This window comes from Anomaloglossus baeobatrachus, assembly GCF_048569485.1.
Source record: "Anomaloglossus baeobatrachus isolate aAnoBae1 chromosome 5 unlocalized genomic scaffold, aAnoBae1.hap1 SUPER_5_unloc_2, whole genome shotgun sequence".
Classification (NCBI taxonomy): domain Eukaryota; kingdom Metazoa; phylum Chordata; class Amphibia; order Anura; family Aromobatidae; genus Anomaloglossus; species Anomaloglossus baeobatrachus.
The window spans coordinates 808,088-1,056,586 of NW_027441795.1; the positions used below are offsets into that span (position 1 = coordinate 808,088).

The 248,499-nt window shown below is 46.9% G+C and overlaps 1 protein-coding gene across 1 annotated transcript; it reads left to right on the forward strand.

The window, feature by feature from the left end:
• Positions 1 to 47,653: 47,653 nt before the first annotated feature.
• LOC142258960 (uncharacterized) lies at positions 47,654 to 203,562 on the forward strand. Its single transcript, XM_075331509.1, is given in 12 exon segments — positions 47,654 to 47,836; positions 47,966 to 48,145; positions 48,228 to 48,351; positions 48,435 to 48,532; positions 56,921 to 57,070; positions 57,200 to 57,379; positions 57,461 to 57,584; positions 57,668 to 57,765; positions 57,963 to 58,053; positions 77,840 to 79,624; positions 93,447 to 93,452; positions 201,979 to 203,562. Coding segments are annotated over 12 exon segments (4,029 nt in total). The 3' UTR covers positions 202,989 to 203,562.
• The last annotated feature ends 44,937 nt before the right edge of the window (positions 203,563 to 248,499 follow it).

Below are 248,499 nucleotides of genomic sequence, written 5' to 3' on the forward strand. Positions count from 1 at the left end.
TGTAAAGGATCTAGAAGAGAGTGAGAGGACAGGTAGCGGGTGAGGCGAGAGTAGACCAGGCGCTCCAAGAGTTTGAAGATGAAGGGGAGATTGGAGACTGGTCTGTAGTTGCTTGTGCAGGACGGATCAAGGGAAGGTTTTTTTTAATAATGGAGTAATAATAGAGTGTTTGAGGGAGGCAGGGAAGATACCCGAAGAGAGAGAGAGATTGAAGATTTTAGTTAGGTGAATGGTGACAACCAGAGAGAGGGACTGGAGCAGGTGTGAGGGAAAGGGATCAGTAGGGCAAGTGGTAGGATGAGAAGAAGAGAGGAGCCTGGAGACTTCCTCCTCTGTGACTGGGTCAAATGTGGAAAGTGAGCTTGATGGGATATATGGAGGGATGGGATTCACAACGCTTGGTGACTGGGAGCTGATCTCCTGGCGGATGTTTTCTATTTTATCTGTGAAATATGAGGCCAGGTCATCAGCATGAAGGTCTGTGATGGGGGTATGTACTTTGGGACTGAAGAGGGAGTGAAAGGTGTCAAAGAGCTTTTTTGGATTGTTGGATAGTGAGGAAATAAGGGTGGTGAAGTAGGTCTGTTTGGCGAGGTGAAGGGAAGAGTTGTAGGTCCTTAAGATGAACTTGTAATGGATGAAATTTTCTGGTGTGAGGGATTTCCTCCATATGCGTTTGGCACTCCTAGAGCATCACTGGAGAAATCGAGTTTGGGAAGTGAGCCAAGGCTGTTTTACTCTGTGTTTGGAGGTTCTGAGGGTGAGGGGTGCTACTTGGTCTAGGGTGCTTCTGAGTGTGTCATTGTAATGGTTTACAGTCAGATCAGGACAGGAAAGTGAGGAGATAGGGGACAGTGATGAGTGTAAAGAGTCTGTAAGGGTCTGAAAGTCAATGGCCTGTAGGTTTCTGAATGTGTGATAGGTGGGAGTGTACTGGGGTGGACGAGGGTTTGTGAGCTTGAAGGAGAGGATGTTGTGGTCAGAGAGGGGAAGAGGTGAGTTGTCAAAGTCAGAGATTGAGCAGAGGCGGATAAAGACCAGGTCAAGAGTGTTAACATTTTCATGGGCCTGAGAGGATGAGAGCTGTGAGAGGCCAAGGGAGGTGGTGAGAGATAGAAGCTGGGATGCAGATGGGGAGGAGGGGCTGGTCATGGGTATGTTAAAGTCTCCTAGGATGAGGGTTGGTAATTCTGAGGACATGAAGTGCGGCAGCCAGGCTGAAAAGTGGTCAAGGAACTGGGTGGGTGAGCCTGGGGGACGGTATATGACAGCTACTATTATAATATATGGAGGATTATGGGGGCTGCATTATTATACATGGAGGCCTATGAGGTCTGCATTATAATACATGGTGAGCTGTGGGGTGCATTATAATACATGCAGGACTATGGGGGCTGCATTATAATATATGAAGGCCTATGAGGGCTACCTTATCCATGGACTATGGGGGTGCATTATAAAACATGGAGGACTATGGGGGTGCATTATAATATATGGAGGACTATGGGGTGCAGTATAATATATGGAGGACTATGGAGTGAATTATAATACATGGAGGACTATGGGAGTTGTAGTATAATAATTGGAGGGCTATAAGAGCTACCTTATACATAGAGGACTATGGGAAATGCATTATAATACAAGGACTATGGGGCGCATTCTAGTAAAATGAAGGGTTACGTGGGACCCAATATGCTATATGGAAGGCTATGTGGGGGCCATTATAGTATTTGGAGAACTATATATACCAGGGGGGACAAAGACATAAGCTTGGGATGGGAAAGTTTTGTGCTGATGGAAAGAGGCTCTTACCCGCAGCACCCAGCTTTACGATGCTATGATATGGGAAAGCTGGGTGCTGAGGGAAAGATGTATAGCAGAGCCTAGGGAAGCTGGGTGCTGAGGACAAGATGGATATCAGAACATAGGAAAGCTGGATGATGATAGAAAGAGGGATATCAGATCATGGGAAACCTGAGTGATGAGGGAAAGAGCCAAGTGTTAACTTCATTATCCCGTACCCTGAGTGTCAGCGTCATTATCCCATGCCCCGAGTGTCGGTGTCATTATCCTGTACCCAGTGTATCTGTGTTGGGGGGGGCAGGTCCTAATTTTGCACTGGGGCCCATCAAATTCTAGTTACAACACTGCCCAGCACAGAGATGACTAGATCACAGTTGTTGCACTAAGGTTCATGATTTCTGAGCTCACAGCACTGTCTGTAAGGAACGTCCCCTGTACAGTAACTCCATTCTATCTCACTAGATGTGACTAGAGCGGAGTTGCTGCACTGAGGTTCATGATTTCTGAGCTCACAGCACTGTCTATAAGGACGGCCTCAGCCAGTCCATGCATTGTGTTCAGAGATTGTACTGACGTTCATAGATGTTTGAATAAGCCCTTATACAGATAACATGAAAGCTCCCTAAACACAGGGCTAAAATCGCCCGGATCAGACAACAATCTGATGTGTATGGGGGCTATCCGACTTACCTCGAGAATGGATGTAAAGGGAGGGAAGGAGCCGGCGTGTTTGAATTCCACTTGTTGATGCTTTTGATCTCTTGAAAGATAATCCACCCCCAGAGGCAACATCAGCTCTCAGAGAGAGAACACAAGAACATTTGGCCGAGCACTCCTGTATGTGATAGTCAAGAGAGCTGTCGGACAAATAATTGTAGGGATTGTTTAGTGCAAACAAGTTATCACCTATCCATGGGCCAGGTGATCACCTGCTGATCAGTGTCCGATCACTGGGACCCACACCGATTGGGAAAACGGGGAATTTTTATCCATATGTTTCAGGTATGTGTGACATCCATTTTTAACACGGATGCCACACGTACTCATGTTATTCTATAGTGTTCCTCACACATGCATGTTTTTACATGGACCGTGTTGCCCCACATTTCCCTGCATGCAGACATTTTTTTTTTTTTCTCAGGCAGCATGGGTGTCACACACTGATGTGATCCGTGTGACAAGAACCGGAGAAAACACGTGTCTCTGAAATAAAATGAATTTTTATACTTACTTGTCTCCAGCCCTGCTGTCACTTGCTTCCGATCCCCGCTCATTATACTCAATGAATATGCACTCAACGGAGGACCTGGAAGCAGCAGCACCATAGACATCAGTGCCAGGGACAGCATCGCTGGGGACAGGTGAGTATCCAAGTGTCACGAACCACCGGGGGGGTCACTCAGAAATCCCCCGCGCTGGCTACCAGTACGTCACAATCGGGGGGTAACAAGTGGGGTCACCCCTCCTTTATACCTCCCGACCGACAGACAGAGCACGTGACGCGCTCTCTAGCGCCCCTCTTATAGTCAGGCCAATTATGGAATTGCCCGACAATAAGCAAGGAGGCCGCTATACTACTTATGCCGATTATTGAAGGGTCCCCGGTGAGAGTAGGGTATATATTCCCCCGACCTCCGCGGGCGGAATATATAAAACCTCCCCGAATCTCACTGGCCTCCCCACAATAATCCTTGGCACAAACTCGCTGCCACCAACCGATTTACGGTAACTATTAGCCGAACACACAGACGTGGGATCCAAGATCGAGATAACAGAACAGCCCAAGATTAATTATATAATTTAATCAGCCTAAAGCACACTAGAAACTACAATATATACAATAGGGAATCTACAGAATATACATATGTCAGAGTACAGTTACAAGCAAAGCATGGGTTACAAACAGGCATACACAGTTCCAGCAGTTACCTTGTGCGTCTGGCCACAGGGGGGCGCTGTAGGCCAGGTTTCTAGGATCCTTCCCACAGATGTTTCCTACACGTGACCCCCAGCGAAAGAACACTGGAAAATGGCCGAAGTAGGGTTATCAACCTGGGCAAATCCAGGTCCCCTCCTACCTTAGTGACCTCAGAGGGAGCACTGCTCCACCCCTGGCTGGAGTTATGGACAAAATCCACAACATGGAATATGGCCATAACTTGGCCTGGGAGCGTCGTAGGCGGACGCCAACGCTCTCATTGTGACAGCTATGAATTTAGCTACAGAATGAGAGGACTCGTGACTTGTCTACTAGTTCCACATTGGCTGATATCACGCCTGGGGTATTTCCCAAGCTCCCGCTCCCATAAAAAAGGGTGTGCCAGCATCGTCCGCATGCGGAGACACCATTTTTATGGTTGCCATATTTATCGGAAATATGGCTTGCGAGATATGAACCATTTTTTACTGGAGTCGTTCTGTCTGGATACTTCCAAGCTTGCTAATTAGATAGCAGCTCCTACCACAGGGTCACGGCAGGGAGTCCTCCTGTGTCCATTGTTCCCACATCATCTCATCTCCATATCACAGGAGATGGCCATGGAGGTGTAACACCTTCACAGATGCTGGACATTGAGAACAAGAAGGGAGGGGGGCACTGCCAGGGAGTGATGAGCGATTATGACTGGAAGTCATAATTCATCTTCATATCCCGGGATTTGCCTCACACCAAGGAACTCTGATATCCTGACGACACCTACGCTACCGCGGGTGTAGCGACAGTGACTTCACGGGTTCTTCAAAGTTCATTGGGAACTCCGATGAACCCATGACGTTACTGCCGCAACACCCACAGTAGCGCGGGTGTCATCAGGATGTCATCTGAGTTCATTGTTAACTGATTAACGTGTGACATCACTGCCGCGCCCGCACACATACTGCTGACCTGAATAACCTGAGCTCACCTTATGAGATGAAGGTCATCAAACAGAAGCATCCACAGGTGTGTGTGTGTGTGTGTGTGTGTGTGTGTACACACTCACAACCAATGAGGAATGTTCGGTTCTCCATTGAGTGTGACAGCAGTATAGGATTGACGTGACCACCTGTTAAATAATGGGTTTACGGCGACAACTGCATAGCCAGTATATAATGATTGGAGCGAAGATAGGTCAAAAACATATTATGGATTTATTCAGATAAGAATTGGAGGGTTACAGTCATTAGAGAAAAATAACTGTCTTGGCTTGAGTTAATAGATGGATAGACAGATAGGAAAAATAACAGTTCATATGCCTTACATAGCTGTGATGTAGTAAGCCGTCTCTCTGTCTGTAGATCGTCTGGTCGGGTTGGTGAGTCCGTCTTTCTCCTCCCTCCTTCTGCCTCTCCCTCCTTCTGCCTCTACCTTTGAAGTGTGGGCTTCTTTTATAACCCAAACCCCTCCTACTGATTGCCCTTATCTCTTTACATGGTAACACAAAAAGTAACTATCCTAATTTAGTTAAGCATTACATCATGTCACGTGGTACGTTTTACCCGCGAAATAAGTGTACTTGCGCACTAGAGACTTGTAACAAAACCTACTTCAACTTATTTATAAACCTTTGAAGCTCGCTGAACTTTGACCTTAGAGTAACAGTAAGACGTTTCTCATAGCTATTTCAGCTCTTAGCCCAACATTCTAAACAGAATATAGCAATATGCTGACAACTTTGACAAACAATGTCAGATGGCTTTGATGAACAACTAGCAGATGACTTTGGTTCTACAATGTCAAAAACCTTGGTTAGCATTTTCCAACTCACAGGCATCCTTAAAGGGATGGGGAAATATACATATATTTATGAATATATGTAATCCAGTCTATGAATCAATCTCCATAAACTCACTATTTTACAGTCCCCCCTTATATGGAAGTTTGATGAACCCCGGGAAACCCTAACTCAATCGTGTCATCATTCGTATCACATACATTCTTGTTGGAAATTCTAGACCAATATTTGACTTGATAAACCAATCTGCAACTTTCTGTCAAAAAGTCATCTTGCGATTTAACATTCCCCTAAGAATGTTATCTTCCTTTTTCATTTCTATTTTTATGTTCCTATATATCTTCTGAATTCTACACATCACAAAAACTTGATATATAATACACATCAAAACTAATAAAAATATGATTATGATGGGATTAAATAAAACATTACCAACCGCTGACTGAAAAGATGACTGAGACCAGGAATGTACAGATTTACTAAAACTCTTCCACCAAGTTCTACCTGACATTCCATTCCATTCGTGTTCAATATCACTTAATTCACCTTGTTCATGTCTGAATATAATTTCTGCTTCCTTTAACTGTTTCGTTAATAAATCTAACAAACCCTTGTCTTTCTTTATTTCACTTGTCCACATATCCCAAGGAAAATCATTTATCTGTGATAAATTGAATTGTATGGGAAATGCCGTTAGATTTCTCTTTCCTATAGAAGTGATATTAAAACTTCCTTCCTTCTTTGAAAGAGATCTCACATCTCCTTCTATACAATACAAACCCATAGGTAGGTTTTCCTTATGTACACAAGCAGAATAGAAAACAGAGACCTTCTCTGTCTCAGACATGACCTGAAAACATATCTTAGTTGGACTTACTGGAGTCACCAGATCATGTAGTGTCTGTACAGTCTCTATTCTCGCATGACAAGAAGAATGATTATGAAAACATGAATGATAAATCACCTTATCCTGTCCAGGTAAACACATCACCTTAGAAACAAAATGCAAACATGAAGAAATGTCTACTTGTTCAGTGTTCACTCCATCAAATGCAAAATCTGTGTACTGCAGTTGATAGAACACTTGTTGTGTGTTGCTCACAGGTATACCCAAAACTGTAACAGGAACAATAGTTCCTTCTCTTCCAATCACCGGGATTAGTGATGTGCCAACACAAATGTTTCGTTCACATCCTAACCACTTATTTACCCACAAATCCGTATGATTCAATGCAAAATCATACTCTACAGGTAAATTTCGCAGTATTCCCAGTGGAGTAATTCCACTCTGTAAAGCTTGTGCAATCAACTTTAAATTAGAAGAGTACTCTACCTGTATCTCCAGGCACGCTTTAGCCACTTGTGTTTCGTGTGTGCTTTCCACGAGAGCTAATGTAGCATCCTGTAGATGTGACACGGAAGAGCCTAGTACAGCAGCTGTACTCATTACCATCTTTTCAAGAAGTTGATTCAGACTCTTCTGAACCTTTACACCTTTTCCTCCAATAAAACCAATATTATCCAAATCTGACTTAAGTGTCTGTATATTCATGGCATTAGTCAGACTTCCCACTGTCCCAATTCCTCCCAGAATTCCTTCTAACACTCCTCTCTTACTCCTAGTCTGAGTAGTTCTTTTCCCAAACCATTGTTCTATCCCCATCTCCATGTTTATGAGATGTGATTGACACTGAGGAAACCTGGTAGAGATCTTCCAATGAGACATATTGAAAGTCCACACCATTGTCATAAATTCTCCATCCCTTAATAAGGACTTGGACTGAAATTGATTAATTTGGAAAGGAGTAGATGGCATGAACCTCGTGTCTGTGCATGCACTATCTGCTGCTGACCAAATATTCACACTAACGTCTTTACAATGTCTGTAATGTGTCTTTGTTTCAACGCAACACTGGTAAATTCCAGAGTCCCTGGAAGATGGATTCTCTATGGAAAAAATGAACGTATCATCCATCCACCTGATATTACCAATCTGACCTCTGTGAATGACATTAATTGGACTGTTTAAAAAACTTCCCAAAAATGATGAATTTTTGGTCCATGTCAACAAAGACTCAGAAGGCAATTTCAACCTTGTGTTACATTTTAACATTATGGGTAATGTATTTACTTTATTATGTACTGTCTGTGGTGAAACCCTTATTTCCGGAACTATAGTGTTAGTAATGGTAAACACTACAGATACCTGAACTTGCACAGGTTCCCGTGTTATCTGGAAATTCCATGTTTTGACCCAATCTTTATCTCCTTCTGTAATGGAGAGTAAAGAAGGATCCAGAATTTTCCCAAAAACCTGAGTTTTTAACAAAATTTCTGTTTTGGATCTTCCAAACTTTCCCCTTGCAATCATGTCATTTGTAATATCACCGGACCATACAGCAGGTTCATCACCTCTGATCTCTATGTTCCAGTATAGTACATCTGTAGGAGAACATTCCCATGTACCAGTTTTATTATTGTGTACATATTCTCCTTGTAATTGTGTGAATCTAGTTTTAGGTCCTGCAATCGCATGTAATATTATGTCTGTGTCGTGTATGAAATGTAATTCAATGCAACATTTTGTTCCATATCCCATGCAGATATTTCCTGTTATCTCCACAGAATTGTCCGTGATGTTCTCTGTCAGTAAGTTCCGTGTATCTGATCCTCTTGGTCTTCGAGAATGTTGAATCTCTCTAGTCTGTTCATTCACATCATTGGCGATTGTTCCTTGATGTAACATGTAAACAATGACGAAAATAAAGCAAAGCAGCAGGAACGTAGATCCCATCACGTAGAAGCTTGTCTTGAGCTTGGGAAGATGTTCTTTCTCCAGAAGGCTTGATGTCATCTTTCCTTCACAGTCTTTAGGTTCTTTATTCCAGTTCGTATAGGAATCCATTTCTTCCTGGAAAGAAATGCAGTATCATTATTTTGTCACAAATATTTTGCACTGGTCAACGTGAACCCACACTTTTTGTGTTTTCCGGGTCTTTTTTACCACATTTGACACTCGGTGCACAAGAATCATGACTTGTCCCATAGTCTCAAGGACTTCAAAAGGACCTTCCCAATTACACTCCCATGGACCACTCTTGCGAAAGGTTTTGATCATCACTAGAGCACCTTTCTTGAATTTGGACTCATAGGGTGGCTCCATTTTCTGCATTCTCGATGCCGCATATGGCAGAATCGCTTTCAGGTTCTCCTGTAGCGATCTCAACCATTGGGACCTTGAGATAGCATCTTTTTGTGGAGTGGATAAAAATGGCTCATGTGGAAACCACAATGGCATTTTTCTTCCCGTCATCAACTCAAACGGAGTGAATTGAGTTGTAGAAGAGATTGAACCTCTTATACTCATCAGTATGAAAGGAACCTTGTCAACCCAAGTGTTACCTTTGTCCAAAAGCATCTTTGCAATTCTGGACTTGATTGTCCTATTCATTCTTTCCACAATTCCCGCAGATTGTGGATGATAGGGGACATGAAATTGCTGTCGCGCCCCTAGAATAGCACAAGCAGTTTGCATGATTTTACCTGTGAAGTGGCTACCTCGATCGGAGGTAATCATCCTTGGGATCCCCCAAGTACAAAAGACATGTTGTACCAATTCCCTCGCTGTGGACAAAGCATCATCTTTCCTAACAGGTAATATTTCTACCCATTTTGAGAACACATCTACCACAATCAATGCATACCTGAGACCATGTTTACCTGAGGGTAAAGGACCAATATAGTCTATCTGCAGTGTAGACCATGGACCATCTGCAGGTGCGATCCGTAGAAGTGGTGGCTTCTGTCCTTTAGGTCTTGGATTTATTTGGGCACAAATGAGACATGATAGTACAACACTTTGAACTGTTTCGTCCATTTTTTCCCAATAAAATTTCTCCTTGAGAATGACTAACAATTTCTGTTGTCCCAAGTGACCTAAACTCTCATGGTTGTATCGAGTGAATTCTACCTGTAGATGTTTTGGTACAACTGGACGCAATTCTCCATTTGAACTGTGACACAAAACCCCATTTTCACAGATGAAAGGAGGTTTTGGATCATCCAGAAAAATAACAAGAGAAGGATCTTTTCTCTGTTCTTCTGCAAATGAAGGTATGTACGTGTCTGCTCTCTGAACCGCTGAATTCTCAGAGGGTTCAGAGTCAAACACTTCCTCTCCTGTCAGGGCAGCTTCTTTGGCTAGAGCATCTGCGGTTGCATTTCCTACAGATAACTCATCATCAGATCTTTGATGTGCAGCGACTTTCACTATAGCAAATCTATTTGGGGCCCTAGATGCCATCTCAAAAATTGATTCTAGAGTTTCGCGGTGCAACAAGGCTTTGTTGGACGAGTCCACGTAGCCTCTCCTTTCCCAAACAGGCAGGTAATCGGTTAGGGATCTGACAACATAGGAGCTATCACTGTAGATTACCATTGGAGTTTGATCATCAGCTTCATTCAGCTGTAGGACCATTCTTACCGCTTCTATCTCTGCCCTTTGAGCTGAGAAATGACTTGGTAACTTGTGTTTTACCACTTGTCCTCGCTTGGAATAGAAAATTCCATATCCTGTGTGATAGTGTCCTTCCAGAAAAAATCTAGAACCGTCTACAAACACAGGTTCATCTGCGTCTTCCGACTGTCGTCTGAAGAGAGATGGACTTGGTTCATGGAACGTTTCTATGCAATCATGGGTTTGTCCTTCATACTGCATCAATTGAGGAAGAACATACTTGGCCTTATAATCTACCTCAATTTGATTTGGAGACAATGAGAGCAACCAATGGGCAAATCTCTGATGTGACACACCTGGGATATTTTTCTCAAAGAGAAGTTTCAGTGTGGAATGTGGCGTTTGGAGAATAACCTTTTGGAACCCGATGATGTGTTGAGTGATTTTTATTGCAAAATACACTCCCACCAGGTGTCTTGCGCACACCTCAAACCCCCTCTCAACAGGTGAGAGAAGCTTAGAGAAGTACCCCAAGATTCTCCATTCCCCCCCTTGCAGCTGCAGCAAAACCACAGAGACACTTGTCTCTGAAGTGTGTGCTTGAAGCGCAAAAGGTGCGTTCCTTTCCACCATACTTAACGCAGGTGCGTGTTGTAGATCATGTTTCAATTGTGTGAAGGCTTTTTCCTGTTCAACACTCCAGGGACCAAAATAATCATCATTGTCACCTTTTAAAAGATCATACAAAGGTCTGGCTTTGTCAGCAAAATTTTCAATGAAATCCCTTGAGTAATTTACAAGCCCTAAAAAATGTCTTAGTGCCTTGTGTGATGTTGGAATTGGAAGAGATGCAATTGCCTCTATTCTGTCCTGTAGGGGTCGCCGTGTACCTGGATTTAGCAGAACTCCTAAAAACCTGACCTCAGTCTGCATCAGCTTGACCTTTTTGGTATTCAGTTTTAAACCTGCGTCATGCAGCAGCTCAAACAATTCTGCAAGCAAGATCACGTGCATCTCCTTGTCCTCCGTACTCAACAAGATATCGTCCACATATTGCAATAAACATTCCGGACGAGAAAATTTCGACAAAACGTTCGCTAGCGCCTGATGAAAAATGCTTGGCGACATACTTGCCCCCTGAGGAAGACGACAGCATACAAATTGCTGATCGAGGTGGTTGAATGCAAGCTTATATTGGCAACTTTGCTCAATCGGTATACTGAAAAAACCATTACTGATATCCAATACTGAGAAATACCTTGCCTTAGCATCCAATCTTGACATCATGTCATGGGTATCAGCTACAATCGGTGCTACATTGGGAGTATACTTATTGAACATCCTCAAGTCCAACAACATCCTATAGCTACCATCGCTTTTCAGAACACACCACAATGGATTGTTACAGACAGAATTTGCCTTACGTATTACACCCTGAGCCAACAATTCCTGTATAATCTTCGACATCGGAGCAACTGACTCCGGAGGCAACTTATACTGACGCTGTGGAGGCGGGTCTCGGCCTTCAATTTTGACAACTACATCCTTCATTGTTCCAACCTCATTCCTGTACTGAGCCCATAAAGAAGGAAACCGCTGTACTAACTCAGTCAATACTTCGTCACCACCAGTTTCAGGCCACAAATGATCTGCTGACACTACATCGGTCAAACAAATGGTCCCGACATGACTATATTCATCTGGATCAATAACTACCGCCTTACAACCGTTAGAATCTTTCCAAACTGTTTTGTTACCCAAATCAATAATCCAGCCATGCTTTTCCATAAAATCAGTGCCAATTATATTCTCAGTATCCTGACAACACCAAATATCCATTTTCGTTTTCAAAAAACCAGGTATTTCCAAAGAAACATCCTGCGCTAAAGTCACCTTTGTTCCATTTTTACCACTGAAACCAACAATTGTACATACAGGGGAATCTGGCTTTAAATGTAAATCAACATTTGTGACACTCAATTGCGCACCTGTATCAAGGAGAAATGTTACTTCCTGACCTTCAAGATTTACCTTTAAAAATGGTCGACCACAGCTATCCATTGAAACTCGAGTGACAAATTCCAGTGGATGGAGCCTGGGGACCGGCTTTGCCAGTCAGGATGATGGAGAAGGGAGAAGAGCAGCAGGTGTCTTGCCCCTTCCATCCAATCCCTGTATGGTCATTTCCCTTATCTGTCTGGTCAGAGGTGCATATGGTGATTGGTTATTTCTGTTGTCAGTATGAGTGGGCGTGTATGGTGATTGGTTATTTCTGTTGTCAGTATGAGTGGGCGTATATGGTGATTGGTTATTTCTGTTGTCAGTATGAGTGGGCGTGTGTAATGGTGGAGGTGCTGAAGATGGGGGAGGTGCACTGGATGTGTTTGGCATCAGTCCATTTTCCTTACCCAGCCTTTCCTCAGCTCCCGCCCTCAGGAATTTCTTGCATTCCCACTTCAGGTGTCCGGGTTGGCCGCAAAAAAAGCAATGAATTGTGCTTTTCCTGTTACCCCCCCCTGAATTCTTGTTTTTAGAATTCAACACCGGTCTTTTGTTGTTTTTGATCTGTTTTTCCTGGGATACTAATGTGTCAGTGTTCCCTTCTATCATGGCTATTTTTGATTTTACCTGGTTTTGCTTCATTCGTCTACGTATTCTATCAATAAATGATGTGGCCTCTTGTAGACTTTCCATCCTAGAAGCTATTTCGAATGAAGCAGGGTCCAAATATTTAAACTTTTTAACAAAGGCCTTGATCATGGAAGGCGGTTCTTGATCAGATCCGATTTCCATTATCAAACGATATCCTTGCTCGAATTTCACTAAGAATATGTATGGATCCTCCTGTATGTGTGTCATAAGGTTTTCTAACAATTCGACTGTTGGGGTAGACTCTCCTGTGGTAAAGAGAATCAACTGTCTCAGCCTATCTTCCTTTGTGTCATGGATCAGGTCATTGTGTTCGCCTGTCCTAGGTGTTGCTTGTAACCTTTTTGCCATGTGGGAGGGAAGCCATACCCTGAAAATCTTGTTTCTCTGTTCATTTGTTAGATTATATTTATCGGAATGTGACTCAAAAATGTCCGCATTATTGAAGGCGTCCATTTTATCATCATATTTCGGTATGTCTTTAATGATTTTCATTAGTTGGTCATGGATTTTAATGTTAAGACGGGCGGCCTTATCATGTAACTTCTTTTTCCGAAGTTCCCCCTCATTCAGACTCTCGTCCTCGGCCGTATCCAGCCTGTCCGGGATGTCTGAACCTGAACCAGGTGATGCGGAAGCATCTGTCTTGTTCTGTCTCGTATTAACAGATACATATTTAATATCTTTCCGTAGTTTTGATATTAAATCTGCTCTTGTTTCCAACTGATCCTCCAGATGTTCGATATGTTCTGCTAATATCGAACAATTTGGACAATCTGTTGCTTCTGAATCTGTGACGTGTGTGTCTGTTGTATTGGGCGTGCCTGTTGTTATGGGTGTGTCAGTCACCATGCAGATAGTGTGTGCATATGGCTGTGCCCCACCCACCATGGAGTTGTAAGTGTAAACCATACCCAATACATTCTGTATCTTTTTCTGTAACCGATTCACAGTAAAAAACTTTTTATCTAACTTAGTATTCTCAAGTTCACATTGCCGGTACAAATTTGACCATAACTGTGCGTCACTATGTGTATGATCAAAAGAATACTCTACATGACAGTTACTAGAATAATGATGAATAAAATCCATTTCTCACCAATATGTGATGCTTGTCCTTGAATGGCTTCAACCGTCTTTTGGATGGATGGTCCTGGAATGGCTTTGACACATACGACCTCCGTGCAGCTTGTCACGTTAACCCTCTCTTAGGTTCTGATGTGGACACAGTGTATCGTCGTTCGCCTGCAGCTTGGACAGAAATTACTCACAGACCCACAGACCCCCCTTCTCGGACAAAGGCAGGGAATGACGTGAGAAAAAAAAAGAGTCCTTCTGCAAGAATAGGCAGCGTGAAAAAAATCACCTCTCACAGAAAACAGCTGTGTTTCACAATCATTCAGGCTGGTGCTCGCCAAATGTTAAATAATGGGTTTACGGCGACAACTGCATAGCCAGTATATAATGATTGGAGCGAAGATAGGTCAAAAACATATTATGGATTTATTCAGATAAGAATTGGAGGGTTACAGTCATTAGAGAAAAATAACTGTCTTGGCTTGAGTTAATAGATGGATAGACAGATAGGAAAAATAACAGTTCATATGCCTTACATAGCTGTGATGTAGTAAGCCGTCTCTCTGTCTGTAGATCGTCTGGTCGGGTTGGTGAGTCCGTCTTTCTCCTCCCTCCTTCTGCCTCTCCCTCCTTCTGCCTCTACCTTTGAAGTGTGGGCTTCTTTTATAACCCAAACCCCTCCTACTGATTGCCCTTATCTCTTTACATGGTAACACAAAAAGTAACTATCCTAATTTAGTTAAGCATTACATCATGTCACGTGGTACGTTTTACCCGCGAAATAAGTGTACTTGCGCACTAGAGACTTGTAACAAAACCTACTTCAACTTATTTATAAACCTTTGAAGCTCGCTGAACTTTGACCTTAGAGTAACAGTAAGACGTTTCTCATAGCTATTTCAGCTCTTAGCCCAACATTCTAAACAGAATATAGCAATATGCTGACAACTTTGACAAACAATGTCAGATGGCTTTGATGAACAACTAGCAGATGACTTTGGTTCTACAATGTCAAAAACCTTGGTTAGCATTTTCCAACTCACAGGCATCCTTAAAGGGATGGGGAAATATACATATATTTATGAATATATGTAATCCAGTCTATGAATCAATCTCCATAAACTCACTATTTTACACCACCCCCAATTGGCTTTCGGCAGACCAGGATTAGGGCTTTGATAGAGAAATAAATTGGAAAAGAGGGTGTCTTTTGTCTTTATTTATTGAATGATTTTCTCTTTTATGTCTTTCCAGGTTTGCTTTTGGGGAATGTCGTGGGACCTCACCATAGATTACGGTAGAACTGTTTTTTATTTATAAAAATCAAATAAATTGGTGAATGAGGTCTGAGTCGAAGGTTTTTTGTTCAAATAAAGTTTGTTATTCTCCTTTCATCTAATTGGATTAGTAGTAGGGGTGTATGCTGGAGATGGCATTAACCCCACAAATATTACCCAGTTTGCCATTGCACCAAAGCAATGGGAAGAGCCAGGTCCAGCACCACAATTGCTGCATCTAATTGATGTGCCACTTCTCGGGCGTCTGTGGGCTGCTATTGTTAGGCTGGAAAGGGCCAAATAACCATGGCCCTTTCCACCCTAAGAATATCATCCCCCAGTTGTCTGCTGTACCATGGCTGTTTTTTTAGTAAAAATGGAGGGGACCACACGTAATTTTTTTTAATCTAAAAATGTAAAAAATAAGCGTGGGATCCCCTCTATTTTTCAGAACCAGCCAAGGTACTGCAAAGAGCTGAGGATTTCAGCCTACAGCTGCTGCTGTTCCTGTGCTGGACATGAAAGTTGGGGGGACCCCACTTTTTTTTTTTTAAATTAAAAAATAAAAATGGTGTAAAAATACTGGTCAAGCTAACTATCTCTAGAACACTATTCTATAAGCTCTATTTATCTTCCTATATCTTTAATTTTTCAGGCTTTCCACATTAAACAAAAAAAAACAAAAAAAAACAAAAAAAACATTCATTTCAGTATCTTACTTTTTTTACCGGTACCACACAGACAACCATACTGGTACGTGTGGCTTGCACCTGTTTAAACACGGACATCTGAAAGGGGCCTTATAGATACCCATCTACTGTATGTACTATTATTTTGAGTTGCTGCAAATTATGATGTTCTCCTCAGCGGCTAAAAATACTTCTCAAAATTTCTAAGAAGTATTGTTACCCCTCTGTAAAATATGTAGTGTCACCTCTGCCAGAGCCCGTCCTATGGAACAGCGGTGGCAACAGCTTCAGACGCTCAGCAAAAAGCAACTTACGTCCCTTTAAATTAAAAAAAACAAACAAAAACGTTTCGCCCCATATGACCGGAATCAGGCGGTGTGAGCCTCATGGAGTTATGTTGCCACCAAAGGAGGGAAACACGGTGAAACAGGACTGGGGCCTAATAAATGGGGGGCGTGAGAGAGGATCAGGGGTCTGCTAAAGACAGAAAATAAATTGTCAGCGAGATCTGATCAGTTTACTGTGGGTCTACATGTGAGGACTGAGATGTTTTGGAAACTACCTACAACACTGACCGCAGCCCGACCGGCAGTGACTGCTCACTAATGTCACACCGAGCTTTATCATTATAGAAATGAACATTCAGCCCAAACTTCTAGAACAGTTTTATTAAAATAAGTATATCAATTTAAAAAAAAAAAAAAGGAGAAATATATTTATACAGTTTTATTTTTATTATTATTATTATTATTATTATTTATTATTATAGCGCCATTTATTCCATGGCGCTTTACAAGTGAAAGAGGGTATACGTACAACAATCATTAACAGTACAAGACAGACTGGTATAGGAGGAGAGAGGACCCTGCCCGCATTTATTCCATGCTGTACATGGGAATGGGTTACACCCAAAATACAGATATAAATTACAGTGAATGAACCAATCCTCACAGACGGGTACAGAGGGGCGCAGACCCTGCTCTCGGGGGCTTACAGTCTACAGGGTAATTAGAGAGGGGGAGACAGAAGGTCGGGGATACAAATATACACTAACAATCAACTTTACAAATCAATACGTAGAATACAGCCATGTTGGACATTGGCAACAATGAAAGAAAAAAAATCTTTTGTATGCGTTTTAGGTGTAAAAATTGTATTTCTCCATTTACCATAAAAATCCTCTTGCTGAATACATTGGAGGACACAGGAGGATGATGTGCATTAGACCACACTGTTCTCTCAGTCTCTAAGGTGGGACGACGGGGGGCAATTACACCCAGATGCCAGTAGTCACAAACTGTGTTAGAAAAACAAAGGGAGAAGATTAATAGCACACAGGCGAGCCCCCTCCCACAAAGTGGAACACGGCCCCCTGCCCAGCACGAGCCCCCCAACGTGCAGCCTCTCTCCCCCTGCAAGCTCCCCCCCAACGTGCAGCCTCTCTCCCCCTGCAAGCCCCCCCCCAACGTGCAGCCTCTCTCCCCCCTGCAAGCTCCCCCCCAACGTGCAGCCTCTCTCCCCCTGCAAGCTCCCCCCCAACGTGCAGCCACTCTCCCTGCAAGCCCCCCCAACGTGCAGCCGCTCTCCCTGCGAGCCCCCCCAACGTGCAGCCGCTCTCCCTGCGAGCCCCCCCAACGTGCAGCCGCTCTCCCTGCAAGCCCCCCAACGTGCAACATTGCCCCTGCGATCCCCCCAACGTGCAGCATCACCCCCTGCCTAGTGCGAGCCCCACTAAAACAAGCACCCTCCCCCTGCGAGCCCCCACCCATCGTGCAGCCTCTCTCCCTGCGAGCCCGGCCCACACACACACACGGCCCACACACACACACACACACATACATACATACATACACGCGGCCCACACACACACACACACACACACACACACACACACACACACACGCGCGGCCCACACACACGCGCGGCCCACACACACGCGCGGCCCACACACACGGCCCACACACACACACACACGACCCACACACACACGCGGCCCACACCCACACACACGCGGCCCACACACACACACACACACACCCACACACACACACACACACACACACACACGGCCCACACACACACACACGGCCCACACACACACACACGGCCCACACACACACACACGGCCCACACACACACACACACACACACACACACACACACGGCCCACACACACACACACACATGGCCCACACACACACACGGCCCACACACACACACACACGGCCCACACACACACACACGGCCCACACACACACACACACACGGCCCACACACACACACACACGGCCCACACACACACACACGGCCCACACACACACACACGGCCCACACACACACACACGGCCCACACACACACACGGCCCACACACACACACACACGGCCCACACACACACACACGGCCCACACACACACACACGGCCCACACACACGGCCCACACACACGGCCCACACACACGGCCCACACACACACACACACACACACACACGGCCCACACACACACACACGGCCCACACACACACACACACACGGCCCACACACACACGGCCCACACACACACGGCCCACACACACACGGCCCACACACACACGGCCCACACACACACCCACACATGGCCCACACACACACGGCCCACACACACACGGCCCACACACACACGGCCCACACACACACCCACGGCCCACACACACACGGCCCACACACACACACACACGGCCCACACACACACGGCCCACACACACACACACACGGCCCACACACACACACACACACGGCCCACACACACACACACACGGCCCACACACACACACACGGCCCACACACACACACGGCCCACACACACACACACACGGCCCACACACACAAACACACGGCCCACACACACACACGGCCCACACACACACGGCCCACACACACACACGGCCCACACACACACGGCCCACACACACACACACACGGCCCACACACACACACACACGGCCCACACACACACGGCCCACACACACACGGCCCACACACACACACACACGGCCCACACACACACACGGCCCACACACACACACACGGCCCACACACACACACACACACGGCCCACACACACACACACGGCCCACACACACACACACGGCCCACACACACACACACGGCCCACACACACACACACACACACATGGCCCACACACACGGCCCACACACACACACACGGCCCACACACACACACACACGGCCCACACACACACACACGGCCCCCACACACACACACACGGCCCACACACACACACACACGGCCCACACACACACACACGGCCCACACACACACACACGGCCCACACACACACACACGGCCCACACACACACACACGGCCCACACACACACACGGCCCACACACACACACGGCCCACACACACACACGGCCCACACACACACACGGCCCACACACACACACGGCCCACACACACACACGGCCCCCACACACACACGGCCCACACACACGGCCCACACACACACACGGCCCACACACACACACGGCCCACACACACACACGGCCCACACACACACACGGCCCACACACACACACGGCCCACACACACACACGGCCCACACACACACACACGGCCCACACACACACACACGGCCCACACACACACACACGGCCCACACACACACACACGGCCCACACACACACACACGGCCCACACACACACACACGGCCCACACACACACACGGCCCACACACACACACGGCCCACACACACACACACGGCCCACACACACACACACGGCCCACACACACACACACACGGCCCACACACACACACACACGGCCCACACACACACACACACACACGGCCCACACACACACACACACGGCCCACACACACACACACACACGGCCCACACACACACACACATGGCCCACACACACACACACGGCCCACACACACACACACGGCCCACACACACACACACACACGGCCCACACACACACACGGCCCACACACACACACATGGCCCACACACACACACGGCCCACACACACACACACACACACGGCCCACACACACACACACACACGGCCCACACACACACACACACACACACGGCCCACACACACACACACACGGCCCACACACACACACGGCCCACACACACACACACACACGGCCCACACACACACACACACACGGCCCACACACACACACACACGCGGCCCACACACACACACACACACACACGGCCCCCACACACACACACACACACACACGGCCCACACACACACACGGCCCACACACACACACGGCCCACACACACACACGGCCCACACACACACACGGCCCACACACACACACACGGCCCACACACACACACACGGCCCACACACACACGGCCCACACACACACACACGGCCCACACACACACACACACGGCCCACACACACACACGGCCCACACACACACACACGGCCCACACACACACACACGGCCCACACACACACACACACACGGCCCACACACACACACACACACGGCCCACACACACACACACGGCCCACACACACACACACGGCCCACACACACACACACGGCCCACACACACACACACGGCCCACACACACACACACGGCCCACACACACACACACGGCCCACACACACACACACGGCCCACACACACACACACGGCCCACACACACACACACGGCCCACACACACACACACGGCCCACACACACACACGGCCCACACACACACGGCCCACACAAACGGCCCACACAAACACGGCCCACACAAACGGCCCACACACACACGGCCCCCCTTCGCCCCCTGCCCAGTGCGAGCCCCCACCAAACATGCAGCGTCACCCCCTGCCCACTGCGAGCCCCCAAACATGCGTCACCCCCTGCCCAGTGCAGGCCCCCACCAAACGTGCAGCATCACCCCCTGCCCAGTGCCAGCCCCGCCCTCACAACGTGCAGCATCGCACCATGCCCAGTGAGAGCCTCTCAAAACGTGCATCGGCCCCTGCAGGCCCCCCCAAATGTACAGCCGCGCCCCGCTGCCCAGCGAGCCACCGCAGCGCCCCTCGGGGGCTCTCGCTGGGGGGGCGGAGCGGGGGCTTGCGGGGCAGCGCGTTTGGGAGGCTCGCACTGGTCGACGCTGCACGTTGTGGAGGGCGGGCCTCGCAGGGAGAGAGGCGCTGCACGTTGGGGGGGCTCGCAGGGAGAGAGGCGCTGCACGTTGGGGGGGGCTCGCAGGGAGAGAGGCGCTGCACGTTGGGGGGGGCTCGCAGGGAGAGAGGCGCTGCACGTTGGGGGGGGCTCGCAGGGAGAGAGGCGCTGCACGTTGGGGGGGGCTCGCAGGGAGAGAGGCGCTGCACGTTGGGGGGGCTCGCAGGGAGAGAGGCGCTGCACGTTGGGGGGGCTCGCAGGGAGAGAGGCGCTGCACGTTGGGGGGGCTCGCAGGGAGAGAGGCGCTGCACGTTGGGGGGGGCTCGCAGGGAGAGAGGCTGCACGTTGGGGGGGGCTCGCAGGGAGAGAGGCTGCACGTTGGGGGGGGCTCGCAGGGAGAGGCTGCACGTTGGGGGGGGCTCGCAGGGAGAGAGGCTGCACGTTGGGGGGGGCTCGCAGAGAGAGAGGCTGCACGTTGGGGGGGGCTCGCAGGGAGAGAGGCTGCACGTTGGGGGGGCTCGCAGGGAGAGAGGCTGCACGTTGGGGGGGGGCTCGTAGGGAGAGAGGCTGCACGTTGAGGGGGGGCTCGCAGGGAGAGAGGCTGCACGTTGGGGGGGGCTCGCAGGGAGAAAGGCTGCACGTTGGGGGGGGGCTCGCAGGGAGAGAGGCTGCACGTTGGGGGGCTCGCAGGGAGAGAGGCTGCACGTTGGGGGGGGCTCGCAGGGAGAGAGGCTGCACGTTGGGGGGGGCTCGCAGGGAGAGAGGCTGCACGTTGGGGGGGGCTCGCAGGGAGAGAGGCTGCACGTTGGGGGGGGCTCGCAGGGAGAGAGGCTGCACGTTGGGGGGGGCTCGCAGGGAGAGAGGCTGCACGTTGGGGGGGGCTCGCAGGGAGAGAGGCTGCACGTTGGGGGGGGGGCTCGCAGGGAGAGAGGCTGCACGTTGGGGGGGGGGCTCGCAGGGAGAGAGGCTGCACGTTGGGGGGGGCTCGCAGGGAGAGAGGCTGCACGTTGGGGGGGGCTCACAGGGAGAGAGGCTGCACGTTGGGGGGGGCTCACAGGGAGAGAGGCTGCACGTTGGGGGGGGCTCACAGGGAGAGAGGCTGCACGTTGGGGGGGGGGGGCTCGCAGGGAGAGAGGCTGCACGTTGGGGGAGGGCTCGCAGGGAGAGAGGCTGCACGTTGGGGGGGGGGCTCGCAGGGAGAGAGGCTGCACGTTGGGGGGGGCTCGCAGGGAGAGAGGCTGCACGTTGGAGGGGGGGCTCGCAGGGAGAGAGGCTGCACGTTGGGGAGGGGCTCGCAGGGAGAGAGGCTGCACGTTGGGGGGGGCTGTTCAGATCTCGCTGACAGTTTATTTTCTGTCTTTAGCAGCCCCTGATCTTCTTATGCGGGCGCTCTCACTGGGCAGCGGGGGGGCGCTGCAGGGGGCTCTCACTGGGCAGCGGGGGGCTCTCGCAGCGCCCCCCGCTGCCCCGCGAGAGCCCCCACAACACGCACCGCTGCCCTGCGAGAGCCCCCACAACACGCACCGCTGCCCCGCGAGAGCCCCCACAACACGCACCGCTGCCCCGCGAGAGCCCCCACAACACGCACCACTGCCCCGCGAGAGCCCCCACAACACGCACCGCTGCCCCGCGAGAGCCCCCACAACACGCACCGCTGCCCCGCGAGAGCCCCCACAACACGCCCCGCTGCCCCGCGAGAGCCCCCACAACACGCACCGCTGCCCCGCGAGAGCCTCCACAACACGCACCGCTGCCCCGCGAGAGCCCCCACAACACGCACCGCTGCCCAGCGAGAGCCCCCACAACACGCCCCGCTGCCCCGCGAGAGCCCCCACAACACGCACCGCTGCCCCGCGAGAGCCCCCACAACACGCACCGCTGCCCCGCGAGAGCCCCCACAACTCGCACCGCTGCCCCGCGAGAGCCGCGTCGCCCTCCGCGAGGCCCCCCCCCCCACAGACGTGCAGCGTCGCCCCCGGGCCAGTGCGAGCCCCCCCAAACGTGCAGCGTCGCCCCCCGGCCAGTGCGAGCCCCCCCAAACGTGCAGCGTCGCCCCCCGGCCAGTGCGAGCCCCCCCAAACGTGCAGCGTCGCCCCCCGGCCAGTGCGAGCCCCCCCAAACGTGCAGCGTCGCCCCCCGGCAGTGCGAGCCCCCCCAAACGTGCAGCGTCGCCCCCCGGCCAGTGCGAGCCCCCCAAACGTTCAGCGTCGCCCCCCGGCCAGTGCGAGCCCCCCCAAACGTGCAGCGTCGCCCCCCGGCCAGTGCGATCCCCTCCAAACGTGCAGCGTCGCCCCCCGGCCAGTGCGATCCCCTCCAAACGTGCAGCGTCGCCCCGCGGCCAGTACGAGCCTCCCCAAACGTGCAGTCACTCACTGCCCAGTGCCAGCCCCCCCCAAACGTGCAGCACCCTCTGCCCAGCGTGAACCCCCCAAACGTGCAGCTTCACCCCCATTCCAGTGCGAGTCCACCCCAAACAAAGTCGCTCCCTGGCAAGTGCGAGCCGCCCAAAACGTTCCACATTGCCTCCTGCAAGCCCCCCAAACATGCAGCGTCGCCTCCTGCCTAGAGTAACCCCCACATTCCTTATGAAACCTCCACAGCATCACCCCCTGCTCCGTGTAACCCCACCATAAGACACTTACCTTATTGAAGCCTGAGATATACACGAGCTGCAGCCCCCAACACAGACAGGAGACACTGCTCTGTGTCCCCAACATACAGGCTGAGACCCCAGAGCTATAACTAAGGCTGGTTTCACACTACGTTTATTTAACATCCGTCCATAACGTTTTTTTAGCGGAAAAACGGATCCAGTGCAAATGCGTTTTCACTTCAATGCATTTGCAATGGACTCGCGTTAACATGCGTTCACCTGCGTTTGCGTGCGTTATAGTGAGGATCCAGCGACTTGCAGTTTTTTAACATCTTTCAAAACGCTACTTGTAGCGTTTTTGAGCTGCGTCCAAATACTGCATGTCACCGGATCCTGACTAAACAGCACGCAAACGCAGGTGAACGCTGGCGTGCTGATAGGCAGGATCCTGCTTGCTCTACTGAGCATGCCCAGAACCAGCCTCCATGATCTGTCTCTCTCTCCTCCTCCCTCCCTCTCTCTATCTCTGTCTTTCCCCCTTCCTCTCCTCCCTCTCTCTCCCACCTGAGAGCTGCGGACACTCGTAACCAAGGTAAATATCGGGTAACCACTTCTCTTAGTTACCCGATGTTTACGTTGGTTACGTGTGCAGACAGCCCTGCTCCTAGCAGCTGCAGACACTCGTAACCAAGATAAATATCGGGTATCCAAGCCCGATGTTTACCTTGGTTACCAGCGTCTGCAGCTGTCAGAAGCCGGCTCCCAGTCTAGTTCCCCTCACTCCCGATCACATGACTCCAATGCCCGCCCCTAAACATCCAGTGACAGGATCCTGCAAAATAACAGATGCGTTTGCATGTGTTTTTTGCTGTAAAAGCAGGATCCGCTTTTGCAGCAAAAAAAACGTTCCCGACGCATGTTAAATAAACGTAGTGTGAAACCAGCCTTATGAGGAAACGCTGAATCTTCACCTCAGTGTCAGGATCCGTCCGCTCTGCACAGAGGAGCCTGAGCACTGCTGCTTCCCGCCCACAGATCAGCACGGCACTGAGGAGGCCCCGCCCCTTCCGGTGACATCATGATTTCATGAAATCACTCCTCCCCCTCAAAAAATCAACTCCGATCTAGCCTCTACCCTGCCGTTTCCCGCCAACAGCTCTGCACAGGGGCCCGGGCACTGCCGCTTCCCGCCCACAGCTCTGCACAGGGGCCCGGGCACTGCTGCTTCCCGCCCACAGCTCAGCGGCACAGGGGCCCGAGCACTGCTGCTTCCCGCCCACAGCTCAGCGGCACAGGGGCCCGAGCACTGCTGCTTCCCGCCCACAGCTCAGCGGCACAGGGGCCCGAGCACTGCTGCTTCCCGCCCACAGCTCAGCGGCACAGGGGCCCGGGCACTGCTGCTTCCCGCCCACAGCTCAGCGGCACAGGGGCCCGAGCACTGCTGCTTCCCGCCCACAGCTCAGCGGCACAGGGGCCCGAGCACTGCTGCTTCCCGCCCACAGCTCAGCGGCACAGGGGCCCGAGCACTGCTGCTTCCCGCCCACAGCTCAGCGGCACAGGGGCCCGGGCACTGCTGCTTCCTGTCCACAGCTCAGCGGCACAGGGGCCCGGGCACTGCTGCTTCCTGCCCACAGCTCAGCGGCACAGGGGCCCGGGCACTGCTGCTTCCCGCCCACAGCTCAGCGGCACAGGGGCCCGGGCACTGCTGCTTCCTGCCCACAGCTCAGCGGCACAGGGGCCCGAGCACTGCTGCTTCCCGCCCACAGCTCTGCACAGAGGAGACCGAGCACTGCTGCTTCCCGCCCACAGCTCAGCGGCACAGGGGCCCGAGCACTGCTGCTTCCCGCCCACAGCTCAGCGGCACAGGGGCCCGAGCACTGCTGCTTCTCGCCCACAGCTCAGCGGCACAGGGGCCCGAGCACTGCTGCTTCCCGCCCACAGCTCAGTGGCACAGGGGCCCGAGCACTGCTGCTTCCTGCCCACAGCTCAGCGGCACAGGGGCCCGAGCACTGCTGCTTCCCGCCCACAGCTCAGCGGCACAGGGGCCCGAGCACTGCTGCTTCACGCCCACAGCTCAGCGGCACAGGGGCCCGGGCACTGCTGCTTCCCGCCCACAGCTCAGCGGCACAGGGGCCCGAGCACTGCTGCTTCACGCCCACAGCTCAGCGGCACAGGGGCCCGAGCACTGCTGCTTCCTGCCCACAGCTCAGCGGCACAGGGGCCCGAGCACTGCTGCTTCCCGCCCACAGCTCAGCGGCACAGGGGCCCGAGCACTGCTGCTTCACGCCCACAGCTCAGCGGCACAGGGGCCCGAGCACTGCTGCTTCTCGCCCACAGCTCAGCGGCACAGGGGCCCGAGCACTGCTGCTTCACGCCCACAGCTCAGCGGCACAGGGGCCCGAGCACTGCTGCTTCACGCCCACAGCTCAGCGGCACAGGGGCCCGAGCACTGCTGCTTCTCGCCCACAGCTCAGCGGCACAGGGGCCCGAGCACTGCTGCTTCTCGCCCACAGCTCAGCGGCACAGGGGCCCGAGCACTGCTGCTTCACGCCCACAGCTCAGCGGCACAGGGGCCCGAGCACTGCTGCTTCACGCCCACAGCTCAGCGGCACAGGGGCCCGAGCACTGCTGCTTCCCGCCCACAGCTCAGCGGCACAGGGGCCCGAGCACTGCTGCTTCTCGCCCACAGCTCAGCGGCACAGGGGCCCGAGCACTGCTGCTTCACGCCCACAGCTCAGCGGCACAGGGGCCCGAGCACTGCTGCTTCACGCCCACAGCTCTGCACAGAGAAGCCTGAGCACTGCTGCTTCGGTAGATGCTAGACAATACAGGCTGCTTGCAGGTTATAACGTCACTTCCGGGGCGTATTCATCTACTGTTAGGGGGCGTGTCCTTTATTCCGTGCGGCCTGTATTATCTAGGCTCAATCAAGCTGTGGGCGGGAAGCGGCAGTGCTCGGGCTCCTCTGTGCAGAGCGGACGGATCCTGACCCTGAGGTGGGGAATATTCAGCGTTTCCTCATTAGTTATAGCTCTGGGGTCTCAGCCTGGATGTTGGGGGCACAGAGCAGTGTCTCCTGTCAGTGCTGGGGGCTGCAGCTCGTGTATATATAACGGGGAATGCACTGAGGCTGCAGCACGGGGCTGTGGAGGCTTCAATAAGGTAAGTGGCTTATGGGGGAGGGGGTTACACAAGGCATGGGGTGATGCTGTGGAGGCTTTCATAAGGAATGGGTCGTGGCTAAATCCCAGTGGGCAGAAGGACCTGGTCCTTTTTTTTCCCCCACTAAGAATTGTATTAAAACACTTATTAGGACCTGGTCCCTCTGCCCACTGGGAAATAGCTGACTCTATAGAGCAGGGGTGGGCAATTAATTTTCCCATGGGGCTGCATGAGAAATTGGGATTGGTTTAGAGGGCTGGACTAATATAATTACCTCAGTTCTACCCAATATACTACATCACTACACCCCCTCCATATACTACACCTGTACTAAACTACACCCCCCTATACTACACCTGTATTATACTACACTCCCTCCATATACCTGTAATATACTACACCCCCATATACACCTGTATTATACTGCACCACTATATAATACACCTCCGATATACTACATCATTACACCCCTATATACTACACCTGTAATATACTACATCACTACACCCCATATACTACACCTGTAATATACTACATCACTACACCCCATATACTACACCTGTAATATAGTACACCTCCATATAGCACACCTGTAATATACTACATCACTTTACCCCCATATACTACACCACTATATACACCTCCATATAGCACACCTGTAATATACTACACCCCCATATGTCACACACCCTGCTCCCCATACAGCCTGCACCCCCATATCACACACACTACACCCCATACAGCCTGCACCCCCATATCACACACACTACACCCCCATATGTCACACACCCTGCTCCCCATACAGCCTGCACCCCCATATAACACACACTACACCCCCATGTCACACACCCTGCCCACATATCTCACCCTGCCTGTACCCCAACTTACCCCTCTCAAACACTCTGCACCCCTTCACATCCTTCTGTCAGTCTGCAGCCCTCATATGCCACTCACCCTGCAACTCCATCTTCCCACATATGCCACTCACCCTGCAACTCCATCTTCCCACATATGCCACTCACCCTGCAACTCCATCTTCCCACATATGCCACTCACCCTGCAACTCCATCTTCCCACATATGCCACTCACCCTGCAACTCCATCTTCCCACATATGCCACTCACCCGGCAACTCCATCTTCCCACATATGCCACTCACCCTGCAACTCCATCTTCCCACATATGCCACTCACCCTGCAACTCCATCTTCCCACATATGCCACTCACCCTGCAACTCCATCTTCCCACATATGCCACTCACCCTGCAACTCCATCTTCCCACATATGCCACTCACCCTGCAACTCCATCTTCCCACATATGCCACTCACCCTGCAACTCCATCTTCCCACATATGCCACTCACCCTGCAACTCCATCTTCCCACATATGCCACTCACCCTGCAACTCCATCTTCCCACATATGCCACTCACCCTGCAACTCCATCTTCCCACATATGCCACTCACCCTGCAACTCCATCTTCCCACATATGCCACTCACCCTGCAACTCCATCTTCCCTCATATGCCACTCACCCTGCAACTCCATCTTCCCACATATGCCACTCACCCTGCAACTCCATCTTCCCACATATGCCACTCACCCTGCAACTCCATCTTCCCACATATGCCACTCACCCTGCAACTCCATCTTCCCACATATGCCACTCACCCTGCAACTCCATCTTCCCTCATATGCCACTCACCCTGCAACTCCATCTTCCCTCATATGCCACTCACCCTGCAACTCCATCGTCCCTCATATGCCACTCACCCTGCAACTCCATCTTCCCACATATGCCACTCACCCTGCAACTCCATCTTCCCACATATGCCACTCACCCTGCAACTCCATCTTCCCACATATGCCACTCACCCTGCAACTCCATCTTCCCACATATGCCACTCACCCTGCAACTCCATCTTCCCTCATATGCCACTCACCCTGCAACTCCATCTTCCCTCATATGCCACTCACCCTGCAACTCCATCTTCCCTCATATGCCACTCACCCTGCAACTCCATCTTCCCTCATATGCCACTCACCCTGCAACTCCATCTTCCCTCATATGCCACTCACCTTGCAGCCCCCTCCCTTTCATGTCCCCTCTTTTCTTATTACCAGCCATCATGTGTCCACATCTCCTTCAGAATTCACTATCTTTGCTTTCTGCCCGGCATCCTGTGTCTCCTCCCACACAGTCACATGGGCGTGACATCATCGCAGGTCCTGCAGCATGAATTATTCCGTCTGCTGTGCTGCTCCTTCTCCTGCCGGGCGGGACCTTTGAAATGACACACGCAGCGCAGTACTGACAACGTCAGAGCGCGCGCGTGTGTCACTGACAATTAGTGCCGGCAGGGAACAGAGGAAAGACTCCTGCGTTCCACTGACTGTGCGGACCTGCACAGGATCTCTCCCTGCTCGGCACGCTGCAGCCCGGCTCCACTGCATCGGCTGAAGACGGGCGGGCCGGTCACAGAGAGTAGGCGGGCCGGATGTGGCCCGCGGGCCGCCCCTTGCCCAGGTCTGCTATAGAGAGACAGATAAATCCCAGTGGGCTAAAGGACCAGGTCCCTCCTTCCACTGGGATTTAGCTTTCTCTATCCAGAGCCGGACATTTCACAGTGGGAGAGGGACCAGGTCCTTCTGCCCACCGGGATTTAGCCTGCTCTCTATGAGAAATCTAAATCCTAGTGGGCTAAAGGACACGATGCTGAAGTTGGTTTCTTATTCGTCCAGTTTCTTATTCGGGGCTGAAGTTGGTTTCTTATTCGTCAGTTTCTTATTCGGCAATTTAGTTTTTTCAGTTTTTTATGCATTTATCAACAAAAATGACACATCACAATAATAAAATACAATGCACTGATGAGCCCTAATATACATACACTCAAAACCAGCTGCGAAAATTATAAAACTGGCAAAAAAATGGGCATCAAAGTGGGCACCAAAGTATGTTAGTGAAAGGGTTAAATGGCTTTGGGCCACTGATCTAACACCACAATTACCTATCTAGTGATGCCTCTAATCAAACTCAAGTGTCTCCAGCCTGGCCCAAAGGGGTTCTGGGCATCAGAACTGGCATCAAAGTGGGCACACAGGCAATTTTCACAGATTTGAATAAGTAACCAGTGTTTTTGAGGGGTTAAATGGCTTTGGGCCACTGATCTCACACCACATTTACATACCTAGTGATGCCCCACATCAAATTCAGATCACTCCAGCCTGGCCCAAACAGGTTCTGGGCATCAGAACTGGCATCAAAGTGGGAAAAACCCCAGTTTTCACAGATTTGAATAAGTAACCAGAGTTTTTGAGGGGTTAAATGGCTTTGGGCCACTGATCTCACACCACATTTACATACCTAGTGATGACACACATCAAATTCAGATCACTCCAGCCTGGCTTAAACAGGTTCTGGGCATCAGAACTGGCATCAAATTGGTAAAACTCCCAGTTTTCACAGATTTGAATAAGTAACTGGTGTTTTTGAAGGGTTAAATGGCTTTGGGCCACTGACCTTACACCACATTTACATACCTAGTGATGTCGCACATCAAATTCAGATCACTCCAGCCTGGCCCAAACAGGTTCTGGGCATCAGAACTGGCATCAAAGTGGGCAAATGGCCAGTTTTCACAGATTTGAATAACTAACCAGTGTTTTTGAGGGGTTAAATGGCTTTGGGCCACTGATCTCACACCATATTTACATACCTAGCGATGCTACACATAAAATACAGATCACTTTAGCCTGGCCCAAACAGGTTCTGGGCATCAGAACTGGCATCAAATTGGGCAAAACCCCAGTTTTCACAGATTTGAATAAGTAACCGGTGTTTTTGAGGGGTTAAATGGCTTTGGGCCACTGATCTCACACCACATTTACATACCTAGTGATGCCACACATCAAATTCAGATCACTTTAGCCTGGCCCAAACAGGTTCTGGGCATCAGAACTGGCATCAAAGTGGGCAAAACCCCAGTTTTCACAGATTTGAAGAAGTAACCAGTGTTTTTGAGGGGTTAAATGGCTTTGGGCCACTGATCTCACACCACATTTACATACCTAGTGATGACACACATCAAATTCAGATCACTCCAGCCTGGCTTAAACAGGTTCTGGGCATCAGAACTGGCATCAAATTGGTAAAACTCCCAGTTTTCACAGATTTGAATAAGTAACTGGTGTTTTTGAGGGGTTAAATGGCTTTGGGCCACTGATCTCACACCACATTTACATACCTAGTGATGCCCCACATCAAATTCAGATCACTCCAGCCTGGCCCAAACAGGTTCTGGGCATCAGAACTGGCATCAAAGTGGGCAAAACACCAGTTTTCACAGATTTGAATAAGTAACTGGTGTTTTTGAGGGGTTAAATGGCTTTGGGCCACTGATCTCACACCACATTTACATACCTAGTGATGCCCCACATCAAATTCAGATCACTCTAGCCTGGCCCAAACAGGTTCTGGGCATCAGAACTGGCATCAAAGTGGGCAAACCCCCAGTTTTCACAGATTTGAATAAGTAACTGGTGTTTTTGAGGAGTTAAATGGCTTTGGGCCACTGATCTCACACCACAACACTGGTTACTTATTCAAATCTGTGAAAACTGGGGTTTTGCCCACTTTGATGCCAGTTCTGATTCCCAGAACCTGTTTGGGCCAGGCTGGAGTGATCTGAATTTGATGTGGGGCATCACTAGGTATGTAAATGTGGTGTGAGATCAGTGGCCCAAAGCCATTTAGCCCCTCAAAAACACTGGCTACTTATTTAAATCTGTGAAAACTGGGGTTTTGCCCACTTTGATGCCAGTTCTGATGCCCAGAACCTGTTTGGGCCAGACTGGAGTGATCTGAGTTTGATGTGGGACATCCCTAGGTATGTAAATGTGGTGTGAGATCAGTGGCCCAAAGCCATTTAACCCCTCAAAAACACTGGTTACTTATTCAAATCTGTGAAAATTGGCTGTGTGCCCACTTTGATGCCAGTTCTGATGCCCAGAACCCCTTTGGGCCAGGCTGGAGACACTTGAGTTTGATTAGAGGCATCACTAGATAGGTAATTGTGGTGTTAGATCAGTGGCCCAAAGCCATTTAACCCTTTCACTAACATACTTTGGTGCCCACTTTGATGCCCATTTTTTTGCCAGTTTTATAATTTTCGCAGCTGGTTTTGAGTGTATGTATATTATGGCTCATCAGTGCATTGTATTTTATTATTGTGATGTGTCATTTTTGTTGATAAATGCATAAAAAACTGAAAAAACTAAATTGCCGAATAAGAAACTGACGAATAAGAAACCAACTTCAGCATCGTCTAAAGGACCAGGTCCTAATGAGTGTTTTAATACAATTCTTAATGGAGGAAAAAAAGACCAGGTCCTTCTGCCCACTGGGATTTAGCCTGCTCTACATAAGAAAGCTAAAAACTAGTGGGCTAAAGGACCAGGTTCTAATGAGTTTTTGATACGATTTTTAGTGGGAAAAAAGACCAGGTTCTTCTGCCCACTGGGATTAAGGGTACTTTCACACTTGCGTTGGGTTGAATCCGCTGGGTCCGTTGCTGCGTCGTTTTGACGCATCCGTTATTTTTGTGTTAACGGATGCAACGGGTCCGTTATTTCACAGGAATCGGTTAGGTGATTCCTGTGAAATAACGGACCGTTGCGTCCGTCTAACGGAATCCGTCGGCTCTGTTTTATTTCTTTTTTTATTTTTTTTCATTCTGGGCATGCTCAGTATAAATTAGCGGAATCCAGGAGCGGATTCCGTTTTTAAGCACTTAGCAACGGAATCCGCTACCATAGGGAACCATTATAAATTTTAACGGAACCAACGGAATCCGTTGGTTGGCGTCATTTTGACACAAGCAAATAACGTTACATTCAGCGTTGCTTCCACTCGGCGAAAGCAACGGAGCATCGGCCATCGGAAGCAACGCAGGTACTTTTGGCACAATCCGTCATCAATGCAAGTCTATGGGAAACAACGGAATCCGTTAACGGATTCCGCTGTTTCCCAAGACAGCGGATTGCGCCAAAAAAAACCCAACGCAAGTGTGAAAGTACCCTTAGCCTGCTCTGTATGAGAAAGCTAATTCCTAGTGGGATAAAGGACCAGGTCCTAATGAGTGTTTTAATACAATTCTTAATGGGGAAAAAAGGACCAGGTCCTTCTGTGCACTGGGATTTAGCCTGCTCTACATAAGAAAGCTAAATCCTAGTGGGCTAAAGGACCAGGTCCTAATGAGTGTTTTAATACGATTTTTAGTGGGAAAAAAGGACCAGGTCCTAATGAGTGTTTTAATACAAAACTTAAGGGGGCTTTACACGCTACGATATCGTTAATGTTTTATCGTCGGGGTCACGTCGTTAGTGACGCACATCCGGCGGCATTAACGTTATCGCAGCGTGTGACACTTAGGAGCGATTTTGAATCGTCGCAAAAACGTTCAAAATCGCTCATCGGTGACATGCCCCCTGTTCTCGAAAATTGCTACTGCTGTAGCTAGCGATGTAGCTCCTCGTTGCTGCGGCAGCACACATCGTTATGTGTGACGCCGCAGGAACGAGGAACCTCTCCTTACATGCCGCTGGCCGCAATGCGGAAGGAAGGAGTTGGGCAGGATATTCGTCCCGCTCATCTCTGTCCCTCCGCTTCTATTGGGCGGCCGCTCAGTGACGTCGCTGTGACGCCGCACAGACTGCCCCCTTAGAAAGGAGGCGGTTCACCGGTCACAGCGACGTCGCTAGGCAGGTAAGTAGTGTGACGGGTCTGGGCGATATGCGCCACGGGCAGCGATTTACCCGTGTCGCACAACCGATGGGGGCGGGAACGCATGCTAGCGATATCGGTACTGATATCACAGCGTGTAAAGCGGCCTTTGGTGATCTAATGGACCAGGTCCTTCTGCCCACTGGGATTTAGCCTGCTCTTTATGAAAAAGCTAAACTCTAGTGTGCTAAAGGACCAGGTCCCTAGGAGCGTTTTTAAAATGGACACACTTGGCTAAAAACCATGTCATCATGCCAATTGGGATTTATTCTACTGTATCTGTAGATTATTTGCAGTAGAATCATAGAATGTTATAGTTGGACGGGACCTCCAGGGTCATCAGGTCCAACTCCCTGCTCACAGCAGGATTCACTATATCATCCCACACAGGTGTCTGTCCAGTCTCCTTTTTACGTCTTCCATTGAAGGGGAACTCATTACCTCTTGTGGTTCCAGTCATTGATCGCCCTCACTGTCAAAAGGTTTTTATTCCAAAATCTAATCTGTGACGCTTCCCAATCAGTTTCATTTCATTGCTTCTATTCTTTCCTTGTCTGCAAATGAGAATAGGGCTGACCCCTCTAGTTCGACAGCCCTTGAGATATTTGCAGACGGCTATTAAGTTTTCTCTCTGTTTTTTTCTTTTTTTCAAGCTAAACATTCCCAAATCCTGTAACCGTTCCTCATCGGACAGTTTATAGACCGGTCACCATTCTGTCTGCTCTTCTCTGAACTTGCTCCAATTTGTTGATGTCTTTTTTTTAAGACGTGGTGCCCAGAATTGCAGGTGAGGTCTGACCAAACAGGAGTAGAGGTTGATAATTACTTCAAGTGATCTGTGCTTCTGTTAATACATTGCACAATTGTGCTTGTCTTTTTTGCTGCTGCATCACACTGTTGACTCATGTTCAGTCTGTCATCTATCAGTATGCGATTAGTATATTAGTGGTACTAGATTTGAAAGTGTTCACGCTAATTTTTTTCACATAGATTAAGTGATATGGAAGACTACAAAGTTAGCTCTTAGGTTGCATGTACAGCAGCTGACGCAGTGTCAGCCCGCCTGTGGAAATGTGAGTGTGCTCTGCAGGAGAATGCAGAAGTCCGTGCCTACTATCAGGGTTCAGTGTGCTACCTACTTTTGTTTTTTTCTCCCTATGGAGAACATTCTGGCCACAGGAACAGAAATTGACATGCTGCAGCTTGGAAAGCCGCGCCACATGTATGTTTACGGAGCAGAGAAAAGAAGCACCGTGGGCAAGAGATTTCTATAAATCCATCCACTGTGCTTGTACTGTAGAACGCAGCATTCTGTATGCAGACAAACAAGCTACTTCCAAAACGTTGCAAACACTGACTGTGCAAATACACTGTGTGCAGAATTATTAGGCAAATGAGTATTTTGATCACATGATACTTTTTATACAAGTTGTCCTACTCATAGCTGTATAGGCTTGAGAGCCAACTACCAATTAAGTAAATCAGGTGATGTGCAGCTCTGTAATGAGGAGGGGTGTGGTGTAATGACATCAACACACTATATAAGGTGTGCTTAATTATTAGGCAACTTCCTTTCCTTTGGCAAAATGGGTCAGAAGAGAGACTTGACGGGCTCTGAAAATTCCAAAATTGTGAGATGTCTTGCAGAGGGATGCAGCAGTCTTGAAATTGCCAAACTCTTGAAGCGTGATCAACGAACAATCAAGCGTTTCATGTCAAATAGCCAACAGGGTCGCAAGAAGCGTGCTGGGCAAAAAAGGTGCAAAATAACTGCCCATGAATTGAGGAAAATCAAGTGTGAAGATGCCATTTGCCACCAGTTTGGCCATATTTCAGAGCTGCAATGTTACTGGAGTATCAAAAAGCACAAGGTGTGCCATACTCAGGGACATGGCCAAGGTAAGGAAGGCTGGAAAAACCACCACCTTTGAACAAGAAACATAAGATAAAATGTCAAGACTGGGCCAAGAAATATCTTAAGACTGATTTTTCAAAGGTTTTATGGACTGATGAAATGAGTAACTCTTGATGGGCCAGATGGATGGGCCAGAGGCTGGATCAGTAAAGGGCAGAGAGCTCCACTCCGACTCACACGCCAGCGGGTACTGGTATGGACTGGTATCATCAAAGATAAACTTGTGGGACCTTTTCGGGTTGAGGATGGAGTGAAGCTCAACTCACAGACCTACTGCCAGTTTCCAGAAGACAACTTTCTTCAGCGCTCTATTGGGAGACCCAGACGATTGGGTATAGCTACTGCCCTCCGGAGGCCACACAAAGCACTACACTAAAAAGTGCAAGGCCCCTCCCCTTCTGGCTATACCCCCCCGTGGTGTCACGGGTTCTCCAGTTTTCAAGCTTTGTGCGAAGGAGGTCAGACATCCATGCATAGCTCCACAGATTTTAGTCAGCAGTAGCTGCTGACTATTTCGGATGGAAGAAAAGAGGGCCCATATAGGGCCCCCAGCATGCTCCCTTCTCACCCGTTGATGGTGTTGTAAGGTTGAGGTACCTATTGCTGGTACGGAGGCTGGAGCCCACATGCTGCTTTCCTTCCACATCCCCCTGAGGGGCTCTGTGGAAGTGGGATCCTGCCGGCCTCAAAGCTCTGACGCCGGGCTCCATCCACAGACCCATTTGAACCTGCTGGATACGGAGCTGGAGTACCGTTCAGGGACATGGCCCTGCACCATTACAGGTACTCTGTGTCCCCGTACACACAGGCACAGCACACTCCAGACTTGCTGGGTGTGCTAGTGCGCCGGGGACAGTAATGGGTTACAGTCACTGCAGCTTTGCTGAGTGACTTTGTGTTTTGGGAACTACCGCGCCGGACGCTCCGGGAGCGGCGGCGCGGCTGGGACTTGTAGTTCGCCGGGGACTGGGCGCCGACCGCGCTTTTACGGCGGCGGCGCTTATAAATCCAGTCCCCGGCTTCTGCGGCCTAGTGCCGCTTCGTTCCCGCCCCCTCCCTGTCACTCAGGGAAGGGGACAGGCGCTGAGCAATCAGCAGCACCGAGGGCTGGAGCCTTTTTACATGCTCCAGCCCTCTCACTGCACACTGTCGGACGCCGGATTCCCGCTCTGCCTTGGGGGCACGCCCACGGCCCGCCCCTCCTCACATGAGCTGGGGAAGAAGCCGGCAGCCATTACTGCAGTCCGAGCTCGGACTTTCGGCAACCAGGCAGGACGGTGGCGATCATACACCCGCTTATAGGCGGGCGGTAAGCGGCACACATAGTGCTGACCACATATAACTGCAGTGTGTACATGTGTTGTTTTTAACTGCATAGGTCGCTATATGCCCGCTTGGGGAGCGACACATCAGCAGCAGGAAAGCAGGTGTGCTAAGGCACAGGCTTTCTAGGCTGCTTGTATTGCACGACTGAGGTGTTCATTTGTGTTTATGCTTATGTGCTATACACTGCACTGTACAGTCGCTAGTCTTAGCTATATTCTCCTGGAATGGCTAGACTACAGCAGCAGAAAACCAAGGGTGCTGGGGCACAGGTTTTTTTCTATGCTGCTTGTATTGCATGGGCTGCAGTGTGCATTTGTACTTGTGCTTGTATGCTATACATTGCACTGTATGGTCACTCTTCTGGGCCATATTCCCCTAGATGACTAGTCTACAGCAGCAGAAGAGCTGGGGTGCCAGGGCACAGGCTTCTATGCTGCTTGTATTGCATGTGCTGCAGTGTTCATTTGTACTTGTGCTTGTATGCTATACATTGCACTGTAGGGTCACTCTTGGCTATATTCCCCTAGATGACTAGTATACAGCAGCAGAAGAGCAGGGGTGCCAGGGCACAGGCTTCTATGCTGCTTGTATTGCTTGTGCTGCAGTGGTCATTTGTACTTTATGCCTGTATGCTATACATTGCACTGTACGGTCACCAATCTTGGCTATATACTTCTAGATAGCTAGTCGGCAGCGGCAAAAAAGCAACACAGATTTTCAGTGCTGTTTTTACTACATGGGAGGCTGTTCATGACACCGTCCCATTGTGTGCATGCTCCCCTGTAGCACGTCGTCTGCCGGGGTCTCTAGCACTTCGTCTGCCGGGGTCTCTACTAGTTGTGGCCAAAGGAACCACCTGTCAACCCTGTCCATGGACAGGGACGGAGTAGTCATAATATAGAGACTTGCAGTCCAGACAGGCCATGGGCAATCTACTTGACCAAAAGGCAGCTCTTCAGGGCTTTGATACTGACATCGCTATCGATCCGGATACACCGGGTGGTAACGCCATACGGAATGATCCTATACCGTCCATCAATGGAAGGTTGGATCTTTCTCCCTCAGCTCCCCCAGTGGAGATAGGAGACGAACAGGAGAAGTCCCTTTTCAATATCTCACACAGATATTGAGTATTTTTCTGGCCACGCTGACTTCAGAGAAGCAGTCCAGGAACACCACGCTTACCAGATAAGCGTCTTCTCCAAACGTTTTTAGGATACACGTTATCCCTTTTCCCCTGACGTGGTCAGCGCTGGACCCAGGGTCCAAAGGTGGATTCTCCAATCTCCAGGCTTGCATCTAGAGCCATAGTTGCACTGGGGATGGGGCTTCACTTAAAGAGGCCAGTCACAGACAGATGGACTCTGGTTGAAATCTGTCTAGGAAGCTATCGGCGTGTCGGTTGCTCCGGCATCCACAGCCGTATAGGCAACCTAACCTTTTCAGCTGTTCTTGCGCAGCTGGCCTTGAGCACAGGGACATCTGTACCGCAGAGGCGTCCGTAACCCGCAATGTCTGCACTGCGACTTACCCTGTTAATACTGTCCTAAAAGTACAGTCGAGGTTTCGGTCCTTCCCAAGCTCCGGTAGGTCCCAATTGTCCTCGTGCAAAAGGGCTACAAAACCTCAGACGGGCTCAGATTCCGGCCGGGCTCAATCACGCCCAAGGAAGGCAGTCGGAGGAACCGCTACCAAGGCGGTCTCCTCAGGACTCTCAGCTCTCTCTCTCTCTCCGCATCCGCGGTTGATGGCAGACTCCCCCGCCTTTGGCGACATTTAGCTGCCACAGGTCACAGACCGGTGGGTGACGGACATTGTGCTCACGTGCACAGGACAGTGTTCTGTTCTCGTCCTCCGACTCCATTTCCCTGCTGCAGGCGGTGGATGCTCTAAGAGCAGAAGGAGTGGTGATCCCTGTCCCCCCTCAGGAACGAGGGCGAGGGTTTGTACTCCAATCTCTTTGTGGCTCCAAAAAAGGACGGTTCCTTCCGTCCCGTTCTGGTCCTGACACTGCTCAACGAGCATGCGAACGCCAGGCGGTTCCGGATGGGATCCCTCCGATCCGTCATTACCTCAATGTCTCGAGGAGACTTCCTTGCCTCAACAGACATCAAAGATGCCTATCTCCACGTGCCAATTGCTACGGAGCACCTACGTTTTCTACGTTTTGTGATAGGAGACGAACATCTTCAGTTCGTAGCTCTGCCATTCAGTCTGGCGACAGCCCCACGGGTGTTCACCAAGGTCATGGCAGCAGTGGTAGCAGTCTTGCACTTTCAGGGACACCCGGTGATCCCGTACTTGGACGATCTACTCGTCAAAGCACCCTCCCTCGAGGCATGCCAACGCAGCCTGAATGTTACGCTGGAGACTCTCCAGACTTTCGGGTGGATCATCAATTTGGCAAGGTCAAATCTGTCTCCGACTCAATCACTAACGTATCTCGGCATGGAGTTTCATACTCTATCAGCAATAGTGAAGCTTCCGCTGAACAAGCAGCGTTCACTGCAGACAGAGGTGCAGTCTCTCCTTCAAGGCCAGTCGCACCCCTTAAGGCGCCTCATGCACTTCCTAAGGAAGATGGTGGCAGCCATCGAGGCAGTTCTCTTTGCGCAGTTTCATCTGCGCCAACGGCAATGGGACATTCTCCGCCAATGGGACGGGCAGTCAACCTCCCTGGACAGGGAAGTCTCCCTTTCCCAGACGGCCGAGGACTCTCTGCTATAGTGGCTTATTCCCACCTCATTGTCATAGCCCCCATCCTGGGCAGTGGTCACGACAGATACGAGTCTGTCAGGGTGGGGAGCAGTTTGTCTCCGCCACATGGCTCAGGGGACGTGGACTCAGCAGGAGTCCACCCTTCAGCGATGTTCTGGAAATCGGGGCAGGGTATCTTACCCTATTAGCCTTCCAGAAGTGGCTAGAAAGAGAGCAGATCCGAATCCAGTCGGACATCTCCACAGCGGTGGCATACATCAACCACCAAGAAGGGACGCGCAGTCAGCAAGCCTTCCAGGAAGTCCGGCGAATCCTCATGTGGGTGGAGGACACAGCATCCACCATATCCGCAGTTCACATCCCGGGCGTAGAAAACTGGGAAGCAGACTTCCTCAGTCGCCAGGGTATGGACGCGGGGGAATGGTCCCTTCACTCGGACGTGTTTCAGGAAATCTGTTGCCGCTGGGGGGTGCCGGACGTCGACCTAATGGCGTCTCGGCACACCAACAAGGTCCCGGCATTTATGGCACGATCGCGCGATCACAGAGCTCTGGCGGCAGACGCCTTAGTGCAAGATTGGTCGCAGTTCCGGCTCACATATGTGTTTCCACCTCTGGCACTCTTGCCCAGAGTACTGCGCAAAAATCAGATCCGATTGCAGCCGCGTCATACTCGTCGCACCAGACTGGCCGAGGAGATCGTGGTACCCGGATCTGTGGCATCTCACGGTCGGCCGACCGTGGTCACTACCAGACCGACCAGACTTACTGTCCCAAGGGCCGTTTTCTCCATCGGAATTCTGCGGCCCTGAACCTGACTGGGTGGCCTTTGTGTCCTGGATCCTAGCGTCTTCAGGATTATCCCAAGGGGTCGTTGCCACCATGAGACAGGCTAGGAAGCCCACGTCTGCTAAGATCTACCACAGAACGTGGAAGATTTTCTTAATCTGGTGCTCTACTCAGGGAGTGTATCCCTGGCCATTTGCATTGCCTACTTTTCTTTCCTTCCTACAATAGGAGTTAGAAAAGGGCTTGTCGCTCGACTCCCTCAAAGGGCAAGTCTCAGCACTATCCGTGTTTTTTCAGAAGCGTCTAGCACGTCTTTCTAAGGTGTGCACGTTCCCGCAGGGGGTTTGTCATATCGTACCCCCGTACAAGCGGCCGTTAGATCCATGGGATCTGAACAGGGTTCTAGTTGCTCTCCAGAAGCCGTCTTTCGAGCCTCTGAAGGAAGTTTCTTTTTCTCGCCTGTCACAGAAGGTGGCGTTTCTCGTTGCGATCACATCGCTTCGGCGAGTGTCTGAGCTGGCAGCTCTGTCATCCAAGGCTCCCTTCCTGGTGTTTCACCAGGACAAGGTAGTGCTGCGACCCATTCCGGAGTTTCGCCCTAAGGTCGTATCCTCGTTTCATCTTAATCAGGATATCTCCTTACCGTCCTTTTGCACTCATCCGGTTCACCGGTATGAGAATGATTTACGTTTGCTAGATCTGGTGAGAGCACTCAGAATCTACATTTCCCGCACGGCGCCCATACGCCGTTCAGATGCACTTTTTTTTTTTTGTCCTTGTCGCTGGTACGCGCAAGAGGTTGCAGGCTTCTAAAGCCACCCTGGCTCGATGGATCACAGAACCAATTCTGGAAGCCAACCGTTCTGCAGGGCTTCCGGTTCTTTCAGGGCTGAAAGCCCATTCAACCAGAGCCGTGGGTGCGTCCTGGGCACTACGACACCAGGCTTCGGCTCAACAGGTGTGCCAGGCAGCTACCTGGTTGAGTCTGCACATTTTCACCAAACATTCTCAGGTGCATACCTATGCTTCGGCGGATGCCAGCTTAGGTAGAAGAGTCCTGCAGGCGGCAGTGATTTCCCCGTAGGGGAGGGCTGTCTTGCAGCTCTAACATGAGGTATTTATTTACCCACCCAGGGACAGCTTTTGGACGTCCCAATCGTCTGGGTCTCCCAATAGAGCGCTGAAGAAGAAGGGAATTTTGTTACTTACCGTAAATTCCTTTTCTTCTAGCTCTTATTGGGAGACCCAGCACCCGCCCTGTTGTCCTTCGGGATTTTTTTGTTGTTTGCGGGTACACATGTTGTTCATGTTGAACGGTTTTTCAGTTCTCCGATGTTACTCGGAGTTAATTTGTTTAAACCAGTTATTGGCTTTCCTCCTTCTTGCTTTGGCACTAAAACTGGAGAACCCGTGACACCACGGGGGGGTATAGCCAGAAGGGGAGGGGCCTTGCACTTTTTAGTGTAGTGCTTTGTGTGGCCTCCGGAGGGCAGTAGCTATACCCAATCGTCTGGGTCTCCCAATAAGAGCTAGAAGAAAAGGAATTTACGGTAAGTAACAAAATTCCCTTCTCTTCAAGCAGTGATACAGGTAGAAGTCGGTGTCATTCAAGAAAAACATGATTTTCATGCAGGACAATGCTCCATCACATGCATCCAACTACTCCACAGCGTGGCTGGCCAGTAAAGGTCTAAAAGATGAAAAAATAATGACATGGCCCCCTTGCTCACCTGATCTGAACCCCATAGAGAACCTGTGGTCTCTCATAAAATGTGAGATCTACAGGGAGGGAAAACAGTCCACCTCTGGGAACAGTGTCTGGAGGCTGTGGTGGCTGCTGCACGCAATGTTGATCGTAAACAGATCAAGCAATGATAGAATCTATGGATGGTCGGCTGCTGAGTGTCATCAGAAAGAAAGGGGGCTATATTGGTCACTAATTTTTGGGGTTTTGTTTTTGCATGTAAGAAATGTTTATTTCTAAATTTTGTGCAGTTATATTGGTTTACCTGGTGAATATAAACAAGTGAGATGGGAATATATTTGTTTAAGTTGCCTAATAATTCTGCACAGTAATAGTTACCTGCACAAACAGATATCCTCCTAAGATAGCCAAATCTAAAAAAACCCACTCCAACTGCCAAAAATATTAATCTTTGATATGTGTCTTTTGGGTTGATTGAGAACATACCGTATTTTTCGCTTTATAAGACGCACTTTTGTTCCCCCAAATTTTGGGGGAAAGTAGGGGGTGCGTCTTATAAGCCGAATATACGGGGGGGGGTATATACACTGCAGGGTCCAGGGGAGGTGGGGGCGCTGTGCCGGGGGCAGGTGAACACTGCGGCGGCAGCGTTTGATCTCCTGCTCCCGCTCATATAATATGCACAGCCGCTGTCCATCTCCGGTGGTGCTGAAATCGCACCGCAGTGATGGGCTGGGGAGCGGTGCATATTATTTGTCCCTGCGCCCCCCTGTGATGGCACATGCCCCCCCTGTGTTAGATTTGGCCCCCAGGCTGCTGCTCATTCTAAAATAAAAAAGCTTTACTTACCCCCTCCAGCGTTTCTCCCCATGTCCCTGCTTCCACTGTGATCAGGCAGGCAGAGATCTCAGTCTGCTGTGCCGATCACATGACCGGCCGAGAACCTGGAAGTGGAAGAGAGCAGAAGCACGGAGGGAGCTCAGCGCTGGAGGAGGTAAAGAAAGAGTGTTTTATTTTACTATGGGCAGCAGCCTGGGGGCAATATCTAACAGGGGGACTTGTGCGATCTATATAGGGGCCATGGGCAGCACTATGGGGGAGATATCTAACACAGGGGGACTTGTGCGATCTATATAGGGGCCATGGGCAGCATCATGGGGGCGATATCTAACACAGGGGAACGTGTGCAATCCATAGGGGGCCATGGGCAGCACAGGGGACCATAGGCTATCCATAGGGGGCCATAGGCAACACAGGGGAACGTGTGCAATCCATAGGGGGCCATAGGCAGCACAGGGGAATGTATGCAATCCATAGGGGGCCATAGGCAGCACAGGGGAACGTGTGCAATCCATAGGGGACCATAGGCAGCACAGGGGAACGTGTGCAATCCATAGGGGACCATAGGCAGCACAGGGGAATGTATGCAATCCATAGGGGGCCATAAGCAGCACAGGGGAATGTATGCAAGCCATAGGCAGCACAGGGGAATGTATGCAATCCATAGGGGGCCATAGGCAGCACAGGGGAACGTGTGCCATCACAAGGGGGCTATATTCAATATAAGGGGGCCATATCCAGATTAAGCGGGCTAATTTTAGGATGGGGGGCGATGAGGGACATATACCCTATATAATTTGTTAGAGGGACACTGGCATTATAAGATGGACCCCATTTAACATTAAAAAAAAAATCTCTTTTCCTTCACCAAATTTGGGGGTGCGTCTTATAATCAGGTGCGTCTTATAAAGCGAAAAATACGGTAGTTGTTGATCAATAATAAAAAAAAATCCTCTAAAATACAACTTGCCTAATAATTCTGCACACGGTGTAAACTTATACTCCCAAACCAGATTGAGCACCGTCTTCACTGCGGCGGTGTTCTAGGCTGTTTGGCTGTGACATCACGTCAACATTGCTGCAGCCAATCACAGATCTCCGTGGCTCATCAGATGTAGCTGGAACGAGTTGCTGAGGTCAGTGATTGGCTGGAAGAGACCAATGTCTTGATGAAGACACTTCTGAACGTTACTAAAAGTTTCTTGTTGTTGTGTTAAGGGGGCTTTACACGCTACGAAATCGCTAATGCGAAGTCGTTGGTGTCACGGAATTTGTGACGCACATCCGGCCGCATTAGCGATGCCGTTGCGTGTGACACTTATGAGCGATTTTTGCATCGTCGCAAAAGCGTGCAAAATCGCTCATCGGTGACATGGGGGTCCATTCTCAATTATCGTTACTGCAGCAGTAACGAAGTTGTTCCTCGTTCCTGCGGCAGCACACATCGCTCCGTGTGACACCGCAGGAACGAGGAAGCTTTCCTTACCTGCCTCCCGGCCGCAATGCGAAGGAAGGAGGTGGGCGGGATGTTACGTCCCGCCCCTCCGCTTCTATTGGGCGGCGATTCAGTGACGCTGCTGTGACGCTAAATGAACCGCCCCCTTAGAAAGGAGGCGGTTCGCCGGTCACAGCGACGTCGCCGGTCAGGTAAGTACGTGTGACGGGTCTGGGCGATGTTGTGCGGCACGGGCAGCGATTTGCCCGTGTCGCACAACAGATGGGGGCCGGTACCCACGCTAGTGATATCGGGACCGATATTGCAGCGTGTAAAGCGGCTTTTACACATGGAGTCGAAGGAAAGAAAAAAAAATTAATGAGTAGTTAATCAGGACAAGACCTTTTAGTTGCAGGGCGCCGTTTGCAGATGTTTTTTTTTCTTTCAACTCACTATTACAAACTTTGCTATGTGAGGTTTTTTCCCTTTTAAAGTGGTTATTTTATCTATTCACAATGATGTACAAGCTGCCATAATCATCATCTAGGTGAATTGTGTCTGACCGCAGCTTGTAATGTATTCCATGTAATAGGGCAGTCGTTCAATGCCTCATAACTTCTGACAGGGCCATCAGTCACTAGTGAGTAACGTTATGCCAGGTAATAAAATTATGAGCTAAGGCTGTGGTCCGGTCAGAGGCCGTTCTCACACCTCCTGTCCGTCTGCCACACATTACACACCGGCCACTGTGACAGGATTTGCAAGTTGACCAGCAGCAATTCCATCTTTAGGCCCTGTACGCACGCTGCCTATTTCACCACGTTTTTGGGTTGTTTGTTGCCCAAAACTGCATGCATTGCCTTCCCTAGCAAAGTCTATGAGAATTCAGACAGGCTGTGCACATGTTGCTTCTTTGTTCCTTGCAGTTTTTGTGGAAGAAAAAAGCAGCAGCATGTCACTTCTTTCTGCATTTTGGAGGACTGGCAGATCAATCCCCTGCTGACTCCGGGACAGTGAGGGATTGATCCTTGGTATCTGGCCAGAGGCTGGTCCCCATATAAAGTCTATGGGAACCAGAATCCGGCACAAAGGGGTAGGAGCAAGCACTTCATACTCACCAATCACCGGCGCGGGTGTCACACTGCTCCTGCGGCCTCTCGTTCTTCTTCCTGGGCCGCTCATTAGGCTCATACATATTCATGGCTTCCCCCGCTCACCGGTGGCTGTGATTGGTTGCAGTCAGATGCGCCCCGACGCTGAATGACAGCTGTCTGACTGCAACCAATCAGACGCCGGTGGGTGGATCTATATTGTACAGTAAAATAAATAACTAACAGCGTGCAGTCCCCTCAATTTTGATTCTCAGACTGGGGATGCATATGGTTATTAGGCTGCCTCCCCAGTCTAAAAATATCAGCCTGCAGCCTCCCGGATCACCGCATCTATTAGATGTAACAATCCCAGCACTTTACCTGGATCATCCCGATTGCCCTGGTGTGGTGGTAATCAGGGTAATAAGGAGTTAATAGCAGCCCATAGCTACCACTAAGTCCTAGATTAGTGATGGCAGTGTCTGAGGCCCTATAGGAGAGAGGAAATCCATCAACAGCTTAATTAAAAAAACTTTATTAAAGACAGTGAAAAAGCATGATGTGAAAAAAAAGGACACACTGCCCGTCACCGCGTTTCACACAGATTACTGTTCTTAATCATGACAATATCAAAGTGAATGCGGCCACTGATAAAACCCACGCAACCTCTGAGGGGGAAACACACCGTCACTGAATCATCAAATCACCAAGACACGAGCAAATACAACTTACACAAATAGAAGATTACAAGAAGCATCAATACAAACATTATTATAAGTACACCCCATATAATACGCAGCACAGAGAATATATACAGAGATATCCTCTTATGTCACTTGTGGGATTCTCTACAATAGATGAAAACGTTCATATTCAGTGGATGAGGAAGAATTTTTTGTTGGAGCCGATATTGCCCCGAACTCTATAAAGAAAAATGATCAACAATTAGTAATAATAATAATGCTAAAAATTCCCATAAACTGTGTATACTGAATGCGCTGATAATCACCTGGTAATAAACACATCAGTATCAGTCACAGATCATTGTGGAATTCAGCCCTTTGGGATCTTTGGTTCCACCTTTAAAGGGAACCTGTCAGCAGAAATTTTTCAATAAACCTAAAAGATTCCCCTTCTGCAGCTTCTGGGCTGCATTCTAGTAAGGTTCCTGTTGTTATTGTGCCCCCTTTTAGACCAAAATAAATACTTTATAAAGTGTTAGCTTTTTGTATGTAAATCTTGTTATTTGTACACGGGGGCGGGCTGTCTGGTGTCCGTTATTCTCCCTCCTGCCGCTTTACGCCGTCCCCCATCACTTAATTTCATACCTCAGGACGCCGCCCAATGCTCCTGAGGTCTCGCGCATGCGCCGTGCCAGCATAGCGTGTCATCAGCAAGCACCCGCCCATAATCTCGTGCCCGCGCTTTCCCCTCTGCCTCCACCGTTCTGCGCAGGACACGAGATTATGGGTGGGTACTTGCTGATGACATATATGAAATTGAGCGATGGGGGACGGCATAAAGCGGCAGGAGGGAGAATAACGGACACCAGACAGCCCGCCCCCGTGTACAAATAACAAGATTTGCATACAAAAAGGTAACACTATAAAGTATTTATTTTGGTCTAAAAGGGGGCACAATAACAACAGGAACCTAGAATGCAGCCCAGGAGCTGCAGAAGGGGAAGCTTTTAGGTTTATTGAAAAATTTCTGCTGACAGGTTCCCTTTAATATCCAATGGGCTTCCATTATATACAGTGACTGCTCCAATCCCCTCCTCATGGCTCTATTCCCCCCCCCCCTCTCCATGCCTCTAATGGGAAAAGAGGAACGGGACCCCGGGTGCTGCGCTGCGACTCCCCCACTGACAGAGCGTCGCACCTACTGCTGCACACTATTTCACCCAGAGACGGTGACCTACAATCCTTTTTTATTTCCCCCTGAGGCTCATATGTGATAATCTCCATCAGATATTACCTCCTGTTATATCACACACCTCGGGATAGAAAAACAGCGCAGATGGGAAACAATCCTGCTGCTTGAAGGACAAACTGTCCACTGACTGCCGGGAACTACAGGCTCCTCCCACACAAGAGGCTGGTCACATGGGCGTGACTTCAGCAGAGGTCCTTCTGGCCACTGGGATCTAGACTCTATCATATATCCGGTGTGCGGCTCTGCAGGTGGAGGTGTGTGGAGATTCCCCATTACTGGGTCAGGCGGCATTAACCCCTTCAGCTCTGAGACTTTCTTGGAGTTTTTGTCTCGCTGATTTCTATGAATCGCGAGGTTTTTCTTCCTTTTTTCTCTGAAACCCGTCGGCACTCGATCCCATTCTGCCCTCTGCCCCTTTCTGCCCTCGGTCCTCGTCCCCTTTCTGCCCTCACACAGTATAATGTGCCCCCAGAATGTTCTCATTATATGTTTCCCCTTATTCTCTCCAGTAATTGTATTATTACAGCGGATTCTTTATGATGTTACATCGTCATCTTCTCCCCATTCAGGTCCCTACAATATCGGATCCTCTCAGTGGAGATCTTCTATAGAAGAGAATTCTCCTGATTGCCCCGTGAAGGATGGATATGGACAGGGACAAGATGGCGGAGAGGATATTACACCTCACCCTAGAGATCCTCTTCCGGCTTACTGGAGAGGTGAGAGATTCTGATGACGTCACATTACATCATTCCTATCTATGGGAATAACAGATGGACAGAACTGGAGAGGTGAGGACTCTGGAAATGTCTGGAGTGAGATTTATTACTGTGTCTCTCCATAACCAGGATTACACAGTAGTGAAGAAGACCTCTAGTGAGCGCTGTCAGGCCCCTGTGTCTGAGGGATGGGGAAGACCCCTGAGCCCAATCACGGGGCCTCCACCTCACCCCCCGATACATGAGGACATGAATGACCAGAAGATCCTAGAACTCACCTACAAGATGATTGAGCTGCTGACTGGAGAGGTGACACTGCTGGGAATGCTGGGACATTATACAGTAACGCTATGAAGGGATCGGGGGGTGACGGTATCATTGTATTTGTCAGGTTCCTATAAGGTGTCAGGACGTCACCGTCTATTTCTCCATGGAGGAGTGGGAGTATTTAGAAGGACACACAGACCTGTACAAGGACGTCATGATGGAGGTTCCCCAGCCCCTCACATCACCAGGTAATAGACAGGACTAAATACACACGGCCTATAATTATCTGTATGTAAGGAATGAATTCAGTCCCTGTATGTGTCTCCTCCAGGTCTATCCAGTAAGAGGACAACACCAGAGAGATGTCCCCGTCCTCTTCTCCCACAGGACTGTAAACAAGAAGATCCCGATGTTCCTCAGGATCATCAGGTAGATGGAGAGAAGGTGCCATGAAATCTCCTATGATGTGTAGGCGGCTGTGAAGGACTTGTGCTCAGTCTTGTTTTATCCTCCAGTATTATGTGTTATACTTGTGTAATGAGAGCGGTGGAGATGGCAGGATTAGGAGAGATAACAGCTTTGGTTCCTTTTAGTTCTCGTTCACACTTCAGTGTTGTCCATAAAATAACACAACGTCTCACCCTCAGACCATTGTTATTGGATGTGGCAGTGCAGATGGGGATTTTCTTTCTCACTGAATCTGCGTGTGAGAATAATCCCAGCATCCTCTAGGGCCTTCTGTAAATCGGAGGAGACTCGTCCATTCAGGTCTGTGTCTGCACAAACCATCAGATTCCCATCAGCTCCACCATACAGCAGACATTGTGTTACGGGTACATTGCAGTTCTGTAATGGAGGAAGCTGTAAATGGTCCTGTAAATTATTAATAGCGGCTGTAAATACCGGATTGTATATGGATGACAAATAAGAAAAGACTTGTCCTAGTTTTCTGGATGAAGCTGTGATGATTCTTTATCCGGCCGTGTGATCCCGGCATTAGAGGCCGTTACATCCCGGGAGGAGAGGATTTATCTACAAAGTGTAAAATCTTTCCCTTCCCTGAATATTTCTGCCTCCGGTCACAGCCCGTCTCCCGGTATAACGGGCTCCGCATCACAAAACTCACATCCAACTCATCAATTCTGTTGGGTTTTTCTAAGTCACTTTTTGTCTTCTCTTTATTATTTTTTTGTTCCAAATTCTTCAAAATGGTGCAAGAAAAACTATTCACACCCGGTGAACTTTTCCACATTTTTTTCACATTACAGCCACAAAAAAAATTGATTTTATTGGTTTTTTATGTGATAACACAAAGTAGCCAACATTTGTGAAGTATTAAGGAAATTATCAATGAATTTCTAAATATTTTAAGAAATTTAACTCTGAAAATTGTGATGTGCATTAGTATTCAGCCCCCTGAGTGAGTACTTTACAGGCGCTTCTTTCACTACAATTGCTGCTGACAGTCTTTTGGGGGATGCGTCTACCAACTTTGCACATCTAGAGGTGACATTTTTGCCCCTTCTCCTTTATAAAACAGCTCTATCTCAGGTAAATTGAATGAAGGCGTCTGTGAAGAAATTTTCAATTCTTATGTTTTGCTTTTTATTAATGTTCAGTCTTCTATATAGGCCAAATCTGTGGAGTTTATGACTTATAATTGTCCTGTGGACAGATTCTCCCCCTGAGCTCTGGATTGCTCCTGCTTTTCCACTGACCATAGGCCTCTTGGCTGCTTCTCTGTAATTAGTGATCTCTTTGCTTGAGATGTCAGTGTAGGTGGACGGCCATGTCTTTGTAGTTGTGCTATATGTGACAACTCAGCATCTGGAGATTTGTGTGAAGGGTGAACTGTTCTTAATTAGGCTAGACGTAATGTTCCTTTGATTGGCAAATTAAAAGAAGTTAGCCATTGTTTCATGTCAGGCTGACCCGGAGCCCTATTGTCAGTTAAATGTGGATTGCCTCAGCATCTCTGACTACATCAATCAGAGGAAAATTATGCATTCGGATTGAACTGAACCAATGAGAGAACGGCCATTTTCCACCAATATTGTAATACACAATACTCTAAAATGAGAACTGAGGGGTATAAAAAGGGCTTTGCTCCTGACACCACATTCATTCTGCAGGACTTCAGGCTAGGATCCACGGTTTCAACTTGAGGATCACAGATGTGCATCACTGCTCAATGCTAAGGCCACAAATTTGCTTGGAGACCCAGGTTAGGAGAATTCAGTAGCCTGGCTACATATCTTGCTGTGCTCAGTCATCTTTCTAAGCTTGCCGCTATCTCCTTTCAGTGGGTGCTCATCAAAAGCGGGGTGCTGCTGGCTGGGATAGTTGGCCCAGGAAGCCCCGAAGTCGCAAAGATTCTAATCCCATGCGAGACAATGGATGAGTGAGACTCTGTCGCTTGTATCATCTTGTGTTGTTGATGGGAATGTATGATACGTGTTTGCCTGTTGGTGAACCAATAATGTCTTACCAAGGTGTGGTTCCCTCACCCTGTGTTGTCGGAATAGTGTCCTGACCACAAGGAAGGAGTGCGGGTTTTCAGTGGGATGAGCCCTGGTCCGAGTGGTCTCTCCTAGACATCTAGGCCGGCAGATGACCGTACCCACTGACCCTCGTGTCTCCACACTATACTGCTGCCATTTTTGGATGATGGATTGAAAAGTGGTTAGTGAGATGTTCAGAGCGTTCACCATTTTTTTCATAACTGAACCCTGCTTTACTCTTGTCCACAACTTTATCCCTGACCTGTCTGGTGGGTTCCTTAGTTTTCAAGATGCTGTTTGATCCCTAATGTTCTCAAACAAAACTCTGAAGCCTTCACAGAACCGCTGTAGTTATACTGAGAATAAATGATACAGGTGACTCAATTTACTAATTATGTGACTTATGGAGGCAATTGGTCACTCAGGGGCATCATACTACAAGGGGCTTAATACAAATGCATCTCACAATATAAAGATTTATATTTTTAAATATGTATAAAACCATCTATCACTTCATTTACACTTTACAAATACTTATTACTTAATGCTGGTATATCACATAAAATACATTTACATTTGTGGCAAGGCTGTGGTGTCGGTAAGCCAAACCTCCGACTCCGACTCTTCAATTTCCCTTGCACCGACTCCACGACTCCGACTCCGACATATATTGCTTATAGTTAAGTGAAAAATTTATTGTAGTACAATGTAAACATCAGACATCAAATTATTTTTATGATACAATAATCAAGATATTTAGATAGAACATAAAATTTATTGGAATACAACTTTAGAACACAAACAACTGTAATAAATTGTAAATATGTTATACAATAAGTAATACACAATGATTACATATATATCTTGTGTGTGTGTGTGCATGTATAATATATATATATATATATATATATAATATATACCGTATTTTTCGCTTTATAAGACTCACTTTTCCTCCCAAAAATTTGAGAGGAAAATGGGGGTGTGTGTCTTATAAAGCGAATATAGCGTTACCTGGAGGTCCTGTCTGTGCGGTGATTGGGTGGCCGGGTGCCTGTGGATGTGTGCAAGCGGCCGGGTAGCTGTGCTTGCGTGCGGTGGCAGCCGGGTACCCGTGGCTGCGTGCGAGCGGCGGCCGGGTGCTGTGTGCGGCCGGCAGATGGCTGCCGCCCGCACGCAGGCACAGGTACCCGGCCGCTTGCACGCAGGGTGGGCGGGGCAGCCTGCTGGCTGCCACTCTGTGCGTGCGGGGCGGGCGGCTGTGCAGCAAGTTACCCAGTTTGTCCGCGGTCCCAGTTTCAAATGATGGCAGCGGGCGTGTACGCAGATGGAGCCCTTGGATGAGAGCTCCATCTGCGCAGGCGCCATTATTTGAACCGGGACCGCGGACACTGGGACACTCACTGCACCGGCCTGCTGCATGACTCGCCCGTCGACGCTGCTGCCGCCACCACCACGGGCCCCGCGGCTCCTGCCACCACGGGTCCCCCGGCTCCTGCCACCCCGGACGCCTCCTGCCACCATAGACCCCGCTGCCACTGACCCGCCGTGCCTGCCAGCACAACCTCTGCCTCCTGTGACCCCGCTTCACCACCACTGCTGCCCCCCTCTGGTAAGAGAACACCGGATTATAAGACTGACCCCATTTTTCTTTTTTTTACCTTTTTTTATATCTAAGTTTAGGGTGCGTCTTATAATACGGTGCGTCTTATAAATCGAAAAATACGGTATTTAGATATTGTATTACATATTTACAATTTATTACAGTTTTTTGTATTCTAAAGTTGTGTTCCAATAAATATATTTTCTATCTAAATATCTTGATTTATTGTATCATAAAAATGATTAAATGTATGATGTTCACATTGTACTACAATAATTTTTTCACTTAAATATAAGCATTATACTAAAAGTTATTATTAGTATGTTTTTGTTGAAAACTGTTATTTGCCACTTACGTAGTGTATTACATAGTGTTATATATACAGTATATATTGTGTGTTATATATAACACTATGTAATACACTATAAAAGTGGCAAATAACAGTTTTCAACAAAAACATAGTAAATAACATTTGTGCAGTCTATGAATTTGTTCTAAGAAATAGAATTGCGTCCATCAGATCCTCCTTCGCAGATGACCTCAAATCTGACCTAATAATTTTAAGGCTAGAGAACAACCTCTCTACACTTGGGTTGGAGGCAAAGCCGTAACCACATGGGCAACATCTCTAACAATTTCCGGGTATAAAGGCATTGCCTCATGCACAGTCAGTTTTGATGACTGGTTGAATTTTTCTATTTCTTTAAGAGCAAGTGAAAAATTTTACTGAAATCTGGTCAATCTGTTGCTATAAGAGACGGAGTGAAATCTTTTTCCTTGCAGCAATGCCTGCTCCATGTCATCCAAATGCTTGTCAAAGTTAAACTGCTCATCTGGTGAGGATGAAGATATGGCAGCAGTAGCACTGTCAGGACCCAAGTCCTCTTGCGCCTGGCAGTCCTGTAGCCACTCATCCTAACTGCTACCTCAGAGCTTCTTTTCTTTTAGTAAGGTGTTATCAAGAAGTATATGATGACTTGGGTCCACATAAACAGCTGCCAGAAGAATTTTATTTTCTAATAGCTGTGTCTCTCTCCGTTTCATTGAAGCAGAAATGCCATCTGCGACTAAACCTCCTCTTTAGGACAGGCAAAATAGCAAGTTCTTAGGTCACGGGCGGAGGAGGGGACGCTGCGCTCACCCAATACTCGGGTCCGGCTGCTGCTGCTGCTCGGTGGTGGCTCGAGCAGTGGGCTGGATCCCGGGGACTCGAGCGGCGTTCCTCGCCCGTGAGTGAAAGGGGGGGTTGTTTGGTTTAGGGATATTGTCCGTGACGCCACCCACGGTTGTGGTGAGGTTGGTGACACCACCGCTGCTCTGGACGGGGATCCCGGGAGCAGTTTGGATGTTGGTTCTCCCCTCCGTGGGTAGGGGGTTGGTTGTCCCGGGGCCCGGTGAGGGGGATAGGGATGGCAGGCGGGTTACGGGGCCTGGTGAGGTGCAGGGTCGCGGGGGCAACGCTGTGCCGTATGGCACGGTGGTACTCACTCAGCCAGTAATTCACACAGAGTCTCTGGTCAAACAAACGGCTGTATGGACGGGTCCCACAGACGGCTGCGGTTGTTCTCCTCCCGGTAGGTTGATGGTGACTGCCTTTCCCTGCACCTGTGTTTTGTGTACGGTTCCAATGGCTTCCCACCGGTAACCCGCTCCCCAGCTTGGATGGGTGCTGAAGGAGACCCTTTTGCCAGCAGGCTCTGGCCCTGGGAACTGTAGCCTTGGCGGTGACTGTGTTTCCCTTCACGGTTTGAGCTGTTGCCTTCAATCGGGTCTTGACTGCTGGGAAACCCCGGAGGTTTCCTTCGCTAACGGATTTGACCAATTTACGGCGACTCCTAGCCTGGTCGGGATCCGTAGGCCCTGCCGAATGGTGCTGGCTTCTCTTTTGCTCTCCGATCCGGTACCGCCGGGCCACCGTCCGTCCACGGTCCTTACGGTTCACTCTGATTAGCCTCTCCTGCAGACGGTCACCACCGTCTGCCAACCTTGCTGTTTGTGCCCGGGCCACACACCCGGACACGGTCAGTCTCCTCCTTTACCACTTCACTCTTCCTCTCCTCAAACTGATCTCGACTCTTTTTCCCGCCTCCAGGACTGTCAACTCCTCGGTGGGCGGGACCAACCGCCTGCCCCCCCCCCCTGGTGTGGAAGTCAGCCCCTGGAGGAAGGCAACAAGGGTTTTGTGTTTGGCTTTGGTGTGCCTAGCCGGGGTGTGTTGGTGTAGTACTTGTGACGTCCTGGCTTGTCCAGGGCGCCACACTTCCACTCCCTTATGAAAATGCTAGCAGTTAAATCCTCAGCTTGTAATTTTTTAGTCACGGTAAATGGGTGATTATTAAGCAACTCCTTCAATTCCTGTGTCCATTGACCTTCATTTAAGGTTACTTGAGGGTTCACCATATCTATAAGAAATCATTTTAGTTCAAGCAATCGCTCAGTCATTAAATAAGTGCCTCACCGAGTGGCTTGATCAACATTTGCCCCTTTCCCAGCACGTTTCTTCAAGATGGAATCAATTTTAGGGGTTCTGGCGGCAATAACCAACTTCCTTACTTTTCCAATCAGATCTCCAGCATGTCCGCCCAGTTTCACACATCCGGCATTTCGCCGGTTTGGCGGATTTGGTGCACGCCAGTACAGTGCGATACAGCACAGTGACAGCGCCACAACTTCCGGGTCACATGCTCCGGTCACATGAAAGCATGTGACCGTCGTTTGTCGCACTGCCACTGTACTGTATACACTGTACTGGAGTGCGCCGCATCCGCCAAACCGGCGAAAAGACGGATGTGTGAAACCGGGGTCTTTCTTGCAGACTCTTATTGCCAGCTGCAGCGTGTGCACAACACAAGTGATGAATATGAAAGTGTTTTGAAGCAGCTTCATCAAGATCGTCTAAACCTAAAGTATCATTTTGCTGTTCTTCTGTTGTAATATCTGTTTGTTCCTCAGTTACATGAACAGCACTGTGGCTCCATCTCACACATACTGAATCCTAAATTTTCTTTTAGCTGTTGTTCATTACTCTCATTCATCAGTTTAATTATACTTATGTTTGAAGCATTGTTCGTTACAATAGCAAGAACCTGTTCTTTTTTGTGTTCCTAATCTTGCAGAACTTTTTCCACTAAGGCCTAGAGAAACTGGCCGGTGTGATGAGCTTTAGTATCTTTTACGGCCAGAGTCTTGCTAACAACTTCTTTCTTGTCACAAACATATCGAACATTGATGGCAAAATAATTCAGTGACATGCAGTGACTCTGGGCATCCCAGCAAAGGCAATGGGTGAAAAGATAAGCCATTCAGACACAGCGTTTTGTGAGGATCCTCACAAAGAATGAGCTGTCAGTTTGTGGCGGTTTTCTAATCTGCTTTTGCTATTGAAAGCATTATTTATGAGCTCAAAAACCTTTCAGGTGATGCGTTTTTATAAAAAGCTGATCTGCTTTTGCAGCTGAAAAACGTATCCTCAAAAAACGCAGCAAAAACGCTGTGTGTGACTGTAGCCTTAGATCAGGAATAGAACAGCCATTTATAGGACATTTCATAACTTTCCCAAATTCCTATGAAAAAAATTACATCACACTCTGCATTGCACTACTGTCCCCAATTTATTACGTATTGTCGGAGTCTGTGCATTTTATACCGACTCCGACTCCACAGCCCTGGTTTGTGGGAGTAACGTAAAAATAAGTGGAAAGGTTCCGGGGGGGTGAATACCTTTTTCAAGGGGCAAAAATCCTTCATGACTCTAAAAATATCAGACCAGTTCCCTGGATCAATGTTCCATCACAAAATCTAGTCCTGATAACCTGCCATAATATACTTTTTAAGGAAGGCATCCAAGCCCACCTTGAATTTTTGTAGTCTATCAACAATTATCACATCATGTGTCAGACAGTTCCATATTCTCACTGCTCTTACAGTAGAGAATCACTATCTGTGATTTATGATTGAACCTCCTTGTCATCATTGCAGGCCTCAGTTGTAAAAAGCTCATTAGAAATATCTCAGTGATGCCCTTGATATACTTGTACATTGTAATAAAATCACCCCATAGCCTTTGTTTCCAAAATAAACAACCAAAAACTTGCTAACCTGTCCTCCTATTGCAGACCTTCCATTCCTTTAATGGTCGCTCTTCTCTGCACCCGCTCTAGTTTAGTTATGTCCTCCTCATTCACTGGAGCCGGATATTGTGCAGAATATTGTAAGTGTGGCCGCACTAGTGACTTGTATAGAGGCAAAACTGTTCTTGTCCGGAGCATCTGTGCCTCGTTCACTGCATCCTATTATATTATCTGCCTCGGCAGCAGCTTCCTGGCACTGGTCGGTTTTCTCGTCCACCCGCACACCCACGTCTTTTTTAGTGTCAATTTTCTACAGTAATTTTGAGACTGTTTAAAAACATTGCAGTCTGAGTTAGACGAAAAAATCTGAGAAGCTAAAACCCTGCAAACATACAAAAAACCCAACAGGCGAATACTTATAAAATAGTCACGTGCCATACATGTGGAGTAAAAGCCGCTTCTCAATATTATTGGATCAAGAATCTTCATTTCGGTTCCCGCAGCCCAAAACCATGAATTATCTTCTTCTTCATGTCATACATGTTAGTGTTATTTCTGCGCCAGTGATCGGATATAAAGTCTCCAATAATAATATTACTATACAGGATTCGTTATGAAGTTACATCGTCATCTTCTCCCCATTCAGGTCCCTACAATATCAGATCCTCTCAGTGGAGATCTTCTATATAAGAGAATTCTCCTGATTGACCCATCAAGGATGGATATGGCCAGGGACAAGATGGCGGAGAGGATATTACACCTCACCCTAGAGATCCTCTTCCGGCTTACTGGAGAGGTGAGAGATTCTGATGACGTCACATTACATCATTCTTATCTATGGGAATAACAGATGGACAGAACTGGAGAGGTGAGGACTCTGGAAATGTCTGGAGTGATATTTATTACTGTGTCTCTCCATAACCAGGATTACACAGTAGTGAAGAAGACCTCTAGTGAGTGCTGTCAGGCCCCTGTGTCTGAGGGATGGGGAAGACCCCTGAGCCCAATCACGGGGCCTCCACCTCACCCCCCAATACATGAGGACATCAATGACCAGAAGATCCTAGAACTCACCTACAAGATGATTGCGCTGCTGACTGGAGAGGTGACACTGCTGGGAATGCTGGGACATTATACAGTAACGCTATGAAGGGATCGGGGGTGACGGTATCATTGTATGTGTCAGGTTCCTATAAGGTGTCAGGACGTCACCGTCTATTTCTCCATGGAGGAGTTGGAGTATTTAGAAGGACACAAAGATCTGTACAAGGACTTCATGATGGAGGTTCCCCAGCCCCTCACATCACCAGGTAATAGACAGGACTAAATACACACGGCCTATAATTATCTGTATGTAAGGAATGAATTCAGTCCCTGTATGTGTCTCCTCCAGTTCTATCCAGTAAGAGGACAACACCAGAGAGATGTCCCCGTCATCTTCTCCCACAGGACTGTAAACAAGAAGATCCCGATGTTCCTCAGGACCATCAGGTAGATGGAGAGAAGGAGCCATGAAATCTCCCTATGATGTGTAGACGGCTGTGAAGGTCTTGTGCTCAGTCTTGTGTTATCCTCCAGTATTATATGCTTTATACTTGTGTAATGAGAGCGGTGGAGATGGCAGGATTAGAGCTGATCATAGATGTGACGTCTCCATCTGTCTGTGACTTTTACAATATTTGTTTCAGGGTGAAGATCTGACCCATATTAATACTACAGAGACATATGTGAGGGGTGATGAGCGGAGTAAAGAGGAGATTCCTACAGATGACAGTGCAGGTGAGTAGTGACCACTAAATGCAGAGAAGTCACAGATTCTTCTCAGTCACCGGCTGTGGCGGCTTTATCAGGGTTGTAGTCCGGCCATATCAAATGGTCACCATTCTGCTGCTAGACCACCACATGCTCCTCCACCCAAAAGTACCTTCATTATTTTGGGCATTGGACGCCCTTCTGTTGGAGTGAGATCTGTATCAGCCAGATCTTACAGGTAGGATCCATCCTATCCTCTGAAATTAGAAGATGTTGACTCTTAAACCCGCTTTACACGCTACAATATATCTTACGATGTGTCGGCGGGGTCACGTCGCAAGTGACGCACATCCGGCATCGTAAGTTACATTGTAGCGTGTAACAGCTACGTGCGATTGAACGGTAAAACGTTCATCGCATGCACGTCGTTCAATTCCTAAAAATTGAACATCAGGTTGTTTATCGTACCCGGGGCAGCACACATCTCTGTGTGTGACACCCCAGGAACGATGAACAGCAGCTTACCTGCATCCCGCGGCTCCCGGCCGGCTATGCGGAAGGAAGGAGGTGGGCGGGATGTTTACGTCCCGCTCATCTCCGCCCCTCTGCTTCTATTGGCTGGCTGCCGCGTGATGTCGCTGTGACGCCGAACGTCCCTCCCACTCCAGGAAGTGGATGTTCGCCGCCCACATCGAGGTCGTATGGACGGGTAAGTACGGGTGACGGGAAATCGTTTGTGCGACTTGTTCAACAAATTGAACGTGCCGCACATAATGATGGGGGCGGTTACGATCGCATACGATATTGTATGCTTAATCATAATGCGTAAAGCAGGCTTTAGCTGCCCAGATTTCTAGTCTGCAAAGAAAAATCTAATCAGTATGGTGGACACCTAAGAGAAAGCGGAGGGTAATGATGCTGGTGACCTCCTAGATTCTTAGTTTGGTGCCGTCTTCACCAGGTGAATAAAGATTGATTGCTCTCAGTGGGAGAAACAAAATATTAATCTTGTAGTTGATGAAGAGACCTCAGTAGTCTGGAAAGCTTGCTCTGTAACATCATTTATTATATTTTTGTTCTCCATTAATAAGTATCATAACTACAAGATTCTTATTGTTTCTCCACTGAGAGCAATGACTCCATCTTCCTAGAATCTCGGCCTCTTATTGATGGATCTTCCTTCTCTCCCTTCTGATGAATGTGCTGATAGGGGCGTTTTTATCTAAAGTTGGGCACAGGGTAACTGTAACATATGAGGGGGGTTAGAATTACCCCACAGTGGTTACATGGAGGCCGGGCAGCCCACCCACATGATTTCCAAGATTTAATTAGAAAAAAAAGGAAAGTAATTAACACATAAAGATCTGATATTTTTACCTTGAAGAGCCTGAAAGATATTTTCTCTGAATTCTACAAATGTGCATTATATAAGAACTTGTGCTGGAGCCGTCCATTGTGGAGTCCGAGAGGCAGAAAGTAAATGTCTAATATTTCTTCAAGAAACTCATCTGACAGAAGATATTGGACCCCATAATAGTTTGGATTGCCGAGAGCCCCCGAGCCACATACTGTAATTACTCCAGATGTGTCACCTCTAGTCACTAAATCTCTGACGGTGAAGGCTGTCGGGGTGGAGGGCGGTCATTTTAGTAGATGTGTTATTGTCTATACTCAGTTTTCTCTATAGTAGTTAGTACCAAAGCCGCTCTTATATCATGGCTTTCCACTGCAGCCAGTTTTCTGCTCCTATCCAGGCCCCATTTCTCCAATCTGACATCTGTCACTTTAAATGATGACACCTTTGTAATGTTGAATCTGATTCCAGTGTCTGAGATTTTTTTCTGTGGCATATTCTCCTTTCTTAGCTGTAATGTAAGGTTGATGCGTTTTCCATTTATTTAAAAAAATACAAAAACTGAAATTCGACAAAACATTTAAAGAATTAAAAGTGGTCAAATAACACAACATACAGTCAGTAAATAGCATTTACTGTATTCTTCTTTAGTGTAAAAGACTACTTGGACTCCACAGACAGTCTCAGTAAATTAGCAAGAAGTGGATGTTGTAGAGTGAAAATTGTAAATCTGCCATTTTAGTGCAGAATACACAGTACCCATCTCTTGCTCCACGAGACACGCAATCTGTAAATTTTTATGTGGTTTCTTGCAATGCCAAACATGTAGATACTAACAGTGTTTGAGCCACTACAAGGCTGAGAAACATCGAGGAGATTTGTCTTTGGGATTTTGCTGTATTGGATGATGAAGCCATATCTTTTTATAATGAAGAGTCTTTCAGCCCTCCACCATTGTGGAACCCTCCATTACTCCACTGACAAAGTAGCAGTTTGGTATAATTTTGGCCAACAAAACACTATCTAATGGCTTATTATTCCAGTATAGAGGAGGCAAAATGAACAAGGTGGGTTGAACATCATGGTCTACTGGTAGATTCTGCAGGTCCGGCAGGCACAGCTGGTATAGATAGATGCAGCAGGTACAGCTGGCACAGCGGATAATAGGTTCCATACATGTTTGTGTACCGCCCCGGTGTTGGTCGGGCTGCTCGGTTCCAGGATCAGGGGGGGGGGGGGGGAGGTTTGGACCCGGTTTGGCGGACACTTGAATCTTTTTTTAAAAGTGGGATATTTACAGGGGAAGAGTTTGTGACGCCACCTGTGGGTTGCGGTAATGGGAGTACTGCCGCTGCTGTGGGGAGCACCGGGGCAGATGGAGATAAGGAGCCAGTTGTTAGTCCCTCCACAGGTAGGGATGGCCCCGGGCTCAGGGTTGTTGGTACGATGGGGAGGACAGGGTGCAGGGTCAGAGTACTCACTGTGATTGTCGTGGTGTTGGATGAGGATTATAAAGCAGACGCACACACTGTAGTAAACCAAGGTGTCTGTGTACCACTGCCGCTGCGGGAAGCCCGTCCAGGTAATACTCCCACCGGTGTCCCTTGATAGTCTGGACCCTGCCTCCGTGCACAATTTTAGTTGTCTGTTGTGGCCCTTTGGCTTGAAGCTGTCAGGGCCCTCGTCCCTATGTGTAGTGTAGCTGTGCTCTTGATGGCTGGCACGTAGGATTTCAGTAAATTGCTTTGTCTGGGAAGCCTTATCCCTCTGGTTGTGCTGATGCCTTCAATCGCTGAGCTCTTAGAGAAGTTCATAAAGACACTCTCCCTCCAGGTAAATTATCAGGTCGTTGAATCTGTTCCTGACTTATGGTCTTGTACCCCGTTGTGCTCGGTACCGTTCCGTTTATTGTACTCTCTGATGCCGACAGTCCTTCACAACTATGTCCGTCGCACCCTTTTTCCAATGTCACTGCTACCGGTCCCCGACTCTTGTGGTCCCGGACCACTGCCTGCAACCCAACCTTGGTCTCGCTCCCTGGGAGCTACTAGTCCCCAGCTCCTCAGTCTTTGAGGGCTCTCACTGAACTCCCTCTCTTCTTGCTCCCCTGGAGAACACACTCTGTCCCCTCCCACCAGTCTGCCTGACCCCTACATGAGTGGCCCTTTTCCAGCTAGACCAATCCACTGGTGTGTCTGACAGGTCGTGATGTGAGATGTGATTGGAATTTGTGGTGCTAGTGGATGTGACACTGGTTTTCAGGTACCTGGAACCATGGGAGGTAGGCCCTGCACAAGAAAAGAGAAGGTGCACTTCCCTGCAGCACCCTGATATAGTCATGGGCACTACATTTGCACAGACAGCATACAGCTCAGAAAGTTTAATGGGACCTGACAACTACCGTGTTTTTCCAAAAATAAGACACTGTCTTATATTTTTTTTTGCCCCCCAAAAAAGCACTAGGGCTTATTTTTGGAGGAGGTCTTATTCTTGGAGAAACACGGTTGGGGGTAAGTTTACCCCCCAAAAAAGCAGACCCCCCACTTCCCAGGAGACTCATACTCACCAGACCAGGACGTCTGCGTGGTTCCAAGGTCCTCCTGTGATCTCCGGTGGGTGCTGCAAGCCGTCCTACCCTGCTGCTAGCTGACACACACAGCAGATCGCTGACACACACAGCAGATCGCTGACACACACAGCAGATCGCTGACACACACAGCAGATCGCTGACACACACAGCAGATCGCTGACACACACAGCAGATCGCTGACACACACAGCAGATCGCTGGCACACACAGCAGATCGCTGGCACACACAGCAGATCGCTGGCACACACAGCAGATCGCTGGCACACACAGCAGATCGCTGGCACACACAGCAGATCGCTGGCACACACAGCAATCGCTGGCACACACAGCAGATCGCTGGCACACACAGCAGATCGCAGGCACACACAGCAGATCGCAGGCACACACAGCAGATAGCAGGCACACACAGCAGATAGCAGGCACACACAGCAGATAGCAGGCACACACAGCAGATAGCAGGCACACACAGCAGATAGCAGGTACACACAGCAGATCGCAGGCACACACAGCAGATCGCAGGCACACACAGCAGATCGCAGGCACACACAGCAGATCGCAGGCACACACAGCAGATAGCAGGCACACACAGCAGATAGCAGGCACACACAGCAGATAGCAGGCACACACAGCAGATAGCAGGCACACACAGCAGATAGCAGGCACACACAGCAGATAGCAGGCACACACAGCAGATCGCAGGCACACACAGCAGATTACACACACAGCAGATTACACACACAGCAGATCACAGGCACACACAGCCGATCGCAGGCACACACAGGCACACACAGCCGATCACAGGCACACACAGCCGATCGCAGGCACACACAGCCGATCGCAGGCACACACAGCCGATCGCAGGCACACACAGCCGATCGCAGGCACACACAGCCGATCGCAGGCACACACAGCCGATCGCAGGCACACACAGCCGATTGCAGACACAGCAGATCACACACACACACACACTCACATCACATCCAGCACTTATGGCAGCAGGGAATGAGACAAGTCACGTGTCCCGCCGCAGGTCCTGTTCAGTGCGCTCCACTGCACTGCCTCCCAGGATTCCCCCGGCGAGAGGAGATCGGTGTCGCTGGATGAGGCGAGTGTGTATGCGATCCGATGTGTGTGTGTGCGATCCGATGTTTGTGTGTGTGTGTGTGTGTGTGAGTGTGAGTGATTTGATGTTTGTGTGTGATCCGATGTTTGTGTGTGCGATCTGCTTATGTGTGCGATCCGATGTGTGTGTGTGTGTGTGTGTGTGTGTGTGTGTGTGTGAGATCTGATGTGTGCGGGGGTGTAATCACTACAGGTCCTGCCGCTCAGTGTCGGGTGAGTGTAATTGCCGGGTGCCGCTGTGTATAATGAAGTGTCCTGTAGTATCTGTAACTTTTTTAGCTGCACGGACACTTCATTATTGATCCGCGACTAGGGCTTATTTTCGGGGGAGGGCTTATATTTAAGTCTTTCTCCGAAAATGCTGAAAATCCCTGCTAGGGCTTATTTTTGGGGCATGTCTTATTTTTGGAAAAACACGGTAGCAACATGTCTCAAATGTTATACCATATCCCTCAGGCACCTACCATAGAGGGAGGATAAATCCAAAAACAGAAATAGAGATCCATATTTTATGAATGCATATCTACCAAACCAAACATATTAACTCTACATTAGACCTGCATCTTAGTACAAGTATATCAAAGAAGCAAGATAAATCCAAAAATTGATTACATCTTTATTAACATGATACAAAAAACATCATAAATTTATCACATAATCAGAGATGGGTATCAAAACACACACAGTTAAAAATTAACCCCTTAAAAACACGGAAAATATCCTGGAGCAGTGTGGTTATTAGCTATTGCATAAGGGTGGTCAGAAGAGAGAATAATGCAATTAGATATACCAAACATGATACTACAAACTGACAATCTGGCAGTTTTAAAGGCGAACTTAATCACCCATAATGGGGTTTCAATTTTAAAGTGACGGTGCCTTAGAGCTACATGATATACAGGAGCATCACTGCAACCTTACACATATATACATAATATAGCATGGCACAATGTTATTATAGAATTCCCCATATATGAAAAATGCCCACATTCAATTCAATGTACCCCCATATATCATCATATAACCCTGTAGAGCAGGGGAGAGAAGGGGAACATCAGGGCATCAGGCTGCCGGAAGACAATTTGAAAAGTTGGAGACCACTACCTGAAGAACCACACTGCCCAGCACCTCTACGCGCGTTTCACACTCGCTTCGTCAGGAGGTGCTGTGACAGGGGAATGGTCAACATTATATAGCGTTAGACTTACCTGAGGCCTATTAGTGGTGCGCACCACTTGGCGGCGGCCATGCCGCCCACTCCAGCTGGCGTCCCGGAAGGTACGATGCGCATGCACGCTAATCGCTTCACTCATTGGGCGCCGACCAGAGGGGAGGGAGAGACACCAGCACACAGAGCGCGCACAGGCATCAGCGCGTCTAGCGCCATCTTAGGTGAGGGCAGCAGTACTGGAAACCCACCATAAACGGGAAAGTTTATGAAAAATATATACAGTACCAATGATCTGAGACAACACCATTATTGTGCACATAAGAAAATGCACAGATTGGGTACAAATCAATCATTATTTCAATTCAGTTAAATCCATACAGGAAAACAAAGAGGATATGGCAATATAGCACACAAGGGTTCCAAGGGACACCCATTCACCCATATAGGTTATAAAAAAAACATTAATTATCCCAAGATAAGATTGTGCGCCACATAGCCATAAACAGATAATGCATATGAACCAAATCCAAGTATATTATCATACAAAAATACATATTACAATACAACAGTTTAATTAATGGATCATTCAGGTACAATTCCCTCATAGATGTAGAGCATATATTCACATATGGTAGTTTTACTTAAATGGCTGCTCCCACCAAACGATGTACAAAATAGGACAACATAAAAATAAAACACAGCAGATCGCTGACACACACAGCAGATCGCTGACACACACGGCAGATCGCTGACACACACGGCAGATCGCTGACACACACGGCAGATCGCTGACACACACGGCAGATCGCTGACATACACAGCAGATCGCTGACACACACAGCAGATCGCTGACACACACAGCAGATCGCTGACACACACAGCAGATCGCTGGCACACACAGCAGATCGCTGGCACACACAGCAGATCGCTGGCACACACAGCAGATAGCAGGCACACACAGCAGATAGCAGGCACACACAGCAGATAGCAGGCACACACAGCAGATAGCAGGCACACACAGCAGATAGCAGGCACACACAGCAGATAGCAGGCACACACAGCAGATAGCAGGCACACACAGCAGATAGCAGGCACACACAGCAGATAGCAGGCACACACAGCAGATAGCAGGCACACACAGCAGATAGCAGGCACACACAGCAGATAGCAGGCACACACAGCAGATCGCTGGCACACACAGCAGATCGCTGGCACACACAGCAGATCGCTGGCACACACAGCAGATCGCTGGCACACACAGCAGATCGCTGGCACACACAGCAGATCGCTGGCACACACAGCAGATCGCTGGCACACACAGCAGATCGCTGGCACACACAGCAGATCGCTGGCACACACAGCAGATAGCAGGCACACACAGCAGATAGCAGGCACACACAGCAGATAGCAGGCACACACAGCAGATAGCAGGCACACACAGCAGATAGCAGGCACACACAGCAGATTACACACACAGCAGATCGCAGATACACACAGTCGATCACAGGCACACACAGCCGATCACAGGCACACACAGCCGATCACAGGCACACACAGGCACACACAGCCGATCACAGGCACACACAGCCGATCGCAGGCACACACAGCCGATCGCAGGCACACACAGCCGATCGCAGGCACACACAGCCGATCGCAGGCACACACAGCCGATCGCAGGCACACACATCCGATCACAGGCACACACAGCCGATTGCAGACACAGCAGATCACACACACACACACACACACTCACATCACATCCAGCACTTACGGCAGCAGGGAATGAGACAAGTCACGTGTCCCGCCGCAGGTCCTGTTCAGTGCGCTCCACTGCACTGCCTCCCAGGATTCCCCCGGCGAGAGGAGATCGGTGTCGCTGGATGAGGCGAGTGTGTATGCGATCCGATGTGTGTGTGTGCGATCCGATGTTTGTGTGTGTGTGTGTGTGAGTGTGAGTGATTTGATGTTTGTGTGTGATCCGATGTTTGTGTGTGCGATCTGCTTATGTGTGCGATCCGATGTGTGTGTGTGTGTGTGTGTGTGAGATCTGATGTGTGCGGGGGTGTAATCACTGCAGGTCCTGCCGCTCAGTGTCGGGTGAGTGTAATTGCCGGGTGCCGCTGTGTATAATGAAGTGTCCTGTAGTATCTGTAACTTTTTTAGCTGCACGGACACTTCATTATTGATCCGCGACTAGGGCTTATTTTCGGGGGAGGGCTTATATTTAAGTCTTTCTCCGAAAATGCTGAAAATCCCTGCTAGGGCTTATTTTTGGGGCATGTCTTATTTTTGGAAAAACACGGTAGCAACATGTCTCAAATGTTATACCATATCCCTCAGGCACCTACCATAGAGGGAGGATAAATCCAAAAACGGAAATAGAGATCCATATTTTATGAATGCATATCTACCAAACCAAACATATTAACTCTACATTAGACCTGCATCTTAGTACAAGTATATCAAAGAAGCAAGATAAATCCAAAAATTGATTACATCTTTATTAACATGATACAAAAAACATCATAAATTTATCACATAATCAGAGATGGGTATCAAAACACACACAGTTAAAAATTAACCCCTTAAAAACACGGAAAATATCCTGGAGCACTGTGGTTATTAGCTATTGCATAAGGGTGGTCAGAAGAGAGAATAATGCAATTAGATATACCAAACATGATACTACAAACTGACAATCTGGCAGTTTTAAAGGCGAACTTAATCACCCATAATGGGGTTTCAATTTTAAAGTGACGATGCCTTAGAGCTACATGATATACAGGAGCATCACTGCAACCTTACACATATATACATAATATAGCATGGCACAATGTTATTATAGAATTCCCCATATATGCAAAATGCCCACATTCAATTCAATGTACCCCCATATATCATCATATAACCCTGTAGAGCAGGGGAGAGAAGGGGAACATCAGGGCATCAGGCTGCCGGAAGACAATTTGAAAAGTTGGAGACCACTACCTGAAGAACCACACTGCCCAGCACCTCTACGCGCGTTTCACACTCGCTTCGTCAGGAGGTGCTGTGACAGGGGAATGGTCAACATTATATAGCGTTAGACTTACCTGAGGCCTATTAGTGGTGCGCACCACTTGGCGGCGGCCATGCCGCCCACTCCAGCTGGCGTCCCGGAAGGTACGATGCGCATGCACGCTAATCGCTTCACTCATTGGGCGCCGACCGGAGGGGAGGGAGAGACACCAGCACACAGAGCGCGCACAGGCATCAGCGCGTCCAGCGCCATCTTAGGTGAGGGCAGCAGTACTGGAAACCCACCATAAACGGGAAAGTTTATGAAAAATATATACAGTACCAATGATCTGAGACAACACCATTATTGTGCACATAAGAAAATGCACAGATTGGGTACAAATCAATCATTATTTCAATTCAGTTAAATCCATACAGGAAAACAAAGAGGATATGGCAATATAGCACACAAGGGTTCCAAGGGACACCCATTCACCCATATAGGTTATAAAAAAAACATTAATTATCCCAAGATAAGATTGTGCGCCACATAGCCATAAACAGATAATGCATATGAACCAAATCCAAGTATATTATCATACAAAAATACATATTACAATACAACAGTTTAATTAATGGATCATTCAGGTACAATTCCCTCATAGATGTAGAGCACATATTCACATATGGTAGTTTTTCTTAAACGGCTGCCCCCACCAAACGATGTACAAAATAGGACAACATAAAATAAAAATAAAAAATTAAAATAATGACCATAAAAATCAAACAGAGTGAAGAATTGGTGGGGGCCACTCAGGCCAAGGGCTCAAATAGCAGATAACGTGCAGAACATGAATTAGTCAAGAGAACGTACAACAAACGCACGAGGACATAGATCAAAATTCAATTAGTATTTTAAAGGGAAGATGATCGCAGGAAAGGCTTAAAAGACACCAGATCATTCAAACCCTGTGATTTCACAGGTTCCATCATGGTGATCCACTTTACCTCCTTCTGGTCCAAAACCCTCCTGTGATCACCTCCCCTTGTACCAAAATAAACTCTATCCCTCTAAACTTGAGGAGGCGCCAGTTACAGCTATGTTTTTCCCTAAAATGTTTAGGTATATTGTTAAGGGCCTCAAAGTCTTCTGGTTTCTCAACCTTTGCCGTTTTTTTGATATCCCTAATGTGATAAGGACCCCAACCCTAAATTCCCAGGAGATCCTACATATACATATACATATAATCCTACATATATAAGTCCACAAGGACACTTTGCCCAGTAGACTACAAAAGTTGTCCTACAATTGATGTTATGCACAATTTTTTAGGACTTAGTATTGGAGGAATCAAGCAAATTGATAAAGCAGCGAGTCTCGGAGACGTAATTATTATGGGGGACTTTAACTATCCTGATATAAATTAGGTTACAGAAACTTGCAGTTCCAGCAAAGGAAATAGATTTTTTGATAACAATGAAAGATAATTACCTTTCACAAATGGTACAGGACCCCACAAGAGGGGGAGCACTACTAGACCTTGTACTAACCAATAGGCCAGACCGCATATCAAATATACAAGTTGGGGGTTACTTGGGGAATAGTGATCACAAAATAATAAGTTTTCATGTATTCGTTAGTAAGATGTATAGTAGAGGGGCTACAAGGACACTAAACTTCAGGAAAGCAAATTTTAAATGGTTGAGAGATGATCTTAGTGCAATAAACTGGGATGATGTACTAAGTAATAAAAGTACACAAAACAAATGGGAGACATTTATGAGCATCCTGAATAGGGCTTGTGCAGAAAATATACCCTATGGGAACAAACATGCTAGAAATAGGAGGAAACCCCTATGGCTAAATAGAGCTGTAAGGGAAGTATTAAAAGAAAAACAGAAAGCCTTAAAAGAATTAAAGAGGGTAGGTAGTGATGAGCTATTATATAATTATAGAAAATTAAATAAAATATGTAATCTCTCATTGTGAGAGAAAGTAAAAATAATCCTAAAATATTTTTTAACTACCTAAACAGTAAAAAACTGAAAAGCGATAGTGTTGGCCCCTTTAAAAATAGTCTTGGTGGAGGGGGATGAGGGTAAAGCCAACCTGCTGAATGACTTTTTTTCTACGGTTTTTATACAAGAAAATGCCATGGCAGATGACATGACCAGTGATACCATAAATTCACCCTTGAATATTACCTGCTTAACCCAGCAGGAAGTACGCCGCCGCCTCGAAATCGCTAAGGTTGACAAATCTCCGGGCCCGGATGGCATACACCCCAGAGTACTACAGGAATTGAGTTCTGTGATAGACCATTATTTTTAATCTTCACAGATTCCTTAATAACAGGGTCGGTACCGCAGGACTGGCGCATAGCAAATGTGGTGCCAATATTCAAAAAGGGGACAAAAACTGAGCCGGGAAATTATAGGCCAGTAAGTTTTTAACCTCTACGGTTGGTAAAATCCTTGAGGGTTTCTTGAGAGATGCTATACTGGAGTATCTCAAGAAAAATAACCTTATGACAGAGTATCAACATGGGTTTTTCAGGGATTGATCCTGTCAAACTAATTTGATCAGTTTCTATGAAGACGTAAGTTCAAGCCTGGACCAGGGAAATGCAGTGGATGTTGTGTATATAGACTTTTCAAAAGCTTTTGATACGGTGCCACACTAAAGGGTTGGTACATAAAATGAGAATAATGGGGATAGGGGAAAATATGTGTAACTGGGTTAAAAACTGGCTCAGTGATAGGAAACAAAGGGTGGTTATTAACCCCTTCACGACCGGCCGATTTTTCGCTTTCCGTATTTTTTTTTCGCCATTCTTTTTCTGAGAGACGTAACTTTTTTTATTTTTCAGTCAATATGGTCATGTGAGGGCTCATTTTTTGCGGAACGAGCTGTACTTTTAAATGAAACCATCAGTTTTACCATATAGTGTACTGGAAAACGGAAAGAAATTCCAAATGCAGAAAAATTGCAAAAAAAGTGCGATAGCACTATGGTTTCTGAGATTTTTTATTCACTGTGTTCACTATATGGTAAAACTGATGTGTGGGTGTGATGCCTCAGGTCAGTGCGAGTTTGTAGACACCAAACATGTATAGGTTTACTTTTATATAAGGGGTTAAAAAAAATCGGAAGTTTGTCCGAAAAAAGTGGCGCACGTTTTACGCCATATTCCGTGACCCGTAGCGTTCTCATTTTTCGGGATCTATGACTCAGTGACTGCTTATTTTTTGCGTCTCGAGCTGACGTTTTTAACGGTACCATTTTTGCGCAGATGCTACGTTTTGATCGCCTCTTATTGCATTTTGCGCAAAAGTAGTGGCGACAAAAAAACGTTTTGGCGTTTGGAATTTTTTTGCCGCTACGCCGTATACTGATCAGATTAATTGATTTTATATTTTGATAGATCGGGCGTTTCTGAACGCGGCGATACCAAATGTGTGTATTTTTTATTTTTTTAACCCTTTAATTTTCAATGGGGCGAATGGGGGCTGATTTGAACTTTTAGGTTTTTTTGTTTTGTTTTTTTAATTTTTTAAAACTTTTTTTTAACTTTTATTTTTATTTTACTAGTCCCCCTAGGGGGCTATTGCGATCAGCAATCCGATCGCTCTGCACTATCTGCTGATCACAGCTACCTAGCTGTAAACAGCAGATACGCTCACTGTCTTTTTCACTGTGCAGCGGGCACAGCGAAAGTGAAAGCAAGTCATGTGTAGTACAGGAGTCATCACATGACCCTGTGCTACCATGACAACTATCGGAAGTCACGTGATCGCGTCACGTGACTTCCGGTATCGGGCGGTAAGTATAAAAGTTTTACCGCGATCGCGCTTATAATGGCGCTGTGACATATTGACAGCGCCATATAAGGGGTTAAACGGCACAAGCAGATAACGATTCTGCTCGTGCCTAGCAGGCACACATCTCAGCTGTGAAAATCAGCTGAGATGTGTGCCGATCGCAGCATGCTGCTGCAAGCAGACCGCGGACAGTAACGTTATGACCGCTAGGACGTAATTTTACTGCCCGCGGTCGTTAAGGGGTTAATGGTACGTACTCGGACTGGGTCTCAGTTCATAGTGGGGTACCACAGGGGTCAGTATTGGGCCCGCTTCTTTTCAACATATTTATAAATGACCTTGTTGGGGGCATGCGGAGTAGAATTTCAATATTTGCAGATGATACTAAACTCTGCAGGGTAATCAATACAGAGGAGGATAATTTTATATTACAGGGAGATTTATGTAAATTGGAAGATTGGGCTGAGAAGTGGCAATTGAAGTTTAATGTAGATAAATGTAAGGTCATGCACTTGGGTAGAGGAAATAACATTTATGATTATGTACTTAATTGTAGAACACTGGGTAAAACAGGCACAGAAAAAGACTTGGGTGTATGGGTGGATGGTAAACTTCACTTTAGTGGACAGTGTCAGGCAGCTGCTGCCAGGGCTAATAAAATAATGGGATGTATTAAAAGAGGTATAAGTGTTCATGAAAAAAATATAGTTCTACCTCTGTACAAGTCACTAGTGCGACCGCACTTAGAATACTGTGTACAATTCTGGTCACCGATATATAAGAAGGACATAGCTGAACTGGAGAGGGTGCAGAGAAGAGCGACCAAGATTATTAGAGGAATGGGTGGGCTGCAATACGAAGACAGGTTATTAAACTTGGGGTTATTTAGTTTGGAAAAACGAAGGCTTAGGGGGGATCTAATCACAATGTATAAACATATGAGGGGACAGTACAGAGACCTTTCCAAAGATCTTTTTACACCTAGGCCTGCGACTGGAACACGGGGGCATCCGCTACGTCTTGAGGAAAGAAGGTTTAATCATAATCACAGACGAGGATTCTTTACTGTACGAGCAGTGAGACTATGGAACTCTCTGCCGCATGATGTTGTAATGAGTGATTCACTACTAACATTTAGGCAGAGCCTGGACGCCTTTCTTGAAAAATTTAATATTACCAGTTATGTATATTAGATTTTATGACGGTGTTGATCCAGGGAACTAGTCTGATTGCCGTATGTGGAGTCAGGAAGGAATTTTTTTTCCCCATTGGAGCTTGTTTGCCACATTGATTTTTGTTTTGCCTTCCTCTGGATCAACATGTTAGGCTACGGGTTGAACTAGATGCACTTAGGCGGGCTTTGCACATTACGACATCGCAAGCCGATGCAATGTCGAGTGTGATAGTCCCCGCCCCCGTCGCAGCTGCGATATCCTCGTGATAGCTGCCGTAGCGAATATTATCGCTACGGCAGCTTCACATGGACTCACCTGTCCTGGGATGTCGCTCTGGCCGGCGACCCGCCTCCTTATTAAGGGGGTGGATCGTACGGCGTCACTGCGACGGCAGGCGGCCAGGAGGGGCGGAGATGAGCGGGATGAAAACATCCCACCCACCTTCTCCCTTCCGCATATCCTACGGGAGCCGCGGTGACACCGGTAGGAGATATTCCTCGCTCCTGCGGCTTCACACACAGTGATGTGTGCTGCCGCAGGAGCGAGGAACAACATCGGACCATCGCGTCAGCGTAATTATGGATTACGCCGACGCTACACCGATGATACGATTACGACGCTTTTGCGCTCGTTAATCGTATCATCTAGGCTTTACACACTACGATGTCGCCTGCGATGCCGGAAGTGCGTCACTTTCAATTTGACCCCAACGACATCGCACCTGCGATGTTGTAGTGTGCAAAGTACCCCTTAGAGTTTCCCTTCAACCTTAAAAACTATGAAACTATGAAACCTTTCCATTTGGGAACAAGCCCCACAGTCTCCAAAAGAATATGAACCCCATCTGGGTCCTTTTGACACACCCAGAAACGTAGAGGGGGGTGGGACATGGTGACTTCTCACTATCATGTCCCTAAGGGTCCTTGACCTTTGTGGTGTTATTGATGGTTTATCCGAATTGACTTTTGCTAGATCACCATCAGATAGGAGTATCGGCCAATAGCGTGCAACAACTTCATTCATTTTCCTCCACTGAGAATGATAGGCCGTAATAAATCTGACTTGATTATCCTATTTTTTGATGTTAGATTTAAGCAAGTTATCCGTCGGGGTATTTCTTGCCCTCTCATAGCCAGATTGAATCAACCTATCACTATAGTGGCGGGACTTAAACCGTCTCTTAAGATCCTTCGCCTGCCCCTCAAATAACTCAATGTCTGACCATACCCTGCGGGCTCTTAAAAACTGACCTGTTGGTATAGAATTTATAACTTGTGGTGGATGAGATGATTTTGCACTAAGAAGGGAGTTTACAGCTGTTCCTTTTCTAACGATATCCGTCACAACGGAACCATCCGCTCCCTTCTTTATTCTGATGTCCAGAAACTCTGTTGAGTCAGTGCTGTAATAAGTTAGTTTTATATTAGAATCATTTACATTCAATGAGCACATAAACCCAGTGGCGTAACTAGAGTTGGATGGGCCCCGGTGCAAAGTTCAGACCTGCTCCCCCCCTCCACATACACCGACACTTGGGGTAGGGGATAATGACACTGACACTTGGGGTACAGGATAATGACGCTGACACTTGGCTCTCGCCCACAGCACCCTGAAATCCCTCTATCAGCACCCAGCTTTCCCATATCAGAGCATGAGAAAGCTGAGTGCTGAGAGATGTATAGCAGAGCATGGGAAAGCTGGGTGCTGAGGGAAAGAGCCTTTTTCACTCAGCACAAAACGTTCCTATCCCCTGATTGTATCTTTGTCCCCCTTGTATAAAGTTCTCTAAATACAATAATGGCCCCCGCAAAGCCCTCCATATAATATAAAGGGTCCCACATAACCCTTCATATTAGAATGCAGCTCCATAGTCCTCCATCTATTATAATGCATTTCCCATAGTTCTCCATGTATTATAATTCATCCCATAGTACTCCATATATTATACTGCACCACATAGTCCTCCGTGTTTTATAATGCACCCCCATAGTCCATGTATAAGGTAGGCTCCATAGTCCTCCATATATTATAATGTATCCCCCATAGACCTATATGTATTATAACGCAACCCCATAAAACTTCACATTGTATTATGCAGCCCCATACTCCTCCATGTATAATGCACCCCTTTATTCCACGTAAAAGGTGTCCTTCATTTTGTATTATGCAGCCCTATAGACCTCCATGTATAATGCAGCCCTATAGACCTCCAGTATAATGCAGCCTCATAGACCTCTATGTATAATACACCCCTATAGTCCATGTATAAGGTGTCCTTCATGTTTATTATGCAGCCCCCCCAGGCCTCCACATATGATAATGCAGCCAACCTCTCCAGGCCTCCATGTATAATATACCAGCTAGCCTCCCCAGGCCTCCATGTATAATATAGCAGCCAGCCTCTCCAGGCCTCCATGTATAATATACCAGCTAGCCTTCCCAGGCCTCCATGTATAATATAGCAGCCAGCCTCTCAAGGCCTCCATGTATAATAATGCAGCCAGCCTCTCTCGATGTATACTAATGCAGCCAGCCTCTCCAGGCCTCCATGTATACTTATGCAGCCAGCCTCTCCAGGCCTCCATGTATACTAATGCAGCCAGCCTCTCCAGTCCTCCATGTATAATGTAGCAGCCAGCCTCTCCAGGCCTCCATGTATACTAATGCAGCCAGCCTCTCCAGGCCTCCATGTATACTAATGCAGCCAACTTCTCCAGGCCTCCATGTATACTAATGCAGCCAGCCTCTCCAGGCCTCCATGTATACTAATGCAGCCAGCCTCTCCAGGCCACCATGTATACTAATGCAGCCAGCCTCTCCAGGCCTCCATGTATACTAATGCAGCCTGCCTCTCCAGGCCTCCATGTATACTAATGCAGCCTGCCTCTCCAGGCCTCCATGTATACTAATGCAGCCAGCCTCTCCAGGCCTCCATGTATACTAATGCAGCCTGCCTCTCCAGGCCTCCATGTATACTAATGCAGCCAGCCTCTCTAGGCCTCCATGTGTAATGTAGCAGCCAGCCTCTCCAGGCCTCTATGTATACTAATGCAGCCAGCCTCTCCAGGCCTCCATGTATAATAATGCAGCCAGCCTCTCCAGGCCTCCATGTATACTAATGCAGCCAGCCTCTCCAGGCCTCCATGTATACTAATGCAGACAGCCTCTCCAGGCCTCCATGTATACTAATGCAGACGGCCTCTCCAGGCCTCCATGTATACTAATGCAGACGGCCTCTCCAGGCCTCCATGTATACTAATGCAGACGGCCTCTCCAGGCCTCCATGTATACTAATGCAGACGGCCTCTCCAGGCCTCCATGTATACTAATGCAGACGGCCTCTCCAGGCCTCCATGTATACTAATGCAGACGGCCTCTCCAGGCCTCCATGTATACTAATGCAGACGGCCTCTCCAGGCCTCCATGTAAACTAATGCAGACAGCCTCTCCAGGCCTCCATGTATACTAATGCAGACAGCCTCTCCAGGCCTCCATGTATAATGAGCCTCCTCAGGCCTCTGGCCACCGTGTATTCACTAATTTATATATATATATAAGTACTCACCCTTTCTCTTCCTGCTCTGTCTTCACATCTCCTCATGCCACTGCTTCTCGTCCTCACTGCTCCCCTCATTCCCCAGCCGCTGCTCGTCCTCACTGCTCCCCTCATTCCCCAGCCGCTGTTGTGTCCTGACCGCCCTCCTCTTCCACCGCTGCTCGTCCTCCCCCCTTCTCGTTCTCCCGGTGCTCCGGTCGGCATCCTCCCGTCCTGCGCTCTGTGCGCTCTGCACACTGAGTACAGCAGTCGCACAGGAGTGACGTCACCGTGCAGGCACAGGGGGGGAGGGGAATGATAATGCATAGAGTGCCGCCGGCAGCTCTATGCTTCAACATTACTGTGCGCGGTGACGGGGGAGGGGGCCCCGCTGCCGCCGCTGACACCAGGCAGGGGGGGCCGATGTCGGCGGTAGCCGGTCATGTAGCCGCCACGTGGTTTGTGACAGATCAGCGCAGCTCCTCCCTCACTGACAGGAGCTGGCTGCTGAACTTCCGGGCGGCCGCTGGGCCCCTAAGCTCCCGGGCCTGGTTGCAATGACGACCGCGGTAGTTATGCCCCTGCATAAACCCCTTTAGCTCCTCCTGCCCACCCTGCCAAACGCATCATCTATATACTTTACCCACAACAAGACTGAACCATTATCACTGTCAGGATATTGAATGGAGCGCTCCCAATAGCCCAAGAAGAGGCACGCATGCGAGGGCGCACAAGACGCCCCTATGGCAGTGCCCCTCTCCTGGAGATAGTAGCGCCCCTTAAACAGGAAGAAGTTGTGGGTGAGGATAAATTTCAGCAGGGTGAGCAGGAGAGAAACAAGATCACTATCCAGAGAGGTAGTGCCCAAATAGAATTCAACAGCCCTTAACCCATCAGAGTGTGCAATAGACGTATATAATGATTTTACATCAGCAGTCATCATTATAAGATCATCATCCAGATGTAAAGCGATTAGCGCGCATGCGCATCGTACCTTCCGGGACGCCAGCTGAAGTGGGCGGCATGGCCGCCGCCATGCAGTGCACGCCACTAATGGGCCTCAGGTGAGTCTAGCGCTATATAATGGTGACCATTCCCCTGTCACAGCACCTCCTGACGAAGCGAGTGTGAAACACGCGTAGAGGTGCTGAGCAGTGTGGTTCTTCAGGTAGTGGTCTCTAACTTTTCAAATTGTCTTCTGGCAGCCTGATGTTCCCCTTCTCTTGGCTGCTCTGCAGGATTGATGATGATGATATATGGAGGTATATTGAATTGAATGTGGGCATTTTGCATATATGGGGAATTCTATAATAACATTGTGCCATACTATTTTATGTATATATGTGTAAGGTTGCAGTGATGCTCCTGTATATCATGTACCTCTAAGGCATCGTCACTTTAAAATTGAAACCCCATTATGGGTGAATAAGTTCGCCTTTAAAACTGCCAGATTGTCAGTTTGTGGTATCATGTTTGGTATATTTAATTGATTGCATTATTCTCTCTTCTGACCACCCTTATGAAATAGCTAATAACCACACTGCTCCAGGATTTTTTCTGTTTTTAAGGGGTTATTTTTTAACTGTGTGTGTTTTGATACCCATCTCTGATTATGTGATAAATTTATGATGTTTTTTGTATCATATTAATAAAGATGTAATTAGTTTTTGGATTTATTTTGCTTCTTTGATATACTTGTACTAAGATGCAGGTCTAATGTAGGTTTAACATAGAGGGAGGATGCCTTAACTATCTGGTGCCTCTCAGCCCTAGGCTAAGATGCTGTTCCAGGTTATGGTACGCTAGCCCTTTAAGAATACATTTGTGCAAACTCACAGGAGACCTGCTTGGTGTGCGCAGGCCCTGGGAGATGGCAGCGGGGACATGGAAACCATTATAAGCAGCCGGGATAGTAAGTGTGCCGGTGTCTCTACCTAGGAAAGGGGGCAGGACAGTAAGGGAATGCTGGTTACGGTGTTACAAGCTATTTTATAAATTATATCCTTAAATTTGTATATATTATTAAAAATTATTTTTATTCTTGGCAGATGACTACACCAGGAGATTAGAGGCACAACTGACATCTTCAGTTTTTAAATCAGATGACCCTAATATGCCACAAGATATAACTGAAGCAAATCCCACTATTCAAGATATACCATCATCCCTTCACAGCAAAGATCTATCATCTGATTCTTTTAAACAAGTCTTACCTTTTGATTCATCACATACTATTAACAGAAACAAAAGAGGCATTAAAAATCAAAATGCTCATATTTCAAAGAAGCCATTTTCAACTTCAGAATATCGAAAAATCCATAAAAAAATGCACACAGGGGAGAAACAATTTTCTTCAGACTCTGTTAGTTACCAGAGAAATCACATAGGGGAGAAGGCATATTCATGTTCAGAATGTGGGAAATGTTTTAACAAAAAATCAGAGCTTGTTATACACCAGAGAATTCACACGGGGGAGAAGCCATATTCATGTTCAGAATGTAGTAAATGTTTTGCACATAAATCACATTTAGTTACACATATGAAAATTCACACTGGAGACAAGCCATATTCATGTTTAGAATGTGGGAAACATTTTACACAAAAAGCAAATCTTGTTATACACCAGAGAACTCACACAGGGGAGAAGCCATTCTCATGTTCAGAATGTGGGAAATGTTTTGCATTTAAAACATATCTTGTTATACACCAGAGAATTCACACAGGGGAGAAGCCATTCTCATGTTCAGAATGTGGGAAATGTTGTGCATTTAAAACAAATCTTGTTATACACCAGAGAATTCACACAGGGGCAAAGCCATTCTCATGTTCAGAATGTGGGAAATATTTTAACTATAAATCCGATCTTGTTAAACACCAGAGAACTCACACTGGGGAGAAGCCATATTCATGTTCAGAATGTGAGAAATGTTTTGCATTTAAAACATGTCTTGTTAAACACCAGAGAATTCACATGGGGGAGAAGCCATTCTCATGTTCAGAATGTGGGAAACGTTTTATTCAAAAATCAGATCTTGTTGTGCATCAAAGATGTCACATTGGGGAGAAGCCATTTTCATGTTCAGAATGTGGGAAATGTTTTAACAAAAAACCTGATCTTGCTAGACACCAGAGAACTCACACGGGGGAGAAGCCATATTCATGTTCAGAATGTGGGAAATGTTTTAACAATAAATCAGTTCTTGTTACACACCAGAGAACTCACACTGGGGAGAAGCCATATTCATGTTCAGAATGTGGGAAATGTTTTGCACACAAATCACTTTTTGTTATACATCAAAGAACTCACACAGGAGAGAAGCCATTCTCATGTTCAGAATGTGGGAAATGTTTTGCACAGAAATCAAATTTTGTTACACATCAAAGAACTCACACGGGGGAGAAGCCTTATTCATGTTCAGAATGTGGGAAATGTTTTAACAAAAAACCTGATCTTGTTACACACCAGAGAACTCACACGGGGGAGAAGCCATATTCATGTTCAGAATGTGGGAAATGTTTTAGAACAAAAACTAATGTTGTTATGCACCAGAGAACTCACACAGGGGAGAAGCCTTTTTCATGTTTAGAATGTGGGAAAAGTTTTGTACAGAAATCATATCTTGTTATACACCAGAGAACTCACACAGGGGAGAAGCCATTCTCATGTTTAGAATGTGGGAAATGTTTTGCATCTAAAACATGTGTTGTTAAACACGAGATAATTCACACGGGGGAGAAGCCATATTCATGTTCAGAATGTGGGAAATGTTTTAACAAAAAATCTAATCTTTCTAAACACCAAAGAATTCACACAAGGGAGAAACCCTTGACATGTTTAGAATGAGGTAAATATTTTACACACAAATGTGATCTTTTTAAACATCACAAAACTCACAAGGGCAGAAGCCATTATCATACCTAGAAGATGACAAATGTGTTACTTAAATTTTAATTTGATGACCACTAAGAAAATTCACATGAGAAGAAACTATATATTTGACAAACTGAACAAGAAAACACAAGAGATAGTGTAAAAAAAAAAGCAAGTGAACTAGAAAGGGAAAGCTTGCTAGAAGTTACATTAGTATTATAATATATACAGTTACTAATAGATGTCTGTTTTCTAAAAATCAAAGTAATATTCCATGTACATTGAACATTTCACATTGTTATATATTCACTATATGGACAAGAGTATTGTAACCCTCCCCCAAAAATACCCAACATTCCTCCTCCCTCTTCTTGTTTCAAAGATTATACCATATTGCTCAGGGAGGATGCCTTAACTATCTAGTGCCTCTCAGCCCTTGGCTGAGATGTTAATCCAGGTTAGGGCATGCTGGCCCTTTAAGAATCCTTTTTGCTTGTACTGTATATTGCAGCGTTTTGGACGCAGCTGAAATATGCTGCACCCAAAACGCTGCCAACAGTGATCATTGTCACACAGCCTAATAAGAGGGAAGTGAGGAAAGGTGAGGAGAATGGTTTTTTTGGTGTATTACTAAAGGATGGGCACAATAGTACAGGGTACAAGGATGAGCACAATACTACAAGGATGAGCACAAGGATGGACACAATACTACAAGGATGGGTACAATGCTACAGGACACAAGGATGTACACAATACTACAGGACACAAGGATGTACACAATACTACAAGGATGGGCACAATACTACAAGGATGGGAACAATACAGGGCGTAAGGATGGGCACAATACTACAGGGCACAAAGATGGACACAATACTACAAGGATGGGCACAAGGATGAACACAATACTACTGGGCACAAGGATGGACACAATTCTACTGGGCACAAGTATTGGCACAATACTATAAGGATAGGGGACATTACTACAGGGCACAAGGATGGGCACAATACTATAGGGCACAAGATTGGATACAATACTACAGGGCACAAGGATGGATGGAATACTACAGGGCACAAGAATGGACAATACTATAGGGCACAAGGATGATCACAATACTAAAGGGCACAAGGATGGACAATACTATTGGGTACAAAACTTCAGGGCATAAGGATGGGCACAATACTATAGGGCACAAGGATGAGCACATTACTACAGGGCACAAGGATGGACACAATACTACAGGGCACAAAAATAATCAATACTACAGGGCACAAGGATGGGCACAATACTACAAGGATGGGGGACATTACTAAAAGATGTTAGCTAAGATTACTGTATGATGTTGTTAATTGTAAAACAATATTACAAGAAGGGGATAAAATGTAAAAAAAAAAAAAACAAAATAGAGCACAAATTTTTTTTGGCATTAAAATGTTTTTTTATATATAAACTTAACTAAACAAAAAAGTGCTGGTTTGTCATGTCATAAGAAACAAGCAAAATGTTAAAAAAAGTGATCCAAAGGTGTATAGACAAAAACATGGAATAATTAAAAATGTCACTTTGACCTGCAAAGTATTCGTCCCCTCTCATTTTTTTTTTCTATGAGTTTGAGACCCCTGCTCTAAGGGGGCTTTGATTATAAATACTTACTAAATTGTCCCAATAACCTGTCACTCAAAACATTTTTTCCAATAAAGTCTGAGTATCTAAACTAATGTTCTTCATTTCTTCTTCCTTCATTTCTTTTTGCTGGAGCAGAGGTCGCCCAACCTGTTCCTCATTATGGCAGTAAATGTCTTGGATACAATACTCTTATTACTGCAATTTCTCACTAACAAAGCTTTAACTGTTTGTTAATTGTTCCAAAAGTATATCCATTATTCCTCTGTAAGGCCTGACTTAACAATTTAACCCTATACTCTTGGCCTTTTTAACACAATATGAACTCCTCGTTCTTTTCCTTCCTTTCCTCGGCTATTTACTTCTCCACACGAGGTCCTTGATTACATTTTCTATTATTTTAAATACTTTTTTAAATTCCAAATTTAGCTTTGAGCACACAACAAAAATGGGGAAAAGAAGTATTCTTTTCCTTTCGTCACGACAGCACCCACGAGAGAGGGATCCGCCCCCTTCAGGACAGGAAACCTACAGATAAAAAGGGGCGGTCCCCCTCCCTCATCAGTTGGTTTCCTGTCCTGCAGGGATCGGAACCTACAGTTCCTGGGTCCAGTTGAGTCCGTGCGGTCTCCAAGGGAACGGCGGAGCTCAGGATCCGGAAGCACGGTCGGTGGAGCTCCCCTTGTGGACTCCGTCCTCCGGTGCACCTCGTCTCTTTCTCCTGGTCCGGCTTTGCCTCCAGGGATATGACGCCTGCAGCAGAGCGTGCTTCTACCGGTACGTGTGCGCGGCGGGGGGGGCCCTGCCGCGTCAGCGCACGCTCCCTGCTGCAGTGACCCGGAAGTATGCAGGAGCGCTTCCGGGGGAGCGGCCGGGAAGGTTCCTGGTGAAGCCCGTGGTCCCCTCCATCCTGGCCGGACGCTGCGGTGCTGGTGAGTTGCTATGGCGGTCGGGCCGGAGCCTCTCCCTGACGCGTGCCTGCGTCTTCACCGCTGCACGGCGTGTGCACGCGGGAAGGGGTGTCCTGGGCCTGCCGCGTCCGCGTTCTGTCTCCGCGACGGTGGCCCGGCTGTGCTCCTGCTTCTGCGGATCGGGGGGGCTCGGCTGTGGATCTCTGCCAGCCCTTCCCCCTGCCCTTCTGTCCGGGGTTAGTCCCCTTCTGGGACGGTCCCTCTGCCGTCAGCGTCCCTCATGCTGTGCTGTGGCAGGCATCCTGGTGGTGTCTGCACTGGGGTGTGCGCTGGGGTGCCCTCTTGGTCTGTGCTCGGTGGCCTCTGTGCCCTCCTGCCTCTGAGCTCCTGGGCCCCTGTGGACTCCTGGCCCCTGTGGCCTGGCCTCGGTGGAACCTGGCCCCTGTGGCCTTCTGGCCCCTGTGGACTCCTGGCCTCTGTGGCCTCTGGGCCTCTGTGGACTCCTGGCCCCTGTGGACTCCTGGCCTCTGTGTCCTCCTGGCCTCTGTGTCCTCCTGGCTTCTGTGTCCTCCTGGCCTCTGTGGCCTCCGGGCCGCTTGCCTTCTGTGGCCTCCGGGCCTCTTAGCTTCTGTGGCCTCCGGGCCTCTTGGCTTCTGTGGCCTTCGGGCCTCTTGGCTTCTGTGGCCTCCGGACCCCCTGGCTTCTGTGGTCTCTGGGCCTTTTTGGCTTCTGTGGCCTCTGGGCTTCTGTGGCTTCTGTGGCTTCGGGGCCTCTTGGCTTCTGTGCCCTCTGGGCCTCTTGGCTTCTGTGGCCTCTGGGCTTCTGTGGCCTCTGGCCTCCTGGCTTCCTGGCTTCTGTGGCCTCCTGGGCCTCCTGGCTTCTGTGGCCTATGGGCCTCCTGGCTTCTGTGGCCTCTGGGCCTCCGGGCTTCTGTGGCCTCTGTGCCGGTTGGCCTCTGTGCCTGTTGGCCTCTGTGCCTGTTGGCCTCTGTGCCGCTTGACCTCTGTGCCGCTTGGCCTCTGTGCCGCTTGGCCTCTGTGCCGCTTGGCCTCTGCCGCTTGGCCTCTGTGCCGCTTGGCCTCGGTACATCCGGGCTTCTGTGCTTCGGGGCCTCGGTCCTCTGTGCCTCGGGGCCTCGGTCCTCTGTGCCTCCTGGCCTCGTGCTTCTTGGCCTCGTGCTTCTTGGTCTCGTGCTTCCTGGCCTCGTGCTTCTTGGCCTCGTGCTTCTTGGCCTCGTGCTCCGGGCCTCGTGATTCCTGGCCTTGTGCTTCTTGGCCTCGTGCTTCTTGGCCTCGTGCTTCTTGGCCTCGTGCTCCGGGCCTCGTGATTCCTGGCCTTGTGCTTCCTGGCCTCGTGCCTCTGTCCCTCTGTGCCTCCGGGCCTGGGGCCTCTGTGCCTCCTGGCCTCGGGCCTCTGTGCCTCCTGGCCTCGGGCCTCTGTGCCTCCTGGCCTTGGGCTTCTCTCCCTCCTGGCCTTGGTGCCTCCTGGCCTCGGTGCCTCCTGCCTCGGTGCCTCCTGGCCTCGGGCCTCTGTGCCTTGTGCTTCATGGCCGCGTGCCTCTGTTGCCTCCTGGTCTCTTGTCTCCGGCCTCTGTGCTTCCGGGTCTTGTGCTTCCTGGCCTCTGTGCTTCCGGGCCTCCTGGCCTCTGTGCTTCCTTGCCTCCGGCCTTCCTGGTCTCTGGGCCTCCTGGCCTTTGTGGCCTCTGTGGCTTCTTGACCTCTGTGGCTTCCTGGCCTCTGGACCTCCCGGCCTTGGGCCTCCGGGCTCTGTGCCTCTGTGCCTCCTGGCCTCCTGCTTCTGTGCCTCCTGGCCTCGGGCCTCTGTGCCTCCTGCCCTCTGTGTTTCCTGGCCTCCTGCCCTCTGTGTTTCCTGGCCTCCTGCCCTCTGTGCCTTCTGCCCTCTGTGCCTCTTGGCCTCTGTACCGCTTGGCCTCTGTGTCTCTTGGCCTCTGTGCCTCTAGGCCTCTGCGTCTCCTGCAGCTGGGCCTCTGGGCCTCTTGGCCTCCTGGCCTCTGGCCGTCTGGGCCTCTGGGCTTCTGTGCCTCTGGGCTTCTGTGCCTCTGGGCTTCTGTGCGTCTGGCCCTCTGTGCGTCTGGCCCTCTGTGCGTCTGGCCCTCTGTGCCTCTGGGCCTCTGTGCCTCTGGGCCTCTTGGCCTCTGGGCCTCTTGGCCTCTGTGCCTCTTGGCCTTTGGACCGCGGGGGCCTGTGTTCTGGTCTTCCGCCTCTGCCGCCTTGCGCCTCCTTGGCCTTGTGTCGGGCCTGGCGCCTTGGGCTTCTTGCTTCGCTTCTGGTGTTCCTTGCTGCTCCCATCTGGCCCTGCCGTCCCTGGTTCTCTCTCCTGGGTGCCGTGCTTGTTCGGGCGCCCCTAGGTTCTTCCGTCCCGGCCAGCCCTCCTGTCACGGAGTCCCTTCCTTCCCCCCGCGTCACAGGACTCCCCTTGCCGGTGTGTTTTTTGTCGGGGCATTGCTGCCTTCCCGTCCTTGCTGCGTTGTAGGCCGCCAGTCCGCACCCAACCTTGTGGTCGGCTGTGGATGCTCATCCTGCCCTCCCTTCCTCCCTCCTCATCTGCTGTCTTCCGTTGTCCTCTGTTCTGCCGTTCTCCTGTCAGGAAGGGTTATGGGTCTCTCGGTCGGTCCCCTCCGGGTGACTGTTTCTGCCCTGGGCGCCCTGTTTACATCCCGTCTTGCGGGTTCTGAGGGGTTGTGCGCTTCCTTCCGGCTGGGGGCCGCTGCCAGCCGGTCCGTCTACCGGCTCTCCTCCCTGGGGTCTTGCTCTGGTGTTGGGCGCCCTACCCTTTGCGCCCTTCTAGCCCCTCTCTGTCATGTGCTCTTTCTCCCTTCCTTCTTTTCGCGTCCTTGATTGGGGGGGCGCTGTCCCCACCCCCCCTTCTGGGTCGCTCGGCGGCCCCTTGGCGGCTGGATGGGTCTTTTGTTTTTTGTCTTTCAGGGTTCCGGCTGTGCTCCTCTGGTGTCGTGCTGTCCCTTGCCCCGATGGCTGTGGACTACTGTTTCCCTCGCGTCTGTGGTCCTGCCTGTTCTCCTGTCCTCCTCGGTGACGGATCGTTCTCCTGCGAGGTGGCCTCCTACTTGGTGACTGTGGCGGATGTCTCCTCGACGGTTTTGTAAGGCTGTGACCTGGTCTTCTTCCACTTTTCCGGGCTCTGCCGGCTGGCCTTTGGTTCTTCCACTAACCTTCCGTTTGGCAGCTTGGCTCTTCCCGTGGTTATCCCGCCCTTAGTGTGTCTTCTCTCTAAGTCTCTCGTGGGTGCTGTCGTGACGAAAGGAAAAGACTATATTACGTACCGGTAATGGGATTTTCCTGAGTCCACGACAGCACCCTTTACACCCCTGCCCTTTCTTTGTTTGTTTTTTCTCACGCTTCGGTGTCCTGGGATTGGTCTGTGTTATTTCCTAATTCTTTGGCGGTTCCTCTCCCGGTCTCTGCAACCAACTGATGAGGGAGGGGGACCGCCCCTTTTTATCTGTAGGTTTCCTGTCCTGAAGGGGGCGGATCCCTCTCTCGTGGGTGCTGTCGTGGACTCAGGAAAATCCCATTACCGGTACGTAATATAGTCTTTTTTTCCTATTTAGATCATTCTATTTTTTTTTTAAGAGAAATGATAATAAAATGCCCCTCCCCCTCCCCTTCCACCTTTTCCCAATCCGGAATGCTGGTGTAGGTTTATCTATACAGAGACGTCATGTACAGAAATATTAGGGCTACAGCGACATCACATATGTTATACAGAAGAGTAGTGCTGTCTCCATAGTTCTTTATACATTGACTTATAGATCAGACAAGCTCCTCATATTTAGGCAGTTTCTATTTTACTCAATCCATCTAAATGTTATCAATTTATGTGTAAGAACCAATAATCGTCCTACCGCAGATTTCCCACTTGTTTCCAGTGTCAGTTCTTCTATATTCCCTTATGTAAAAACTTGGTGTCTAACCTGCTGATTAGGATTTTACAATCGTAATAACTTTACTCCAAAAAAGTATTTATACTCCGCAGCCTGTGTATAAGATCTGGCAGCTTCCGCTCAGCACTTCCCACCTTTGTCCTCTGTACGTATGGCCGACCTTGTGGAGGAACAGAGGGTCATATATCTCTTATAGATGATTTATAGATCTGACAGTCTACAATGTCCACTGGGGATACAGATCTAAGCTTTTCAGGGATCCTTGTGTGTCAGTAACGACCAAATGTTCCTTTCCATTTACACATAATAGCAGGAGCATAATTTTCCGCATATTTCGATAGCGGCACTTGATAAAATCCAGAAATTTCGCCAGACGTTCTCCATGAATTAGATATTGGGCTCACATCAAGTCTGACCGCAGTCCAAGTTCTTTAAGCAAGAGTTTGATGGGCCCCGATGCAAAGTTTGTACCTCGCACCCCCAACCATACACCAACACTTGGGGTATGGGATAATAACGCTGACATTCGGGGTACAGGATAGTGTGGCTGATACTGGGCTCTTTTCCTTCAGCACCCAGGTTTCCCATGATCTGAAATTCCTTTTTATCAGCACCCAGCTTTCCTATGTTCTGATATCTTGTCCTCAGCATCCACCTTCCCATGCTCTGCTATACATTTTGCCTCAGATACCCAGCTTTCCCCATATCAGAGCATGGGAAACCTGGGTGCTGAGGGAAAGAGCCTCAAAACCTCATCCCATGCTTGTATCTTTGTCCTCCCTCGTATATAGCACTCCAAGTACTATAATAGCCCCCCACATACCATTCCATATAGTATAATGGGTCCCACATAATCCTTAATATATTTGAATGCACCCCATAGTCCTCCATATGTTATACTGCACCCCATAGTCCCCCAGATATTATAATGCAGCCCCATAGTCCCCCATGTATTATATGCATCCCATAGTCCTTCATGTATCATACTGCACCCATAGTCCTCCATATGTTATACTGCACCACACAGTCCTCATGTATTATAATTCACCCTGCTGTTTTCCATATGTTATGATGCAGCCCTATAGTGCTCGATATATTATAATCCTGTAGACTGTGAGCCCTCGCGGACAGGGTCCTCTCTCCTCCTATACCAGTCTGTCTTGTACTGTTAATGATTGTTGTACGTATACCCTCTTTTACTTGTAAAGCGCCATGGAATAAATGGCGCTATAATAATAAATAATAATAATAATAATCCTGTAGACTGTGAGCCCTTGCAGCAGGGTCCTCTCTCCTCCTATACCAGTCCTGTCTTGTACTGTTAATGATTGTTGTACGTATACCCTCTTTCACTTGTAAAGCGCCATGGAATAAATGGCGCTATAATAATAAATAATAATAATAATAATGCAGCCCCCATAGAGCTTCATATTGTATTCTGCAGCCCACATACAATTTAATGCACACACCTAGTCCCTCCATATATTATAATGCAGCTCCATAGTCCTGAATGTTTTATAATGCACCCCATAGTCCTTCATTTTGTAGTATGCAGCCCCCGTACCATTTAATGCACTCCATAGGCCTCCATGTATTATAATGCACATTCATAGGCCTCCATATATTATAATGCAGCCCCATAGTCCTTCATATTATATTATGCAGCCCTCATACTATTTAATGCACCCCATATACCTCCATGTGTTATAATGCATCCCCAAAGTATATATAAGGTGTCTTTCATATTGTATTATACAGTCCTCATACCATTTAATGCACCCCCATAGGCCTCCATATATTATAATGCACCCCCCAAAGTATGCATAATTTGTTCTTTGATACTGTATTATGCAGCCCCCATACCGTTTAATGCACCCCCATAGCCCTTTGGCCACCGTATACTCACTGATTAAAAAAAATAAATAAATAAATAATAATAAACAAATCCTCCAGGGGCGGACACTGAGAGCAAAGAGCCCCTGTGTAAGAATTGACCATGCCCCCCCTCCCGAACCCCTCCCAAACCCCTCCCTCTGCCTCTTGGGGTTTTCAATTTACCATTTTAAGTTTTTGTTGTGCTCATCATCTTGCACTTGGAAAAAATAATAAAATGAGAGTTACTCATTCTCACCTGGTCCAGTGATGTCTCTCTGCTGCTCCGTCTATGTTTACAGGCTGCAGTAATAATGTCACACATGACCACTTTAGATAATCACAGGGCTCCGCAACTGACACCATCTACCCTCGGCGTGACGGCTGAGCTCAGTGATTGGCTCCAGCAGTCACATGTTTTAGTCATGACATCACAGCTGCAAACATAGACCAGAGCAGCGGCAAAGAGGAATTGCTGGTTCAGAGGAGGATAAATACACAGTCATGCACGCACACATATACAGACACACACATATACACATTATTTATGCACAGAAGTACATATACTATACATACTATATATACACATACTATTTATGCACAGAGATATCTACTGTATGCACACATGCACCTTCACTTATATATACATTCACATACATATATAGACAGACACATGCACAATTATATACAGTACAAGCAACATAGGTATGTATGCAGGGCCGTATTTACCATTAGGCACCCGTGGTCCCGTGCCTAGGGCGGCAGGATGGAGGGGGCGGCACCTTCTAGCAGTAAAAAAAAAAAAAAAAATTTTTTTTTTTTTTTTTTTTTTTACACATTCATTAAATCCGCTGTATTTTCGGAGGGGGGAGGGGGGAGAAGCGCACCTTTATTTATTTGTATCCGCGTCAATTAAGACACGAATGCAGACAAACTGCGGCGGCCGGGCACCGAGAGCTGATTGACCCCGGAACTGCCGGCACCTGCACTTCCGGGGTCACAGGCGCGCCAATCAGCTCCTTCCTCTGTCCTGCGTCCAATGCTGTGTGGATTTCACATGCAGAGCTCACAGCAGGACGCCGCAGAGGACGCCGCGATGGAAGCCGGTGTCAGAAGAGGATACTCACGTGAGCCAGGAAGATGACAGCGGGCCCTGGAGCAGGTAAGTGCTCGCAGAGCTGAAGATTCATAAGGAGCGTGGGGTGTCTCAAATGCAGACTGGAGATCTGCGTATGGGGTGGGAGGAGAGAGGCTGATACTGGGGGAGACTTGGGGGAAGAGAAGCGGATACTGGGGGAGGCTGGGAGGAGAGAGTCTGATGCTGGGGGAGGCTGGGAGGGGGGAGGGGCTGATGTTGCGGAAGGCTGGGATGGGGGGAGGCTGATGCTGGGGGAGGCTGGGAGGAGGGAGGCTGATGCTGAGGGAGGCTGATGCTGGGGGAGGCTGGGATGGGGGGAGGCTGATGCTGGGGGAGGCTGGGAGGAGGGAGGCTGATGCTGAGGGAGGCTGATGCTGAGGGAGGCTGGGAGGAGAGAGGCTGATGCTGGGGTAGGCTGGTTCTGGGGGAGGCTGATGCTGGGGGAGGCTGGGAGGAGGGAGGCTGATGCTGGGGGAGGCTGGGAGGAGGGAGGCTGATGCTGAGGGAGTCTGGGAGGGGGGACGCTGGGAGGAGAGAGGCTGATGCTGGGGGAGGCTAGGAGGAAAGAGGCTGATGCTGAGGGAGGCTGATGCTGGGAGAGGCTGATGCTTCGGGAGGCTGATGCTGGGGGAGACTGGGAGGAGAGAGGCTGATGCTGGGGGAGGCTAGGAGGGGGGAGGCTGATGCTGGGGGAGGCTGATGCCGGGGGAGGCTGGGAGGAGGGAGGCTGATTCTGAGGGAGGCTGATGCTGGGGGAGGCTGGGAGGAGAGAGGCTGATGCTGGGGGAGGCTGATGCTGGGGGAGACTGGGAGGAGAGAGGCTGATGCTGGGGGAGGCTGGGAGGAAAGAGGCTGATGCTGAGGGAGGCTGATGCTGGGAGAGGCTGATGCTTTGGGAGGCTGATGCTGGGGGAGACTGGGAGGAGAGGCTGATGCTGGGGGAGGCTAGGAGGGGGGAGGCTGATGCTGAGGGAGGCTGATGCCGGGGGAGGCTGGGAGGAGGGAGGCTGATGTTGAGGGAGGCTGATGCTGGGGGAGGCTGGGAGGACAGATGCTGATGCTGGGGGAGGCTGATACTGGGGGAGACTGGGAGGAGAGAGGCTGATGCTGGCGGAGGCTAGGAGGGGGGAGGCTGATGCTGGGTGAGGCTGATGCCAGGGGAGGCTGGGAGGAGGGAGGCTGATGCTGAGGGAGGCTGCTGCTGGGGGAGGCTGGGAGGAGAGAGGCTAATGCTGGGGGAGGCTGATGCTGGGGGAGGCTGGGAGGGGGGAGGCTGGGAGGAGGGAGGCTGATGCTGAGGGAGGCTGGGAGGGGGGAGGCTGGGAGGAGAGAGGCTGATGCTGGGGGAGGCTGGGAGGAGGGAGGCTGATGCTGAGGGAGGCTGATGCTGGGGGAGGCTGGGAGGAGAGAGGCTGATGCTGGGGGAGGCTGGGAGGAAAGAGGCTGATGTTGAGGGAGGCTGATGCTGGGAGAGGCTGATGCTGCGGGAGGCTCGGAGGAGAGAGGCTGATGCTGAGGGAGGCTGATGCTGGGGGAGGCTGGGAGGAGAGGGGCTGATGCTGGGGGAGGCTAGGAGGGGGGAGGCTTTTGCTGGGGGAGGGAGGCTGATGCTGGGGAGGCTGATGCTGGGGGAGGCTGGGAGGAGAGAGGCTGATGCTGGGGGAGGCTGATGCTGGGGGACGCTGGGAGGGGGAGGCTGATGCTGGGGGAGGCTGGGAGGAGAGAGGCTGATGCTGGGGGAGGCTGATGCTGGGGGAGGCTGATGCTGGGGGAGGCTGGGAGGGTGGAGGCTGATGCTGGGGGGGCTGGTGCTGGGGGAGGCTGGGAGGAGTGAGGCTGATGCTGGGGGAGGCTGGGAGGAGGGAGGCTGATGCTGGGGGCAGAGAGGCTGATGCTGGGGGCAGAGAGGCTGATGCTGGGGGAAGCTGGGGGAGAGAGGCTGATGCTGGGGGAAGCTGGGGGAGAGAGGCTGATGCTGGGGGAGGCTGGGGGGAGAGAGGCTGATGCTAGGGGAGGCTGGGGGGAGAGAGGCTGAAGCTGGGGGACGCTGGGGGGAGAGAGGCTGAAGCTGGGGGACGCTGGGGGGAGAGAGGTTGATGCTGGGGGGGCTTGGGGGAGAGAGGCTGATGCTGGGGGAGAGGCTGCTGGTGAAGGCGGGGGAGAGCGGCTGCTGCTGGGGGAATGGGAGAGAGGGGCCAATCCTAGAGACAGAGGACAAGGGTTGAGGGATAGTGCAATGACAAAATCGATGGCGGGGGAGTGTAAGGACTCAGAATGAGAGGGGGGCAGTATTGGGAGCTCATTATGGAGAAGGGGCAGCATGTGTGGGCTCAGTATGGAGTGGAGCAATGTAGGGGAGTCAATATCAAGAGTGGGGTAGTGTGTGTGTGTGTGTGTGTGTGTGTGTGTGGGAGGGGTGTCTCAGCATAAGCGTTAGTGTGATGGTCTTAGTAGGATGAATGGGGCAGCATGGAGGTGTCATTATGAAAAAGAGGAAGGCAGGATTAGGAGCTCATGGAGAGGGGCAGCATGCATGGGACATTGTGAGGAGGGAACAGCATGCATGGGAAACTGAGGAGGGAGCAGCATGCATGGGACATTGTGAGGAGGGGGCAGTATGCATGGCATGCATGGGACATTGTGAGGAGGGGGCAGTATGCATGGGACATTGTGAGGAGGGGGCAGCTTGCATGGGACATTGTGAGGATGGGGAAGCATGCATGGGACATTGTGAGGAGGGGGAAGCATGCATGGGACATTGTGAGGAGCGGGCAGCACGCATGGGACATTGTGAGGAGGGGGCAGCACGCATGGGACATTGTGAGGAGGGGGCAGCACGCATGGGACATTGTGTGGAGGGGGCAGCATGCATGGGACATTGGGAGGGGGGACAGCATGCATGGGACATTGTGAGGAGGGAGCAGCATGCATGGGACATTGTGAGGAGGGAGCAGCATGCATGGGACACTGTGAGGAGGGGGCAGCATGCATGGGACACTGAGGAGGGGGCAGAATGCAAGGGACAATGTGAGGAGGGGGCAGCATGCATGGGACATTGTGAGGAGGGGGCAGCATGCATGGGACACTGTGAGGAGGGGGCAGCATGCATGGGACATTGGGAGGAGGGGGCAGCATGCATGGGACATTGTGAGGAGGGGGCAGCATGCATGGGACATTGTGAGGAGGGGGCAGCATGCATGGGACATTGTGAGGAGGGGGCAGCATGCATGGGACATTGTGAGGAGGGTGCAGCATGCATGGGACATTGTGAGGAGGGTGCAGCATGCATAGGACATTGTGAGGAGGGTGCAGCATGCATGGGACACTGTGAGGAGGGTGCAGCATGCATGGGACATTGTGAGGAGGGGGCAGCATGCATGGGACACTGTGAGGAGGGGGAAGCATGCATGGGACACTGTGAGGAGGGGGCAGCATGCATGGCACACTGTGAGGAGGGGGCAGCATGCATGGGACACTGTCAGGAGGGGGCAGCATGCATGGGACATTGTTAGGAGGGGGCAGCATGCATGGGACACTGTGAGGAGGGGGCAGCATGATGTGAGGTCAATGTGCAGATCATATTTCATAATTGAGGAAGGTGTGGTGGGTATAATTTATAAGGGAGGGCAGTGTGTAGTTTATTAGGGGCAGTGTGACAGTCACAGTATATAAGTGGGGACGGTGTGGTGGGAATATTTTACACTCATGCTATGTTTTGATGTGCCTGTGGTGATCCCCATTGGAGAGGGGGGGGGGTAGTGCCCTTCATTTCTCATTGATACTTTTTCAAGTGTTTTACAGAGTAGCTCTGCCTTAAACAGATGTGTGCGAAAACTCAGTGTTACGTTGTCACTAAGGGGCGCGACCACTTAAAGTGCCTAGGGCAGCACGAAGGCAAAATACAGCCCTGTATGTATGTAAAAGCAAATAGCCAGACCCAATCAGTATATACTCACATCTCTGTTTCTTCACAAGTTGCTGATGACCTGTCTGACGTATCAATAAAGGTGAACCATGGTCTAATAGAGCGCTAAGGAGGCCACAAAATCGTTTAGTAAGTTTTGTTTTATCAAAGCCACAACGCGTTTCGATATACACAATATCTTCGTCAGGTGGATATAAAAAACGAAGCGTGGAGAGTATCATTTAAAGGGGCAGGTGTAACATCATTGGCCAGTGATAAGGATAACTGTGGAAAAAAAAGGCGCAAAATAGGGTCTTACCCGGTATGACACGTGGGGGCAAGTGTGGGTTAGTACACTCACCTGAAGGGGTTGTGCAAGTCACAACCCCTATGAAGGCACGTAGTAACTGTGGAAGGCAGCAGTCCCGCAGTATAGATGTAGTATTATACTATTAAGTCTTTCTTTGTACTTTGTCCTGATGATGAGGACGGATATGTCCTCGAAACGCGTAGACCTGTGAAAAAATAAATAAAGAAAGAATTTACTGACAAGCATCTGGATTCTTTGTGGTCTGGCGCGGATTTTGAAACCTGCTTTCTGCTCTACCTTTTTGGAATACATCATTGGCCAGTGACATTCCAAACCGTTAACCCTTGGTGTGTCACACTGAAGACTCTAACATTTGTGTTATGGAAACAGTTTAAAAGTTTTATATAAGGAGAACAAGATTAAAAGAAAAACCGTCAATATTGGTATTAATATAATCATAAAATTATACTCATATTAAAATTATATATATATACACCTTCTTATCTTAAAATTTTTAATTTTTTTTTTTTTTTAGTATACAGAAACATAAGAACAAAAGATTAAGAAAAATTCAAAGTGGAAGAGATATATAAAAGGATAAAATTAAAACCGGTATATATGGAGTAAGGGTATATTCAGAGAAAAATCAATATATGTGAAATAGTATATGCAGAGGAAAAAATGAAATTCATTTATTTTGATAATACCTAATGGTGAATTCGAGTGATCACCACACATTAAAACCGAATAGACTGGTCAGCACAATAGGTGCTGTGATTCCCTTGGAAAAAATGAGGAAAAAATCTTTCAATGTTTAACCACATTTTCAATTGTCAAATTAAGGCCCTCAGGGTTTTTTCCTCTGAATATACTCCTATTTCACATATACTGATTATTCTCTGAATACACCCTTACTCCATATATACCGGTTTTAATTTTATCCTTTTATATATCTCTTCCACTGTGAATTTTTATTAATTTTTTGTTCTTATGTTTCTGTATGCTAAAAAAAAAATAAAAATTAAAAATTTTAAGATAAGAAGGTATGTGTATGTATATATATATATATATATATATATATATATATATATATATATATATATATATATATATATATATATAATTTTAATGAGTATAATTTTATGATTATATTAATACCAATATTGATGTTTTTTCTTTTAATCTTGTTCTCATTATATATAACTTTTAAACTATTTCCATAACACAAATGTTAGAGTTTTCAGTGTAACACACCAAGGGTTAACGGTTTGGAATGTCGCTGGCCAATGATATTACACCTGCCCCTATAAATGATACTCTCCACACTTCGTTTTTTATATCCACATGACGAAGATATTGTGTATATCGAAACGCGTTGTGGCTTTGATAAAACAAATAAAACTTACTAAATGATTTTGTGGCCTCCTTAGCGCTCTATAAGGGTATGTGCGCACGTTGCTTTTTACCTGCTTTTTACCTGCTTTTTTGCTGCTTTTTCTTCTGCGCTGTTTAATGCCAAAATGGATGTGTTCTTCTATTCAAGCAAAGTCTATGGGAATTTGGGTTTCTTGTTCACACTATGTTGTTCAAAATGCTGCCTTTTTGAGGCAGAACTTTGGTCAAAAACTCAGCTTTCCAAAGAAGCAACATGTCAATTGTTTTTGCCATTTGGGTTTTGCACTGCAAAGCTGAGTTTTTGACCAAAGTTCTGCCACAAAAAGGCAGCATTTTGAACAACATAGTGTGAACAAGAAACCCAAATTCCCATAGACTTTGCTTGAATAGAAGAACACATCCATTTTGGCAATAAACAGCGCAGAAGAAAAAGCAGGTAAAAAGCAGGTAAAAAGCAACGTGCGCACATACCCTTAGACCATGGTTCACCTTTATTGATACCTATTTCCCCCTTCGGGGGTCCATGGCAAGAGCTGCTTGAACGGAGGCTTAATCAAAACCAGGACCTTTTGGACGCCTATTCCCTCCACTAACCCGCGGCTGGATCAGGCTTACAGGAATCTGTCTCCCTGGAAGGATCTCAAGGATTTCACGGATAATCCTCCTGACAGCGGAATAATACACTCCTGTCTAACACCGTGGTTGTGCGAGGGCTGCACAACCACTCCAGGTGAGCAGTTTTAATTACCGGTCTCACAGTTACTCCTGTCCTGAGACTCTTCACATGCGCTCCCTGTTTTTACTTTTTATTCAGACCCCTGTCTGACAGGGACGTAGCGGCCGTGTGGTCTGCTACAGAACAGCTCAACCACAGAGAGGAACCGGCTGGTTCTCTGCAGGCTGGCCCCTAACCCTGCGGGCCCGGTCACAATGGCGACCTCTGCGATTGCGGTAATTACTCCCCTGTCTTTAATTGTATTTTGTGTATTAAAATCTAGTTACTGGATCAGACCTGAATATATCGATAACAACATCTATGAGGAGGTTAAATTCTTCTAATTGCTGAAACGAGCAGAAATCATTATTGGACAATAGGCGGCTGAGTCTCGTAACACCTGAGGAAATCCATTTCTCACCCATCTAGATGTAGGGATTCAGGAAGGGTCGGATTGTTCCCCACAGATGTATAAAAAGTGCGGCCTTTATCTCCTCAGGGTTTTATTTTACATCACAATTACACACAATTTCTATCACACAATGATGTTTTTCTTTACACTTTTGTAACGACCATTGCAGGTTCAAGTCTCCAAAGGAAAAGGAGGCAGAATAAATATCTCAGAAGGTATAAATATATGGACTACAAATATAAGATACAAAGGTTAGCGTGTAAGACAATGTCTGTCTGAAGAAGAGACGGGGACAGGCAAACATCAGAGTAATAATGTCTACCATGGGACAAAGCTATATAGACCCATCATAATATGCACATATATACACCCACAATAAATGAAGGAAAGGTAGAAGAATAGTGCAATATATACAGCAGTAATAGGATGCAAGTTATGGAGACATATATGTGTATAAGTATCCACTAAGTATTAGGGGCCCTTTGCACACTACGACATCGCAGGTGCGATATCGGTGGGGTCAAGTCGAGAAGTGACGCACATCCGGCGTCGCTCTCGACATCATAGTGTGTAAATCATTTTAACTACGATTACCGGGCGCAAAAGCGTCGTTATCGTATGATCGGTGTAGTGTCGGTCATTTTCGTTATTTTGGCTGCAGCGACGGTACGATGTTGTTCCTCGTTGCTGCGGCAGCACACATCGCTGTGTATGAAGTCGCAGGAGCGAGGAACATCTCCTACCTGCGTCCTGTCTGCAATGCGGAAGGAAAGAGGTGGGCGGGATTTTTACGTTCCGCTCATCTCCACCCCTCCGCTTCTATTGGCCGCCTGCCATGTGACGTCGCTTTGACGCCACACGACCCACCCCCTTAGGAAGGAGGCGGGTCGCCGGCCAGAGCGACGTCGCAGGGCAGGTAAGTGCATGTGAAGCTGCCGTAGCGATAATATTCGCTACGGCAGCAATCACAAGATATCGCAGCTGCGACGGGGGCGGGGACTATTGCGCTCGGCATAGCAGCATCGGCTTGCGATGTCGTAGTGTGCAAAGGGCCCCTAAAAGTATGTATAGAGTATCCAGGAGGAATAGAGAGGAACATACAATATACTATTGTAAAGAGTACATAGAAGAAGATATAACCATACATTGTACCAAAGAACATGGACAGATCCAGTTCTTATTTTCTAAATAAATATTTGCCGGTATGCATCTCTGGGTGGGAGGGGGGGTGCTGTCATGCGCCACCGGCCGGTGCCAGTGGAGAGAGTGGACGATCATGTGAGCACAAGTGAGAGATTTGTTTACTTCTGGCCACATTCTGGTTTGATGTGTCCAGTCTTAGGCCCGTTTCACACGTCAGTGAAAAACACTGACGTTTTTCACTGGCGTGTAAAACACGCACATGTCCCTCCGTGTGCCGTGAATCACGGCACACGTGGGTTGTCTAAGTGCAATCCGGGCTCCGTTCTCCGTGGCCCGTGATTGCACTTAGAGATTAACTCACCTGTGCCCTCTCGCGCTCTCCATGGTGCTGATCGCTCCTGCGGTGCAGCATCCGGCCAGCGCTGACCCCCGCAGCAGCTGCTTCCGGGTCGGCTGTGTCGTGCATCATGAATATGCGTGACAGTAATGAGCCGGCTCAGAAGCAACAAGCTGCACGGGCTGCAGAGGACATCGCTGGAGCCGGGTGAGTAAAAATGATTTTTATTTTAAAAGCACGTTTTTTCTGGCACGTGTTTCACGGACCACACCACTGCGTGGTCCGTGGGACATCAGTGATGCCAGAAAAAATGGACATGTCTCCGTGCGGCAATTACGCACACGCGGGTACGCCGTACGGAGACACGTGCAGTGAAAAATCACTGATGTGTGAGCAGACCCATTCATTATAATGGGTCTGCGTATGTCAGTGATTCTGGTACGTTTAAAAAAAAGCACACGTACCAGAATCACTGACGTGTGAAACAGGCCTTAGTCAATTCATTTTCATTGAGCATGTCTGTTCAGCACGTGACCACATCGATGTAAATTGCATACTTGCAGCTTTGTAACCTCCCACTCTCACCGCCGGCACCAGAGAATCCTGACAGCGTGCAGAGTGCACACTGTGTGAACTCAGAAGGCTGCAGTCATAGAGTGACACACAGAGTGACTGCAGACTCATCACATATTTGGACAACCCCTTTAACGCTCCTAACAACATGAATAAAAACTTAGTAACCCTTAACTTGTCAGACAGCACAAGACTTTATTAAAGAGATTGTCCACTACTTTAACATTACTGACCTTTCCTTAGGATAGGTCACCAATGTCTGACTGGTCAGGGTCCGGCACCTGGCAACCCTGACAATTCCCTACTCTAGGTGTCGGTGGTGGCAGGTGGCCAGAAGTGCTCAGTTCTGGATCTGCTCCGTCTTCTGATAGTGGCAGCAGTCTCCTATTAAAATCAATGAGGCGGATGTGCAGTACCCGGCCGCGGACACCATCAGAGGATAGAGCAGATCCAGAAATAAGCATTTCCGGCCACCTGCACCATAATCAGCTGATCAGTGGGGGTTCCATTGCGCTCACATAAGAAGCAATGCGCAAGTGAGACCAAGGCCTAATGATAAGACATTGTCAGTATCACAAATAAATATTTACATTCAGGTACCTTATAGATGATGTTATCTCTAGTCATTTCTTTCTATTCTTCATCTTGTCCGGACGCCATGATTACTTTTCACATTCACATCTCGTCTCTGCAGATGTCCATCCTCTCCGGTCTTCTGCAGCACATCCCGACACGATGCCCCTAAAAGTAGCAGAATGATTATAATACTTAAAAATATCTACCCTACACTGTGCCCCAGAATAAATAATGCCCCCTCACAGTATTCTCTGCACAAAATATGACCCACACTGTCCCTTTTATATTCCCTCTCTTTCCAAACTGAGCCTACTGTTTACAGTATCCTTTACACTGTGTCCCCTTATACTGCACCGTCTTTATACTGTGCCTTCATCACACTCCCCCTCCTTGCTATAACCTCACACTGTCCTCCCATTCTGCCCCCTCTCCATACCACCCCCCTCCATTACCCAGTCTTTATTCTGTGCCCCTCACATTCTTCTCATCCCTTACTGCTCCTCACTACCTCCTGTGTGTCCATATACTTTTCCACCTCATTCCCCATCCTGCCCACTCATACCATGTCACTGTTTTCTGTGTCTTCAAAAAATTCTTTCCAGTTCGCTCCCCATCCTCTCTGTCCCCATACATCACCCCTCATCCTCTCTGTCCCCATGCATCACCCCTCATCCTCTCTGTCCCCATGCATCACCACTCATCCTCTGTCCCCATGCATCACCCCTCATCCTCTCTCTCCCCATGCATGAAACCTCCTCCTCTCTCCCCATGCATGAAACCTCATCTCTCTCCCCATACTGTATCCAAAGATACTTCCCCCTCCTTATCCTCTCTTCCCACCATACTCTGTCCACAGTTCCCTCCCCCACCCCCTCATACTGTGTATATAGATATTGCCCCCTCCCCACCCCCTGTCCCCCCCAAAGTGTGTCCACAGATGGTTCCCCACCCTCTGCCCCCCCATAGTGTGTCCACAGATAGTTCCCTCCCCCACCCTCTCTCCCCCATACTGTTTCATAAATACTCCCCTCTCACCCCATAATGTTCCTCCTCCATGTCTTCAGCTCCACAGTGGATCACTTATCAGCGTTTATCCGCCGCCTCAGCTGGCTTCCGGGTCAGCAGTGTGATTAGCTTACCTGATCACATGAAAGCCGTCTCTCTGACCCGGAAGTCAGCTCCGGCGTCACCGCTCTAATTGTCCTCGTGTCTGCCAGATACAAGGACAATTGAGCAGTGGGAGCCGCGCGCTGAAGATTCTATGAGTGCGGCTGACAGCATGACAGCTGCGCTCAGAGAATAGCGGCTCCCACCCAGGCAGATTTCCACACCGCCTCATCAGGCAGCCCAACAGCGCCCCGACAGCTCCCCCCTAGATACGCCTTTGGCTTGTGCCTCCTCTCCACACGAGGCTAAATTGTAGAGTTTACAAATTAGCCATGTGGACAGAGCGAGAGGTGCTCTTTCGATTTTCCGGTACGCCGTACCGGCACATACCGCCGCAAAAAAAGCACTGGACAGATTACTGCACTATATGGGGTCATAGTAATAATCCCTATAGTGCAGAGTAGAAAGGCAATTTCCAGCACAATCCGTACGGTAATAAATCCAAAAGTTTATTCCAGGGATTAAAATTTATGCAGGATCCATTTTAAAGCCGACATGTTTCGGGCAAGGTGCGTCCTTACTCATAGCAGACCAGAAAATGGAAGGAATTCATTTATACAGAGTGTCCACCCATATCCTGTCCACCACCATTAACTTGAGAATGGCGGCAGCTATAGGCATAGAAGTGGTGTCTAGGTATAGTAAAATAGCCATGCGCTACGCAATGAAACCACCTATAACGCCACCTGGTGGAAAACAACGTAATTAGCATTTTTATTTCGAAAACGGAACGAGATAGAGAAAAAAAGTGAATTACAAAGTTGTAGGGCATCAATTTAATACGAATCGACACCATGCATACAGAAATGCTATGATTAGAACGTGTAAAACTCACAAGGCTGCGGACGTGAAGCGATACCTCATGGAGACCTTCCTACAAGTCATTGGGTATGGTGGCTGCGTGGAGTAGTCTCCACGCTCACCTGACCTGACCCCATTGGACTTATGTCACGGGTCCTTCTCCCATATCACAGGATCAACAGAGCGAGAGATGGCGGTACAATCCAAAGAACATTTATTCCAAGGAAATCAAAATGGTCCATAAGATAATCCACCATATAGAGGTAAAATAGTGTAGCAACATAAATATAGTCCGGTAAGCGATAAATAAATGTCCAGTTTCTCTCTGAGAATCCACAGCTTCCCTCAGAGGTTCAATCTTCCTTCTCTCTTGAGGTTCCACACAGACTAACTAATCTCCCAGGTAAGCAAAGGGTCCACAGTAGGTGGATCTCCCGCCCCCTCCCCCAACTTAGGAACAAAAGGTTGGCAGGGGAGGAATTAAACCTGCAAATGGGACAATGTACACATAGGTAATACAAATAAGACAGTGAACCACGCCCAAACATTAACCCACACAAAGTGGTACATGACCCACAATATCCCACCATCACACTTCTTTCTGTGAGGTCACATCAAACAGCAGGTGTATGTGTGTCGCCCAGGGATAGGGGGTACTCAGAGCCGGGCCAATGGGGTCACTTCTAGAGGTATCACGGTGGCGTGACCCGGTCTGTGATCCCAGGCTCCACAACAAAAGGGGAATATGTAAAGGGGGATTGTCTGTGACGCCACCCATGGGCTGCGGTGATGAGATGGTGGCACCGCCGCTGCCTCTGGGGACCATGCCCGGGACTGATGGTGTGGGGCAGCAAGGTGGGATCCCCTCCATGGGTAGGGGAGTTGTAGTCCCAGGGCCCAATTGGGAGTTGTGGTGGTGGCAGTGATTGCAGGGAGCAGGAAACTCACAGTTCGGTTGTCTTGGTGTTGGATGAAGCTAGGCTGATGTGTGTGGTCAGAAAACACAGAGTCCTTTGTAAACCAACTTGCCAAATGGCCGGTCACCGTTGGCGGGTGTCTTCGGGTCCCACACCCAGATGTACAGCCAAGGCCCTTCCTTCCACACTCTCTGTCTGTCTCTCTCTTGTCTGGACTAGTCGGTTTCAACACCCTCTGGATTGGGTCCCTCTCCCATCACTGGTGGGCTACAACTCTGTCCCGGTAGCCTCAGGTTCCCCCGCTACCAGAGCTCTGTCACCTGTGGTCCTCACAGCCACCTAGTCCGGTAGTCCAGGGCTCCAACCCCGGCTACCACTTTCTCCCGGGAGCTGCAAGCCTCCCCTGTCAGCTTTCCACTGACTACAGCACAACTGAACTAAATTCTGCTCTGTCACTTCCTTAACTCCCCTCGCCCCCTCCCTTTTCCTTGGGAGGGGGTGAGTAGGACCTGATTGGCTGCTGTACATCTGTCTGGGGATTGTGTAGCTGCCAAGGAGGATTAACTCTTTCTGTGACTACCTGGTTTTACCAGGGCATCACACATGCGACCCCTCCACCAACATTGCAGGACCTACGACGACGTATCACAGATGCTTGTGCAAACGTGTCACCTACCATATTGCACAACATGCAGAAAAATACAGTATGCTGTCCAGAGTCCAGATGTGCATTGCAGCTGACGGTGGCCACTTTGAGCATCAAAGTTAAATGAGCGCCATATGCGTGACCAGCATTCAATATTTTTTTGGGGGGGGTCATGGGTTTCATATAATAGCATTTCTGAATGCAAGGTGTCGATTTGTATTGAATTGATGATGCCCTACAACTTTGTAATTCACTTTTTTTCTCTATCTCGTTCTGTTTTCGAGATAAAAATGCTAACTACGTTGTCCACCAGGTGGCGCTATAGGTGGTTTCATGGTTTCATTGCGTAGTGCATGGCTACTTTACTATACCTAGACACCACTTTTATGCCTATAGCTGCCACCGTTCTCAAGTTAATGGCGGTGGATAGGATATGGGTGGACACACTGTATACAAATATATTAGGTGTCAAAAAAGCACAAACGGCAGTCAGAAAAAAGTGAATAGCGCCCCCCCCATCAGAAAATCTCTGTGATTTCAGCTACTAGGGGTAGCTGAGACCCTGGAATTCATGATTCCAGCCAGTTTTTCCGGTCCCGGTCACATGATCACCGGTACACACCGTGTAACCGTGATGACGTGACAGTAAATGGCGGTGCTGGTAAAAAATGATTTATCTCCCACCTGGCATGATCACACATCTCAGATGGGAGATAGATCTCCTCCCCTGGTCCCCCGATGTCGCCAAAGTGCCCCCCCAACCCCCACCCCCTCCCGATAATCCAAGATGGCGGCACGCATACTAACACGCTTGCCGCATTCACCCTCTTCCTCTGATTTCTGTCGCATGTGCCATTACACATGCGACAGAAAACTCCTTCCTGGGTCCAGCTATGTCACGCCTTATAACCTCCTCGGTGTTCCGTGGAGTTCCCGGTACCTGGCGCAGCATTGATCCCTCCTCCTTCTCAATGGACACTGGCCACATGCGCAGAGAGCGGCTGTCACCTCAGCTTCCTGCTTTCAGAAACACTGTGCTGGCAGCATGCGCACTACTGCTGTGGACCAGGGCAGAGTGGGTGCAGTATCTTTGCACCCACACTCCCCACATGGAGGGTCTGCCCTTCCAGAAAATGGGGGATACGTTCCCTGAGCGTACCACCCCATTCTGGAAGGTTTAGAGTTGTCATGGAACCCTCCTATTGGATTACTGCGGCCCGGATTTTTTTTTTACTTTACAATAAATTGGTGAAAGAGGGAATGTTTTGGGGAGTATTTTTTCAAATACATTTTTTTTTTGGCTTTTTTTATTATTATTACTGACAGTTCGATGTTGGGTATCTGATAGATGCCGTGATGTCACTAACTGCTGGTTTTGATGCCAGTTGACATTACACAGCTGGTATCATTTATTACCCTGTTTGCCACTGCACCAGGGCCACGGGATGAGCCTGGACGAAGCGCCAGGATTGGCGCATCTAATGGATGCGCGACTTCTGGGGTGGCTGCGGCCTGCTATTTTTAGGCTAGGAAGGGCCAATAACTATGGACTTTCCCACCTTGAGAATACTGGACCACAGCTGTCTGCTTTACCTTGGCTGGTGATTCAATTTGGTGGGACCCCATGTTTTTTTTATTAGTTATTTATAAATAATTATAAAAAAAAGAGCCTGGGACAACACTAAGGTGGTATTATACTCCACAAAAACTTAATACATTCTTCCCCAAGGTCTCAGAATGTTGTTGTGAGGGACTGTGGAGGTAGGGGCTCACTACTGCATACCGTATTTTTCGGACTATAAGACGCACCGGACTATAAGACGCACCCTGGTTTTAGAGGAGGAAAATAGGAAAATAAAACTTTAAGCAAAAAAATGTGGTCATGACACACTGTTATGGGGCGAGGATCTGCTGCTGACACTGTTATGGGGGTAATGTCCCCAAATTCTCTACTAAGGTACCCCATCCTGGTCATGATCCTCCTGCCTTGTATATGATCCTGCTATAAACCCCCATCCTGCTCATATACCCCCATCCTGCTTATATACCAGCATCCTGCTCATATACCCCCATCCTGCTTATATACCAGCATCCTGCTCATATTCCCCCATCCTGCTTATATACCAGCATCCTGCTCATATTCCCCCATCCTATTCATATACCCCATCCTGTTCATATACCCCCATCCTGTTCATATTCCCCCATCCTGCTCATATACTCCCATCCTGTTCATATACCCCCATCCTGCTCATATACTCCCATCCTGTTCATATACCCCCATCCTGTTCATATACCCCCCATCCATCCTGCTCATATACTCCCATCCTGTTCATATACCCCCATCCTGTTCATATACCCCCCATCCATCCTGCTCATATACCCCCATCCTGTTCATATACCCCCATCCTGTTCATATACCCCCCATCCTGTTCATATACCCCCCATCCATCCTGCTCATATACTCCCATCCTGTTCATATACTCCCATCCTGTTCATATACCCCCATCCTGTTCATATACTTCCATCCTGTTCATATACCCCCCATCCCTCCTGCTCATATACTCCCATCCTGCTATATGCCCCCATCGTGCTCATATACCATCCTGGTATATGGCCTGTATCCTATAGCACAGAGAGAAAAAAAACCAAACGTTTATACTCACCTTTTCCTCACTCCCTGCAGCCGATCATCTTCCTCTCTGCACCACTGACCTGTGTGTGTGTTTGTGGAGCCGTTCCCCTGCAGCGCGCAATGTCTTCCTGTCTGTGCCGATCAGCTGACCGGCACAGATCAGCTGACCGGCACAGACAGGAAGACATTGCGTGCTGCGGGGGAACGGCTCCACACACGGGGACGGGTGAGTGTACTGATTCACTGCACCCCGCGCTGATGATGACGCACGGGGGGCAGTGAATACAGCCGCACATGATCACTCCAGGCTGTAATTGCCAGGGGTGATCATGTGGACCGGCTCTTTACTATGCGCGCGTCCCCGCTCGTCCTCCCGCCCACCTGTCAGCGCCGGCTTCTGCGCTGAGAAATGGGCGGGAGGATGGGCGTGCATATGTAATGAGCGGGCCCACGTGGTCACAGCAGGCTGCTACAGCCTGCTCGTGCCCCCGATGACCCGCTCCACCGCAGCACCTCATTCCCCGCAGCCACAGTCAGACCATAAGACGCACCCCCAACTTTCCCCCAACATTTGGGGGGAAAAAAGTGCGTCGTATGGTCAAAAACATACGGTATATTATGGGATTGTCCAAAGATACACCCAATATGGACATCAATGTTTAATCTTTTGTCCTCAGTTATGGGAAAGGAGACTCACCCCTCACCGGCATTAGCGTTATTGCTGTTAAATACTCAAGCAAACCTACCTAAAAATAGAGCATTAATAGCACATTTTGTCACAGCGACCAAACTAGCTATAACACGACACTGGAAGAGCTCAACATTTTCAACATTAGATGACATAAAAGCAGACATAAATTCTACTTGCTCTTTTGAAAAAATTTTTGCATACACAAACAACTTGATCCCCTCATATCTTCAGATTTGGGGTCCCTGGCTTGACAATCCGCTGAATCTGATATCGATTTAGAAGTCCGCAGGGCATAGGTTTTCGTAGGTCACAGGAATGCTGCTCTTCTTTCTCTTTTCTTTCTATTTTCCTTTCTTTACTTGTCCTCTACTCCTATTGTTTAGTTGGTTCATGTTATTGAAAAATTGTTTACATGATCAGCCATGTAATGGCGAGATGCGAATATTACTTTTGCTTTATGGTTGTAAACTTAAAACTTTCTTGAATAAAAATTGCATTGCTTAAAAAAAAAAAACGAGCCTGGGATGCACTCCAAATTGGATCACCAATCAAGGTAAGAAATTGTATAACAAACTGTGGGGTCCACTTTTTGGTGTTTCCTCTTGAAAAAGTGAGAAATTTGATGCTAAAGCAACATTTTTGTGAAAAAAATGAAAATTTTCAATAGGATGAACTAAGGTTATCAAATTCTATGAAGTACCTGTGGGTTCAAATTGCTCACTATACTACTGGATAAAATCCCTGAGGGGTCTAGTTTCCAGAATGGGGTCACTTATGGGGGAGCTCCACTGTTTAGGCACCTCAGGAGCTCTCCAAATGTGACATGGTGTTTGATAATGATTCCAGACAATTTTGCAGTCAAATGGCGCTCCTTCCCTTCTGAGCCCTGCCATGCACTTAAACAGTTGATTTCCAGCACATATGAGATATCGGGAAACTCAGGAGGAGTCTAATTTACTTGTGGGGGGGGAGTTCTGCTGTCTAGGTACCTTACGGGTCCTACAAATTAAACATGGTACCCGCAATCTTTTTTTAGCCAAATTTGCTTTCAAAAATTCAAATATTGCTCCTTCAGTGTTACGCCCTCCCATTTGTCCAAAGAGAGGATTCTGACTACATGTTGGGTTTCACCATGCTCATAAGAAAGTGGGTAACAAACTATGAGAAATTGGGTGCTAAATAACATTTTTGGGAAAAAAAATGAAAATTTTCAATATAATGGCCTAATGTTACCAAATTCTGTGAAGTATTGTAGGTTCAAAATGCTAACTATACCCCTAGAAAAAATCCTTGAGGGGTCTAGTTTCCAAAAAGGGGTCACTTATGGGGGGTTTCTGCTGTTTAGGTTCCTTAGGGGCCCTGCAAATGGAACATGGTACCCACAATCTATTTCAGCCAAATTTGTGTTCCAAAATTCAAATATTGCTTTTTCTGTTCCGGCTCCTCCCATTTTTCCAAACAGATGTTTCTGACCACATGTGAGGTATCACCGCGCTCAGGAGAAACTGAAGAACACATTTTGGGGTCCATTTTGTTGTATTATTCCTTCTAAAAGGGAATATATTGAGACTAGAGCACCATTTTTAGGTAAAATATATTTTTTCATTCCACATTGCTTTAATTCCTGTGAGGTACCTGAACAGTTAATAAGCTTCTTGGATGTACTTTTGAGCACTTTGAGGGGAGCATTTTTTAGAATAGTGTCACTTTTGCATATTTTCTGTCATCTAGACCTCTCAGTCACTTCAAATGTGATGTGGTCCCTAAAAAAATGGTTTTGTAAATTTTGTTGAAAAAATGGGAAATTGCTGATGAACTTTGAACCCTTGTATCTTCAATGCGCTGAAGTAAAGTAACATGTGGAAAATGTAAACTATTAACTATTATTCGAGATATTTATTAACTATTTTGTGTGACATAACTCTCTGGTTTAGAAGCATAAAAATGAAAAGTTTAAAAATTGTAAAATTTTCATCAAATTTTCGATTTTTTTCACAAATAAACACAAAATATATTGTCCTAAATTTATAATTGTCTTGAACTACAATATGTCACAAAAAACATTGTCAGAATCACCGGGATCTGCTGAAGCATTCCAGAGTTATAACCTGTGAAAGTAACACTGGTCAGAATTACAAAAAAATGGCCTGGGCATTAAGTAGAAAATTGGCTTTGTCCTTAAGGGGTTAATGCAATATTTACATAGGTGTATAGAGGCCCATTTCCAACAACCACTACTCCTGTGTTCTAATGGTACACTGTGTTTTCTAACTGTGTTAGAAGACTAATGGATGTTTAGAAATCCCTTGAAAACCCTTGTGCAAGTATGTTAGCACAAGCTGAAAACAGTTTTGCTGATTAGAGAAGCTATAAAACTGACCATTCTTTGAGCTAGTTGAGAATCTGGAGCATTACATTTGTTGGTTCCATTAAACTGTCAAAATGGCCAGAATAAGAGATCTTTCATGTGAAACTTGACAGTATATTCTTGTTGTTAGAAATGAAGGATATTCCATGCGAGAAATTGCCAAGAAACTGAAGATTTCCTACAACAGTGTGTACTACTCCCTTCAGAGGAGAGCACAAACAGGCTCTAACCAGAGTAGAAAGAGAAGTAAGAGGCCGCGCTGCACAACTGAGTAACAAGACAAGTACATTAGTGTCTCTAGTTTGAGAAATCACAGGTCCTCAACTGGCAGCTTCATTAAATAGTACCCGCAAAATGCCAGTGCCAACGTCTACAGTGAAGAGGCGACTCCAGGATGCTGGCCTTCAGGGCAGAGTGGCAAAGAAAAAGCCATATCTGAGACTGGCGAATAAAAGGAAAAGATTAATATGGACAAAAGAACACAGACATTGGACAGAGGAAGATTGGTAAAAAAAGTGTTATGGACAGACAAATCGAAGTTTGAGGTGTTTGGATCACACAGAAGAACAGTTGTGAGACGCAGAACTACTGAAAAGATGCTGGAAGAGTACCTGACGCCATCTGTCAAGCACGATGGAGGTAATGTAATGGTCTGGGGTTGCTTTGGTGCCGGTAAAGGGGGAGATTTGTACAAGGTGAAAGGGATTTTGAATAAGGAAGGCTATCACTCCATTTTGCAATGCCATGTCATAACCTGAGGACAGCACTTTATTGGAGACAATTTCATCCTACAACAGGACAATGACCCAAAGCACACCTCCAAATTATGCATGAACTAGTTAGAATACCAGCTGCCTGCTTCTTCCCTATCTGTAATGGAGTAGCCAGCCCAGTCACCAGATATCAACTCTATTGAGCTGTTGTGGGAGCAGCTTGACCGTATGGTGCAAAAAGTGCCCATCAAGCCAATCCACCTTGTTGAGGGGGGAAACATGGGGGGAAATATCTCCAGATTATCTCCACAAATTAACATCTAGAATGCCAAAGGTCTGCAAAGCTGGAATTGTGCAAAGGAGCATTCTGTGCCAAAAGCAAAGTCTGAAGGAGAAAATTATTATTTCAAGTAAAAATAATTTCCAACCTCGTCACTTTCTGGATGATATTTTCTATTCATTATTCAACTCATTTGATAAATAAAATTATGATTTTTCATGGCAAAGACAAAATTGTCTGGGTGACCCCAAACTTTTGAACTGTGTGTGTGTGTGTGTGTATATATATATATATATATATATGGCAATCTTGTAGGAAGTTCCAGCAGGTAAGAAGACTTCAGGTAGTAGTAGTAAAATCCAGCTTTATTGGGAAAATTAAAAGATTCCAGAGCTCATAATTGAAGTGCAGGATACATGCTATGGCAGACGCGTTTATACGCGTTTCGGCAGTATAAAGCTGCCTTCTTCATGGTGTCAAGCTGGTGTTGAAGTGTGGACATGCTCTTAAATAAATGAACCCACCCATGGACCAAAAAAGGCTGTGGATGAAAACAGGTGTATATAATGACCAGAGCATTTACTCCACACCGACCAAAACCAGCAAGAGAAAACCAGCATGAATGTGAACAAAGCTAGTGAAAGAAACCAAATACAACATATGTCTGGCATCAACCCATGAATAAAACAGACAAAAAAATCACACAAAAAAAATCGCAAGACAATTATAAAAACATGTAAAGTACATGTAGGCAATGGTATTACAAAACAGACTTAGAAAATGTATCAAAAAAATAAAGAGGAACATACAACAATGGAGAAAGGAAAACCAGAGAACCAACGAAGTATCATAAATTAACCATAGTGTATTGCCAGGTCCATCCTATTGGTAAAACCATATGGAAGCCTGGTCTCCAGCAAAAACATCCATTTGCTTTCTGTCGCTAAATTTTTTTATGGTAATTACCCTCTCTCTCTGGTCTCTTAACCTGTTCAATACTTACAAAGGAAAAAGCTTTGAAATCACCCCCATGCACCTGATAAAAATGTCAGGATACCACAGAAGCTCCAGCTAGCGGTAAATTGACAGCACCAGAAAGATGTTTATGTATTCTCTTTTTTAATTTATTCATTGTACACCCCACATATTGTTTACTGCAGATTCACAGTTTGTCAAATAAATAACATTTGCAGTGCTGCAATTAATATGTGTGAGGATATCGAATTGTTTTTTATTGTGCATGGAGGTGAATGTCTTGGATTTTTTAGCATGTTTGCAACATCTGCACACATTAGCACCACATCTATAGAAACCTACGGTTTTTAACCAATTATTATTATTGGAACTAGCTGACATGGGATCTCTATAAAGACTAGGTGATAAAATAGAACTCCGTCCTTAAATATCTCCAAGGCTTTACCCTCCTCAACCAATTTAGAGAGTGAAACTGTAAACTGTGGCTCACATCACTGTGGGAAAAAGTTTTCTAAATTTGCAGAAGTTATATATTGACATACAACATTTCGACCTGTAACAAATACTCATATCAGCAGACTCATTATAAATGACAAAATCAATACAAAGTATATCTAATACATGCAACAGATATAACGCATACATATCACGCTGTATTCTGTATTGGTGTATATACATATCACACTGCATAACGAGTATTGGTGTATATACATATCACACTGCATAACGAGTATTGGTGTATATACATATCACACTGCATAACGAGTATTGGTGTATATACATATCACACTGCATAACGAGTATTGGTGTATATACATAGCACACTGCATAACGAGTATTGGTGTATATACATATCACACTGCATAATGAGTATTTGTGTATATACATATCACACTGTATAATGAGTATTGGTGTATATACATATCACACTGCATAACGGGTATTGGTGTATATACATATCACACTGTATAACGAGTATTGGTGTATATACATATCACACTGTATAACGAGTATTGGTGTATATACATATCACACTGCATAACGAGTATTGGTGTATATACATATCACACTGTATAATGAGTATTAGTGTATATACATATCACACTGCATAACGAGTATTGTGTATATACATATCACACTGTATAACGAGTATTGGTGTATATACATAGCACACTGCATAACGAGTATTGTGTATATACATATCACACTGTATAACGAGTATTGGTGTATATACATATCACACTGCATAACGAGTATTGTGTATATACATATCACACTGCATAACGAGTATTAGTGTATATACATATCACACTGCATAACGAGTATTGGTGTATATACATATCACACTGTATAATGAGTATTGGTGTATATGCATATCACACTGCATAACGAGTATTGGTGTATATACATATCACACTGCATATCGAGTATTGGTGTATAAAAATATCACACTGCATAACGAGTATTGTTGTACAGTTAGGTCCAGAAATATTTGGACAGTGACACAAGTTTTGTTATTTTAGCTGTTTACAAAAACATGTTCAGAAATACAATTATATATATAATATGGGCTGAAAGTGCACACTCCCAGCTGCAATATGAGAGTTTTCACATCCAAATCGGAGAAAGGGTTTAGGAATCATAGCTCTGTAATGCATAGCCTCCTCTTTTTCAAGGGACCAAAAGTAATTGGACAAGGGACTCTAAGGGCTGCAATTAACTCTGAAGGCGTCTCCCTCGTTAACCTGTAATCAATGAAGTAGTTAAAAGGTCTGGGGTTGATTACAGGTGTGTGGTTTTGCATTTGGAAGCTGTTGCTGTGACCAGACAACATGCGGTCTAAGGAACTCTCAATTGAGGTGAAGCAGAACATCTTGAGGCTGAAAAAAAAGAAAAAATCCATCAGAGAGATAGCAGACATGCTTGGAGTAGCAAAATCAACAGTCGGGTACATTCTGAGAAAAAAGGAATTGACTGGTGAGCTTGGGAACTCAAAAAGGCCTGGGCGTCCACGGATGACAACAGTGGTGGATGTTCGTCGCATACTTTCTTTGGTGAAGAAGAACCCGTTCACAACATCAACTGAAGTCCAGAACACTCTCAGTGAAGTAGGTGTATCTGTCTCTAAGTCAACAGTAAAGAGAAGACTCCATGAAAGTAAATACAAAGGGTTCACATCTAGATGCAAACCATTCATCAATTCCAAAAATAGACAGGCCAGAGTTAAATTTGCTGAAAAACACCTCATGAAGCCAGCTCAGTTCTGGAAAAGTATTCTATGGACAGATGAGACAAAGATCAACCTGTACCAGAATGATGGGAAGAAAAAAGTTTGGAGAAGAAAAGGAACGGCACATGATCCAAGGCACATCACATCCTCTGTATAACATGGTGGAGGCAACGTGATGGCATGGGCATGCATGGCTTTCAATGGCACTGGGTCACTTGTGTTTATTGATGACATAACAGCAGACAAGAGTAGCCGGATGAATTCTGAAGTGTACCGGGATATACTTTCAGCCCAGATTCAGCCAAATGCTGCAAAGTTGATCGGACGGCGCTTCATAGTACAGATGGACAATGACCCCAAGCATACAGCCAAAGCTACCCAGGAGTTCATGAGTGCAAAAAAGTGGAACATTCTGCAATGGCCAAGTCAATCACCAGATCTTAACCCAATTGAACATGCATTTCACTTGCTCAAATCCAGACTTAAGACGGAAAGACCCACAAACAAGCAAGACCTGAAGGCTGCCGCTATAAAGGCCTGGCAAAGCATTAAGAAGGAGGAACCCCAGCGTTTGGTGATGTCCATGGGTGCCAGACTTAAGGCAGTGATTGCCTCCAAAGGATTCGCAACAAAATATTGAAAATAAAAATATTTTGTTTGGGTTTGGTTTATTTGTCCAATTACTTTTGACCTCCTAAAATGTGGAGTGTTTGTAAAGAAATGTGTACAATTCCTACAATTTCTATCAGATATTTTTGTTCAAACCTTCAAATTAAACGTTACAATCTGCACTTGAATTCTGTTGTAGAGATTTCATTTCAAATCCAATGTCGTGGCATGCAGAGCCCAACTCGCGAAAATTGTGTCACTGTCCAAATATTTCTGGACCTAACTGTATATACATATCACACTGCATAACGAGTATTGGTGTATATACATATCACACTGCATAACGAGTATTGGTGTATATACATATCACACTGCATAACGAGTATTGGTGTATATACATATCACACTGCATAACGAGTATTGTTCTATATACATGTTACACTGCATAACGAGTATTGGTGTATATACGTGTTACACTGCATAACGAGTATTGGTGTATATACATATCACACTGCATAACGAGTATTGGTGTATATACATATCACACTGCATAACGAGTATTGTTGTATATACATGTTACACTGCATAACGAGTATTGGTGTATATACGTGTTACACTGCATAACGAGTATTGGTGTATATACATATCACACTGCATAACGAGTATTGTTGTATATACATGTCACACTGCATAACGAGTATTGGTGTATATACGTGTTACACTGCATAACGAGTATTGGTGTATATACATATCACACTGCATAACGAGTATTGGTGTATATACATATCACACTGCATAACGAGTATTGGTGTATATACATGTTACACTGCATAACGATTATTGGTGTATATACATATCACACTGCATAACGAGTATTGGGGTATATACATATCCCACTGCCTAACGAGTATTGGTGTATATACATATCACACTGCCTAACGAGTATTGGTGTATATACATATACCAATGGTAATAGATAATATATAATAAAAGCATATTTCACTGTATATAACATGAATCATACAACCAGAGCCCCTATGGGATGATGTGATATTGTTATCCATCAGGTATTACAGCTTAATCACACAGCTGTATACGTAACATTCACCAGCTGCTAATAATAATAGAAGAAATCAGATTTATCATTTAAACCATTTAAATCTACTTTACATATGAGAAATCCAGTGGACTTCACACACACGTAATTGTGTCCCCCAATCACCTCCTTGACAGCCGCTATCTGAATTAACCCCTTGTTATATCAAGGACACAAAGCATTTCCTGTGCACTGTAGATAATAGGACTTGGGGGGATGAATACTTTTGGATGACAGCAGATGTTGTAGCCTTGTACTCATGTTGCCCCATGAAGAAACAACTTCAGCTGTATGGAGGATTTTAAAGACTATATTGTCCGATGTTCTGGTTTCCTTTCTGATCTCTGCCATCTCTTTTCTACTTCCAGTAACTATTTTATGTTTGATGGGATATGTTATCTCCAGATTTTGGGATGTCCCACGGGCGGGAGAAGCTCACCAGCTTTATCTAATATTTATATGTTCCTGTGGGAACAGCAATATTTATTTTCATCATACAAACCATGTACAAAATACATAATTTGGCAGGGAGATATATTGATGATCTGCTGTTTATCATGCATACAGATATACCGGATGTAAATAGATTTTGTAAATTTCTCAGCGAAAACCATAAAGGCCGCTTTACACGCTGCGATATCGTTACCGATATCGCTAGCGTGCGTACCCGCCCCCATCGGTTGTGCGACATGGGCAAATCGCTGCCCATGGCTCACAACATCGCTCATACCCATCACACGGACTTACCTGCCTAGCGACGTCGCTGTGACCACCGGCGAACCGCCTCCTTTCTAAGGTGACGGTTTGTTCAGCGTCACAACAACGTCACTAAGCGGCCGTCCAATAGAAGCGGAGGAGATGAGTGGGACGTAACATCCCGCCCACCTCCTTCCTTCCGCATTGCCAGCGGCCGCAGGTAAGGTGAGGTTCCTCGTTCCTGTGGTGTCACACATAGCATTGTACACGCAGCAGCAAAGATAATTGGGAATAGGGGGGCATGTCGCCGATTAGCGATTTTGAACGTTTTTGCGATGATTCAAAATCGCTCATAGGTGTCACACGGAACGACATCGCTAAAGCGGACGGATGTGCGTCACAATTTCCGTGACCCCAACGAGATCGCTTGAGCGATGTCGTAGCGTGTAAAGCGGCCCTAAGAATCTGAAATTTGTCTCTGACGTTAGAACTAAGTAATTGCACGCCCTTTGTGGATGTTCTTTTGAAGGGGAATTCTTTCTCTCATACTATTGATACTTGTTTATATTGCAAACCAAGTTCTGGGTTTACTACATTGCATGCAGCAAGTTGTCACCCAGCACATACCATGAAGAATCTTCCTATTGGGGGGGTTTGTGAGAGCCAGACGTGCCTGGCCCAATGACACCAGCTTTCAATTGGAATGGGATAGAATTAGGAGGAGAGTTACACAGTGATGACACTCAAATGACATCTTACATCGTGCCTACTCTACTGCCATGTCTAAATCTAGACATAATAGACTTTATGATAATAAATCTAAAAAAGGAATAGTCTCCTATCGTCACTCTTTCTACCACGTATTCGGGTGAATTCCCGTCCATTGTCGCTATTATTAAACAGAACCTTTCTTTACTGCAACAGGATGATAAGTCTGAAATTTTTTTTGGTGGAGGGGTTAGATTTGTAGCTAAAAAGTCAAAATCATACAAATATTTTGTCTCCACGTCTATATGTGAATCCTCAGCCTGATATAAGAAGCACCTGGCTTTCTGTGAAAGGCTCCTTCACATGTGGCCAGCCAAGATGCAGCTTGTTTAAATATACAGTACAGACCAAAAGTTTGGACACACCTTCTCATTCAAAAAGTTTTCTTTATTTTCATGAAAATTGTAGATTCACATTGAAGGCATCAAAATTATGAATTAACACATGTGGAATGAAATACTTAACAAAAAAGTGTGAAACAACTGAAAATATGTCTTATATTCTAGGTTCTTCAAAGTAGCCACCTTTTGCTTTGATTACTGCTTTACACACTCTTGGCATTCTCTTGATGAGCTTCAAGAGGTAGTCACCAGAAATGGTTTTCCAACAGTCTTGAAGGAGTTCCCAGAGATGCTTAGCACTTGTTGGCTCTTTTGCCTTCACTCTGCGGTCCAGCTCACCCCAAACCATCTCGATTGGGTTCAGGTCTGGTGACTGTGGAGGCCAGGTCATCTGGCGTAGCACCCCATCACTCTTCTTCTTAGTCAGATAGCCCTTACACAGCCTGGAGGTGTGTTTGGGGTCATTGTCTTGTTGAAAAAGAAATGATGGTCCAACTAAACGCAAACCGGATGGAATAGCATGCCGCTGCAAGATGCTGTGGTAGCCATGCTGGTTCAGTATGCCTTCGATTTTGAATAAATCCCCAACAGTGTAACCAGCAAAGCACCCCCACACCATCCCACCTCCTCCTCCATGCTTCATGGTGGGAACCAGGCATGTAGAGTCCATCCGTTCACCTTTTCTGCGTCGCACAAAGACACCGTGGTTGGATCCAAAGATCTCAAATTTGAACTAATCAGACCAAAGCACAGATTTCCACTGGTCTAATGTCCATTCCTTGTGTTCTTTAGCCCAAACAAGTCTATTCTGCTTGTTGCCTGTCCTTAGCAGTGTTTTCCTAGCAGCTATTTTACCATGAAGGCCTGTTTCACAAAGTCTCCTCTAAACAGTTGTTCTAGAGATGTGTGTGCTGCTAGAACTCTGTGTGGCATTGACCTGGTCTCTAATCTGAGCTGCTGTTAACCTGCAATTTCTGAGGCTAGTGACTCTGATAAACTTATCCTCCGCAGCAGAGGTGACTCCTGGTCTTCCTTTCCTGGGGCGGTCCTCATGTGAGCCAGTTTTTTTTTAGCGTTTGATGGTTTTTGCCACTACACTTGGGGACACTTTCAAAGTTTTCCCAATTTTTCGGACTGACTGACCTTCATTTCTTAAAGTAATAATGGCCACTCGTTTTTTTTTACTGCTGCTGCTTTTTTCATGTCATAATACAAATTCTAACAGTCTATTCATGTGACGGGGTATGCAACAGAGCAGTGAGGGACGCCCGGCCAAGGAACAATCCAAAGGGCTTTATTGGAACCACGAAGAATAAGCAGCAAACATAAATATAAATCCTTCAAATCTGCAAGGAGTCCACAACAGAAAAAACAAAAGATCCAGGGGCACCGCCTGGTATTCCGATGCCAGGGAAATTAGGGCAATGGTCCTTATATGAGTTCCTTGAGTCCAACAGGTGAACAACAAAACACAATCCCACGTGGCCGCGGATCTCCAGTCTGTAACAGTCCACACACACAGACCCCAGGATCCAGCCTCAGCTATGGATCCTAGTCCTTCTCCAGCCGAGCTCCAACTAACTGAACTAACATGTTCTTCTCTCCTGGGATCAGCCCCTTAGGTGGGCACACCTCCCCCTGGCCATTTGATGCATGAATGGACTTTAGACTGCTGGCTCTGTTCTGTTTACCAAGTTGTAGATTGGAGAAGTCCCATGCTGAGAAGAACAATATATATATGCAACCCCCACCAAATCAATGACAATAGCTACTGCTGAAGCCTGAGTGCAATATGATACAGGCTGGGGGGAAGGTATGGTCACTTACATTCCAAGACATAGTATTACAGCAAATACAGTGAGAAGGTAAAATACATCACATGGCATCTTATACAAAAATATGGGATGGAGAAAACTACATACATCATGACAATTCAGTAGGACTATCAGTTGTGTATCCACCAGACGTCTGCACAACACAACTGATGGTCCCAACCCCATTTATAAGGCAAGAAATCCCACATATTAAACCTCCAAAATGGAGTAGAGAAGGGGTTAGCACCGCGCATCAGCCAAATGAAACGGTAGAGATGTTGATGAATAATATCTTTCTTTTATTTCATCGGTCTACGCGTTTCGAGATCGAAACCTCTTCCTCAGGACCAGTACATCAACAAAAGCATAGAACTGCTTGATGTACTAATGAGATATGCTATGTCATGCAGACAGAGGGCTTGCCTGCTGATTTTTTTCTGTCAGTAGGCGGTCCTCTTGTTATACCAGACGTATATAGATCTGTTGTCTAGATCTGTTCTATGCTTTTATACATATATTATACATAGATATCTGATACATATTATATACTATAAATTATTACTGTATATATTATAGCACATATATACATCACCGCTAAATACATATATATATATATATATATATATATATCATTTCTTAATATGATAAGCATAGGTGATAGCTATATAGACATATATTGATCAAGGAGATATTATAGATACAGATATTCATAGTTTACCCGTACATACATAAATAATATATTTACATCAATATACATAATACATAGAATGTAATAACATTTTTATTATCTTTCTGTTACTGTTATGTAAAAGTAAGAAGCTTTGCCATTATTTTTGACATGTTAATAAGTTGTATCCTCTCACTTCCTTTGTGTTTTTTGGTGCACTTTGGGAACGGACAATCACACACATCAAACTGCACAAAACAATGTACCACCTCCAATTATAGTCACAGCAGCTTACAAGAGACCATATAGTGTAAACACACACACAGCACACAGGGGAGACACCACATAGTGACCACAGCTCAAGAAACACAACACCAGATACCAATATACAGCACACAACAAGGAAGAGACAGTGCACAGGGGTGAAAGACGTCAATGACGCAACACATACAATACACAAATGTAGCAGGATGACATACAACAGATATGTTGGAAAGCGCAAACAGTGTGACACATGTCCACTGCTCCTGTCAGCACCACTAAGCATAGACAGATGTTCATTCCACCGCACTTCCGATGCGATAGCATCGAGCCTATTTCTAGTATAACAATAAATGGGACAATATGTGCAATATCTTGAAAAACATTTGGAAAGTTTGAAAGCTAACTCCATCCTCAAGAAATACTTTCCCGGTCAAACCATGTGCCCTACAAGAAGATCAAAAACCTATAGGATTTACTAATTCATAGTCACTATATACCCCCAAACCCAGATTTCTTGACACAAAAGGATCACAGTGTTTTTCTTTCCTCTGCGCTAGTTGCAAACATTCAAAAGCTAAGATCTTTTAAAAATACAAGCGGGTTCAAAAACTACAGAATTAGGCATTGTATAACATGCAAGTGACACGCCCACCAGGGCCGTGGGGCACTCAGAACTGGGCTGGTTCTGCTCTGGGAGGTCACGGCGGCAGAGCCCGACTGTAACCTGGCAGTCTTGTTTAAATAGGGGAATACTTACAGGGGAGATGCCGTGATGCCACCTGTGGTATTGGGCCACACATAGCCAACGCTGCTGGATGGGACCGCTGGGGCAGATGGTGACGCAACTGAGTTGGTATAGCTCTCCACAGGTAGAGCTGGGCTCCAGGGCTGTTGGGAGTAGTTGTCCTTGCAAATGATGGAGATGTAAAGGCGGGTGCAGGCCGGAGGCGAAGGCGAATAACTGGGTGACACAGGGATGCAGTCTCAAGGTTTTACTCACTGTTGTAAGTTTCAGGTTTACATGACTGGTCGAACGTTGCCCCCAGACTGCTGAGTTCCACTGTGATGGGCTCCAGCCGATCCCCAGATAGTTCAGAGGCCCAACCCGGTACACCCTTCTGTGTTCCTTCCCTGCTCACCCTCCTGCGCTGGGCTCTCCCGCCTGCCCTACGCCTACACACACAGTGCCCCAAGCCGGTGTCTGCGAACCCTGTCGGGTAGCTTGAAGCTCTGTTCCTTGGCCCTATGTGGTCACCTTTTTACTGGATGTGTACAGATGCGGCTTCAGTACTTACAGTATCCTTATCCTCCGGTTTACTAGCTGAGCTCATTGGTTCTTCTCCACTAGTCTAGGGACCATTCGCCGATGCGGCCAAGTCCCTTCATTCTGGTATGCCAGTGGTGGATTGAGGCCACGGGTGTATGGCGCACTTCCCGTGGGCTCTAGGACCCCTTTCTCCTGTGCCTGGGTCGAGCTGCACCAGCTCCAGACCACAGGTCTTCACTCCTCCGATCCTACTTCCCTACTCCCTCTCTAACCTTCTACAGTGTTCTTCACACTAACTAAATCCCACCCCCTCCTCCTTACCTGGGAATGGGATACCACACCTCTGGCTGAGGTGCCATACCTCTGTGGCCACACAAGTGTAAAGCAGTGATGTACTACACAGACTGTCCATGATACAAAATCTTATGTCAGAATGACTACAAGAGAATTAAGGGCAAGAACCAGAGAACACATCAGAGATAGTGAAAAGGCTAAAACAGTTGAAGAATCATCTTCAGTACATGTGCCAGGTACTTGTCACGCTCCCCGGGTCCCCTGCCTCGCTCCTCGGCTCCCCTGCCACGCTCTCCGCCTCCCCTGCCTCGCTCCCCGGCTCTCCTGCCACGCTCCCCGGCTTCCCTGCCTCGCTCCCCGGCTCCTCTGTCAGGCGTCCCCCGCTCCACAGCCTCCAGGCCCCATCACCTGCGCTCCCCAGGCGGCCCGGACCCCGCTCCCGGCGCCCGTCGGCAGCTTTACTCCAGGCCGGCTCTCCTGCCTCCTGTTCACCGCTCCCTGCCCTGGCATCTGGCACCCGGGCCTCGCGCATGTGCATTAGGGCGCGCGCGCGGTCATTGACCCTTTCTTAAAGGGCCAGTGTCCTCCAACAGGATATTGAAGGATCAGGTACTGGGTATATAGGGGGATCCTTTCCAAGTGGGCGGGGCCTGTTCTTCATGTTTTGCTAAGCTAGAGTCAGGTCTCCTTGTGTCTTCTGGTATACTTACCTATCTCTCTCCTAGAGCCGCTCCTGCCTCGCCATCCGGTCCTGACGATTCCCGAACCCCGAACGGTGACTGTCCGCCATCCCGTCAGTCCACACCATCTCTGATCCCTGTGGTGACCCGTCTTCTCGCTCCGTCGGTTCCGGACTCTGCCTGACAACATCTCGGCCTCCGAACCTGAGCTCCGTCACCCGGACTACCTTCTGTGACTCCGTGGTCCCAGGGACTTCTACACTCCACTCCTTTGAACGGACTGTCCTGCTACCTGTAGTGCTCCGGCTACCGGACACCTTGCCTTCGGTGAGGTGTTCAGCCCAGTGGATCCACCTCCTGGGTCTGCCCGTCCACCTGGCCCTAACAGTAAGAACAGGCCATGGATCCCGCCGAAGCACTAGCGGCCCAGCTGGGGAACTTGCAGCAGGAACTCGGACAACAGCGCGAGACTCAGTCCCGCATGCTGGCCTTCATGACCTCGGTGGATACCCGCCTGAACACACTGCAAGCAACGGCCACGTCCCTGGCATCTCAGGTTACCACTGCACAGTCCACGGTCACGGTTCTCGTGGCGGCTACCTCGGAAGCTTCTAAACTCCGCTTGGCCTCTCCACCCCGATATGCCGGAGATCCCAAGACCTGCAGAGGATTCTTAAACCAGTTCTCCCTCCATTTCAAGCTGCTTCCGCACCTGTTTGCCTCCGACCAAGCCAAGGTGGCGTTTGTGATGTCCCATCTAGAGGGTGAGGCACTGGCCTGGATAAACCCCTTGTGGGAAAAGGAGGACCCTGTAACCACTAACATCCAGGACTTCCTGCAGGCGTTTAGAACCACCTTTGACGAACCCGGACGTGCCGCCGCATCCGCCTCATCACTCCTCAGGCTACGTCAGGGGACCATGACGGTGGGGCAGTATGCCATCCGCTTCCGCACTTTGGCCTCAGAATTGGGGTGGAACAATGAAGCCCTCACCGCCGCCTTCTGGGAAGGACTCTCCAGTCGTATTAAGGACGAGCTGGCAGGCCGCGATGTTCCTTCTACTCTGGATGCCCTGATCGCACTAGCCACCCGCGTGGACCTCAGATTCCAGGAACGATCCAAAGAGGTGTCCCGTGAGAGACGTCCGATACGGCATTCCTCTCCTCCGCAGAAGCCCGCTGTACTTCAGTCAACGTCGTCTGGTGTCTCTGTCCACGAGCCCATGCAGATTGACCGTTTGCGGCAGTCCGAACAACGCCGAGCAGAACAGCTCGCCAAGGGCCTCTGCTTCTACTGCGGAGAGGGCACACACCTTCTACGCTCCTGTCCAGAGAGGCCGGGAAACTCCAAAACCTAGGGTTGGTAGGAGAGGCCACCCTAGGTCCTGGGACTCTCTCAGACCCGGTTACGTGGACTGTTCAAGTGACAACGGGAGAGACGCGGTTCACGGCCGAGGCGTACCTTGATTCCGGGGCAGCAGGCAATTTCATCCAGCAGGCCACGGTGGACAAGTACCAGGTGCCTGTTACGCCACTCGACAAACCCCTCGTGATTGCCTCTGTAGATGGGAGACCCCTCTCTGACACCATCTCGTGGATCACAAAGCCGGTGGAACTACGTATCGGTGCCCTGCACACCGAGAACATCACTCTCTACGTCCTCCCACACATGTCTCATCAAATCCTGCTGGGACTCCCCTGGTTACGGACACACGAACCGTCAGTCAGCTGGGGTACTGGTGAAATCACCCGATGGGGCTCCTCTTGCCACGAGAACTGCCTGAAGACTATACAGCCCATCCGACGACCTCCGGTTCCGGAGTCCCTACCGGGACTGCCCTCGGCCTATTGGTCCTTCGCGTACGTCTTTGATAAAAAGGAGTCAGAGGTACTGCCGCCACATCGTCCTTACGACTGTGCCATCGACCTTCTCCCGGGAACTACACCGCTTCGAGGACGGATATATCCGCTGTCTCCTGCTGAAACAAGGGCCATGTCTACCTACATCACGGAGAACCTGGCAAGGGGATTCATTCGGAGATCCTCCTCTCCTGCTGGAGCAGGCTTCTTCTTCGTTAAGAAGAAAGAGGGCGACCTACGCCCATGCATTGACTACCGGGGATTGAACCAAATCACCGGGAAAAAAAATACCCCCTGCCGCTCATCCCCGAATTGTTTGATCGGCTTAGAGGAGCTCGTGTGTTTACCAAGTTGGATCTTCGGGGTGCCTACAACCTGGTCCGCATCCGCTCTGGGGACGAATGGAAGACCGCATTCAACACTCGCGATGGGCACTACGAATACTGTGTGATGCCCTTCGGCCTGTGTAACGCACCAGCAGTCTTTCAGGAATTGGTGAACGACGTGTTCCGGGACCTTCTCTACGTCTGTGTGGTGGTGTATCTTGATGATATCCTGGTCTTTTCTCCGGACCTCCAGACCCACAGAGAGAACGTGCAGCTGGTACTACAAAGACTGAGAGAGAATCGTCTGTACGCCAAGTACGAGAAGTGTGTCTTCGAGCAGTCTTCTCTTCCCTTCCTGGGTTACGTAATCTCCGATACCGGTCTGCAGATGGACCCGGAGAAGGTCTCTTCCATTCTCAACTGGCCCCCTCCTTCCGGACTGAAGGCAATCCAACGCTTTCTGGGATTCGCAAACTATTACCGTCAGTTCATCCCTCACTTCTCTGCTCTGACTGCACCTCTCTCCGCCTTGACCAAGAAGGGGGCTAATCCAAAGGACTGGTCACCTGCGGCCGACGCCGCGTTTGGCTCCCTGAAACAGGCATTTGCTTCCTCCCCTGTGCTCCACCGTCCTGAGTTAAACCGACAGTTCACCTTGGAGGTGGATGCCTCCTCCTCGGGAGCCGGAGCAGTGCTCATGCAGAAGTCCTCCTCCGGGAAGATGGTTACTTGCGGTTTCTACTCCAAGAGCTTCTCAGCGCCTGAACGCAACTACACCATCGGTGACCGAGAGCTATTGGCAGTCAAACTGGCTCTGGAGGAATGGCGCTACCTTCTGGAGGGAGCAGTGTACCCCGTGATCATTTACACGGACCACAAAAACCTGGAATACCTGCGGTCCGCTCAGCGACTGAACCCACGGCAAGCCAAGTGGTCCTTGTTCTTTGCCAGGTTCGATTTTCAGCTCCATTTTCGACCCGCGGACAAGAATGTATGAGCAGATGCCTTGTCCAGGTCATTCATGCCCATGGAGCAGGAGGAGGAGACATCCCAGCCCATCATCTGCCCTAGTAAAATCATTCCGGTGGCCCCTGTCACCCTGGCCCAGATACCGCCCGGGAAGACCTATGTCTCTGAGACTGACAGGCAAAAAGTGTTGCACTGGGGCTATGCCTCGAAAATAGCCGGCCATGCTGGTCAGAAGAAAACATGGAGTACAATTGTACGTCACTATTGGTGGCCATCCCTTCGCACGGACGTCGCTTCTTTTGTCTCAGCCTGCTCCTCTTGTGCCAGGAACAAGACGCCCAAACACCTGCCATATGGCCGTCTTCTGCCTCTGCCTATACCCTCCGTTCCGTGGCAACACATTGCAATGGACTTTATTATGGACTTGCCCCTGTCCTCCGGACACACAGTCATATGGGTCGTGGTGGATCGGTTCTCCAAAATGGCTCATTTCATCCCTATGGCTGGACTGCCCTCTGCCCAGGAACTTGATGACGCCTATATACAACACATCTTCCGCTTGCATGGGTTTCCATCACACATTGTGTCCGACAGAGGAACTAAGTTCACCTCCCGCTTCTGGAGGGCCCTCTGCAAACATCTGGGAGTGACTCTGGACTTTTCTTCAGCCTACCATCCTCAGTCGAATGGCCAAGTGGAACGAGTCAATCAGATCTTGACCTCCTTCTTACGTCACTACGTCAACGCCCATCACGACGACTGGTCCACGCTTCTTCCTTGGGCTGAATTCTCCCATAACCACCACGTCAGTGAGTCCTCCTCCAGCTCTCCCTTCCATGTCGTTTACGGACTTCAGCCTTCCGTCCCATTACCTGTATCTTCTTCCTCGGATGTCCCTGCTGCTGATGCTGTAGTCAGTGACTTTGCAACAATTTGGGACTCTGTCAAGGCGTCCCTTGGACGTGCTTCCCTGCGGATGAAGAGACACGCAGACAAGAGGCGTCTGGATCCTCCGTGTTTCTCTCCAGGAGATCTGGTCTGGCTTGCTTCCAAGTACGTCCGATTGAAGCTACCATCATACAAGCTGGGTCCTCGCTACATCGGGCCGTTTAAAGTCCTCAGCAAGATTAATGAGGTCTCCTACAAGCTGCAGCTCTCGGCCACGATGAGGATACCCAACTCCTTCCACGTCTCCCTGCTCAAGCCGGTTGTCCTTGGTCCCTTCTCCGCTGCTGCCAGTTCTGCTCCTCCTCCTATTGCTGATGATGACATCTATGCGGTAAGGGATATCGTGGCCATGAAAACCGTACGGGGCCGACAGTTCTTCCTGGTGGACTGGGCGGGGTATGGTCCTGAAGATAGGTCCTGGGAGCCCCGGGAGAATGTGGGTACTCCTCTGATACGTGCCTTCCTGTCCCGGTTGCGGGGGAGGGGACGTGGGGGAGGGGGTACTGTCACTCTCCCCGGGTCCCCTGCCTCGCTCCTCGGCTCCCCTGCCACGCTCTCCGGCTCCCCTGCCTCGCTCCCCGGCTCTCCTGCCACGCTCCCCGGCTTCCCTGCCTCGCTCCCGGCTCCTCTGTCAGGCGTCCCCCGCTCCACAGCCTCCAGGCCCCATCACCTGCGGTCCCCAGGCGGCCCGGCGCCCGTCGGCAGCTTTACTCCAGGCCGGCTCTCCTGCCTCCTGTTCACCGCTCCCTGCCCTGGCTTCTGGCACCCGGGCCTCGCGCATGCGCATTAGGGCGCGCGGTCATTGACCCTTTCTTAAAGGGCCAGTGTCCTCCAACAGGATATTGAAGGATCAGGTACTGGGTATATAGGGGGATCCTTTCCAAGTGGGCGGGGCCTGTTCTTCGTGTTTTGCTAAGCTAGGAGTCAGGTCTCCTTGTGTCTTCTGGTATACTTACCTATCTCTCTCCTAGAGCCGCTCCTGCCTCGCCATCTGGTCCTGACGATTCCCGAACCCCGAACGGTGACTGTCCGCCATCCCGTCAGTCCACACCATCTCTGATCTCTGTGGTGACCCGTCTTCTCGCTCCGTCGGTTCCGGACTCTGCCTGACAACATCTTGGCCTCCGAACCTGAGCTCCGTCACCCGGACTACCTTCTGTGACTCCGTGGTCCCAGGGACTTCTACCCTCCACTCCTTTGAACGGACTGTCCTGCTACCTGTAGTGCTCCGGCTACCGGACACCTTGCCTTTGGTGAGGTGTTCAGCCCAGTGGATCCACCTCCTGGGTCTGCCCGTCCACCTGGCCCTAACAGTACTGCAAGATCACCATACAACTCGACAAATACCAAATGGGGATGGCCGAAGTGCTATACCTGGGACATTGGGTGGGAAGTGGGTGCATTCCAGAACCCACAAAAGTAATAGCCATTATTTAGTGGACCCTACCAGTCAAACAAAAACAGGTCCACAGATTCCTAGGGACTGCAAATTGTCAAAAGTTCATCCCTAATTACAGCACAGTAGCACAGCCCCTCACTGACCTCACCACCAAAAGGTGTGCCCACAAACTCATCTGGACCCCAGAATGCGCGTCTGCATTCTTCCAGCTGAAAATCTAGCCCAGAGCCCAGTCCTGACTGCTCCCGACTTCCGTTGCTATTTCATTGTCTAACCACATGCATTGGATACTACCGTATTGGGAGCTGTATTTAGCCAAGTGGGGGCCGACAGTGAGGAGCATCCGATAGCCTATCTGTCCAAGAAACTGTTGGACCGAGAGATGGCCTGTGCCACAATAGAAATAGAATGCCTTTGCATATTCTGGGCCCTGAAAAATTGCAGCCATTCCTCTATAGCAAGGAGTTCACAATCCTAATCATCCACAATCCCTTAAGTTGGCTAAATCGGACTGACAAGGACAATGGACATTTACTCAGATGGGAGTCTGGCCTTACAATCCTATAAAGGCATTCGCTTTGAGAGGATAATTGAATGTTTTATATACCTTTATGATGGAGTTATTTCCTCTTATATTAGATAGCTTATATATGCCTCGTGTGTGAAGATATCCTGTGAAACATTATCTGATACACCTCAGGAATATTATTGTAATATCTTTTCCTGTAATTGTATATATTAATCATCCAATTTTGTTATCTTGAAAACCTTTCCATTAATATATAGGGAACCTGTTAAGTGTGAATATAATAGCTTAAAAATCTGCTAAGTATATACATATACTTATGGTATATTTAATTTTAGCTATTGGAGGGTCATATATGGGTAATTGGTTATATTGATTTTAATGTACACTGTGGTGTTCTTCTCCCTTTACCGGATCTAATAAAATGTTTTTTTGGCATCAAAAGGACACTTGATCGTATTTTTTTCTTCTTTTTTCTTATGTCATAAACGATTTGTCCTCATATATAGTCCATGATTATCGACATGTCCATTGTTATGAGTATACTTCTAACATAATAATAAGATATATTTGAGAATAGTCATGTGGTATAATCGTTTGCCATCTACCCTTATATGCTTAATAACCTTTACTGTCTTTCGCACAGGTTTTTTGTTGGCCATTATGGACTACAAAGCTAGGGAAAATACCTGGCTACAACAAATTGATCAGGTATTTGGGGATCTTTTACCACACCACCGACCAATGATGGCTGTCAAGATTTTGATGCTTTGTTTCTGGATTTCTGTTCAAACTGACTAAACTGGTATGGAACCGCATGTTCCTTGAAAAATATATTACATTACAACTAACACCAACAGGTTTACGCATACGTGTCACTCCTAGTTTTCCAGTAGATGATGAGTCCTTTATTTCACAATGGGAGGAGGCTTGCAATACATGTTCAAACATCTTGAACAAATTGCTGGTTGATCTCAATACTGCCTCTATTGCTAAATTGGACCAATGTTAAAAATATACTCTTAAATATATTTTTCTTCAAATACGTGATAAGACGCATGAAAAATGGACTTCAAAATGTGTAAAAAATAAATGTATTTTATATCTAATAAAATGGTTGTCAAATTCAGTTACAGAAAGGAAAAATAATATTCTTGTTTGCTTATGTAAAAAGTTAATAATTAGTCCATACTAATCAATAGAAAATCTTCATCCATCTCTCCTTGGATCCTGAATGGAATTATTCTGGCGACCTGACAGCCATGTCTTGCTTTGTGAAGGGCTGAAATGGAAGGGTCCGTTGGTGACATGTGGAAGAGAGCCGCCCCCTCCCTCCGTGTCCTGTCATTTATATGACAACTGTCCAAGCCATATAGGGAAATGCTGCTGGATGCATGTTACATGGTGTAATCCTTTTGCTGGAAAAATCCAGATGGATATATATATACCATACTATGTCAGCATTTATGTATATTCAATACCTTAATATTTATTCCTTATAAGAACTGTTATCAATAAGCTATGCCCTCCAATATAAACAGAACTGTGAACATATATAACATGTCCTATTACTATAATACCATGTCATTATTATTATCGTAGAAGTATTAATATAATTGATACTTAGAATGATAAAATAATACTGCATAATGGTACAGACAATAGTATTTCATGTAATAACCTTTTTTGTCATTGAGGTAATTACCTTTCCAAACCCATAAGTGGCAATGTGTTTGAATGTAACCAAAATGTAATATAAAATAATATATGTACCTATAACATGTACCATATTATAAATATGAAAGGCAACAATATGGCTTATTTAGTTAGATCATTTGTAAAATTATAAACCAAAACAAATAACCTTTTAGAAAAGACTGGATGATTCCATCAAAACACAATATTACTCATTATAAATGATTAAAAAATATAATATAATATATATAAAGGTAAACCTAGATGTACCTCGATCTTCCATCTTTATTACTCTAATTTATTTGATTTGTCTATTATTTATTAAATAATTTACTATATAAGAAACTATGTAACTATAACTAATATTTCATCCTTATTTGGTTAACATACTAATAAAATAATGTATTACTAGGAAGTAAATAATTAAATATATTAATAAATGAAGTGTTCTTTTCTTCCAAAAATTGGAACTTTCCCTTTTAATAAGATTCATATTTAATAAAGTAATATTCTTATATTAGATATTACTTAACTAAATATTGAAGTATTTTCTCAATTGAGATATTAAAAATTAGAAGGAAAAATAAAAATTTTAGAATTTAAAATTTGGATTAAAAACTTAAAATATTGAATAAAAAATAATCAAAATAAAAAATAGGAATAAAAGGAAAAAAGGAAAATCAGAATAAAAATAAAAAAATAAAAATTGGAATAAAAATAAGGCCTTCTATGTATATGACACTTATGTCCTTAATAACACATAACATTAATATTACCAATATCTTGTATGATTTCCATACCTGTCATATCATTAACCTATAAAAATAATTAAGTCATGTAACCTTGCTGATAATACTCTTCTTTAGTATATAAATGCATTGTGATCACCATACTTCAAATATTTCTTTTTTTTATTCCCAATTTTTCCTTTGTACCTGATTAATATTGACTATTAAAGTATTGTAGACACATATATTAATTAATTTAAATATGTAATTAAAACCCAACCTTTTCCTTTCAATATCATGAAATATGATGTATATCTTCAAAACCATATTATAAATATTTCTTTCATATTTGAAAAGAAAATGATTACCATTCTTTGTATCCGTAAAATAAGTAACACAAACCTATATAAAAATCAAGACATTAAAAATACTTATCCTAGAATATGATTCTTCAGAGTAAACCTTTGATATGGATCCTGACACATTATACTAAAGAAATATGTCTATGAATAAGATATATTCTGTATAAATTCCTTAATTATTAATACTTATGTACTATAACTTATTTATTCTAAATATATACATACATATATATATATATAACTTTGAAGTAAAAAAAAAATGTTTCCCTTTTTTTTTTCCTTTTGAAGCTTCAAAAACCTCTGGATAGAATTTCAGTTAACAGCTGTTCAGTCAATTAGACTGCCTCACTGTATATACAAAACTATCCCCATACAGACAAACATTGACAGACACATAACCACTTTGATTTTCAATTTGTCTATGCGCATTTTAAAGATATGATACTAATTTGAAGTACTTCTTGAAAAATACGAATAATTTAATTTTATTTATCCCATATTCATGGATAACAGGTACCTTTGATAGTCACATAATGTACGTTTGGCCATAGGACAGACAGACACTTAATATTATTAGCTCAGTAATTCAAAGTCACATGCTTTTAATTACGTACAAAGAACACCATTCCAACAAAGCAAGCAGTGTAAGTATTCCACTCCAAAAAAACTCAGGACACATATTAGTTACATTCCAAAAAATAGCCCTAAAGAAAATATAAAAATTCATATTCCTAAAAGAAAGATGTTAAAAACAACTGATCTTCCTCTTGACGATTGCTACCTGAGAATATAATTATTAGCATTATTATTATTATTACTATTAAGCATGCTTTAACGATTAGCCTTTCGCAAATATAAGATATATGTTACCTGATTGAGGATAAGAACAAATTTATAAATAAAAAGTTAATACTTCATCAATCTGCTTTACTGATAAATTCTGAGGGAAATAAAAGAATAAAATTATTATCATATTTATGATAAAAAATTAAACACTTAAAATAAGTTACTTTATCTTATTATTAAATATTATCATTCATATACAGAAATCAAATCATTAATTTATAAAATGTAGCTATCATTTATCATTTAACTAAATGAAAATATAACTTTTATTTTACTATCACTACTTTTAAATATATAATATGCTATATGAACATATATATATATATATATATATATATATATATACATATACGTAATGCATGGATTCACTGTATATGAATAATTATGAATATCAAATACGAATCACTATATTTTATTAATTCAGAAATTCCCTTCTACCCAAACTGAAAACCAGCCTAAGTTTTTCTTCCAAGATTTGATTTAATAAAAACATTTTTAAACTTTTGGAATCTATGAAATTATTTTGTAACTCCGTTAACTCATGAGACAAAATATTTCTTTCAGGAGAGTTCATCACCTGTTTCTGTCTGTCAGGGCTTTTAAAAATAACCTGTCTGAGATCATCAGTATGGGATCTTGTGACAAGTCCCTCCTTTGGAGATAAAGGAAGCGAGGATTTTTCCTGTGAAGATAATAATTGTGATGGAATGTATGATTTGTAATTTACATGCAATTTCCTATGAATTTCATACATTTTGTCACAGGAATATTTGGATCTGGGAGACACTGTTGATTTTTCACAATCTCTCCTTTTTTTGGTTTCACAGAATTAATTAATTTCTGTTTTGATTGCTTTTGGTAATTTCTAACAAAATCGATAGATTGAGTACTTTCAAATAGATTCCGTTTCTTTAATGCTATAGCACAGGTTTTAGTATCAAGAATTTTATTAAATTTCTTGACGAACAAATGTACTATTTCATTCGGTCTGATATTTGGAATAACCGCCCTATATAAACGTTCAAAAACGGATATAAATGAGAACGTACTTTCATTCCGTTCAATTTGTAATTTCTTCAACATCTCATAATTTGGACTTGCTTCATTCTTTTCACAGAAAATGAGATTTCGCAGCATTGTGATTTCATTATCATTTGAACAATCAAATATCTCATTGTCAGAATACTTTTTTAATACCAGCTGTCTGAAAAAATTTGGGGTTTCCACATATGAAATATTTGAGTCTTCTCACTATTGGTTAAATTTAACTTTTCAACACTACTTTCAAATATCTCTGAATTTCTGCATACATGTATTTTGGGATTATATGCGGGTATTAATTTGCATATATCCAAAAGATTCTTCCTAAGTTTAATCTCTAATTTAGCCTGTTCTATTTTTAAAAACTGATCTCCGCCATACTCTCTCTGCACATGTTCTTCTCTGACAACTTTTTGCACGTCTCCTACTCTGGCTCCTCCCCCTTCTGACTTCTCTATGTCATTTCCTGATTCTTTCCCAGTGTCCTGAAAGTCACCTTTAATAGACGGCACATGTCTGCGGCCATCTTCATTACAGTCAAAATCTGACTTTTCATTTGCAACATTACAGTCAGAATTCACAATATCACTTACTGACATTTCAGGTTGTAAGCAGTCTTTGAATTTCTCTAACACTGACTTATGGAATTCCTGAACTAGATGCAATAAATTTCTAAGATTCACTTTCTCTTTGTTACAAAATACCTTAGAATTTACTCGTGAATTTGCTACTTCACACTCCGCATACAAGTCTAACCATAAATTCACTAAACTAAACTTCTCTAAATGCTTACTTTGTTCAGAAAAAAAATTTAAATTCATTGTCTTACCTTGACTTATAATCAGCACTTGTAGTACTTCTTATGGAGGACATATTCTTTCTCCTCCAAAGACACGTCAAAGGATTATCCTCTGTGGCTTTGTAAACTCTTTAAAGTTCATTTAAAAAACATTCATGCGACTTGAACTTATCTGTATTTCCTAGGTCTCGCGTGATTTTTATAAATTGCCAATTCCTGACACTTTGCAGGAGATATTTATTACTGCTGTCCCCCGTTGTGCAAAGTAAAGGAACAAGTAAAAAAATTAAAAAAAACACGAATGGCTGAGCCCGCCAAATGTTAAAAATATACTCTTAAATATATTTTTCTTCAAATACGTGATAAGACGCATGAAAAATGGACTTCAAAATGTGTAAAAAATAAATGTATTTTATATCTAATAAAATGGTTGTCACAATCAGTTACAGAAAGGAAAAATAATATTCTTGTTTGCTTACGTAAAAAGTTAATAATTAGTCCCTACTAATCAATAGAAAATCTTCATCCATCTCTCCTTGGATCCTGAATGGAATTATTCTGGAGACCTGACAGCCATGTCTTGCTTCGTGAAGGGCTGAAATAGAAGGGTCCGTTGGTGACATGTGGAAGAGAGCCGCCCCCTCCCTCCGTGTCCTGTCATTTATATGACAACTGTCCAAGCCATATAGGGAAATGCTGCTGGACGCATGTTACATGGTGTAATCCTTTTGCTGGAAAAATCCAGATGGATATATATATACCATACTATGTCAGCATTTATGTATATTCAATACCTTAATATTTATTCCTTATAAGAACTGTTATCAATAAGCTATGCCCTCCAATATAAACAGAACTGTGAACATATATAACATGTCCTATTATCAAGTGTTTGATAACTAGATGTATTAATTTTAATGTTTTTACAACCAACAATTGGATTTACAGCAAGCCAATTTTAGGTCTTTGTGTCCATAAGATAGGCAAAAAGAGTATGAGATGTCCATTGGAAAGAATAAAGATAATTTAGTACATAAGGTACATGAGACTCAATCGTACAAAGTTAAAAGAGATCAACAAGATTTTGCCCAGAAATAAATCTATAATTGGAAACAATCTATGATACCGAAACCTAGTAATGAATTGCCTTCATGAACATCTATTACATCTTGTAGCGATTCATCAGATGGGCAATCCTCAGTGAAAGTCACACGGTCTGGGATACGGAGGAATGCTAATGGAAATTTTAACTTCCGGTCCCATAGGAGATATCAATTTAGGACTGGTGACAATGATAAAGCTAAGGTAATAAATTTGAGTACTCTCAACCTTTCCTCTTTCGATTTATCTTTGCTTGCTAAGGGCCTTTCCTTCTCCTCCACTATGAGGTTCGATGAATTCACTGCCGTAAAGGACCTGCATATATTTGCACAGTTCTTAATTTTTAAGAAATACTTTTTTGATGAGACATTGTGTTCTCTTTTTCCATCAGTGAAAGAACAATCGGCCTTGAAAGTTTTACAAGAATTATCCACCAAACACTCATCTGGGGAGGGAGGTAAGGTCCCAGCGTGCATTGCACCTAAATCAAATAAATTTCCACCTCTTTCGACTTCAACCAATATTGACCTATTCATGCAAGTTGTGTCCAAAGAATTTAAAAAAAAATTCAAAAAATATTTCTTGTGATAATCTATCAATAGACAAACGTAAAAGGTTATGTGAATTGCAACAGCTATCCAGAACAGTGGTTATTAAACCTGCGGATAAAGGTGGTAATGTTGCAATGTTGCCCACCCCAATGTATGAGAAGGAAGATTTTCGCCAGCTTCAGAATAAAACTTGCTACAAAAGGCTTACATTCAATTCCCTGTGAAGTTTTAAAAAAAAACAATTATCTGATATCATTGGGGTGGGTCTAGATGACAACGTTATCACTGAGGGTTTGGCCATGGCCTTACAGATAAAAGAACCGTCCATTGCGACATTTTATCTATTGCCGAAATTGCATAAAAATACGGAAACACTTCCTGGCCGCCCTATTATATCGGGCTGCGATAATTTCCCCGAAAATGTAAATAAATGGATCAATCACAATCTCCAACCGATGGTGGAGTGCCTGCCATCCATTCTGAGGGATACTGGGGATCTTCTCAGAAAGGTGGATGGTTTACATCTTGGTAAAGACACCATTATGGTCACAGGAGATATCGAATCCCTTTATACGAGCATTAAACATCATGACGGGCTACTGACGATTAAATTCTTTTTGGACACGTCAGATATATCTGGATCTATCAATAACTTTATTATGTCACTTCTACAGTTCACATTGACACATTTTTTTTTTACTTTTAAGGTGTTCTTCTATCTGCAGCTCCAGGGTACTAATCTATTCCTGGGGCTGTGGGAGAGGAACCTCTTCCTATCAGATCGGGAGTCATCGATGGACCACGTCCTGTTTTGGGCGCAGTACATTGACAACATTTCCCTGATCTCGCAGGGTTTTGCTGATGGATTACATCAGTTTAGGAGTTATCTTAATCTTAATGATTTAAATATTAAGATTACGTATCAATGGTCTTATGACCAAATTGAATTCTTAGATGTGATATTAAAGAGAGACAATCGGGACTTTATACAAACGGATTTGTAAAGGAAGCCCACCTCTACAAATGCGTTGCTCCATGCATCCTCCTCCCATCCAAAATTTATGGTTAATGCGATTCCCATTGGGCAATTTTTAAGATTGCGACGCATATGCATTACTATACTTAATTATTCCACCAGACACTCCTTACTGTACTCACAAAAAGAAGAAAAATCAAGTGACACGATAAGGTTCATCACTAGTTTCCACTCTGAATCTGGAAGTGCCTTGAAAGGGCATGGCTAATTTTACAGGCCAACCCAGTCTTGGAAAAAACACTTCCAAATAGACCCCATTTTTTTTTTATAACTGTTTATTTGCAAAGATTTTCAATTTTAGAACATAAACATATCGACATATCGACATATCGAGGCATGTACACTTTTGTTTTTTTCTGTGGCGGTTAAGTACGATTGTTCACAAAAAGATCCCAAGGCAACCATATCCTTTGATATATTTCCAGTTGGTTGTTGATGCATGCGGTGAGGTACTCCATCCGCTTTGTCTCTTGAATTCTCAAATCCAGATCCTGGAGAGTAGGAGGAAGGGTCTTTTTCCAAAACGACGATATTAGACATTTCGCCGAGGTCCAAATGTGAAGGAGCAGTCTGGCCGAGCCAAATAGACCCCATTTAACATTTCGCAGGTCAAAAAATCTGAAGGACCTTTTGGCCCACAGCCATTATAAAGCTAGCCCACAAAGGACTCTATGGGATATGAATACGGGGATGGTTAGACTCGGATGTGCCCCTTGCGGCGGTTGTGTTGCCTGTCCTAATATCGAAAGGTGCCAATCTTTTACAAATTCTAGTGGGACCAAAACATTTGAGATTAAGAAATCTATCAATTGTAACACCCGGGGTGTGATTTATTATGCCACCTGCCCTTGTCCCAAGATTTATGTGGGACTGACAACTAGACAGCTAAAGGTCCGAGTCAGGGAGCACGTTTTGGGAATTATGGCGGCCCCCGGCGACAGTGACACATCTGCTTTAAAAACCATCCCCAGACATTTTTTGCAATACCATAATGTGAATGGGACCCTCTTGAAGGTCCAGGTTATTGATATGGTTGACATGGGTATTAAATGCGGTAATTTAAGCAAACGTCTAGCCCAACTTGAGACCAGATGGATATGGACTTTGTCCACGTTATATCCATCTGGTCTCAATGAAAATATTAGTTTAGTCCCACATCTTTAATTGACAGTTGCTATATTTATATACCATTATATATATATATTTGATTGGTGAATGTGTTTTAAGTTTTTAATTGTTTTTATTATTTATTCTTAGGTTGGTAGCTACATTATGATCAGCATTTTTTCTTACTGCATTGATTTATGTTCGGACTTGAACTGGACCATCTCCATCTTTTGAATCATATGACATCCTCATTTAATTCTTTCAGTGGATTCATCATAATAATTGCAACACCAATGTATTTATTTTAATATGCAAATGGATTGATATGTATTTTGTGTTGGCTTATATATATTGCCTGTATCTTGTATTGATGATATTGTTTGCCTGTAATACCATTAGAATTATTATGGATTTATATTATATTTATTAGTATACCTTCATTGCTGGAAATCCTGAGACAATTAGTATATACAGCGATTATCGTACCTATGTATGTTGTTCTGTTTAAATGTTGATATCCACTGATCAGGAGCTGTGATAGCGGTGGTCTTTATGTTGCGGGTATTATAAGCAATCGGTGCGTGGGTGTCCAGTTGTTACAGAGGGGACGATTGAATATAAAATATGATATCAATCGTCGCCCCAGGTCCGCCGGGCAGGTATTAAAGCCACTAAGGACAGGAGGACGAAATACAGCAACTCATTACACCACAAAGGAAACGAAGGAGATGTTGTAAGGGCACACTCCTACGGGTAGTATGTCCCTGTTAACCTCACAGGTGCACAAGCAATGGTCACGTGTGTAGGGACACGTCAAAACCAATGGAAACGCAACAGATAACAGTCACGTGTGTAGGAACACGACAAACCGAAAGATAACCTAGTTAGTGTCACTGGGAAACCTGGAACGTAACCACTGAGCCGGTCACATGCGTACTGGGCACGTCAGACTGTGAAGGCTACCCAGTTAGCTTCACTGGGAAACCTGGAACGTAACCACTGACCCGGTCACATGCGTATGAGGCACGTCAGACCGTGAAGGCTACCCATTTAGCGTCACTGGGAAACCTAGAACATAACCACTGAGCCGGTCACGTGCGTACAGGGGCACATCAGCCCGTAAAGGCTACCCAGTTAGCGTCACTGGGTACCCAGGGCTGGCACACACACACACACACACACACACGTCTGCCACTGACACTACAGACTGGTCACGTCTGTCCATAAAGACCCTAATCCCTCACCGTGCCGAGACACAGCTTGTACCCAGATACGAATACCTGGTACTGGAGCCTGCCCTAAATTCAGATTCACACTGGCACATATACACAAGTCTGCCACAGGCACTGCAGACTAAAATGGTGCTGGAACCCACTCACTCTGACAGCCGGGAAAGCAGCCTTTGCTGTCAGCATGCAGAATGATGCTTGCGCCCCGATGGGCGGAGCTACAGACCTTTTATAGCCGCCACCCTGGCCCAGGCCACATGGCATGTGGTAATGGTGTCGGCTGCAGCCATACAAGGGCTGCCATGTCATTGCTGAAGTCATGATAACCAATCAGCGGCTGCCACTTCATCGCTGATGTCACTGATGACCAATCAGTGGCCGCCTTGTCATCAATGACATCACGCACATGCTCAGCTTGGCTGCATGAGCACTTAGGCTCAGATTGGTACAAAACTCTAGCCACCTGATGCCTCAAGCGACAGCCAGGTGGTGCTGCAGAGTTAACCGACCCCAATGTGGAAGTCAATGATGGGACTAGACCGGTTCGAGGCACAACAGAACCCCGAACTGTAACATTACCCCCCTGTTTAGAACAACAGAACCCCGAACTGTAACATTACCCCCCTCATTCCGGCGCTCAAAAGCTGCCACACAAGGCCGACGTTCGGGGCCAAAACTATCCCAGTCCACCGAATATCGCCGTTTCCTACGCATCCGTTTTGATCCGACCAGCACGCAAGCGGACCGTTCCCCATCCGGGGAGACGGGGCTGGTCGAGGAATCTCTGGGAAATTTTGTGGGATTTAACCACTATTCAGTCCTAACTGGACAAACGGATGATACCCAGAGTACTTCGGTTAAAAAAACTACCCACCACGAATTATTCTGAGCAATTCTCCAAAAAATGGTTTGACATACTGAATGACTGTTTTTTCCAACTTATGCGCTTAATAGTAGAAGAGGAAAAAAACTCCTTATGCAATATAAAAAAAGATATTGAAGAGCGCAAAACATCTATGGCCAAATATACACAGCTTAAAGAGTACAATGACTGGCATAGCTGTATGTATAAAAAAAAAAAAAGATCTGGAGAACTACATTGTTTCAGTGAAAAAATCCAAATTTGAAAGATCAAAATGACTATTCCCGAGATGAAGTCTATTTTTGGCAGAAAAGAGGACCTATCAGTCCTAAGCCCATCTTAAAATACAAAGGAGATAAGAGATCACAGTGGGACCAAAGAAAAGTTGTTGTCTCTGATACAGAAACAACTTTGGATACTTCCCACGATAGTTCATTGGATAATTCTTCTTATTTTTCCACCAAACGTCACTTTAATAGTGGAAATTCCTCTAGAAACCGTACATTTTATGATTAATCTGTTTTTATTAATTTTTCACACAGTAAACAACAATATTTTTAGAGAAAAAGAAAGCAAGATTAGATAAAGGATTCGTGAGAGCGGTCTCTCTCCTAAACCGGCAGTCTTGCATATTCCATTACATATAATATAATTGAACTATACACTTGCTCTTCATATTTGCTCTATATTAATGTTTCTCCTCACGTAGCCAAGTACCAACTATTTCAGTTTCCCATTCCTTGCACTTTCGGATGTACTTCAACTACTATGTCTTACTTCAAATGATCTCCTTTTTCTGTCTAACGAACAACCATGTCTATACTATTTTCCCATTTTTCTGTCTGAGGGGGATCCAGAGCGTAGCTCCCTAAGTTGCGTAATTTCTCCCTTCCGGCCTGGACTAGGGTGGGCCCCTTCCAGTGTTATGCTTCTGATTAGGGAATATGCTCTACACCCTCGTTGTCGCTTACTGAAGATCCACATGGATATGTTTTGCGTAGGGAGTGTGTGAAGTTTGAAATATAGGAGACAGATTCTTTAGTGTACTTGGAGAGAGCGCTAGATGAGAAAAGTTAGGGGAGAACGATATCGGAAATGAAAGCTTAGGAGAGAAAGAGAGAAAAGAGCGGAATGTACTGAAGAATGAGAAGGAAGAGAAGTGTAAAGTAGAGAGAAAGGGAGAAGGAGAAGAGAGAGAGAAAGAAAAAAAAAAAAAAGGGGGGGGAAGGGAGAATGTGTAATTTGGGTGGGTTATAGGATGGAGGGAGGATTAGGGGGAAGGAAGGGATTGGGGATAGAGGAGGGGGGGTAATGGGGTTAGGGGTATTTATGCCCCACCGGCCCCCAGGTCCATCCCTCTACTGAGCCAGTAACCTTGAGAAGTCCTGGGCTTCCTTAAACATAATCCAGGGCCGCCAAGTCCGGGTGTGGGAATCATTTGTGTCATTTGCTATTGCAGATAACTCTTCCATCAGGGCTATGTGTGAGAACTCCTTAAACCACTCCCCAATGGGTGGTGTCTCCGACCTCCGCCAGTATCTGGGGATTACTGATCTAGCTGCAATCAGGCAAAACCTGAGGAGGTCTCTTTTTTGTGCCCCAATGGAGCCTGGCAACATGGAGAGGATCGCCACCTGAGGGGTGGGTCTGACCTGGGTTCCTGTGATCCTTATATAAGGGCGTTGTCCCTCCACTCCCCATTTCCCAAAAAAGAACCGCAGCTGACCATACTGAAACCAAGAGAGTTTCATGGGAGGATCCCTTTCCTCCAACTGTTCCCGTGTGGGGAAGTGTGTGTCCTGTAGTAAGAGAACCACCCGGAGGTCCGAATTTCGATACCATCGTAGAAACCTCTCCCCCCCCATCACTGGAGGGAACTCCGGGTTGTTGAATATGGGGGTTAAGAAGCTAGGGGTCTTAGTTAATCCGCTGTTTCCTCTCAGTCTATCCCACAACGTCAGCGTCGCCTTCACCAATACCCCCTCGGGTTCAATGTGTAACTTATCTCTCTGTCCTACCCATGGAAGGTTCTTCAGGGGTGTCGGAGTGCAACCTTGCTCCAGTTCTACCCACTGTTTTGCATCCGCTTGGAAGTGCCAATCAAATAATCTGACCAATACCGATGCTTGGTGATAAAGTTGTAAATTTGGTAATCCCGCCCCCCCTCCTGTTTGTGTCTGGTAAGGGTTAAATACTTTATTCTGGGTTTTGCTTGTTTCCATATGAATTTTATAAGGGCGGTTTTCATGGACTTGAAAAAGCTTATTGGAGGGTTTATGGGAACAGCTTGGAATACATTTAAGAATCTTGGGAGAATGTCCATTTTAAAGGTGTTAATCCTTCCGAACCAGATTAGAGGTTTTTTATTGTATGCATTAAAGTCTCTAATGGTCTTACCTAGGAGATTTTGATAGTTTAATGTGTATAGTTTATTTAGATCGGTAGGTATCTGAATTCCCAGATACTTTATTGAGTGTGTCTGCCACCTGAAAGGGAAATTGTTTTGGGATCTCTGGACTTCTGATACCGGCAAAGAGATGTTTAGGGCTTCCGTTTTTTTGTAATTGACTTTGAAGTTGCTAAGATTCCCGTATTGTTCGAATTCCTTCAGGAGTGAGGGGAAGGAGATATGGGGTTCTGAAATATATAGCAATAAGTCATCTGCATAAAGAGCTGTTTTATATTGTCTACCATCCAAGCTCAGACCTCGTACACTGGGGTTCTTCCTGATAGCCACTGCCAGATGCTCCATAACAATGGCATAGATTAATGGGGATAACGGGCATCCCTGTCTAGTGCCATTACCGATCCGGAAAGGGGTTGAGAGGGAGCCGTTTGCTTTGATCCGAGCTGTAGGTCCAGAATAAAGGGCCATTATTTTAGCTAGAAAACCTCCCCCCAGACCAATCTGTTTAAGGGCCGCCTCCATAAAACCCCAGTGCACGCAGTCAAAAGCCTTTACAGCATCGATTGCCAACAGGCTCACTTTCTTCGGGCACGCCTCTGCCCTGGCGATTAGCGATATGGTTTTGCATACGTTGTCCCTCGCCTCGCGTCCCTGTACGAATCCCACCTGGTCCGAATGTATTATGTCTGGGAGTATCGGTGTCAGTCTATTGGCTAACAGTTTCGCAAAGATTTTAATGTCTACATTAATCAGCGAGATTGGGCGATAATTTGATACCATCATGGGGTCTTTCTCTGGTTTGGGTATTACTACTATATGGGCTCTAGTGATTGAGGGGCGAACCTATTGGAATATGTGACTGAGTTAAACAACTTGGTCATAAAGGGTGTAAGCCTGTCTCTAAAGGTCTTAAAGAACAGGGGGGAGAACCCGTCCGGTCCAGGGCTCTTTCCACTGGGTGTATTATTGATGGTTTCCTCTACCTCCGCCTCTGTGAATTGTTCCTCAAGCTGTGCTGAAACTTCATCCCCTATTACTGGGAGAGCTGTGTCTATCATGTATTCGTCTATCCGCCTCTGAAATTCCTGGGGATCCATGTCCGAGAATTTCCCTTTGATGTTGTATAAATTGGAGTAAAATGTTTTCATAATGTCTAGGATTTCTACCGGGTTGTGTTCCTCTGTCCCATTTGGGTGCTTTAATCGGGGAATGTATTGAGTCTGTGTATGGGGATGAAGGAGGCGTGACATCGGGCGACCACATTTATCCGAGTAGTTGTATAGAGTCTTTTTGAATTGATTTTTGAATCTAAGGTAACTTAAATTTAGGATGGCTTTCAGGTGATCTCTACATTTAGTGAGTTCTATCAATGTTTCTGAGGATGGTATACTCTTGTGTTGAGTTTCTAGTGTTTGAATTTTGGCCAGGAGTTCTGTCACCCTAGCCTCTTTTGCCTTTTTGATGCATGCTCCCTGTTTTATAAAGGTGCCTCTCAGGACACACTTCAGTGCCTCCCACTTAATGGGATACGGTGTTTCGTCCGACGTGTGTACTGAGAGGAATGAGTCAATAGAGTCCCCAATATCCGCCACGCACGTAGGGTCCCGGAGCAAAGTGTCATTAAGTCTCCAACTCCAAGTTTGTTCCTGTCTATCCGGGCGGACAGTTTCAGAAAAATTGGTGTGTGGTCTGACCACACAAAGTTGACTAAGGAGGTGCTTGGTCTCCACTTGAGAGCATGGTGACTTATTAAAAAAAAATCAATCCTACTATAGGAGTTGTGGGGGTTTTAAAATAATGTGTAGTCTTTTCCCTGGGGATTCATTATTCTCCAGATGTCCACCAGTTGTAGTCTATGTATTTCTTTTTTCAGAGTCCTCAGTGATCCCTCCGGGACAGCACTCCTTCCCGATGTGGTATCCATCCCCGGGTTCAGTGTCAGATTAAAGTCCCCTCCTATCACCACCACCCCCTCAGCAAACCCGGACAATGTCTTCAGGAAGGAAATGCACGCCTTTGCTTGATTCTGGCTCGGCGAGTACCATCCCGCAATTGTATAAAGAGTTGAGTTGATTCTGATTTTTTTCAGAATTAATCTGCCATTGGGGTCTGTGATTGAATCAACTACCGAGTGACCCAAATTTTTATGGATCGCTATGGAAACCCCCCTTGAACGCGATTCCGAGTAAGAGCTATGGTACCATTCGGTGTAATACCTGTCCTTAATATTAGGGATGTGCCCCGTTTTAAAATGTGTTTCCTCCAGTATCAGTACCTGAATCTTTTGTTTATGCATACCATAGAGGACCTGTGATCTCTTCTGTGGGGTATTAAATCCCCGGATGTTAATGGACCCAAAGTTCAGAGATGCCATCCTCTCCGATCCTTTTCGTGTCCAGATGATATAGCTCCCGTGTGTCTATTGTCGTGTGTTGCAGGCTGGGGGGTGCGGGTAGGGAGGGAGAAGGGGCCGATAGTGAGGGGAAAAAAAAGAAGGGAGGGGGGGAGAGAAAAAGAAGAATAAGAGAAGAGTTGTTAGATAAGTAATAGAAGAAAGAAGAAAGAGGTCAGGAAGTATTTAAGTACACTAAGAGAATAAAGCATTTAGAAGGAAAGTAGTAGGGCACCCTCTACTCGAGGGGTACCCCTAGAATCAAAGGGAGTAAGGAAAGAAGATTTCCTGCTGTACCACGTCCCGCTGGGTAGTACTCCCTTTTTGGGTAGCGAGCTTTCCACCGAGGAGATCTCCCCCCAGACCGACAGAACCACAATCTGAAACTCAAAATATATCAACAGTTAACACCCGATCATTAGATCCACGTTATCATATACAACCAAGATTTCCCCCGCTGCATGTCCAAATCCTCATGATAAAGAAGTGGTCACTCTCTGCTATTCCTCCTCCCCCCTCCCTCTTCCCTAATTATGCTCTGGTGGCAATCGACTGCTCTCAAAGTGGCGGGCATGTCTGTCTCCATGAGAGTTTTTTCTTCTTTGGTCATGCCGATTGCCACAGCCCCTCGATCTCCTTCTCCAGCTTGTCAGTCTGATCGTCTGCCTCTGGGAGGCATATGGGGAGTGTCCATGTGACAAAACTTGTTATTAACTTGAATAGCGGGGAGTTCTCAGCTCACATCTCTAAACTCAGTTAATATCTCCCCTTCTTCTGGGATCCCGTCTTCTTTGGGGCAGCGGGAGTGCAGGTTGTGGGGGTCCCTCTCCCAGGAGACCCGAGGGTAGCTGGGGCCAGTCCCTGATTTCCACCGGCGGCAGTCGTAAGGCATCAGTAAAAGCGTTGATTCCTCTGGGATGGCTGAGGGTGTTACATAGTTACATAGTTACTAAGGTTGAAAAAAGACCTAGGTCCATCTAGTTCAACCTTCCTCCACCAGTTCTACATTTGGTCACAAAGTAATTTATAACCAACAATGTTTTGTGTACTGAGGAAATCATCCAGCCCTTTTTTGAAAGCTGTTATAGTATCTGCCTCTTGTGGTAGGGCATTCCACAGTCTGACTGCTCTAACTGTAAAGAACCCTTTCCTATTTAGCTGTCGGAATCGCTTTTCTTCCACTCGCAGTGAATGCCCCCTGGTCCTTAGTATTGTCTTCAGAAGAAATAAGTCATGTGCCAGTCCTTTATATTGACCACACATGTATTTATACATATAAATGAGATCTCCTCTGAGACGTCTTTTTTCTAAGCTAAACATATCTAACTTTGTGTGAATTCTCCCGTCATGGCGGACCCGTAGGCGGAATGGGAACCCCCATGTGAATGGCATATTGTGTCGCTGGAGAGTGTCCAATAGGGGTCTTAGTGCCTTCCTTTTTTGCAAAGTCCATCTAGAGAGGTCTGGGAGGATCTGAAGCTGCTTGTCTAGCTGACGGATGGAGCCAGACACACGGGCCCGCGCCATGATGGCGTCTTTTAGTTGGTAGCGATGGACTCTGCAGATCACATCTCTGGGGTATTCTGGGTCCCTTGATTTGGGTCCTAAGGCTCTGTGGACTCTATCTAGCTCGAGGCTGGTATCCAGGGGAACCTGCAGGAGTGAATTGAATATGTGACATGTTGTTTTATCCAGCTCACTCGGCTCAACTGATTCTGGGAGGCCCCGTATTCTTATGTTATTTCGTCGCCCTCTATTTTTTGCGTCGTCCATTTGATCCGCCAGGTAGTGCAGTTGGTAAGAATGGATTGACAGGTCAGAGGAGTGGGTATTCACTGTCTGTGACATGGATGTAGTAGTTGCCTCCACGGTGGTCACTCTCTCTCTCACATGCTGTATATCATCTTTTAGAGCCACCAGTTCAGCTTTATATGCATTTTCTAATCGGGCAACATAGTGCTCCATTTCCTCCCTTGATGGCATGTTTTTAATCCTATTACTTAATTCCCGGAGATCTGTCAGGGCTGCCATTCTCACAGCCCTGGGACCTTCGTTCCCCAGCTGCATCGGCTGGTCTTCAATTCCCTGTGGGGAGTAAGCATTTTCCTGGGGGGGTCCGTGTGGTGACGGTGGGTTTCATCTCCCTGTTCATGGGGTCCCCTCCCCTGATTCCAGGGTATTTGTATTTCTCCTGAGGCTGGGGTTGCCCCTATGCACATTGAGCCGGCTATCTGGGGGTCTCTCATCTGGACTATTGTGGGGGATGGCAGCCGTTCCCCCCTTCCTGTGCCTCCCCCTCCCTGTGATTCCCTGCCAGCTCTGGCCTCCTCTTGTGCCTCTTTAGTTTCACGTTGTGACCCCTGCTCTGAGGGCCCTGGTTGTGACAGAGCCTGGGCGCCACCGTTATCTCTGTGCTCCGTCGGGGATCCTCCCTCCCCCTCTGCCCATGCTGTGAGGCTTGGAGCGTCTCTGTCTTCTGCCGCGGCGCCATCTTGGTCTCGTGGTGTGTGTCCCGACCCATCCCCATCTCCCCTGACCTGAGCCCGGATCTCTGCCTGGCCGTCTCCTCTCGATTCCGCTGCTCCTCCGCTGTCACATGCTGGTCCGGACGTAGCTGTCGGCGGTTGCTGTTCCTCACTCTCGCTGCCTGCCTGCATCGCCATTATGGGTCCGGATCCACGCTGATCTGCAGGGCCCGCTCCTGACATGAAGCGGGAGATGTCCTGTGATAGGGGCTCCACTGCTCTCGCCGTGTTGGTAGGTGCTCCCTTCTTTCTTTTTGCGCCCATGGGTGTTGATCTGGGTGCTGTGTTTCTCTGTTTTTTTGCTATTCTGTCAGCCCGGGCTGGGAGCTTAGCAGAAGTGCGTCTCTACTCCTCCATAGCCAGGCCGAAACCGTACATTTTATAACAGAAATTTGCCAGATAAGCCATCAACATCTAATACTCCCCCTCCTCCAATTTCAAAAAACTCAGGAGGATTAGGAAAGGAGGAAGAAATCACCAGAAAAATAAAACGCTATTCGTTCAGACAGAGAACACAAGCCCCGCAAGTAATCAACCTCTCAAGTTATATTGTTTTGGAGGCGCAACTAAAAGACTTATCTAAAGGATTATCATTTTCTCCTACAAAAGCCTTTGATCTCTATAATACCTTGTTGGACATAAACAGATTTGTTCGTTTACTTACCTTACGCTGCCATTACTTTCATGTGGACTCAGAAAATGACACCACCATGAAACCCATGCAGACACTAATTCATCACAGCCGCTAGCACACATTGGAAGCTTCCAAGAACAATGCAGCCGGTGAGATCTCAAACGTCTCTCCAGCGATTCCATTATTCAAGATTCTAACCTTATTAATTTTTTCAAAACAAAAAAAACGATACTTCTATACTGTCAATTCCAGACCTCTGCGTATGGACATTTTTCAAGACATTTTAGAAGAGGAACTACAGCATCTCAAAAAATCTTGTCAATCTACTAAATATAATATAAGCCATGTGGAACAAAAAGCGATCTCCAGTCTATAAATTAATCCTGACTTATTAGTCAGGCAAGCAGACAAGGGAGGGGCGGTTGTCCTTATGAATGCAGGCTTATACAATAAATTAAATTTGTCCATGCTGAGTGATGTAGAAGTGTATCAAGAGCTGAGTTTTAATCCACTAAAAAATTTCAAAAGGAATTGAGTACATTATTTTTTTTTAAACATAAATTTTATTGCAGTTTTCTGAATCATTACAATATGTCTAACATTTGAACAAGAATAAATTCGCCTTACCAATTTACCCACCCTTGTCTTAACCCACCCTCTTTTATTCCCACTTTATCCCCCCCAACATTTTTAATACGCTGAACACCAGGTATAAGTCGCGAAAGAACACACATCTCCTCTATATTCTGATTCCCGTTTGAAGCCCTATTTCTCTGAAACCCTCGTCTCGCCCTACTGTCGTGTCTCTACTGCGTGTGTATTTTCAGCTTTCCCAATGTATCTTGCAAGTCTCCCAGTAGATACCATTCCGTATTAGTGAAAGGAGATACCACTTTCCGTATTTCTGCAACTCCATACTGTTGTACTATAAATCTCTTCCATTTTTTAAAAAAGTTTCCCGTTATTTCGTCATTATTTCTTTCGGCTTCCAACTGTTCAATATTGAGCAGCTTTTTAATCTGATTGACCACCTCTTCCTCTGATGGAACAGCTTCCTCGAGCCATCTGCGTAGTAGGGCCTTTTTCCCTATCATAGTAATATTATGAAAGAGTCTTGGAATCGTGGTCCCCTGTGCATCTCCTCCTCCTTCCTTTTCTTTAGTCCTGTGGTGGAAAATCCATAACAATGGGTCTAGTTCCATTTCCACCTCCCATACTTTTTCTATAAGTGTCTTCATTTTTCCCCAAAATTTCTGACTTTCTGGGCACTGCCAAATCCCGTGGTATAAGTCCGTTTTTGGCTGTTTACATTTGGGGCAATGTTCTATTTTATTCATAGTCTGCTTGGTAGGGATGTTAAAACCATAAATTGCTCTGTGCATTAATGTAAACTGTGTGTCCCTCCGGCCCTCATTAATCACCTCCTTCCTCATCCTCATCCATCCCTGCCGCATCTTTTCCCCTGCCTCTGTATCTTTTAGTTGTCGTGCCCACGCTCCCCAGACCTGGTCAGAGTGCAGTGGTACCAGTGCTGTTCTCAGATCTTTGTACAGGGAGGAGATAGTACTCTCCTGTTTATCCTTCATTATAAATTGGTCCATTTCATTCATTACCTGTTTTTTTCTAACATCCCTCAATAGTCCCATTATTCCCTTTTCCACCTGTTTGTATTGTATGATTTGGAATGGGGAAAGCCCGTACCTGTTCACCAACTCCTCAAGGGTCAACCACCTATGTTCCGTTTCATGGAGCAGATCTTTCACCCCACCGATCCCCTTATTTCTCTATTCTAGAAATAGTGTGTTTTTCCTCCCTGCTGGGAATTCCGGAAAATTCCAGATATTTAGGTATTTGGAGATTCGCCAGGACAGGTTAAACTTTTTTCTCACTGCTTTCCAGGCCATTATCGTATCTCTACATACCAGGGAGTGCTTAATTTTCTTCGGAATATTGGCCAATGACATGTGTAATATTGCCCCCAAGTCCCATGGTCTACAGTACTCACTTTCCAATTTTATGTTAGAATAGCTATTTGTCTTCCTCAGCCAGTCTATTACGTACCTCATCAAGCATGCAAGGTTGTAGCCTCTCACATTTGGCATCTTGATTCCTCCCTTTTCCAGTGGTAGCATTAGTTTTTCCACCCTAATTCTTGGTCTTTTTCTCTTCCATAGGAAGCTTGTAAATGCTTTATTCAGTCTATTTACATCCGCATGCTATAATAATATAGGGATAGTCTGCATCGGGTATAACAGCTTCGAGAAACTCATCATTTTTAAGAGGTGGTTTCTACCTAGCAGGGATAGCGGCAGCCCCTCCCACATCTTTAGCTCTCGTTCTATTTTCTGTATCAACGGTTTGAAGTTTAATTCATATATCGAGGCAGGCTGGCGTCCCATCTGGATCCCCAGGTATTTAAGGTGGGTTTTTGCTATCGGTATCCCACATATGTTATCCCCTATTCCATAGGTTTTCAGGGATGACATGGTTCGCTCATTCAGAAACAATATTTCACATTTTGTCTTGTTCAATTTAAAACCTGCCATAGACCCAAATCTCTCTATCTGTTGTATTGTTTTTAAAAGGTCATTCTGTGGTCTATTCATGAATCATATGATATCGTCCGCGAATAGAGCTGAATGTACTTTTTCCGTTCCAATGTTAATGCCCTCAAAGCAATCTCCTCCATTGATCAGTTTTGATAATGGCTCAATGGCTAGATTGAACAAGAGAGGAGACAGCGGGCACCCCTGTCTCGTCCCCTTCGTTAAATCGAAGGGTCGTGAAAAAAATTCGGGTGTCGCCACTCTTGCCTGAGGGTTTGCATATAGTATACCTATAAATATTCTGAATGCTCCCCTGAAGCCCATATTATCTAGGACTGTTTCCAGCCATGGCCACTGCACATTATCAAACGCTTTTTAAGCATCCAACGTGATCATGGCTGGAAATTCCCCTCCTTGTAGATCCCTGTGTCTGATGGCGTCCATTACTATCATGGCCTTTCTTACGTTTGTCACGGCTGCTCTCCCCTTTACAAACCCTGATTGGGCGGGAGAAATTAGCCTTGGTAATACCACTGCCAATCGATTGGCCATCAATTTGGCCACTAGTTTAGGTCTTGGTTGATTAGTGAGATTGGTCTATAATTCGTTGGATTGTCCAAATTTTTGTCTCCCTTGGGTAAAAGTTTTATATATGCAGTGTTAAGGTGGCTAGACATTCCCGTACCCCCTAACATTTTATTAAACATACGTGTCAGCGTCGGTCATATTTCCTCCTTTAGTACTTTATAGAATTCCCTATTGAACCTGTCAGGCCCCGGTGCTTTATGTATACTCAGTTCTCCTATTGTTGTTTGCACTTCCTCTATTGTGATGTCCGCGTTCAGTCTAGTCAGTTCGTCCTCGGTTATTTGTGTAAGTCCTAATGTCTTTAGCCACTCCCTCCCTCCTTCTCCACCTTCATCCCCCTTACTATATAGTTTGGCATAGTATTCCCCCAAGATCTGGTTGATCTCCTGCGGATTAGTTGATTTGGTCCCATCCTGTCTTGTCATACTAGCTATTAACGTCAACGGTCGTCTTCCCTTTGCCAGGTTAGCCAGCAGTTTACCTGCCTTATTGCCAAATCGGTGCAAGTCAGCCTCCTGCTGAGACCTTACTAGTTCTTCTCGTTTTCCTACCCACATGTCAAACTCTTGTTTTGCTTCCTTCCACTCTTCTTTTGCTTTTTGGGATTTGTTTTCTAGGTACCTTGTAGTGCTTGCCTCCTGGTAATGTTTTTGCGTCTGTTTCCTGATTTTGGCTACATGCCCCATCAGTCTCCCCCTTAATACTACTTTCGCTGTTTCCCAAAATAGCATTGCCTCTTCCTCGTGCCCGCTGTTAGTGCCGCAATATTCCTCCCACCACTCCTTTAATGTTTTAATAAAATCTTTATCTTTGAGTAAGAATGATGGAAATCTCCATATATAATCCAAGCCACTCTGTATTCTGTCATTTAAGTCTAAGGTCACTGGGCTGTGGTCACATATAACCATGTTCTCTATGTCTACATCCTTGACCCTGTGCCAGAGTCTTTGGTCTACTAACATAAAGTCAATCCTTGACCATGCTTCGTGTGGGTGTGAGTAGTGTGTAAATTCACGTTCATATGTCACTCCCCGATATTTTAAAGAGCAGCTAGTCCAGTGGCAGGGAGAACTCGATGCCCACAATGGCCTGGGGGGCTCGTAGCATCATTACCTCTGTTTTATCCCAGTTTATAGTATAACCCGATAACTCACCCATTGCTTCTACGTCTTGCATAAGTGAACCTAGAACTTCTTTAGGGTTGGCCTTGATCAGTTAGATGTCATCTGCGAACGCAGCAATTTTTAACTCCCTAGAGCCATTCTTGCGTCCCCTAAAGGTAGGGGTCTGCAACAGATAACGTAGTAAAGAGTCAATGGAGAGGTTAAATAAAAGAAGTGACAAGGGGCACCCCTGTCTGACTCCTCGGAAGATGTCTACTGATGGTGTTGTATAACTATGTACTGTCACGCAGGTGATTGCATTTGTGTGTAGGTAGTGAATTTATTGTTGGAAGTTCACCTAAAACCTCATATAAGAGAGGTCATGCTACTTTATCAATGCCCTTTCGTCATTCAGACTCATGAGCATTGCAGCCAGTTGCGATGGATCTTGGGCAAGGACAGTAGAGGCGACGGCCAATTGTATGTTTGCCACACTGCTTCGCCCTTGGGTAAAACCCGCCAGGGCCCGGCAGTAGGACCTGTAAGTGGCTTACCAGAATTTTCGCTAACATTTTATAATCGTGGTTGAGAAGTGAGATAGGGCGGTAAGACTGTGGCAGTTGTGGGTCTTTTTGTGTCGCCCACCTGTAGCGATCGCCCCAGGGACTTCACTCCACCTTCAGGGACGCCACAGGGTCTCCACTTTGGTAATTCTGGCGACAGGTATGTCAGTTTTATATATGTAGGAGTCGTGACGCCACTCACGGTTTGCGGTCAGGGATATGGGTGACCGCCACTGCAGATTTAACGAACGTCTGGCGCTGATGGAGTCTGCAGTCTGATGGTGTGGCCTCCTGTGAGTGAGGCTGGCCCCAGGGGCTCGGGTGTGAGGAACAACAGGTCCCAGAATAACTCAGTCTCAGTTCAAGATGTCGTTCAACTGTTCTTTACTCACTTTTAGATGTTTTGTGAGGTACCCGGGCGATGCTGAGATTAAACCAGGTGAAACCAGGTATCTTTCAGGCTGGTCTAAGGGTAACCATTAACTCGCCTTCCTAGCACTTCTTGTTTCGGATAACCCCTGACTTGAAGTACCGTGGGATTCTTCCAGGGAAGTCGCTACTGCCTTTTCTCCCCTTTTTGGCCCGTTTGCCGGCAGCGTGGACCAAGGTAGATGGCTCCAGGCTTGATCTCCCTTATGGGCCCTCTCGTTGCTGCTGAGGATCGGACTCCAGATGGTTGGTGAGGGACTTGTAGTTCCCCTCACCGGTAGGTTTAGCAGATCAATAAATGGACGTCTACTCTAGGGACCTCTTCCCCATGCGTGCCTAGTCTCCAGGAGTCCCCGTACTCGACCGACTTCCTCAGCGTCTTTCTGACTGACATGCTGGTAACCGTTCTCCCCTGCTAACGGCTACTACACGTGCAGGGTCTGACTCGCGTGTCAGCGGGTGTCCCGCTCTAGGCAACTGCCGCGCTTCACTCCCAGACTGGCTCTCCTCCTATATTTCCTGACAGCCGCTGCAACCTAGCTTCCAGCCCCTCCCTGTTACGGTTGCTGTGGCTCTGGAGACTATGTCCGGATTTCTTGCTACTGCACATGTGCAAGCGCTGGAGACTAAGTCCTGTCTTGGAGCCATTGCACATGTGCGGGTGACATCATCGCTGACACGAGGTCACATGTATCTGACACCTTCTAAGCTGATTGGCCGCTGGTCATGTGCTTGTGACACGTGGTCACATGTCTCTGACAACTTCTATGCCGATTGGTCGCTGGTCATGTGCTTGTGACGCTTTGCTCGGTGATAGGCCAGCGTGACGTCATTGCTGTCATTCTGGCAGCGGATTGGCTCTGGTGTCCTCCATCTTGGATGAGGCACAGAGTCTATATAAGACCCTGACGCACGCCGCCCGGCACTCAGTCCTCTTGGTTCATGCATGAGAGTAGACGCTCTGTGCACGTTCCTCTAGGCATCTCTCTGTCTATGTTAGGTGAGCGCTACCGGCAGGGTAGCGTTCTTATACCTTACAGCTTCGGCTGCAGTCCGTATCCTTACCTCTTAGTGGAGCGGACATAGGAAGGTGCCTGAGGCACATGGTCCGGCTGGGCCTTGTGATTCTACTCGTAGGTGGACGTTGCCGCTAGGGTAACGTTCCTTATACTGCGTCTGGCAGTTGTTCGTATCCTCGTACACTAGGGGAGCAAACAGAGGTAGGAGTTTTGTGCGGCTTATGCTGCTGTCCGTCTCTTTTGCACCACTAGAAGAGCGGACCTAGGCAGGTGCCATATCTAGTGGTTCGTGTCCTCGTACACTAGTGGAGCGAACGCAGGTAGGAGCTTTGTGCGGCTTACGCTGCTGTCCGTCTCTTTTGCACCACTAGAAGAGCGGACCTAGGTAGGTGCCATATCTAGTGGTTCGTGTCCTCGCACACTAGTGGAGCGAACGCAGGTAGGAGCTTTGTGCGGCTTACGCTGCTGTCCGTCTCCTGGCACCACTAGAGGAACGGACCTAGGTAGGTGCCATTTCACACTCACTGCTTTTGTCTCTGTGATCTTTAGCAGAGACCATTCCACACACCCTCCAAGTACGGGAGGAATTGCTTTATTTTCTAATTATATTCCTCTGTGAGTTTAACAGAGGTATTGCACTCTGCACTTGTGCTATTATTATTTACAGTGGCACACTTATATACCCCTTATCCTCTGCCATAGTCTGCAGCAGAGTCTCTGCACGGTGGACCCTGACTGTCTGATATTCCTTTAGATTTTATTATCAGACAGCCCCCGTAACATTAGGACTGAGCCAAGGGTCTGGCAGTTATGGCAGAATATCAGCAGTTACACCGTTACATACAAGTACTTGAGTCACGGCTCAAGAGTATAGAGGATAAACCTCAGACCATGGTGACATCTGCACATGATCCTCGACTTGCTCTGCCAAACAGATATTCTGGCGATGCCAGATCATGTCGTGGTTTCATTAGTCAGTGTCAGATACACCTAGAGGTGAACTCTTCTCGCTTCTCTACGGAGAGGTCCAGAGTAGGCTTTATCATCTCCTTACTTCAGGACAAAGCCTTAGAATGGGCGACTCCCTTATGGGAGCGCTCTGATGTGGTTACTCTGAGACATCAAGACTTTCTTGATGCTCTTAAAGCGGTATTCATGGGTCCACAGATTACCCATGATGCGGCCCTGAGACTCTTAGATCTATCTCAGGGTTCGTTATCCACTAGTTCTTATGCCATTGCTTTTAGAACTCTGGTGGCAGAACTAGATTGGCCAGAGAAGGTGTTGATTCTTATCTTCTGGAGAGGGTTGGCAGGCTATGTCAAGGATGCCCTTGCTACTCGTGAGGTCCCTGCTTCTCTGGAGGACTTGATCACAGTAGCAACGAGGATCGACGTACGCCATAGGGAATGTAGACTCGAGGTCTCTTCCTCACGCCCTAAGCATCGGGCTATTCCAGTTGTTGAGGGTCCACTACCATCTTCCCCAGCATCTAAAACATCTCCAACTCCTATGGAGTTAGGTCATACGTCCTCCAGACTACGCAAGTCTGGTCCTCCTATATGTTACGTATGTCGTCAGGCTGGGCACTATGCCAACAAGTGTTCTAGTCGTCAGGGAAACTCCCAGGTTTAGTAACCATTAGAGGGGGGTTACTAGAGACGTCTTCTGCACCCTCTAAGTGTAGTATCCCAGGTCAGCTCTCATTCTCTGAGAATACATGGCCTATTATGGCTTTTGTGGATTCCGGAGCTGACGGGACTTTTGAGTCCTCAGGATTTGTAAAGAGACACAATATTCCCTCTATCATGTTAGAGGCGCCTATTCCTGTCCGTGTTGTTAATGGGACTATGTTGTCTGACTCCATTACATTGAGGACAGTTCCCTTGCGCCTTTCCCTGCCTCAGGGTCACATAGAGGAGATTTCTTTTCTTGTTTTGCCTGAGGGTATAGACGACGTCCTTCTGGGTCTCCCATGGCTTCGGACTCATGCTCCTCACATTGACTGGGAGTCCGACAGCATTATTAGTTGGGGTTCGAAATGTCAGTCCCGGTGTCTTCCCTTACCACCTAAGGTCATCATAGTATCATAGTATCATAGTTTTTAAGGTTGAAGGGAGACTCTAAGTCCATCTAGTTCAACCCGTAGCCTAACATGTTGATCCAGAGGAAGGCAAAAAAACCCCAATGTGGCAAACAAGTTCCAATGGGGAAAAATGTCCTTCCTGACTCCACATCCGGCAATCAGACTAGTTCCCTGGATCAATACCCTGTCATAAAATCTAATATACATAACTGGTAATATTAAATTTTTCAAGAAAGGCATCCAGGCTCTGCTTAAATGTTAGTAGTGAATCACTCATTACAACATCATGCGGCAGAGAGTTCCACAGTCTCACTGCTCGTACAGTAAAGAATCCTCGTCTGTGATTATGATTAAACCTTCTTTCCTCAAGACGTAGCGGATGCCCCCGTGTTCCAGTCGCAGGCCTAGGTGTAAAAAGATCTTTGGAAAGGTCTCTGTACTGTCCCCTCATATATTTATACATTGTGATTAGATCCCCCCTAAGCCTTCGTTTTTCCAAACTAAATAACCCCAAGTTTAATAACCTATCTTGGTATTGCAGCCCACCCATTCATCTAATAATCTTGGTCGCTCTTCTCTGCACCCTCTCCAGTTCAGCTATGTCCTTCTTATATATCGGTGACCAGAATTGTACACAGTATTCTAAGTGCGGTCGCACTAGTGACTTGTACAGAGGTAGAACTATATTTTTTTCATGAACACTTATACCTCTTTTAATACATCCCATTATTTTATTAGCCCTGGCAGCAGCTGCCTGACACTGTCCACTAAAGTGAAGTTTACCATCCACCCATACACCCAAGTCTTTTTCTGTGTCTGTTTTACCCAGTGTTCTACAATTAAGTACATAATCATAAATGTTATTTCCTCTACCCAAGTGCATGACCTTACATTTATCTACATTAAACTTCAATTGCCACTTCTCAGCCCAATCCTCCAATTTAAATAAATCTCCCTGTAATATAAAATTATCCTCCTCTGTATTGATTACCCTGCAGAGTTTAGTATCATCTGCAAATATTGAAATTCTACTCCGCATGCCCCCAACAAGGTCATTTATAAATATGTTGAAAAGAAGCGGGCCCAATACTGACCCCTGTGGTACCCCACTATGAACTGAGACCCAGTCCGAGTACGTACCATTAATAACCACCCTTTGTTTCCTATCACTGAGCCAGTTTTTAACCCAGTTACACATATTTTCCCCTATCCCCATTATTCTCATTTTATGTACCAACCTTTTGTGTGGCACCGTATCAAAAGCTTTTGAAAAGTCCATATACACAACATCCACTGCATTTCCCTGGTCCAGACTTGAACTTACCTCTTCATAGAAGCTGATCAAATTAGTTTGACAGGATCGATCCCTCATAAACCCATGTTGATACTCTGTCATAAGGTTATTTTTCTTGAGATACTCCAGTATAGCATCTCTCAAGAAACCCTCAAGGATTTTACCAACCGTAGAGGTTAAACTTACCGGCCTATAATTTCCCGGCTCAGTTTTTGTCCCCTTTTTGAATATTGGCACCACATTTGCTATGCGCCAGTCCTGCGGTACCGACCCTGTTATTAAGGAATCTGAGAAGATTAAAAATAATGGTCTATCTATCACAGAACTCAATTCCTGTAGTACTCTGGGGTGTATGCCATCCGGGCCCGGAGATTTGTCAACCTTAGTGATTTCGAGGCGGCGGCGTACTTCCTGCTGGGTTAAGCAGGTAATATTCAAGGGTGAATTTATGGTATCACTGGTCATGTCATCTGCCATGGCATTTTCTTGTATAAAAACCGTAGAAAAAAAGTCATTCAGCAGGTTGGCTTTACCCTCATCCCCTTCCACCATTTCACCAAGACTATTTTTAAGGGGGCCAACACTATCGCTTTTCAGTTTTTTACTGTTTATGTAGTTAAAGAATATTTTAGGATTATTTTTACTTTCTCTCGCAATGAGTCTCTCTATCTCAAACTTAGCTAACTTAATTTGCTTTTTACATATTTTATTTAGTTTTCTATAATTATATAATGCCTCATCACTACCTACCCTCTTTAATTCTTTTAAGGCTTTCTGTTTTTCTTTTATTGCTTCCCTTACAGCTCTATTTAGCCATAGGGGTTTCCTCCTATTTCTAGCATGTTTGTTCCCATAGGGTATATTTTCTGCACAAGCCCTATTCAGGATGCTCATAAAAGTCTCCCATTTGCTTTGTGTACTTTTATTACTTAGTACATCATCCCAGTTTATTGCACTAAGATCATCTCTCAACCGTTTAAAATTTGCTTTCCTGAAGTTTAGTGTCCTTGTAGCCCCTCTACTAGACATCTTACTAAAGAATACATGAAAACTTATTATTTTGTGATCACTATTCCCCAAGTAACCCCCAACTTGTATATTTGATATGCGGTCTGGCCTATTGGTTAGTACAAGGTCTAGTAGTGCTCCCCCTCTTGTGGGGTCCTGTACCATTTGTGAAAGGTAATTATCTTTCATTGTTATCAAAAATCTATTTCCTTTGCTGGAACTGCAAGTTTCTGTTCCCCAATTTATATCAGGATAGTTAAAGTCCCCCATAATAATTACCTCTCCGAGACTCGCTGCTTTATCAATTTGCTTTATGAGGAGATTCTCTACCTCTTCCATAATATTCGGCGTCTTATAACACACCCCTATCAGTATTTTATTATTCATTCTCCCCCCCTTATCTCCACCCATAGGGACTCTACATTCTCAGTACCCTCACATATGTTGTCACGCAGGATGGGTTTTAAGGATGATTTTACATATAGACACACACCTCCCCCTCGCTTATTTGTACGGTCATTCCTGAATAGGCTATAACCCTGTAAATTAACAGCCCAGTCATAGCTCTCATCCAGCCATGTCTCTGATATCCCCACTATATCATAATTTTCTTCCAACAATATTAATTCTAATTCCTCCACCTTATTTGTGAGGCTTCGGGCATTAGTGTACATGCACGTTACGTATGACTCTGTACCTGTATTCCTGCTTACTGTATTAACTGTCCTAACCCTTCCCCCCGTACCACCCCCAATTTCATTACTTGTGCCCTGGTCACTATCTGCACTACATTCCCCTTCTATAAAGTGAATACCCTCGCCCCCCATTCCTAGTTTAAAGGTCGTTGCGGTTGCATCAACTGATCTCTCTCCCATACCTACACCCTATTTGGATTTCGCTGACGTGTTCTCCAAACAGGGTGCTGAGGTTCTTCCACCCCATAGGCCGTATGACAGTGCAAAAGACCTTATCCCAGGTTCAGTTCCACCTAAGGGCAGGGTTTACCCCCTGTCGATACTTGAGTCGGAGGCCATGTCGACCTATATAAGAGAGAGTTTAGAGAAGGGGTTCATTCGTAAGTCTGTCTCTCCCGCGGGAGCTGGGTTTTTCTTTGTTTGGAAGAAAGAGGGTGATTTGCGTCCCTGCATAGATTACAGGGGTCTCAACGCAATCACAATAAAGAACAAATACCCGTTACCTTTAATTTTGGAGCTCTTTGACAGACTGAGGGGAGCTCAGGTTTTTACGAAGTTGGATCTGCAGGGTGCGTATAACTTGGTACGAATTCGAGAGGGTGATGAATGGAAGACCGCTTTTAACACCCGAGACGGTCACTATGAATACCTCGTCATGCCTTTTGGTTTATGTAATGCACCCGCAGTATTTCAGGACTTCGTAAACGATGTGTTCAGAGATTTACTGTTATCCTCCGTCGTGGTGTATCTGGACGACATCCTGATTTTTTCTCCTGATCTGGAGACTCATCGTCAGGATGTCGTTCGTGTCCTTTCCCGTTTAAGGGAGCACTCATTGTTTGCTAAACTCGAAAAATGTGTATTCGAGCAGCCATCCTTGCCTTTTTTGGGCTACATTATCTCACAAGAGGGTCAGGCTATGGATCCTGCGAAGCTCTCTGCTGTCCTGGAATGGTCCGAACCTCATTCCTTGAAGGCGGTGGAACGCTTCTTAGGATTCATAAATTATTACAGGCAGTTCATACCCCATTTCTCTACTTTGGTGGCTCTTTTTTTTTACCTTGACTAAGAAAGTTGCCATTCCAAAAGTCTGAAACATCTCAGGCTTTTGAGGCAGTAAAAAGACACTTTTCAACTGCTCCCGTTCTTCAAAGACCCGATGAGAATAAGCTCTTCCTCTAGGAGGTTGATGCCTCTTCAGTGGGTGCTGGTGCGGTCTTGTATCAAAAGAATGGTGCAGGTAGAAAAAGGCCGTGTTTCTTCTTTGCTAAAACCTTTTCACCGGCAAAGAGAAACTATACCATTGGGATAGGGAACTGCTCGCCCTGAGACTAGCCTTGGAGGAGTGGCGTCACTTGCTGGAAGGAGCGAAACATCCTTTCCAGGTCTATACAGACCATAAGAACCTGACGTACTTGCAAACCGCTCAGCGTCTGAATCCTCGCCAAGCCCGCTTGTCCTTGTTTTTCTCCCGCTTTCACTTCTCCATCAACTATCTGTCTGGGAGTAAGAATAACAAGGCAGACGCCCAGTTTCGCTCTATGGTTTCTACCCAGGAAGAGATTGACGAACCTCGTCTTATCCTTCCCTCCAGGGTTTTTCATACGCTCTCCCCTGTGACGTTAGACCAAATCCTACCGGGCAAGACCTTTGTTCCGCCTGATCGACAGAATGATATACTGTCGTGGGCCCACACCTCAAAGGTGGGTGGGTATTTTGGTATTAGGCGGACACGAGAGTTACTGGAGAGGTGGTATTGGTGGCCACACTTAGCCAGCCACGTCAAAAGATATGTCGGTTCCTGCTACTCGTGTGCTCGCAACCGTCCATTACGGCAGAGATAGGCTGGGCTCTTGCATCCTTTACCAGTGCCAGATAGACCATGGGAGGTGGTAGGCATGGACTTTGTGGGTGATCTTCCGTGTTCACAGGGACATAGATTTGTGTGGGTCATTACGGACCATTTCTCCCGGATGGTTCATCTCGTACCGTTATCGAGAATCCCGTCTTCCAGGGTACTAGCCAAACTATTCCTCAAGCATGTCTTTAGGCTTCACGGGATGCCAGATCGTATCATTTGTGATAGAGGCCCGCAATTTGCTTCCCGTTTCTGGCGAGATCTTTGTAGCCTTCTACAAATTGAGTTGAATCTCTCTTCGGCATACCATCCGGAGACCAATGGTTTGGTTGAGCGTACCAATCAATCCATGATTATATACCTTCGACACTTTGTTGCTGAGAACCATGATAACTCGTCCTCCCTCCTACCCTGGGCAGAATTTGCCCTTAACAATTCGCTGGCTGAGGCCACTGGGCAGACACCATTCGTACTCAATAATGGGCAACACCCTAGGGTACCGGTACCGTTTCCCGCTGCTGCACCTTCTCCTCTTGTGGCCGACTGGGCAACTAATGCCAGAGAGGTTTGGAATCGGACTCAAGAGTCGATCCAAGCAGCTAAGGACCGTATGAAGACAGTGTCCGATTGGTTTCGTCGCCCGGCTCCTGTCTTTTCTCCAGGGGACTTTGTGTGGCTCTCTGCAAAACATGTGAAACTTAGAGTGAGCTCTGTCAAATTTGCTCCTCGCTTCCTGGGCCCTTATGAGGTTCTTCGACAGGTAAATCCTGTAGTCTACCAATTGAAGTTACCCGTCCATCTTAGGATCCATGACAAATTCCATGTTTCACTGCTAAAGCCGGCTATTTTACCTCACGCTCGTGATGTGCACTCTCCTGCCTCTGATTCTTCTCGCTCTAGCTATGAGGTACGAGCCATAGTTGGTTCTAAGATGGTTAGAGGGCGCAGGTTATTTTTGATAGATTGGGAGGGCTACGGCCCGGAACATCGCTCTTGGGAGCCTGAGGAGGCTGTCCATGCTCCCGACTTAGTTGCCGATTACCTGCGTCGCCGGGAGGGGGGCCCTTGAGGGGGAGGTACTGTTACGGTTGCTGTGGCACTGGAGACTATGTTCGGATTTCTTGCTACTACACATGTGCAAGCGCTGGAGACTAAGTCCTATCTTGGAGCCATTGCACATGTGCGGGTGACATCATCGCTGACACGAGGTCACATGTCTCTGACACCTTCTAAGCTGATTGGCCACTGGTCATGTGCTTGTGACACGTGGTCACATGTCTCTGACACCTTCTATGCTGATTGGTCACTGGTCATGTGACTCGCCCACCCCAGGGCTATGGGACACCCATTGCCGGGCCGGACTAGTCCGGTGGTAGTCAGTGGTGGCGGGGCCCGGCTCCGTGGCCCTGGTGGGTGTCAGTAGAATATGTGGCTGATGACTTTAAGTTTGTATTCGTGACGCCACCTGTGGTATGCGGCTATTAAGCCGCCGCTGCTGTGTAAGGCCTCCGGGGTGATGAAGTGGCAGCAATGGTGATACTGCTCCCCACAGGTGGAGCGGTGCCCCGGGACACAGTTGGTGCTTGTGGAGGTCTATGGTGTTGAGTGACTAACACGGTGCAGGGCCGACAAGCAATGAAAGAAACAGGCACAAACAGTAGTCTCTTTACCTTCTCCTCTTTTACTCGGCAGAAGTTTAGTCCAGGGAGACCGTCACAGATGGTAAAGGTGGTCCGGCTGGCCTGGAAGTGCCTGGGGTGATCTTTGGCCAGTTGAGTATGAGGCCTACTCCCTATCTTTCTTTGCTGTTTTAGGACACTGCACTTTGGATTAGCAATTGCCCTCTTGCTGCTGGGACTGGTGGTTCGTCCCTTTTTCTGTGTGGTAGACTGCGCAGGCCCTCTCTGGTGCTTCTCTGCTGGAGTCCACACCGGGCCCTTGGAATGCAGCTGTACCTTCAGATTACTTCTGGGCCAGGGGCTTGCAGCTCTCCTGCCCTCCGGATTCAGCTACCAGGGATGGATTTTATGCCCTGGCAACCACAGACTCCGATGTCCGAGTCTCTGCTTTGCCTCTCTGCACCTCTTGCTTCACTAGGCCAAGCTATCCCAGCTCTAGGCCCCAGTTCTACAAGGCAGCACTACTCTCCGTCTGTCCTCCTTCACTCCTGTCTACAGACTAACCACTACTTCCTCCCTCCAGCCAGACTTAAGGAATGCTCCCTGAAGTTCCAGGTTCAGAGCTCCCCTTGCTGGCCGGAGGGAGAACTGTGTTGGGTGTTAACTTACTGGCCAATAGATCTCCCAATTACCTCCAGGCTCAGCATTAACCCTTTGGGAGGGCAATGCTGTTGTGGCGACCAGGTCCTGGGGCGCCACACTCCCCCTTAGTTAAATTCAGTACTCCCGGACTGTAGAAACAAACATGACATGTTAAAACATTTCATCCCATTATGGGAGGCGCATTACTTGAACGTTACAACCTTAAACATTACTATAAGAGTCCAGTGTGGCTCCCTGCCGGGTGTCCATTACACTGCTCCATTCAAATGGAGGGCTCTGCTTCTTAGCCTGCTTTGGCTGGCCCACCAGGAGATCTTGAAGGGGCGCTGCTATCTTGGTGAAACCATCAATGAACCTTCGGTAGTAGCCCACCAGCCCAAGGAACTGCCGCACCTCCTTTACCGTGGTGGGTCTTGGCCAGTCCTTGATTACGGTGACTTTCTCTGGATCAGGTGCCACACCTTCCGCGCTGACCACATGACCCAGGTACTGTACCTTCGGCTTCAAGAGGTGACATTTGGACGGCTTTATCTTCAGGCCATATTTCGACAAGGACTCAAACACCTCTGCTAAGTGCCTCAGGTGATCTTCATAAGTCTTGGAGTAGACTATGACGTCATCCAGGTACAACAGCACGGTTTCAAAGTTGTGGTGGCCCAAGCAGCACTCCATCAGCCTTTGGAATGTCCCTGGCGCGTTGCAGAGCCCGAATGGCATACAGTTGAACTCACAGAGGCCCATTGGTGTCGTGAATGCAGTCTTCTCCTTGTCCGCCTCTGCCACGGGAACCTGCCAATACCCACTGGTGAGATCCAAGGTGGAGAAATAGTTAGCTGACTTTAAGGCTGTTAGTGACTCCTCTATTCTGGGCAGTGGATAAGCATCTTTATGTGTAATGCGGTTAATTTGCCTGTAATCTACGCACATTCTCATTGTACCATCTTTTTTCTTTACAAGCACTAGGGGAGCTGCCCAGGGGCTACAACTATCTCTGATAACCCCAGCCTCCTTCATTTCCCGTAACATTTCTTTGGCACGCTGATACTGTGCGGGGGGCACAGGGCGGTATCTCTCTTTAATGGGATGATGATCACCCGTGGGAATTTGATGTTTAACCCCTTTCACCTGCCCAAAATCTAGGTGGTGTTTGCTGAAGACCCGCTCGTACTCCTGTACCACCCGGTAAACCCCATGCTTTTGGTGTGAGGGGGTGGAGTCGGTGCCCAGTCGGCACCAGTCGGCCAGCTGCCCCTTGGAGCCATTGTCTTCCGCCTGGTCGGACGGGATCAAGGGTTCCACTGCTTTGATGGTATTGTTGCTGACAGTGTACAGTTTTGCTACAGTGTCGTACCGGGGCAATTTGGCCTCCTCCTCCCCACAATTCAGGACACGGACGGGCACTCTCCCCTTGCGGACGTCTGCTACCCCTCTGGCTACCAGGACTCCCAGCCTACTGTCTGAATACACCGGTTCTACCAAGGCATGGTAATCCTGACCCTTGAGGCCTATTGCTGCCCGACACCATATCAACATTTCACTTCTTGGGGGTATTGCAATGGGGAGGGGGTCACTTACCCTCACACTGCCAATTTCTCCTCCGGCCAGCTCTACCTGCTGCCTCCTCATCAGGGCTCTGATCTCCCTCTGTAGGGCACGCTGCTGCCCGGAGCTGGCGGTTTCAGATGCCTGTTGCAACAAAATTATCACTTCGGCAATACAATTTTCTATCACATTTGTACCAATGGTTAGCAGTGGTTCAGATTCTTTGCGATCTATATCTACAATTATCATCCCCTGACATGGCAATTCTACCCGCCCCACTTTAATGGTTACTTCTTTGTACCCAATTTGGGGTAAGGGCTGACCATTACTGGCCACAATTGTTAAATCATCATCTGGGCCATGGTCAATGTCTGAATCAGCCCAATATCTTTTGTACAGTTTGTAGGGGATGGTTGTTACCTGGGACCCCGTATCCAGGAGGGCATTCAAAGGGATCCCGTCCAGCACAATAGGAAGGACCGGGCGTCCTCCCACATACTTGCTGCGGCTGGGGGTTGAGCCGGGCTTCCTCACACCTGGGGGTTGGCTCCTGGCCCCAGGCTCGGCCCATTTAAAGGACAGCAACGTGCAATGTGGCCCGCCTGGCTGCAGCGGCGGCAGATCGGTTGTCCCGTTGAATCATACCGGTCTGTGTCTCTGCCTCGGGTCGGCGGAATCCTCCTCTGTCGCATCCAGGGGACGTCATCTGGGCTGGAGGCCAACTCGAGTCTTGCAGGCGACGGGGTCACTTGTAGAGACTGCACGGTCTTGGCCAGGGCAGCTACAGTCTTGGTCAGCTCCTGGACCTGCTGTCTGAGCTCTGCAGTGGGGTCCTTATCCAGGGACTGCGCCTCAGCCCCTGCAGCGGCTCGTGTTGCAGGCACCACCCCGGGGTACGTGATAGCAAGAGGCCGGAGGGATACTGGGTCATTCGGTGTAGATTCTCTCAGTACCCGGATGGCCTGGTCCTTAAACTTTGCAAAGTCCAGAGCAGGGTTCTGCAGGACCATGATACGCAGCTGTGTCCTGTGGGCATCTGACAGGAGCCCTTCTATGAACTGCTCAGTTAGGAGTTTGTGTTCTTCACGTACACTCTCTGGGTCCACCTGTTTAACTGCTTTCAGGGCCTCCTGCAAGTTTAGGGCATAGTCCCTTATGCTGTCTGTGGCCCGTTGCTTGCACCCAAAGAATCTCATCTTTATCTCTGCTGCGGTGCGGGTGTCAAAAGTACTCTTTAGCTTGGCCAATATCTGGGTTACTGTCCCTTTATCTGTATCAGGCCAGGACTTCACTTCACGCTGGGCTGCGCCGGCTAGCTGTCCCATTAATATGCCCACCTTCTGGCTCTCAGTCAGAGGATACACCCGGAACAAGCTGTGCAGGCTTTCCCTGAAGTCGCTCAAGGTATGGGACTGCCCGGAGTACTGCGGCAGCCATTCCGCTCCCGGGATGTACGGCATTGTGATCGGCATTACCGGCGCTACAGCGGGGGCTGGGACGACGGCGACTGAGATTGCTTCGGCTGGCGCCGCGGCGTCTCGGGCTATGGCAGCCACCTGCTCTCCCCCTGCGTCGGACATCTTCCTCCCCCTTAGTGAACCTTACCAGGCTCCGTTCACTTTTCAAATTTCCTTCCGGGTCGCGCGGGGTTAACAGCGCTCTGCTCTGATGGCGCGCTCCCTTCGCGCTCTTTGTCAGGCACGCCCCCCTTCTTCCTGCGCTTGGCGAGGATAATGGCGGCGGCGGTTTACAGACAGTACACAGTCTTTTAAGCACAATTCCTGCAGGCGCACAGTACCCGGTGTGACCGGGCACGAAATCCTGTTCGTGACGCCAAAAGTTGACTCGCCCACCCCAGGGCTATGGGACACCCGGTGCCGGGCCGGACTAGTCCGGTGGTAGTCAGTGGTGGCGGGGCCCGGCTCCGTGGCCCTGGTGGGTGTCAGTAGAATATGTGGCTGATGACTTTAAGTTTGTATTCGTGACGCCACCTGTGGTATGCGGCTATTAAGCCGCCGCTGCTGTGTAAGGCCTCCGGGGTGATGAAGTGGCAGCAATGGTGATACTGCTCCCCACAGGTGGAGCGGTGCCCCGGGACACAGTTGGTGCTTGTGGAGGTCTATGGTGTTGAGTGACTAACACGGTGCAGGGCCGACAAGCAATGAAAGAAACAGGCACAAACAGTAGTCTCTTTACCTTCTCCTCTTTTACTCGGCAGAAGTTTAGTCCAGGGAGACCGTCACAGATGGTAAAGGTGGTCCGGCTGGCCTGGAAGTGCCTGGGGTGATCTTTGGCCAGTTGAGTATGAGGCCTACTCCCTATCTTTCTTTGCTGTTTTGGGACACTGCACTTTGGATTAGCAATTGCCCTCTTGCTGCTGGGACTGGTGGTTCGTCCCTTTTTCTGTGTGGTAGACTGCGCAGGCCCTCTCTGGTGCTTCTCTGCTGGAGTCCACACCGGGCCCTTGGAATGCAGCTGTACCTTCAGATTACTTCTGGGCCAGGGGCTTGCAGCTCTCCTGCCCTCCGGATTCAGCTACCAGGGATGGATTTTATGCCCTGGCAACCACAGACTCCGATGTCCGAGTCTCTGCTGTGCCTCTCTGCACCTCTTGCTTCACTAGGCCAAGCTATCCCAGCTCTAGGCCCCAGTTCTACAAGGCAGCACTACTCTCCGTCTGTCCTCCTTCACTCCTGTCTACAGACTAACCACTACTTCCTCCCTCCAGCCAGACTTAAGGAATGCTCCCTGAAGTTCCAGGTTCAGAGCTCCCCCTGCTGGCCGGAGGGAGAACTGTGTTGGGTGTTAACTTACTGGCCAATAGATCTCCCAATTACCTCCAGGCTCAGCATTAACCCTTTGGGAGGGCAATGCTGTTGTGGCGACCAGGTCCTGGGGCGCCACACATGTGCTTGTGACGCTTTGCTCGGTGATAGGCCAGCGTGACGTCATTGCTGTCATTCTGGCAGCGGATTGGCTCTGGTGTCCTCCATCTTGTATGAGGCACAGAGTCTATATAAGACCCTGACGCATGCCGCCCAGCCCTCTTGGTTCATGCATGAGAGTAGACGCTCTGTGCACGTTCCTCTAGGCATCTCTCTGTCTATGTTAGGTGAGCGCTACCGGCAGGGTAGCGTTCTTATACCTTACAGCTTCGGCTGCAGTCCGTATCCTTACCTCTTAGTGGAGCGGACATAGGCAGGTGCCTGAGGCACATGGTCCGGCTGGGCCTTGTGATTCTACTCGTAGGTGGACGTTGCCGCTAGGGTAACGTTCCTTATACTGCGTCTGGCAGTTGTTCGTATCCTCGCACACTAGGGGAGCGAACAGAGGTAGGAGCTTTGTGCGGCTTATGCTGCTGTCTGTCTCTTTTGCACCACTAGAAGAGCGGACCTAGGCAGGTGCCATATCTAGTGGTTCGTGTCCTCGCACACTAGTGGAGCGAACGCAGGTAGGAGCTTTGTGCGGCTTACGCTGCTGTCCGTCTCCTGGCACCACTAGAGGAACGGACCAAGGTAGGTGCCATTTCACACTCACTGCTTTTGTCTCTGTGATCTTTAACAGAGACCATTCCACACGCCCTCCAAGTAAGGGAGGAATTGCTTTATTTTCTAATTATATTCCTCAGTGAGTTTAACAGAGGTATTGCACTCTGCACTTGTGCTATTATTATTTACAGTGGCACACTTATATACCCCCTATCCTCTGCCATAGTCTGCAGCAGAGTCTCTGCACAGTGGACCCTGACTGTCTGATATTCCTTTGGATTTTATTATCAGACAGCCCCCCGTAACACTCCCCCCTACACCCCTTGCTGAGATGAGGATGCAAGCCCCTCTTGGGTCTGCCCAAGGGTCCCCTCTCAAGGTGTGGGAGACCTGGTTGCTATGTGTCTGTGCGTACACACCCTATTCCAGCCTTTAGAATTACCTGGAAGCACTGACCCAGCATGGGTGCAGTACTCAGTGGTGCCTGACCAGGTCAGGGGCTCCACATTTTCATACATCAACAGATACAGAATCGTGAGTACAGAGAACTACAATTACTGATAATATCCAGCTATTAATATGAGAATAAAATTCCTATAACACGACTTAAAATGAATACAGAATATTGAATATTAATATGAGATTAACATTTCCATAAGAACCTCATGTTGTGAGCCCCTGACAGAATCCAAGACCATGGCTCCCAATGGCGCAGTTATGAACTCTTTTGGGAGAGTCCCTTTGAGGGGTCCTGTCACCCCCCTGTCCTGGGTCTGGGCTCTTCTCCCTACACCCCGGGCTGCTAAACTTTCTTTTGCTCCACATTGGGTTTTGCCAGTATCCAGCGTGCTCCATGTGTGGCGCTTCCGAGGCCTATATAAAGCCTATCAAGACATAATCCTGTGCCTTGTAGTAAGACTGTTAATTTGTATGTGCACAGCGGCTGTCTGTGGTCTCCAGGACGTCTCCTGCTGCGGCTTCTTCTGCTCCTCGTCCCCGATCTTCCAACACCTCTGCTAATGTCTGCAGCTTCCAGTGCCGCACTTTATGACCCCTGACATAAACTTCCCCTCATCCAGCACCATGACACCCAGCACAGCAGAGCCCTGCATACTAGTGATGGGTAGTTCGTGAGTGAGTAGTTCAAAATGAACTAATCTTCAGAGTGAACTAGTTCATCTAGTTCACCATCCTGACAGAGATTAGTTCATTATGAACTAGAGTGGGAGGAGACAGAGAGTGATCCTCTACAGCTCCAGGAGCTCCTGCTCTCACACTTGAAGGTAGTAAAACACTAGCACACATCAAATACAAATATAATAGTAATATTAATATTAATAAAAACTGAAATTGCACAGTAGACAGACACAGCTCATATGTGTGTATGAGAGAGTTTTTCTGTGTGTGGTTTATGCCCCTCACCTGTCTGTGTGATAGGATCAGCCTCCTGTAGAGGATCAGCCTCCTGTAGAGGATCAGCCTCCTGTAGAGGATCAGCCTCCTGTAGAGGATCAGCCTCCTGTAGTCTAGAAGATCAGTCTTGCTAAAAACTTTACCACTGTCTCCTGTTCTGTTCTCAAAATGGTGAATGCTGAACTGCTCCTTAGCTCCCTCATCCACATTCATTATGAGTCAGTACTCTACACTACCACATGGGGCGCTGCTGGGCTCAGTGAGATGCATCAGATTGAACTAGACTGTCCTGAGTCATTCTCAGTAGAACATTTAGTTCAGCAGCTCATCTAGTTCATCTAGTTCACAGGTCACATGATGCATTTCCTGTCAGCTCATAGGACAGGGTGGAGAGAAATACTGAACTAAACAGCAGTGTGAGGAGACAGACAGTGATTCTCTACAGCTCCAGGAGGCTCCTGCTCTCACACTGGCTCTTTATAGCCCCTGATGCTGGAAAAGAAGGGAGTAACACTATACCACACATCAAATATAAATATAATAGTAATAATAATATTAATAAATACTGAAATTGCACAGTAGACGGACACAGCTCATATGTGTGTATGAGAGAGAGAGTTTGTGTGTGTGGTTCATGCCCCTCACCTGTCTGTGTGATAGGATCAGCCTCCTGTAGAGGATCACCCTCCTGTAGAGGATCACCCTCCTGTAGAGGATCACCCTCCTGTAGCCTAGATCAGTCTTGCTAAAATCTTTACCATTGGCTCCTGTTCTGTTCTCAAAATGGTGGCTGCTGAACTGCTTCTCAGCTCCCTCATACACATTCATTATGGGTCAGTACTCTACACTCTACACAGGGGGCGCTGCTGGGCTCAGTGAGACGCATCAGACTGAACTAGACTGTCCTGATTCATTCTCAGTAGAACATTCAGTTCAGCAGCTCATATAGTTCATTTAGTTCACAGGTCACATGATGCATTTCCTGTCAGCTCCTCAGGATAGAGTGGAGAGAAATACTGAACTAGATGAACTAAATGAGCTAATCTTTTGAACTAATCTTTTCAGTGAACTAGTTCATGGTGAACTAATCACCAAAATGAACTAGATTTCCCATCACTACTGCATACACTGAGGAGCTGACCATGTGACCCCTGACTCCTCCCCTCCATGTGACATCATCACAGGTCCTGTAAGCACAGAGCAGCCATATATCTAGTGTGCGGCTCTGCAGGTGGAGGTAGGTGCAGGGTATTATATATCTAGTGTGCGGCTCTGCAGGTGGAGGTAGGTGCAGGGTATTATATATCTAGTGTGCGGCTCTGCAGGTGGAGGTAGGTGCAGGGTATTATATATCTAGTGTGCGGCTCTGCAGGTGGAGGTAGGTGCAGGGTATTATATATCTAGTGTGCGGCTCTGCAGGTGGAGGTAGGTGCAGGGTATTATATATCTAGTGTGCGGCTCTGCAGGAGGAGGTAGGTGCAGGGTATTATATATCTAGTGTGCGGCTCTGCAGGTGGAGGTAGGTGTAGGTTATTATATATCTAGTGTGCGGCTCTGCAGGTGGAGGTAGGTGCAGGGTATTATATATCTAGTGTGCGGCTCTGCAGGTGGAGGTAGGTGCAGGGTATTATATATCTAGTGTGCGGCTCTGCAGGTGGAGGTAGGTGCAGGGTATTATATATCTAGTGTGCGGCTCTGCAGGTGGAGGTAGGTGCAGGGTATTATATATCTAGTGTGCGGCTCTGCAGGTGGAGGTAGGTGCAGGGTATTATATATCTAGTGTGCGGCTCTGCAGGAGGAGGTAGGTGCAGGGTATTATATATCTAGTGTGCGGCTCTGCAGGTGGAGGTAGGTGTAGGTTATTATATATCTAGTGTGCGGCTCTGCAGGTGGAGGTAGGTGCAGGGTATTATATATCTAGTGTGCGGCTCTGCAGGTGGAGGTAGGTGCAGGGTATTATATATCTAGTGTGCGGCTCTGCAGGTGGAGGTAGGTGCAGGGTATTATATATCTAGTGTGCGGCTCTGCAGGTGGAGGTAGGTGCAGGGTATTATATATCTAGTGTGCGGCTCTGCAGGTGGAGGTAGGTGCAGGGTATTATATATCTAGTGTGCGGCTCTGCAGGTGGAGGTAGGTGCAGGGTATTATATATCTAGTGTGCGGCTCTGCAGGTGGAGGTAGGTGCAGGGTATTATATATCTAGTGTGCGGCTCTGCAGGTGGAGGTAGGTGCAGGGTATTATATATCTAGTGTGCGGCTCTGCAGGAGGAGGTAGGTGCAGGGTATTATATATCTAGTGTGCGGCTCTGCAGGTGGAGGTAGGTGTAGGTTATTATATATCTAGTGTGCGGCTCTGCAGGTGGAGGTAGGTGCAGGGTATTATATATCTAGTGTGCGGCTCTGCAGGTGGAGGTAGGTGCAGGGTATTATATATCTAGTGTGCGGCTCTGCAGGTGGAGGTAGGTGTAGGTTATTATATATCTAGTGTGCGGCTCTGCAGGTGGAGGTAGGTGCAGGGTATTATATATCTAGTGTGCGGCTCTGCAGGAGGAGGTAGGTGCAGGGTATTATATATCTAGTGTGCGGCTCTGCAGGTGGAGGTAGGTGCAGGGTATTATATATCTAGTGTGCGGCTCTGCAGGTGGAGGTAGGTGCAGGGTATTATATATCTAGTGTGCGGCTCTGCAGGTGGAGGTAGGTGCAGGGTATTATATATCTAGTGTGCGGCTCTGCAGGTGGAGGTAGGTGCAGGGTATTATATATCTAGTGTGCGGCTCTGCAGGTGGAGGTAGGTGCAGGGTATTATATATCTAGTGTGCGGCTCTGCAGGTGGAGGTAGGTGCAGGGTATTATATATCTAGTGTGCGGCTCTGCAGGTGGAGGTAGGTGCAGGGTATTATATATCTAGTGTGCGGCTCTGCAGGTGGAGGTAGGTGCAGGGTATTATATATCTAGTGTGCGGCTCTGCAGGTGGAGGTAGGTGCAGGGTATTATATATCTAGTGTGCGGCTCTGCAGGTGGAGGTAGGTGCAGGGTATTATATATCTAGTGTGCGGCTCTGCTGGTGGAGGTAGGTGCAGGGTATTATATATCTAGTGTGCGGCTCTGCAGGAGGAGGTAGGTGCAGGGTATTATATATCCAGTGTGCGGCTCTGCAGGTGGAGGTAGGTGCAGGGTATTATATATCTAGTGTGCGGCTCTGCAGGTGGAGGTAGGTGCAGGGTATTATATATCTAGTGTGCGGCTCTGCAGGTGGAGGTAGGTGCAGGGTATTATATATCTAGTGTGCGGCTCTGCAGGTGGAGGTAGGTGCAGGTTATTATATATCTAGTGTGCGGCTCTGCAGGTGGAGGTAGGTGCAGGGTATTATATATCTAGTGTGCGGCTCTGCAGGTGGAGGTAGGTGCAGGGTATTATATATCTAGTGTGCGGCTCTGCAGGAGGAGGTAGGTGCAGGGTATTATATATCTAGTGTGCGGCTCTGCAGGTGGAGGTAGGTGCAGGGTATTATATATCTAGTGTGCGGCTCTGCAGGTGGAGGTAGGTGCAGGTTATTATATATCTAGTGTGCGGCTCTGCAGGTGGAGGTAGGTGCAGGGTATTATATATCTAGTGTGCGGCTCTGCAGGAGGAGGTAGGTGCAGGGTATTATATATCTAGTGTGCGGCTCTGCAGGTGGAGGTAGGTGCAGGGTATTATATATCTAGTGTGCGGCTCTGCAGGTGGAGGTAGGTGCAGGGTATTATATATCTAGTGTGCGGCTCTGCAGGTGGAGGTAGGTGCAGGTTATTATATATCTAGTGTGCGGCTCTGCAGGTGGAGGTAGGTGCAGGGTATTATATATCTAGTGTGCGGCTCTGCAGGTGGAGGTAGGTGCAGGGTATTATATATCTAGTGTGCGGCTCTGCAGGTGGAGGTAGGTGCAGGGTATTATATATCTAGTGTGCGGCTCTGCAGGTGGAGGTAGGTGCAGGGTATTATATATCTAGTGTGCGGCTCTGCAGGTGGAGGTAGGTGCAGGGTATTATATATCTAGTGTGCGGCTCTGCAGGAGGAGGTAGGTGCAGGGTATTATATATCCAGTGTGCGGCTCTGCAGGTGGAGGTAGGTGCAGGGTATTATATATCTAGTGTGCGGCTCTGCAGGTGGAGGTAGGTGCAGGGTATTATATATCTAGTGTGCGGCTCTGCAGGTGGAGGTAGGTGCAGGGTATTATATATCTAGTGTGCGGCTCTGCAGGTGGAGGTAGGTGCAGGGTATTATATATCTAGTGTGCGGCTCTGCAGGAGGAGGTAGGTGCAGGGTATTATATATCTAGTGTGCGGCTCTGCAGGTGGAGGTAGGTGCAGGGTATTATATATCTAGTGTGCGGCTCTGCAGGTGGAGGTAGGTGCAGGTTATTATATATCTAGTGTGCGGCTCTGCAGGTGGAGGTAGGTGCAGGGTATTATATATCTAGTGTGCGGCTCTGCAGGAGGAGGTAGGTGCAGGGTATTATATATCTAGTGTGCGGCTCTGCAGGTGGAGGTAGGTGCAGGGTATTATATATCTAGTGTGCGGCTCTGCAGGTGGAGGTAGGTGCAGGGTATTATATATCTAGTGTGCGGCTCTGCAGGTGGAGGTAGGTGCAGGGTATTATATATCTAGTGTGCGGCTCTGCAGGTGGAGGTAGGTGCAGGGTATTATATATCTAGTGTGCGGCTCTGCAGGTGGAGGTAGGTGCAGGGTCTCTGTTATTTTGGGGTCATCATTATCATTAACCCCTTCATTTCTCAACTATTTTTAACTTTAACCAGTTCAGGATCAGTTTCCCGCTCTTCCTGACCGGCTCATTTACATTCAGTTTAACCCCTTAAGGATGGAGACAGTTTTGTACTTCATGACTCGGCCATTTTTTACAATTCTGACGAGTGTCACTTTGACAGGGTTTGAGGGGTGAGGCCAAAAAATGGACCTCACGGTTTGTTCCCCACCTTCTCCTGAGCGCGATGATTCCCCATGTGGCGCCCTGGCCTAGCCAGGTCGTCACAGATAACACACGAACACCCCACCCCCCATTAGACAGGGACACCAGCCAAACACAAAACCCTTGTTGCCTCCCTCCAGGGTCTGATGTCCACACCAGGTGGGGCGGAGCTAAGTGGTTGGCTCCACCCACAGAGGAGTTCACAGGCCTGGAGGCGGGAAAAGTGTCAGTTAGAAGTTCGAGTTGAGTGGAGGAGGTTGAAGTGAGAGGAGTGAACACTCGGGTGTCTGGGTTTGTGGCCCAGACACTGACAGCAAGGTTGGCAGACGGTGGTGGCCGTTTGCGGGAGTGGTGAATCGACCGTAGGACCGGGGACGGGCGACGGCCCGCTGGTACCGACCGGGGAGTGAGGGAAGCCAGCACACACAGGCAGGGCCATCGGACCCTGACCAGGCTTGGAGCCGCCGACAAATAGTCAAATCCGAGTGCGACCGGAATCCTAGGGGTTTCCTAGCAGCCAAAGACCTGATTGAAGGCAACCGCCAACACCGTGAGGGTAACAGTTACCGCCTAAGGCTAAAGACCCAAGGGCCAGCGCCTGCTGGCAAACGGGCTCCTCCGGTATCCATACACCGGGGAGCGGACTACCGTTGGGAATCCATAGTAGTCAGAAGAAGAACATCAAGGTGCAGGGAAAGACAGCCGCCATCACCTGTCCGGGGAGGGACACTGCAGCCGGCTGCGGGACCCGTCCATCCAGCCATTTGGTTTACCGAGGACTTTGTACCTTTCTTGCTGAGTGAGTACACCCGTGCCATCCAGCACCGCGCCGCGCTGTCCCTGCAACCCTGCACCTCACCCACCTTGCCTCCCCGTCACCCCATCGGGCCCCGGGACCACCGACCCCTACCCACGGAGGGGGAAAATAACATCCCAGTTGCTCCCTACCATCGCTCCCGGGATCCCCGTCACCAGCAGCGGTGGTGCCCATCTTCACCACGAACCGTGGGTGGCGTCACGAACTAAATCCCCCAAAACCAACCACCCCTTTCACTCCCGGGCGAGGAGCGCCGCTCGAGTCCCCGGATCCGGCCCACCACTCGAACCACCGAGCAGCCATCGCAGCAGCGCTGGACCCGAGCGATAACGAGAGCGCAGCAGCAAACGGCGTCCCCCCCGACATCCACATGTGGTCAGAAACCTCTGTTTGGAATGAAAGGATCAATATTAGAATTGTGTTAAGCAAATTTGGCTGAAATAGATTGTGGGTCCAATGTAGCATTTGTAGGGCCCCTAAGGTACCTAAACAGCAGAAACCCCCACAAGTGACCCCATTTTGGATACTTGACCCCTCGAGGAATTTCTCTAGATATTTGGTGAGCACTTTGATCCCCGGAGGCGTCACAGAATTTTATAACGTTGAGCCGTGAAAATAAAAAAAAATACATTTTTACCACAAAATTGTTACTTTAAACAGATAGCTTTTACAGTGGAACCTTGGTTAACGAGTAGAGTTGAGCGCGGTTCTCCAGTTCGCGGTTTGAGTGATTTTGGGGGCTGTTCTAGATCGAACTAGAACTCGAGCTTTTTGCTAAAGTTCGATAGTTCTAGTTACGTTCGAGAACGGTTCTAGCAGCAAAAAGCAGGGCTTTTTACAGCTACAGTGTGCAGGAGCCATCGCTGGCAGCCTGCCAGAAGCTGGTAACCAAGGTAAACATCGGGTATCCAAGCAAAGCGCTTTGGTAAGTAACCCGATATTTATCCTAGTTACGTGTGCAGGAAGCACTTCCCCGCTCAGCTCGCTCCGCCCCCTATTGCACGCGGCATGTACACATACATACACACACACACTCACCTGTCCCCAGCCATGCAGTCCACGACACTGACGTCCTCAGCGCCACATGACCCCGCTAGGCTCCACCCACTTCGCACTCCGCCGCCAGCACACATGGCTCCGCCCACCTGGCACTCTGCACACATGGTCCCGCTAGGCTCCGCCCACCTGACACTCTGCACACATGGTCCCGCTAGGCTCCACCCACTTCTCACTCCGCCGCCAGCACACATGGCTCCGCCCACCTGGCACTCTGCGCACATGGTCCCTCTAGGCTCCGCCCACCTGACACTCTGCACACATTTCCCCGCTAGGCTCCGCCCACCTGGCACTCTGCACACCTGGCACTCTGCACACATGGTCCCGCTAGGCTCCGCCCATCTGGCACTCTGCACACATTACCCCGCTAGGCTCCGCCCACCTGGCACTCTGCACACCTGGCACTCTGCACACATTACCCCGCTAGGCTCCACCCACCTGGCATTCTGCACACCTGGCACTCTGCACACATTACCCCGGTAGGCTCCTCCCACCTGGCACTCTGTGTTACATCTCGTGGCTCTCCTGAGGCAAGGACTGATAACAGAGAGAGATAGCGGAGATGGGTTTTAAAAACCGCGCCAGAGATCCCAGATGTAAGCTTGATCAATGTAACCTTTATTTCGGCATAGGTCTACGCATTTCAGGGGTCTCAGCCCCCTTCCTCAGGACCAGCAAGCACAAGATACATCAAATCTGCAGAGTCACATGCATACAGACCATATATACCCAGTGGAACATCAAAGAACCGCCCTCAAAAAAAAAAAAAAAAAAAAAAATCGGCGGGAAAAAACTTTAATCCCTGCAAGGAGTGACGTGGTCCGGTGAAAAACCAAAGATAATGAACTGTATTGACAGTAACAGTCTCTTTGTTAATAAAAAGACCAATGTAAATCAAAAAAATTAAAAACAATTAACATAAAACATCATGCGTCATTGATGAATAAAAAATGTAAAACCATACATATATATGTGTTTATTGTGTCCCAGACCATATTAGAATTTACACCGCAGTAAGAGGGTATAGAACCCACACCTAAACACGGCCATCAATCTTCATGAGGACCAAGAATGTGAAGCAGTAAGTCCACACAGCCAGAACGATGTGCGGTAAAAATTCATGATCTAAAGAAGGTGAAGAAACCATAGAAAAAGGAAATTACTAAAAAAATGTAACAAGTGAGAAAAATCTATTCCATATTAATTATATACGGAACAGAGGATGGTGTCGTGAAAAAACAACATATATATCTCATAAAATGATTCAATAGTGAGCACAAGATGAGTGCAATCCATAAAACCAAAAAAGCATAAATGCATATATGTACCCCACAAAAGATCTATTAAAACACCTATAAGTGTAGTCAACCCATATAAAAAGGGTTTAAATGAAACAACTGGTTACCACGGCCAAATGTATTGAGCCGATTTTTTTGATTTACATTGGTCTTTTTATTAACAAAGAGACTGTTACTGTCAATACAGTTCATTATCTTTGGTTTTTCACCGGACCACGTCACTCCTTGCAGGGATTAAAGTTTTTTCCCGCCGATTTTTTTTTTTTTTTTTTTTTTTTTTTTGAGGGCGGTTCTTTGATGTTCCACTGGGTATATATGGTCTGTATGCATGTGACTCTGCAGATTTGATGTATCTTGTGCTTGCTGGTCCTGAGGAAGGGGGCTGAGACCCCTGAAACGCGTAGACCTATGCCGAAATAAAGGTTACATTGATCAAGCTTACATCTGGGATCTCTGGCGCGGTTTTTAAAACCCATCTCCGCTATCTCTCTCTGTTATCTGCCAACCGGGGTACTGCTGCCGTTGATCCACATATGCGGTTACAGGAGTTGTGCCTTTCACAACTCTAATAGGTGAGTAGGATTACTCCTTACTATACCCCCTGTTTATCAGGGTAAGACCCTATGCGTTTTTTCTCCACAGGTTTCTTGCTTATGAGGCAAGGACTGAGGCAGTCTCCCATTCCTTGCCTGCCACGAGCACTCCTGCTCAGCAGCGCCGAAGGTCTGCCAGACTGCGCAGTGTGCAGGAGATGCCTTCTCAGAGAGGCAGCAGAAGGGTGACACCTAGTGGTTCTCCTGTTACAAGGAGTGAAGCGGTCTCCCATTCCTGGCCTGCCGCAGACTCTCCTGCTCAGTGGCCCCGAAGGTCTGCGAGGCTGCGCAATGTGCAGAGGTTTACTGCTCAGGGAAGCAGTGAGATTCCCGTTATCTCTCCACATTGTGAGACCGAGGATCCCGCCTCTATTTCCCAGAGGCAGGAGGGTGAGCATGTGCAATGCGTGGTGGGTCCTGATTCGCTCACTGACGTCACACGGCTTGATGACAAGGCTGGTGACGTGGTGAATCCTGACTGGCCAGGCTGGGACGTCGTGGACCCTGATTGGGTCAAGTCCGTCATCTCCGCCTCGCGCCCGCCCTTGGGTGGAGCGGCACCTCCTTAAAAGCTCCCCCTGCCATCATGGCGGCGCGCGACCGTCCTTCTATGTTTGGATGTCTGGCAGCGTGCTGCCATGCCACTGCTCAGGCATTACTGTCTCTTATGGGCTTGGCCCTTGCTGCTCCGGCAGTACCTCGTTTGCAGGCCGTGTTCCTGCCTTGCTGCTCCGGCAGTACCCCCGTCAACAGGCCGTGTTCCTGTCCCAGGTGAGCTCCTCAAGTCTCCATTGGACTCACCTGGTTATTGAAAGCACACGTGCGTGGGCACCTCTGTGCTACCCTCGTGCCATATTCTCGTGACTTCCACTGGCACACGTGCGTGGGCACCTCTGTGCTTCCCCGTGCAACAGGTACACCGAGCCGTGAGATCTGTGCCATACAACCCTCACGGGTTAGGGCAGATCGGTGTACATAGATCGTCTGTGACATTCCAGATGATCGCTAGCAGCAACCCGCTCACTCTTCACCCACCATAGCGGCGGTCCCTTACACCGCACAGTGGACCTTGACTGGCGGAAGCAGTCCATTTCCCATCTTGGCACGCTTCCCCGGGTCCCCCTCGTAACATTACGGTCGCGCCAAAGGTCTGGCTATGGCTGAAGAGCAGCAGCAGTTGCTGCGTTATGTGCAGCAGTTGGAGTCACGATTGGCAGCAGTGGAGCAGTCTTCCTCCGATAAGACTACTCTGACGACAGTCGCCACCCAGGCGGCTACCCAGGCTGTGCTATTGGGCGGAAGGTCTCCTCGCCTTGCGCTTCCAGAGCGCTTTAGCGGCAACAGCTCTGAGTGCCGTGGTTTTATAAACCAGGTTACCACCTACTTAGAGCTGTCCGCGACTCTTTACGCTACCGAGAAGGCGAAGGTAGCCTTCGTCCAGTCCCTGCTCACAGGGAGAGCGCTGAAGTGGTCCACGCCGTTGTGGGAGCGCGGAGATCGTGTGGTGAATAACTTAGCAGCTTATCTTGGGGCCATGAGAATGGTGTTCCTCGGGCCTCAAGTCACCCACGATTCCGCGCTGCGCCTCCTACGACTTCGGCAAGGGTCTGCTTCAGTCGGGGACTTTGCTGTACACTTTAGGACACTGGCCGCAGAGCTGGACTGGCCGGATAAGGTCCTTGTCCCTGTGTTTTGGGAGGGCCTGGCAGGGTTTGTCAAAGACGCACTGGCCACACGTGAGGTGCCTGCCACTTTAGAGTCCTTGATTCAGGTTGCCTCTCGCATAGACATCCGCCAGGCGGAGCGAAGGCTCGAGGTCTCTTCAGCACCCACGTCTTCTCGGCCTAAAAAGCGTCTGACTCCCGTCTTCCATCAGACAGGTCCCCCAGCCAGTCCTGTAGGCGACTCCGTGGAGTCAATGGAGGTGTCCAAGGTGGTCTCCTCTGCCCCAGGTTCTCGGTCTTGTGTCATCTGCTTTTCCTGTGGGCAGAGGGGACACATAGCTACCCTATGTCCCAAACCGTCGGGAAAAGACAGCGTCTAGTTTCTATCAGAGGGGGGACTCTAGACGCTACTTCTCCCTCTAGGTTGACTATCAGCGCCCAGTTGCAGTTCGGCACTACTCTCTTCTCTGCCCTGGCTTGCTTGGACTCAGGCGCTGAAGGCAATTTCATCTCGACCTCCCTGGCAACCCGATACTCAGTTCCCCTGGTTCTGTTGCCCAAGCCACTCAGGGTCCGGGTAGTCGACGGGTCCATACTACTCGATCCTATCACCCAGATCACCATCCCTCTCAGGATGGATGTACCACCGGGACACCATGAGCAGGTGTCCTTCCTGGTGCTTCCAGGGGGGACGGATGAGATCCTACTGGGCCTTCCCTGGTTGAGACAGCATGCTCCTATACTCAACTGGGCAACAGGGGAGATCTCATCCTGGGCAGGATCCTGTAGAGAGCACCTCGTGACTACCGAACCACCCGCTACCATTAGGTCGGTTGGGTCCTCAGGGAATACTGAGGGGCCGGGTTTACCGACACCTTATGAGGCCTACAGGGATGTCTTTTCCAAAAGGGCCGCAGATACTCTTCCTCCCCACCGGCCATATGATTGCCGAATAGACCTGAAGCCAGGCTCCGAGCCCCCTAGGGGCAGAGTGTATCCACTCTCTGCTCCAGAGACGGAGGCTATGTCCAAATATATTCAGGACAGCCTGGCGAAGGGGTTCATTCGCAAGTCTATTTCACCGGCTGGTGCAGGGTTCTTTTTTGTGCAGAAGAAGGAAGGGGATCTGCGCCCCTGTATCGATTACAGGGGATTAAATGCAATCACAATCAAGAACAAATACCCTTTGCCCCTCATTACTGAGCTATTTGATCGATTCCGCGGGGCAAAGGTCTTCACAAAGCTGGATCTACGCGGGGCGTATAATCTAGTGCGAGTCCGAAAGGGCGATGAGTGGAAGACCGCCTTTAACACCAGGGACGGTCACTACGAGTATCTAGTAATGCCCTTCGGACTCTGCAATGCCCCCGCCGTATTTCAAGACTTTGTGAATGACATTTTCCGGGATTTGTATCTTTCCGTGGTTGCATACCTGGATGACATTCTTATCTTCTCACCCGATCTTACCACCCATCGGAGGGATGTCATCCGAGTACTTAAGAGGCTCCGCACCCATTCGTTATATGCTAAGCTGGAAAAGTGCGTTTTTGAACAGGAATCCTTGCCGTTCCTGGGGTACATAGTGTCCAGTCAGGGGTTAGCAATGGATCCGGGGAAGTTGGAGACAGTGATGAACTGGCCGGAGCCCCGCTCGCTGAAGGCGATCCAGCGATTCTTGGGGTTTATCAATTATTATCGCCAGTTCATTCCCAACTTCTCGACGGTGGCAGCACCCATCATTGCCCTTACCCGCAAGGGCGCTAATCCCAAAGCATGGACACGGGAAACGGTAGAGGCATTTCACACTCTCAAAACTCACTTCTCCAGAGCTCCCATCCTTCATCGTCCAGACATCTCCAAACCCTTCCTACTGGAGGTAGACGCCTCTTCGGTCGGTGCAGGTGCAGTCCTGTACCAGAAAAACAAACGAGGAAGGAAACATCCGTGTTTCTTTTTCTCCAAGACCTTTTCTCCGGCCGAGAGGAACTACTCCATAGGGGATAGGGAGTTACTGGCGATGAAACTAGCATTACAGGAATGGCGGCATCTCCTGGAGGGTGTGAAGCATCCATTTGAGGTATTTTCTGACCACAAAAACCTCACATACCTCCAGACAGCACAACGCCTGAACCCAAGGCAGGCCCGTTGGTCTTTATTCTTCTCCCGGTTCCGCTTTATTATCCGCCACCTGGCCGGTGAGAAGAACGTACGGGCCGATGCCTTGTCACGTTGTATGGTTGTGTTGGAGGAGGACGAGGAGGAGCCTCGTCTTCTACTACCCCCGGACAGCTTGAGGATGGTCACTCCCACTTCTTTGGACCAGGTGCCACCTGGCAAAACCCTCGTTCCCCCTGAACTACGGAACGAGGTGCTATCGTGGGCCCATGCCTCCAAGGTCGGGGGTCACTTCGGGGTCAAAAGGACCAGAGACCTGGTGACCAGGCATTATTGGTGGCCGAGACTACCCCAGGACATACAGGAATATGTGGGAGCCTGTATGTCGTGTGCTCGGAATAAGCCGTCCCGGCAGAGACCGGCAGGTCTTCTTCACCCACTGCCAGTGCCGGATCGTCCCTGGGAAGTGGTGGGGATGGACTTCCTGGGAGATCTGCCCAAGTCAGCAGGGCACAGGGTCGTATGGGTCATCACGGACCACTTCTCTAAAATGGTCCACTTGGTGCCTCTCCCACGACTCCCGACGTCACGTGCTCTCGCCACCTTGTTCATTCGGCATGTATTTAGGTTGCATGGCATGCCTGACAAGGTGGTGAGCGACCGGGGTCCCCAGTTCGCGTCTCGCTTCTGGAGAGAGCTCTGTAAGCTCCTGCAGATAGAGCTGAACATCTCCTCCGCATACCATCCCGAGACCAATGGACTAGTGGAGAGGACTAATCAGACCTTGGTAACTTACCTCCGCCATTTTATATCCGCGCACCACGACAACTGGGCTAACCTCCTTCCTTGGGCCGAATTTGCCATTAACAATTCGGTCCATGAATCCTCTGGCCAGACTCCGTTCCTACTCAATAACGGACAACATCCCAGAATCCCGGTTCCGATGCCCATTACGTCACCCGATACTAGAGTGGAGGATTGGGCGACCAAGGCCCGGGAGATCTGGGATGACGCCCAAGAGGCTCTTAAAAGGGCTAAAGACCGGATGGTGACAACGGCTGATGTTCACCGCCGCCCTGCACCATCCTTCGCCCCTGGTGACCTAGTATGGCTGTCCTCTAAGAATGTTAACCTACGGGTACAGGCAGCCAAATTCGCCCCTAGGTATCTGGGTCCGTTTAAAGTACTACAGCAGGTAAACCCAGTGGCATATCGACTCCAGCTCCCTCCACGCTGGGCTATAGCCAACACCTTTCACGTGTCCCTCCTGAAACCCGTACGACTTAATAAATTCTCGGGGTCCCTGCCGGCTCAAACCGACTCCCCGTCCGACGACCCTGAGGTGGCAAAACTTGTGGAGACAAAAGTCATACAGGGCAAGAGGTACTACCTCGTGGAGTGGGCCGGCCGTGGTCCGGAGCATAGATCCTGGGAGTTGGAGGATCATATCCGCGCCCCGGGTTTGATAGCGGCCTTCGAGCACGAACAGGGGGGGGCCTAGACGGGGGGGTAATGTTACATCTCGTGGCTCTCCTGAGGCAAGGACTGAGGCAGTCTCCCATTCCTTGCCTGCCACGAGCACTCCTGCTCAGCAGCGCCGAAGGTCTGCCAGACTGCGCAGTGTGCAGGAGATGCCTTCTCAGAGAGGCAGCAGAAGGGTGACACCTAGTGGTTCTCCTGTTACAAGGAGTGAAGCGGTCTCCCATTCCTGGCCTGCCGCAGACTCTCCTGCTCAGCGGCCCCGAAGGTCTGCGAGGCTGCGCAATGTGCAGAGGTTTACTGCTCAGGGAAGCAGTGAGATTCCCGTTATCTCTCCACATTGTGAGACCGAGGATCCCGCCTCTATTTCCCAGAGGCAGGAGGGTGAGCATGTGCTATGCTTGGTGGATCCTGATTCGCCCACTGACGTCACACGGCTTGATGACAAGGCTGGTGACGTGGTGAATCCTGACTGGCCAGGCTGGGACGTCGTGGACCCTGATTGGGTCAAGTCCGTCATCTCCGCCTCGCGCCCGCCCTTGGGTGGAGCGGCACCTCCTTAAAAGCTCCCCCTGCCATCATGGCGGCGCGCGACCGTCCTTCTATGTTTGGATGTCTGGCAGCGTGCTGCCACGCCACTGCTCAGGCATTACTGTCTCTTATGGGCTTGGCCCTTGCTGCTCCGGCAGTACCTCGTTTGCAGGCCGTGTTCCTGCCTTGCTGCTCCGGCAGTACCCCCGTCAACAGGCCGTGTTCCTGTCCCAGGTGAGCTCCTCAAGTCTCCATTGGACTCACCTGGTTATTGAAAGCACACGTGCGTGGGCACCTCTGTGCTACCCTCGTGCCATATTCTCGTGACTTCCACTGGCACACGTGCGTGGGCACCTCTGTGCTTCCCCGTGCAACAGGTACACCGAGCCGTGAGATCTGTGCCATACAACCCTCACGGGTTAGGGCAGATCGGTGTACATAGATCGTCTGTGACATTCCAGACGATCGCTAGCAGCAACCCGCTCACTCTTCACCCACCATAGCGGCGGTCCCTTACACCGCACAGTGGACCTTGACCGGCGGAAGCAGTCCATTTCCCATCTTGGCACGCTTCCCCGGGTCCCCCTCGTAACACTCTGCACACATGGTCCTGCTCGGCTTACCTGCGGTGATGAAGTCCCGACCTCAGCGCTGTCACTGTTCTCCATGGCCGCCGCTTGTCACATCACCTTCTCTCGCTTCCGACCCGAGACTGACTAGCGGTGACGTCACGGGCCTCTCGTGATATTTGGCTGTGAAGGTCATTGAACTCAGTGACAGGTGCTGTCAGCAGTGCAGGAGATCAGCGCAGGTAATGTACCTCGCTGACAGCAGCACTTGTCATCCCCTGCAGTGACCTGGGCTGACCCATTGATGTTAGCTCAAGTCACTGTATTGCTCTCCCAGCCAATGGGGAACATCCTGCTCTTCATTGACTGGGACAGTGTGGATCGTCATGGCAACCCCTTGGATTACACCAGACCTGGATTTGTTTTTCTTTCTAATAAATTGGTTAAAGAGGGAATGTATTGGGGAGTGTTTTTTCAAATAAAAATGTGTTTGTCGTCTATTTTTTTTTATTACTGACTGGGTTGGTGATGTCGGGTATCTGATAGACGCCTGACCTCACCAAAACCAGGGCTTGATGCCAGGTGACATTACACATCTGGTATTAACCCCATATATTACCCCGTTTGCCACCGCACCAGGGCACGGGATGAGCTGGGGCGAAGCACCAGGATTGGCGCATCTAATGGATGCGCCACTTCTGGGGAGGCTGTGGCCTGCTATTTTTAGGCTGGGGAGAGTCCAATAAACATGGACCTCCCTAGTCTGAGAATATCAGACCCCAGCTGTCTGCTTTACCTTGGCTGGTGATCCAATTTTGGGGGGACCCCTACGTGTTTTGGTTTTTTTTTAATTATTTATTTAATTTAAAATAACAGCGTGGGGTGCCCTCAGTTTTGGATTACCAGCCAAGGTGAGGTTGCCAGCTGTGGTCTGCAGGCTGCAGCCGTCTGCTTTACCCTAGCTGGCTACAAAAATAGGGGAAACCCCACGTCATTATTTTTTTCATTTTTTTGGCTAAATACAAGGTAAGCACCCCTTAGTGCCACATGAAAGGCACCAAAGGGTGCAAAATTACAAAATGCAGGAGAGTGGGACATTATGTGTCTTTCTGCCATTATAATGACAGAAAAGACTGATATGAAGTGCACAAGCACAGGAAAATCACCAGAGAGCTCTACGCTGTGAAAAGCAGTAGAAAATGGCACTGGAGTGAACATGTGACCGTCTCATGTAGGTTGAAGCTATTGATCCTGGGTAAATTTATGTATTTTCCCTCCTTCAGTTTTTTTGCAGTACACAAAAAAAACGGAAGGCACACGGATGACAAACAGATGACATACGGACCGTCTACGGAATGGAAACGGATGCCACACGGATGCACCCGTGAAAAAAAACGGACTGTTTTTTGCAGACCACAAAAATGGATCGGTCGTGTGAATGTAGCCTTATTCTGATCTGCCGTTTATAAACAGCAGGCAGAAATAAGTGAATAACGCCCCCCAGCGTCAGAAAATCTCCGGGGTTTCAGGGCTAGCTGAGACCCTGGAGATCCTGATTCAGGACAGTTTTTCCGGTCCCCGCTCACGTGATCACAGGTATACACCGTATACCGATGATCACGTTACAGTAAATGACAGTGTCGGTAAAAAATTATTTATCTCCCATCTGGCATGAACAAACATGATAAATCTCCTCCCCGGTCCCCCGGTGTCGCCAAAGTGCCCCCCCTGATGCCCTCCCAGAAATCCAAGATGGCCATGCGCACAGCAGCGCGCCGGCCGCATTCACCCTACTCCTCTGATTTCTGTCGCATGTGCCATGACACATGCGACAGAAAACTCCTCCCTAGGCCCTGCCAGGTCACCCACTATTACCCCACCGGTGTTCCCCGGTATCCCACGGTACCTGTGCAGCGTTGATTCCCCCACGGCCCTCTCCTTCACAATAGACGCTGCCGCATGCACAGAGCGGCTGTCAGCTCAGCTTCCTGTGTTCAGACACAGTGAGTGGTGGTTATGCATCTGTAAGCTAAATGGGCGGCACGGTGGCTCAGTGGTTAGCACTGCAGTCTTGCAGCGCTGAAGTCCTGGGTTCAATTCCCACCAAGGACACCATCTGCAAGGAGTTTGTATGTTCTCCCCGTGTTTGCGTGGGTTTCCTCCGGGTACTCCGGTTTCCTCCCACACTCCAAAGACATACAGCGCTATGGAATTAATAACGCTATATAAATTAATAAATTATTATTATTACTGCAATGCCCTGCTCATGAGGTAAGGAACATAATTGATCAGGAGAGCTATATACTACATTTCCAAATGGAGGGATTTGCTTTTATAGTTTCCCCGCTGAACGACTACCAAACATGAGAGTCCGTTATACGCCACAAGAAAACACATCTAAATAGCGAGCTCTGTTGTTAAGTATTCATTCAGCTGGATAACTGGACTTAAAGGGGTATTCCATCTCCAAGATCCTATCCCCAATATATAGTAGGTGGAATAGCAATAATATCAGCAAATACCAATATTTGGAAATGTAGAATAGTTCTCCTGATTAGGCATGCCCTTACCTCATGAGCAGGGCATTGCAGCTTTGGTAGCAACCATTACGACATGGACTCTGCTGCTGTGGACCCGGGGAGAGTGAGTGCAGATTCATTGCACCCACACTCCTCACATGAAGGGTCCGCACTCCTAGAAAATGGGGGATACGTTCCCTGAGTGTCTCCCCCCCATATTCTAGACGGTCCAGAGTCGTCGTGGGACCCCTTTATTTTTTTTCTGACAATAAATTGGTGAAAGAGGGAATGTTTTGGGGACTGTTTTTTCAAATAAATTTTTTTTGTCGATTTTTTTTTTTTTTTTGTTAGTACTGACAGTTTATGATGTTGGGTATCTAATAGACGCCATGACATCACAAACTGCTGGGCTTGATCTCAGGTGACTTTACAGCTAGTATCAACCCGATTAATTACCCCGTTTGCCACTGCACCAGGGCACGGGATGAGCTGGGGTGAAGCGCCAGGATTGGCGCGTCGGGGGTGCCTGCGGCCTGCTATTTTTAGGCTGTGAAGGCCCAATAACTATGGACCTTCCCACCCTGAGAATACCAGACCACAGCTGATCCAATTTGGGAGGGGGGGCCCTACTTTTTTTGTGTAATTATTAATATTTATAAAATAATTATAAAAAAAGAGCCTGGGGGGACCTCCACATTGGATCCCCAACCACGGTAAAGCTGCCAGCTGTGGTTTTTAGGCTATAGCCGTCCGCTTTACCCTAGCTGGCTATCAAAAATGGGGGGACCCAACGTCATTTTTTTTTTTAACTATTTTTTAAATAGAAAAAATTAATGGGCTTCCCTGTATTTTGATTGTCAACCAAGGAAATGGCAGGCAGATGGGGGTGGCAACCCATAGCTGTCTGCTTTATCTGCGCTGAGAATCAAAAATACCGCGGAGCGCTACGTCATTTTTTTTAAAGATTTATTTTTACAGCACTGTGATGTCCAGCAATCAAAATACAGGGAAGCCCATTTTGTTTTTAGTTATTTAAATAAATAATTAAAAAAAATATATATGGGCTCCCGCTGCATTTTTTGTATTGCTAGCTAAGGGTAATCCAAGCAGCTACTGGCTGCTAACCCCCACTGCTTGGTGTTGCCTTCACTGGCAATGGAAAATCCAAAAAACTACAAAAAAAGGACGTGAGCTTCGCCATATTTTTGTATGCTAGCCAGGTATAGCAGGCAGGTGCTGGAAGAGTTGGATACAGCGCCAGAAGATGGCGCTTCTATGAAAGTGCCATTTTCTGAGGTGGCTGCAGACTGCAATTCGCAGCAGTGGGGCCCAGAAAGCTCAGGCCAACCTGTGCTGCGGATTCCAATCCCCAGCTGCCTAGTTGTACCTGGCTGGACACAAAAATGGAGCGAAGCCTACGTCATTTGTTTTCTAATTATTTCATGAAATTCATGAAATAATAAAAAAGGGCTTCCCTTTATTTTTGGTTCCAGCCGGGTACAAATAGGCCACTTAGGGTTGGGGGCAGCCGTACCTGCCTGCTGTACCTGGCTAGCATACAAAAATATGGTGAAGCCCACATAATTTTTCAGGGGGCAAAAAACTTATGCATACAGTCCTGGATGGAGTATGCTGAGCCTTGTAGTTCTGCAGCTGCTGTCTGTCTGTATGGAGAAGAGCAGACAGCAGCTGCAGAACTACAAGGCTCAGCATACTCCATCCAGGACTGTATGCAGAAGTTTTTTGCCCACCAAAAAAATTATGTGGGCTTCGCCATATTTTTGTATGCTAGCCAGGTACAGCAGGCAGCCACGGGCTGCCTCCAACCCCCAGTTGCCTATTTGTACCCCGGCTGGGAACCAAAAATATAGGGAAGCCCGTTTTTTTTTTAATTGTTTCACTTATTTCATGAGATAATTAAAAAACAAGTGACGTGGGCTTCGCCCCATTTTTGTGTCCAGCCAGGTACAACTAAGCAGCTGGGGATTGGAATCCGCAGCACAGGTTAGCCTGAGGTTTCTGGGCGCCTCTGCTGCGAATTGCAGTCCGCAGCCGCCCCAGAAAATGGCGCTTTCATAGAAGCGCCATCATCTGGCGCTGTATCCAACTCTTCCGACAGAGAACACCAATAGTTAGAGGACAAAATCCATACCACATAAGATTCATGAATATAAAAATACGTATAAAGATAATACTAAAGCATAATCAAAATGTGGGGATATAGGATCAATAATGACCATTCGGATATAGAATTATTAAACCAAAAAAGAGAAAACCGAACAACAAGGTCTTAAATAAGTTATATCTTTATTAACAAAGTTAAAATTGTACATAAAACATACACACACACACACGGCTGTTGACTGGAAAAAGGCGTCAAAAAAAACCCAAAACCTGCATAGTATATAGGAATAGTATCAATCGGAAAGCAATAGTATGGCAATGGGGATAGTGTGAGGGAACTCAGGGACAATAATGAATAGATTATAAATACTGCCAAAACCCTTTCAGACACTAAAAAATGTAACTAGAATTAGTGCCACATAAATTGTAGTAGGCAAAAATTGCAGCTAATGGCAGATAAATAAACAGGTAAATAAATATTGTTCCTGAACACCATGAACGCTAACCGACAGCCTCAAAAAAGCAGAAAAAATATATATATAAGGGAGACATACGGCTCAGGGGATTTTAGACCCGTAAATGATCTTAAGGAATTGTCAAAATCAACACATTCCAATCACTAAATAGTGGTATATTCGCACAAAATATATAGAGCACAGTCTCTTCACAATATATAATGCCCGCTTCACTAAAGGCTATCAGGCACTATAAATGGTGCCACATTAATGGGATAAAATCACCAAAAGTACAACTGATGATAAGCAATTGAATAAGCAAGGAAAATATCATTCCAGAATACCGCCAATGCTAAACCGACAGCCTCAAAACCAGCAGGCAGAATATAGAGAGAGTGAGACACAGCTCAGGATTTTTTGACCAACAGGGAAACGATATAGATATAAATAATCCTAATCCCAAAGAGGTGTCAGAATCGGCACACTCTAATCACAAAATAGTGATATATTCACCTGGGGTTATGGAGCACAGCCTCCTCTCGGTGTACGGCGCCTGCCCCGACGCGCGCACGTTTCGTAGCGACTTCTTCAGGGGGTGGAGTCATACAGGATTGCCTCAGATTAAATGTAAACTAATGACCAATCAACACAGAGAATGAACGCATGCGCCGTTGAACGTATACGTCATTGATCACATGACAGCAGTGTTACACCGCGTCATAGGTAAATCAGGAAGATGGACGTAAGAATGGGACGAATCAACACAGAGTCTGTGCGCATGTCAACTGACAGTCCATCAACCCATAATATAAGCGCAAGCGTAGTCAAACCCATACATAGTAAATCACATGACAGGAGTGTCATAGGTAAATAAAGGAGATAGACGTAAATTTAAGACAGCACCAAATCAGCACAGAATCTGTGCGCATGCGTCACTTGATCGTACACATAGAAAGTCACATGGAGAAAGTGTCAAAATCGTCATAACCAAATCACTGGGTCACTGCACAAAAGCAGGAAAATAACTATAAAGATAACGTATAGAATAATAGTTTGAACCAAACGGATTTCACATACTGTTATATAGAATCGATACTAAGTTGAATATACATCTAAGGGGGATCAAATTAAAATTATAACACGAGACAAATTACACAATACAAGTGAACAGGACCAAATGACCAATCCAGTATTATAACCATATATATTTCTAACAAAAAAATAAAGTGAAATAAAAAATGGATAAAGAAGCAGGAGATAAGCCAAATATGTGGAAAAGAAGATGACATGTAAAATGTGTAATGAAGGGGCGAAGGATAAGTGTCCATATATGAAAATATTTTATAATATAATATAATATAAAGTGTACAGTGCACATCAATGTCTTAAGGGGTTAAATAATAACCAATCATATGAAGGGCCGTGAAGACCAAGGGAAGGTGGGGGGGGGGGGTGGAAAGGGGGAAAGGATAGATATAGGGGCCAATTGCACTGGGCAAGTGACCAGGACCAAGTAACATGATAAATAATATCATGTAAAATATATAATGAAAGGAGCAAAGAATAAGTGTCCATACATGAAAATTTTTTATATAAAATATAAAATATAATATAATAAAAGGTGCACAGTGCACATCAATGTGCAAGGGGGTTAATTAATAACCCATCATATGAAGGGCCGTGGGACCAGGGGGGGGGGGGGGAAGAGAAAGAGAGAGAAAGAAAGAAAGAAAGAGAGAAAGAGAGAGAGAGAGAAAGAGAGAGAGAGAGAAAGAAAGATAGAGAGAGAGAGAAAAAGAGAGAGAAAGAGAGAAAAAAGAGAGAGAAGTAAAGAGAGAGAGAGAGAGGGGGAGAGAGAGAGAGAGAGAGAAAGAGAGAAGGGGAGGGGGGGTGGTTGATCTTCAAGAAAATCACTGTGAAAAACGTGATATACATATACATGCATGTGAAGTCATATACACAAATTATAAAATGTAACATTGGCATACCAACACTTTAGAAATCAATACATTAATTCATTCATATGTGGTGCCATCCCTCAAAGGCCATGGGGCTCATGCGCATTCATATATAAGGTGATGTGAGGCAGTGAGGAAAGGGAGTGAGAATCTGAGGAAGTGAGGGCATATATTGAACCATGGTCAAAGAACTGAACCGCACCAGACATGAAAGAAAAATTCATAAATACACATACATATACACAATTATAAAAGGTACAAATTCGTGTATGTGCCTGCATGTCCAAATACACGCAGACACATAAGTGCAAAGTGACACAATTAAACATAATTCATACAGAATAACAGAAAAAGAGAGATCCCAATAAATATATATAGAGAAAGAAACGAATTTCATAAATGTATCTGATATAGATGGATATATTATGTTTAGTTCATTCCAGAGATGGTTCCGACACAGCAATAAAATTCAATCCAATATTTCACCAAGGATGTATAAATGTATGTAGCAATCCACGATATTCACCATCATATATGGTCAATCAAACTAAAAGAAAAATATAAAATTAAAAACATGATTAAAAACATGGATTAAAACAAAATAAAACCAACAATATAATATGATGGAAAACCAATATTATATAGAATGACTCCAAGTGGTCACAAGAAAGGAACAAAGCTGAGATTCTCATTAAGTCCCAAAGGGGACACCGTATTCAGAGTCCATATCCACTTAGCCTCAAGTCTTGCTAACTGTTTCTTGATATTTCCACCTCGTATATGTGGGCGGATATGATCGATCCCTCTCACCAAAAACAGTGAAGCATCACAGTTATGGTGGAGTTTAAAGTGTTTTGGGATGGTCTTCAAAATGGACATATCAGTGATGTCCTTTGCAGCCATAATTCCATTGACATGTTCACGTGTCCTAACTTTAAGCTGTCGAGAGGTAAGGCCAACGTATATCAACCCACAGGGGCAAGTGGCGTAATACACGACGGCCTTGGTGGTACAAGTGATAGGATGTGTGATATTAAAGATCCTACTTGCTTTTGAGTCCGTAAAAGTCTTCGCTTTAATAATGTTAGAGCATGCCACGCAATTGCCACATGGGGAGCAACCCCAGGGTTGACGATACTGATCAAGAAAGGTAGTAGGTTTATTACTATAATGGCTTTGGACTAATCTGTCGCGTAGATTTGTCGACCTCCTAAACGTAATACTCGGTCTATTGTTCAGGTATTGGGAAAATACTGGATCAGCAGTTAGTATTGGCCAAAATCTCTCAAGGCAGGAATACATGAAAGAATGCTGTGAGTTGAATTTCGTAATAAACCTCACTTGGTTGGTTTTAGTCTTACGTTGCTCAGAATTGTATAGAAGATTCTGTCTTGGAGTGAATTTGGCTCTATTCAATGCCCTTTTTACCAATCTACGACTATAGCCCCTTTCGTGGAACCTTTCACTAAGCTCAACCGCTCGTCTATTAAAGTCCATATCACTTGAACAAATCCTGCGCAGGCGCAAAAATTGTCCAACGGGAATGGACTTAATCAGGGCTGGAGGGTGTGAAGAACTAGCGTGTAGTAGAGAGTTAGTTGCAGTTTTTTTACGAAAAAGATCTGTATGAAGGTAGTTAGACTTATCACGCTTCACAATAACATCAAGGAATTCAACAGAGTTCCGATCAACTTGGTAGGTAAGATGTATATTACAATCATTTTCATTTAATGCTCCCATAAAAAGATTTAGTTCCTCCTCAGTGTCGTGCCAGATCATAAAGATATCATCAATGTACCGCGTCCAAAAATCCTGAGCTGTGTCTCACTCTCTCTATATTCTGCCTGCTGGTTTTGAGGCTGTCGGTTTAGCATTGGCGGTATTCTGGAATGATATTTTCCTTGCTTATTCAATTGCTTATCATCAGTTGTACTTTTGGTGATTTTATCCCATTAATGTGGCACCATTTATAGTGCCTGATAGCCTTTAGTGAAGCGGGCATTATATATTGTGAAGAGACTGTGCTCTATATTTTGTGCGAATATACCACTATTTAGTGATTGGAATGTGTTGATTTTGACAATTCCTTAAGATCATTTACGGGTCTAAAATCCCCTGAGCCGTATGTCTCCCTTATATATATATATTTTTTCTGCTTTTTTGAGGCTGTCGGTTAGCGTTCATGGTGTTCAGGAACAATATTTATTTACCTGTTTATTTATCTGCCATTAGCTGCAATTTTTGCCTACTACAATTTATGTGGCACTAATTCTAGTTACATTTTTTAGTGTCTGAAAGGGTTTTGGCAGTATTTATAATCTATTCATTATTGTCCCTGAGTTCCCTCACACTATCCCCATTGCCATACTATTGCTTTCCGATTGATACTATTCCTATATACTATGCAGGTTTTTTTTGACGCCTTTTTCCAGTCAACAGCCGTGTGTGTGTGTATGTTTTATGTACAATTTTAACTCTTCCAACAGCCCTGAAGCCGGGTGGCTTGCTGGGTAATAATGAGTTAATACTAGCTTTGTTTTACTAGCTAGTATTAAGCCAGAGATTCTTAATGTCAGGCACGTTTGACCCGGCCATTAAGAATCTCGAATAAAGGGTTAAAAAAAAGACACCACACAGAGAAAAAATACTTTAATAGAAATAAATACACAGACACATTAGAGACTCCATCTTTATTACCCCCTGTCAGCCCTCCACGATCCATGGTCTTCTGTCTTTCTCATTCAACAAATGCAGCTCTGCTCCATCATTGCTGCATGGGGGAAGACGCTGCTTCCCGTGCAGCCTTCACTCCGTGAGAGATCAGTGCTGCTGGCTGTTAGCGGTAACAGCGGTAACGCTGACAGACGCGTTACCATAGCAACGGTGCTCCGATCATGTGATTCCCGGAGCCGCGGTTAGCGGTGACGTCACCGCTAACTGCGTTGCTATGGCAACGGTGATATCCGTTAATGACCGGCTGTGTCAGCCGGTCCCTAACGGAACGGGGAGTCGACCGTGTGCTAGAGCATGTCGCCGGTACACGGCGATACACAAATGTGCACCGTGTACCGGAGAGTGCAATGACAGGACCTAGGACAGGACATGACGTCAAAGCCATGTGACCACTCTGTAGCCAATGAGATAATAGCCTCGTGACTGGTCACATGGTTATTTTGACGACGTCACGGAAGGTCCTGTCAGTGCTGGTTATCGGGAGGACGCAGCGATCATCGGAAGGAATAGTGACAGGAGACAGAGAGCAGGACGCATCGCGGGCACCGGTAAGTGTTATGGCAATGTTTATTAACTGTATGTGTACATTTATAATGCGTTTTTATGTGTTTGTGATTGCCTCCCATTATTTCCTATTGGTTCGAGTTCGGTTTGTCGAACGTTCGCCGAACCGAACTCGAACGGGACCTCGGTTCGGCGAACCGAGCTCGAGCCGAACCGCGGCTGGTTCGCTCATCTCTATTAACGAGTACAATCCGTTCTAGGAGTGTGTTTGTTAACCAAGTTACTCGTCTAGCAAAGCAAGATTTCCCATATGAAATAATGCAAGCTCAGACAATTCGTCCCACAACTTGTTAAATCTCCCATCTTGGTCCCCTATTGTGCCATTCCACACACGTACAAACACCCACAAACACCCACACGAGAATCGTCGCAATGCTTACCCGACACACATCCTGCAGCGGCGAACTACAATAACCATGAGGCCAGCAATAGAACGCAAGGTAAGGTGAGCATAATATGTGTGTGTGCATGCGTGTTTGTGTGTGTTTGAGCGGACTGCAAAAGCGGTTTAGAGTGCGGTGGATGTACAGAACCGGAAGTGTGTGCAGTGAGTATTTTGCTCGTACGGAAAAGCTTGCTTGTAAACTGAGTTGTAAATTTACAGCAAGCTTTGCTCGTTAAACAATATACTCGCTAACTGGGTTACTCGTTAAGCGAGGTTCCACTGTATTCACAAGGGTAACAGGAAAAATGCACCATAAAATTTATTGTGCAATGTCTCCTGAGTATGCAGATATCTCATATGTGATGGAAATCAACTGTTTGGGAACACGGCAGGGCTCTGAAGGGAAGGAGCGCCATTTGACTGTAAAATTTGCTGAATCATTAGAAAACTCCATGTCGCGTTTGGAGAGCCCTTGAGATACCTCAACATTAGAGCTTCCCATATGTGACCCCATTCTGAAAACTAAACCCCTCAAGGATTTTATCCAGGGGTATATTGAGCATTTTGAACCCACAGGTACTTCACAGAATTTGATAACCTTAGCTCATAATATTGAAAATTTTCATTTTTTTAACAAAAATGTTGCTTCAGCACCAAATTTCTCACTTTTTCAAGAGGACACACCAAAAAGTGGACACCACAGTTTGTTATACAAATTTTTAAGAGCTCAGTGATACCCTACATGTGGCCAAAAAACCTCTGTTTGGACAAACAGGAGAGCTCGGAACAGAAGGAGCACTATGTGAATTTTAGAAAAGTTGAAATAAATTGCGGGCACCATGTCGCATTTGCAGGGCCCCTAAGGTACCAGAAACCCCTACAAGTGACCCCATTTTGGACACTAGACCACTCAAGAATTTTATTCAAGGGTATAGTGAGCAGGTAGTTCACAAAAATGTTGCTGTAGTGCCAAATTTCTCACTTTTAGGCTGTGTCCCCACGATTCGTTGACACTGCATCTAGGACGCAGTGTCAGCCATTTTGTGCAGATGCCAGTGTTGTCCACACGAGAATGCAGCTGCCCGTGCTCACGATCCGGGTTCAGGCCACTGCGGACTTTATTCTCCCTGCGAAAAACATTCTCATCTCCACAGCATAAACTGACATCCTGCGTCTCAGGAAGCCGCACCGCTGGTTGGTTTATGCTGCAGAGAAAAGGAGCACAGTGGGCAGGAGATTTCTAAACATCCCGCCACTGCGCTTGTACTGCACATCATCGCAGTCAAAACACTCTGCGTCCAAACCGCTGCAAATCCTGATCGTGGGCACATAGCCTAATAAGCTAGGATGGAAGGATGGATGGATGGATGGCTGGCTAGATAAATAGATGCCAAACACATATATAATGTCCCACCCCACTTCATATTCTAAGCTGGCACCCTTTAGTAACTTTCATGTGGCACTAAATGGTGTTTAACCTTGTATTTAGCCCCCCCAAAAAACAAAAAAACAAAAAAAAAAACAGCTAGGGTAAAGCAGAAAGCTGCAGACAAGAGCTGGCAGCTTCACCTTGGCTGGTAATCCAAAATGGAGGTGTCTCCATGCTGTTTGTTTTTAATTCTTTATAAATAATTAAAAAAAGTGGGGTCCCCCCCAAATTAAATTACCAGCCAAACTAAAGTGTACAGCTGTGGTCTGGTATTCTCAGGGTGGAAATAACCATGGTTATTTGGCCCTTCCCAGCCTAAAAATAGCAGGCCACAGCAGCCCAGAAGTGGCGCATCCGTTAGATGCGCTAATCCTGGCGCTTCGCACGGCTCTTCCAGTTGCCCTGGTGTGGTGCCAAATGGGGTAATAAATGGGGTTGTTGGGGTTAGGGTTAATCATGTCATGGCGTCTTTCAGATACCTGACATCACAACTTAGTCAGTAGTAAAACAAAAGATTCTCTTACATTCCCTCCTTCATCAATTTCTTGAAAAGAAAACAAAATCCAGTCCGCCGTAATCCATTTTGGAGGTCCTATGACAACTCTGGGGGGCACACTCAGAGAACGTATCCCCATTTTCTGGAAGTGCAAACCCTCCATGTGAAGAGTGTGGTTGCAGAAATGCTGCACTCACACTCCCCGGGTCCAAAGCACGGCAGTGTGAGCTGCAGTAAGTTCAGTGTCACTACTAGCAGCGAGACGGCTGAGAGCAGCTCTGCGCATGTGGCCAGGATCTTCTGAGAAGGAAGAGGAGGGATCGTGGGGGATCGTCACTGCAGGAGGTAACAGGAGACCGAGGATTGACAAGGGGTGAGCTGGCTGGACCTGAGGAGAACTTTGATGTCACATCTAACATGTCAGATGCGACAAAACTCAGAGGAGGAGGATAAGCGCAGCGTGCGCGCCGGACATTTTAGATAATGTGGGACTGGGGGGGGGCACTTTGGCCACATCGGGGAACCGGGGGAGGAGATTTATCTCCCATCTAACATGATTGATTATGCCAGGTGGGAGATAAATCATTTTTTTCGGCCTGAATATTGATCTCCAGGGTCTTAGCTACCCTCGGTAGCTGAAACCACGGAGATTTCGCGATGCTGGGGGGCGGTAAACACTTTATTTCTTGCCGCCGTTTTAAAACGGCAGATCAGAATAAGTACTTTTTTCTGCCACCATTTTAATCCGTAAGGCTGTCATAAAGGGGTTAAAGATCTGGGAAAATCTTTTTCCTTGTTCGGATATTCAAGTAAATTTTGCATCTTTTCTCGTGATTTCCTCGGCTTCATTTTCATGTTACTGTCATCGTCTTTATTGTTTTTGCTTTCATGATGAGGCTGAAGTCTTGTTTCTTATTCGGCAATTTTTTATATTTTTTAACGGTTTTCAGCAACAAAAATAAAAAATTACAACAATATAATCCCCTGCAGTGCGGAGCCCGGATGTGAATACACTGAAAAGCAACAAAAATGATAAAACTGGCACAAAAATGGGCATCAAAGTGGCACTGAAGGGCATTGTGGAAAGGGTTAAATGGCCTTGGGCCACTGATCTGTATAGGTAAAACCATAATAATGTGAGAATAGACTGAAATCAGAGAACAATGGCGACTTTCCCTTTGTGATTACTAATTAATGCCAGAAACCCATTTACATCAGCCGGAAGAGAACTTTACAGAACACCAGTTACTTATTCACGTCTGTAAAATTGGCGATTTGCTCACTTTGCTGCCAGTTCTGATGCCCAGAACCCATTTGGGCCGGGCTGGAGTGACCTGAATCTGATGCGAGACATCACTATATAATGGAGGTGTCAGATTAGTGACCCAAGGTCATTTAACCTTTTACATAACACCCTTCGGTGCCCACTTTGATGCCCATTTTTCTTCCAGTTTTATCATTTTTGTTGCTGCTGTTAAGTGTATTCACATCCGGGCTCTGCGCTGTATTGTACTTTATTATTGGGATTTTTTTTATGTTTGTTGTTAAACCTGTAAAAAGAAAAACAGAAAAAAAATCCAAATAAGAAACAACTTCAGCCCCGAATAAGAAACTGGGCCAATAAGAAACCAACTTCAGCATCGAGTTTTTATTGCTGATGTCGAGCGATACTGGTGGGAAAATAAGGGAAATGTCTGTTATTACCACATATATACCCTGCCCCCCGCAGTGACTGACAGCCGCTCAGCATTAGAACCTGCTGTCAGTCAGTGGTGAGAGCGCGTATACAACCACTGATCACTGTATACTGAGCGGTGACTAAACCTCATCGGGGCCATGCCTATGACTGAAAGCCGGACACTGTCATATTATATGTTTATGACCACGTGTAAATATTTCTTAGCTATTTTGTAGCACTTATTATTTTGTATATATGGCTGATTTTTACCTGGTCGACGCTAATAACAGAGATTCGGATTCACAGTGGTATTTTCCTACATTTCACATATTCCAAGGTCAGTTCCGTATTTAAGTATTTTTAATTTACTTCTTAGCAGTGACCACATGTCCTCTGTGTATGGGGAGGAAGCACGGTCAGCTCTTTCTACCTTGAAAATAAGCCCTAGTAGAATTCTTAGGGCTTTTTTGACTATACTGTAATTACAATACAAGCCCTACTCTAAAAATAAGCCCTAGTTGCGTTTCCATAGGGAAGTGTCCAAGCATCTAAAAAAGTTAAAGAATACAGCAGGACTCATTAAAGAAAGCAGACATCCCCAAAAGAAAGCAGACCGATCCCCCCTCAAAACAAAAATCGAACTTACCAGACCCCAAACAATTACAGTTTGTAAGTACCGATGGTGTCTGGGCTCTCACACAGAGATCTGTCAATGTCAGGTCCCTTGCCGTTCCAGCTGCATTGTACTGCATAGCTGTGTATACAGTTACAGAGAAGGCAGAGGCAGTAATAAACCGTTGAAGCTTTTTGTAGAGATGGACGGATTTCCTCTCCGTTGCTACATGTTTGCGTATAGATGCTCTGCTATGTAATGACATTGTAGAACATCACTGCAGAGTAGGAGTCAGAAGATGGTCTGGACCCCTTCACCTCCGGCCGATTTTTCGGGGGTTTTTATTGTATTTTTCGCTCCAATTCATCTGAGAGCCGTAACTTTTTTAATTTTCAGTCAATTTTGCCATGTGGGGCTTGATTTTTGCGGAACAAGTTGTACTCCTGAAACCATGAGTTTTACCATATAGTGTACTGGAAAACAGCAAAAAAATTCCAAATGCAGAAAAATTGCAAAAAAAACTGTGATTGCACGATTGTTTTTGAGATATTTTATTCTCTGTGTGTTCACTACATAGAAAATCTGATGTGTCGCTGTGATGCCTGAGGTCGGTACAAGGTTGTAGACATCAAATATGTATAGGTTTACTTTTATCTAATGGGTTAAAAAAATCAGAAGTTTGTCTAAAAAACTGGTGCACATTTTGTGCCATTTTCTACAACCCGTAGCGTTCTCATGATCTCTGGCTCAGTGACGGCTTATTTTTTGTGTCTCAAGCTGAAGTTTTTAATGGTACCGTTGTTTGCACAGATACTACAGTTTGATCGCCTGTTATCGCATTTTGTACAAAATTTACGACGACCAAAAAACGGAATTTTGGCATTTACCATTTTTTTGCCACTATGTCGTTTATTAATCAGATTAATTGGTTTTATATTTTGATAGATCGGACATTTCTGAATGCGGCGATTCCAAATGTTTGTATATTTTTAATTTTTTTAACCCTTTCATTGTCAATGAGGTGAAAGGAGCGTGATTTGAACTTATAGGTGTTTTTTTTAATTTTTGAAAACTTTTTTTTTTACTTTTTTTTATTTTACTAGTTCCCCTAGGGAGCTATAAGGATCAGCAGTCTGATTGCCCATTCATTTCTCCCAATCAGAGCACCATCGGTCATATCGGGAAAAATACTCATCTCCTGTATCCTGCAGTACTTGGCTGCTTGTTACAGGACCTAAGTCATGTGAGTTACAGGAGTCATCATATGACCCTGCACTCCCATCACAACCATCGGATCCACGTGATCAGGTCACGTGACTTCCGGTGGAGGCCTGTGAGTAAAGTTTTATGGCGATTGCGATTATACTGGGGCTGTCACAATTTGACAGCGCCATTTAAGAGGTTAACAGCCACAGGCAAATCGCGGATCTGCTCGTATCTGCTAGGCACACATCTCAGCTGTACAAATCAGCTGAGATGTGCGCCTATCTCCGCCGGCTGCCGGCAGCAGCAGGAGGGAATTAACACTATGACAGCAAGGACATAATTTTACTGCCCTCGGTCGTGAAGGGGTTAAAGTCTACGAGCTCCGAAACCAGTTTAGAATATCTAAACTTTGTTATTTACATAATTTTTCTAGTTTGGGAGTGAAATATAATGTGGGCACATTTTGTAATTGGGATAATTTTCACTATTTTGCTGCTTCATACAAGAAATGGGGGGTATCAGCGAGTGCACAGATCCGTACGCCATGTGTGGCCCCTCTTCTTCTGTTAGAAACAAGGAAACATCGAATCCTAATTCCATTGCCCTGTTCTTAACCGAAAAACTGGGAAATGTTTTGTTTTTGCTCTTTCGTATTTCCCTTCTCTTATTTCGGGAGCAATTACTCTTTTATTTTTCCGTTCACATTGCCGTATGAAGGATTGTTTTTTTTTATAAAGATAATGTGCTATTTTTATCGGTTGGTTTTACTACTTACATAGCACATTTCATGTTGAATTTTTTTTCCTACTCAAATGATATCTCGCCTCCCTCATCTCCATTAATTTTACATATCGGTTCATCTCCTTCCCATTCAGGTCCCTACAATATCAGATCCTCTCAGTGGAGATCTTCTGTATAAGAGAATTCTCCTGATTGCCCCGTGAAGGATGGATATGGACAGGGACAAGATGGCGGAGAGGATATTACACCTCACCCTAGAGATCCTCTTCCGGCTTACTGGAGAGGTGAGAGATTCTGATGACGTCACATTACATCATTCTTATCTATGGGAATAACAGATGGACAGAACTGGAGAGGTGAGGACTCTGGAAATGTCTGGAGTGAGATTTATTACTGTGTCTCTCCATAACCAGGATTACACAGTAGTGAAGAAGACCTCTAGTGAGCGCTGTCAGGCCCCTGTGTCTGAGGGATGGGGAAGACCCCTGAGCCCAATCACGGGGCCTCCACCTCACCCCCCGATACATGAGGACATCAATGACCAGAAGATCCTAGAACTCACCTACAAGATGATTGAGCTGCTGACTGGAGAGGTGACACTGCTGGGAATGCTGGGACATTATACAGTAACGCTATGAAGGGATCGGGGGTGACGGTATCATTGTATGTGTCAGGTTCCTATAAGGTGTCAGGACGTCACCGTCTATTTCTCCATGGAGGAGTGGGAGTATTTAGAAGGACACAAAGATCTGTACAAGGACGTCATGATGGAGGTTCCCCAGCCCCTCACATCACCAGGTAATAGACAGGACTAAATACACACGGCCTATAATTATCTGTATGTAAGGAATGAATTCAGTCCCTGTATGTGTCTCCTCCAGGTCTATCCAGTAAGAGGACAACACCAGAGAGATGTCCCCATCCTCTTCTCCCACAGGACTGTAACCAAGAAAATCCCGATGTTCCTCAGGATGTGTTTCCTCCAGCTCTATCCGGTAAGAGATTTCTACTCATGTACTTTCTGCACTAATTTTGTGTTTATATTTTTAGACTTTCTGCGCTGGGTTTTTTCAGCTGTATTTTCTTTGCTTCTGCTTCTTCTGCTGTTTGTTTCTATTGCCTTCTCTATGTCGTTATGAAGGCAACTCAAAGATCTGCAGAGGGTTCATGAATACCCTGATTCCCTAAAAATAAACCTTAGTTACAGTCAGGGCCAGTGTTGGGAGGAGTCAAACTGTGCAGTTTCTCAGGAGCCCCACTTTCTTAAGGACCTCATCAGTTGTATTCGGAAATTGATTGTTTAAGGACCTTTGATGAAGTCATGTGACATGATGTAACCAAAGGTCTCTTAATTGCAGGAGTCTAAAATAATTGAACAGAAGACAGGCTAGCATGCTGGACTGGCATAAGGGAAAAGGGAGAGCAAGCTGGGCAATTTCACAAGGCTCCCATTCTCCTAGTGGCCCCAGTGTTTATATGCCGTTTATAGGACTGCTTAAGAACCTTTTTGACATCACGTCATGTGATGATTAGGTGTTGTGATACAAACTAGTGGTTGTTGTGCATTATTGCTGTGAGCAGTTGTGGTGTTAACTCTTGTTATCTTTTTGTTTCTGCCTTCCTGCTCTTGCTTTTCTCATAGTCTCTCACTGTTTGTCTGTGAGTTTGCAGTGTGTCTGAATTTTGGTTTTCCCGTCTGTCTTAATATGTATTTCCATCATACTCCTGCTCCTTCCTTCCACATTCAGGGGTAAGCCAGAGGTTAGGGATAGCCCATGGTTTCCTAGCATGAGGGAAAGTATAGGATCTCCCTGTCCCTCATTATCCTGCAGTCACATTATGACAATCAATCAGATTATTTACTGTAGCACATTCCAAAGAACTGGTGCTAGGAGTGGGAGATACGAATTAACGAATATGTAACTCTTAGGTCTTAAAATTGGAAAACAGATTGAGAATAATTTGTTTCCTAATTTAATTTCTGATGTTCTGGTTTAAAAAATAAATGTAGTTTCAAAATTATATCATTAAAAAATAATAACATTGTGTTTATTTTTAGCCGATGACTATATCAGGAGTTCAGATGGAAATCTAATATCTTCAGAATTTAAAACAGATGATCAAACTATCACACATGATACATATGAAGAGCATGCTGTTGTGCCAGATATACCTCCAGTCCTTCCTCGGAAAGCTTTATCATCTGATCTTTTCAAACAAGTCCAAAATTATGATTTATCACAGAATTGTAAACAAAATAAAAGTTACAGAAAGGATGTGGAACAGGAAACCGCTCCTACAAGGGAGAAACCATTTTCATGTTCAGAGTGTGGGAAATGTTTTATTCGGAAATCAGCCCTTGTTACACATCAGAAAAATCACACAGGGGAGAAGCCATTTTCATGTTCAGAATGTGGGAAATGTTTTATTCAGAAATCAGACCTTGTTAGACATCAGAAAAATCACACAGGGGAGAAGCGATTTTCATGTTCAGAATGTGGGAAATGTTTTATTCGGAAATCAGACCTTGTTAGACATCAGAAAAATCACACAGGGGAGAAGCGTTTTTCATGTTCAGAATGTGGGAAATGTTTTATTCGGAAATCAGCCCTTGTTACACATCAGAAAAATCACACAGGGGAGAAGCCATTTTCATGTTCAGAATGTGGGAAATGTTTTATTCAGAAATCAGACCTTGTTAGACATCAGAAAAATCACACAGGGGAGAAGCCATTTTCATGTTCAGAGTGTGGGAAATGTTTTATTTGGAAATCAGATCTTGTTGAGCATCAAAGAATTCACACAGGGGAGAGGCCATTTTCATGTTCAGAATGTGGGAAATGTTTTATTCAGAAATCAGACTTTTTTAGACATCAGAAAAATCACACAGGGGAGAAGCGATTTTCATGTTCAGAATGTGGGAAATGTTTTATTCGGAAATCAGACCTTGTTAGACATCAGAAAAATCACACAGGGGAGAAGCGTTTTTCATGTTCAGAATGTGGGAAATGTTTTATTCAGAAATCAGACCTTGTTAGACATCAGAAAAATCACACAGGGGAGAAGCCATTTTCATGTTCAGAGTGTGGGAAATGTTTTATTCGAAAATCAGATCTTGTTCAGCATCAAAGAATTCACACAGGGGAGAGGCCATTTTCATGTTCAGAATGTGGGAAGTGTTTTATTCAGAAATCACATCTTCTTAGTCATCAAAGATCTCACACAGGGAAGAAGCCATTTTTATGTTATGAATGTGGAAAATGTTATTCTTATAAATCAGATCTTATTAAACATGTGAAGGAGCCACACAGGGAAGGAACCTGTTTCATGTTGTGAATAATTGAAATGTTTAACTGTTAAATCAAGTCTTGCTACCCATCAGAAAATGCTCAAGTAAGAATTGGTGAGGGAAAGAACCATTTTCTCTCTTTTTAAACTTATCGTATTTTTCAAACCATAAGAATGTGGTCATGACGCACTGTTATGGGGGATCTGCTGCTGACACTGTTACGAGGTAATATCCCACAGTTTCTAGTGCAATGTGTTAGATGACTTTCCCTTTAAATAGTGCTTATCACAAATTTGTGGCTGCCTTTATTATTTACTAAAACAGTGAAGAGCCGCAGATTAGTGATTTTTTTAAATATAATCCAGTACCAAAACTTTTTGAAGTGTCCCTAATGTCCGCCAAAAGGAACTTCCAGGTTGTGAGATCCCACAACCCTCAGTAATCATTCACAGTGGAAGAGTGAGCTCTATGACTCCATGCAAAGTATGTGGCAGTGCTGCATTAGTTCAGAGAGCAATTTCTCGTGCTTAGAGAGCAGCTGCAGAGATCTGTGGGATCCCGCTCTGCATACTAAGATCCCACAAAATGCAGCCCCAGATTGGATATAGGAAGTCTTAAGTATCACATTGGATATAATTGCATTTCAAATCTTGTTTTGTTAATAAATGCTTGTAAATGTATATTCTTCATGCCTGTCTTTCTCTATTGTTTAGAAGTGATGATTTTGCCTTAGAACCTCTGGAGTTGAGGCAGAGCTGTAGGCATTTAGCACAAAAATAGTGAGGGGATGTCACAGAGTTGTCGTGGCCGGCAGAGAATCCAATGGCAGATGTGTTGGAAAATCCCAGAGATTTGCAGAACTTGTTAACTGACAGTTCTCTGTTTCTGCAGCAGCAGACTGTATGACTCTGGGAAACTGTCAGTTTTTGCTCTGTTGCAAGCCTCTGACTTCCTTTATAAACGTCACCCTGGGGTGCTTTGGGTGAGGTTTATAGTTGTTCTTGGCTGTGGTTTGCAGCGGTTGTCTCCTCTTGTTGTTCCACAAGCTTCTGTAGTAGCTACTCCTAAGATAAGTATTTGAATTTTGCTATGTACCTGGGCTCAGGTGGTTGCATTTGTGTCTCCCCTGTATTGTTTCCTTTTGTCTCCCTTAGCGTTAGTGGTGTTGACGAAGAGCTAATACCTGCCATTCTTAAGCCTGCTTTACACGAGACGATAGATTGTGCGATAGCACAATCGATCGTACCCGCCCCCGTCGTTTTTGTGTCATGGGCAATTAGTTGCCCATGGCACACAAACTCGTTTATCCCCCGTCACACGTACTTACCTTCCGGACGACCTCGTTGTGGGCGACGAACGTCCACTTCCTGGAGTGGGCGGGACGATCGGCGTCACAGCGACGTCACACGGCAGGCGACCAATAGAAGCGGAGGGGCGAAGATGAGCGGGATGTAAACATCCCGCCCACCTTCTTACTTCCATTAAGCCGTCGGGTGCCGCGGGAGGCAGGTAAAGCTGCTGTTCATCGTTCCCATGGTGTCACACGGAGCAACATATGATGCCACGGAAACGATGATCAACCGCCACCATTTTAATTAAACAATTTTATGAAACCTAGCGACGAGTACACGACTCAGGATTTGTGAACGATACTGAGTCGCTAGGGGGTGTCACACAAGACGACGTCGTGCGGTACGCCGGTATGCCGGATGCGCGTCACGAAAACCTTGACCCCAACGACATATCGCACAATCTCTCGTCTCGTGTAAAGCCCGCTTTACTTAGGCCCAGATCAGGGTTTGCCTAGGGAGAGTTATTCCTGCTCGGTGATAGGTGCAGAACCTATATAGAGTTGGTGAGGGCAGTGAGGGTGAGCTGTATTGTCAGGGGTCACCATGTCCCCCTTTCCCTAGTGATAGGGCTTTCTGTTCCCCTTCCCTTTGTATTGTAATATACGGCTGGTATAGCTTCTATCCCCAGCAGGGACAGGGGAGAAGTGAATCACATTCTGCATCCTGGATATGTGGAAGCTGTTAAGATACTTTGGTCCAAATTTATCAAAACTTTTATTCCAAAAAAATGGTAGAAAAGCTTTGAAAAGTCACATAAATTTAGATCAATTCATAGTTGTGCTAAATTTTGGTGGTTTTTGCCTTTTTTGGACTCAAAAATTGGCAGGGTTTGGGTGGGACGGGGACGTGACACCACAGCTCCTTAAATTCATGACGAGCTGTGGTGTTCCCTATGCCAGAAATTTCACTCCAGTCCCTGATGGGAGTAATATTTCTAGCATGACACAAGGAGGCACATTCCACTTATCAAAAGCTTCAGATTCATGAAGAGGCATGCACCACTTCATGAATCAGGCGTGGGCCCCGCATAAATTGGACTCTTTATGTTATAAAAATGATCCCTTTACAAAGCATAATTATTGTAAATAAAAAACACTAAAGGACTTTATCTGTCTTATATCTAAGGGATTATTTTTTTTGTGAGGCTACCCACAAAAGAGATAAGCGGATCCGTTGAAGTTTGGGTTCAGCTTTTTCTGTTATGTTTTAAATAAACTACATGGGTGTTACGGGGGGACCTCCTGGTATAGGAATAGATGAGGATATGCTACTACCAGTGGTTAGGGTCCACCGTGCAGTGATGGCAGAACTGCAGCTGGTAGCACAAGGCCCTACTGAAACCCAACAGTAACCCGTTAACTAATTTATTCTATGTTACAGGTCACACAGAGGTATCAACAGATGTAAAGAGACTCTGTCCCGTCACAGAGGACCTGTGTATGCAGTAACCGTGTTCTAAGCCACACGATACTGCAGTATGTATACTGAACTCTATTAAATGAAAGAATCAGATAAGGAAATAATATTATAGTAAATAAACAGCTCTGTTAACTCACAGTCTATATGGCGCATTACACTTCTGTTCCTTCACAGAAGGTAATATATATATGTAGGATACACGGTATGTATAGGATCGGACAAGCAGAACACAAGCCGTATCCTGCTAGCAGGGCTCAGGGTATATGCAGTGGTGAGTGTACAGGGTACTGCTCCTATATCGGCTTGCTATATGGTACAGCCGGTTAACCAAGCCCGATATCACTGGAGCCTAGCTTCGCCAGCTACTGACCCTAACTCGGTCAATGAATATGACCACAACGCCTCACCCTAACCTGCCTCCTGACCCTCAATCAGTCCGGTGGGACTTCGCTGCCTAACCCTATCTAAGATGTGTACAGCAGTATGAACAGAGACGAGTGTGCACCTCCATGTGGGCGTCAGGGCTATTTATCACCTCTGTACCGCCCACAACATGGAGGAACCAGCCCCTTTGGCCAATGGGAGTCATACACATCACTGATGATGTCACGGTGGCCAATAAGAACATGCCACATCACTGATAACGTCACCGGCCAATAGGAATGTGCCACATCACCGATGATGCCACGGCAGCCAATGGAGACGTGCCACATCACTGATGATGTCATGGCGGCCAATGGGAACGTACCACATCACAGATGATGTCACTGTGGCCAATAGGAACGTGCCACATCACTGACATGCTCAGATAGTGGCAAAACACCCATAGGAATCCCGCACATGCTCAGTAGGCTCTTTTTGACACTTGGTGTCAGAACGCCAAAAAGTCCTGGTCAGCATCCGTGGCTCAGAAGACCGGACCGAGGACTTCGGGTACAGGGAAAAACTGCTCCAGAAGGCAAACAAGGAGCCCCCACACCCCGGTTCGTGATGGTAGGTAAGGATGGTTGACCTTGGGGAGATCAACATCCAACACCGCGGAGACACCATCACGTGTTTCTCAACGCAGTGACATTAGAACAAGGCCCCCTGGGAAAATATGCAAAACAAGAATGCCGCGGAGACACCATCACATGTTTCTCAACGCTGGCAGGAAACAAGCCAGGTCTTTCACCGGGAAGGAGAAACCACGGGAAGGGCAGTCTCTAGTCAAGGAAACAGCTTATACCAAAACACGGTATCCATCCACAGACCGCTGTTTTGGAGTATTTGCCCCTCATCAGTGTGGAGTAGGAAACTGGCTAGTGGGAGCAATGCCTAGTAGAAGACTACATAGGTAAGGATGGTTAACCTTGAGGAGATCAACATCCAACACCGCGGAGACACCATCACGTGTTTCTAAACGCAGTGACACTAGAACAAGATATGCAAAACAAGAATGCCGCGGAGACACCATCACATGTTTCTCAACGCTGGCAGTCGTATGAGGCAGTCTCCTCAGGGAGATCAACAATCTGCCAGCATTGAGGAACATGTAATGGTGTCTCTGCAGCATTCTTGTTTTGCATATTTTCCCAGGGGGCTTTGTTCTAGGTCAACCATCCTTACCTATGTAGTCTTCTACTAGGCATTGCTCCCACTAGCCAGTTTCCTACTCCACACTGATGAGAGGCAAATACCCCGAAACAGCTGTCTGTGGATGGATACCATGTTTTGGTATAGGCGGTTTCCTTGACTGGAGACTGCCCTTCCTGTGGTTTTTCCTTTCCGGTGAAAGACCTGGATAGTTTCCTGCCAGCGTTGAGAAACATGTGATGGTGTCTCCTCTGCATTCTTGTTTTGCATATTTTAAATAAAGTTCCGTTCGGGAACCGGACTGGTCCTGAACCTGTTGGAAGTCACTGATTAGGCAGTTCGGGTCTCCGCCCACTTGCATCCAGCCATTAACAGAGTATTTATTACCGGGGGAGGGATGATGGAGTTTTTTCCTTGTACACAATACATCCTATAACAATGTTTTTACCTCCTGTGAAAGTCTGTCAAACACTGCAAGCGGCTCGCACTGGGCCGAGCACTGAGTGTACCCGAGCACAGCGATGCTAGATCGAGTGGTTAGGATACATAAAGCACCAGAACTCCAAACTCTAACAGATTTTTTTGATAAAGTCTGTATTTGGTACAAACACCGAACTTTACTTTTTAGGTTCCCTCATCTCTGCCCACAAACCTTTATTACAGTTTAGATTATGGGTGTAGAAGAGACCAGAACTGAAAGGGGTCTATAGGGTACTTTACACACAACGATATCGCTAACGATATATCGTCAGGGTCACGGTGTTCATGACGCACATCCGGCGCCGTTAGCGATATCGTTGTGTGTGACTAAAAGGAGCGGCGATCAACGATCGGAAAAACGTCAAAAATCATTGATCGTTGACACGTTGCTCCTTTTCATAATATCGTTGGTGGTGCATGCCACTGGTTGCCCGTCGTTCCTGCGGCACCACACATCGCTGTGTGTGACACCGCAGGAACGATGAACATCATCCTACCTGCATCCACTGGAAAGGAGGAAGGAAGGAGGTGGGCGGCATGTTCCGGCCGCTCATCTCCTCCCCTCCTCTTCTATTGGGCGGCTGTTTTGTGACGTCGCTGTGACACCGAGCGCACCTCCCCCTTGAAGGAGGGATTGTTTAGCAGCAACATCACTGAACAGGTATGTGCATGTAACGCTGCTGTAGCGATATTCGCTATGGCAGCGATCACCACATATCGCACAAACGACGAGGGCGGATGCTATCGCTCACGACATCGCTAGCAATGTCGCAGCGTGTTAAGCACCCTTATTTCTTGGTGGAGAGGAAGTAACATTTATGATACCTATGCTGGGATTTTGTGAATTCAATGGGATTCGGTCACTAAGTGTTTACCGCTAAATTAAAAATCAGAATAATGTAGGTACGGTGAAGTACCAAGCGAACGGCGAGAGGGAAGGGAAACCCTGTGCCTAGGGTAAGGGGATATGAGAGCCATGACCAAGTTTACCGCTTGGCCCCTTGGTTCCCTCACCACCATATATAGATTCCACACCTATGTGCCGAGCCGGATACCTGACCCTAGGCTGACCCTGAACTGAGCCCTAAATAGGTAACGGATGGGATGAGCTCTTAATCAACCTCACTAGGTACTAAAGGACACACACGGGAAACAAACAAGAGAAACCGCAAACAGCGTACCGCTTGACAACTCCGTAAGAAGTTCAGTAAAGAGTAGCAACGATCCTACTGATGTGTGCAAGCCACCTGCTTGTATCCAGAGCTTGTGAAAGAATTGAATATCTCCATGACAAGTCCAGGAAAAATGAGAATATTTTAACCCAAGAGGAAATACAGATGATTAGCAGCTGAAGGGAACTGGAGCTCCCCAGTGTCCTAAAGTAAAAGGATGAAAACCCAACAGAGGAGATACCTAGTACACAGAATACTAACAGCAGGAAAAATAGAGAGTCAGGGAACATTTTGCACAGCCAAACGCTGTGACTTTGTATTGCCAGACATCACATCACTGTCTGTCACAAGTGACACACCTGTGACACAGAGGGACTCTGATTCCAATGATGTGTCACTTACTGGGCTGCTTGCTGTAGTTTTGATAAAATCACTGCATTATCATTAGGGGATCACTAGAGAACTAGTAAACCTGCTGCTATGTATCCTCTATCTCCATAAGCTATTTATAACTCCACCTCTGATTAGCAGCTTTCTGTCTATGCTCATTGTACACAGCTGCCAATCAGTGATGTGGGTGAGGTTATACACAGGGAAGCATTTCGAGAACTGGTAGATTTTAAACCGAGAAAACTGAATTTCAAAACTTCAGCAAGCAGCCAAGTAACTGACACATCGCTGGAATCAGTGTCTCTGCTGATACAGGTTGATAGGACACACGTTACAGGTAGCTTTGTTCCACTTAATCTATAAATCACATCCCAAAGCTATACGCTATTAATTTTATATATTTAATCTGAAAAGTAGACTGTGTTTATAAAAATACACAAAAGATGTTACATATGGGAACAAAATAATACACATTGTATACAATCACATAAAATAAACGGGAATAACAAAAGGAAAATTACTGAACTTGGGTCACAGTAATGGCTTCAGATTTCTGGAGAGAAGGATTCCAATGGAACGTAGAACAATCCTACACGGCAATGTTCCTTTCATTGAATGAAGATCATAATTGGAATTTTTTATTAACACAAGTTACACCCACATACTTCCCCTCTGGTGACTCATAACACGGCTGGACTTCAGTGAAAGATAGAATGAGTCTAAAGCTGGTGTCACACACAGCGACAACGACAACGACGTCGCTGCTACGTCACCATTTTCTGTGACGTTGCAGCGACGTCCCGTCGCTGTCGCTGTGTGTGACATCCAGCAACGACCTGGCCCCTGCTGTGAGGTCGCCGGTCGTTGCTGAATGTCCAGCTTCATTTTTTGGTCGTCACTCTCCCGCTGTGACACACACATCGCTGTGTGTGACAGCGAGAGAGCGACGAAATGAAGCGAGCAGGAGCCGGCACTGGCAGCTGCGGTGAGCTGTAACCAGCGTAAACATCGGGTAACCAAGGGAAGTCCTTTCCCTGGTTACCCGATGTTTACGCTGGTTACCAGCCTCCGCCCTTGCTGCCAGTGCCGGCTCCTGCACTGTGACATGTGGCTGCAGTATGCATCGGGTAATTAACCCGATGTATACTGTAGCAAGGAGAGCAAGGAGCCAGCGCTAAGCAGTGTGCGCGGCTCCCTGCTCTCTGCACTGTGACATGTAGCTGCAGCACACATCGGGTTAATTAACCCGATGTGTGCTGCAGGAGAGCAAGGAGCCAGCGCTAAGCGCGGTTCCCTGCTCTCTGAACATGTAGCACAGCGACGTTATGATCGCTGGTTCTGCTGTGTTTGACAGCTAAGCAGCGATCATAACAGCGACTTACAAGGTCGCTGTTAGGTCACCGAAAATGGTGACGTAACAGCGACGTCGTTGTCGCTGTCGTTTAGTGTGAACCCAGCTTAAGTCATAGAAAGGAAAAATCCAGCTCACCGATCAGACCTGCTGCAGCATTGATACATCCTGCGCTCGGAGTGGTGCGGCCACCAATGGTAAATTTAGAAGAAAAATCCAGCGCTGGGTATAAATTTAAAAGTCCATCTTTTTATTTAGAATTCATTAAAATCCAGCAGGTGAAGTGCCATCACAAGGAACCATACAGAAGCAGAACAACGCGTTTCGACGCTCAGGTCTTAATCATGTTCTGAGGTGATATGTTGTCGGTTTCCTTTTGTAAGATCCTCCCGTATACCTTAATTAGTGACACTTGAACAAGTATTCAGGGCAACTCCAGAACTAGTTGTTACGGGGGATCTGACAAACAAAAATAAGAGAATAAAATGTTGTTAAAATACAAGTATACACTATACAAAGAATATATATTATCATTCATGGATATAATCTTGTGGAATGTTTAAATATATAATATACAAGGACAGTAAATATCATATACAATCGATTCTGACAACATTAGATATACAGAGATGTAGGATCCTATGTAAAAAAAAGGGGGGAAAACTATTCCCTATATTAGCTATATAATATTTATAATCTCCATATATTTTTTCTGAAATATTGTATGTATCAAACATTGCAAAACATTCCATATAAATTAATATTATCATAGGTATAATTATTCCCAACAATTCCAGAAGGGCCAATTCTTTACAAATGATTTTATTTCCCAAACGCAAACAATCCCATCTATATATGTTAAAGAAATTAATTTTCATGATAAGGAATAAGGTTACAATGTGCAGAGAATATTATTTCCTACAAGCAACCAGAGGTATAGAATAAATAGTATCTCAATCGATGTCATCTTCCAGAGCAATTCAAAAAATATATACTCCTAATAATGCAAGATAAGATCCTGGCGGTAATTCATACCTTGCGGTTGTCGTGTTTCCAGGGTGAAGTACCAGAAGGACTCCCTGTTTAGGAGTTTCCTCCTGTGATCACCACCCCGGATCGGTCTCTGCACCTGTTCGATGCCAGCAAACTCAAAACCCGTAACATCACCGCCATGTACAGACTCAAAATGTCTGGACACAGCAGATGAGGAAACCACAGTCAGGCTGGTGGCGTCAGACAGGTGTCTTCTGATTCTAATTTTCAGTGGTCCTGAAGTACAGCCCACATATTGAACTTTGCAAATTTTGCAGGTTATCAGGTATACTATAAATGTAGAATTACAGTTTATTAGAGTATTAATATTGTACTCCCTCTGGTTACTGGTAGATTTAAGTTTTCCCTTTCTGAACAAATGAACATACTTTACACCGGTTGGCCCCACATTTGTAGAAGCCTTTCAAATTTAACCAAGATGACTGTTTTGGATTACTTATTTCACTAGTAAATAAACTGGATGACAATATATTATTCAATGCGGGGGCTCTTTTCGCTACACATCTCACATTACCCTGAATTATTTTCCTTAACTTTGGATCCTCATTTAATATAGGTAGATACTTTTTGACAATAGCCGATATCATATTAACCCCTTAGTGACGGAGCTAATTTTCACCATAATGACCAGACCAAATTTTGCAATTCTGACCAGTGTCACTTTATGAGGTTATAACTCTGGAACGCTTCAACGGATCCCAGTGATTCTGAGATTGTTTTTTCGTCACATATTGGACTTCATGTTAGTTCCAAATTTAGGACAATATTTTTTGCGTTTATGAAAAAATTTGTGAATTTTGGCAACAATTTTGAAAATTTAGCAATTTTCAACTTTTGAATTTTTATACCGTTAAACCAGAGATTTCTGTGACACAAAATAGTTAATAAATAACATTTCCCACTTGTCTACTTTACATAAGCACAATTTAGGAAACAATTTTTTTTTTTTGTTAGGAAGTTAGAGGGGTTCAAAGTTTATCAGCGATTTCTCATTTTTACATCAAAATTTACAAAACCATTTTTTTAGGGACCACCTCATATTTGAAGTGACTTCGATAGGCCTAGATGACAAAAAATACCCAAAAGTGACACCATTCTAAAAACTGCACCCCCCAAAGTACTCAAAACCACATTCAAGAAGGTTATTAACCCTTCAGATGCTTCACATGAACAAAAGCAATGTGGAATGAAAAAAGCAAAAATTAAATTTTACCTAAAAATGTAGCTCTAACCCAAATTTATTCACTTTTAGAAGAAATAACACAACAAAATGGACCCAAAACTTGTTACCCACTTTCTTATGAACGCAGAGATACCCCACATGTGGTCAGAAACCTCTGTTTGGACAAATGGGAGGGCTCGGAAAAGAAGGAGCAATATTTGAATTTTGGAAAGCAAATTTGGCTGAAATAGATTGCGGGCACCATATAGTATTTACAGGTCCGCAAAAGGTACCTAAACAGAAGAAACCCCTCACAAGTGACACCATTTTGGAAACTAGACCCCTTAAGGCTTCTATATAGGGGTATAGTGAGCATTTTGGACCCACATGTACTTCAGAGATTTTGTTAACGTTACGTTATCATATTGAAAATTTTAATAATTTTCTCAAAAATGTTGCTTTAGCATCAATTTTCTCACTTTTTCAAGAGGTAATTCCAAAAATTTGACAGCAACGTTTGTTACCCACTTTCTTATGAGCGCGATGATACCTCACATGTGGTCTGAAACTTTTGTTTGGATAAATGGGAGGGCTTGGAACGGAAGGAGCAATATTTGAGTTTTGGAAAGGAAATTTGGCTGAAAAAGATTGCGGGCACCATGTCGCATTTGGAGGTCCCCTAAGGTACCTAAACAGCAGAAACCCCCTACACGTGACCCCATTTTGGAAACTAGGCCCCTCAAGGAATTTATCTAAATGTTTGGTGAACCCCCAGGTGCTTCACAGAATTTTGTAACGTTGAGCCATGAAAATAAAAAAATAAAATTTTACCACAAAATTGTTATTTCAACCAGGTAGCTTTTTTCACAAGGATAACAGGAAAAAAATCACCATGAAATTTATTGTGTAATTTGTCCTGAGTTTGGCGATACCTTATATGTGGTGGAAATCAACTGTTTGGGCACACGGCAGGGCTCGGAAGGGAAGGAGTGCCATTTGACTGCAAGATTGGCTGGAATCAATAGTGGATGCCATGTTGCATTAGGAGAGCCCCTAAGGTGCCTATACAGTGAAGCTCCTCAACATGTGGTCACATTTTGGAAAATAGACCCCTCAAGGAATTTATCTCGATTTTTGGTGAGTACCCTGAACTAGAGTTGAGCGCGGTTCGTGGTTCGAGGTTCTCCAGTTCGCGGCTCGAGTGATTTTGGGGGCTGTTCTAGATAGAACTAGAACTCGAGCTTTTTGCTAAAGCTCGATAGTTCTAGATACGTTCGAGAACAGTTCTAGCAGCTAATTCCTAGCTGGCTTTCCACTGTAATAGTGTAAGTCACTCTGTGACTCACACTATTATGAAATTTCAGTGTATAGTGTGCGGGAACAGCGCATTCAGATCACTGCTGTATGGATAATGGCGGTCGCCATTTTTTTTTTTTCCTTGTCTTCCTTCCCTAAGCGCGCGCGTGTAGTGGGGCGGGCCAGCATGTCAGCCAATCCCAGACACACACACAGCTAAGTGGACTTTTAGCCAGAGAAGCAACGGCATGTGTGATAGGATGTCCATGTCACATGTCCCTGCATTATAAAAACCGGACATTTTCCTCCAGCACGCCATTATCTGCCTTCTGCGTCCTTGGTGTCAGTCATCACTGGCGCAGCTCCTATCGCCGATACTGCTGTGTACGCTCCATACACAGCGCTGGACAGCTTAGGGATAGCACTTTCTATCAGTCCTTTTAAGGGCTCATACCGGCAGGGTCACAACCATAGGTGACAGGTCCGTGAAAACAGAGTTTAACAGCTACACAAGATGACAGCGTTTGTGTAGCTAAGGTCAGGGATTTCCTCGCTGCATTTCCTCATTAGGAGGGATAGAAAGGGAGGCTTCCTTTCCTCTACCCAGACCCACAACCCTGCCACTGTACCCTCCTGCCCTTTGCACACTCAAACTCATTGTTACTAAGCCATTATACTAGCAAACAATGAGTCAACTTAGTGGCATCCTAAACATGGCTGTTGGACTTCTGTATTGTCCCACAAGTGCAAAGATATTTGCAGCACGTCTGCCTGCATTGCACACTCAAACTCATTGTTACTAAGCCATTATACTAGCAAACACTGAGTGAACTTAGTGGCATCCTAAACGTGGCTGTTGGACTTCTGCATCGTCCCACAAGTGCAAAGATTTTTGCAGCACCTCTGCCTGCATTGCACACTCAAACTCATTGTTACTAAGCCATTATACTAGCAAACACTGAAAGAACTTAGTGGCATCCTAAACGTGGCTGTTGGACTTCTGTATCGTCCCACAAGTGCAAAGATATTTGCAGCACCTCTGCCTGCATTGCACACTCAAACTCATTGTTACTAAGCCATTATACTAGCAAACACTGAGTGAACTTAGTGGCATCCTAAACGTGGCTGTTGGACTTCTGTATCGTCCCACAAGTGCAAAGATATTTGCAGCACCTCTGCCTGCATTGCACACTCAAACTCATTGTTACTAAGCCATTATACTAGCAAACACTGAGTGAACTTAGTGGCATCCTAAACGTGGCTGTTGGACTTCTGTATCGTCCCACAAGTGCAAAGATATTTGCAGCACCTCTGCCTGCATGGCACACTCAAACTCATTGTTACTAAGCCATTATACTAGCAAACACTGAGTGAACTTAGTGGCATCCTAAACGTGGCTGTTGGACTTCTGTATCGTCCCACAAGTTCAAAGATATTTGCAGCACCTCTGCCTGCATTGCACACTCAAACTCATTGTTACTAAGCCATTATACTAGCAAACACTGAGTGAACTTAGTGGCATCCTAAACATGGCTGTTGGACTTCTGTATCGTCCCACTAGTGCAAAGATATTTGCAGCACCTCTGCCTGCATTGCACACTCAAACTCATTGTTACTAAGCCATTATACTAGCAAACACTGAGTGAACTTAGTGGCATCCTAAACGTGGCTGTTGGACTTCTGTATCGTCCCACAAGTGCAAAGATATTTGCAGCACCTCTGCCTGCATTGCACACTCAAACTCATTGTTACTAAGCCATTATACTAGCAAACACTGAGTGAACTTAGTGGCATTCTAAACGTGGCTGTTGGACTTCTGCATCGTCCCACAAGTGCAAAGATTTTTGCAGCACCTCTGCCTGCATTGCACACTCAAACTCATTGTTACTAAGCCATTATACTAGCAAACACTGAGTGAACTTAGTGGCATCCTAAACGTGGCTGTTGGACTTCTGTATCGTCCCACAAGTGCAAAGATATTTGCAGCACCTCTGCCTGCATTGCACACTCAAACTCATTGTTACTAAGCCATTATACTAGCAAACACTGAGTGAACTTAGTGGCATCCTAAACGTGGCTGTTGGACTTCTGTATCGTCCCACAAGTGCAAAGATATTTGCAGCACCTCTGCCTGCATTGCACACTCAAACTCATTGTTACTAAGCCATTATACTAGCAAACACTGAAAGAACTTAGTGGCATCCTAAACGTGGCTGTTGGACTTCTGTATCGTCCCACAAGTGCAAAGATATTTGCAGCACCTCTGCCTGCATTGCACACTCAAACTCATTGTTACTAAGCCATTATACTAGCAAACACTGAGTGAACTTAGTGGCATCCTAAACGTGGCTGTTGGACTTCTGTATCGTCCCACTAGTGCAAAGATATTTGCAGCACCTCTGCCTGCATTGCACACTCAAACTCATTGTTACTAAGCCATTATACTAGCAAACACTGAGTGAACTTAGTGGCATCCTAAACGTGGCTGTTGGACTTCTGTATCGTCCCACAAGTGCAAAGATATTTGCAGCACCTCTGCCTGCATGGCACACTCAAACTCATTGTTACTAAGCCATTATACTAGCAAACACTGAGTGAACTTAGTGGCATCCTAAACGTGGCTGTTGGACTTCTGTATCGTCCCACAAGTTCAAAGATATTTGCAGCACCTCTGCCTGCATTGCACACTCAAACTCATTGTTACTAAGCCATTATACTAGCAAACACTGAGTGAACTTAGTGGCATCCTAAACGTGGCTGTTGGACTTCTGTATCGTCCCACTAGTGCAAAGATATTTGCAGCACCTCTGCCTGCATTGCACACTCAAACTCATTGTTACTAAGCCATTATACTAGCAAACACTGAGTGAACTTAGTGGCATCCTAAACGTGGCTGTTGGACTTCTGTATCGTCCCACAAGTGCAAAGATATTTGCAGCACCTCTGCCTGCATTGCACACTCAAACTCATTGTTACTAAGCCATTATACTAGCAAACACTGAGTGAACTTAGTGGCATCCTAAACGTGGCTGTTGGACTTCTGCATCGTCCCACAAGTGCAAAGATTTTTGCAGCACCTCTGCCTGCATTGCACACTCAAACTCATTGTTACTAAGCCATTATACTAGCAAACACTGAGTGAACTTAGTGGCATCCTAAACGTGGCTGTTGGACTTCTGTATCGTCCCACAAGTGCAAAGATATTTGCAGCACCTCTGCCTGCATTGCACACTCAAACTCATTGTTACTAAGCCATTATACTAGCAAACACTGAGTGAACTTAGTGGCATCCTAAACGTGGCTGTTGGACTTCTGTATCGTCCCACAAGTGCAAAGATATTTGCAGCACCTCTGCCTGCATTGCACACTCAAACTCATTGTTACTAAGCCATTATACTAGCAAACACTGAGTGAACTTAGTGGCATCCTAAACGTGGCTGTTGGACTTCTGTATCGTCCCACAAGTTCAAAGATATTTGCAGCACCTCTGCCTGCATTGCACACTCAAACTCATTGTTACTAAGCCATTATACTAGCAAACACTGAGTGAACTTAGTGGCATCCTAAACGTGGCTGTTGGACTTCTGTATCGTCCCACTAGTGTAAAGATATTTGCAGCACCTCTGCCTGCATTGCACACTCAAACTCATTGTTACTAAGCCATTATACTAGCAAACACTGAGTGAACTTAGTGGCATCCTAAACGTGGCTGTTGGACTTCTGTATCGTCCCACAAGTGCAAAGATATTTGCAGCACCTCTGCCTGCATTGCACACTCAAACTCATTGTTACTAAGCCATTATACTAACAAACACTGAGTGAACTTAGTGGCATCCTAAACGTGGCTGTTGGACTTCTGCATCGTCCCACAAGTGCAAAGATTTTTGCAGCACCTCTGCCTGCATTGCACACTCAAACTCATTGTTACTAAGCCATTATACTAGCAAACACTGAAAGAACTTAGTGGCATCCTAAACGTGGCTGTTGGACTTCTGTATCGTCCCACAAGTGCAAAGATATTTGCAGCACCTCTGCCTGCATTGCACACTCAAACTCATTGTTACTAAGCCATTATACTAGCAAACACTGAGTGAACTTAGTGGCATCCTAAACGTGGCTGTTGGACTTCTGTATCGTCCCACAAGTGCAAAGATATTTTCAGCACCTCTGCCTGCATTGCACACTCAAACTCATTGTTACTAAGCCATTATACTAGCAAACACTGAGTGAAATTAGTGGCATCCTAAACGTGGCTGTTGGACTTCTGTATCGTCCCACAAGTGCAAAGATATTTGCAGCACCTCTGCCTGCATTGCACACTCAAACTCATTGTTACTAAGCCATTATACTAGCAAACACTGAGTGAACTTAGTGGCATCCTAAACGTGGCTGTCGGACTTCTGTATCGTCCCACAAGTTCAAAGATATTTGCAGCACCTCTGCCTGCATTGCACACTCAAACTCATTGTTACTAAGCCATTATACTAGCAAACACTGAGTGAACTTAGTGGCATCCTAAACGTGGCTGTTGGACTTCTGTATCGTCCCACTAGTGCAAAGATATTTGCAGCACCTCTGCCTGCATTGCACACTCAAACTCATTGTTACTAAGCCATTATACTAGCAAACACTGAGAGAACTTAGTGGCATCCTAAACGTGGCTGTTGGACTTCTGTATCGTCCCACAAGTGCAAAGATATTTGCAGCACCTCTGCCTGCATTGCACACTCAAACTCATTGTTACTAAGCCATTATACTAGCAAACACTGAGTGAACTTAGTGGCATCCTAAACGTGGCTGTTGGACTTCTGTATCATGCCACAAGTGCAAAGATATTTGCAGCACCTCTGCCTGCATTGCACACTCAAACTCATTGTTACTAAGCCATTATACTAGCAAACACTGAATGAACTTAGTGGCATCCTAAACGTGGCTGTTGGACTTCTGTATCGTCCCACAAGTGCAAAGATATTTGCAGCACCTCTGCCTGCATTGCACACTCAAACTCATTGTTACTAAGCCATTATACTAGCAAACACTGAGTGAACTTAGTGGCATCCTAAACGTGGCTGTTGGACTTCTGCATCGTCCCACAAGTTCAAAGATATTTGCAGCACCTCTGCCTACATTGCACACTCAAACTCATTGTTACTAAGCCATTATACTAGCAAACACTGAGTGAACTTAGTGGCATCCTAAACGTGGCTGTTGGACTTCTGCATCGTCCCACAAGTGCAAAGATTTTTGCAGCACCTCTGCCTGCATTGCACACTCAAACTCATTGTTACTAAGCCATTATACTAGCAAACACTGAATGAACTTAGTGGCATCCTAAACGTGGCTGTTGGACTTCTGTATTGTCCCACAAGTGCAAAGATATTTGCAGCACCTCTGCCTGCATTGCACACTCAAACTCATTGTTACTAAGCCATTATACTAGCAAACACTGAGTGAACTTAGTGGCATCCTAAACGTGGCTGTTGGACTTCTGCATCGTCCCACAAGTGCAAAGATTTTTGCAGCACCTCTGCCTGCATTGCACACTCAAACAGATTGTTACTAAGCCATTATACTAGCAAACACTGAGTGAACTTAGTGGCATCCTAAACGTGGCTGTTGGACCTCTGTATCGTCCCACTAGTGCAAAGATATTTGCAGCACTTCTGCCTGCATTGCACACTGAAACTCATTGTTACTAAGCCATTATACTAGCAAACACTGAGTGAACTTAGTGGCATCCTAAACGTGGCTGTTGGACTTCTGTATCGTCCCACTAGTGCAAAGATATTTGCAGCACATCTGCCTGCATTGCACACTCAAGCTCATTTGTTACTAAGCCATTATACTAGCAAACACTGAGTGAACTTAGTGGCATCCTAAACGTGGCTGTTGGACTTCTGTATCGTCCCACAAGTGCAAAGATATTTGCAGCACCTCTGCCTGCATTGCACACTCCAACTCATTGTTACTAAGCCATTATACTAGCAAACACTGAGTGAACTTAGTGGCATCCTAAACGTGGCTGTTGGACTTCTGTATCGTCCCACAAGTGCAAAGCTATTTGCAGCACCTCTGCCTGCATTGCACACTCAAACTCATTGTTACTAAGCCATTATACTAGCAAACACTGAGTGAACTTAGTGGCATCCTAAACGTGGCTGTTGGACTTCTGTATCGTCCCACTAGTGCAAAGATATTTGCAGCACGTCTGCCTGCATTACACACTCAAGCTCATTTGTTACTAAGCCATTATACTAGCAAACACTGAGTGAACTTAGTGGCATCCTAAACGTGGCTGTTGGACTTCTGCATCGTCCCACAAGTGCAAAGATTTTTGCAGCACCTCTGCCTGCATTGCACACTCAAACTCATTGTTACTAAGCCATTATACTAGCAAACACTGAGTGAACTTAGTGGCATCCTAAACGTGGCTGTTGGACTTCTGTATCGTCCCACTAGTGCAAAGATATTTGCAGCACCTCTGCCTGCATTGCACACTGAAACTCATTGTTACTAAGCCATTATACTAGCAAACACTGAGTGAACTTAGTGGCATCCTAAACGTGGCTGTTGGACTTCTGTATCGTCCCACTAGTGCAAAGATATTTGCAGCACCTCTGCCTGCATTGCACACTCAAACTCATTGTTACTAAGCCATTATACTAGCAAACACTGAGTGAACTTAGTGGCATCCTAAACGTGGCTGTTGGACTTCTGTATCGTCCCACTAGTGCAAAGATATTTGCAGCACCTCTGCCTGCATTGCACACTCAAACTCATTGTTACTAAGCCATTACACTAGCAAACACTGAGTGAACTTAGTGGCATCCTAAACGTGGCTGTTGCACTTCTGTATCATCCCACAAGTGCAAAGATATTTGCAGCACCTCTGCCTGCATTGCACACTCAAACTCATTGTTACTAAGCCATTATACTACCAAACACTGAGTGAACTTAGTGGCATCCTAAACGTGGCTGTTGGACTTCTGTATCGTCCCACAAGTGCAAAGATATTTGCAGCACCTCTGCCTGCATTGCACACTCCAACTCATTGTTACTAAGCCATTATACTAGCAAACACTGAGTGAACTTAGTGGCATCCTAAACGTGGCTGTTGGACTTCTGTATCGTCCCACAAGTGCAAAGCTATTTGCAGCACGTCTGCCTGCATTGCACACTCAAACTCATTGTTACTAAGCCATTATACTAGCAAACACTGAGTGAACTTAGTGGCATCCTAAACGTGGCTGTTGGACTTCTGTATCGTCCCACAAGTGCAAAGCTATTTGCAGCACCTCTGCCTGCATTGCACACTCAAACTCATTGTTACTAAGCCATTATACTAGCAAACACTGAGTGAACTTAGTGGCATCCTAAACGTGGCTGTTGGACTTCTGTATCGTCCCACAAGTGCAAAGATATTTGCAGCACCTCTGCCTGCATTGCACACTCAAACTCATTGTTACTAAGCCATTATACTAGCAAACACTGAGTGAACTTAGTGGCATCCTAAACGTGGCTGTTGGACTTCTGTATCGTCCCACTAGTGCAAAGATATTTGCAGCACGTCTGCCTGCATTACACAATCAAGCTCATTTGTTACTAAGCCATTATACTAGCAAACACTGAGTGAACTTAGTGGCATCCTAAACGTGGCTGTTGGACTTCTGTATCGTCCCACAAGTGCAAAGATATTTGCAGCACCTCTGCCTGCATTGCACACTCAAACACATTGTTACTAAGCCATTATACTAGCAAACACTGAGTGAACTTAGTGGCATCCTAAACGTGGCTGTTGGACTTCTGTATCGTCCCACTAGTGCAAAGATATTTGCAGCACCTCTGCCTGCATTGCACACTCAAACTCATTGTTTCTAAGCCATTATACTAGCAAACACTGAGTGAACTTAGTGGCATCCTAAACGTGGCTGTTGGACTTCTGTATCGTCCCACAAGTGCAAAGATATTTGCAGCACCTCTGCCTGCATTGCACACTCAAACTCATTGTTACTAAGCCATTATACTAGCAAACACTGAGTGAACTTAGTGGCATCCTAAACGTGGTTGTTGGACTTCTGTATCGTCCCACAAGTGCAAAGATATTTGCAGCACCTCTGCGTGCATTGCACACTCAAACTCATTGTTACTAAGCCATTATACTAGCAAACACTGAGTGAACTTAGTGGCATCCTAAACGTGGCTGTTGGACTTCTGTATCGTCCCACAAGTGCAAAGATATTTGCAGCACCTCTGCCTGCATTGCACACTCAAACTCATTGTTACTAAGACATTATACTAGCAAACACTGAGTGAACTTAGTGGCATCCTAAACGTGGCTGTTGGACTTCTGTATCATCCCACAAGTGCAAAGATATTTGCAGCACCTCTGCCTGCATTGCACACTCAAACTCATTGTTACTAAGCCATTATACTAGCAAACACTGAGTGAACTTAGTGGCATCCTAAACGTGGCTGTTGGACTTCCGTATCATCCCACAAGTGCAAAGATATTTGCAGCACCTCTGCCTGCATTGCACACTCAAACTCATTGTTACTAAGCCATTATACTAGCAAACACTGAGTGAACTTAGTGGCATCCTAAACGTGGCTTTTGGACTTCTGTATCGTCCCACAAGTGCAAAGATATTTGCAGCACCTCTGCCTGCATTGCACACTCAAACTCATTGTTACTAAGCCATTATACTAGCAAACACTGAGTGAACTTAGTGGCATCCTAAACGTGGCTGTTGGACTTCTGTATCGTCCCACAAGTGCAAAGATATTTGCAGCACCTCTGCGTACATTGCACACTCAAACTCATTGTTACTAAGCCATTATACTAGCAAACACTGAGTGAACTTAGTGGCATCCTAAACGTGGCTGTTGGACTTCTGTATCGTCCCACAAGTGCAAAGATTTTTGCAGCACCTTTGCCTGCATTGCACACTCAAACTCATTGTTACTAAGCCATTATACTAGCAAACACTGAGTGAACTTAGTGGCATCCTAAACGTGGCTGTTGGACTTCTGTATCATCCCACAAGTGCAAAGATATTTGCAGCACCTCTGCCTGCATTGCACACTCAAACTCATTGTTACTAAGCCATTATACTAACAAACACTGAGTGAACTTAGTGGCATCCTAAACGTGGCTGTTGGAGTTCTGTATCATACCACAAGTGCAAAGATATTTGCAGCACCTCTGCCTGCATTGCACACTCAAACTCATTGTTACTAAGCCATTATACTAGCAAACACTGAGTGAACTTAGTGGCATCCTAAACGTGGCTGTTGGACTTCTGTATCGTCCCACAAGTGCAAAGGTATTTGCAGCACCTCTGCCTGCATTGCACACTCAAGCTCATTGTTACTAAGCCATTATACTAGCAAACACTGAGTGAACTTCGTGGCATCCTAAACGTGGCTGTTGGACTTCTGTATCGTCCCACTAGTGCAAAGATATTTGCAGCACCTCTGCCTGCATTGCACACTCAAACTCATTGTTACTAAGCCATTATACTAGCAAACACTGAGTGAACTTAGTGGCATCCTAAACGTGGCTGTTGGACTTCTGTATCGTCCCACAAGTGCAAAGATATTTGCAGCACCTCTGCGTGCATTGCACACTCAAACTCATTGTTTCTAAGCCATTATACTAGCAAACACTGAGTGAACTTAGTGGCATCCTAAACGTGGCTGTTAGACTTCTGTATTGTCCCACAAGTGCAAAGATATTTGCAGCACCTCTGCCTGCATTGCACACTCAAACTCATTGTTACTAAGCCATTATACTAGCAAACACTGAGTGAACTTAGTGGCATCCTAAACGTGGCTGTTGGACTTCTGTATCGTCCCACAAGTGCAAAGATATTTGCAGCACCTCTGCCTGCATTGCACACTCAAACTCATTGTTACTAAGCCATTATACTAGCAAACACTGAGTGAACTTAGTGGCATCCTAAACGTGGCTGTTGGACTTCTGTATCGTCCCACAAGTGCAAAGCTATTTGCAGCACCTCTGCCTGCATTGCACACTCAAACTCATTGTTACTAAGCCATTATACTAGCAAACACTGAGTGAACTTAGTGGCATCCTAAACGTGGCTGTTGGACGTCTGTATCATCCCACAAGTGCAAAGATATTTGCAGCACCTCTGCCTGCATTGCACACTCAAACTCATTGTTACTAAGCCATTATACTAGCAAACACTGAGTGAACTTAGTGGCATCCTAAACGTGGCTGTTGGACTTCTGTATCGTCCCACAAGTGCAAAGATATTTGCAGCACCTCTGCCTGCATTGCACACTCAAACTCATTGTTACTAAGCCATTATACTAGCAAACACTGAGTGAACTTAGTGGCATCCTAAACGTGGCTGTTGGACTTCTGTATCGTCCCACAAGTGCAAAGATATTTGCAGCACCTCTGCCTGCATTGCACACTCAAACTCATTGTTACTAAGCCATTATACTAGCAAACACTGAGTGAACTTCGTGGCATCCCAAATGTGGCTGTTGGACTTCTGTATCGTCCCACTAGTGCAAAGATATTTGCAGGACCTCTGCCTGCATTGCACACTCAAACTCATTGTTACTAAGCCATTATACTAGCAAACACTGAGTGAACTTAGTGGCATCCTAAACGTGGCTATTGGACCTCTGTATCGTCCCACAAGTGCAAAGATATTTGCAGCACCTCTGCCTGCATTGCACACTCAAACTCATTGTTACTAAGCCATTATACTAGCAAACACTGAGTGAACTTAGTGGCATCCTAAACGTGGCTGTTGGACTTCTGTATCGTCCCACAATTGCAAAGATATTTGCAGCACCTCTGCCTGCATTGCACACTGAAACTCATTGTTACTAAGCCATTATACTAGCAAACACTGAGTGAACTTAGTGGCATCCTAAACGTGGCTGTTGGACTTCTGTATCGTCCCACAAGTGCAAAGATATTTGCAGCACCTCTGCCTGCATTGCGCACTCAAACTCATTGTTACTAAGCCATTATACTAGCAAACACTGAGTGAACTTAGTGGCATCCTAAACGTGGCCGTTGGACTTCTGTATCGTCCCACAATTGCAAAGATATTTGCAGCACCTCTGCCTGCATTGCACACTGAAACTCATTGTTACTAAGCCATTATACTAGCAAACACTGAGTGAACTTAGTGGCATCCTAAACGTGGCTGTTGGACTTCTGTATCGTCCCACTAGTGCAAAGATATTTGCAGCACCTCTGCCTGCATTGCGCACTCAAACTCATTGTTACTAAGCCATTATACTAGCAAACACTGCTGCCAGTTTAATGGCCGTAGTTGCATTGTCAGTTTTAATTATTGTTGTTTATTCTGCTGTTAATAAAGATAGACCACCGCTGCAATCTACACCACCTCTCAATTTTTACTACCACATTTTAAGTGCACAAGCTTGTCGCAATCAAAATGAGTGGCAAAATGACAGATGCTGGTGGAAAGGGTAAGAGGCGTGTTGGAAAAGGAAAAAAAGGGTTTGTCCGTGGGGAAGGTGGCAAAGGTCCATTAACATCTGCTGAAGATAGACCATCTTCCAGCAAAAGTAAGATGTCTACTACTTACCAAGGACAATCCGATGTGCTCCCTTTTTTACGGACACGGACAACTGGAACAAAGGTAGATGATGGCCAAAAAAGGAAAATGCTTGAATGGATCTCAAGTGGTCCAACAAGTGCCCTCTCAGCCACCTCAACTACCGCATCCAAAAAACACCAGTCCTCTGAGTTGTCATCCTAATCAAATTTGCTTTCTCCCAGCTCTGAAGTCTCCATCCGCCCTGCACAGTATGCTGGAACTGAGATGGCTGAGTCTGCAGAGCTGTTCAGTCACACTATGGCCTGGGAATCAGAGGTCTGCTCCCAAGCTACAGTGAGTACAGACCAGGAAATGGTATGCAGTGATGCCCAGAACCTTTGTGACTCTGATTCAGGCCGTGAGGACCAAGTTTCTGAGCATAATGTTGACCCTTTTTCACCAACTGTAACACCTGTTGTTATAGACAATGAGGAACATACTGATGACGATGAGACGCAGATACCAGATTGGGATGACAACTTAAATATTCGGTCAGGGCAAGAAGAGGCTCAGTCTGAGGGTGAGGGGAGTGCAAACACAACAATTGATGAGGAAGTTGTAGATCCCACCTACTGTCAACCCACAGTCAGTCACTCGAGGAGGTCAACAGAGGTGGTGGAGGAGGATGCAACTGATGACGAAGTTACCTTGCGCCTTCCTGGACAGAGTCGGAGTACCGGTAGCACGTCTACAACTGCATCCTCAGCCACCACTCTGCCTTTGAGCACTAGTCGGGGTGGATCAACAGGTCGCATGCCCTCTAAGCCTTGCCTAGCCTGGTCCTTTTTTGACATAGCAAAAGATCGCCCAAATTATGTGATCTGTAAAATTTGTCATGATTCTGTTAGTAGAGGTCAAAACCTCAGCAGTTTGACAACTTCTTCCATGAATCGTCACATGAATAAATATCATATGTCCCGGTGGGAAGCTCACCGTGCTGCAATGCGGCCTAGCGGAGCGAACCATCCACCGCCTGCCCCTTCTAGTGCATCCACGCGCTCTTCATCTTCTAGGACTGTGGGGACAGCTGTCACACCTGGTTTTCCACGCACAACTTCCACAACTGTAACCGCAACAGGCAGTTTGCTTGGTAGGTCGTCAGTTGGTTTGGAAGGGGAAACAAGTGCGTGTGTACAGCTCTCTCAGACATCGATAGCACCAACGTTGGATAAAGGCAACATCATGTCTACGCCTGCACTTTCCTCACAAAGCTGCATTTTTCCAGGGACACCCTACTCAAGACCGTCTACACACAGCAGCCAGATCTCTGTCCCTCAGATGTGGAGCAATAAAAGGCAATTTCCTGCGACCCATGACAAAGCTAAGAGGTTGACTTTATCCCTCTGTAAGCTCTTGGCTACCGAAATGCTGCCTTTCCGCCTGGTGGACACACAGGATTTTAGAGACCTTATGTCTGTTGCTGTGCCCCAGTACCAGATGCCCGGTCGCCACTACTTCTCTAAGAAAGGTGTGCCCCCGCTACACCAGCATGTCGCACACAACATCACCGCTTCCTTGAGAAACTCTGTGTGTCAACGGGTGCATTTCACCACCGATACTTGGACCAGTAAGCATGGACAGGGACGTTACATGTCGCTGACTGGGCACTGGGTAACTATGGTGATAGATGGTGAAGGGTCTGCTGCACAAGTCTTGCCGTCCCCACGACTTGTGTGTCAATCCTCTGTCTGTCCAAGTTCCGCCACTGCTTCTGCCTCCTCCACCTCATCTGGGTCCTCCACCTCCGCCCCAAGCCTGCCTAGTCAGGCCACCAGCGTTCTCACTGCGCAGAAGGAATCACGCACCCCTCATTACTATGCTGGCAGCAGAGCGCAACGGCATCAGGCGGTCTTTAGCTTGACATATCTTGGGAATAAGAGTCACACAGCTGAGGAGTTTTGGTCAGCTCTGCGGTCCGAGTTTAATAAATGGTTGTCTCCACTCAACCTGCAGCCTGGTAAGGCCGTGTGCGACAATCCTGCAAACCTGGGTGCGGCCCTTCGCCTGGGCAAGGTGACACACGTGCCTTGTATGGCTCACATGTTGAACCTTGTTGTCCAGCAATTTTTAACACACTATCCCGGCCTAGATGGCCTTCTGACCAGGGCACGAAAACTGTCCGCTCACTTTCGCCGTTCAACCGCCGCAGCTGAGCGACTTGCATCGCTCCAGAAGTCTTTCGGCCTGCCGGTTCATCGCCTGAAATGCGATGTGGCGACACGCTGGAATTCGACTCTCCACATGTTACAGCGACTGTAGCAGCACCGCCGAGCCCTGGTGCAATACGTCATGACGTATAGCCTGGGCCAACGAGATGCAGAGGTGGGGCAGATCACCCTGATGGAGTGGTCTCAGATCAAGGACCTATGCACCCTTCTGCACAGTTTCGACATGGCGACGAATATGTTTAGCGCTGACAATGCCATTATCAGCATGACAATTCCAGTCATTTACATGCTGGACCACACGCTAATCACTATTCGGAGTCAGGGGGTGGGACAACAGGAAGGGGAGGAACTACAGGAGGATTCATATGCGCAAGGGACAACAACATCACCAAGGTCCAGGCGTTCATCATCACCAACGCGGCAGGCATGTGACCATGGGGGACAGGGATCAACAAGGGCGCATGGTAGCAGGCGAAATGTTGAGGAAGGTGCAGGAGAACATGAAGAAAAGGAGGACGAACTGTCCATGGACATGGAAGACTCAGCGGATGAGGGAGACCTTGGTCAAATTTCAGTTGAAAGAGGTTGGGGGGAGATGTCAGAGGAAGAAAGAACGGTTAGCACCTCTATGCCACAAACACAGCGTGGACTTGGTCCGCATGGCTGCGCAAGACACATGAGCGCCTTCTTGCTGCACTACCTCCAACATGACCCTCGTATTGTCAAAATTAGAAGTGAGGATGACTACTGGCTTGCCACACTATTAGATCCCTGGTACAAGTCCAAATTTTGTGACATAATTCCAGCCATAGAAAGGGACGCACGTATGCAGGAGTATCAGCAGGAGCTGTTACTCAATCTTAGCTCGGCTTTTCCACCAAACAACCGTGCAGGTGCAGGAAGTGAATCTCCCAGTTGTAACTTGACAAACATGGGACGGTCTCGTCATCTTCAACAGTCTACCCATACCAGTAGCACCGTATCTTGTGCTGGTAACAGCAATTTTATGGAATCTTTTCATAATTTTTTTAGACCGTCCTTTGCAAGGCCACCAGAGACAACAAGTCTGACACATAGTCAACGGCTGGAGAGGATGATACAGGAGTATCTCCAAATGAACATTGATGCCATGACTTTGCAAATGGAGCCTTGCTCATTTTGGGCTTCAAATCTTGAAAAATGGCCAGAGCTCTCCAGTTACGCCTTGGAGATCTTGTCGTGTCCAGCTGCCAGCGTTGTCTCTGAACGTGTCTTCAGTGCTGCTGGGTGTGTGCTGACAGATAAGCGCACGCGTCTGTCCAGTGACAATGTGGACAGACTAACGTTCATCAAAATGAACAAGTCATGGATCCACAAGGAATTTACTACCCCTGTGTCATCCTGGGGAGAGAAAATGCTTGTGGATTTGGAATGTGCTTGATGCAAATCAAAACATCCTGTTTGCAACTAGGGCACAAGTGCTGCCACTGATGGGGTGTCTGTGTGGCCCAATTTTTTAAAAAAAGGGAGAGTCCGCTTGGAGTAACCCTTGCTTACATTGTTTTTAAAAATGATCCAAGATGAACAAGTCATGGTTCAGCAAAGACTTTATCTACCTACCCCGGTGTCATCCTGGGGACGGTTAATTATGGCGTATTTTTGAATGTGCTTGATGCAAATCTAGCTGTGAAGTGTACAACTGGGGCACAAGTGCTGCCACTGAAGGGGTGGGTGTGTGTGGGGCCCAATTTTTGGAAAAAAGGGAGACTCCGCTTGGAGTCACCTTGCGGTGTTTTACATGATTTTAGAATGGCATGCCATTCCTATATCTGTATCTCATCCTCTTTTTCCTCGTAACGCTGTTTTGTTTTCACATGAAAATTTGTCCTTGTCACTTTCCCATGTGTTTGTGTTGTGTTGTGAGTTGTTTTTCACCTTTTGGATACCTTTGAGGGTGTTTTCTAGGTGTTTTTATGTGTTTGTGATTGCCTGCCATTGTTTCCTATGCAGTTCGAGTTCGGTTCGTCGAACGTTCGATGAACCGAACTCGAACGGGACCTCCGTTCGGCGAACCGACCTCGAGCCGAACCGGGACCGGTTCGCTCATCTCTAGTAAGAAGTTCAGTAAAGAGCAACAACGATCCTTCTGGTGTGTGCAAGCCACCTGCTTGCATCCAGAGCTTGTGAAGGAACTGAATATCTCCACCATAAGTCCAGGAAAAATGAGAATATTTTAACCCAAGAGGAAATACAGATAATTAGTAGCAGAACGGAAAAGGAGCTCCCCAGTGTCCTAAAGTAAAAGGATGAAAACCCAGCAGAGAGGAGATATCTAGTACACAGAATACTAACAGCAAGAAAAATAGAAAGTCAGGGAAGATTTTGCACAGCCGAACGCTGTGACCTTCTATTGCCAGACACCACATGACTGTCTGTCACCAGTGACACACCTGTGACAGAGAGGAACTCTGATTCCAATGATGTGTCATTTACTGGGCTGTTTGCTGTAGTTTTGATAAAATCACTGTATTATCATTAGGGGATTATCACTAGAGAACTAGTAACCTGCTGCTATGTATCCTCTATCTCCATAAGCTATAAATAACTCCACCCCTGATTGGCAGCTTTCTGTCTATGCTCATTGTACACAGCTGCCAATCAGTGGTGTGGGTGAGGTTATACACAGAGCAGTATTTCGAGAACTGGTAGATTTTAAACAGAGAAAACTGAATTTCAAAACTTCAGCAAGCAGCCAAGTAACTGACACAACGCTGGAGTCAGGGTCTCTGCTTATACAGGTTGATTGTACACACGTTACAAGTAGCTTTGTTCCTCTTAATCTATAAATCACATCCCAAAGACATACACTATTACATTTTATATATTTAATCTGAAAAGTAGGCAGTGTTTATAAAAATATATTATAAAGGGGAAAAATAATACAGCATATACAATTACATAAAATAAACGGGAATAACAAAAGGAAAATTACTGAACTTGGGTCACAGTAATGGCTTCAGATTTCTGGAGAGAAGGACTCCAATGGAACGTAGAGAAATCCTAAACTGCAATGTTCCTTTCATTGAATGAAGATCATAATTGGAATTAGTTTTTTATTAACACAAGTTACACCCACATACTTCCCCTCTGGTGACTCATAACATGGCTGGACATCAGTGAAAGATAGAATGAGCCGTGGGGTGGCTTTACACGCTATGATATTGCTAAAGCGATCTCGTTGGGGTCACGGAATTTGTGACGCACATCCGGCCGCACTAGCGATGTCGTTGTGTGTGACACCTATGAGCAATTTTGAATCGTTGCAAAAACGTTCAAAATCGCTCATCGGTGACATTGCCCCCCTATTCCCAATTATCGTTGTTGCTGCAGTAGCGATGTTGTTCCTCGTTCCTGCGGCAGCACACATCGCTACGTGACACCGCAGGAACGAGGAACTTCTCCTTACCTGCGTCCCGCCAGCAATGAGGAAGGAGGTGGGCGGGATGTTCGTCCCGCTCATCTCCGCCCCTCGGCTTTGATTGAGCGGCCACTTCGTGACGTCGCTGTGACGCCGAACCAACGGCCACCTTAGAAAGGAGGCGGTTCGCCGGTCACAGCGACGTCGCTAGGCAGGTATGTACGTGTGACGCTGCCGTAGCGATAATGTTCGCTACGGCAGCGATCACCACATATCGGCCGTATGATGGTGGCGGGTCCTATCACGCTCGACATCTCTAGCATCAGCTATTGATGTCACAGCGTGTAAAGCCCGCTTAAGTCTTAGAAAATTATGAGATTCCCAAACTTTGATAACTTCACCCCTGGAGGTCCCAGGTGGAAGATATTACAGTCATCTTTCCTATCACAATTTTATCTGTACATAGATAGGAGACATTGCATAGATATTTTCATCTTTCTGGCCGATATCCATTTGGCGGGAGCCCAGCAGTCTACCAATAATGCGGAACAATGCTTTGCATTCTCCACTTTAGCACAAATTCAAAAATGTGACTATCCTACTGTATCTATTAAATCAATGCAATCTATGATTTCTATAAGGGGAAAGAAAGGATTTTAATTTCTCTGCTATATTTCTGTTCAACTGCTGCTCTTATCTCTACTGGTAATAAATCTGTCCTTTTCTGCATTCTTGTGCATTTAACTCCTTCACGACCCTTGACGGATCTATCCGTCATGGAGCGTGTGACGTTAAGCCCCGCCCCCTGCCGCGGGTAGGTTGCGGCGATCCGCGCATATATTAGCTGTTTTCAACAGCTAACATGTGTGCCTGCATGTTACAAGTGGAATCGCTTCCACTCGCAACATTTAACACCTTACATCTCGCTGCCAAAGTCTGGCAGCGAGATGTATATGCGCGCGGCCATGATTTTCACTTACCGCCACCCCCACCGGAAGTCACGTGCGTGATCACGTGACTTTCAGTGGTTGCCATGGTAGCAAAGGGTCATGTGATGACGCCTGTAGCTATGACAAGTCACTTTCGATTTCACTCGGCCCGGAGCCGAATGAATTAGGAAGTGATCATATCTGCTGTTTACAGCTGTATAGCTGTGATCAGCAGATAGGGCAGAGCGATCGGATTGCTGATCGCTATAGCCCCCTAGGGAAACTAGTAAAAGAAAAAAAAAAGAAAAAAAAAGTTTTTAAAAAAACGACTTCCGGATCCGGTCATGGCTGAGGTGGAGGCATAAAGAAGAAGCTCCTGCTACCCCCCGTGGAATCAGTCAGAATAAAGCTCCCCCGTTCATGTGGCCGCATCGCAAGTAACACAGCAGGGACCAAGAGGTCGGCAGGCATGGAGCGGTACCTGCTACGGAGTGCCAGCAGTGGAGAGGGATCCTGGAGGAACAGCAACGCTGAATGTCTGCAGGGCATGGAGGAGATAAGCATGGTGCCAGCAAGTCTGCTGGGGGAGGAGCCAGAAAACAAGGCAAGAGAAACAGCAACTCTGGGCCTGAGAGGGAGAGAAATGGAGGATGTAAATGAGGAGGCAGAGATCACTGATGCTGCAGAGAAGTGGATGTAGGGGTCAGAAGAGGGAGGATCACAATGGGAAGATGAAGGAGACATAGAAGGAGAAAGAGAGAAAGAAGAAGGTGGAGCTGAAGGGGTGCATGGAGGATCAGGAGGGCAGGAGGAAAATGCAGGCCAGCAGTGTAGGGGGAACAGATCTGGCCAAGCTTCCCAAAAGTTAAATAAAAGCATTAATACCCCTTTTAAAGGAAACAAAAAAGGTGCAAGCACAAAGCTATTACAATTTGGAAAATTACTGGAAGGAGACAGAGGATCAGCACAGACAAGAAAACCTAAAGCAATAGCACCACCTGCAGGTCATAATGAGCAACCACAAGAGTTCACTGTGGATTATAAAAAACTTTCAATAGAAGTGGCATCCCATCTGTCTAAAGAAATAAAAGTGGCCATTGAGGTAGCTATAAAAAATTCACTTGCCAATATACAAAAGCAGTTAAACGACCACGCTAATAGACTAACAGACACAGAACAGAGAATTTCTGATTCTGAGGATGTAATCCAGAGCATGCAGGAGCAAATTGCAAACCTAGTGAAATCCAATGAATATTTAAAAGACAAGGCAGAAGATCTAGAAAACAGATCAAAACGCAACAATCTGCGTATTGTGGGGCTGCCAGAATCGGTATCTGTGGGACAGCTAGACAGCATATGTGAGCAGGAGCTACCACAGGCCCTGGGCATAAAAGCAAAGTTTAGAGTGGAGAGGGCCCACAGAGTGGGACCACTGAGGCAACAGGAGGTGAACAAAGGGGATGGACAAAATTCAAGTAATAAACCCGCACCAAGAGCCAGACAGGTGATAATTAAGTATCTCGACTACAAACACAAAGAGGAAATACTGAGGGCTTTCAGAGACCGAAAACGCCCACTACAATACCAAGGCAACAGACTGCTAATCTTCGGAGACTACTCTGCTGATGTTTCTAAGAGAAGGAAGGAATTCCGTAAAATATGCACATTCTTGTACAACAAAAGAGTAAAATGCCAGCTGCTCTACCCAGCTATACTAAAAGTCAGAAATCCTAATGGCTTGTTCTCATACTATAAAGATCACAAGGAAGTGGAAAATACCCTCATGTTAGAGCAAGACAAGAACTGGATGGGAGGACAGGACAGAGGATCCAGTGAAGGAGGCACCAAAGGAAGAGGATACCCCACAAGCTTGGGAAGAGAGAAGGAATAACACAGAGGGCAAGCACAAAGTGAGGTCGGAGGAGAGAAGAGACTAAAGCGGACCTTACACACTGCGATATCGGTCCCGATATCGCTAGCGTGGGTACCCGCCCCCATCTGTTGCGCGACACGGGCAAATCGCTGCCCGTGGCGCACAACATCGCCCGGCCCCGTCACACATACTTACCTGCCCAGCGACGTCGCGGTGACCAGCGAACCACCTCCTTTCTAAGGCGGCGGTCTGTGCGGCGTCACAGCGACGTCACTGAGTGGCCGCCCAATAGAAGCGGAGGGGCGGAGATGAGCGGGACGTAACATCCCGCCCACCTCCTTCCTTCCGCATAGTGGCCGGGAGGCAGGTAAGGAAAGCTTCCTCGTTCCTGCGGTGTCACACGGAGCGATGTGTGCTGCCGCAGGAACGAGGAACAACCTCGTTACTGCTGCAGTAACGATTTTTGAGAATGGACCCCCATGTCACCGATGAGCGATTTTGCACGTTTTTGCAATGATGCAAAATCGCTCATCGGTGTCACACGCAACGGCATCGCTAATGCGGCCGGATGTGCGTCACCAAATCCGTGACTCCAACGAGTTCGCATTAGCGATGTCGTAGCGTGTAAAGCCCCCTTTAGTCCAATCCAGCAGCACAGCCCTATGTCGGGTCTCAGGGACCAGCGACCGGATAAGAATCCGGACACATGATTTGTGAGTGGGTTCACCCTGTCTTTGTTTCTCTTTTTTGTTTTCCTCGACCAAGGAAAGACGATGATGTTATTGCATTAAGATGAGAGGGGAGAGATGCCACGAGGAGGAGGGAAAGAGGTCCCACTATTTTTTTTTTCTCTTCTTTGCTCCTCCCCCCTCTCTTTTTTTTTCTCTCTGGATTGCTTACTAGATCCATGCGTAGCAGATCGGGTCCATTCGGCTGGACAGCGCCCCAATTTCAAGACTGATCCGATTGTTAATATCTCACTAAGGTTTTTCCATATTCACCATATTGCATTAATACTGACATAGTATTTGCGGTCGCTGCATGTTATGCGGGGGATAAAGTACAGGATATGTTTGTTATGGGGTGTGACTAAGGAGCTTCATATGTTGGCTAGGAAAAGGGGAAGTCACTAACATGGTGAAAAGCGCCGACACTCCCTCAAAAGGGACAACATGTTGCATAATTATCCGTTATTTTTTTTTCTTTGTTATTCTGGGTTATATTTACAAGTTGGAGAAAGGAAGTGTCATTCTGGAGGAGCCATCTGTGAGCTTAGAGCTAGCCGTCTCGTCTCCACTGTTGCTGGGGTCTTGAGGGGTGGAAATGGTAAGAGTGGTCTGTTGAGACACGGGGCTCAGTGGGTGCTCTCATCCACTAAAACCCGCCGCCTTTAGAAAGACAGCGTGGCTCAGGGCTCATCCCAACTGAACGCCGGCCTCCTTAACCATGGGCGTAACACTACTCAGACAACACAGGGTGAGGGAACCACAATAATTAGAGTTTATTAACGGCACATATCACATAACCAGAAAAACACAAAAATGTAACAGGCAACAGAGTCTCACCCTTCCGCTGGCTCACCACGGATTCAGAATGTCCGTGCCTCAGAGGTTCCAGGGCTATTTACTCCAATCCAGCAGCACCCCGCTTTTGGCAGGCACCCACTGAGAAAGGAATAATGCCAGATTTAGGAAGCTGTTAACAGAAAGTGGACGAGGAAAACGGGTTTTAAATCTGCGCCAAGGACTCAGAGGATTCGATGGAGATTTATGCTTCTTTTATTGGCATGCACATGTCTACGCGTTTCAGGAGTCAAAGAGATTTGATGTTCCTTGCTTGCTGTCCTGACGAAGGGAGCTGTGACTCCTGAAACACGTAGACATGTGCATGCCAATAAAAGAAGCATAAATCTCCATTGAATCCTCTGAGTCCTTGGCGCGGATTTAAAACCCGTTTTCCTCGTCCACGTTCTGTTATCAGTCAAATTTGGGACTGCTGCCGGACTTGGATTCTTACACGCGTGCATAGTGGTTGTGACTGGCACAACCATTATAGGTGAGTGTAACACTTTCTTTCACCCTCCCATCACCTGGGTAACCCTATTGCGCTTTCTCTTCCACAGCCCTTTTATCTACTAGATTTAGGAAGCTGGCTGAGGTCTGCAAAGTCTGTAACAGGTGACTGAACTGTCCCAACTTGAGTGTCCTCCTTAGGTAGTCCTGGTATGATGATAAAGAAGTCCCTTTTATAGCCACAGCCTTCCACTTAGATACACTGCGTCCTCATCGATTGGTTGGACAAGAGCGTCTCTCCCATTGGATGAATCTCAAGGTGCATGGACAATGTTCATCCAAATGATGTCTACAGAAAGACTGAGGGTATACATGTAGTCTGGGAGTCACCGACTAGACAATGGCTACTAAGGTAATCATATTAGCAATACAAAACTTTAACCCATGAGAGTCCATGTCGTCACATTCCTCCCCCTTCTTAATATTAGCCAGACATGATAGGCTTCCGATCATCCTTCTCCTCTTGACGGCATTGTCCTTTTTAATGGTGAGGTCAGCAACAGAGGCTCCCATCTATACACCTCCCCCTGATTACCTCCCCCAAGTTGAGCAGCCATATTGTGGACAAGCACTAAGGTGGAGTCCATGAGTTGGGCCTGCACAAATCTCCCACTATCAATCCTCCCCCAGTCAATAGCCACAGTGTGGTTAGGCTTACTCACGGTTCTTGGCTCAGAAGTGGATGATGGAGACTGGGAATGCAAACCATCTCTGGAAAAGATGTTAGAAAGATCCACATCAGGGTCCTGCTTGGCTTGGAGGTGGGTGATGGCTGCTTCAAACTGACTGGATAGTCCTTGTCCTAGGTCATTCTCCAAAATGACTGGTGTGAGCAGGTAATTCACAAGCCCCACTTTCACTTCCCTTTGAGTGGTATCCAAAACAACAGGCTTGGTGGGGCCATCTATGAACCCCACTTCAACTTCCTCCTGGCTAGTCCCTGAAACAACAGGTGTGGGGAGGCTGTCCATAAACTCCATATGGACCTCTTCCTGGTCAGACCCCAAAGTAACTGGTGTGGGGACGGTGTCCATAAGCTCCACATCAGCCTTGCTCTGATTAGTCTCCACAATGACAGGTGTGGGGAGGCTGTTCACAAGTCTCACATCAACCTCTCCCTGGTCCTTTCCCGAAATAACTGGTGTGGTGACGGTGTCCATAAGCTCCACATCAGCCTTGCTCTGTTCAGTCTCCACAATGACAGGTATGGGGAGGCTGTCCACAAGCTCCACCTCGACCTCTCCCTGGTCGGTCCTTAGGTCCAACTACACACATGCCAGAGGAATGTCTGAGCGCTGGCCCTCAGCCAGGGAGATGGATAATTGGGAATCTGGTACAGGGTCTTCTGGGGAAACAATAACTGGGCTTACCAGGGTAATGGAGGAACCAGTGTCTCGTAGTCCCTGGCTCTTGACCGGCTGAGCTGGTAGATGGGCTTTGGTTTTGGAGACAATCTTTATCTATATGTCCATGGCGCCCACATGTATAACAGCGCCATAGCCCTGTTTGTAGTCCTTTGTTTTGGCGCAGCTTCTGCTGGGTAGCAGGACCATCCTTCTCGACCGGCTGGTGTTAGCAGTACTGCAGCTGGAATCCCATAAACATATTCCAGAACATAAGCCCTCTTTTTTCTTGAGGATCTAGGCCCCAATGCATCCAACAATGCTGTGGCTTGGGCCATTTTGGACAAAGTTGATTCCCGATTGTCACTAGATCCATGATGTGGCACATAGTTTAAATCCTCTGGGTCAATATCGGCGGGATCCTCATCGTCCTCTGCATCATTCTGGGCATCCCAACGGACTAATTTCTGGATCAAGTCTGACCGAGTCTCAGCGTTCCAGTAGATAATCTTTCGCCTCTGGCACAGATCCTGTAGCATCCATTTACTGCAGCGGTCGTAACTCCTCTCTTGTCCTTGTCACATGGCTGAGCTGGTGGGGTTGGACATGGCAGCGTCCGAAACCTGAATGCCTCCCCTATGGCCTGCTGGGTATGCTTATGTGCCTCCCTGGTTGTTGAGCCCTGGACGGTGTCCACGAACACCAGTCCGCTGCAGCTCCCCTGGGTGAACCAGGCTGAGTAGTATCCCACCGCTGCCACCAATTGTGGAGCCACGGGGCTCAGTGGCTGCTCTCGTCCACTAGAACCCGCCGCCTTTAGAAAGACAGCGTGGCTCAGGGCTCATCCCAACTGAACGCCGGCCTCCTTAACCGTGGGCGTAACACTACTCAGACAACACAGGGTGAGGGAACCACAATAATTAGACTTTATTGGATCCCCAAATAATTAACGGCACATATCACATAACCAGAAAAACACAAAAATGTAACAGGCAACAGAGTCTCACCCTTCTGCTGGCTCACCAGGGATTCAGAATGTCCGTGCCTCAGAGGTTCCAGGGCTATTTACTCCAATCCAGCAGCACCCCGCTTTTGGCGGGCACCCACCGAGAAAGGAATAATGCCAGATTTAGGAAGCTGGCTGAGGTCTGCAAAGTCTGTAACAGGTGACTGAACTGTCCCAACCTGAGTGTCCTCCTTAGGTAGTCCTGGTATGATGATACAATCCTGGCAGCCGGACTCGAAATCCCTAGGCTGTGGATATGGTCTCCAACCAGAAACGGAGTCCCTAGATTGAAGCCATAAGATATCCTGATCCTCTAGTCAGCTCCGAAGAGCTTAGACTGGATCCATCAGCATCCATCAACAACCTGGTGGCTTAAAGAAGTCCCTTTTATAGCCACAGCCTTCCACTTAGATACACTGCGTCCTCATTGATTGGTTGGACAAGAGCGCCTCTCCCATTGGATGAATCTCAAGCTGCATGGACAATGTTCATCCAAATGATGTCTACAGAAAGACTGAGGGTATACATGTAGTCTGGGAGTCACCGACTAGACAATGGCTACTAAGGTAATCACATTAGCAATACACAACTACAATACAATGATAACTGGAAAAGTCTGGAGAAACAATACGTCTGGCTTTCAGTGGCCAACACAATTACATGAGTCCAAAAGAGTCTTGTAAAAAACAATGAGGGACTTATCCCCGTCTATAAACAATCTATCATCCTGTCTGGCTGAATGTTAAGAAACTTTAACCCATGAGAGTCCATGTCGTCACATGGTCTACTTAGGCAAAAATGGTACAATTAACAACGTGGAATGTTAAGGGCCAAAGATCACCCAACAAGCGAGCAATGATTCTAAGGCACCTGAAAAGATTAAAAACAGATATTGCTCTACTACAAGAAACCCATTTGGGGAGGGAGGATTTTTTTCGCATGAAAAAATTCTGGGTAGGTTCAGTTTATGGGGCAGCGGCGCAAGGTAGGAAGGCGGTCACATTGATTTTGATAAACAAACAGCTCAGCCATGAAGTAGTGGCTCATGAGGAGGATGGTCAGGGAAGGTGGCAACATCTAACAATTACTAGTCCAGTGGGCACACTCAGTATTTACAATGTATATGGTCCAAACCTGCACCAGATTATGTTTCATGATAATATGAAAGCTATCATACTATCAGATGAGGCACCCAACATCATAGTGGCGGGAGACTTCAACACAGTACCAAACTCAGCTGAAGACAGAAGGAGAGGGGAGGGGGTAGGGGAGAAGGGTCCCGGGGACAAGAGAATGGTAAACAGGGATGTATCATTAGAAGATATAGGGCTAAAAGATATATGGAGGCTAACCCACCCACACGATAGGGAATATACAGTCATGGCCAAAAGTTTTGAGAATGCTACAAATATTAATTTTTACAAAGTCTACTGCTTACGTTTTTCTAATGGCAATTTGCATATACTCCAGAATGTCATAAAGAGTGTTCAGCTTAACAGCAATTACTTGCAAAGTCAATATTGGCTAAGAAAATGAACTTTAACCCCCAAAACACATTTCAACATCATTGCATTCCTGCCTTAAAAGGAGCAGCTAACATTGTTTTAGTGATTGTTCCATTAACACAGGTGTGGGTGTTGATGAGGACAGGGCTAGCGATCAATCAGTCATGATTAAGTAAGAATGACACCACTGGACACTTTAAAAGGAGGCTGGTGCTTGCTATCATTGTTTCTCTTCAGTTAAGCATGGTTATCTCTAAAGAAACACTTGCAGCCATCATTGCTCTGCACAAAAATGGCCTTACAGGGAAGAGTATTGCAGCTACAAAGATTGCACCTCAGTCAACAATCTATCGCATCATCAAGAACTTCAAGGACACAGCTTCCATTGTTGCCAAAAAGGCTCCAGGGCGCCCAAGAAGGACCAGCAAACGCCAGGACCGTATCTTAAAACTGTTTCAGCTGTGGGATCGGACTACCAGCAGTGCCGAGCTAGCTCAGCAATGGCAGCAGGCTGGTGTGAGTGCTCCTGCACGCACTGTGAGGCGGAGACTGCTTGAGCAAGGCCTGGTTTCAAGGAGGGCAGCAAAGAGCCACTTCTCTCTAGAAAAAACATCAGGGACCGACTGATATTCTGCAAAAGGTACAGGGAGTGGACTGCTGAGGACTGGGGTAAAGTCATTTTCTCAGATGAATCCCCTTTTCGATTGTTTGGGACATCTGGAAAACAGCTTATTAGGAGAAGAAGAGGTGAGCGCTACCACCAGTCTTGTCTCATGCCAACTGTTAAGCATCCTGAAACGATTCATGTGTGGGGTTGCTTCTCAGCCAAGGGAATCGGCTCACTCACAGTCTTGCCTAAAAACACAGCCATTAATAAAGAATAGTACCAGAATGTCCTCCAAGAGCAACTTCTCCCAACTGTCCAAGAGCAGTTTGGCGCCCAACAATGCCTTTTCCAGCATGATGGAGCACCTTGCCATAAAGCAAAGGTGATCACTAAATGGCTCATGGAACAAAACATAGAGATTTTGGGTCCATGGCCAGGAAACTCCCCAGATCTTAATCCCATTGAGAACTTGTGGGCAATCATCAACAGACGGGTGGACAAACAAATTCTGGCAAAATGCAAGCATTGCTTATGCAAGAATGGACAGCTATCAGTCAGGATTTGATCCAGAAGTTGATTGGGAGCATGCCAGGGAGAATTGCAGAGGTCCTGAATAAGAAGGGTCAACACTGCAAATATTGACTTGCTGCATTAACTCATTCTAACTGTCAATATAACCTTTTGGTACTCATAATATGATTGCAATTATGTTCCTGTATGTGATGTAAACATCAGACAAACACAATTAAAAACCAGAGGGCAACAGATCATGTGAAAATATAATTTTGGTGTCATTCTCAAAACTATTGGCCATGATTGTACACACTTTTCCTACCCACATGACAGTTGGTCGCGCATAGATCAGATTTGGATGTCTCGGAATCTTGTGAATGGAGCAAAAAACTGCATGATTGAGAATATGGTGATCTCTGATCACAGTCCAGTGAGAGTGGACATCAGAGAGAATTTCAGGAGAGGTTCTGACATTATATGGAGATTCCCGTCGTTCCTCCTCAGACAGGATAATTTTCACAAGATACTGCAAGAGTGGTGGGAAGAGTTCACAGAGAACAACAAGGAACACAGGGAGACTCCAGTATTGTTCTGGGAAACGGCAAAAGCGGTTCTGAGGGGACATTTGGTGGGATATGCGGCCATGATCAAACGGAGGACGAACGAGAAATATAACTCCCATAGTGAAGCAGTCCAGCTAGCATATACAAAATATCTGGTAGGTAGGTCTAGTTCGGCAAGGGACAGATGGTTGAAGGCAAAGAGGGGCTTTGACGAGTGGGCCAAAAAAAGGAACAACTCTTTTGGTCTCACAAGGAAGCTGATCTTCATAGATTCGGCAATAAGGCAGGGAGAATGTTGGCAAATTTGGCAAGGGGTAGCAGAAAAACAACGGTAATCTCCAAAATGAAAACAAAGGGAGGGGGGTTAACCACAGATCCCAAAGTTATCAACAAGGTGCTGGGGGAATATTATAGAAAGCTATATGGGTCAGGAAACAATGATTTCACTGACGAGGACGATTGGTTAAGACAAGCTCAAATGCCTAACTTAATGGAGGAAGAGCTGGGAGCCCTAAATGCGGACATTTCAGTGGAGGAGGTAACAAGAACAATTGGGGAGCTTAACACCAATAAAGCGCCAGGACCTGATGGTTTTAATAGCGAATTTTATAAAGCACTTAAGGATCTGATTGCACCGGACTTAACCTCAGTATTTAATGCAATCCTGGGAGGAACAGAAATCCCTAGAAATGCCAACATAGCATACATTAAATTACTCCCGAAGGGTAACAAAGACCTAGATGATCCCTCTAGTTACAGACCCATATCGCTCATTAATCAGGATTTAAAAATAATGTCCAAAATCATGGCCGATAGACTAGCACTGATTTTGCCTAGGATAATCTCTGAACATCAGGTAGGGTTTATGAAAAGGAGAAATGCAGTTACCAACTTCACGAAGACGATCTTAGTGGTAGATGCGGTTTGATTGGGGCGTACCGAGGGAGGGGCAAAACCTGCTTTAGTTACACTCGACGCCGAGAAAGCGTTCGATAATGTTAATTGGAACTGGCTAGATAAGGTGATGGAGGCCATAGGAATTACCGGTAAAATGAGACTTTACATCAGATGTTTATATGCCAACTCGGGAGCAAGGATACATACCCCGGGCTTCCTGTCGGAAGTGTTCCCCCTGATGAAGGGAACGAGGCAGGGCTGCCCTACTATTTAACCTGGCAATTGAGACATTATCTAGAGTTTTCCAGGGTCTTAACAGCTTCAAAGGGATTAAAATAAGGGGGGGCAGAAATGAAGATAGCGCTTTTCGCTGATGATGTGATACTGTATATGGGAAACCCAGGCGTGGACTTACCCCAAACCCTTGACATGATTGAAAAATTTGGATCATTCTCCGGCTTTAATTTAAACAAAAAGAAGTGCGAGATTTTGTTCTTGAGGGGAGGTCACGGGACTGTTGAGAGAAATCTGAGAGATGGTTGTATATGTGGGATCCCTATAGCACAGACATCAATCAAATACCTGGGAGTGCAGATAGGGAGAATGGTGGAAACAATTTATAAAATGAATTATGGCCCACTGATCAGAAAAATCATAACACAACTAAGGGGATGGAAAGGCCTACCCTTACCATTGCTGGCAAGATGCCACTTGATAAAAATGATGAGCTTTCCTAGGCTGCTGTATCCCTTTCAGACAATTCCGCTACTATTAAAACTAAAAGATGTTAACAGACTCAACGCAGCATATGCGGATTTTGTGTGGAGGGGAAGGAAACCCAGAATAAAATTACGCACATTGATGAAGTCAGTGGAGGAGGGAGGAATCAATTTCCCGGACGTTAGGGGGTATAACCTGGTGTGTATTATGAGACATGAGATCGACTGGTTGAGAGGAACAAGTAGACACTCAGATCATGACATGGAGAACAAATACGCAACACCATGGGACCTGAAGTCCATTCTCCACGCCCCATTGTTTAGGACTGAGGGTCACATAAGAAACTCTATCATATTTCGAGACACCATGTTAACTTGGAGACTAGTTAGAAAGAAACTGGGACTTTCCTGGAAGGTGTCTAAGTATTTAAATCCCTGGGCATCCCCACATTTCCCTCAGGGATGAGACAACAAGTTCTTTCTGGGATGGAAAGAGAAGGGCATCAAGAGAATGCAAGATGTTATGAATGTGGAGGAGAGACGGTGGATGACAGGAAGGGAAGTGCTCAATAAATATGACCTCAATAACATTCACCTTATCCAGTATGAGCAATTGAAGTTTGGAGTAATTAGAGATCTTGGCGAGATTGGAAGGGAACTGAACAAAAGTCCGATTGATGAACTCCTGGAATGTGAGGTTACAAATGTAAATGTATCCCAAATTTACCGAACACTTAGGGAGGTATTAATATATCGGGAGGATAGTCGTACCTTATTAGCATGGGAGAAACAACTGAAAGGTCAAGACGTGTTGGGAAATATATTGAAAGGGTGGGTCCAAATGCGGAAACACATCACGAACTAGGGTTGGAGAGACACCCAGTTTAGGATTTTACATAGGGCTATTGTAGGTTTCAATATTCCGGGTAGAGATACACGTTGTCCAAAATGTCAAACAGAGAAAACAGATATGCTACATAGACTCTGGGAATGTAAGGAAGTGCAGAGGTTCTGGAATCGAGTAAGAATGTTGGCCCAAACAACATGGGGGATATATTGCAGACCAGAATTAATGGTGTGGATTTTCCATTTCTTTGAGGGTGGAGTCAAAGGGGGATCAAATACTCGGGATAAAAGGACATTTGCAATCATACATGACTTGGCCATGATAGCTAAAAGGTGTATCTTAAGACACTGGATACAGAGGGAGGGTCCATCTACAAAGGAGGTTATTGGGGAATTGCATGCTCTTCTGAGGCTGGAAAAATTGGAAGCGGAAAGGGATAAGGATCAAAAGACAGCCACGTTCTTTGGGAGATGGAAAAATTTTATTGAACACCACTTCACACGCGGAGAAATCAATAACTTGGTGACACCTTTCATACACACGGAGTGGTATCTCCTGAATGAAATCCAGGGTAGCTTGGGCAACCTAAGGCTCACTTAGTGGGGGCTCGAGAGGTAGGAGGAGGCGAGACGTCAAGGAAGTATTAAGACACATCATTGATTTTGGAACCACTAAAGAATGACACAGGGGTTTGAGAGACTATATTACATGTGGTTTATTTTGATTTTCTAGTTCGGTTTCATTATATGTCATTTTTCATGGAAGAACAATCTGGACTAGCAAGAGGGGGTTGTACCCCTTTTTTTTCTTCTTCTATACCATACTCTGTCAATTGATTGTCCTTCCCTTTAATCATACTTATTTTGTTATGGTTTTTATAAAATTTTGAAAATCAATAAAAAATGTTTGGAAAAAAAAAAAACACTTTGTGGACTTCTGGTCATAAAGCAAAGATTTCATGTCCCTTACCACCCTCAGTCAGCGGGCATCGTGGAGCGAATGAACCGGACCCTCAAAACACGGCTTTCCAAAACACTGTTGGAAAAGGGCTCCTCACGGGTAACGTCCCTTCCAGCAGTGCTGATGGGTATACGAGCAACTGAGGCGACCAATACCGGTATCACTCCATTCGAGTTGATGACCGGACAAAAAATGCCCCTGTGTCTACCCAATGAGCCCCAAGTGTCCGAGCCCATGAAAAATGCAATTGCCAGAGACATGTTCCTCCAACAGGTTCAACAGAACTTGAAGGAGTTGCTGCCTCATGCAGCTTTACGGTTGCACAAACCGTACCTACAGGGGGTGACACCTATGCCCTCTGTAGGGGAAAAGATAATGGTGAAAATTTTTCGCCGATCTGGACCTTGGGACGCAAGCTGGGAAGGACCTTACCAGGTCATTGAAGTAATGGGTGACACCATGCTGAAAGTACAGAAGCCAATGACAACTAAGAAAAGATACCGCAGACGTCAGGAAACGTTTTGGATCCACATCGACCAAGCAAAGGCCATCCGAGCTTCCCCAACTCAAAATTAGCTTCACAAACAGAGTTGGGTGAAGGGGGGGTTTGTAGGTCAAAGGTGGATCTTTAATCAAACCATATAACACACACTAATATAATAACATCATAATCATTCAACAGATCACTGGATGCTGGGCCACCACATATCCAAGTGGCCAGAGAAATAGGGATCACCTGAACAGGGTACATCTCCAGTTTGTCACGCTAGTGGTAAGCATGATGATGGCAGGCTCAGCCTCTTTGAGGAAAGGTTCGGAACCCACTAATGGCATGTATGTGTCACGCTCCCCGGGTCCTCGGCTCCCCTCCCCGGGTCCTCAGCTCCGCTCCCCGGCTCACCTGCCACGCTCCCCTCGTCCCAGCCTCCGGTGCCCGTCCTCCATAGGTCCTCTGGTCGCCGATCCCGGCGTCCGACATCTTCCCAGGCCCTGGCCGGCTCTCCTGCGTCCTCCTCGCAGCCTCCTTCCCTGGCTTCTGGCACCCGGGCCGCGCGCATGCGCATTAGGGCACGCGCGCGGTCACTGACCCTTTCTTAAAGGGCCAGCGTCCAGTAACAGGAAATGAGGTTAGTCAGGTTCAGGGTATAAAGGGGGTTCTTGTCCAAGGGGGCGGGGCCTGATCTTCGTGTTCCCTGAGCTAGGAGTCAGGTCTCCTGGTGTTTATGTGCCTGTACTCACCTATCTCTCTTTGTAGAGCCGTACCTGCCTCGCCATCCAGTCTGCCGTATCCCGAACCCCGCACGCTGTCCGTCTGCCATCCGACAGCACCTGCCATCTCGGATCCCTGCGGTGACCCGTCATCTTGCTCCAGAGGTTCCGGACTCCGCCTGATATCATCTCGGCCTCCGAACCTGAGCTACGTCACCAAGACTACCTTCTGTGACTCCGTGGTCCCAGGGACTCCTCCGCTGTCTTCACTTGCACGGACTATCCTGCTGCCCTTCAGTGCTTCATCTGCCGGACTCCCTACCTCCATCTTAGAGTTCGGTCCAGTGGATCCACCTCCTGGGTCTGCCCGACCGCCCGGCCGTGACAGTAAGATCAGGCCATGGATCCCGCTGCTGCACTAATGGCCCTGCAAGAGGAACTCCAACGCCAGCGTGAAGTCCAGACCCGCATGCTGCAATTCATGACCTCCGTGGACACCCGCCTGTACACATTACAAGCATCAATGACGCCTGCGGCACCCAGGTCCCCCGCCAGGCAAGCCATGGCTCCCGTACCAGTGGCAGCCTCTTCAGATGCTTCCCGACTCCGTTTGGCGTCACCTCCTCGGTATGCTGGAGATCCCAAGACCTGCAGGGGCTTCATAAACCAATGTTCCCTTCACTTCACGCAGCTGCCACATCTGTTCGCCTCCGACCAAGCCAAGGTCGCCTTTATAATGTCCCACCTAGAGGGCGAGGCGCTGGCGTGGATGAACCCCTTGTGGGAGAAGGAGGACCCCATGACCAAGGATCTCCAACAGTTCCTACAGGCCTTCCGCAGTACCTTTGACGAGCCAGGACGCGCCTCTGCCTCTGCTTCATCACTCCTCCGCCTACGTCAAGGGACACTGACGGTGGGTCAATACGCCATCCGTTTCCGCACTTTGGCTTCAGAACTCGGGTGGAATAATGAGGCCCTAACAGCCGCCTTCTGGGAAGGACTCTCGAGTCGCATCAAGGATGAGTTGGCGGGTCGGGACGTGCCCTCCACCCTAGATGCACTGATCGCCCTAGCAACTCGTGTGGACATACGTTTTCAGGAGCGCTCCAAAGAGCTATCTCGGGAGAGACGCCCGGTACGGCATTCTCCTCCTCCGCAGAAGTCCTCCGTTCCTCAGTCATCAACAGCTGGGATTCCCGTCCACGAGCCCATGCAGATCGACCGAGTGCGGCAGTCTGAACGACGTCGAGCAGAGCGGCTCGCCCAGGGCCTCTGCTTTTACTGTGGTGAGGACACCCACCTGCTACGCTCCTGTCCAGAGAGGCCGGGAAACTCCAAAGCCTAGGGTTGGTAGGAGAGGCCACCCTAGGTGCTGGGACCCTCTCTGACCCAGTTACATGGACAGTGCAAGTGACCACGGGAGAGACGCGGTTCACGGCTGATGCCTACCTCGATTCCGGGGCAGCAGGCAATTTCATCCAGCAGGCCACGGTGGACAAGTACCGGGTGCCTGTCATGCCACTCGACAAACCCCTAGTGATTGCCTCGGTGGATGGGAGGCCTCTCTCTGATACCATCTCCTTGATCACCAGGCCTGTCGAACTACGCATCGGTGCTCTTCACACCGAGAACATCGCTCTCTACGTTCTCCCACACATGTCCCACCAGATCCTGTTGGGACTCCCATGGTTGCGGACACATGAACCATCGGTTAGCTGGGGTACTGGCGAAGTCACCCGTTGGGGCTCTTCGTGTCATGAGAGGTGCCTAAAGTCCATACCACCCCTCCGACGACCTCCGGTTCCTGAGACCCTAACGGGGCTGCCTTCGGCCTATTGGTCCTTTGCCGATGTCTTTGACAAAAAGGAATCCGAGGTACTGCCGCCACATCGTCCATACGATTGTGCCATTGACCTGCTTCCAGGGACAACCCCACCTAGAGGACGGATATATCCATTATCTCCAGCCGAAACCAGGGCCATGTCAGATTACATCTCAGAGAGCCTAGCAAGAGGGTTCATTCGGAGATCCTCCTCTCCTGCTGGAGCAGGTTTCTTCTTTGTCAAGAAGAAAGAGGGAGACTTACGC